The following is a 243303-nucleotide window of genomic DNA, read 5'->3' on the forward strand; positions in this document are numbered from 1 at the left end:
TTTTTTTTCCAGCTTTTCTCTCATACATATTTCTCATCAGTAAGTCTTTGGATCTATGAAGGTGGCTATTATTGAAATGAGGAGGGTTATGTGAGAGGCAGAATTAAGACATGATTTAGACCATGATTTAGACCTATCTGCAGGGCTCTGGGGCTTGAGGTTTTGTGGGTGGGTATTGGCTGTGTCCACTGCACTTGAAGCTTCAGGATCCTGCTCATGGGGCCCCTTCCCAAAAATGCACCAGAGGTGTGTCCACTGCATAGGTGTATAGTCCTAAATGTTGTGTTTTAATAAATGGTTCCACTTTGTGCCGAGGACATGAAATATCTCCACAGTGATTAGATTTGGTTCCAATACATTTCATTTATTTACTGAAGTATGGCCCTAATAAGAATACTGAAAGAAAAAAGCTGTGGAGATCAGTTATTTCAAAATGGTAATTATGGAAAAAAAAAAAATTCCAATTGACTCGAGGCCTTTCGAACTCAACAGGTATTTTTCCTAACTATATAATGATGTGCTCTTACTGTATGTTTTGGCTGGACCTATAGAAGCCACAAAGCTGAACTGCCCCACTTTTTCTCGCAAATAAGCATGACAGAAACAGGAAAGTGTTTTCCATCTGTATAGGTATATTTCTGTCCTTACATGTGTATTTACCATGCATTTTTAATACATGGTAAATGAGCTGTTTGCCTTTCTACTGCATATTTGCTAATACCCTCATCTGCATTCAGTGTTGTAGTATATCAAATCATAGCCTGATCAATAAATAAACCATAAAACATGTATCTTTAAAATGTTAATGTTTTGTCATCTCTTGCTGAGACTTTTCGTATGTTAAAACGCAGACAAAAATGCAGACACAGATGATTCATGGCTTACCACAGTTAATGGAATGAATAAAAGTTTATTTTTTGCTTTAATTTTTATAACTGCATATTTCTTGACGGTTTGCATCTGCAAGCTCACATTTGTTTGGGACATCAAAATTCTCTTGGAAACAGCTGTGGTGATATGAACACTGTGTTCTCTTTCCACGAGTGTATCAGCAGAGAGATTGAAAGGAAACAAGAAAGGAAGCAACATTTACTTTCCTTGTGAGTAAGCACTCACCAAAAAAGTTTAAAAAAAAAAAAAAATTAAAAAAATCTGGTACAGAATGGTGATTATACAATTATACATAAAATCAGGGAGACATTTGGGAGTATTTTTATAGAAAAGTCCCTACAGCTAAAATACAGCTGCAGTGCTGAAAGCAAATCAGATGCTAGATTATTTTGTGAGGGTAAACAACGTGAAGCAAAGCCTGGGAGGAGATGCTGCTGTTACGTAAGGCACCAGTTAAATTGTGTAAAAATGTTGTAACCCCTGTCCTGTGCCTTGGGGTATAATTGCTCTTGAAAAAAGGAGCAAAGCAGAACAACCAAAATGATAGCAAGTTTCCAATATTTAAGGAGTAAAATGTTGAAAAATATACAGTTTTCTTTCCATGAAAGGTAGAAAAATGCCTTTATAGTACTCTATTGAAAGTGTTTGGGATTAGAATTCAAAAAGCTAACCTAGGTGTAGGTGAATCTTTCTTCACATTCACAGAGAGAGGAAAAAAAAAAAAATGAAACTAAGTAATGTGAAAATCAAAAGATGAAAGCATAATGAAGAACTTTTAAGAATAATATGGAGGCTAATGATCTCATAAAATAGGTTACCAAAAACCTATTGAGGGACTTTAAAAGATATCTCTCTGCCTTTCAGAACGTACAGCAGAAAAGGGATAGAGAGTTACAGGAGCATGAAAGAAAGTGATATAGAGAGTACAGAATGGAGCAGATTTAACAATGGGAGATGTTGCTCCGTTTTTTATTATGTAAGTCCTTACTCTGTGCTCATCACTAAGCACCTGCTCCACCTTCATGTTCCTTTTATCAGCAGACTCACTCTGTCAGAAAGCATGAAGCAAGCTCACATTTTTTTTTTTTATCCTGATTCTGCATGGAAATAAGTAAGCCTAATGCAATAGCACGATTGACGTGGGTCTTTCACACCCAGTTAGTAACTTTTGAACGTACAGGCTGATTTTAACTGAAAATTACCACATATTTCCAATTTCATGAATAGGTAGAATCCCAGAACCGTAGAATGTCCCACGTTGGAAGATGCCCATGCGATTCATTGAGTCCAACTCCTGAGTAGCAGGTTAGAAATGAGAGAGAGGTCTTTCAAAATTCCTAAGCTCTATTATGAGCTCAAGCCTGATTAACAAAATCCACAAAATCCATGATTTCTCAGACTCATTATACAAATATCTGCAAAACTATCTTCTCCAGTACTAATGCTTGTAGAAAAGCTTTCTGATTTCTTTCATTCCTGGGAACATTTTGTCATCGGATCAAACTGAGAAATGTTTATAACACAAGACCCTGTCTGGTATTCCGACTGTATTGACCAGCCCAGTAAAAGACATTACCTGCCTGCAGAGATCTTGCCCCTTGAGCAAAGTACTGCTTTTCAGCAAATTTACTATTCGGTAAATTATATCACATGAAATAACAGGAAAATTATTAGGGATGGGTTTATCCCTACAGCTAAAGGGACATTGTTTAAAAGTAGGCTCATTGAAAATAATGTTGAGTGTTGGGATGTGATTTACAAAGGGATTCTATGCTAGAAAATGCAAACCCACTAAATATTTGTGATGTAAATATTATTGAAAATACTGGATTATTTTAGTTATAGATATCTACAGGAATAAACTTAAAGGCTGCAAAATTTGATTCTAGATGGAGCTGTAATATGGTCCAGTAAAGTAACTGTGGCATTCCAAATGCCAATCAGAACAATATATAGGAGTCTGTCTTGGGAAATATTAGCGAACCTGAAAAATCTTTCCAAAATATCTCTTCCATTTTTTCATTTTTTGTTTTAATGAAGAACCTTTTGGGGAAATTGCTATGCTTGAATAGCGTGAAGAATGTACATGACATTTTATTTCATTCACCTGTGACCCTGCCTATTATTCTCCTCAGCAGTTCAGAAATGAAACATTTCATAAGCTATTTGCTCTTTACTGGCCAATTAATTATTATGTACCTCATTTCTTTTGTTTAGCAGTTAAATTAAAATAATATATTTAGTTTTCTGTGAGTTTGGGGCTATTCTATAATTTTCTAGGCTATTCCAAGGTGCGTATGTTACTGTAAGATAACACTGGCAGGTCACTAAAAGCATTTGCTTCTGCCTCATACCTCACAACACCCCCAAGGCATGCGTTATCTCACAGTACCACACATCTTGTTAAGCCTTACATTTTCTGCAGTTGATGGACAAGCTTACTGTCAGGGTCTTAGCAGAAAAGCTACTTTTATATGTTTATAGCTTTCCCATTGTCTACAGTTCAGTGCTAAGATGCACATCCATTGTATATCGGATGTGTGTAATAGAAAAGCACTTAGACCGAAGTCAAGAAAAGGATCAGGTTAGTACTAGTTTTCTTTGAAAAACCATACAATTGCAGATAGATTTTAAGTGCAGAGCTGCTAGTGTGCTGTGATGACCCAACAGCAACACCAAGACCACCACCGATATTTGAAATTATTTTCTCACTTAAGAAATAATTTCAGTATAGAAGACGCTAGTAAAACACAAATTTACAAAGACTGGCTGTAGGTTGACTTCTCAATTATCATGTGCAGAAATACCCTAACTATTGCGAAGGCCTCACAGAACAAACCAGGTGTTTCAATTAATTGGCATTTTATATTTCTAATATAAGATCCTAGATAAGTTGGATTAAATAAAAAGATCTTTTCAGTGATGTTATCCAAATGGCTTAACCGTATGTCATTCTTAACATGGTGATTCTGTAACATAGACCTAATGCCTGGCTTGCTGCTCTGAGGTGTTAGATACTGCTCTCTAATTATACATCTTAATTCTCTGTATAGTGCTGTGTGTACACATTCTTAGCCATCATACTGTAAGAATAAAACCTTTAAGTGGATCCCATAGAAATAATGATATCAAAAATCAGGGAAACACATTTTCTTTAAATGAAGGTTTCTCAAAAAATAGCAAATGTGTGCATTCATTCTTTCATTACATCTGTTGTAATAACACTAGTCCAGGTGGCCTGCATTATAAATACATCAAATCATGTTTTTGTATTATGTAATATTATTTCCTTTTGGAAGGTTGTCTCTGTTTTCATCAGGAAAAGGTGTTGTGTAATTCTGCTGGTATGTGTGTATTGAGCAGATGGCTAGGTAGTTAATTCAAGAATCCGGGATGCTGGACAAGCTAGTGGAAATAGTTGTTAATTTTGACTTTCTGATCTTACCTTAAGAAGGAACAGTCACAAACCATATTCATGGAACTAGATACTGACTCCTTGAGTGCCAGAATCCTGGAGCAGTGGCTCTATAAAATGAGGTAAACATAAGCATGGATTTAGTTTCTAAATTGTTTCTCAAGCATGAGATTAAACAAAATGTTGCTGGAGGAACTAGAGCTTTGAAGTTCTGGACCATTCTGAATTTGAAGGAAAAAAAACACATTTTGTTAATGGAAAATACAGATAATTTGAATTGTAAAACAGTTTCCTTTTCCTTTAATATCTATCAAGTTTCCATGAAATATGGTTTTCTTGTATTGCAGCTGAGAATCATGATGCACACTTGATTCTCCAGTGAAATCCTCCAGCACTTATTACAACATTCAGAAACACATTAAAGTCTTTCTCCATTTGACAAACATGATTTTTCCACTTCAGTACAAGCAATCAAGCACTACTTTTTATTTTGCTGCTTATAGAAAAATTCTGACCTTTTGCATATCCAGTAATCTGATGGAAGTCAGAAGGAGCTTGTAGAGAGCATTGTTGTGGCACACAGCTGCAGTAAACATACTCCATAAAAGTAGCACAACGTAAGAATCAAAACAAGGTTTACTAATGATCCTTATTTAATAAAAAGCTACAGTAATAGCCCCCAAATACTGCAGTAAGACAACTGAGCTGTAGTGGTTTGGGGCCATCCATTATTGTTGAGTGCTTTTAATACAGTTTGCAATAGTAACCTTTCTTTGTTTTCTGTGTGAGCTGGCAGGTTGCCTTTGAAGCAGAAGAACAAAAGTACAGTGGAGTCATACACTAACAGTGCCTATTTCCTTTTTTCTTTCTGCATTAAATTCCCAGAGGCAAAGAAAGTCAAATTTTTAGAGGAAAGGAAAAAAAAAAAAGACATTTTCCACCAGATTATAATTATTTCAAGGTAAATGGTATATTGCTATTTAACTGTAATCCATTGCTATATATTTTTTCTTTGATTTATTCAAAAACTCAAAAGGCTGAAATATCGTAATTAATGACAGAACTGAACCACAGGCGCGTATGTTCAAGTAGAGGAAATAGACACAGACTAATAAGTTCCTCAGGCTAAGTTTTATATAGAAAAAAAGCAAAGATTCTCTCTCTTTCTCTCTCCCTTCCCCCTCTTCTCAATTAATTATCTTCTTTTTAGGATGCTACTATACTTAACCATTGTCTGATTTGCATATAGTGCCTTCAGGATGCCTCCTGAGGTGGAAAAGGTGAATGTCTTCAAACACATAGCTTTTTGTTCCTACCCCATGAGCACTCCAAAGTCATGTGGTTTCATAGCTGGAAGGCTTCCAGGTGTGACTGCTTTAGAGCCCTTTGAGATTAGGGAAGCAGATGAGGGGAAGAAATGATACACGATATATTAGACAGTAGTATTATTCTTGTCAATGTTGGTATAATAACATTGTTATTGTTGTTACAAGCATATTATTGCATTTATTAAGTGATTATGAGGCTGTTTTTATTTGTCAGGAGCAATGTGAGAGACTGCTTTCTGGTATGAATAAAAGGAAAGTGAAGCAAAAATGAAGAGAAATTTCATTAACTCACTTTATGACAGTGAGGTTTTAAAAGCATGGAAGAAAAGATTTTAAAAAAAAAAAAGAAAAAGAAAAGAAAAGAAAAGAAAAGAAAAAGAGAAGAGCTTGAATTTTGTTTCCGGAGTGCTGTGAAGAGAGTCAAGATGTAAATGTAGCCAGGGAAATGAGGAAAAAAGAATATAGATAGAATGCATTTGAAAAATAATGAGAGAGGTTGGCCCAGAAGGAGGTGAATTACTGCAGTGGAATGTCTCAAATGAAAAATATTGAGATGTGTGCTCTGCTTGTCTAGTGACTCTTGATGACATAGAGCTGTATGAATTCACATAGTAGATGTCAGAAGCCTGCAGATAGGCCCTGATTCTGAGCAGCTGTAAATTAATATATCTCTGCTGGAGAAAAGGGAGCCATACCCCTTTCCATGATCTGGCCATGTTAGCAAGCAATTTCACATATAATCAGATCATCAGAACGCAACATAACTATCACAGAAGAGGAATTTTTCAATTTACTTGTTAAAAGCAAACAATAAGCCCAACAGAATCTGTTTCTTAGAAATAGTAAATAAATGCCGTGCATGTTTATTCTAAAGAAATACATCATGTGCAGTGCAGTCATTAATTCCATCATTAAACTATGCCAGTTTCTTCTATGCAGTGTTCTACTTAAAAGCAGACATGTCAGAAGGCTTCAGGGTCACCTAGTGGTACCTGGAGGGACTGAATCAAGCTATTCTGACATGTCAGGAAACTTTGGTCCTTCCAACACTTGTACTCAGACACACTGTGATTTGTCTTCTTGCAGAGGTTCTTTTGAATCAAGACTGAGTTACGGATGCATTGTAATCAAGCATAAGATATTTTTATGCTGAGGTTTGTTCTACTTCCATGTTGTGCAAGAGTTACAGCTTAGAGTGGTCCTTCTGAACTAGAGAATGTGCAGATGTTTGTTTCCCTGGGTTCTAAGTCTTACATCTGCTTCACTGACTGTGCCGAAAAAAAGGGTGGACAGCAAGGGCTTCAGCTTAATGCTGTCTGCTGTTTTGCCCAAGTTATAGTCTTCTATTATGTATTTATTAGCAGTGGGGTTTATGACAGTTTTGTGTCCTAGGAATGCACTGAACATCCATACCTGTGTGTGGTCACGACTTCTGTACAAGCATCCAAGGTTTTGTGGTCTTTACTGGTAAAAGATGTTCAGAGAGCAAAAAGCTGTAAAACCTTGCATCTATACTGAAAGTAACGTGCCTTTCATAGTGCCTTGTTACATGATTTCATGCTTGTTTAAACCAGACAGAAGGTGATTCGTATGTATAGAACCTATAGTCCATATTCTGAATATGGAATTTCTGTTGCTAAAGTGTTTATTGTGTAGTTCATCAAAAGGATGCAGAGACAAATGCCAAACTAGGTTTGCTTCCTTGTAAACCAGCTAACATCCTGAGCTCACATTTCAAGGGTCATTTTTGGTAGTTTGGATAATCAATCAAAAAAAAGTCTATGATCAACAAACCAGAAAAGGATCTGTTTGAAAGGTCAGACAAGAAGTCACAATATCGACTAGATATATACTCTGTGAATACCATTAGCACAAACTGTGTAGCTATTAAAAAACTTGCTTTTTTTTAGAAGAAAATAACTTGAAACAACATAGCTAGCCTTTGCACTGAAAACAAGGCATGTAAATTGAAGGATCCTTAATGGGTGCTCTGGGTTGTAATGAGGGGCTCCTGGCATGAACCAGCCCAGCTATCATTGATTTTTGATCAGCAAGCCATGTTTCTTGAGAAGCTACCTGCTTTTCTTCCTTGACAGATGAAGCGTGATGTTTTCATCATTATTCCAAGGCTTTCTCCAGCAGTATTTACAGAACATTTTGCACAGATGATGCCCCATTCAGGAGAGCCAGAACTGAAGGTTTTCAACATTTTGCTTCAATTTCTTTCTTGCTTCTTTTCTAAACAATTTTTTAATTTTAGTTTATACACTTTTCAGACAACTTTGCATTGCAGAGCTGGGTTCTCAATCTGTCCTTCAGGGCTTTGATGATGATGGTGTAATTTTGCTACATCTAACATTAGACTGAGGCTTATCACCAGGTTTTCACCTGGTTTTGCAATTTGCCCAAAGTTTCTCTGTATCATTTGGTGTCATTATTCCAGCTTAGAAATATCTCTAATTAGAATAATCTTATGCGGATTTATTTATTTATTTATTTATGTAGTCTTCGTGTTCTGTATTTGAACAGCAGTGTGCATATCCATGGTCAGTTCTTGAACTCAGTCCTGAAAGGAGCATGAGTTGAATTTGCTGATTGCAGTTTCAGTTACTCTCAGATTTTTTCACTAGAAGCAGGATAGAGGTTTAAGGTCACCCCCCCCTTCCTCCCCTTCACCCACCCCCTAAAAAAATAATTTCTCTCAGAGACAGATCCTCATACCGTGCTTAATCCAGTTACGAGAGCAAATGCACTCTCACTGGAGCCTTGTGCAGAAGCGAGGCGTTCCCTTACAAGAGAGATTTGTTCATTATTTACTGTTCTGCCTGGCACGTATGCTGTGTGACTACATACAGTTGTAAAAAGGAACTGATATACATAGGAGATAATGTGAAGCCAATAAAATGCTTAAAGCAACACCGTAGCTATCCGAGATATATTATTTATGCTATTTTGCTTCCTAGATTGTCGTAGTTATGTTCTTTTTATGGAGCTTCAGCCGTTGCCAAATTCAAGAGAAATAAGATGCAATGTCCTTGAAGCAAGGAGTGCCCCTTGCTCCTTTTTATGAGTTTCAGTGCAGCTGAATACCATTTCTTCTTTATGAGACTGTCATGTCAGGACTAGTTTTGCATGTATCGGCTGTTACTAACCTGGACTGGATCTTAGCAGTTGACTGATTTTTTCAGAATCTTTTTCAATCTCAAAAGCTTAGCCTGTCTGCGTTGATTCCTGTTTCACTGCTGCCATCTTCTGGAAAATTTTTAGTATTGTTAGATGATTTTTTAAAAATTATTTTTCTATTTTATTATTATTATTATTTAGATTAAACCTGACAATCAGGAGGTGAACAAATACGTGCTTCTTCTCAGTGGCTGCAGGAACATAGTAGCATGGAATAAATTTCATGTATGTGGTGCTGAGGTTATGCAGAGATTTTAAAAAAGAATTCAGGGAAAGGTGGGGTCTGATTTCTGTTGTAATTTGGTGCGAATTAGGCACCAAGTAATTGCTTAACTCTCATCAACTTCCCAACCTTCATGTTCAGTAGTTCATTCCAAGAGCCATGTTAATGAATCCATCAGAATTCCAGGTCTGTTTGCACATATCAGTGTGCAGCTGGATGCTCAAATTTGCAGGGCATGTATGCATAGCAGCAGTATTATCATAGGGAAATAGGTTTGTCTTACTGTGTGAGGACGTATTAATTGAGCTCCAAAGCTGCAACAGGCAGAGCTAAAGCCACAAGCAATAAATTTCCTTCTTTGTGACACTTGTTGTGAACAGATACATGCATTCGGCAATAACATCTTTTCCAGACTTGAAATGATTTTAATGTGGCTAAGGAACCACAAAAAAAAGGAACCATCTTTTTTTTTTTTTTCCAAAAAAGTCAATTTTTGACATCCTGCATGTAGTGTGCTACATCTTCTATAGTAAAAAAATATTTTGAAAAGATGTGCTGTTCTACATGTTATAGAATGCTTTGTCTCACACTTTCTAAAGGCATCTCAAAATGAGTATAATTTTCCCCGTCATTGTCCCTATGGTATGACAAACTAGAAGCCCAGTTCTCTCTTCAGCTCTTCAGAGCTCTCACACAGGTGAAGTGAATATCAGGGACAGGAGCATCTTGCTGTCCTTATCAGCCTGCTGCTGCAGCCATCTGCCTGCTTTTAAGTTTATCTAGCTTCCTTTTCCAGAGGTAGCTTGGTCAGCATCAGTCTGGGCTTCTCTTCCCAGTGCTCCAGGGTGCAGGATTGTTCTGCTCACAGTAAAAGCTGTGCATTTCTTCTGAGGGAAGTACCTGGGCTCCTCTCAGCTTCCTACTTCTGTTCTATCCTTTGCAGCCCACAGAGCACAGATTGCCTATCCACATAAATCAGCAAACAGGAAATCCAGGGAGGTCTGAGAGGGGTTGTCTGCCTGTTTCATCAGGCTATCCCTAGGTTAATGCAGCCTGATTCAAGGCAAGCTCTAAGAATCTCTGTCTGTCTACAGACACCAACTCACCATCACTCACTGCAGAGGCTCTGCGTGTGCATGCTGCCATCTAGACCTGAGGCAATGAGCCCGTGGGTTGTTTTGGAGAAGTCAGGAGAAAGGCTTTCACTTTTAGATTCAAAAGAAAAACGCTGAAATCTCTAAGACATTTTGATGCAGACCTACACTTAAAGCTTTTAATGTTTATAGAAAATTGCTTCTTATAATATTGATGGTAAATTGCCTTTAGATTGCAAAAGCTACACAGAAACTGCAGCTACATGTTTGATACCGTGTTTTGACAGATTGTCATGCACCTCACAAAGGCTTAATTTTAGATGAAATATGAATAGTAAGAGAATGTACTTCATTGTAAGGAAAAAGACCAAAATTACTCTGTGAGCACTACCGTGCTTTTCAGTTGCATTATATCTGTTAAAACAGGTGTCATTAAAAATGGATGCTTTTTCTGCTGTGGCATTTATCTTCATTGTTGTATTTGCAGGTTTTCTGTAACTGACAATTGGCAAAGACACAAATCCTAAGTGCATGTAGCTGCTGCAGATGGTAAATATTCCGATTTAAAAGGTTATTGCTTGTAAGCACAAAACGTATCAAAAGATAGGGCACGTGGCTGGTGGTCTCACGCTCAGTGCTGGATATAGAAGTGCCAGAGGCAAAGTCAGTCCAGTATTTAAAATGCCTGGTTCACAGCGGTGGCACAGCAAGGAGTGTGACATTTGGTTGTGTGGTTTTTTGTTTAGTTGGTGTTTCTAGTTGTTTTTTAAGGGTTGACTGACTTTAGATGGAAATAAGTAATAAAGTACAGTGTTTCAAAGTAAAAAATGCTTTGTAGTTGTTTCTGGGGATTTGAACTCCAGCCAAGAATCAGATTGCTTTCTTACTCAAAATAAAAGTATACACAAGAGCTGCTCTGAAAGTAACACCTCCTATTTTATTATGTTGGCCTGCAACATCAGAGGCAGATGTTAGTGGTATGACAGTAGAGGTAGAACCTTCCCACCAGTGTCTCACAACATGTTGTTGCTGTGTGAGAAACAGCAGCAGAGGGGCAGTCTGACAAAATGGCATCTGACACGGAAGTGCGAGTGAAGCAAAGGTGTGAAACTGAATCTCTCCATGTGGAAAAAATGGCGCCTACTGACATTAATCAACACTTGCTGAACGTTGATGGAAACCAGCCAGTGGATGTGAGCACAGCGAGGCGGTGGGTGGTGCATTTCAGCAGTGGCAAAAGCAACAGCAGGTCACCTTCTCTGGTGCAGATTTTTTCAAGTGTGGAATGCGGGCTCTTGTTCATTGTTGATGAAATGCATAGCTAATGGTGGTGACTGTGTTGAAAAACTGTTTTGTAGCTGAGAATTTGCTCTATCAAATAGTGGTGTTGTGCCCTTTTGTAGTTTCCATGAAAATAAACAGGAGGCATTTCTTTTGGAGCAACCCATGTATGTATGATAAAACCTTTTCCAGTCAAGCATGATGTCAGGATTGGGTTTGGTTTTTTTTTTTTTTACAGAATGACAGGATCACAGGCTGGCAGGGACCTCTGGGTCCACCTCCTCCAACCCCAGCCCAAGCAGGGACACCTGGAGGAGGGTGCCCAAGCCTATGTCCAGGCTGCTTTTGAAGATCTCCAAGGAGACACCTCAGCCTCTGGGTAACATGTTCCAGCGCAGAGTTACCTGCACAGTATGGAAGTGCTTCCTGGTGTTCTTGTGTTTCAGTTTGTGCCATTGCCTCTTGTCCTGGCATTAGGCACCACTGACAAGAGCCTGGCTCCATCCTCTTTGTCTATAAATACTTTCAGGAATTTGTAGATATTTATGAGATCCCCTCAAGCCTATTCAGTCCCAGCTCTCTCAGCCTTTCCTCAGAGCAGAAATGCTCTTTCATCTTCATGGGCCTTCACTGGACTTTCTTCAGTAGCTCCACATCTCTTGTTTTGGAGATCCCAGAACTGAACTCACTGGCCCTTGGTAGAGAAGAAAGATCACCTACCTCACCCTACCAGAATTACTTGCTTAAGGCAGCCCAGGGAACCATTAGCCTTAATTGCAGCTAGGGCATGCTTTTTCACAGGGAAGAATTCTTCTCTAGCTATGTATCACTTAGTATGGGAGTATAACTCATCCTTTGTAAAGTACAATTGAAAGCTATATTTTTTAAAAAGAAATACACTGTAAAGAGAGATGACATTAAGTATTATTGACAGAGCCAATCTATATTGGGACTCTTTTATTGCTTTGACTTCCTTTAAAGCATACTCATATTTTTTTTTTTCTGTGAATCATTTCTCCAATTAGCAGCCTACAGTTCGACTGCAGAAGTTTATTTAGAATTGAACCTTGTGCCTTGAATGCTTCTACATTTTTAAAGGCTTTTTTTGGCCAGTTGATCATGTTGTCTGATGAAAAAAAAAGGAATTATTTGCCTTTCCATGGTTTTATTTCTGTTACTATTCAATATGTCACTCTCAAGGTAAAATATACATATATTTACAGTATATACAGTTTACAAAAAAAAAAAATGCTAGTCTGATGTGAAAAAATAAACAGCCATATGTTTTCTCTGTACAATTTTAGAAATTGCTAGCTGGAACTTGCAGGAGCTTCTGTGTTGTCGGTGCCTACTTATTTGCTCTCCCCTGTCTTACTTTCATTTACCAAAAAAAAAAAAACAAATCATGGACATACTTTACTCCTACTAGGCTGAGTTTTGACTGTATGAAAACGGGGTGTGGTTCTTTTAATTAGTGATGTGAGATTACTTGCAGGGTGTCCAATGTTTAAAAATTAGAAATTTTTTCCCTTACAGTGCTGCTCTGTGATCTTGAACTGGTCTTTTTGAAGTCTGTCCTCAATGACATTCAGGTTTTCACACCAGTTTAATTGACATCATTGCATTTTAAGGTTTTGTGACTAAGGGGTTTTATGAATTAGGCTCCAGTCACTAAGGTAGAAATAGTAGAGCTTTGTTCCTGCATGGGAGTCGGGTGAGGTTCACTTGCAGTTCCAATGTGCTCCAATGCTCTGAAGTTCAAAGCCACACAAGTATCATAGAATGATACATTTTTTGCTTTGGTGTATAATATATAACCAAAAATGTGTTAAAACACATAAAAATGAGTCTACCTAATTCCACGTATGTCTTAGTTTATGCATTGCTTCCTGTGTATTCCTTTTTAAATTACTTTAGACTTCTATTACAGTAGCATTGCACATGCATTTTCTGACAGCTCTTTAAATAACAAAGTTAACTGCTGTCACCTGTGGTTTATTTCACCTTTAACTTGAATCGTGGTTGTAAGGTAGTGCTCCTCTGTTTTGTTTAGAGGTCTGGAAGGACTTGATTTTAGAGAAAGGAGTGGGTGGGGGGTTTGAAGATTGATTTCCTGAAATACATGTTTTCCTGGAAAAACAAAATAAAAGTAGTAATCCCTGCATTTTAAATGTAAGGTGATGGATCTGTAATTTTTCTTTGTTCATACGGTCATAGTTTTGAGAGACCTTTGCCTCTCTTGCCTTCTAGTTTTATGCTGTGGTCAGGGTGTTGAACCTGCCTTCGCTCAGTAGCTTTAATTTTCCTGATTGTCATCTGTAGTGATTGGCCGAGACAGCCAGCACTGAATGAGTAAAGGAAGATCAAGAAAAAAATGCAGAGAAGAAAAAACAATTTTGATAAGGCTGGTTGTCAGCATATTTGCCATGACAATAGGTCATATCAGATTTCATTCTATGATAAGATTACAAGTTTGATTAAAAAAAAAAAAAGTAATTACACAAAAACTTCAAACTACAGAATGTTCTGATAAGGAAATCGCCACCATAATATATCCATAAATACATCCACTGGGGGATTGAGTTCTAGCTGAAATGTTTAGGATGTGTGCAGCAGCATTGTCTCATCACTGTCAGCTGGCAGAGTATGCATGCATCACTGGGCAGTGGTCTTGAGGTTTAAAAACTGTCAGATCACAGAAAGTAGTCTATGATCAGCAGAGTATTGCTAGCAGAATTCAATAGGGACTGATAGGAAACCTGTCACAATTCAACACTTGACAGTGACCCAGAATAAATACAAAGATTCCACTGATACAGAACTGCAACAACACAAAGATTAGTCAAATATAATTAGTGACAAAAGGCAGTCCCCAGAAAAGTGCCATGAATATTACTTGGGGATGGGGAGAGAGAAGGAGAAACTCAGAGTTTCTCTGCTATCTTGAAGAAAATTCAGAAGTATAATGATTACAATATGTAAGTACTTTCACAAGAAGAATGTAGGAAATACTGAAAGACTGTTTTACTTGAGAAATGTGGGCAGAAAGTAGTAACTGGAAGCTGAATGCAGAAAGAGTCAAAGTAGAAATTAGATGCAATTCTTAAGAATGATTTTGAAGGGCCATTAGGGCACTGTACTAGTGGTATTAGTCAGTCTTCCCTGGACTTGAATGTTTGTTTTGGCCAAACTGTATGTCACGCACAGTCTGTACACTGTCTAGCTAATAGCAGTGGATGTCGGAGGGAAAACTTGGCAGCCCAAAGGTCAATATAGACTGCACAAGTCTGGTAAGAAATCTGGGTGCACACTGAGTTCAGTACACTGAAGCCCCTAACAATGCACCCACAGTGCTGCAGCGTTAGCCTCAGCTATGACTACCTCAGCAAATTTGCCTTTGTTTTGTTGTAGACTCGAGAGGAGGTGAAAGGAGCCTTAAGTTGAGGAGTAACAGTAGGGAGCCAAAACTTGAAGCTTTGTATAGGGATAAGAATGGGAGTATTGAATTGAAGTTTGAAGAAGTCTTATTTTAGCAGGAATACTTCACAAGCATTATAGGGAGATATTATCAGTGCTAGAAATGAAAAATGAGACATAGCAGTAGGCAAGAAAATGAGAGTTATGATGTGTAATACAAAAGAAAGCAAATCTTTGAAAAAGAAAAAGGCAAAATCCTGTTTCCAAAAAAAACCAAAACCAAACAGCTCAGCATATAAATGACAAACTCCTTTTCCTCTAAAATAAGAGCTACATTCTGCTCTCTCTTCCAGACTTGAAACTTTATAAATGGCTTGATAGACAGGAATAACTCTGTCTATAGCTCAGCTTCATCATCCAGTGCTTCTTTCAGCGTCAGTTGTGGCACTTTGCACAGGTCACCTCTGCGGTGCAAATTCCCTTCAACTGAACACAGTTTGGACTGATTTTACCTTTTATTTGAGTGATCATAGAGATGGGAGAATTTTAAAAACAGGATCCAGATCCCTGTTGAGATTTTTAATACCTCCTGTTTAGAGGTCATTTGGATTCAGGGTTTCTGCTTGGACCTATCCATACATTTTTGCAGTTATTCCAAAGCCTGTAATAGCATGCACACAGGTTATATTAATTTCCAGTTTCCAAATCCCTTAAGTGCTGCGGGAATTTTCCTGCTAATCCTCATTTTAATGCATAAGCCTAAAGGGTAGGTTTAGGACCTTTGGGATTTATTCTTTGTGCTAGCTGTTTTACAACTGAAGAATCTTTCAAGGGTAACAATAGTAAGTGCTAAATACACTGTTCTTGAACAGTTTGTGTTATCATAGTAATCTGCCAGTTTTTCAGTAAAGAAAGGGAAAGAAAGTGTGACTGTTGTTAGTAATTGCACTGCTTACAGTAGTTTTTAAACACATTGTAATATTAAACGTGTGCAAAAGTGTTAAATCCTGAGTGAACAACTTAGATCTTTTTATTTCCAAGGGCAAAATAACAGAGTTAGTATTAATCAAGCCACAAAAGGCAAGTTAAATGACAGCATTTTTGTGGTTGCTGTATTTCATGACTGAAAGTTTGTTATGTTTTTCATGTTTGAATGTAAAAAATGAATGGAGCTACCACAAACTGCTCTTTGTTGTAAATGATGTGCGTTTTCTTTATGATGCATGCTTTGCCATATAAAAGGGAGTGCTTAATATGTTTCTGTTGGGAGATGCCTATTTATTCTGACAAACCGATCAGCCTCCGGGGTGTTCTTTTGCCACAGAACTGATTTTACATCTCATCCATTATCTAATCAGATGTGAAAAGAGTATCCTGGCTCAACAAAAAAAAAATCAAGCTTTGTCTCATCACAAGCATGTGACAGGGTCACTCATGGGCTTGCTTGCAAGATACAAAGTGGTTAGTGGAGAGTTCAGTTTACACACTTATGCAAACTTCCACTAGAGCAAGCCTCTGAGGAAAACGCTGGTAAACACATTGATCCCACTCTTGAAGGGTTTTTGTTTAAATGTAAGAATAGAAAGTGGCCTCTTAGTGAGAAAATGCATTTCACATCCTTAAATAACACAGAATGAGATTATGGATTTTATTGTTGTAATAAATAGCAACACTTCCTAAACTACATTGTGAGGCAGCTGAAATACCTTTGCAATATATATGTCCTGGTTTTGTTTTTTTTTTTTTTTTCTATCTTTCTTCAATACATCCTCCTTTTTAATATTTATGAAATGTTTAAAACTGCAATTTTAGGAAATTGGAGAGAATAAAGGAAGCTGAGGCATTCTGTGATCATGCAGTGATACCGTGCCTGTGTACAAAGCCCTTTCAGACAAATGTTTTCAGTCTGACATATTCATAAGAAATAAATTCCGGAAGGAAAAAGAGAATAGGACATACCCAAAGAGGTACAGTTAAGCCTGGCCATAACTACAGTTGCTAAATGATAACAAATCTTGGAGATATTAGATATTCAGAGGGAGTATGTCTACATGCTTGGACAATGTTCAACAAAAAAGAAAAACTTTTAAGTGCAAATTGTTGTAATTGCATGATACTGTATTATAATAGAGCAACCTTTCATATGGCATGCCTTGCAGAAGTGCCTTCCTTGTTACTGTTTGCTAAGAAGTGCATAGGAATTAAGAGATCAATGTCAGCTGGAGTAAAGGAAAACATTTTAAATCACTGACAAAATAGTGAGAGAAGTGGCAGGAGAGCGAGCAAGTGATTTGATTCGATACCTTTGGAAGGTAGAGCATTCACTCCATTTCTTCACTCCAAATTTCCCTGGCTTTTTGAATAATAGACTCAACCCTTTTGGGATTGCACAATGCTGCTTTTCATAAAAGCATCATTTCGTTAGCATGACAATGAAATACAATTTTCAGTAGTTCTTAGAAAAGTGACAATAAGTCTTCAAAGACTTCAAAATGAAATTGGAAAAGATGGAATTTGTGTCAGACAAATGTCTCAGTGTCATGTTCTCCTGATATCCTTTATTCATTACAAGCGAATGCAGCTCTGTATCTAAAAATCAAGGCTGTTTTATCAGTCTTGCTTATAATACCGGTCAGAACAGCTTACTGCTGAGAGATCTTTCTGAGTCTAGACTGGCATCAAGACAGTGTGGCTTTAAAACAGCAAAAGAGAGACTCATTTTACATTATTGACTTTTCCTCTTACCTGCAAGGACACACAATTTAATGCAGCGGTGATGAGTCAAAGATTTTGACACATGTCAAGACAGATATCTTCATTTTAGAGTTTAAAAAAAGGCATTGAATGTGATACATATGAAGCATTTTGGGTAGGAGAGGCAGCTCAATCTGAGAGAAGAACAATTGTTTTATGCATCTGCAAAAGAATGAACTCTTATGTAAAGAAAAATGTTCCTGAAGGAAGATGAAATCAGAACAATTGCTAGAAATCTAACCTTGTCTAGAGGGAGTCCCTTAAAACCCGTGCTAAGTAACCTATCATTGCATTCTGACTGTGGACTTCTTAAACCAATCTGTACGAGTCCATATCAAGGGTATAATTTTCTAGAAAATGGTGTTTTATATAACTTCTATAAAGTGATCATCTCCTAGTAAATTCAGTCACAGTTTTCCATAGAGAATGCATTTGACTCAGAAGTACGAATAGGCTGCATCCTTTAGCAAACACTATAAAGCAGACCTGCCTGTTTCAGCCACCACCCTTTTTGCATAGATTTTGTTACAGCAGAAACAAACTGAGAAGTACCTATTATGATTTTGTCCCTAAGCTGCCGGTGGAGCAAAATCTTGTTTTTAATAATGGCATTTATTTTATTTCACCACAGAAGTTTATGATAATAACTGCAAAACTGTCATGTTAATGATCAGATTGTATCATGAGATGCACAATTTGGAGGATTATGGGAATTTAATGGGATGAGGAGGCCAAGAGATCATCTGCTATATGACTCTTCACGGTTGTAATCTGCTGTCTGCATCCCTAATGCGTTTTTATCACTTTTGTATTTTGGTTTGTTTTCCAGTTTGTGTTCTGCCGTGAATGTAAAGAAGAATACCATGAAGAGGAATGCAGCTCTTTCTTCAGCACACAGGGAGCTGTGGCCCAAAAGGTAGAGATACCCACAACTTATTGCATCTTGATCATTCTCCTTTGCCCAGCAAGAGTGATATTTGTTAAGTTGATCCTAATTATAATCCTAAGCCAAAACAATTATGTTCATGATGAATTGCTCTGGCCATTGAGGTTGACTTTGTGGTAGATTTCAGTTGCTTTGATTGACAGAGCAACTGAGTTGTCAGGAGCACACAGAGGTCTGCAATCAGTTGATAAAGAAAAGCCCTTCCCAATGGGCTTCTAGGGCTATCTCTGTTTAATGTGAACACCTCTGAAAGGCTTTCTTTAGTCTTGCTGCCTTGCAGCTTGTATTCAGTGCACCAGCCATCATGTGGGTTTGGACTGAATAACAGGGTTTTTATTGAGCCTGTGGGAGAAAGTGCTGTTGATAATTTATGTTTTAGCTTGGAGAAATAAAAAACGGATTGCCTAGGCTAGAAGCTGTTAGGTGATAATTACACTAGGCTGTTCTGTAATGTTGTGACTATTGTAGCTATAACCCTGGACAGGAAATTGTTTTTCTCTCCTGGCGTTCCTGTTTGAGATTGAAGTGACTGAAGTTTCCCTGCTCTCCATGACTAATCAATCACAGTCGATTAAAACAAAACAAACAACAACAACAGCAACAAGAAACAGGAGAGGTTCCCCCTAAGTATCTAAATATCTCACTGATTGATGGTCAGGCTGATCTTCTAGGAAATAAAACACTGAAATTCAGATGTCTGGCATGCCTGATGTTTAGAGATAAAGCTAACCCAGGCCCCAGGCAGTTCAACACAGCAGATGCAGGATTGTAAGCAGGTGCTGACAGGGTGTGCAAGCCAGCTCTCAGCTACACATGCACAGCTCCTGTCAGCACCTACAGGCAGGCTCTGTCTTAAGCTGGCATTTGGGCCTCGCTCTTTGAATGCAGAGACTGAAATGGAGCTAGGAACCTGAAGGGAACCTTTCCCATCAGTTACCATAAGATGGTTCATTTACTATACTTTGGAGACAATGCAGGAGGCTACAACCCATGTAGAGGTGTTTCTCTAACTTTTCTTAGTGAAGTTCCTCTACTTTATAAAAAAGAACCAATGCTCATCAAGACAGAATTAAACAGACTGTATCCTAGCACATCTGCCTTCAGTGCCCTGCAAATGGTGTATTGTAGAAGACTCAAAATCCATCTAGCCCAGAGCCCTGTTTCTGACAGTTCTCAGCTACTGATGTCTAGAGAGGAGTACAAGTATAATCATGCCTCATTCTCTGAATATTCTCCCAGCTTCTAGAGACTTATGATTGAGGTATAGAATTTTGTATTTAGCAGCCAACAGCAAATTTTTATTCCTTAAATTTGTGCAACCCCCTTTTGAAGCCATATATGTACTTCTGGCATTCACATTACTTTGTGACAAGGAGCAGCTTAGCTGTTCTCCACGAAGAATAAACTTGTTTTGTTTGCAGCAGCCTTAGAAAAGTGTTCCAGCTCCCATTCACATCTATGTAAAAACAAAACAGCTTCAACAAAGACATTGAAAGATTCTTTCCAGTAAAATGGTGAAGTAAAGAACAAAGCTCAAAATCTTACCCAAATTATGCAGAGCTAGAAATTGAATACATTTCAACATGAATAATGTGCCTTATATCCACCAAGCTATTTATGTCACTGTACAAAGAACTTCAACAATTTTGAGTCATTGAAAATTAGAGCTTGTATAATTTCCATGCTGGCTAAAGTTAGAAGACCATAGGAAGAAGTGGTTTATTTTAAAGACTTGCATATTGCTCTAGCTTCTCCTGATAATAATGTGAGTGCTACATCCATCTGATCCCAACTCTCGCACAGGAGCTGTACCCAGTTAGATCTATTAGCTTAGGGAAGTTGATTACTATTGATGTTTAGGTGTAAAGTGAACATTTTAGCTGCTCATGAAAAACTTCCAGTGCTCTTGAAAAAGCTGTTCTGAGAATAGTTAAATAGTGCCAGGATATCTCTTTTAGCTGTGCAAATCTGTTCCCCAGTACAGAGAAGATTACAGACTACTCAATTCATTCAGACTCTGACTTGTGTGGAACACAATTGACTTAGTTCAGCCTTCTTGTTCTTAGAAAGTGAAATGCACTGATCAAACTCCTCCACAAGGTGGTGATGTGCTACTAAAGAAATGTTTTCACTCGCTTCTAGCAAACACTTGAGCAAACTGTGAGCTAGCTAAAGCAGTACCAGCCGAAGTGCTGGTGAGATGTTCTTTTCATCTGAATTGCATCAGTAAAAAATTGTCTTGCATACATCACAAGTGTATAATGCATACAAAACATTCACACAGCATATATGGAAAGAGGTGCATGTGAGACTGTTTCATCTGTTTCACTGAAATTGATTTAAATATTTATCCACCTGTATTTTCTGCTTTTGTCCTTTTTGTCCTCATTGAGGCAGAATTCTGTGTGTGAGAGCTTTTGAGAATTTGCTATTATTGTACTGTTTTTCCGACTGTGATAACTTTGACCATGTCTGTCTAGTTAGGAATAATACATTTCCAGGGTTGCCTTTTAGGGCTTACGTTCCTCCAGTTTTACTCTTACCCTTTCCCCTAGTCAGGATCCTTTCCATTTCATTTATTTTACAAACAGATCTTACTGCCACAATAGCTAGTAGTCAGATTTAAGGGTCAACCAACATGCAGTCACCAAACCATTCTGCTCCAGAACTGATACATCACAAGATCACAGGATGTGTAGTCTCGGGAAAATATCTTCTATCAGAAAAATACAGGTTTTATTCTATCTTCTGGTGGCTACAATATTAAAAGGAATCTTCCCTTTCCTTAGTGTTCCTACACTCACCTGAATGTCTTGACATTTCAAGTGTAAGAGGAAACATTGTAGATAGGTTTAGGCCTAAGTCATTATGGTGGCTATGAATGTAGGGGATCATGAGGAGTGGAAAAGAACTTGAAGCACAGCCAAAAAGTGCTATTGTGGAAAAAAATGGGTGGGCAGGCATTGATGACAACATTGAGAGCGAGAAGAGCTGTGCTGCTACTCAAAGCATGTTCTTGTGGTCCCTATGTCAGAGCACCAAGAGAGCCATCTGCTGCCTGGGGACTGCCCATGCCTTCCCCTGCTTCACCAGGAACAGGGTAGTATGAGGCCTGGCACTGCACGCCTCCCTGCTTGCTGTTTAGGATAGAAAAAGAGAAATCTAGCAATGGGAATGTAGAGAATAAGCTAGCATTAAATACTGGTATATTAATATTACATATTACATATCTATGTGCAGATATTGTATGGTTTATTGGGATGGATAAAATGTCCTCTTTTCTACAGATGTTTCCATTTTTAGCCCTGATCTCCTGTTGAAAACTCATCCTAAGAATGTACTGATTATTTCCCATCTTAGTGTATAGGTTACATAATTCTAGGGGAACAAAAACATATCTGAGCCAACTTCGATTGATAAGCTTTCTTTTAAAAACATTGCAGCTTCTTAGGGCTATTTGAAAATTAGGATGTGAGAAGTAATTATGTTTGATGGATTAAAAGGCACAGTGTGTATGAAGGAATCAGTGATACAATAAAGGTGACTCCAGCCAGATTTAGATTTAGAAATAACTGCATAGCACCTGCTGCCTACACCACAAAACCAAGCCTCCTGGCTCCTTTTAACCTCACTCATATATAGGGGGAATCCAGCCATAAACCAGCTTCCTCTCTAAATCCGCAACTTAAAATTAGACTAGCTAAACTGGCACAAAACCTTTCTGAACAGTTTGATTTTTACCACTAACACTAACACAACAACTGCTGTAAACCTAAGCCTTCATAAAACATTCCTGGTGTTTAATGTCTTAAAACTTGCCAAGTGGTCCCTTCTGCTCCAAGCTTAGCTATTAAAATCCTATCAAGTCATATGTACACTTAGTACAAGCCTGAATTGCTACTTAGCTAGTACTAGCAGCCCTAGCCCTACGAACTGTGTGATTCAGGAAAATCCAACACTAAACATTAAATATTTAGGTGTTGGTGCAGCTACAAATTAACAGTTTCCGTTACATAAGTTACAGAATAGGTTGTGTGAGTGTCTGCCATTTTCTTAAACTGAAAAAGTCTTGCTCCCCACTGAAGGTGTTCATTTTAGACTACGTTCATTACGTGTGCAAAGTCAAGATTTTATTGTCAGTCTTATCAAAATATTAACAAATTAATCAAAGAACTATTTTTAGACCATTTATAATAACAGCGGGACTTACCGTTCAGATTTCGTCTACTGGATTTATGCAAGGCCTTTGACATGGTCTCCCACAACATCCTGATCTCTAAATTATAGAGATATGGATTTGAAGGCCAGGCTATTAGGTGGATAAAGAATTGGTTGGGTGGTCTTAGCCAGAGGGTTGTTGTCAACAGTTCTGTCACAAGTGGTGATCCCCAAGGGTCCATCACTATGGCCTTCCAATATTTAAAGGAAGATTATAAACAGAAGGGAAATCAACTTTTTACACATGTAAATAGTGATAGGACAAGGAGGAATGGTTTTAAACTAAAAGAGAGGAAATCTAGGTTAGACATTAAGAAGAAATTTTTTTCTCAGAGGATGGTGAGATGCTGGAACAGAGTGCCCAGAGAGGTTGTGGATGCCCCATCTCTGGAGGCATTCAGGCCAGAATGAGTGGGGCCCTGCACAGCCTGATTTGGTGGGTGGCAGCCTTGCCTGCAATGGAGGGGTTGGAAATGGATAATCTTTAAGGTCACCTTCAACCTAAGCCATTTGATGATTCTATGACAGTTAAAATTATGGATATGTAAAGTTTCTGATGTTTCTCTGGTGTTATGTAGGACTTACTCAACAACTTTTTTTGCCTCATTCTTCACTGACAACTGCTCTTCATACACCCCTCAAGCACATGGGTTGGAAGGCGAGGACTAGGGAAGCAATGTCCATCCCATTGTAAGCAAAGATCAAATTCATATACAGAACCTGAACATTCATAAGTGTATGGGTCTGGATGACATGCCTTCCAGACTGCTGAGCAAATTAGCTGATGTAGTCACCAGTCCACTCTCAATGATTTTTAAAAAGTCATGGCAGTTGGATGAGGTCCCTGGTGACTGGAAAAAAGGTAACATAGCACCCATTTTTATGAAGGGTAGAAAGGACAAACCCAGATTCTGACCTGTCAGCCTCACCTCCATGCAGGAAAAGATCATGGAGCTATGCTAAGGTACATAGAAAAGAGAGGAATGATACAAGCCAACCAGCATGGCTTCACCAAGAGCAGGTCCTGCCTGACCGACCTACTGGCCTTCTAGTCCCCAAACCTGCCCTTTGTGAAGGAAAACTCAGTTGTTTGTTACTTGGGTCCCAGTTTTTACTATGCCCCAATCATTCTTGCAGGATCCAGATGTCAACTGTTTTTCTTCTACTGTCAGTATATAACTTACCTAGAGCTCCTATCAGCCCAGGAGCCTCTCAGGACAAACCACAATTAATCCAGTTCCTCAAATGAGATGCAGCAAAGCTTGGAAGCTCATTTTTTTCCAGATCTGATCCAGTTCATCAGTGCATGCTGCTTGGCCTGACTGCAGTTTCAAGATTCAGACCTAACTCAGTCATACACCTTCAAGCAAGTGATAAGCTCTGAAGCAGAGCCATCTGATAACTTCTCAGAAGTGCTCTTAGTGGCTCTGTGCTTGCACAGGTGTAGCATGAAAACATACCCAGGCGCACTAACATCCAGGAAATCCTGGCACTTTGTTGAAGTCTTTTATAATGTTGTTCCTGGAAAGGCTCCCATCTCACTTGAGTTGGAAGTGAACCACCCTTTGTTTCCTCCCATTGCCTTATGTATGCAGATCTTTAAATTGCCAGTAGGTGGTATAAAATACTCAGCTGTGTCTTACTAGGTTTCCCTTCCTAATTACTGAACATCTGTCTTATCTCTTGTGGTGTTTTTGCTGTAGGTTTCCAGCAAGCACAAAGAGTTGTGAAGGCTGGTCTCTGTGTAGGTGGCAGTTTTCTGTAGTTATGCAGAAAAACATATTGGCTCCTGGTGAACAGGTGCTATCGGTGAACAGGAGCTATTTCAGAATTTAATTCTAATGTTGAATTCCCAAACAAAGGCACTCACAGAAAATCCTTAGCTGAATTACTGTAGTGGTAAAATACTAAATATTAAGCTAGCGCTTCATGAAAATCAGGTTTGATGCAGTGTACTGCTTACAGTATTGTAAGTGGATGTGAGCACAGTGAGGCAGTGCGTGGTGCATTTCAGTAGTGGCAGTAGTGACAGTGGGTCACTTTCACTCGTGCATTGAGTGTGGCATTCTGGCTCTTGTTCATTGCTGGTGAAAAATGCATAGCTAACAATAGTGACTATGTTGAAGAATTGTTTTTGTGGCTGAGAATTTTCTCTAGCAAATAGTGTTGATGTGCTTTGTGTATCTGTTGTAATTTTGATGGAAATAAATAGGAGGCATTACTTGCAGAGCAACCTATGTATTATTTTAAAGAAGTAGTAAATTTTTTTCGTTGAAAATTCAGTGAAGGGTGAAGTAGTAGGGAAAACATATGTATTACATTGATCTCCACAGGTATCTGAATCAGCCCTTGGTTATTGATGTTTTGTGTTTATGCTGTAGAATACTACAAATATCACTTACAGAATTGTTTACTCACTATTACAGCAACCCTTTTATACTGCTTTTAGAACAGTGGAAGACAAAAGATGTGGTATTTGAAATGGTGTGTGATGACCAAGAGTTAAAATGAGAAGCATACAGTATCATAGAGAATCATAGAATGGCTTGGGTTGGAAGGGACCTCAAAGTATCATCACGTTCCAAACTCCCTGCCACGGGCAAGGTTGTCAATTGCTAGATTAAGTACTAGATCAGGGCACCATCCAACCTGACCTAAAACACCTCCTGGGATGGGGCATCCACAACCTTTGTGGGCAGCTTGTTGTAATGCCTCACCACCTACTTAGTGAAAAACTTCCCTGACATTTAATCTGATCTAAATCTCCTTTCCTTTAGTTTAAAATCATTCTCTCTTTTCTTATCACTATTTACTTGTGTAAAAAGTTTATTTCCCTCCTTTTTACAATCTCTCTTTAAATATTGGAAGGCGTTAATGAGGTCTCCCTAGAGTCTTCTCCAAGCTAAACAATCCCATCTCCCTCAACCTTTCATCATAGGAGAAGTGCTCCAGCTCTCTGATCATCTTCATGGCCTTCCTCTGGACCCACTCCAACAGTTCCACATCCTTCCTGTGCTGAGGTGGGGGCAGGCCCGGACGCAGTACTCCAGATGGGGCCTCACAAGGGCAGAGCAGAGGGGGACAATCACCTCCCTCTCCTGGCTTGCCACCCATCTGCTGATGCAGCCCAGGATACTGTTGGCCTTCTGGGCTGCAAGAGCACACTGATGGCTCAGCAGATCTTTCCAGCAGGGCTACCATCAAGAGTACTTCTCCCAGCCTGTACACAAACCTGAGATTACCCCAACCCAAGTGCAAAACCTTGTTGTTAGCTTTGTTGAATCTCATTAGGTTCACGTGGGCCCATCTGTGTAAGCTTCTTTTTCTACTGGAAAAAAAAGGGGAAAGTTAATTGCAATGCTAAATGGTAAATACTGACCTCAAAAATATGAATTATTTCACTGCATTTTAGTGAAAGAAAAGGCTACTTGAGAAGTACTTCATACAAAATATCTTTCAATGAGTCTCAAGTCACAGTATGAACTCTGGAACATCTATTATTAGACTATTGATTTATTTTTTTTTTCCCATCAGATAAATTTAAAAAGTTAAATAAAACATGGCTGTACAAAAATGGTACATGTAGCTCAATTTCTTAAGTATCTTACACAATGGGAAAAGAAGCTGAGGCTTGGATTCAGTAACTGGTGTATTCCCAGTGTCAGGCATAGGACACTTCAACTCACAGATGACTAATTAAAGGAACAAGAAAAATAACTATAACCTGGAAATGCCCTGTAAAATGAATCCTTATGTTAAAAATAAAGATGCACTGGAAGAAATCTGAGAGTAGGTCTTGACTTCCTGTCTAACGAGGAATAAATGGGAACTATATAAACATAATTTAGCTTTCGTATTTTGGGCCAAAGTAAAATAAAAAGATGTGACAAGCTGCTTTTGTTTAAGAGGTTAAACTGACAGTCACAGTTGCAGCTGTGTTGCCACTTACAGGAAAAAGCATATTCTTCCTTCCATTGGTGCAAAACAGTTACATGGAAATGACCTGTATTAGACTAGATGTCTGCTTTAGAATGGTGATCATTCAGTATCTACTAGCTGCTTGAGTTTTATATTATATTATTTATATTATATTATTTATATAAATCTTCTGATATGAACGTCCCCAGTATGCAGTGTGAGAATCTTGATGTGCATTGGCACCAAACTGGAACTCTCTAGTTTCATTTAGTAAAAATCTCTTTCATCTCAGACACAATACCCCGTGTACAACATGGAACTTGGATTTTAGCTACTTGCTGCCATCACAGACCAGCTCTTTTCTGCAGTAGAATTCCCTAGATACATCAGGCCAATTGGCTCACATAAAGCTGGTTGGTGTGAGTGTAGCTGGACCTGAGTGGTACTGACACTATTTTTCCTGTGAATGAAACATAATTGCATTGATGGATATCTTTCCAGTTACCATTTTAGTGTTTTGATTAGTTCAAGTCTTTCTCTAGATAAGAGCATTAATCCCATAGATGAATACACTTCTCTTTACAGAATTTTTGACTCTTAATTTACTCAATTTTTTTTCAAAGCTCCTCTAATCTATCTGATATCCGATATGCATGCTATTTTATCCCAGCACTTAAATAAAAAAACATCAGTAAACATGACAGGAGATTACTTCATGCAAACATGTTCATAAGACAGCCCAGTAGAAGCTGTCTTATGAGAGAAAACAAAAGAAATTGAAGTTAGGCTGTCACCAACCCCTGCAGATCAGATTTCAAAAGATGAGTCTGCTTTTGCTTGGTGCTCTAACCCGAAATAATTATAGGCAGTGTTAATATAAATATTATGGAAGGAATAGAAGGAAAATTATTTCTGATGAAAAGGAAACTGCTTTGGATACATTTTTTAAATACTGCAAGACCAGCTCTTTTGCTTATTAGAGTGGAAATAAACAGCAACAACGAACAAGCAGGAGTCCAGCAACTACATTCACGAAAGCTGAGCATAACATGGTGTTTACAGCTTCATATTTATTTTGAACCATAGGCTTTCAGTTTTCAGATGTTGTCTGTGCTATGCAAATTAAGCATGGTTGTAAAAGAAGAGTGCTTGTATAAGGCAATCTAATATGGTGGCATCTGAATTTAATGTTATGTATCTAAAGCTTCTTATTGTTTTTGAACAAGTTGTTCCATGCATGTTTTTACTCTGGATGGTACTGTTTAGTTGCTGACTGACCACATACTTCAATTGCTTTATGTAATTCTACTGACAAGGTGGCATGTGCCTCAATACCCAAATCAGCTGCTACATTAAAGCAGGATGCTTTGTTTCTATTTGAGCATGCTCTCTGTGCCTGTAGTGCTTGATGTTGGTTAACTGCATGAAGAACTTTCCATGTACATATTTTCTTGTAATGTTGTGTGGGGTTCAGCAGTCTCTGTGGTCTTTTCATCCCTTAGTTTTTAGACTTAGACTCAGCATAGGAACAGAACAGAAGTAAATTTATTTATCCTTCAGCGTGACCTAGAGATAGCAAGGTGAATTCTTTCACCGTCTCACTAAGAAGTATTGAAGAAGGGAGGCTGAAAAATGCTTGCAACAGCTCATCTGGAGCTTCCTGTTATTTATGAGTCTTCACTCCTCATCATCATATGCGGAACAATTTGGAATCGAAAAAAAATCATAAAGTGGAATGGATGGAATCTAGTAGCTGTTCAGTAATGCTCTGACAAATACCCTATAATAACTGGGGAACTGGAGCATACTGCATCACAGGTGTAGCAAAGTCTCCCATCCCATGTGGTGCATACCTGGAGTACTGGCAGAGCTTCCAATCCAAGCCCAGGCATGTGCAAACCATCTCTGGCTGAAAGCTCTGATCTATTACCTATCCCATTGTCAAGGTGAGGTCTGCTAGCTTAGGGTGAACAAAAGTGATACAAATAGATATTGCTAATGGAGAACTGCCATATAATTTTTCCTTTATTATTTGAGGAGAAAATGAAGATAAGTACACGTGCTTGCAGTCACTGTATGTGGAGCACTATATAAAGCACATGAACACTAGAGTCTCGTAAATCTGGGAGGTATGACTTTTTTAATGAATTAGAGAGACTCTTATCGATGTACCATTTTTCTGCTTTTGCTTCCTGCAGCAGGAAGTTTTTTAACTCAGCATTCAGCAGTACTATGCATAAGAGGGATGTTTTAGCTCTAATGGGCTGGAAATAACATGCTGCTGAATCTATTTCATGCCAGAGGTTTTGCAAAGGAAAACATTAATATAATAATTCACTCTGCTGTTGCCATCAATTTGTTCTTTCTCAGTGAATTGTGTATATGCAGTTTGCACTTGTTTATTTTAATTATTTCTGAGTGTTCCAAAGTTTGTCTTTGCTTTTAGAACTAAGGTCAAATATCTTTATACAAATCCAATCAGCTATTTGGTGTGTGAAATTTTGCCTCAATGTCATTTGCTATTATGGCACAATAAAGTCATGAAGATGTGGAAAAAATACATCTCCAAGTCCTGAATCACATCATTTGGATTTTGACTATTTGGGGAAAAAATGGAGCCACTGTGGAGCTCTTCTGAGTTGAATACAAAAATTAAAATTGCATCTGGTCTTCTCTTATAGCTATTATTCTGAAAATAATAGTAACATTTTTTGCTGTGAAAGCAATTTTCATCTTGTATTTATGGATGCTAAATAATTAATCGCTGTTGCAACCAGATATTAATATCCTCTTCCTTCTGGCACTGTGCAAACTGAGGCCCCACTGCTGTTCCAACCCTCCACATCTTCTGTTGAGGCTCCTCTGTGTTAGCTCAGATCTCTTGCTAAAATCACCCTTGTTTAAAGATCAAGGTGCTGTGAGATCAGTATAGATTATGTTTTTTGCTATTAGCCTGAGTTGCATTTTCTATTTCCCAGAAGTTCGTAATGCATCGTTCAACAGATGTCACCATTTGCCATGCTGCTGAATAACCCAGCAGCGTGCAGAGCCTAACTCCCCACTCAGAAGCAGAGAGGTAAAAGTAAAAATCACTTCTAGGATAGAGCTGAGACAAATTTGTTCACTTTTGTTGCCTCTGCATCAGAAATGTTGGCAAATGGGAGAATAGTGAGGATCAGCAGAAGAGTTTAAAGGACTCAGGTGACTGATACAAGTAATAAAATAAAGCAAATGAGAGCATAAAAACATTTTCAAGGTTTTCTGATTAAAAGAGGCTGATTGCTTTAGGTGCATGATGGAGTGACCACTAGATGAGTGTTCTTGAGATGTTGCTCTTTGTTACTCCATCTGAACTTGGGTGACTGCAGCCAAGAAGTAACCAACTACATGTTGCTCACTGACAGTGCAAAAAGTCATGTGTTTTATCCGTAGCAGCTCAGTAGAAATCAGTCAGAGTTAAAGTCATATCTCATGTTTCAAAGTTGGGCCAGTTTCTTTTTTCCTGACTTGTTAGAAATAAATATCTTAGAAATAAATTGAATACAAGTTGATTCACAGAGTTGTCTGTAGTTATCTAGAAGGCAGAAACACAAAGAAACTGTAACAATTTTTATGAAGGATATAATTTAGTGTAAGGTCATTGTTTTTCCACATACTTGAAAAGCAAAAAACACAGTATGAGCAGATAGAGCAGCTTTTCAAGGCTGGAACCAAAACACAATGTTTACTTTTGAACATCATTTCCAATCCTGTATGATAGAAATTACCCAGGGCACTGCCATCTCTTTTGTCCTTGTATTATCATTCTAGGTAGAAGATTGCCAAGTAGGACACTTGTGTAGATTATGTAATTTTGTCCCACTCATAAATAGGACAAACACAGGAGTCTCTTTTACAGCCCTATTCATGATGACTTTTGCTGTCTGTGTTGTTCTAGCTAGGGAGATGTTGCTTTTATTATTCACCAGGACTTTGTTACTTTTCCTCCAAAACCTTTGTGTTTCTTCTCTGTAAGTTTATGAAGCCTTATACATGTGCACAAGATTATATTTGAATGAAATCTCTATCACAGAAACAAAGGAATATGCTTTATTATGAAAAAAAAACAGCTTTCTTCCAGGAACCTTGCTTGGAGGTATTACATTGCCTTGGTGTTCTGCATTTCTTGTGACAAGAGATTTAACCCCTGAAGCAAATATCAAACCTGTATAAAATGTCAGTTCTCAGCTGGATTCACCTGATTCCAAGCTTCATCTTTTGCTTTACGTGCCTGGGTGCCTCTGCAGCACATCGCAGTGCCCACTGTGCCTTCCTATGGGGCTGCTTGGGCAGTGATTTGGAGGATGCCCCTGATCTCTACCTGGCTGCAGGATCTCCCCCAGATGGCACACGCTCTGCAGCCTGAGCAGGGAGGGCAGCCTGTGCTCCAACCCAATGCATGTGCTGTGCCCACCACAGGAAAACAGTCTGTGAGAGGCGCAGAATTTTTGTTTCAAAATATAAAATGCAGCTTGCACTCATGTGTAAATTGTTTCTCTTTGCAGGGATATATAGTTGATGAAAATGCAGCCATGCAAGCCCGGTGGGAAGAGGCATCTAAAGAAACAATCAAGAAAACAACCAAGCCATGCCCCAACTGCCATATTCCAGTGGAGAAAAATGGTAAATTTGTTAAATAACTGGTACTTAACTGTCATATAGAATTAATGTTACAACATATATATGTATGAATGAGCATGCGCGCATATGCATGCTATTATGACAAGAGAGGAAAGGCACAAAGCTTGAATGTTCTCTCTGCCACTTTATTTAGGTTATCTTGAAAGCAGTCACTTAGTTCTGAAGCCACCGACTAGGCCTCACAAGACACTCATGAATGTGATAGACAAAGAAAATGTTGCAATGGCTGTAGCATTAATATGACTGAATGCCCAGTTAGTTTTGGAATGGAAAAAAATAGACATTTACAGGGCAAAACTCATCTCACACTGAAACAAAGCACGAGTCTGATGAGGTCCAGAAGATTCACATCTGAAAGTCGAATGTAGGAGAATTAGATCTGGTATAGATGTCTAGACAGCTGAGTTGAAATGAAATGAATCTCAACCCATTGAAATGCCCACGGTAGAAGATCAAGTCTGAGGAAGAAATGTGAGTCTTAACAAACTGCTTACACTGATCACCTGTAGGGTGAAAAGTAATCTATTAGTAGTGGATTGGTTAAAGCAGGGAACAGGAAAAGCAAATAGGCTACATTTTATAGAATGTGGTGTTCCGAGATTTAATTGTATTAAGGTGAATTAATCAAAATACCTTAAAATCAAAATACCTAAGTATTTTGCATGAATATTGAGTATAGAGATTTCTTCTCCATTTTGCAGCATCAGTTATACAAATGAGACTTTGAAAATGCTAAATGAGACACTGTAAACTGTAAGGAGAAAACATTTGAAGCAGTGATACTATGGAAATATTACTGAGGAAGAAATAGGACAAAATCCTGAAATCTGGGGTATAGAAAGGAAAAGAAGGTAGCTGGCAGATGGAAAGTGGGAGATTTCAAGCACAAGGAGCAGAAGGATTGAAAGCATGAATTCAGGAGTGGGAAGGGGAGATAAGATTTGGCAAAGTGTAGTGAGCAAGGTAGGCAGCAAAAGAGAGAGAACAGAGGAGTAGGTCAGAAAAGTTATTTACAGGCTTATAAAATGAGCTGGAAAGCCAGAAGGTTAAACTGGGTTACAAATAGGCAGAAATTGTGACTGTTCATACTTACGGTATGTGAATACACAAATAAAAAACCTTCTGGTTAGGCTGGAAGCAGTGCTAGAAGCTTTACTTTCTCCTACACTGTGTAACTTCATTGTTAATTTATAGGCAGTTGTTGTAACACATCATAAATTGAATATCCCTATTTGACACTATGATATAATTTATATAATTCCAACTAGGGAAACTGTTTATAAAAACTACCAGTGTATCAAAAAATAAAAAATAAAAAATAAAGGCCGTTACATTTTTTTCCCCTGGAAGAAAATAATTATTTAAAACAGATTGTAAGCAGGAACTGACCTTTCCTTGCTTATGGCCTGACCCATGACAGAACAGTGCCTCATAATGCAAAATGCCAAAGACACAGAAGCATGCTAGAAGTATTTTAGTGTGCTGGAACCAGTTGGTAATGCTGCCATTCAGAAGGACCTTGACAGGCTGGGAAATGTGCTGAGTAGAACCCCATGAATTTCAACAAAGGTAACTGCAAAGGTCCTGAGCCTGGGGAGAAATAACACCATACACCAGTACAAGCTAGGGACCAACTGGCTGGAAAGCTTTACAGAAAAGGACCTGAATGTCCTGGTATACAAGCTGAGCATAAGCCAGCTGTGCCCTTGCAGCAAAGAAAGTCAGCTGTATCCTGGACTACATGAGGAGGAGCATAGCCATCAAATCACGGGAGGTGATCCTTCTACTCTGATGAAACATGTCTGGAGTAGTAGGTCCAGTTCTGAGCTCCCCATTTAACAAGTGTATATAGCAGAACAAGGCCAGTGGAGGTGTTACAGAGGCAACTAATTTAGAGGAAGGAGCATGTCATGAGAAGCTGTGAGAGTTGGCTCTGTTCATCCTGAAGGCTGAGGGGAATCTTAGTAGTGTGCATAAGTACCTGATGAGAGTGGTAAAGAACACAGTCAGACTCCTCTCAGTAGTGTGGAGTGAAAGGACAAGAGGCAATGAGCCCAAATCCAAATGCAGTGATAAAATGTATATGGAAACGCTTTTCACTGTGAGGGTGGTTGAAGTCTAGGACAGGCTGCCCAGACTGGTTGTGGAGTCTCCATTCTGAGATACATTCAAAGCCTGACTGGGCATAACCCTAAGCAGCCTGCTTTAGTTGACCCTTCTGTGAGCAGAAGGAGGTTGAGTTGGATCATCTCCCAAGGTCCCTTCCTACCCCTGTGATTCTTTGAATTAAGGCTGAAAGGTTGAAAGATGCAGTGCTTGTCTTCTCTGATAATGGGTACTGTATGTTCCAGCTTCCAGACTGACATTTGTAAACTGCTGGCAGCCCATGGTTTCCCATGTAACAATACCGTGGTGATAGTATTGATGTGTTTCACTGAGTCAGAAGATAAAAAGGCACCTAATGTCTTCTAACAAAATACCTTTGTTAATTGCATTCTCTCAAAATACATACTACTTTTAAATAACAAATTTTCAAAAGAGAACGGTATCTCAGCATTTAGTTTAGTTGTACTCCCCAAAAAGTTGTAGTCGTGCACAAATGACAGATTTTCAAACCACCACTTACAAACCAAACTTGTGCCTGCTTGTTAGTGAAAACTTGTTAACAGCTATGAACAAAAATGATTAATGTCCTTGAGAAGTCAAACTGACAAGACTTCCTGGGAACTGCAGTGGTCTTCTTGCTTCTCTGAAAGAACAGAAAGCCAAGAGGTTCTCAGTGGGCCTGGCTGCTGCTAGGCTGTGGTTCCATTGGCAGTCTGGAACTGGGTGGGAAAGGTGTACAAGTGTTGTGGTACAATCATGCTTGCAGAAGGTATTCTGGGGAGGATCGTTGTGCAGAACAGCTTAGTCACATCTGGAGTCAGGTAGCCTTTGGGCCATGCTGAAAAAATCCAGTACGATGAACTGGGGTAACCTGCTGTCAGCATGGATGCTGCCCAGCTACCCTGAGAGGCTCTAAAATTCCCAAAGCTCCTGTGTCTTCCCAGTGCCTTCCCACCTCAGTGGTCCCGTGAATTAAGGCACAAAGCATGAAAAATGCAGTGCCTCCTTTCCTCTCTGGTAAAAGGTACTGCACATTCCAGCTTCTGGGCTGACTGAAAGGAACACTTTGCATCTCCCTGAGTACAGCTGGTGTCAAGAGACTGGTAATTGTGTGTGGAAATCTGCCAGCTGTCCACTTTTGGGAGGAGCACTCTGACTCCACACAAGAGAATAATTCTGCTTTCCCTCCCCAAAGGTTTCAGTGGCCCTTTTTTTTCAAGGGACAGTGGCAGTGCTGTATTTCTTTGTGCCCATAACTTTTCTACAAGAGCCTGTATTTCTACAGGCCTTGTAGAATCTTTCTAAGTGCCAATAACTTTTCTGCAGAGCCAACATGAAAGAGCAAAGCACTGTCCCACAGCTCTGTTGTCAGTCTGAGTGAGTTTAAATACACATCTGTGTCTCTCAGAGGACTGCTGTTCTAACAGAGCTGTGGGCTACATTGCTTGAGGCACTCTGCACACGTACTGCTTATCTCAGCAGCTGGATAGCAGAGAACTTGATTGATATAGCTTAGCAGGTAGAACACATGCTTGACACAGAGTGCCTATTGGACTCTAGTTCCTGCACGAGGATTGAGATGCATTTCATCCAGCTATGGATTAATATGAATTGTAAGAGAGGATTGGCTCCAAACTTTAAGTAAAATGTATTGTGGAGGCTGGCCATCAGTACACTTACATTTAAATAAGATAGAAAAGTCCAGTGAATTGCATCTCTTACATAAATACAAAATGTTTGATATGTTGAGTAGACCTTGCCATCAGAGCTAGTTTTTCTCCCACTGACAAATGAAGCAGATTGGCCTATTTTAACAGATCAGTTCTTGTGTCTGTTGTTTTTACCTTCTGGAGTGGCATTTATAGGAAAGGTTTTGTAAGGGTAGCAGGTCATACAGTAGGAAACACACACTGCTTGTACATCCTATCACCATCGGGAGTCAAACTGAGATGACATTTCAGCACTTCTTACTGCATGATTTTCGTTCCGTTTGAATTATACAAGAGATTTCTTTGTGTGGTGAGCAACACAGTTTCTATTTGAAGTACATTTTTTAATGACCTTTGACAATGTTAATGTTTTATACATTACAAACTAAACATATTATCATCAAGGCTGTGAGCAGAGAGATTAAAGCTGCTCTCACAGTATGGGCAAGTAAGAAACCTAACACAAAGGAAACATTGATGTGATCAAAAGACTGCTTCAGATATTAAGAAGGTCAAGTCGACTTAAATTACTAATGCCATTTTTATATAATCGGCAGTCAGCCATTAAAATTTGTCTCCTGATTTACTCTTTGCAAATCCCTCCAACATTGAATCGAAATTTTAAAAAATATAAACATTGGTTCAACTTCTGGCTCATGACTCTACTAGCATAGATTACTCTGGAGCAGACACCTCCATGAGTGTTTTTTTTATAGCCTGCCATTCTGTTCTGTGTCCCTTGCACAGTCTCTCCAAATGTCAGACAGTACTATAGTTCCTACTTTTGCAGTCCCTCAAACACCACCAGCACGTTGCATCCTAATAGGAGAGGGAGTAATGGGATTTAGAAAGCGGAGGAGAAGCAGTCTTCAGGATTTTGTTTCTCTTTTACTGTTTTCCATGGTTAGTAATTGAATGCCAACAAAAGTTGATTCTAAAACTGTTAATAGCTGATGAATATCAGTAAGTGTTTTCCAAGTATCAAAGCCATTATTTTGCTGTTTTGCAGGTGGCTGCATGCACATGAAATGTCCTCGACCTCAGTGCAGGTTTGAGTGGTGCTGGAACTGTGGCCTGGAGTGGAACAGAACCTGCATGGGCAATCACTGGTTTGACTGATAGCACAGTGGCCCAGGCACTAGCTGGCATTGCTGCTGCAGCTGGCTTTCATCAGGGTCACATTGTGAACTCCTTGCTTAAACAAAATTCCCAGTGGTTTCAGAGATGTTCAGAAGTTAGCTCAGTTTGTTTTTTTTTTTTCTTGCTTGCCTACTAAACTCACACTGAAGGTATGCCAAGGGTTTTAAATCCACTAAGTAAAAAGAGAAATTGTTTTAATGACTTACTCATTGTGGTAAAAGAGGGATAACTTTCACCTTTCTGAATATCTGCAGCCTGTCAGCACAGAGAGAGACAGGTTTACTGTGAGGAACTCGCTTGATATTTCTAGTCAGAAATCCCTAACTCCTGCAAGAGAGCAGCAGGTGCTTGTGTGTATCAGGGACTATGGTGGAGAGTCCCAGCACCAACTCCTTTGCTCAGTCAGTACAATTTTTGTTCTAAGACCGTAATTCTTAACAGCTTAATAGCTTTTTAGCAGATGAAAGACACTGGCTGTTCATTGTTTACTCAGGGTTCCTTCTGAACAGGTTTACTGTAAGGTTCTTGCTTTCAAACCAAATTCTCATAGAAATAGCCAGCTTTATGCCAGTTTTGTGTTTGTGTATTTGTAACACACAGCATGAAATCTGCCTATATCACACAGACTATGTTACCTCTCAGATTTGTTGAGAATGTATGCAGTTTGAGCTCTAACCACGAGTGTTACAGTGGTGATTGGATATGATTAAGCAGTGCAGAAGCTAGACTCCTAGGGTTTCATTTTTCTTGTGCTTACAGCTATACTTTGGATGTAGCAAGGGGAAGCAGGAGGAGCCTTCTTGGGGATTCCCTTCGTTATCAATCTAAATTGAATCAGAATATGGTTATATTTCTGAAAATGTATTCACAGCTCAAACAATGAGGAACTTCTTTGATTTTACAATGTTTACACAATAAGTAAAGCTTTATAGCATTTTCAAACGTGAACAATCTTACTGTTTCATGTCCTTTACATTGCTGTCCTAATCTAAAATGAAATGGGTACTGCTCATCTCAACGTGTCAGGTAAGGATTTCTTACAATTCATTTTGAGAAAAAGCACACAGTAAATAAAGGTGTCAAAATTGACTTCATTTCTTATGTGTTTATTTATTTTTACACAACGTGAGTACAAAGATGCTGGGTGTAATGGATAATGCATTTCCTTGACAGATTAAACTCAGCTGATTCCCAGCTGAGAGACTAGCCCTTTGATTAAAGCATACTCTTAGAAGAAAATAAATTCCAGGGCCATGAACCTTTTTGTGTCAAGTCTGAATTAACAGCTTGTGTGGTGAGACTGTAGACTTCTGAAAATATGGGTGTGCCTTGTATTAGTCAGTTCAGAGCAACAATCTCGAAGTACAAAGAAATCCCAGACTCTACAAGAATGCCCAACTGCTAAAAGCAGTGAAGTACTCATCTGTCTCAGCTGGAAATCACCTTAAAAGACTGAGAAAAAAAAAAAAATGCGGGTAAAGGGGTGAGGTACCAAAAATGAGAGTGAACTGATGTAATTAAGAAAATGCTGTGAGAAAGAGAGAAAGAAAGTGGAAAAGTGAGCACAGTGGTCACCTGGTAAAGGCTGTTTTCCTTTTTAGTACCAGTGAACTAAAATGTGTGCAGAAATGGTTTCATTAGCGCATAGGAGTGCAATAGAATGATGTGATGTAGTTAATTTAAGTACATTATCTTAATGAGGATATTTTACTGTTAGCTCTGATGATTTCCTTCACCTGGGTCTATTTTCTCATTTTATAGCTTTTTACTAACAGGCTTGGGAAAAATCTCCATGAATAATTTTACTTTTATATTAAGTTACATGGGAGAAGACTGGATCTCTTTCCCATTTTTGCTTAATGCGTTTCTTACAGAGATAGAAAAACTTGTCTACTGGAAGACATTTTCACTGAGTTAGAGCTATCCATAACAAGTTAATATTTTAATGTAGATACCTATAACATAAGCTCCTGGATCAAGGTCCAATGAAGTCAAGAGACCATATAGATCAGATTCTGTATTTCTTTCTGGTCTGGGCAGGGCATGACTGAGCATGAGTCATAAGGCTACAACAGAAAGATCTCTTTCTTGGGAAGAATTCATCAGAAGATGGGATTGTGAACATTTATCAAAGACATAAGCAAGGGCAAGAAAGGAGAATAAAGGAGTTCAGAATAAAGGCATTGACTCAGTATTATTCACTTTTAGAGTGTGACTTTATAGCCCCTTGCCACGTAAGACTTCTTCACACAGTCCAGATTCTCAGTTTGCAACCATATGACACCCACTTGCCAAAAAAAAAGTGTGGCTTCTGCAGATTTTGGTAGAACACATCCTGATCTTCTCTGTATTAATATATATATCTGTATCTGTATACACAGTTTGAGATGGTACAGCCATCTGTACCTCACTTCTGTTTACAGTAAGATTAATTTTCATGGTTTTTACAAGGTAGATGGCATGAAAAAAATAAGATTAATGCTCTGCTGACACAGTAAGAATGCTAGAATGCCTACAGAAATGTGTGAAGTGGACCTAAAATTTCCTATGCTTCTTTCTTCTTTTTTATTCTGTATGGAAAAATACTTTTAAAGAATGTAAAACATTTTATTTAAAACTTATTGAAACTGTGATTTAAACCAAAGTGAAACAGAACAAACCAAGTCTTGAGTGTCTCTGCAGTCTGTTACTCTAATTTCAGCTTTGAGCAGAAAGGGTGGGATTACTCACATCCAGCTTTAGCTGTCAGTTGTTTTATTAGCCTCAGAGGTTTAGATATAGATCTGCTGTGTATGTGGATGGGGGTCATAGTAAGTTTCAAGCACATTTGGTCATGGCAGAGGTGTGATGGAAAAGTTCCTGCCAAGGACTGAGTGCAGCTTCAGATGCACAAACAGGACTGTGGGTATCCCCCATGTTCTGTCATTATTACAGAGGAGTGGGGAGGTGGAGGGACCCTTTTCTTAAAACTTACAAACTGTCATTTTTTTTTGCCAGTATTCATTTGCCTGGTAAATGCTCCCTTTGACTGGGCATTCATGCCTCTGGAAGTACTACTGTCAGCCACAGGGTGAAGAAGGGAAACAGGACTCAAGCACAAAGCAAGAGGCAGACTGAGGGCATAAGCAGATGCAGAAGTTTCAAGAGCTTGTGCTAGCAATGCACTCTGGAAACACTAAAATTTAATGTTGAAAGAAGATGATTCATTACAGTAATATAAAGCAAAAAAAGAAGTCTGCATCTTTTCTCAGTTTGCCTTTGCTAATTGAAGTCACTTCACCTCAAACCTTCTTCATCTTCTGGATTAATACAATTAGAGACTTGTTCCTGATACTGCAACCTGAGCTCCATTTAATGTGTGTTAAATGGATTAAGTACGGAATATATGCTGAAATATTCAATTATAATTATCTCTGTAATAATTCAGCTCTATAACAATACAGAAAATGTCTAATATTCAGTTCCAGCTGGCAGTGAAATCTGAAGACTGAGTAGATTAAGAAGAAAATATGTAACATCTTGGTTCCCTAAGGACAAAGCATATCTCAAAACTTAGTGTAAATAATATTTTAGGAGTCATGACGACTAAAATATGTTTTGTATGCCTGCCCTTACCTTTTTGCCAACTACAATCCAATTAATTTCATTTTAAAATGTAAACTTTAAAAAGAAATCAGTAAGTGGTACTTCAGAAGAAAGATTATACCACTATTGTAAAAGTCACACTCTCAAAGGACAGTTAAGTATTGAGTTTTGCCTTGTACATATGAATAACCTACAAAGCAATGGAGAGTTGTGGTCTGACTCTTTAAAATGAGATTTTGTTCCCAAGCAGCAAAATTCACATGCTTCTTTCAGTTCCTCCTCAAGCAACAGCAAAGACTAAAAAAGAAAGCTCTGGACCAAGGCAGCCAACAAAAGGAAACCTTGTGTCTGCTTGTCCTGGCAGTCCTTCAGCAATTTCACCCATTTTTAAATCACTCCCATTTTTAAGAAGAATAGAAACAATGACCCATGGAACTACCAACCTGTCGTTCTCAACTCTGTGCTGGGGAAGGTCATGGAACTGATCCTCCTGGAAGCTGTGCTAAGGCACATGAAAGAGAGGGAGGTGATACTTGGCAACCAACATGGCTTCACCACGGGCAAGTCCTTCCTGGAAAACCTAGTGGATCGTAACACCTTGGAAGTATATCGTTTTGATGGGTGGACTGTTCAGTGGATGAGGAACTGGTTGCAAGATCGTACCCAGAGAGTGATGGTCAGTGGCTCAGTGTCCAGATGAAAATGGTGACAAGTGGTGACCCTCAAGGGTCAGTACTAGGTCTTGTGCTCTTTAATATCTTCACCAATGAGATTGGCGCTCTGGTCAGGTGCACCTGAAGCCTTGGCAAGTTTGCAGATGGCACCAAACTGTGATGTGGTTGACACACCTGAAGGATGGGATGCATCCTGAGAGACCTAGACAGGCTTGAGCAGTGGGCAGTCTTGAAACCCGTAGCTGTAGGGTGTGGTCAGCACTCTCAAAGGACATCATCCAAAGAGATCTAGGCAGACTGAGCATTGGGTGCAGGAGAACCTCATGAGACTCAACAAATCCAAGTGCAAGGTCTAGTGCCTGGTTCAAGGCAACTGCCACTGTCAGCACAAGCTGGGGGATGAAAGGACTGAGCATAGCTCTGCCAGAAAGGACTTGGGAGGTACAGGTGGATGGGAAACTGGACACGAGCCAGCAATGTGCCATCACAGCCCTGAAAGCCAACCAGACCCTAGGCTGCGTCAAAAGAAGTGTGTCTAGCAGAGTGAGGAAGGTGATCCTCTACTCTGCGCTGTTGAGGCCTTACCTGGAGTAATGCATCCAGATGTGGAGACCTCAGTACAGGAGAGGTGTGGACCTGTTGGAGCATGTCTAGAGGAGTGCCACAAAAATCGGCCAAGGAATGGAACATCTCCGCTACAAGGAAAGGCTGAGAAAGCTGGGGCTGTTCAGCCTGGAGAACACTCCGTGGGGGTACCTAATAGTGGCCTTTCAGTATCTAAAGAAGGGCTGTAAGAAAGAAGGGGACAGACTTTTCAGCAGGGTCCGTGGTGATAGGACGAGGGGAAATGGTTTCAAACTTAAAGAGAATAGCTTTAGGCTGGATAGAAGGAAAAAGTCTTTTAGAGTGAGGGTAGTGAGGCACTGGGACAGGTTGCCCAAAGAAGTGGTGAAAGCCCTTTCCCTGGAGACACTCAAGGTCAGGCTGGACCACACTCTGAGCAACCTGATCAAGCTGTGCATGTCCCTGTTCACTGCAGAGCAGTTGGACTAGATGACCTTTAAAGGTCCCTTCCAACTCTAAGGATTCTATGATTCTATTTTCAAATTCTTTTATCAAACAGAAAGCACAGCTGCATATTCTTCTCTGTTCAGAGCCCTGTGTTTAGGCAGTGTGTCAAAATGCATACAGTTATGTGCCATCACTTGAGCCAGCACTGCACTGCACTGCCCTCCCCGTGCCCTGCTTTCAGTCGACACAGAGTTAATAGCGCACTGACAGTTTGCTTATTGCTGAGCAATGGCCACCACCTTTACAGCTCAGGATGGGGTGGGTCTCATTGCCAGCCAGACCAGGCTGCATGTTGGCCACGGGCCACAGATTGGATATGCCTGGTCTAGGAGTTACAAAACTACATGCAACGAGTAGCCCCCTCTCATATTTTGGGCAATTTCATGCAGACCAGAAAAATTTTAATGGCTTTAAGCAAGCAGTGAGGTGGGCAAGCTGTGAGAAGCTATTTTTATCATACGGAGAATCATATTTAACGTAGTGGCCTTTGTATCTGTAGGAATTATTTTGCAGAAATCAGGTCATACACCATTTTATTTTTCTTCTTTATTATTAATAGAGCTTTTTTCTTTGCTTTTAATTTATTTTTTTTCTTATCTGTGTCATCTTTTTCTGAATAATAGAACAGTGGTTCTATGCCAGTAGATAAAATATGAAGCAAGGCATCACATGTTACATTACTTGTTTGGCTTTTATCCCTTGAAAGCTTGAGGAATCTACAAAATCCATGTCAGCAAGGAAGTGCCATTATTTGTATTTTACAGTCAGGGAGTTCAGTCCAGACAGAACAACCAGACCACACGTAGACAAGAACTCAGGCATGTGCCAACCCTCTCCTCATGGCTGCATTCCCACACAAGGGAAAGCTGTGGCTGCACCAGCTTGTGGGTGGCAACCTTATGCCAACATAACGATGATGTGGGCCCAGGGAAGCAGGAAAGACACAAGGAAAATAAAATAAAATTTTAAAAGGATAGGTTTTTTCAGTGGCCTAAACTGTGACCTAACATGACATCCTGTGTAACCACTGGGAATTTCAACTACTGGTTTCACTGGGAGAAGGGTAAATTAGAGGCTTTGAAAACACCATTTAGTTTGACTTTTTAGCAGCACATAAGAGATCTCTGGGAGAACTTAATGTCCCAGCTTTCTCCTTGTTCACTTAACATTTCATCTTTAAAACATATTTGTGCCCACTCTCTCTATCTTGCTTTAGTGCTAACTAAAATCCATTAAGTACTGATGTCAGAGTTCTTTTAAAAAGCTTTGGTTAAGTACAGCTGAAGCAATACGCTGTATACTCAGTTGGTACGTGACTGTATTGTCTGCCTCATAAACAATAATCTCTGTAGTATGACAACTTTATTTTCTGTACACCAGCATCGAAACTAATTGGATGAGGATTTCAAGCAATGATTAAAAGGCACTGCTAAAATAGCAGCAATCAAAAAAATGAAACAGTATTCAGATACTACATCTATTGGTGCCAATGTAATGTGGATATTTTTTTCTTGTAATGAACGGTAAATGCTCCTGGATAAGATCAGACAGCTGAGTTTGTTTATCCCTGGAAGTTAATACTGGAAAACTCTGCACTGCTCTTTTCCAAAGTAAAGAGATCACAATATGGTAAAAAATTTACTTTTTTTTTAATGAATGGCCGAAGTCTGTGTGTTCCAGAGGTAATGGAGTTAAAACAGAAAAAACCAAACCACGTCAGTAAGCCACATTGACATTTCAAACGCTCACTGCTGCAATAAATGGCGGGTTTGCTTCTCTTTTTTTTTTTTTTTTAATTTGCTTCTCAAAGGCAAAAATGGCTGTGATATTTAAATTAAAATTAGTTAATGAAGCTTAAATCAAATCTGATTCAAGATCATGAGTTTTAGCAGTGATGTAACTGATCAGAAGGCCATACCAAAATATTATTCAGGCTGTGCTTAGTGAATATTAAGGTACTTCTTAGCTAAGCTGAAATCATGCAGGTATTTAGTTTATTTCAGAAGTACAACAACATAGGATATTTTTACTGACACAGTTTGTTGGATTTTAAAGAAAGCAAACATAGGCTTCTAAACAGCATTAGCAGCAAGGTAGCATGGTAGGATGTCTCTTCCTGAGATTAATGGTCTCTTTTCATGCAACATTTACCATGCACAAGTTAAAAACAATCAGTGACATTTCATTTTTAGTTCTCTTTTTTGTATAGCTTTGGGCAGGACTGAATAAATAAAAATACAAAGCAAACTGAAACTTTTTTCTGATTCAGGATACTGGGCTTTCTGAAAAAAATGTGGTCCTGAGAAACTTGTAATCAGTGTTGGCTTCTTCAGAAAACACAAAATATCCATAATTTAGAGCCTGCTGTAATGAATATATCCAGCGTCTCATGTTACATTTCCAGCAAGCAGCACATACATCACATATTATTTTGCTATTTGTAAATATAATTTACTTATTTATTTACAATGAATTATATGAGGTCTTAGCAGAGCTTTACCAAGTCTCAAATAAATTATTTCTATTTATTGTTACGCATCACTGCTTCATCTGAAGAAAAATGGGTTTTCTTGTTGCCTCACTCCAGTATGGAAGAGAACATGAAGAGGTACATGGGTCTTGATGTTTCCAGGGGCATCTTATGAGGTCCCTCCATATATGTTCTCACAACTTTGTTCTCCAGGCTTCACTTGGCCTACTCTCAAATGAAATTTCAAACTTTGAGGACTGTATAGTCAATCATTTAACTGCTTGCAGATAGAGAAATCAAGAAGTCTTCCTTATTAACGCAGACATTATCTCTGATTCAACAGCTCCTCTGGTTTAACAGGTATCTACACTTTCTTTCTGACTATTTATCTTTCTCTCTCTTTTTTTTATTTTTTTATTTTTTTGCCTTTATACAGTGCTAGCTATTTACTACCGTGTGTCACAGGATACAAGCAAGTTATTGCAAATTGAGCAAATATAGGTAATCATCCTCTTGGTTATCAACCTTGAATGTGTTTGTGAGTGTTGTAAATGTTTTCTCCAAGTGCTACAAACGCTTTTTTTTTTTTTTTTAAACTACCTTACAGTACTGTAAAGCTTCTATTTTCAGTGAATTTGATAGCTTGATGGGTTTGAATAACTCCAGATTGATAACTTATTTGTTTACTAAACTTGTTTCAGTTTTTATCCTCAAGGTTTGCCTATAGTGCTACTGATATATCTCATGTAGAAGTAGATGAATATAATGGATTGATTCTGGCCAGCAACTAAGTACGTACCCCAATGAACACCCACTCCCACATTGAGTGGGAGAGGGAGAAAAAAGGAAGAGCAAAAGCAAGTAAAAAAATACACGTTGTCTGAGGTAAAGATAGTTTAATAACTGAAGGAAGGAGACAAATAGTGATGGAAAAGCAATCACCACTAGCCACAATCAAACTGATGCCCAGTCAGTCTCCAAACAACAGTTATTTTAAAAAGAAAGCCACCCAGTTTTCGTTGCTGCAAATGACATTTTTCACCATGGAGTAACCCTTTGGTCAGTTCAGGTCAGCCATCCCAGCTCTGTACCCTCCCAACCCCTTGCCTGTCCCTGGCCCTCTCACCAGAGTATGGAGAAGCAGAGCGCACTCCAGTGCATCAGCAACAGCCAAAGCACTTGTGTGTTAGCAACACTGATTAAATCACAGATGCAAAACAAATCACCATACAGGCTGCTGTGGAGGAAATTAACTCCCTCCCAGCCATGCTCAATACAACAAACTTGGTCTGAACTAGGTGGCTCAGATACTGCTGAAACGTGATGATGGCAGCATAAATTACCTTATCCCTTGGCCTGCACAAGTGCTCCAAGGGCTAAGAAGGGTTGCACTAATGGTGAAGGATTTTCCTCAATAGGGATACTAGCAGCTTTTCTGCTTGACTAGCAGTGTGTTTTTATAGATGCAGTATCTTTTGGATCTTTCTGCCTTGGCCAAACTTGGTTGAAACTGGCTAATATTGAAAAGCTTCTGTAGGAGGGTTGATAGACAGCTCCACACACAAACAGGGTCAGACAGATAAGAAACTAGGAATAAACAAATAAACATATATATTTACAGTAAATTCTCACCATGCTACTGGGGAGTAGATTGAAGTCAGAGAGGTGAAGCTAAGGAAGCTGAACAGCCTAATTTTATCATTAAATGATGTCTACATGAATCATTAAGCATCCAATCTTCAATTTTAATTCCCACATTGAATTGAAACCACAAGTTCCCTATTAATCTAAGGGAAGAGTTGCATACATTTGGATAGACAGCTGTGATAAATTGATTCATTTCTGCACGTTCCCTTTTTGAATCATAGAATCACAAGGTTGGAAAGGAGCTAGAAGATCACCTAGTCCAACCATTGGACTTTATAGGAAGCATGAAGTTTGTTAGATTTCAAGCCAAAACCTGGGCTTTGTCCTGTGGTGTTAACGGATGTTGTTTCTACCAAGTTGTGGGGAAAAGGAAGCTGGCATTGATTAAAATATTCAAAACACATCAGTGATGAAAATTGCAGAAATCACCTAATTCATTTTTACCAAACGTTCCCTGTGTGTCTCTTGACTACTGATGAAGTTTGGAGCAACCCAACTCTTATCTCAGTTAAATATCTTACACTGATGGGATTACATCAGCTGCAGACAGCTTGCCTTTTGCAGCAATTTAAAGATCACTTGGGCACAGGCAACGCAAATCCTTCATCACTAGGGAGGACGTTTGTCACAGGTGATTGCAGTCAAACTTATTTCTGTTGCAGCAGCTTGGTGATAAATGGATCATTGGACCAGCCTTCTCACTTCATGCAGCTTCTGAGCATGTAATGCTCTAGGGGGAAAAGATGAGAGGAGGAAAGACACTAAAGGGAATTTCAACGATCTTGATTTTTGCTCTGCTAGATTCCAGCTCAGACGCTATTTATTGTTAAGGGAAGAATAGAGAGTTTTTCCAGAGGGGGTTCTAATGCTGTTTATCAGTAGGTGACAGTGTTTGAAATAATGCCATGTATTTATAATCGCATTTTTCTATTTAGGTTATCTCATGGGGATTCTTAAGCCTTTTTCTCTTTCCTAATTGAGCTTATATACTATGATGTCTGATAGAATATAAGCTGTATTGCTAGATAATAATCTTAATATATATAAATGAGGCACATTTTAAAAGAACTATTTTCACTCTTTATTTCAGGATCTAAAAATGCTGAAGTTTAAATAAGATGTTGTCTTCTTTGCCACTTATGCATTTTCTAACTTTTTTTCCCAGTGTTACCACGTAGCACCAACTAAATAAATAGTATTCTAGAGAAACTGAGTAAAATATTAAGAAGGTATCCTGCATTTAGGAGATAAAGACATATGTGCTATATACTTTTTGGAACACATACTAATCTGTAACATTTATAGAGTTTTTGTTTCTTTCTGTAGGAATAAGAAAAAATCTCTCCAACTCTTTAACAGTTTTTTTTTTTTTTTTTTTAGTAAGGAAACAAAAATGAAATTCTTCATGATTGTAATATGAAAGCCTATGTAATGTGGGTTTCAAGAATACGCGTAACATTTTAGCAAACTGCTTAATGGAAAACCCAGAAGCAAATGTTAGCACCACCAAGTAAGTGCCCTTAGGGCATCCTCTCTGTAAAAAGCAGTGCTTTGTCAGACACCATTTATCCAAAATATGTTTGAATGTTTCTGGAAACTCTAAGAATTTCGTGTTTGCTGAGAAAACGTAATAATATTAAATCTTCCCATGTAGCTATAAAGCCTTTGCAGTTCACTCGTGTCCTACCCCAGTAAGAAGGGGAAGGAGCATTTTGGTTTTATTTTGAATGTAAAGCTTTATGCCATCTTCACTTCCTAATTACAGACATAGTGAATTTTTGTTTCACAGCTGCTCATGGTAACAGTAGCACCATAGAAGCCTACTGATCTACCACTAACATTTTGATCAGGACTCATTCAAAAATAGTCTTTGCATCGATAAAAGGTAAGAAAATTAAATTTGAAAGCTAAAAGTTCATATGCAATTGAAAAAGTTTTGCTGTGAAGGGAATTGTTAGGGATACTTTTACCTTTAGGGGTTATTGTCTCTTACATGTTGACTCTACAGTTTTTGTTAGCAGTGGTCGTAGCTAACACACAAATGGCTGCAATATCAAACGTCCCGCTCTGTAGCACAGGGGAAGCTGTTAAGCAGGATAATATCACAATTTCATCCTCCTCCTTCTGTCTGTTTTTACGTTAATTCTGCACAGGTCAGTCTCTGCTAGCAAAGAGTGCCACACGTATCACTGAGAGAGGCTGTGTATGAGGATATATGGGACTAAAAGTTGTATATAAGATAATGGGAGAACTGCATATCTGAAATCTGGATTTAATGAGACATCCTTCTCTAGGTGACAATCCAGATTCCTTGTTTGAATTTGTTACTAAGTTCAATTACGTTTCTGTAATGAGAATCTACCTCATCTTAGATGAGGAGCATCACTCTCTCAAATACCTTTTTGGTGTATGGAAAGCATTTAGAGGAAGCACAAACAGAACAACCATAATAGGCCCTGATTTTTCTTCCCTTTTTTCTGAAGTGCAATGCCAGTGATTATGAAGGAAGCTGCTTACTAACTTCAGCAAGGATGACAGAATCAGACTCATTCCCCTAGCCTCACTTTGCAGGTAAGTTGTGAAAATAAATTTGGACACTAGAAGAGTCAGTACCATTAAAAATGCCCATGAGGGTTTCAACGTGCAGTTGGTGTTGGGGAAAAAAAAGCCAGTTTTGAATAACTTCTCAGTAAGAGAGGCCTGCTTCTTCTGTGCTTTGAAAAAGGGAAGGGGCAAGCCATAGAAACTAAAACCAATGGAACATACAGGTAACATGTGAGTAACCTGAGTAACATATGAGAAGGCAATCAGTTTGCACAGGCTTCTTTCATTCTGTCATTTTCACTTTTGACCTTGTAGCATACCTTTTGATGTTAGCGTGTGTAGTATACAAAAGCAAACTGAAGCAGTGCATCAAAGCACTTGCCAGCTCTGCAAAGTGCATCATCTCATGCTGTATCAACAGTTCGCTACTCAGAGTCATTTCAAGATCTGTCACATGTCTCTGTACTGCCACCTCCTTAGGAGGTCTAAGTGTTGGGAGGGAAAGCAGTCACTGTGCCTCTATTACCTCTTTGCACAGATCTGGTTGCAGTGAAGACCTTGGCAAACGTCCTCTAAAGAACTTTGCTGATGTGGCTGAAGACATAGCCATGGCTGTCCTTGTGCCTTGCCCTTCTTCTGTGACTTGCCTCATCCCCACAGGCAGTAAACAGTGAACAGTTAGCCTTTGGAAGTGACTTTGTTGAAAGTTTGGGCTGTGCCTTGGCACGGTTAAGACATAGGCATATGTTGTTCCTGTCTCTTCTATAGGAACCATAACCCCAAAAAGACAGAAGGGACAGGCAGGAGTGACCAATAATACCTGAAAATGCCCCTGCAAGATTTGCTGGAGTCTGACTGATAAGAAGTCCCTTAACTATCTTGGTATACACTTGAAGGGCCACAGTCTCCTGTAGTGTAAATCAGTTCTCATTGCTGTGGAAATCCATGAATCTATGCCAGGTTTACATCAATTAACTCACTCAAAAAATGTTCATAGTTCATGTCCTGGTAAATATTTAGAGAGCAGAAGGCAAGGTTCCCCATACTCTGCACTGACCAGATGCATGTCAGGGTAGGGTGTATATTTCCCTCTATGGAGCTGCAGGTCCATCCCTGCCTGCCCTCACATTACCTCCAAAAAGAGCACCCACAACCTTCTCCAGTGTGATCTGCAGTCCCTCAGAGGGCCGAACAAAACATTAGGGGAATTCAACTCTTGCCTAATTAAGACAATGCAATCAACTGGTCCACAAACATTTAAGGATCTTCTTAATAACTCTATTTTTATCAGCTTGAGTGCCAGACACTGTAGCATGAGGTGATCATTAGTGCTAATATTTGGAGCCAGGGAAGTTTTTCTCTTGCTGTATTTTCTTCCCTTGTAAGTATTTGCTCTGTTAACCCACTCCCTCTGCCTTTATTGTGCCAGCTCCCATTTGCTGCTAACATCCAGTATAAAGTAAATTGCTCTAAATTACTTTAAAAATATGGCCATGCTTCCAAAAATACATTCTAAAGAGGCAGGTGTGATTTTAAGAAAAATGAAAGAAAAATATTAGGACTGCTTTAAGTGGGGAAAAAAAAATAAATGGGAAAGAAGTTTCTTAGGAGATTTTTTTTTTTTTTGTGGGAAAATGTATGTTTGCTTTCATTTCTTAATTCGTATGTGTCTTTTAGATTCCTAAAATATAATATACCTATAATAAAATAATGCTTACAAAATTAAACAATTTCTGTTACCCAAGCCTATCAATGGTTGCCTCTATTTAGCTGTGGAGTATTATTAGTAATATTTTAGCAGGTCCTACAAAGTCTCATTGTGCTTCACATCAGTCAGTTATGAAAAAGAATACTGTTCATGCCCAGTGCCTCAACCCAGATGGCTGGCCTTTCCTCCCTTCACTCCCTGTAGTGTAATAAGAGCAATAGTCTGGAGCAAGTTGCACTTGTTGATGTATCAGATTCTATGAGGTTCTGTTCCAATAAGAGAACTGGAACTTGATGGCAAAATGCTATGAAGGACGTTGAACTCCTCCAGCTCAGATATACAGTGATTCCGTGCATAGCCTAGAAATCCTGTTTGGCTGCTGGATAAAGCATTCCACTCAAGGCAGAAGCCTGACAGAGGGTTTGTGCAAACCTTACTTGTATTCTTACGTGACAGAGGGCCCTGCAAAGGCAAGTTGCTGCTATTTGAAACTCAGTATGTCTTGGCGAATGGAGCTAGCTATAAGTTGTCTTCATAGAAGCTGTTTGGGAACTGCTGAGTCACGGCCTGAACCTCTGATCACCTGAGGTGAGCAATGAGTCAGCCACAGAGCACAGGTGAAGGCAATTCACCTGTGTTACTGGAAGGGGTGGAGCCTGGCTCCACTTTCCTAGACCCCATTTAAGAGCTGACTACCAGTGGAAAAGGATCTCTTCTGGAGATCCTCTCCTCTGGAGTTTCATAGTGAGCCCAGGATATGGGTAAGCATCCTATCTATTCTCTTTTGGTATAATAACTGCTTAGCCAAACTCTCTGGTGTATTTCATAATTATAACATCTGTACATTCATTGATTATATAGAAGCTTTCTTAATTTCAAGTGGACTTTAGGAAGGTGCCTTTGGCTCAACTCATTGCAGGAGGCAGGGTCCAGCTGGTGTTGTTTCATCAGTTACAATGCAGGTTTATTATCTGAGTTCATTTCTTTGCCTACAAATAGTGTTTGAATTAAAACGGGGGGAAAAAAAAAAAAAGTAGTTTCCACCTACTACGTAAAATGATTTTCCTCCAAAATGGGCTTTTTAAATCATTTTTTGTTATGGTAACACAGTAGGTCTTTTAATGGTGCTACTGTAAGATGTAGATTTTTCAGCCTTGAATTTTAGAGCTCCTTTATCTGTCCTGAACTGAATGCTTTTTTTTTTTCTTTCTTGATATTCCCCTCATTAAGAAAAAGAGATGGCAAAAGAAGGCTAGAAGAGGACAGAAGAGGACATTTTCAGTGTATAAACAAACTCAGACTACTCTGTCACTGTTGTCTTAAATGCTTCAACCCATTGTGGGTGGCAAGAGAAAGCAAAGCCTTGGGAGTCAGCTGCAGCCATCTGTCTCCAAGGAGCAGCTGGTGGTGAGATGCTGATGTTAATGAAATGGGATTGCTCAGTGCTGTTGATTTACTGCAGTTAGTGTAGCTAATTCTGACTCATGCTACATTATGGCTACCATGCCTTGAAGGCAGCAGGCCGTGATCATAGTGATTGTTGATAGTGATGATAAGACTTATGACACCAGCGGTTCAAAAAAGGTGTGAAAAGTAGTAAATTCAGTGTGTTTATGTCGACTGTTTTGTGCTTGAATTGCCAAATGACACACCCCAGAGCTTAGACTCGTGATTCTTAGTCATCCAGTTGTTGATGAGTAGGAAATGACATTAGCTGTGTTATTCAGATTGGGGGGAAAAGAAAAGACACAGTGGGGTTTCTAGGATTAATAACATTGCTAGCCTGAAATTAAGAATATGAATAAGTCTGTGTCAAATTGCTCTGAAAACTGTTAAACCTGCTGCTGTGTCGAAGGGCTGGGTCTGAGCTGGCACTTTCAGGGTACAGGTTTATCAGGCTGTATGTATACAAGACTTTTGCTAACATTTAGTGACGTGAGCTCAGAAACACCTGAACTTGTATGATAAATGACGCTGACAGTAGGACTACAATGAAGATTCTCTGCAGAGCAAGAGGTGTCTCTTAGTAGCAGTTGAATTCCTTTGGCCCAATCAATTTTGAATACGTCAAGCAGAAAAATACCTGACGTACTCAGCTTTGGTACTTCTGTATTTTCTTCTGCATTTCTATAAAACTACATTGTTGGTGTTTCTAATGACATTTTTATGCCTTCTAACACAAGCTTGTGTCTTGTCAAAGTAATTCTGATTCTGGGTTATTCTGGGTCAGTATTTCCCAGAAAACAGTCCATTCTGTGTACCGTATATAGTAGTTTCCAGGAGGGATTATCTAAACTTGTGATCATGACATCTATCTGACATAAGACCCTGGGTACGTGAGTCCTTGAGTCCCATCTGTGAAGCAGTCTTCTCATGAGGTGTGGCTTAGCAACTGTTCCAAGGTACAGCCTTAGTACTGGTGTTTAAGTGGCCGTCTTCAGGAGGCTCACCCCTCCAAGGCTGACTGGGAGAATTTCCCAGCTTCTGGCTGAGCCTTTTGGGCATTTAGCCATCATGTCACTTAGCAGAGTTTCCTACTGGACAGGTATTTGGAGCCAGGCCTTTGCCTCAGGCCAGAGGAATGTATCAAATAGTGAGAGGGACCCAGCTGCCTAAAGCAATGCAGTGCTCTGAAAATGCGAGGACTGGTTTCAGGACAGCCTGCCAGTGGTTTTTAAGAGGTTGCTAATTACTATCAATTGCAGTATTTTTCCAGAGGAAGTGGATTGCAATTTCAAATTCACAATTGCAATTTCATGCAAACCACAAAGGAATCATCAGAATAAGCAGTCATTAATTAATCATTCTCCTGTGCTGGATTCAGCCTGCTGACCAGCTCCACACCTGATTGTCATACCCCAAGCCTTTCAAAGGATCACAGAAGGAAGATCTAGCAGAGCAGCTTGTGCTGTGAAGCAAAGGCAGAACACATGTGGAGAATAGTGGCCCTTATCCTGAAGCACTGGGGGCTGTTGCTGTGGTTTGTGCTGGAGGCCATGCTAAGCACTGAGACAGATGAAAATTCAGCAGCTGGAGGCCAAAGTAATCTCTTGTGCAAATAACCTGGCCTTCTATGTCTTGCAGTGGTTGTGGCTGTGCCACTGCACCTTGGCTGTAGTGTCTTGGACAAGGTATGCAATCATCACTTGGTTTGCACCTATGCAAAGACATCCCTGCATTACATGGCCTTCATACATCCCTAGCAAGTCATTTTCAGCTTTGCCCCACATGCAGGCTGCAGGCCAGCAGAGTATAGTATTGAGTTGGAACCAAATGCATAAAATTTTACAGTTAAGGTTTCAAAGATAAAAAAAAAAAAAAAATTAGTAGATGCCAACAAAGCAATCAGAATTTTGCACACTGAGCCAATTACACTTCAGGAAGTATAACATCACACTTCCAACAATGTTTCCTTTACAGCCTGTCTTAAGAGCATTGAGGAGTCTTAAATACTCTTAGCGCTGCAAGGCTGATGCTCCTGAAAACTATTGTCATTTTTCTTGCATGTGTTCAATCTGATTGTCCTTTCAGGGTCTTATTTAGTCAGAGTACCTTCCTCCCTCTTGCCAAAAAATGATCTGATGTCTTACTATGATTTCCAGTTATTTTATATAAAACCATTTCTTTCTTAAATAAGGTTTCCATTCTCACCTGAGTGTTTTATATTTAGGAGCTACTTCCCCTTTTCTCTGTAACTCAGTATTTTTCTAGATACAGCATCCTTATACAAAAGGCAGGAGCTGTGTCTGTGTTTACTGAGATCAATGAAATGCCACCAAGAGCAAGATAAGGACAGATCATAAAAAGCAAAGGACTGAGGGGGTCAAGGCAGAAAACCTGTCTCCTGCTGTGACACTGCAAATGCGTAGGTTCCCCAGACCACAGTTTTAGAGGAGTAGAATGATTAACTGGGGGAAAGCAGAGGAAAAGTAATGCCCCATATGTTTTCCATACAGAATGCACAGATTTGCTATATTTGCGAGAATAAGACTGTCTAATTATATAGTGTACCATATTTTTTTCAAAGATATCACAGGCAGACCAAAGCAAAATCAGTCAACCTTTTCTGAATCTTTCATCCCCTTTTCTCTGACCCTCAGCTTCTAATGCTGTTTGTCTCTGCATTCCCTGTTACCATTTCTTATACAGTTTGCTTCTGCAGTTTGGTATCAAAGATCTTGTCTCCACTTTATTTAATTCCTTCATGTGCATAGTAGACATCTGTAAGAACTGTAAGCATTCAGCTTTCATCCAATTAGCTTTTAGCTAATGCCTTTTTATATAAAAGTCTATTTCCTCAATCACTGCCTCAATTTAAGAAAGAGATCAACAATACTGAATATCAGTCATCTCCATTTTTGAGGGGTCAACTTCTCTCTCACTGAGTACCTTACTTTATAAGTTGCACCACTGAATATAACCCTCAAGCCCTCAATAACCATACTTCCCAGAACCGTAAAGCGTGAGAGTTTTGTGAATAATTTTTGAGTTCCATTGAAATAGGGAATAAAATTTGACACAGATCAATTCTTCAAATACATCAGACTGCACAAAAATAGATTATATCTACTCCCAACAAATTATATCCATGTTTGTGTGAAGGGTGTTGCACAGTGGATATTTCCTTCCACCTAAACAGGGTTTAACTTTGTTTTCTTTGGGAAGCAGACAGCTTCTGGATGGCAATCTTTACAGAAGTAGAACGTAAGGGAACGCCGGATAGAGACTGCAACAGCTGAGGCAAGGGTTGTATCCTGCCTTCTATCTCCAGCGCAGAAAATGTGGTGCAGAATTGGTGAGAAGTGCATGTGGGCAACACGTCCTTCAGTGAGCAACACATAAGGATGAGTATTTTGCCTGCCACTTGTTAAAAGATTGTTTTTTTAATGACCTCTCCACTTCTGTGTAGTTGAATGACAATGAGATAATCAAATGCTAGCTTCAGTGTAAATTTGGCAAGGGATCTAGAGTTGCTCCCTGGCAGAATAAAGATGAATGCTTTAAGCATGGTTTACAGCTGCTGTCTTTTATGGGCAGAGAGAGCATGCAGCCATCCACAGGGAGAGGACGCTTCTACAGAATTCATTACAAGACAGATTAAGCCGTACACGCTTATTGCAGTGACTGTCCTTTCCAGTAAGTTTGCAAAAGTTCCAAGTAGCAGGCTCACCAAGCCCATCTCTATTCACTACTGAAACATTAAGCAGCCTTTCCCCTGAAATAATTTCCTTTTCTAGGTGAAGAAATGTACGAGCTGAAAAAGGATGGCTGTGTGGATTTGTTTCTGACTGCTAAAGTCTGCATAGCTATATATTCAGATCAGGTACTGCCCTTGAAAATCTGGAGAGCAGCCAGTGTGTCTCTTCCCTGGTAAACTCAATGTAAACAGAATGGGGCATAAGCAGCATTTGTTTTTACAGGGTCAGAGCTTCTCTGACTTTCAAGCTCAGCTTCCAAGCTTCTCTGGCTTCCAAGTTCAGACCAAGATTTTTTTTCTATGCTGTTTCTTCTCTCTGCTTCTGGAAGAACGATGGTTTCCCTAGTACTGCTAAGCAGCACTTAATTTGCAGCTGCAAAGTGATCTTTCCTCTAAGATCTTCAAGGAATTTCATGCCCAGACACATACCCATGACAGATATTGGCATCTTTCTATTTCCAAGGTCCCATTGAAGTTCTCACATTTTTGGTTGCTTAGCTCCTCCTGTGCATGTAGTTTTGTAGAGTGTGTATGAAAAATGGCAGCTCAAACACTTGCACATACAGATACTCTAAAGCTAGTCACCTGAGCAAACAACTGTGGGCCTAAGGTGGTATGCAATGATGTCTTCATTGCTTTCAGAAAAGAGTGAAAATAATCTGTGATACACCTATTACATTTGTGTTTACAAGGAAACAACAACCCCTCCTTTCCTTATAGGTAGATTCATACTGAACTTTTAAAACAGACGTGGAAATTCTTTCACTTGTGTAAGGAATGCTTATTTTGTGTAGTTGGGAAAAAAGTGAGTACAGTTCTGCAAAGAGTAATTTTTTAAACTTTCTTATGATATGATCCTTGGCATTTCTTAGAGGGATGGTATTCAAAATAAATGAGTCCTTTTTTTCCCACAACTTTGCATGGCGTTAGTCTTTCCATATGTATTAGACATTGTAAAGGGTTGGGTTAGGCAGTCAGGAGCTGAAATTCCTCTACTGCACTTCACACAGCTCTCTTTCTTGCTAATGCACATTCAATTACAGAATGAATCTTTTTAAAAACTAACTGTGGACCCAAGGTTTAGTTTTAACAGGATATTTCCATGTATGGGTACTGTATAGCTTCTGTGTAAGGAAGTGGTTATATTTTCTGTGAAGAAGGTGGAACCAGTATATAACTGAGGTAGAAAAACTTGCCCAGTAAAGCTAGTTACTTCAGCCAAAAAAGAGTGATTTTTCACTGCCATCCCACACTAGCATATTTAAATTGATACACCTGCATGTGTGTTAGCTTTCATTTTTGTTCTCCAACAGTTAACATTTATTGGCTGGTATACACTTATTTTCATCTGGTTTCATAAGTAAAAAAATATGAATCAGTGCTATATATATTAATCATCACCAAGACTCTTGTACTTGTTTGTTGATTTTAATGAAGCCCCAGAAAAGAAGCCGAGCTCTCAGATACAATTACTTTCCCACAGATTTCATAAAGACACATAAGTCAAGTACAGGAAAGACTTCCTGTTATTGCCCACACAAAGGGATAGCTGGCAGTACAATCTTTATTACATTCAGCCTACACAGAAGAGGAACATTATGAATGCTTTAAATGAGAGAAATGTGTCATTTATAATACATATCTTATTAGACATCAGAGAATCTAACCATAAGACACACAGCAGTAGCAAACTGGGCTTCCTGAGCCCAGCTGCTCACAGCAGTGCATCATCATATATTCCTATACAGTATACACTCCATCAATCTAGCAGCATCAATACTACGTGTGCTGCTTCTATCATTAGGCTGCTATAGCTAGAACTGCAGTGCTTCCAAGAATAGATAAGCTCCTAACTAAATCAAATTTCTGAAATCAGATTCTTAAAGCACTTGAAAGTAGTAGGGCTGGGGTCTGTCTGTTAGAACAAGCAAGCAATTTCACTTCTGTTGTGTTAGATACCTGGATCCCTTCCTGATCTGAGTGCACATCTAGCTCAGCAGAAGGTTTTTGTTGGTTTTTACTTTGCTTGTTTGCTTGCTATTTCTTGCAGAAAGATTCATTGAAAGTTACCCATTTTAAGCACAGTGAGAAATGGTCCTGCCATTGCAGCAGAGTCATCACCTGGTATAAGTTCCTGACTCAACTCCTGAGTCTTGCCCAATGCAAATAAGCTATTTATGTGCCCACAAGCAAGAAGAAAAAAAACTGCATTGAAAGTGTAAATTCAAGCACTCAAAAGGAAATGCCAAAACTGAGACCTGAAGATACTCAGTTTAGCTGTCCTTGGCTGTATGGTGGGATTTTTAATTAACTGTACACATCTTAATCCACTCTATTCGCTGCTCTGGAGGTTAGAGCTTAAGGAAAGTTCATCTGATTCCTTTCTATTATCCACGTTGATAGCACTTAAAAAAAAAACACAGTGAGGATCTGACAAACTTTGCTCTTAATTATAGAAGCATCATTTGCTATAGGCTTTTCTGTTTCAGTCATTACCATGGAATCTAACAGCTTCTAAGATTGGCACACTTACTTTTCAAACTTCAATTTAAATAAAAGGGTTACATTATTCCCATTTTCCTGGTTAGATTTTTTATAAAGATGCATTCTGTCAAACTGAAGATTTCTTTCCCTTCTGTAAATTTTTCTGAAATGTGAAGCATTCACAAATTGTTACATTAAGCTGCAGCTTAATAATAATGAAAACAAGAAGCCAGGTTTTTATTATAATTTCTCAGAAAAAGGAGGAATGTAAAAATAATCAGCTGCAGAGATTTTGTTCTCAGAGCCGGATCAAAAAAGATATATGGGTACTACCACATTTAGTACTAGATGCCTGATTTCTGAATACTTGGCTCATAAAAAAAATACCTAGATCCTGAAGGAGATGCCTTCAACTAAAACCCGGTATGTGTAGGACACAAAGCTGCTTAAAATAGCTGATAGGAGATGCTTAGGTAGGGGATGCTTAGCTGAGTTACACACTACCTTGCTTAGGGATTACAATCTCATCTCCCTACCTAGAAGTGTCCCTTTCTAAGATGTGTGCAAAAGACCAGCCTTTTAAAGTATGGCTGTGAAAATACCCTTTCCTAATCCTCAGTAGTTAGACCACTACTAGCCTGAGTATATTAGTGAGCTGGATTCAACGCTTCCATGTCTGAATGGCGCAAACTTGCTAAATTTTGGCCTCCTTAAAGAGTACATATATTCACCAAGAAGAATCTTACAAAGCCCTCAGGTCACCATCAGGTCTTAACAGCCCAGACCAGCCTCATCTGAGACCTGCACTCACATGCTCTGTCCTTAGAAATTGGGCCCATTTAAGTTCAGGTCATTAAGTTTCTGCATGAGATATATTAGGAGGTGGATGTGCTGTCAGTTCTGTCTCCGGCCTTGTTTCCTGGCTGAACCCATGTTGCAATCTTGACTCTCTCTCTGACCCCATCTCCTAGTTAGACTGCCTGAACAAACTCTGCACTACTTATTGCTTCATCTTCAGGGGGTCATCAGGAGACCCTGATGAAGTTACTGCTGGCGCTCTGGTCAGCTCTCTGATCCAGACTTGTCCTCCTTTGTGCAGCTGCCTTGCCCTTTCTGCTCTCTGATAGATACAGCATCTTGCCCTTCCCATGCATGGCCTTTTTAGATGGGATGCTTCCCTGTAACTCAATACTCAGCGTGCTCCTGGAACTAGCCAGAAGTCTTGCTTATACCCTTCTTTTGCCTCTCCATAAACAACTTTGAATCATAGAATCCTTAGAGCTGGAAGGGACCCTTAAAAGCCATCTTGTCCAAATCCCCTGCAGTGAACAGGGATCCCTACAGCTAGATCAGATTGCTTAGAGCCCTGTCCAGCCTGACATTGGGTGTCTTCAGGTATCCACCACCTCTCCAGGCTGCAGCGTCAGATGCACGGACTCAGATGTGAACAATCCAAATCGTTTATTACAAGCTCTCACATCACTTATATACCTTCACAAGTTTTCTAGCTTTCTTATCCACTCCTACAACTTTCCCATCCACCTTTACACGTCAACAGAGCATTCTACAAAATACTCTTCAATCGTTCATACAGGCACTTATCCAATCAGAGCCGTGAGATGTTCTTTCTTCTTCTAGAGGTGTCCTTGGTTCTCATGATGTTTATCTTGCTCCACAGCTGCTGCTCTGAACAGTTTTTCTTGTATTCCCACACTAGGCAGCCTGTCCCAGTGCCCCACCACCCCTATTGTAAAAAACTTCTTCCTTATATCCAGCCTAATCTTCTGTGCTTTAGTGATGGCTTAAAGTCTTTAAATGATTCTACATTCAGGATGAATAGGGATGCTGTATGGCTGCTACGGACCAGGATGTCACAGATCATGCCGGAGCACTCCAGCCCCAGTGTAACTGCACGACATGCGGAGCTGACAATGCCGCCCGCGGCGACGCGTCATCCCCAGCACGATCGCCTTCTGATACTCTGGGTATTTAACAGACGCGGTTCTCGCTGTTCCCTATTCAGGAAGCCACTTGCGACTCCACAGCCAAAGCCGAGCAGCAAACGTTTGTGCTCTCACAGGCGGCGATCACAGCGCGTCAGGAAACCCGCTGCTCGCTTGCACGGCTACCACCTGCATCTCTCATGGTGTCCAGACGGAGCAGCCGCTATTCTATTTCCCAATTTCTCCCTCAAGCGGCAGACGCACACAGGTGCCCTTCACCCCGCAGCCCGTCCCCAGAGGGCCCGCACGCCGCCACAGCCCAGCCCGCCCCGTCTCGACCCCATTGCCAAGGCTCAGCCCGGCGTTCCGTTCTCAAAGCCGTCCCAAAGCGGACGACCCCGAGGCGGGGGGAGAGGTCTCCCCCCGGGTCGGGGAGGAAGTGACATGGCGGCGGGGAGGGAAGGCGAGGGGGCCGGGGAGCCGCCCGGCGGGTGGAGCCAGGCAGCCCCGCCCGAGCCCGCCGCCTCCCGGCGCGTGCAAACTAGTGGCAGTTGGCGAGCCGCGGCTCGGCTCGGCGCGGTGCCGCCCGCTCCCGGCGCCTCAGCGCGCGCCCATGCCCAGGCTCGGCGGCGCCAGGTACGTGCTCTTCCCCTGGCGGCCGGAGGGCTCCTCAGGTGCGGGGCTGCGCCTCTCGAGCCGGCCGGCGCCCGGTTTGGAAACAAACAACAAAGAGCCGTCTTCCCCAACCCATCAGCGCCGGCGGCCGGGCGGGGTGTGGGGGTGTGTGCGCGGGGCGCGGCGCGGCGGGAAGCGGGCTGCGGGCTGCAGCCACGAGTTCCTCGGTTTATCCCCCACCCGCCGCCGCCGGCCGCGCCGTGTCTGCCGCCGAGAATCTTCCGGCGCCTCGCGCCGCCCCGGGGTTTCCGTGGAAACGGGAGGAGAGCGGCGGCCTCACGCCGGCCGTGTGGGGGGGTGGGGGCGTCCCCTCTCCTCCATCCGTCCCGTCGTCCCCTGTCAGTGCGGCGGGGTTGTTGGGGAAACGGGCGGGGGTACTGGTGGTGGTGGTGGGCGCGCAGCCCGGCTCGGCCGCAGGCACAGGTAGCGGGGCTGGTTGGTGTGAGCTGAGGCGTGGCGAGGGACGGAGGACGGGAGCCCCTGCCTGGCGGCGCGCTCGCCTGTGGAGCTCTGCTGCCTTCCCGAGGAGGCTTCGGTTGAGGGAAACAATGGCTACGGCCGGACCGAGTGTTGCGGCTAATAGCAAGCGTGGGGGGAGCTCCGAGGAAGGGCTGTGAAGCTAAGGTGCGACCCCCCCCCCCGTGTAATTTTCTCACTGAGTGTGTGCGTTTAAGGCTGAAAAGAGGACGGAATAAAGAGTCTGCTTAAACGATGTCGTGTGGAGGGTTTGGGTCATTATCGTACGTTCCTAAGTTATAAGTGTTTCAGTACTGCGTGTAGAGCTCTAGGAGCAATGTGCCTTACGCAGGTGTTTGTGTGGGACAGCATAACCTTGTTGCTGCATGGAAACCGAAATTCTAAACAAATGGGAGGAAATGAGAAGCTCCCTCTCATCCCCACCCTCTCCCAGAAAATCCCGTGAGTGCTTCTGTACAAACAGCCATGCACCCAGCCCAGGGAGCTGTATGGACGCTCACAGCCTCAGCTGCTGCTGATAACCACTTCTCCCTGAGAGTGAGTTGCAAGGAACTAAAAGCTGGCGTAGCGGGGAAGCAGTAGGAGTGCAGAGCAATGTAAGCTTGAGGCTGTGGCCTTCTTTCTTCACTAACTTCTGATATGGATATTAACAGCACTTTAAACACGCACTAATTGGCATGTGATATGCTAGGACTACCTTTGCATAAGTGCTGAATGCAGTGAATTGATGTGTTATAAATGATTGCTGTCATTTACTGCCTGGCAACTTTCTCTAGCTGTTTGTGACAGATGTAATGCTGCATTTTTCCAAATACATTTTGCTGTGCTATGGATGGAAATCCATTTATGGTCATTGTAGGAATTTTTTTATAAATTTATACATAGCTTTGCTTTTTTCCTTTTAATGTTCTGCATAACAATGCCTGAATAAGCTGTATCTAAAAATGAAATGGTAGCAGTGTTATAGAAGAAAGAGGGCCAGAGTTCATGTGAAAAAATATATCTGAAAATATGCCTGCAGTGAACAGAGGAGGCATTGTAAGCAGCTGGTGGGTAAAAGTTGCTCTAAAGCAAAGTTTGGTTGTATTGTTGGTAAGCATTTAAATAACAGATGTTAGTACGTGCTTCACAAGAAGCTGTAAGCATTGTATTTTCTGAGTGGAGAAACTGCAGAGAGGGGACAGTGCTGGCCCAGAGGCATAGAACAGGGGATAGGTCCAGGAGCAGCACCTCAACATGCAGTTCTTGAGACCCAGTAAGCGTTGGTTTGGGGGACAGCTGTTGGCAGCAAGCCTTGTTCTGCGCAGCCAAAATTGGGAGAGAGTGAAACTGAGTTCAGCTTCTCAGGAAAGAGCTGTGCTTTCTTGAGGTGATGGTTGTGCATCATTTACAGCTTAACATATGTTTTCAAAATAAAGAAAGGCTGCCTTGAAGGTGATGGGTGGGAATCCTATGGCTGACTCTGTCCTACTGAAAAGAGGTGGTCTTGCTTTGTAAACCTTGATTTTATATATTGCTGAAAGATGAAGGCTGGGAAGAGTGCCCCTGGAAATCTCCTCAACCTAGGCAGGTACTGTTATGGCTCTGCTGGGACTAGCAAATGTCATTCTTGCACATGTGTCTGCAGCCCTTAGGACCTGTATTATTAAATTTGGTCTTTAAGAAGTCAAACGTGTGCTGCTTGGTGTAGATGAATACTTCCCTAACTAGCTGCATCACCATTGCTGTTGCTTGTATATCCTGATAAGGGAGAAGAGGAACAAGAGAGCGGCAATGCATTTTAGTGCACTGTGCATATCCTTTATTCAGTGAAAGCTTTTGCAGCTGTGGATCTCCTTAATTGGAGAGAACTTTATACAGGGCAGCTGTCTCCCCAGGTGTGTTTCTTTAGCTTGGTGGGATGCAGTGTGCTTGTCTGTAAGAAAGGAACTTGACCGGAGAGCAGTACCTGTATGCTCATTTGGATTCAGCACTGGTGCTGGGTGGCTGATAGTGTTTTTTTCTCAACTGCTTCTGGTGAGGGCTGGCTTTCCCAGCTATTCGGTTTCAGGGGTTTGGGGAAGTGTATCCATCAGTCTGTTGCTCGCTGTTGCTGTTGCCCTTATCACCTCTGACTAATGCTCCTGTGCTTCCCAGAAACTGCTGAATCATTTCATTTTTTTGCTTTTTTTTTTTTTCTTATTCCCCTTTCCTCCTCCAATGCCTCAGAGTAGAGATGTGGTAGGGTCAAGGTGAGGTCAGAAAAAGAGGAAATGGAAACGAGTGAGAATAACTGTGTTCTGTGGCAAGGACAATGATGCTGTAAAGTCTGCTCTTAGATAATGCGAGGAAAAGATAATGGCCGTAGTGGTTTTCTTGAAAGGGAGCACAAGGAGTGTTAGGGGCTGGATGGGGAGGGCCAACAGCTGTAGTGAACCCACAGCTGGGAGATGCTAGATTATGGCCTGATAGTTGTCTGCTCTTTGTTTTGAACTTAATCTTCTTACTTCTACAACTCCCCTTTCACCTTCAGCTCCTCTGTCTGCTTTGTTAAGCTCATAATGGCACGGTGTAACACAGAAGTCATTTTCTGTTGCTTGCAAATGAGCTGACCTGGCTTGAGGTTTTTGCTGTAGCATAGATAACAGGAACAGGGAAAGGCAATTAACTAGTTCTAGGCTGGAAGGAAGTCGGAGATCACCGAGAGAAGGTTTACTTGCCAGAAGTTAAGGAGCTGCAGGCAGGGACTCGCATTGTGCTCTCATGTATATGCGTGATTGTTTACTGTATCAGCAAAAGTTTGGACAAATATGTCAGAATATGTCATTAATTGCTTTTTTTCTGATCAAACAAAACCAAGTTTCAGTTGTATTTCTCCAGCAGGATTCAGGTGAATGGGAAAGCTTGCCTGTACAGATTCAGTTGGCAGATCATGCGATCTTTTTTCGTCTCTCAGAGAACAGAGGGACACCTAACTGAAAACTTGTTTTTAGAGACGGGAAAAGAAAATCTTTGGGGGAAATCCATGTGTAGAAATTGCATGTGATTACACAAAAGGACTACTGTGTGAAAGTAAATCATGTCCTACTTCTGCTTCTTTTCTCCAGGCTCTTTCTTCACATATCATTGTTTTTCTCTTATTTCTCTAAGTGCTGAAAAACATGGTAATACTGTTATTGCAGATGCTGCTCTGCATTTCTGGAAGCTCTCTGTGTAGCAGCTGACTCTTGAAATGAAATTGAGATTTTCCCACTTTGCCACTGGTGGTTTGTCAAGGGTTAACAGTGCTTTAGTTGATTTTATGGTTCTGTGGATATGTTTAGACAGTGCTGAAGCTTGCACAGACATTTAGTTTCTTTTCTTTGATCTAATACTAGTGAAAATTACATTGAAAACAATTCAGTAACATCAGTGTCACCAAATCAACAGGCAGTAGGCAGCAGGGGTACCACTGTCTTCCCACAACCAGTAAATGTAAAACAAGCATCTAGAGGAGCAAAGTAATTGAAAGAGAATGTCCTTTCTTGTCAGCCAATGGTGACAGGCACAATAAGCTTATAAATAAGCAGAAGGATAACTAGGAGCATATGGATCCCAAATTCATTGAGCCTTTGTTGTGTTGCTGCCTAGTTTTCACATGGATATGCATAATCCTCTGAGTGCATGCGTTAAGTACTGTGTTTCTCCTGACAGGTGACAAAAGAGCTTCATTCTGAAATGAAGCCTTGTAAAACTGTCCCGCGTTCATTTTAACTTACTAGGACAAAGACTCAAAGCCAGGCATTTAAAAGGGTTTAGGCACCTGAAGCTGTGCAGGGAAAATCCAGGTCGTTGTTGATGTACTTAATTTCCTTCCTAGAAAGTTTGTAAAAATGCTACTGGATTCTTACCAGAACGTTTAGGAACTGTAACATTTTGGCACACCTGCAAGTCAATGCAGGTCAAGTAAATGCACCATTGCCAAATAAATCATTTTGCTGAAAGTCTATGGTGGCTTTGACTAGCTGTAACTTTAGGTACTGAGAATACATTGATTAATTATATGACACTTGGCAGTTTCTGGGGGATAATGTTTTCCAAATAACAAGAACGAGCAAAGCTTGTTGAGAGATTTCTTTTGGCTTCAGCAGGATTTGAATGAGGACCAAAATGAAACTTGCCTTTGTTATTGGACTTGATAAAGCCTATGTCTGTGATAAAGGCTTTTATTCTCTGAAATTCTCAGATTATATCAGTCTGCTAGGGGACAAATGATGGGAGGAGGATGAGGAGGCTGGGTAAGTTCTGAATTCACTGTGTAGCAAAACAGTTAGGAAGCATACATCTTTGAGGCAGAGATAAGTGAAAATTGATGCAGCGTATGACCACTAAAGCATGAATAAAAAGCAGTCACCATTATTTATTTGTTGTTTTGTTGTGTTGGTCTTTTTTTTTTTAACCTGGCATCTGAATGTCTGATTGCTTAGTGTGTGGGTGCAGCTGAGCCTTTTGCTGATGCTAGAATCTTTTTTTCTTGGGAGGGGAACATGCAAAAAAAAAAAAAAAAATCTCAGCTGTAGGACCCAAGCATTTATAAGTATTGGGTGTTACCTCTCTGAGGTAGAAGTTGCTTTTCTTGGAACAGTGCATCTGGATGCTTCCCTGCTGCATGCATGGAAAATACAATAAAGAAGTGTTTTCCTGTGATTGGTGTGGGTTACATCTTGTGCATGCATCTCCATTTCAGTTGTAGTATGTGATTTTCATAAAGGAGAAATTCAGGTACTTCGTATTCTTCAGTGTCGTGTGCTAGGATACAGCCACATTTAATTAATACTTGGAGGTGAACAAAGATAAGTCCTTGTGAACAAAAGATTTCCTTTTTTTTTTAGCATTTCTTCAGTATACAAAGAGCATATTAATGAATACTTTTTCATATTAATTAAAAATATGCAAATGGATTAGTTGAAGGATCCAGTTCTTCAAAATCACTGTCAGAAGAAGGAAAAAATCCAGCCAATCTAACAGCTCACTGAAATAATCAGGTGGATGGCACTTCTCATTTCCAGCACTGCTAATTGCATCTTGTGATTTGTCCTGGAAGCTTTTGGGTCCTCTCACAAAAGAGGTCTGAGCTGTTCCCTTGTAGCCCTGCGAGGAGGAAGCACAGTGGGTGGTGCCTGGCCCACGTGCCCTGGCAGCTCCTGGGTCTGCAGGAGTGGGGGGGAGAAGCTTTAATTTCTTCTTGGATACAAACGGTGACAGATTTGTGTTTGTTGTGTGCATGTGCACACAATGCTATCAATTTGGTATGAAAGCTGTACCTTCTAGTTTATGGTATGGTTCCATCTAAATCGCTGTATACTTGATTCCTGTTTCTTGAAGAACAGAAAAATGGAGGGAAAATAGGAGCCATTAGATGAGTATGCACATCCTAGTTTGAGCAGTCTGCATTTATACTTTTTACACTATCTGTTGCTGCTGAAGATTCCAGGCATGTTGGGTGCATCCTTTCCCTCTCTGTTATGCATACCTGGCCTGTCAGAAGCTGTTGCAAGGACAACTGGAGCACAGTCAAGAAGGCAAATAAAGGTGGATGGACCCTGAAAACCTGGCATGTCATGATTCTGAAGTTGGTTCCGCCGTGTGACTGTCAGGCTTTGCAACAGCCTTGTGAGCTCCCAGTGTCTAAGATAAGAGTAACAAGGTAGATCTTGTCAGGCCTGCTGAATAACTGGAGTTTTTCCTGGACCCATCCACTCCTTTCATCTGAAATGAGTAACAGAAATCTGTAGTGTTTTCTAATCCTATCAATAAGGAATTTGATCTTCAGTATGTACAAATGGAGTTGTTCCATGTCCACTGTGAGTGGATGCATAACTTCTCTGCCTGCATAAAACAGAGTGTTAGTGGTATAGAAATCTGTCTGCTGCTAACCTGAAGTTAAAGGTAATAATTTTGTAGTCTTAACTTCTTAATTACCTAACTAGGGGTAAGAACTGGAGTATTAAATATTTAAAGCTTTAAACTGATGGTGTGACCTGTGTTTCATTGGTGCCTCACACCTAAAGCTGGTTTGGATGCAGGGCAAGGATTTCATCTGTCAAGATCTTAGGCAGTTCCTGTACCTCGCACTAGCCCTTCTGGTGTTGTGAATGTGATTTACAGTCCTTTGAAAAGACAGCAGTGATCAGTGTTTGGCAAGGAAAAAATTGTGAGTCTTCATAGAAGAGGTTTCCCATGAAGAGTGCTCCCAGCACTTTTTTTTTTTTTTATGTTAACCCTGATTTAATGCAAGCTACTGAATGAGCCTTTGTCTGTTGCCTCCAGCCCCCACCATCCCACTTCTTTTCTTCTAACTCTTTTAAAAAACTTTTTTTATAATAAGCATTCTAGAACTTCATAGCTACTCTTGTGTTGGATCTATTCCTGAAATGCCCAACACAGAGGTTGTGAAGCATGCCCTTGATGCTGGTTAAGTGTGACGATGCAAGTAGCAACATTTTGCTCTCCTGGCACTCCAATTTTCTTAATTTTTAATTTGTTAATTTTCTGTGCATGTAAGCAGTGTTATGGATCTGACCACTGAGATATTTCCCACAGGCTGTGTGCTGAGGGCTCATCTCTGTCCCTCAGATAGGGAATTGCCTCATACAGCACTTCGAGAGTTCTGTGCAAATTCATTAAGTAGCGCAAAAGCATGTGTACATGCATACATATATATATAAAATATATTAGTAGATACACTCTGTATATATACATAGTATATATGAGAGAAGGATGGATTTGCTGCAGACATTCAGATCCTGTTGTTTGAGCCTCTGGTACTTTGGCAGGAAGCTGATCACTCACCAAAGTGTGTTGGTAGGAGTGTGTTTTGAGGGTTTTACATATTTATTTGTTTCTGCAGGAGGAGGGTGCCAGATAACAATAATACACGGTCCTAGTTACCTTTGACTAAGCACTTAATGTTGCATATGGTGACTCGAGATTGAGTATGACGTTGGCTGCAAGTACGTTATACTTGTCCTGGACTCTGTGTGTTGTTCACCTCAGTTACATCTGAGGAACTGTCCAGATCACTTACATCTGTCAGATAGTCTCATTCACACCCTGCCTAGATTCTTACATATTTTCTTGTAAGATTGTGTTTATTGTTTAGTTCTGCTCTCTTGCTCAATTCCTAAATTTGGCCAGTGTTTATATTGCCTAGTTGTCGGGACACATAACTTGTTGGATTGATGGATGTAGAGAAAGCAAGAGGAATCAAAGGAACTCTGTGGTATACAGAGCTGAACTCTGATAGAGTCCTTCAACTCTTAAGATCTTCATGCAGCTCTTTCTTCTAGTTTTTCCGAAGGAAAAAGCAGATAGTTGTGATTTTGAGAAATATGTATTTTGTGAAGTATTAAAATCCAGGAGCTTGGCTGGGAAACTGTAAACTGTCGAAGAGCAACTCTTGGCATACAGGAAAGAAGCAGCTTGCCTCCTACTGCCATTTTTGTGAATGTCCTATCGTGCACCCCAGATGACTGCTGTGCTTCACCCAGCCACATTTTTTGAGAATTTCTTTAGAGGCTTGGAGAAGAAGTGCTTAACTTCAAGGAGTTTACCCTCATCAAATAAATGCTTCCCTCAACATCAAGCTCTGCTGACCCTCTGTTCCCTAAACTCAGCACCCCCAGGAGTTCTAGATTGCCCAATTTTAGATTTAAGCCCAGGTCCCTTTGGTGCCCTCTTTCAGCTTCCTCCTCCCTGAATATGATCTGACCACTGAGATACTTCCCACAGGCTGTGTGCTGAGGGCTCCTGAAAGAAGAAGCAAGATTGAGCTGCTGTTCATCTAAACTTGGCAGTAGCTCTCCATCTTGCCTTCCCTTTTCTGCGCTGTGGATGCCTCTCCCAAATAGCCAGCTTCCCCTTGTATGATTCCTTTCCACGCAGTAAGGGGGCAAGCCCTGAGGCTGTCAAGGCAAACAGCAGCTATGCAGTGTTTTACCAGCAGACAATATGCAAGCAGGGGTAAAGAACTCATATTCTGGCAGGCTTGAAGAGCTGGCATGGCTGTCTTGCTCTGACATTAGTGGACAGTAGGAAGAAAGTAGAAAGGGGGGAAAAGCTTGGGTTACTTTTGTTTCTTTAGTTTGGACTCTGTGATGCTAATTGTCTCTGTGCTTAATAGAAGATAAATTAAAAATTCAGTTTTATAGTATGTTGACTTCACAGTGATGGCTAAAGTCCACCATGCTGCTCATTCACTCCCTCTTCTCAAAGCAGTGAGGAAGAAAATAGGATGTGAAGAGGTTAAGGGTTGAGGTGAGGGCAAGGAGATTACTCAGCTGTTACTGTCATGGAGTAAACAGACTCAGTGTAGGGTAATTAATGTAATTTATTACCTAACTGACTAGAGCAGTGAGAACTGAAAGTGAATTAAAGACTTCTCCCTTCCTGTGCTCCAACTGTCTCCCCCCATTCACCCTCTTCTACCTCTTCCCTCTGAGCAGTACGGGGCAACAGGGAATTGGGGTCAGTAAAGTTCTTTCTCTGCCACTCCATGATTGCTGCCTGCTCCAGTGGGGGATCTTTCCCAATCTGATCCTGCGTGGGCATCCCACAGGCTGCAGCTTTCCAAGTGCAACCTCAACACAGATCTATACTTCAGGGCATATCCTTCAGGACTGTAGTGGTCCCCATTGACTCCAACCTGGGGCTCTCCATGGGCTGCAGTTCCTTTAGGCCTTATCCACTGCTGCACTGCGGGCTCCTCCATGGCTGCGTGTGGAGATCTGTTCTGCATGGTGTCCATGGGCTGCAGGTTGCTGTTGCTCTATGCCTGAAGCACCTCCTCCCCTCCTGCTGCACTGACCTTGGGGTCCACAGGGCTATTTCTATTGTATTTCTCCCTCCTCTCTCCCAGCTGCTGTCACACATCTGTTTTCCCCTCTCTTAAATCTGCCTTCCCAGAGGTATGCCCAGAGTCACTCATGGCTCAGCTGTGGCAGTGGCGGGTCCCCTTTGAAGCTGGCTTGGAGCTGGTCTCTGAGCTCACAAGGGGCTCTACTCACAGAGGCCTTCTCACCACTGCCAAAATCTTGCTGCATGAACCCAATGCACATCAAGTCTCTAAGCTGGAAATCCTGAAACTTGCTGGTAGATAGTATTCATTCTTCAGCCTTTAAAACAGCCAAATGGAGTCATCTCTCCTTTGCAGCTGTGCAAGTTACAAAATAAGCAGTTTAGGAACATGTGACCTCTCAGGAAAGCTGAAAAGCTTTCTGGAGTTCCTGTAAGTGTAGGGAAAGGGTGTTAGATATGCTCAAATGTTTCCCCACTCTGGGACTTTGGGAAGAGGTCATACTTTGGTAGTTGCCTTTGGGGAAGAGGGAGAAGCGATTCAAACCCTGATTGTGCCTGACAAGGCACATAGGTAACTCTTCAGACTTTTTTTTGCCATGGCACGTATAGATGCATACCCCTTGAACGCAAATACACCTGTGGACACAGCCTTACTGTTGCTGACTTTTGATGCTTACTGACAGGAGGAGCACAAGGGCTTTCTGTGGCTGCCCTTGTCTATACGTTCCATATACAGAAACAGTGTTTAGATGAACTCTGATATGAAATACAATGCCACTATCTCTGCTGTTCTGATGGCAATTGAAAGGCACTTAGAGGCCGTTCAGAAACTGCTGTAATTTGACCTGTGCTTACTCTTCTCTATCCGAGAATCTGATTTAGACAAGAATAGGCATCATCATTGTATGCTTGTTTTTCCTTAACTTGCAGCAGAGCATTTAAGTTTTAAGTGTTAGCACTTTATCAAAGAGTAGACATGAGCAAAAACCTTTGTGTAGGCTTGAAATATGCTTTAATGAAAAGAACCATTTCCAATACTGTCTTGTCAACAGTTGTAAGTAAATACGATATTAGCTTAGCCCAGATGCAAATGTGAATAAATTTTGAATGAAGTGGGTTATAGTTCTCAGCTTCATTCTCATGCTTTCTGTGAAAGTGCAAACAGTTTTGTTCTTTAAGATGAGCCCTAGTTGTAGTCTGAAATCTCTTGCGGACTTTGAAGTGCTACACGGTGTTCTTAATTGGCAGCAGCCTCTGCCAGAAGAGAGATGTTCACCTTGTTTGTCACTGGTGTAATGTTGTCTTGTCTTTTCTGTGTCCTTCTGACCATTTTTTTTCCAAGCAGAAGGGAATATGGAGACTAGTTAAAGTAGAAAACAGAGTGGACCTTGCTGAACAATGGAACTAGGGGAAGAATTGGAGAGAATAAGTGATCATGGAATCTTCTTTTAAATCTAATCTTGTGACCTTTTAATCACGTGAATAGATGCTTGTTGACTTGTTCCCAAGACAGACATTTGAGGTTTGAGTCTTTTGTTTTGTATCCAACTGAAAACTGTTTTTAAAGAAAATTCCTATCTGTTTTTGATGCACTGGCTGGCCATTTTTTTCTAACTTGTTTTAAAGGGTGTCTGATAGAAGATAGCTTCTTGGCAGCAATCTGATCTTAATAGCTTCTGAGAAAATGCATCAATTGGCCCTTTTGTTTTATAGAAGATTGCTGTAATTTTCAGCCATTATCTATAAGGAAATCACTGTAGTTTATTAAACTAGCCTCATGGATTAAGAATTAAAGAGCTCATCCTTTTATCACTTAGACCAGTGTGACATTGATGTTACCCATGAGGAACTTAAGTAAGGCTGAGCACATGAGAAAAGTTCCTGTGAACTCTTAGAAAGCAAGATTCTAGACCTCTGTCAAGATCAGGCTTGATTCTTGAAAATTAATTTTCAGCTACTATATAGCCTGTGCAAAGAACGAGCTGCTTTTCTTGGAGTTTGAGTAATGGAAATAGTCCTATCATATTGAAACAAATCTTATAAAGAATAAGTTTGTGTGAGCAAATAAAACTGAATGAGCGCTATGTAGGAAAAATAAATTTCATTTAATCAGAGGAGAAAATTAATCTCTAGTCACATTACTTCTCAGAAAACTAAAATACCAGCAGTGTCTCTAATGTCGTCGTCTTTTCTGGCAAGTTAGATTACGTTCATTTTAGTGGTACTGCTTAAGTAGTTTTAGTTTGCTAGAACATTTCATGGAAGCTTTACAGAATTGAAATGTCATGTCTGAAGTATGAGCATGAGGAAGAAATGAGTTTTAAATATTCCACCGTGGCTTCATCAAACAATAAGACAGAAAATACACTTTATCACAGTCAGCTCATCAATGTCTCTTTTAATTCTGTGAAGCTTTGTTTTATAGACTTAACATGAAGTAAATGACGCACATAAAATATAAGATTTTAATGTAGTTTAACCACTGTTGCAGGGATAAAAGCAAACTGATGTTGTAGCGTTCTGGTGAGTTCTTCCTCCTCACTAACTCTGTCAGTCAACTGCTTTTCCTCTTCATAAATGCTGTCAATCAACTGCTTACTACTGAAGAATTTTGTTGATCTTATCAAATAGTGAGTTTCCAGGTTTCCACTGTAAGTAGGCCATGTTTTCATTTTATTTCATGGGTAGTTCTCTGGATACGTTCTCTTCTGATCTTTGTGAATTAAACAGGCTAACTAGCACAAAAAGCTAGTTTTAACCAAGGACAGTAGGATAAAACCAGTTATTGTGGTTTCAGACATTTTGCAATCTTTTAAACCATCCATTTGTAAGCCACTATTTTCTTTCAATCTAACAGTTTTATTTAAATGATCTAATGCTGATACTCAAAGTAATATAGTCTGAACTAGAGAATTTTTTTTATTATTTTTCACTGTATACTTATTCAAAACATTGTTTTACTACTATTAATTTTTTCTCTGTTAGGTATTTGCTTCTATCCTGATAGTGTGAGACAAAGGGCTCCAGAATGAATCATTACAATGATTCCTACTAGACAACGTTTCTCGTTCTATTTAACTTTCAGCAAAAACAAGGTGTTCAGGCAAAACCATGCTAATAAATTTTCTGCCATCCGAAGAAGCATATCTGTAGCACACAGTTGGTCAAAGCTTGAAAAGTTTTTTACAAGTATAATGACAGTGCTTACTACAATGAACACAGGCCTGCTCTGCAGTTCTGAGCTACAGATGGTGTCTGCTTTGATATTGAATAGTACGGCAAGATAAAGCGAACAATGTCTGTAATACACAAAGGACACATTTTAACTACTAATAATAGGCTTGGGACTGCCATAAACACTTTATAGAAATTATTCCACAGCACAGATTCTCTTTCTTCATTTTTGCTTCATCTTCCTTGCGGTTGAAAACCTGGCTGAATATCTTCCTGTTGCTTTGTAGCAGTTCTTGTGTGTAAGCATATTCTTGTAGTAAGCATAGTCAGCAAGGGCAGTAAAACAAATGTTTCAGGACACTGATTTAGACTCACTGTTTCACATAATGCGGTCTTGTATAAACTAGAAGGATGAGCATTAAGATTTTTTTTATCAGTTAATTCCCTGGGATGCTGACAGCTGCTGTTTTGTTATTGCCTGTGATTGGCATATTCGGAAATACCGTCTCAGGGCTTCCTTCCTGGGCAAACTCCCCTGTGCCTCACAAGGAGAAATAGTTTAGGAAGGGAGCAGCATGGCAGCACCTCCTCCTTAACCACATTCAAAAGACTAGGGTATTGATTATGAGAGATTGTGTCTTAGTATTTTTTCTCCTAGCAAGTGAGCCAAGAGTTGGTGGTAGTAATGGCTGCAAAGGTTCAGTATGGTTTTTGACAGGCTGGTATGCTTGGAAAGAGGACATTTCCTCTGGATTCTCAGCTCCTAAGGTTTGATCGTTCATTTCCAAAATTGTACAGATCTTTTGAAGTAACCTGAGAGCCGGTTTTCTGGAAACACTGTTGGGTCAGGGGTTAGTGCTGCTGTTGATGTTTCCTTTCTGGGTTTATGGAGCATAACTGTTAGAATTATAGTGTCAAGGAATAGTTGAACAAATTGCGCATATTGTGCATAGTCAAGCTCTTATTCCTCTGCCAAAATCAACTGGTATTTGGATGGAACAAGGGAACAAGCTAGTAAAGCTGGAAGCTGCTGCTACTTCTTGGTTTGGGAGCATGGTTGGAATAGCACACAGAAGAAAGCAAAAATTCTAATGTAAATCTGCAAACCTTGTATTTATTTTCAATAGACAAGAATGAAGTGAGTGTGCACAGTAGCTTTTGTTTGTTTGTAACAATCTTATGTGAATGAAACGAGTCATTACTCTCTTGTGCCGTGGGGCAGAAAACTTCTGGATTTTTATCTTCCTATGATAACACTGGAGTCTTAGGCTGTGTGCATACTGAGAAATACTGCTCAAAATCAGTAGAGCTACTCCTGTGCCTGTCATTAGTGAACGTCTCTTTTTTCTGGAGTGGAAACACACACATGGTGGTGTATGTGTGTGTGCATTTAAAGACCCTTTCTTGATTATGCATGGGATATACTAAGGAAAATGATACCGTGAAACGTATTTCAATTTTTATTTGTTTATTTATGTTTAGTTTAAAGCCGTGCATGTGATAAAGAATTACTCTGGGTTGTGCTGAAGGAAGTGGGACCTCTGATACCTTGGATGTTTTTCCTTAATCAAGTAAAAGAAGAAAATTTAGTTCTCACCCCTAGTACACTGTACACTTGTAGTTAAGCTTCCTGGTTTGCCAGTTTCCTTTAAATAAAGTTGGACAGAAATCTCACAGTATCAATCATTAGACAGACGTGGCTTAAAAAAATAAAAGCCAGCAGTGTTTTGGACTTCCCTATGTATACACAAGTAAAGCAAACCTTTTGATAAAGTTATCTGAAAGTAAATAGTCCCAAATAGAGTGAAAGTTGGAAACACCTTTTTAGGGTGTTGCATAAAATAGCCATGTGAAGTTACCTAGACACTCACACACACACAAAATTGTTTATAGAAATGCGGAAGCTAATGTGGGCCCCCCTTGTTTGTGTGAAATGTATGGAATAGTCCTGAAATAAATTTCAGGTTAAAAAAATAGCAAACATTAAAGAGAGGCCATGGGACCATAATAAAGAAGTATCCTGTGGGTGTGGTAAAAGTCCCAGCTGTGATACAGTTCTTTGGGTAAAGTATCATTAACGCTTGCAAGCTTTTGTTGAAAAGGCACGCTTTGAGACTTGCAAATTTTGGAGCTACTCTTAAATATAGCAGAGGACACAGCATGTGTCTTAGAAAGTACTGACAGTTCAAAATGTAAGTGAACTGTTTTGCTTATTTTTTTAGCGATGAAGGCCTGATAGAGGTGCATTATGCTGCATGGAATGGAGTCATGTGCTCTTGTGTCTTGCAGAATTAGAACTGAAATGTGAAAATCTGTTTCCAAAGCCAAATGTAAATCGATACAGTAATATGATATTCTCTTTCCATGCTTACTCTTGCAAATATTTTAATCAGGCTTTATTCTAAATAAAGACATTAAGTTTCATTCAGATATTTAAATGTGCAGTGTGACATCTGTATTAATCTGTTTGTGGAAACAAATGCACTCTGTAACTGCTGATACTATTTGATTTTGCAGGTTGTCTTCTGAATTTTGGGTCTGAAGGTACTCTCTTGCTTTCTCAGCAAATCATGGACATCGTTGGCTTTCTGAAGTCTCAGTTCATTTGCCACCTGCTGATCTGCTACATATTTATAGTGTCAGGACTGATCATTAACTTCATTCAACTCTTTACACTTATACTTTGGCCAATCAACAAGCAACTGTTCAGAAGGATCAACTGCAGGCTGGCTTACTGCATTTCAAGCCGTAAGATTTTGTTTTTGTTTTGTTTTAAGCTATTTTCATATTTTGTCTTGAGGGAATTGTTAAAAAAAAATCTGAAATGGATGTCAAAGTAACATATATAAAGATCATTGCTGCTTCCTACAGTGCTTGTGTTTGTGTGGAGAGGTATTTGCATTGTTGGAATTTACTGTTCTGCTGAAATATTTTGCTCTTTGATATTGGGATACTTGCTTGACTCAGAAAATGAAGAAAGTCTGCCTCTCATTTGACTATCCATCATGTTTCATTAAGCCAACTGAGAAATATTGACCAAATGACAGCATAACTTGGTGACACGCACTGTTTGTAGGTTTGCATTGCTAACAAGTCATTTCCGATAGTGCTTTCAATCTCTTTATTATGCGTGATTTTGTTTTTGATCTTTGTAAAGCTTTCATATGTGAATGCTATTCAGAAATAGGAAATAGTTTAAAAGAAAAGAAAGAACAGTGATTCAATATGTTGGTTTCTTAAGCCACTTGTAAACTGTTTGCTTAAGCTGCATCTCAATGTACTCAGTATAAGCATGTAGTTTACAACGTGCAGTACAGCAGGTAGCCTCTAAGTGTTGAAAGAAATGGGAGTCTCTAGGGGAGTAAGATAGCATATGCTCAGTATATAACCTGTAGAAAGACCAAATCCATGCAGCTGCTGTGAGTCATGACAACTCACTGACTGTTGACTAATCATTCCAGTACGATGACTGAGATCTATATCCTTTTATATTCTCTTATATTAACTTCTCCGTTAATAAGAAGTGGGTAGAATCTCCACCCATCAGCAGTGAATTATCAGAGCATCTCGGTGATATTACTATGCTTATATATTTGTTTCTGAAGAGCAATGGCAGAGCTCCAGCAATGATTTATTGTAACTTCTGTCTTCAACATAATTACTATCAACTTATAGCAGAGTGCAATCTCACCAGAAGCTGTTAACAAATACAGACGTGTCCCTGTGTCTAGTAGTTATGTGTGCTGTTAAATGTGTCTGTGTTCCAGAGTAATTGACCTGGGCCTTTCTGAAACTTGAAAGTAGATTCTAAAACAAACTGTTAAAAATTGCATGCCTTATGAGGCTCCCTAAAGATGATCTGAATATAATGTTACTGTCAATGGGAGTAAGTTATGGGTGGTTTCATATGAAGAAAACAGCCATCCAAGACAATGATTAAGAGCTGTGTTGCAGGAGTACAGCAGAATGGTTTCCTCCAGGTTACCTACTCACTCCTACTCACTACTAGGAACCTGAGAAGAAGGAAGCATTGTTAGTGATCGTAATTAACCACTTGAGGGAGAAATCTGCCACATATCTCGAGCTGGAGGCCATCGGAGATTATTTGTCTCTCATCAGTGAGTCTGTCATGCAACTTTTCAAAGCATTGCTTTTCAAACAGGCTTTTGATTCAGATTTCAAAGCTGCATCAGGACATATGAGCCCAAATAAATTGCAGGTACTGTTTTATTATTTCTATGATAAAGGGACAAGTGTCATAAAGGAATTTTGCATTTGTTGTCCATGTGTATGTCCCTGAAGTAGTGAGTTTGCAAGTAGTATTCGTTTTGATGTGTAAACAGTGCCATGAATGTGGCCGAGTTTTTACTTTTTTTCTGGTGGCACAGAATGTTTGAAGCCATGGAATATAGGAAACAGCATGTATAAATTTTCCTTTAGGGCAGAGGCAGTTTTTTTTATAGCTATATTATTTTTAATGCAGTACCTTCTGCCCCATTCAGCCATTTGGCTACTTGATGGAGAGACATCAGTCTTCAGGCTGAAGCCTTTATCTGCCCTCAGCATGGTCTCATCTATACCTGAGGCTGGTCACTGTGTAAATAAGAGCATGTAATAGTGCATGCTTGTCCTTGGTTGGGAAGGGTTGTTAATCTAGTCTTTAGTCTTCACTGGAAAAGGTTGTGTTGTGAGATTTTTGCCCAGTCATGCTCAGGATAGACTAGCTTAAGGATAAAGACAGTTATTTGAGCTGTACAGCAGAGCTTTGCAAACTGGCAAATGATTCACCTTTATCTGAGTGATGTTTGAAAAGGGGAAAGTGACGCATCATTAAAAAAGGTATTTGAAAGAACTGCAGTAGATCAGACAGTCAAAACTGATGTGTTTTTGTAGTAGTGTATGTATAATATAATGACTTTCGTGGGGCATTGGTGTGCTGATGAACACATAACGTAAGCAGTAATGAAAATGCTTGAGATACTGAAACTTAGCCATGGAGAATGTATAGACTCCTATGCATTGCAGTGGTGATATGCATCACATTGCCTTCAGTAGCTGTTAAATCCTAAATCAGTAAGTTGACCCAACTGTTGGAGTTGGAGGAGAGCATTTCACCCTTGACACCGTGCTGTTGGGAAAGTATTCTTGTATTTTGAATGGTAGTGAAGTTTTCTTCTACCCCTTTTTTTCTTTTCTCATTTCTAGCATGGGAAAGTAGTAATCTCATTTGTGCAAGTGCAATGTCTGCTATCATACTGTATACAGGAGGTTAGACTGTTCTTCTGGTTTATGCCTTTTCCTCACTACGGTAGTTCAGCCTGAGTTGGAGATGCTTGCATATCTGCTTATCTGAATTAAGTCAGACTAGCTCAAATAAGTGTATTCATGCTGTAAGAAGGCCACATGGAACAACTGTGGTTTGATAGTTGGAGACATAGCTGGGTGAGCTGCTGCTTTTCCACTGTGAATATGGCCGTAACATCCTGACTGACAACCCAGCAGGCTAATGTCATATAGTATAAACTACTGCGTATTGATTGAAGTTACAAAAGAAGTAAAAACTTGGTATCCAGTTTGAATTTATAGTGGAAAGGATTTACTAGAGCAACAACTTGGTTTTAATGGAAGGGAACAGAACTGTGCACAGTTGACTCCGGTTACTGAAGGTGTCTTCAAACCAGTTGTGAATCGTGAGTTGGTCAGTAGCGAGAGTTCAGTTTCTGTTCTGACCTAATTTAAGATGTTTTAGAGATGGGGATATTTTCTGATGCCATTATTATTGGTATCAATATTTTTACTACTAAAAAATATTGGCTCTGTTAAATAGGCTTTTTTGGTTTTTTGGTGGGGTTTGTTTGTTTTGTAGTGGCATTTTATGAAATTGGAACTGTTGAAAATTTCTTAATTGTACATTGGAAGCTTTGTTGAGCTTCAGTCTCTTGCTCTTCAAATTCATCAGACTGTAATTTGGGTTGCTTTTAGATGTCCAAGTTACTTTATGTGTTTTACTGCAAATAAACTCTCTTTTTTATCCATTAACTCCTTCGACAACTATCTGCAAGGGAGTGGTTAGCTGTAGTCTTCCTCACATGCATACAGGAGAATGTTAGTTGCAGAGAGTGAATAAATTCAACTAGCCAAGAGGAAAACTTGTTTATTCTTTAGTCAGTGTTGCACTTGAATTGCCAAGAGTTACACAACTTCTATTATATTTCAAATGTAAGAAAAAAGAAGACCTTTGGGCTTAGAACTTTCCATCAATGTTTTCTGGCTCCCAGTGTGTATTCACTGACTTATTCAATTATCTGTTAACCCCCTTTTGTAAAGTGTCAGCCCTGCTAAGTTCTTCCTGATACTGAACTCTGCAAAGTGCAGCTCTAGTGGGGAAATCGAACACTGCAAACCTGTGCAAAATGGTAATAAGTTTGAAAACTAGGTGGATTTGGAAAATGGCATTGGAATGTAGGTTAGGTAAGCAATCAGTCTTATTTTCTATTTTTAAATAGTTTAGGGGCTCTTTGTCCTCAGTCTCTTCTTTCAAAAAAATGGAGAGCCAAGGAGTATGCTGAGGAAGGAAGTGCGAAACGCAGCACAGTTCTTGCTGATGCTTGTACCTAAATTGGAAGAGATGGGAATACATTTGCCTCCTTGGTATCTGGGGAAAGCAAACCACCACAGAGGATATACACAGCTCTTCTGCACTAGCAGAAGAGAACTGTGAAGTTGGCCAAGCTTGTTGAGAGAGCCAGTTATCTTGGCTATAATGCTATGTGTGCACATGGCTGTGCAGCTTGTGGAGGCAGTGGGAGATTGTCTTGTATATCCAGAACTGGTTTGTGCTTCGTAGGCTGGTGCAGTGCTACTGCTGGGTGAGCAGAGTATGCTGGGCACCTGTTGGCTGCATGGGACATAACTGCCGAGTGCTGAGACTGAGACACACATGTTGGATGAATGACTTCTTTAATGGTGTTGGATGTGCTTGCTCAGGAATGTATTTGGCTATGAGTGGAGCAGCGATTGATAACTTGTCCTCTTGCTGCCTCTGTCTTGGTGGAAAATTAGCTTCTCTTCTGTCGAGAAGCAGCCTGTGCTCCTCACTTGAATGGCTAACTGGCCTTCCGCTGACTCTCAGCCCAAGATGAACTTTGTGCTGCATAAACAGAAGATCTGCCAGTGGGAGTACGACTGTGTGGAAGGATGCATATGGGTTTTAAAAACAATTGTCTTAGCTTCTAATTTGCCTTTATAAATTAATTATAGTAGTACTAATAGCTGTTCTTGTGCTTTGAAAGGGATGTTATTACACCTCTGGGTAAAGTTACAATGTGTTGGCTGCAGTTTGTAAATCCCTCTAAGGGGAAGGCCCTTCTTTGCATGCAAATGGGCACCCCCGATGCCTGCTTACAGACTGCAGAGAAAACGAGATGGAAATTGATTCTTCTTATAACTGAGCTTTCTAGAAACAAAATCAGGTGAAATTGAGAACTGCTTCAGGCTTGTCATCTTAGCTGATTGTTATGAAACAGTGAAACTAATTCCTCCCACATACAGCTATAAGCATCCCAGTACAAGAAATGGCCATCCGGATGAGGATGTGTGATAGTACCAGGGCTGTGTTAATCCTCAAGTTTTTATTTGATGGCATGCGTTCCTAGTGCCCACATAGAGCCTGGATGCAGTACTCCAGATGGGGCCTCACATAGCCAAGTAGAGGGGGACAATCACCTCCCTCTCCCTTCTGGCCACCCCTTTTTTAATGCAGCCCAGAACACAGTTGGCTTTCCGGGCTGCGAGTGCACGCTGCTGGCTCATGTCCAGCTTCTCATCCACCAGGACCCCCAGGTCATTCTCCACAGGACTGCTCTCAAGGAGATCTTCCCCCAGTTTGTATAAATGCCTGGGATTGTCCTGGCCCAAGTGCAGCACCCTGCACTTGGCCTTATTGAACCTCATTAGGTGGACGGGTGGGCTAGATGACCTTAGAGGTCTTTTCCAACCTTAGTAGTTCTATGATCCAAGTCATAGCACAGAATGAGGCATTAATGTTTACAAGTTGCTTGAGTTGTTGCCTCATTAAGGGTTGAATATTACACTTAGAGAACCAGATTCTTCTTAAGATACTTTGGGTGTTTGTAGAAACCCCCTTCTTAGCTCCAGGGATGACTTGTATTGCTAGAATAGAAAAACATCTGAAGGAGAGCCTCTTAATCTTATGTAACTTTCCTGCAAAGATGTGGAAGATATTTCATGGATTGCCTTCAATAATTACAAGCACAACTGCTAGTTTGTATTTCTTTCCGGTCTGGGGAAGAACAATGTTTCCATAGACAGAACTACTGGAGGAATTTTGTGTTCTGTCAGGTCAGGGAATACATCTGCTGGTGTAACACGCAGGTGAGATGGAAGATGTCTTGGGGTTTGCTGTCAGTTGACTACATCTCTTACTGTTCTGCTTTTGAGCAATGTGCAGCACTAGAAGCAAATACCATGGTGTTTCTCCTTCTCTCAAAAGCATGAAAATAATATAGGAACATGTTGTGGAGTAGTTTTTTAGGCTCTTTGTACATCAAAGATTTCAGCAGCTGGTGCAGTGATGTCTTACTCATTTTGTGCAGGAACTTTTTGAAACTAGTGGGAAGCAATATTTCCTTTCAGCAGTTGTTTGAGGTCTTTCATTGTGATACTTGAGTGGAAAGAGCTTCTGATTGCACATGCTTGATACTCCTCTATGACAAGATAGTTTGTGACTTGTTTGCAAACATGTTAAATCATCTTACTTGTGGATTATGTTGTTTTCTCACTTCAGAGACTGTTGTTAAGGTAGCAAGGTCCTGTTGGGCATTTTAAATGCATGTTGCTGAATATCCTACATCTGTCCTGTAGAAATTTTTTCTTAAACATGCTTCTTTCAACACAGTATTCGGAATTCTGAGCACTTTAATGCTGGATAAAAAGGCAAATGGAAGTGTATGCAAGACAGTTCTTTAGTCTGCTTGGGCTTGGGGGAGGCAGTTATCATTTTGCCAGACCCATTTTGGTCCTTGCTGAAACAGTGTTCAAAGCAAAATAAGAAACCACAAAGAGAGAGAAAGAGAGAGAGATAATAGAGATTACTGTATAATTGTTTGCGGGTAGGTTGTTTTATTCTTCTATTAGCCCATTTTTATTGATATTCTTAAGTTGTATGCTCTTTCTGTACTCAAATTACATTGGGGTGTCAATACCAAACATTTGTGTTATCTCATGGTGCTGACAGGGAAAGTGCACTTCAGTCTGATTATTCTTCAGTTCGTTTATTTGAAATTCGATTTAGAAACACTATATTGCACCTTTTGAGTGTAGAGTTTTCACTGAAGGTTAAAACACAGCTGAACATCCTCATACGTGAGGATTTTTTTCCCCCATTCTACATAGATTTCTCACTATTTATTGGTACTTACATGGCTATTGGTACTTACAACCAAAAATCCAGGAATCAGTATGTACTTCTAATGAACAGTTTTGTTGAATGAATCTGCCACTTGAGGTAGGTAAGATAATAGAGTGATTGTATGGGTTTAATTTTTGCCTGTCACTTCTAAAATAACTTTCCCTTGTTTTGGGGAAAATGTGGGAGATCTGCAGCTGAAAGGCTTTTGACAGTAGCTCTTCTTGATATTGCTTTGCTACTTTATAGTAGCACCTTTCCTGTACCATCCTTGAATGCTGTGGAAAATCTCTTATTGGGTTTTTTTTTTTCTTAAAGCAAACAAATTCATAGTGTTCTCTGACATTTTACAGGCCTTTTCCCTAGCTCAAATGGGGTTTAACCAAAGATGTGCAATGTACTAATGCTGTACAGTTTGCTGAAGGTTCTGTATAGACAAGCTAGCTATAGAAAACTTAAAAGCCTTCAAATTTGAACCATTTTTAATGGAGTTCATCTGACCTTGCATTTTGCGGTGCTGTTCTTCATATGAATGACAGGAGATATTAACCCTTCAGTATTCAGAGTTCTTCTACTGAATGCTGGTTATTTGGTTATTTTTCCAGAAATTGAATGCAAACTGATTTTCGCTGCTGAATTTTTGTGAAGTTTTCCTAGCCACAAAAATATATCAGTGTTTCATTAATTGTACACACATTGCCTTTTTGTGCTTAAAAAGAAGGAAGGAGTTACACAGGCAAAATAACCATGATATTTCTTTAGTTTTCATATGTTCCTTGCTTATCTAAAGTTTAAAATTGAGACCACGGTACATTTTCCTTTTATTATGAGATTACTTGTTCAATATATTTCTAAATGCTAAGAGTTCAGAATTTTTCTGGATGAGTTCAAGCTTTCTATGGAGTTTGTCTTCCTTGTGTATTCGTGGGCTCAGACTCAGTGCTAGAATCTTCATTAATTCATACCTAAAATTTAAGGTTTCCTAATTGGTGATTTCCTTGCAAGCGATGTCCTGGGAGTATCCCAAGCCTTGTGGATAATACTGTAGGACTTAGTGACTTAGACCTAATGTTTGGTGCTAAGGGATGTGTAGGCCATGTAAAGAAGTCACTGAAAAGTTCTTTGTTGGAAGGATGTAAATTGAATCTTCCTTAAGAGTAGTGGTATGCTAGGTTCTTCCTTCTCTTTTGTAGGATATTGGAGTGCCATGATAATCTTCAGAGCTGTTTTTCAAATGTTGCTCCTGTGAACACTGTGAGAAGGCTGAAAATATTGTTGAATATTTTGACTTAGATTGAATGGAATGTAATGCTGTTCCTGACCTTCATAAATCATTAAAAGTCAGGATACATGATTCTGTGCTTTGTTTCTAGCTCAACAAGTTGACTTGTTGATATGGGGAAGTCCAGCAGTCATAATCCCATTTTTAAATGAAGAAGACCAAAAGAGAGATAGAAAGCTTGTCCGCCATCATATATGCACAGTCTAGTGTAGATGGATGCTTTTGGTAGGACAGCTTTCTTGAGATATGGAAAATAAACTTCAGGAGGAAAAAAAAAAAGAACAGGATCAGCTTGGACAGTTTTGCTAAACTGCGGTGCCGCAGTTGGAAGGTCATTCCTACTTCCCTCTTTGGTGCCTTATTAAGTTAACAGCAAGGAATTGCATGCTGGCCTTTGGGGGCAGCTCTGGTGATTGTCTGCTTGATTGTTATGTGCACTGACTGGTCCTGTTGCCACAAGGAACTGCTGGTTTGTTGAAACATAGGAGTACTGCTAAATTCCTCGGGGAGGAAGGATAAGAGGAGCCTTCAAATGTGAGACAAATCTCTTTGACACGTGGCTGTTAAATAATTAATTTCCCCAGAGGGTTTGAAAAGAGCATTTCAAAACAGTGAGTACTGAAGTTCTGCCTATGTGTTAAAGCCATTGTACTTGCAGGGCTGGCTTTGTTCCACACGCACTGTAACTTGGAGAGAAGAAGCTGTTTTGTAGGCAGCTTGTCTAGGGATAAAAGACAGAAAAAAGCTGTGAAATGAGATGTGTGAAGTGTGCAGCTGTTTTTTTCCATAGGGGAGGGTTGCTTTTAACTTTCAACATGGAGATGGTTTAAAAGGAACAGTAACTAAAGAATGAACAGCATTTTTTTTCTGTATTTCTCCATCTCTCTAGCTCTGGGTTATGCTAGAGCAGGCAGCACCAGTTGAAACCTCCTGTTTGAAGAACACATGTGCAGATTTAACATTTCTTCTTCATGTGAAGGAAAAATGTGGTTTATGTTTTGTGGGCCAGGAGGGAGAATCCATTTGATCAAACCTGAATAACGTACATTTTGAATGGGAGGGAAATGCAGGAATGAGAGATGGAGCAGCTGGCATGAGGTAGTGATGAGTCAGCACACAGTGGTAACTGGACAGGGTCTGGGCCAGGGCTGGCTTGTGGCCACAGCAGAGCTGTTAGCTCAAGTACCAGAGGCATGCCTTGAGGTACAAAGGTTCTATCTTCTTAATCACAAGTTCTCACTGCCTATTGTATGTAGTACCCCTGTGAAGATCTGAAATACTCTGTAACTTCCAGGATTATTTGAAAGCTCGTGCACTTAAGGCCTTTCAGTAAATCTGGTCCTGATTTTGGTTCCCAAAGCAATAATAGCCTGGCTGCATTTGAGCAATGTAGTTGTGGCCGTACTAAATCAGCAGTAGTTTTGGACCTAGTTCAGTGTGTTTCATCTGACAAAATGTTAATGCTCCTTCAAAGAGTGTGAAACACTTCTATCAATAAAACACTTCTCTTCATTCTGTAAGAACATGAAGTGGATCACGTTCAGGGAGCTGGGGCAAAGAAAGCACCAGAACTGCAGTTTGTAATGTCTACCACCAAAATTTCAGCCAGGATGTTTCAGTGATGCCAAGTATTTTTCACTTATTACATTAGCCAATTCCTGCATGTGTATGTGTAGTAAGTTTTAATTCAGTGACTAACCAAGCATTGAGGTCAAATTGCCAAGAAGAACAAACCACAGATAAAGCTCTAGCTTTGTAGTGAGTGCAAATAGCCTTTTCCTTATTTAGGGTTACTCAGTTTGCTGTAGCAGTGACTAAACTAAAGTTGAAGATTATTTTTATACCAATTTAAGTAAGTGTCATTGTATATTTAAAAAAGAAAAAGGTGGGGGAAGAGTGTGTATCATCAGTCTTGAGGAAAAAGTATTTAATTAAGACTAATGCAAAATTCACATTTGAGCTTACAATTGCACTTGGTATTTATAGTTTACAAAACCAGATGTGGGCAGGATTGGATTTATTTTTTTTTCAATTTGATTTTTAACTTCACAACACATCTACTGCATCATCCTGTCTCCTAATCTATAATCTTAAACTTAAAGTTAGATTGGCAAATTACTGAGCGTGTTGGCAGAAGGAAGGGGGGTTGTTATCGTTTTGAACTGGTGGTTTGGTTTGTACATGTTCCAAACTATGCATTTATGAACTGTTCCTTTTAGCATATTACTCTTTGCCAGTCACTGACCATCTCTGCACAGAGCATGCCTTTGAGCAGCTGTCATTGTGCTCTGCTTACAGCAGCCTGTGTGTGCCCCGAGCTCTATGAAACACCTTCCCACCTGCTCTCCTGAAGACTCCTTCCTTGCAGCACATACAGTGTGCTGCCTTTGCTCTACTCCTTCCTGTGTATCTTCCTGTGTAAGAAGATGTATATCTTGCACAAAATTCATAAAAGTAGTCTTCATTTAAGAACTTCAAGATCTGTTTGTTTTATTTATGCACTGTGTCGAGGAGTGATTTGATGTGCTGCAAAACCTGGATTTTCAGTATTTTAGGATGAGTTCATTCTTGTGGAAACCTCCAAGCAGGTATCATCTAACAGGGCCAAGCTTCTAGAGGAGCCTTTGTATGCTATCTGACTCGGGTGTTGTATTCTGTCCCTGTGCTGTGTTTTCACAAGCTTCCTGGGTACACCCTTAGCAGTCAGAAAGAAATTATAAGGAATGATAATCACAGCAACTCAAGTCATGAGTGATTTCTGTCCTTTAAATGAACTTGCTGAGGTTGCTTCTTCCACTGCTGTCAGCCTATGCTGCAACTGGAAAAGGATCTGAACCGGTAAAAGTTGCAGTTTTCAAAAAGCAGGCCCATAATGAGAGAGGACTGGAGCACCCCTACATGCTTCCTCTCCTTGATTCTGTTGTGTACATTGAAGAAGCAGTGTAGGTAATGGCCTTATTTGCCTAAGCTTTCAAATAAGATCATTGAATTCAGATGATAAATAGTGTTTATTTGCACCGACTTCTGGTTTTCCAGCTTTGTAGAAGCTTCTGTAGTTTTTTGCAGACTTCAGAGAAGGTCTAAATGGCTTGTATGGAACCTTGGAGACCTCAGGCACAGTGCCAGCTGGCAACCTAATCTGCAGCCTGCCATTTGTGGATCTGATGCAGAAGCCAACTGCTACTACTATGTCTCTCATAGCTTCAAGTGGCTTAACACCTGTGAGAATCTTGAGGTATTTTATGTTGTTTCTTTGATCTTGTTTTGCTAGAAATAATTGTGATAAAGAAAATTGCAGCAGGGTGTATACATCCAATTTTATGATACTCCTCTGCTCCCAACATGTGCAGACCATGTTTGCATGATCTTAATTTTACTACTTCTGTAAAAAGTCAGAGCCTTCCTTTTAAAAGAATCAATAGCTCTTCCTCCTGTACCTACTTGAAATTGCATGTCTGGCTGCTACTTTTCATTTGCAAAGCATTTAGTAAGAAAATGCCTTGGTTGCAAGAAAAGAACAAGTCTGCTTTTTGTAACTGATGAAGCCTATCATTCTGGTAATGGAATAGAAGAGCATGAACCTTGAGCCTATTGATTATGTTGAACACATCAGCTAAACATGTTTGCAAGGAATACTATTCTGTGCAAATAATTCCAAGAATTATTTGCAGTAGTCATGCAAAAGCAAGAAGGTAGTGTGCTTAGAAATAGCACATCTGTGTTACAATTGTACTAGTTGGACTGCAGAGCAGAAAGCTAGCAATGCTTCTTTTGTAGGTACCCTTTCAGTTAGAGCAGATGACAAATTGGTGGAACCCTCACATCCTCTCCTGCTGGAGCAGACAAGCTGCCAGCTTTCTGAGCAGGCCTGAATGCATGTAGATTCTTCTAACTTTCTTCCCGCAATTAAGCTTGAAGAGATGTTAAAGAAAGCACAATCAAACTGTGAATGTTATCTGAGAGGCACAGGTGTTCCTTACCTATGGTGTTATATTACTGAGTTTTTGGGAGTATGTCTATCTTAACTGAATGTAGTATTTCTGATGTGTACTGCATTCTTTCTTTCTTTGTTTTAAGAAGTATTTCTTATGTATTTATCTATTTGGATAACTTCAAGTTGAGGAATTACACTCTACGCTCCATGCAAGTGTCACAGTTTTATGAGTGCTTGATGGTATATTTGATCTGTTCTGCTTTATTTTTAATTCATGAAAGCCATTTGTTTGACTTGTAGTTTGTGACCTTATTGTCCTTTCGAGGCACACTTGGTGAAAGTCACTGTTAGGAATTCAGAAACTAAAATAAGCATCAAGAGACATAGCTCTTTTCTCTCAACACCTCACGTGATGAGATGCTGCAAGATTACAAGCCGAGACAGGGAATTCAGGGAATACAAGTAAAAAATGAGTAATGGTTTTGTTCTGGACAATGTTCTCAAAGTGATAGAGGTTCAGTGGCTCTTTGCCATTAAATGAATGCTGAAGTAGCTGCAGTGGTACAATATGGGTACTAAGTCAACTTGTTTCCAGTCCTTAAATTTGGACAGATTTGTCTTTCATAGGAAGACTTAAGTACAAGTTATCTGCCTTAACTCCTAAAAATACATTGTTTGTAGCATATTACTTCTGGTAATAAGTGGCTATTTCTTCAGAAGCACACTCATTATCTGAAATCAAAAGTAAGTGGAAATATGAATGCAACGTTGGCTGCCACTACCGTGATTTTCTTGTTCTGCTGTTTTATGCAAACTTTCTGCACAATTCCTTCTGTTCTTACAGCTCTAGGAAATGTAGCTATTCCTAACTAGAGGGTTTACTCAATATCACTGCAGACTTTCTTAGGTTATTAATTACCTTTTGCTCAGTTTCCTAATTGAATTCTCTGTTTCTCCTAATTTGTGCTAAAGATTACTTTCTATTGCAACTGGTAGTCTCTTTTATCATCAATCATTTTTTCTCAGAGATTAATTCCCATCCCTTTTTTATCAGCAACTGGAAGTGAAGGTTAAACATGTTGAAGGCATGGATCTTGAGCAATGAGAGCAATAGGATTTTCTCTCTTGATGTGCTTTCTTGTTCTGAACTGCTTTCTTTCTGAAGTCTAAATTTTTATTTGATTTGAAACTTGGTCTGTGTAGAAATGAGGACTTTTGTTACAACAGATGCTAGGAGGAGAGATTTGTGAAAATAGCTTCCACTCCTATGTGCATTAAACACAAAAAATTCACTTGAATCACGTAACTTTTCTAATTGTTATAGGATTTAATTAGTACTTGCAAGCAATGCATATAGCAAGAAAAAAAAAGTCACAGGAATGTGTGAGCTGTTCTGGGTCCTCAGAACGGACACTGACAATAGCCTTCTAATTAAGGAAATGTTAATGATTCATTATGTCAAAGAATTCAACTGTGATTGAGTAAATAATAGGAAGATTAAGACATCCACTAACTAATTCATGTTCATTTTTTTGCATGCTCAGATTTTGAGATCTTCATCCTGGAAGGTGATTCTTGACTGAGAACTCTCTTAGGCTGACACCTCCCTTCTTAAGTGAGAAGGCTTTGCCTGGGAGATGCTGGCTTCCTCTTCATCTGTGGTGGTATAACTTTGCACTGATGGAAGACAGGAGGTATTGGTGTATAGTGCAGTCTGTTTGGAAAATATTGCGCTGCTTTTCTACTGATAAGAAATAGGAATATCTGTTAAAGGAACTAGAAGAAGCTTGAGAATATACAGATATCTGTGCTTCCAGTTATTTTACACAGCTGTTCTTGTAACAGTGGTATTTAGCTTAAATTGCTCTCTTTCCCCACTGCTAACCTGCCAAGATCCTTAAGTGATATTTGTGAGGGCAACCCAATCCTCTTCCTGCGTGTTTTTTGATAGCTTAAGTGAACCAAGCTGTTCTGGTATCCTGTCACCCTGGTAGCCCTGGTCTATATCTGCTTTGTTTCAAGTTTTATTTCCTGAGCATGAATGTCTGTTACTGATGTGCTGGCCCAGAGATGATCTCACTATTGCAACAAGCCATTCCTTTTCTCTCCAGGAAAGAACATCCTAATGACATCTTTTTTTCCTTCTTAGAGCTGCATAATAAGAGTGGACCAGAACGTAAGCTCATGTTCCCAGACCCTTCTGTCCTGCATCATTTCTGTTTTATTAGTTCTGCAAGACTTGTGCTATCAAAATTAATGCTGTTTCTATTACCTTGCCTCTCAAAGTTATCTGATTTGTAAAGTGTGTTCTGATTTTGTCACTGATAAAACTTATTGATTTGCATTGGATACCTTAGTATCCCATGTCAGAAATGTTTCATGGAGATCCTTCCTTAACCAGGTTGAATAGAAGACAACAACAGATAGTTGCACATTTTAGCATGGTTCTCCTTTACAGTAGCGTACTAATCTTCAGTTTCTCTTTGATTCAATGGCAGTTTCTTTTACCATACCATATGAATGGCTCAATATAGCCTGGATGTGTTAGATTTGGTGTCTCTCTTTTGTTCAAAGAATGAGAATCAGATAATGTCATATAAACCTGCTTCTGATAAGTTATGGCGAGTGCTCAAAGTAGGTCCTGGGGATTTGATGATCAGAGGGCTGGAGCACCTCTCCTATGAAGAAAAGTTGAGGAAACAGGGATTGTTTAGCTTAGAGAAGGCTCCAGGGGGACCTCATTGTGGCCTTACAATACTTGAAGGGAGTGCATAAACAGGAGGGGGAACAGCTGTTTATGAGGGTGGATAGTAACAGGACAAGGGGGAATGGTTTTAAACTGAGATGGGAGTTTTAGCTTAGATATTAGGAGGAAGTTCTTCACTCAGAGGGTGGTGAAGCACTGGCACAGGTTGCCCAAGGAGGTTGTGGATGCCCCATCCCTGAAGGCATTCAAGTCCAGGCTGGATGTGGCTCTGGGTGACCCTGTCCATGGCAGGGGGGTTGAAACTAGATGATCTTTATAGTTCTTTTCAACCCAGGCCATTCTATGACTCTACGATTTAACACAGTGAAATTCTGAAGTCTTGCCCCCTTATACAGGAGTTGTTAGCCTGTGCTACGGAGAAGCTAAGGAAATAATCTGAGGAAGAGAAGATGCTTTGACATCTTATTTTGTCTTTGCATTGTTAACAGTAGGTAGCAGTGTATCTGTTATTTTTTCTGTTATTTTTTTTTTGTCTGTGGTCTGATGGACTGAACACAACTGGGATTAAGCAAAATGGATAATGTAAATGATATAACTTTGCAGTCCAAAGTAATTTTTCTTGTTAGAACCAGTTGTCATGCCTGAGAAACTGGAAGGAATTTGTATGCAGAAATCCATCTTAAAGCTTAAAAGAGAATTGCAACCTTCAGGTTAACCTTCAGTCAGCTGTCCTCTATTTGAATTTAATTTCTCTATTCATCCACTAGCCTGAGTTTGAGGAGAAGGGTGATTGATGCCTGTGGATCTGGGAAGGAAGACAGAGGAAGAAGGGGCATCATCAAAGGAACAGTGACATTAGTTGGTGGTACACAGGAGTCATGGAGGTGACAAAAACTGTAACTTCATAATTTCCAGCTATCTTCTGTATGTTTTTGGCATATCATAGACTAGGCTTTGTTTGACGGAAAGCAGTGTTCCTCTTTAAAGCTCATCAGCTTTAATTCTGACTTAAGCTTCTAGGTATTTCTCTCCAATGTATTTGAAAGTCTGATGCGGAGTTCTTGCTTTCTGGGAAGCACTTGAGATGACTGCTCTCTGTTAGCTTTCGTAAAGGCAAGTTCTTGTGGAGTCTGTTCTGAACAGAAGACTGATATAAAGACAGCAAGAAGGTCTTTTGACTTCTTTCCAGATTCCAGTGAGCAGCAGCAGATCTGTGGGCCAAGGTCAATGTTTGGAGTTGGGCTTTCGACTCACACATCATTTTCATTTTTGTACCTCTCATCACCTTTGGCATAGTTATCAGTAAATCAAAAAGTTTAAATTAAAAAAAAAAAATTGCATGTGTGCTCAGGACAGATCTGTTTCTTTTTCTCAATGAACCACCTTGTACAAGACCAGACTTCTTCCCAATTAACTGCTTGGGGTTGCTTGTGAGCTAGGTTTGCTAGCCTTGGGCTTTGCTTTGGGCTGTCACCTCTCTCCTGGTGTTAACTAATTCCAGTGAAGAACTGAGCAGTGATGTAATTGTTTTAAATGTGATGGTCATGTTGTACAAGTCTTAACAGTGAAAATAGCTACTTTAAGCAAATATTTTCTAAGTGGGAACATGTAGCTTAAATTTAAGATATGCTTGCTTAAAGATTGTAAGACCTATAAAAAAGGAAAAAAAATTCTATGTGTTTATTCAAACAGGAAGTTGCTTTAAAGAAAATGTTGAAATAAGACTGGTGTTCATTTTGCACAGAAACTTGCAGTGAGTGGCTTGCTACCATTTCTGATTTACTAAGCAGTTCTCCTGCGGTGGTGTTCCCGTGTGCAATATTAGAAAGCCAGTGGTGTTTTGGACAATAGAAAACCATATCCACAAGAGATGCGACTGTCTGATTTCATGTCTATACAAAGCAGATGTTGGTGTCATGGAAACTTGTCAAGTTGCATGTTGTTTTTCACTGCTGGTTGGTACTAACTCCTTTGATCATCACATGCTTTGTTGACCTCAGTTACTTGTGGCAAAAAAAAAAAAGCACATGGTCTTTGCTGAAATATAAGACTGGTGAAGAAAACTCTGTATTAAAGGAACTTCCTGCAAGCAAATGCTGAAATAAATGAGTCTCTCTGCTTGAATATATGAAAGGACTGGACTGCATTTATCTTTTGCCTTGAAAGCACATCTAGTAATTTACTGTGGTGGGTGGGGAATTTAATCATCATTTCTGGATTCCTCTGTTGGTGATTTCTGGCCCAAAAAGCACAGCCATGCAAGTCTTTGAAATGTTATTCAAGGGAGTTGCTGACAGGATCTCCCACAGGGAGTGGAGCAGAAATCTCCAAGAGCAGACCTGCAGCCAATAGGGAGAGAGTTTTTTGTTGTTGCTTTAAATTTGTGTGCATGATTCTCTGCCATCACTTTCCCTTTTGCTAAAAACATGTCCAAAGGTAAAAATGATTACATCACCTGATAGGGTAATTGAGGGCAGACAAGGGGCTAAGGCAAGAGAAATGTGAGTTTTGGTTTCCTTTCTGCTTAAAATGTTCTTCTTAACCATTTTTGTACTGATTGAAAACCAGAACCTCTGTTTTGGAGCGGTCCAGATTTCTCCATTGTATATCATTGTTGCTCCCATACTCACCTGCAGAGTAGAGAATGAGAACCTGCTTGGAGCAGAATGGGCAAGGCAATGCCAGACAGAAAATGTGTGTATGCTTTTTATAATACATCATCTCCTAGATATTCAGTAATGTTCCAGTGCTGAGCTCCGGTTATTCTTGTACCTAATCAGTGCAAGCTTAGAGCGGAATGCTGGTCTTCAATTCTTTCTTTATAATTACTTGCTGCAGGGAGTGAAGTAGACAGCCAGAATAAATGAGTAGAGAGGCTAGATGATGTAGTGAAGCACTGGAGTAGCCTGTGCCAGGAGGTGTGAAATTGTCAATACCTGAGGTTTTTTGAAAACCTCCTAGGTATCTTTGCAGTTGAGATGGTAGGTATCATCCAGGGTTTCAAACGTCAAGTCCAGCTAAAGAAATTTACTAAGGAAAGTCATGCAAGGTTAGAAGAATAGTGTTAGCTGTTTTAATGACTCATTCTTTCAAAACTTTGACATGGAAAGTAACGTCTGGGTAAATTCTTTGTGTGTTTCCCTTGAATGTTTTTCAAGTAACCAGTTAGCATCCATGATGTTCTCTTGTCAGTTGTTTGTTCTTTAAGTTCAGGCAGTGAGGCAGATCAGATTGTGGTACTGATAGGGCAGGAAGCAGTCTAACCTCACAAAGGGTAGATGCCATTATCTGTAGCTGGGTGTAGTTGTTTTTCTTTTAGGGTAGAAAAACTAGACATTCTCAGGGAAACAAAGAATCAGTATTAGAGATTTGAAAGCATGTTTTCTCCCTACAGTCAGCCCCTCCTGAAGCTGGTTGTAGCTTACTGCAGGAATGTTCCCTTCCAAGCAGACTGAGAGATTTCATATTTTTTTCTTTTCTCCTATGCATGAATTTTGTGGAAGTGTCAGTGGAGGAGTTGGTTTGTAAGCTGAGAACTCCTGTGATATGGGTGAATGTGAGTTGACCAGTCTAGTTGTGAAATTCAGCCTCTAAAATCTCTTCAAAAGGGGATAGGAAAAAGACTTGCTCTAGAAATTTTGGACCAGCCCTGTTTGGGAGCAAGAATTGTATTTTATTTTTATTTTTAAGTTTTTTTCCTATGAAAACTGATGTTTGGTTACATAGCTTGGCTGGTATACAAAGAAAAGAAGGCTTTCACTGTCTGTCTGCTCTGTGGAGTTGGCAGGAGTGCATATATGAGTGACCTTGTGCTGTTGAGCTACCGCAGGGAGTTTCTGGGTAATAAATTTCTGTGGCAGATTCTGAGTGTACACTGGTGGTGTAATGCAAGGGTACTGTAAACTGACATTACCAGTCATTGCTGAGAGCCATGAAGAGAAGGGATGTGGGGAGAAGGAGAAAGAAAGAGTGGAAAGATTAAAGAAAAATAAGTGTTAAGAACTGAAAGGCTGTAAGATGTTATTTACAAAAGCATTCAGTTTCTCTTTTGTGTCCCTGGAGCAACTGCAGGAATGCACCAGTGAGAAATAGGCATGTGAAGTGAGGAATAGGGATGTACTTCTGCAGTACTTAATTCAAACACAGATCCTGGTCGCGTGAACCTGCAGAATCAAAAGTATGTACAGAATTACTTTTGTCTGTGCTTCTTCAAAATGTACTTGAGACTGAAAATATAAAGAGCTCTATGCATGTGGCATACCCGTGTAGTGAGATGTAGTGAGATACATTATTCATTTTGTTTGAATTGTTGGGAAAAACTAAAAAAATAAACACTTGAAAGGGAATGACTTTGAGGATATATTTTTTCCCCCTCAGGCTTTTTCTTCCAGAGGGGCCTCATAGCCATTATCTCTATATTTATTTATTTATTTATTTATTTAAGGCAATAGACTTAATGGCAGTAAAGATGAAAGAAGACAAAATCCTGTCTGGCAGTCATTTGTTCTCTCATAGCTAATGTTGCTAGCAAAGCGACAGACAAAAAAGAAGCTGTTGCTAACTTCTCAGTGTTCTGCTCTAAAATGTGATTGTAAATTCTGTAAATGTTCGCCAATGTTTTTTAAATTACTCAGTTTCTCTATGTTTGGGGGAGTTTTGGGCAACTGGTGAAGGGTTTCTCTCGCTATGAAGCATCCTAGGTCCAAGAGATGCTCTCCTTTCAGAGTCAGGCTCTTACACAACTCCAGGGTGGTTCCACTGTGTCCACCCCTTCTGGTCACAGGGAGGGCACAGGTGCAAACATGTGCCTGTGCTCCCTAGGCCAGCCATACCTCTCACCAAGTGCTGAGTTACCAGTTCAAACCATGACCAAATAGTTCCATTATACCTGCTCTGATCAGAAATAAACAGGGGGCTGGTGAGTCAGTCACCTGTCTGTACCTTGAATGTATTTATATTGTGTTGAGATAATGTTATTTGAATAGATATTGTCTGTTAGCCTGTTTTAACACTGATAGATAAAATTCATTCATGTCATAGTGCCTGTTCTTCAGTATACAGCAAAATGTCATCTAAAAGCTTCAGGCAATTAATTGCGCTAATGATGACTGAACATGTAGAAAACTTGTTCCTGACTGTTCTCTGTTTTCATTCACTAGTTGAGGCCAGTGGGGGATCTAAACAGAAAGAATTTCAGAAGTTGTTCAAAGACTGGCCTGCTTTTGATCTTCTCTGAGGTGAATAAGGATGTGTGGTGCCCTGGGATTTACCTGAAGTCAGGAGAGCATCTCAGATGTCTCATCCTTCCAGCAGAGACATATGCCCTGAGAAAAGGGTGCTTTTCTCTGAGCAAAGAGCAGTGCCTCACATGAGACCTTTGCTTTGATGGAGAAGTATTGTGATAGCTTTGACAGGATCTTCCCACAACATGGGTTCTTCAAGGACAGCCACTGCTTTTTTATTTCCCTCTCCATTGAGATGAAGCTTCTTGCCCCAAACCGGAGAAATTTGCATAAATAAAGGTTAAATTCACAAATCCAGTAGTCAGGCTTGTAGTTACAAGCAAAACAAATATGAAGCTTAATTATTGCCCGTGCTTGATGATAGCATAAGCAAATAGGAAGGTAAAACCTGTGTGATAGTCACTAGGAGGTTGCTGAGGAACGACTCTCCAGCTTTTAAGTATAGCTTTGTTTTAAACTGCTCTCACTGTCCTATCTCTCCTAGTATTTGTTTCTTAAAGTTTTGGGAATAAATCTGAATGCTAATCCTGAGCAGTTTTGAGGCATTTAACACTGATTTTCTTGCTGCAGGCTTTTTCCACACACCCCTATCCACTCCCTTTGCTTAACTATTTTATCAGGGAAAGACATACAGATGTATTTCATATTAATAATTCCCCTTGGCTCTGCACACTTTGCCAGCCAACCCCTTATCTTTGCCCTGGGGATGGCAGTTCTGCATTCTGTCTGAGCTATTGGCTTTGCTATGAGTGATTGATACACTTGTGCCAAACGTAGAGTGCATCTGCTGTAGCGGAACATACAACTGTTACTTCTGACAAGTTAAAAGGATGATGCATAAGGTGTACGTGCAGCAGACCCCATTGCAGATGTCCAAGCTACTTTCTAGTCTATAATTGTACCGTCTTCAGAAGTTCTTCTGTTTGTGGTTTCTAATAATTGATTCACAATTGCTTCTTTTTCACCTGCTTGCCACTTAATTCATGATTTTAGATGCCGCTTCTTTTTGTTTATTTGTTTGACAAACACCGTAGTGAGCAGCAGTGTAATTCTCAACAGAAAATCAAGAGTTTCACCATATGATATGTAATTCGATCTCCGTTTAATTATGGGACATTGACAGTGTAGTATAGAATTAGGAGAAGGTTCATGTGAGAAGTTCTGCCGGACAGCCTCAGCTGGCAGAATCACGTCTGTAGAGAAGATGTGAATAGAATTAAAGAAATACAGTAAAACAGAAAATTTTAAATTGAGCCTCTCAACATGCAACTTTTGAACGTTGCTCCAGTTCTCTGACTTGTTCCTTGAAGCCTGTTTCTGGGGCTTGGGAGAGAACTTCTCTAAATGCTGAAGGGTCATTTTCAAAGCATCTTGGATACTGTGACTGAAAAGTGGTGACATTTGGACACCAGTCTCACTTTAGGCCAAATCAAAATTGTGTTACACAGAATACGTACAAAGCAGAAGGATGAAGCAGTCTGGAGGGGTACTCATGTTACACTTACATGGACAAAGTTAAATGACTTTTGAAAGTTAAGTGGAAGTGAGAAGATTGACCCCATGCCCCACTGCCTGCTGGAGGCTGGTGTTCTGGGTTCTGCTGGCTGGCTCTGGGCAGCCCAGCCCATCAAAGGCTTTATGCTGGGACAGACATCTATATGGCAGAGGAGACTGGGGGGCAAAGTGAGCTAGCTTCAGTGTGAGCATTAACCTGTATCTGTTTCTAGACTCTAGGTGGCTTTAGGAAGGCTCTGATGTGTCTGGACTGCTTCTTTTGTCAGAGTTTGTTAATGCCAGTTTCATGTAAGCTCTTGGCGTTTTAAAGAAACTTGAAAAGTATTAGAGTGGAGGAGGGAAAACAAAATAGTAACACCATCAGCTGAATAAAATAAGGCAGTGACAGAACAAAATCTTATAACCAGGAAATCGCACTGAACTAGGTGCTTACGGGTACATTCATGGATGCATGTCCATATTGTCTATTCCAGCTGTCTAATTAGAATGCAACCTTTCAATTTACAGTGGTGACATTTGAATCCAGGCCCTAGATCGGGTCACCTTGAACAATAGAGGTTTTCAGGATGGAGGATTTAGTCCTGACACAGTGTAGCAAAAGCTGGTATCAATGTTTTCTCCCAGTTGTCTGGAATGGGCACATTGCCTTGGGACGAACTTTCCCAGGCAGCAGCTCTTCTGTTGGGTAGATGTTTAAGTCTGCTGTGTTTGCAGGACACTTCAGACAACAGTCCCATTTAGAATGGATGAGTTTTTCTGGGTGTGTTTGAGGAGCAGTGCCTTCTCTGGATATGCCTTGAAGGGGAGAATGCTGTGGGTTTGCCACCTCTGGCTCTTTGCTTGGGACTGTCATTGGGCTAACAGCACGAACAGTCAGACTGAATACAAAATGCAGTCACTGGCTGTACTCTCACCTATGCTACAAGTAAGACTTTCTGAAAGCACTGCAGTTTCAGCCTACCTTGCCTGAAGCCAATTGATTCTGACATGGATTGGGGTCCTGTTTGCTGTCAGTACTCCACAGAAGTTTTGTGTGCAGAACTCCTAGGAGTACAGGAACCTGTGTACATGGGAAATAGGCCTGTTTATTCCTTCTGCAAGCTTGTTTTGATCTTCATGTGATTTTTTTGTAGTACTGTAAACCATAAATGCTAATTTTACATGTATTTTGATAATACAATGTTTAATAATAAATTTGTAATTTTCAAATGAAACTCCTTTTCTCAGTGTCACTGTGGAAAATTCCTTCTCCTGCCATGCTACCTCCTTATTTCCCTTTTCTCTCCTGCTGCCTGCTGTGCCCTTTTTTTTTTTTTTTTTTTTTTTACACCATGTGTTGTTGAGGCAATTGGTGTTTTTCAATACATTACTGATTTGAGACTTTGCATATAGTCTGTACCTTCATTTATTTTTTGCTCTTTATTTTAGAGATGGTAATGCTACTGGAATGGTGGTCAGGCACTGATTGCACCCTCTACACTGATCCAGAGAGTTACCACAAGTATGGGAAGGAGAATGCCATTGTAATTCTAAATCACAACTTTGAAATTGACTTTCTCTGTGGCTGGAATTTCTGTGAAAGATTTGGAGTCCTGGGGGTAAGTTTTGATTAGCATTTTAAATAAGCTTCATCTTCTTGGATGTGGGGAAAAAAACACACAAGTAAAATGTTTGGTTTATTTGTAATTGTTGTGGCTTAACTCCAGCAGGCAATGCACTACCACACAGCTGCTCACTCACACCCCTCACAGGTGAGAATCAGAAAGATAAAATTGCAAGAACTTGTAGGTGGAGGTGAGTACAGATTACTAGGTAAAGCAGAAGATGTATACACAAGTAAAGCAAAAGAAGGGATTTATTCTCTACTTTCCGTCAGCAGGTGGATGTTCAGCTGCTTCTATGAAAATAGGTCTTATTACATGTAATAGTTTCTTGGGAAGACAACCGCCATTCCCCTGAATCACTACATGCTCCCACTCTCCTTTTTATTTCATCCAGCTTATATTGCTGAATGCAGTACCTTCTGATCAGTTTTGGTCAGTCCTAATTGTCCACTCCGAGCTTCTTTTGCATACCTAGGCTCCTCACTGGCAGGGCAGCATGAGGAGCTGGAAAGCCCTTGACACAGTGGAAGCACTGCTCTGCAAGAATTGAAACATCCTAAATCCAAAGCACAGCACCATACCAGTTACAATGAAGAAAACTAATTTTATCCCAGCCCAAACTGGGACAAGAAGGTAATATATCTGTTCAAATGTCATCCAGCTCTTGTGCACACTAAGCAAGATGAACTTAAATCAGTGCAGTAGAAGTACATGGAAACCAAGATTTCTTGGATGTTCATAGAAATTTTTATAAATATTGCAGTTAAAACTGATGAAGATTTTTAACCTGTGGAGGTTTTACTTCTGTTTCCTTCTGTGCACTTGCTAGGTACCTATTGGTTGATGGTGCTGCAGAAAGGTGAGCTGCTCTGTGATTCTTTCCCAGTGAACTGTAGAATTTGTTTCCCTTTAGAATCATCTTGCAAATCCAGCAAACACGCAGCTAGACTCATGCACACTCTTTTGTCTCTAGAATGAAAGAGCAGCCGTCTGATGTGAAAGCAGTAACCAAGTGATAACTAATAAAGAGTGGATGAATTAATTATCAACAGCAGAATATACTGTTATGTAAAGCTAGGAGTACATGTGCCTTTGTTTTTAGTTTTTCTTGTTTCACCTGTTGGGTCATGGAGATGATTCTAGCACCTCTCTTTAGCTACCTGAACTTAATTCTGTGATGGCAATGGTAATCTGGATTTAGAAAATTGTTTCACTCTACTAAGAAAGCAGACTAATGCCTCGTTTTTGCAGTCTTCTATAGCATCTTCTTTCAACTTTGCTATTGGCTGTTATCAAAAGTCCTGAACTTGGTTTGTTTGAATGTGACTTCTTCGGGCTGTTCCTCTCTGAGCTTTTCCTTTGAATGCTTTGCTTTTTCTGTATGTGCATTCACCACTTTGGCCCCTTTCAAATTATAATCACAAAGTCTGCTTTAAAGTAAACAAACCAAAAACAAACCAAAACCACCATAGAACACATATTTTAAGGTCTTTCTTATCACTGAGGTGGCTGTTGACTTCAGGTTACTGTGGAACAATTCTACTATCACGTCTGGGACCAAGCTCATAGCCTGAGAATATATCATCAAAGATAGTAGTAACTAGGAAATCTGTTCATGGCAGACGTGTATACTAAAAGCATTCTCCCTCATTATTCAGTGGTGTTTGTTATACAGTGGTGCTTTAGACTTAAAAAATTAAACAGACTATCCCAGTGACTGCAGTTCTGTAGATAAAGCTATTGTAGATGGTCAGGACCTTCTTCACAAAGTGCCATTGTAGGAAATTAAAGGATTGTTTCTGTACAAACCAGTAAGGGCCTACAAGGTCAAAGTTCTTTTGTTTTATGTTGGTGCTGTCTGGTTGGATTGAATTTCATTAATTTTAATGATGTTTTTTAATAATTTTCCCAAGATAATCAGGATTATGTTTTAATTCTGTATATTGCTGCCTACACATAGGAAAACTACCGCATAAACTATTGCACAATTACTGTGCTGCATTAACTGAAAATAGTTCTTCCTGTCTTTAAATGCTGAGTTATTATTCAATTTGTATCTTTCCTAATCTTAGAATTCTTTTAGGAACTGATATATCTTTTTTTATAATTATTTTTAAACTATTTCAGTCTTGATTAATGTACTGTGGTTTTACCAGAAAATGTTCTAGGAGGAAATTATTCCCATGTGCTCTTACTTGCATTGATGTCTTGACACAGGAAAGCACTATATTTCCCTGTAGGGGTAACCAGTCAAGATTCATCATAAGCTAGTTTCACACCAAACAGATGCTAAAAACCAGCACCTCCCCACCCAATTTTCATCCTAAGTTAGTTTCCTAACTGGATTTACAGTGTTGGCTTCCTGGTATTTGGTGTTTGGTGCAGCACAGGAGTGGGTGGATGCCTAGGGGGGCATATCTAGGTGTGACTTCACCAGCTGCCTTACACCAGCTTGCAGGGTACAAAACTGCAGGATTTGTTGTGGCAGCACAATTAAGGATATAAGAGCCATTGTGCTGAGGGCTAGTCTTGCCCTGTCTTCTAACAGAAGCAAGAAGCACATGTGTGGGAAACAGTTGCAAGAGCAAGTGAGCATGCAGAGAAATTTCTAAGGGTTGTCCTAGCCTTTAGCAATGTGTGGCTCAGGGACTTTGTGAGTCAATAGGGCTTTCTATTTAACATGGTTTAGCTTTATACTCTGCAAAGTGTCTGTGCAGACTCTTTTAGGCATTTACCAGCATCTCACTAAGCAAGTGTTGTGTCCCCTGCTGCTGAAAGTTTGTGCATTGCACCTCCAATATCAGTTTCGGTACTTGTCTGCCTGGTACATCATAAGGAGAGATGGCTGGGAAGGATGAAGAGGAAGAAGATGGAGATGCATCATGGCCAAAGGAGTGGAACTGATTGTATTTAACTGCAGCAGGCAGAGAGAATGGTGGTATTGTAGTGCACTGCTGTATGTTACATCTGTGGTACACAGTGACCGTGCTGTTAACAATATTGCAAGTGTGTGTTCAAATTCTGTTTTACACCCTGAACTTGTGTTAAATGAAAACAATAAATTCTCATTGTTTTTTGGGTTTTTTTTTTGGAGGGGGGGGGGGGGGTTCCTTTGTGGTAGTGGTGGTTTTGCTCATATTAAAAGAAAATTAAACTCCTTAAAACTTTCTAGTCTTTCCTGACACCAGAAAAAAACATATATTTACCTTTTCTTGTATTTATTTACTTAAATGCAATATGACAGTTTTCCCAGCTGGTATTTTTTGCAACAGACATTCAATCTGTTCATTGTTCTTCTCCTTTCATCACTCTTCTTCATACTGGCTTTCTTTTCTATCTTTATGGCTAAATTGATACAGTCCCGTCAGGTTTTATAATATTGTTACTGTGGTTTTGATTCTTTTTTTTTTTTTTTTCTTTTCACTTTTTCTGGGAGATGAGGAGAGGGGAAGTTTTTGGTGGAGGGAACTTAGTCTCTTGTATGCTGGTGTTAGGTTTGTGATACTGTGTCGTCTTGTCATTATTTGATCCTTACGCCTAGATGGCACGAGGTTCTCTACTTTCATGAAAATTTTTGTCTACAGAAGAAAACCTGACAAAGAGACCCAAAAGAGTTGCTAAGAACACATGTACATATGTATGTTTGGGATGGGATGGAACAGGGTAAAAAAAGAAACAAAAAAACATTTATTTTACTTTTTAATTACTTTCTTTAATATGATACTCTTGAAGCACCCATTCAAAGTGCTAAGAGGTACTGGCTTGACAGTGCTGAGTGAGAGCCAGAGACCTATTCATTTAGAGTGGTGAAGGCAAAAACCACATCAAGAAGCAACTCTGTGCTTGCTTTTTCTCTTGCAAGTTATTTTAAGCCACAGATTATCTTGCTGCTTGCAGTTAGGCTCTGTGCAGCTGAAGCTACCAGCGTGTGTTAGCAGCACCAAACTGTAGAAGACTTTTAATGGTTGCTAGAAATTAGGAGAATGACGCAAACTTCATAAAGCCTAGATGTAATTAAGACAAAGTCATGTTCTGTGTAAGATGTTATTCAGGACTTGCACTGAAAACATACTGGTATACTCTCTGCCAGGGTACACTGGGCTCTTCTGATTCATTGCTTGATATAAACAAGCAGTGACAAATTACCTTTTTAGTCATTTTAGTAACTCTTTTCCTGAGATGATATTTATACCAGCAAAAATTACCTTTAGTTTAGAGCTAAATCTACTCATTCGTTTTCCCCTGAATGCAGGTATTGCTCAGCCTTTGTCATTATTTTTAACCCTAGTTATCTGTTCCATATGCAAGGAAAACCAAATTTTAAATAAAAGTTATTTATATTGAAGCTTGCTGTTGGAGAAACTGAGCGTGACTGATAGGTATTTTTCCCTAGGTTGCTGTATGGGAATGATAGATGTGTGAATAGTGATTACTTTTTAACATTCGTTTGTTTGTACATTTTAATATATTAATAGAAGTCATATGATTGTTCATGCAGTTAGACAAAAACACATTATTGTTTGCATTTAATACAGCATCTTAGCATATACTTGGGCATACATCCACTAGAATATTGCTGTTAACTTTCTTACATGGAAGAAGTGTGGGTCTTCCCCTCCCCCTAAAGAAATACATCTTCCCGTCTTTCTGACCTAATACTGTAATTTGAAAGAGTGCTGTATTTCAAAAATAGAGCAAACAATTATCAAAAGTATGTCAGCAGTGAGGGCAGCCATAGAGAAAATAATTTACGACATAAATTGCCTGCTGCTACTGGCTTGCAGCTACAATAAATTTGTTTTGAAATGGTAGAACAGATTTTGTTAGACATCCTCAGCTTGCAAGTAGATTTCGGGCTGCTTGTTGCACTCTGTGATTAAAAGGTGCTGAATAACTGAGGCTGGAGACTGATCAGCAAAGTTGTATGAACGTATTTAAAATGACCTTTTAAAATTAAATTTTGTATGTGGCACTGGCACACGAGGAGAATTTCATGGCTATTTTTATCCAAAGTAACATGGTGAAAAGAAATTAACCTGTGTTAAAATGCTATGACCATAGATAAGCTGTCCCTGTCCAGCGGTGATTTCATAAGATGTCGGAATTACACCGCTTCAAGCAGTGGAAATGTTTAAATTCCTTCAGGAAAGCCATGTACTTTTCATAAAGAAGTGACGATTTACTCTATTTATTCTGTTTAGTGAGCTGAATTTAAGGGTTGGAGGTGACTTTCATGTATTTTCCAAAGCTCTTTGGTAAAGGGAAAATTGGTAGCAGAAGTGAACCACATCTGCGTTCTTCCTGTTGTATTTACTTGGGAGCTGTGCACACATAGACAGCTGAAACAGAGCAGATTGTAGCTGTTGTTATTGTAAGAGAGATGAGAGCTCCTGAGGGCCAGGCCTAATACGTTCCTCCCACAGAAGAGCACTCCTACCAGGGTCGTGACTGCAGAGCTTCCTTTTGCCAAATACTTCTGTGCCATCAGTCTAACTTCTACTTCTGGGGTAGGTGAAACACACAAAGCAGCATTAGGTGATGTAGTTCCTTTTTATGTGCATTTAAGGAGGTGTGCATTCACATTCGTCTGAAGTGCACTTCTAGATTTCAAAAATGTTTTGGCACAGAAAATGCAGAGGAGTGTGACCTGTGGAAGAATTCAAACATCTGCTCTGCTATTGTGGTCATGCTGCACCCTGTGACACCGCAGCTCACATCAGGCCTGTCTCTCTTTCACTTTGTTTTGGGGGGTGAATGAGGTGTGACTGCTGTTGTTTGCCTGACGAATTGGTGGATTCTACTAGGATTCCAGTTGGGCTGCTGGCTAATAGCCGACCTGGTTGTGACTGAGGTGTGGGTAGCAGTTCCCTGAGGTTTTGTCCCGCTTCCCTCATCTGGGAACACTTGGCATCTTTTGGGTTTTTAATGGGGCAAAGCTTTGGCTCAGGTATCTTCCTCAGTCTTGCACAGGAGAGGGGAATGAAAGAGCTTCTGTAGTGATGTGTGTGTTTTCATTGGGCATTCTACATGATGGCCTATAACAAAAAATGCTTCATGGAGATTTTTAAAAGTGTATACTGAAACTGTTTAGCTTTATTCTGGAAATAAGAGGATGACTCATATTAGAAGTAACTGAGAAAAGAAAAAGCAGTACTGTGTCAAAAAAAAAGTTTGAGAACTAAGGAAGGTGGTGGGAGGAGAGCCTTTCCCCATGGCTGGTCTGGGGAGCTGGAAGAGAAGGCTGGGCTCAGTGCTGCTGTGCAGCGTGGATTAATGTCCAGGAAAAACTGAAATTGCAGAAAGTCTGCCTCAGCTTCAGCTACTGAGTCTTCCAGCTGCTCCTTGTGGGAGAGCAGGCCTTGGGGGTTTGGTCTGGGCCCATCACTCAATCTCCAAATGACAAAGAGAGAGAATGTTGTTATAAAGTATTAGATTATTTGACAGTATAAGTTCTTGCGTTCTTAGGAATTCTCATGTCTTTTTTTCCACTTCTTCTGTGTAGCAGTCACTTGGAAGCTATTTATGTACATTTGCCTTCCACTCCTGTGAGCTTTTAGATAGCTTAATTATTTAAGGTATTTTCCTTCCTCAAGGAAAGAGAGCAGATGAGAGAAATGAGCTGAGATAAAGAATTAGGTCAAATCTCTTCTCCTAGTAACCAAATGAACAACAGCAACTAAGAAAGAAAATAAAAGCAAATAATAGTTGCTCATAATTCTACCAGTAAATAATGTCTTCTAGTCAGATGCCATGTCCTGGAACTCATCTGCAGAGCACAAGCATGGTGCTGCTTATAATAATATCACAGATAGAAACTGGATTGTGTAATTGCTCCTGCTATCCTCTAGGAAAATGCAGCTATCTCAGGAATTGCTAGAATAGTTTTTGTGTACACATGCACACACAGTGGCTACTTTTTTATTCACTGAATGGGAAAGAAAGACAGCTCACCAATGCAGTATGACTAGAAAAGTAGAAAATGAGCAATTGGAGTCAAATCTGCCTAAAGGAGAGTTGTTCTAAGATAATCACAGGACTGAGTTCTAAGATTTGAGATTTGAAATGAGTCTAACCCTTGATAAGCAATAGACTTGTTATGCAGTGTATGGTTAAATCACTTCAGTGTCAAACCTGTGAGGCAGGAATGGTGCTTATTTTATTCCAGAAGAATGCTCTGAAGAGAAATTCGCTAGTATAAGTATTTCTGCCTTTCCATAAACAAATCTGAACACGCAGGAAGTATTTGTATTGCTGCTGTTATTTCTAGTGTTTAAGATTTCCTACATTGGGAAAGTATTTGCAGTACAGATGTATGCCTCAATATGCTATTGTACAGTGCAGGCTTTATAAGTGTTTAGCAGATCTGGCTGTTGTGTCATACAAGGAAAACTCTTCTTTGTTTTGCTCTCGTACTGGTTTTGAAGCTGGAACAGATCCATATATGAGTCAGTATTAATATCTAGCTATGCATGTGCCATGTCCAAACAGAACTCAGTAACTGGTGTGATTCTGTCTTACTTCCTTTCACGCTATCTTGCAGAGTTCCAAAGTGCTGGCAAAGAAGGAGCTCTCCTACATGCCTATCATTGGCTGGATGTGGTATTTCCTGGAGATAGTCTTCTGCAAGCGTAAGTGGGAGGAAGATCGGAAAACAGTTATGCAGAAGTTGCTGAATCTCCGGGACTACCCTGAAAACTTTTGGGTGAGTGATGACTAATGAGAGGAGTGGGAGGTGCTGCAATGCCTGGAAGAATGAAAGTGTAGGTAGTGTCTGTTGGTAACCACGTTGCTTCTGAGAACTTTAATTTGTGAACTTCCTAGCAGTATCCTGACAATACTATGAGAGAGCTGAATTCTATTTTGAATTTCTGGTACAATAGTCTAGCCTGTCTGTTTTCTACCTCTATGGAGCCCTAGAGATATTCTTTGAAAAATGTCCCCGCTGTGTTCAATAATAAACTTTTACAGTATCACAGAATTGTAGGGCTTAGAAGGGACCTCTAGAGATCATTGAATCCAACCCCTCTTCTAAGGCAGATTCCAGTTCTCTAAATATAGGAGCTGGAGGAGGGGTGTCTGTGCTCTGTCACTTGCAAAAGGTGTTGAATGCATTTTTGCAGAAGTAGGCAGTTCAGTGCTAATTGGTAAACTCAAATTACCACCATCCTTTATATGCTGCTATGAAGGGATTTCTGAGAGAAGGCTATGCCTGCAATAGAAAATATTTAGTTGCTCTTGTACAGCTGGATTTATTCTGGTGTGGAATGATATAATGTCAAAAAGCATAGTGGTAGCACCTTGTAGGTAGAAAGGCAGAGCATGCTAGATGTGTTAGAAGAATTTTCTCAGCAGTTTCTGTATGTTTCATCTGACTATTTAACATGATGCATGTTATAAGTGAATAAAAGTGCTCCTAGATAGGCTGGATCTGAACCTGGAAACTTGGACAGGTTTCTTCAGTTTCTTTGTCTAGTGGGCTAAATTTTTGCTGTGGGTTATTGAAACTTCGCTGACGCAATATGCACTGCTCTCTGATGCATTAATTTGGATTCAGGCTTGGCAGAAAGCACATGAGCATGTACTAAATCTCTGAAGACCCTATGGTCTCCCTTTCCTGACACTGACAAAAGTGTGTTTCGTGTCTGAGCAGTGAAACTGTGTGGTTCATAAAGGACTGAGACTTACAGTTCTCCTGCATCTACTGCTCTACCTATATTATGTGCCCCGTCCTTGCCATCAAAGCTAGTATCTGCTGTTGCTTGTGTTCCATGTGCTCTAGTGAAAGCAAATGGGCTAATGAGGCATTTCCTAGAATTGCGCTTGGTTCAGACACTTTATGAGTTTTAGATACTGGAGCATGTCTGCATCGCTAGGAGACTTGCAACAGAAAATGTGTTTTGACTGTTTTCTAACATCTCTTTAGAGAAGGAGTGACCCATGAGGGAAATCAAGTCATTTAGTCATGAGTAGCAAAGCAGATGTTAAAGACCACAGGATGGCAAGTTAAATGGGTGGGGGCGATTGAGAGAGTTTTTCTTTTTTTTTTAATAGTTCCAGGGCAATTACCTTGTAGTGTATCTGTCTACTTGTGTCCCTGCTAGCAGTGTTTGTTTGGGCCATATTGGTGGGAATCAGTGAGGGCTCTGGTCAAGCATATGTAGAAAACCTGAGCTATTTTCTGACTGCTGTTCTTTCTTGCTTTTTAGTTCCTGATTCATTGTGAAGGCACAAGATTCACAGAACAGAAGCACCAGGCTAGCATGCAGGTGGCTGAAGCCAAAGGCTTGCCCAAGCTCAAATATCACCTACTGCCACGAACAAAAGGATTTGCTGTCACCGTACAGTGTTTGAGAAATGTAGGTAAGGAAAGTCACAAGGAACATGCTTAAATGGTTATTTCATGTAATTGCTCTTGCTTTGCTGTGCTCTTCTTTTCCCCATAGTGCATGTTCTATCAGAAGAATGCTGGAATCTTTTCTGAGCTTGCTTCTACTAGTCTGTGAAAACTAAATCAGGTTAGACTAGCAAAAGCTGTGGGCAGCTTCATTAGTTTTTTATTTTTGCTTTGTGTTCTGTCATTGTACTGAGGAATCCCCAGTTCTGGATTTTCTATATATTCCCAAAGGAGAATGATTCTTAGTTTTTGCCATACTATTAGGAATTCCTATTCCAAATGAAGCCAGTAAGTCACTTCAGAGAATCTAAGAAGGCATCCTAAATGTTTTCTTATGGCAAACATAAGTATCATTTTTTATCAAAAGAATGTTACACTTTAAAACGTCTGCCTGAATATACTCTGGAGAGTTTTGGTAACCTTTGTGGAGCAGAGATGTGAGAAGTCAACCTTTTCTGAAGATATGTGTAGCAGAAGTTGAGAAACAAATTACAGAATATGAATAAATACTTCATTGTTAATGTTGTTCAGTACACCCTACCCTGCTTCTGGTACCTGAACTGAATTTACCAACTTAGAGTGCCATCAGTAAGAATGCGGCACAAATGCCTTTAAAGTGATCTTGTTTGACTAATAAAATCCAGCTAAGTCTTCTGCTGTGTACTTCAAGGACAAGGGAAAAATAGTGCTAACTTGCACCCATTGCTAAACTGGGCTTTGGTGGATTTATGTGCTGTTAGAAGGCTGATATGTAAGGAAGACAAAGTAGTTAGTGGTTTAGAAGAAAATGTTCTGGCATGACTGAAGTTAATGTCAAAGCTTCTTTTGTCTTTGAAGATGTGTTTTTATCTGGCATATCTGGGATAGCTGATGTAATAAAAAAAAAAAAAAGAAAACTTTGCAGTCAGCTGTCTTGCTGTTTGTCATGTCTCTTCTTCATATCCTCTCTCAAGTAAGGTAGATGATATCACTGTTGTAGCTTGTCAGGCATCAGTGATTTCCCACCCCCAAAATGGATGGCATTGCTTGGATCTTTTCTGATACATGAAGTAGATGGAGGTTATGTGCAACTTCCTGAAGGGCACAGCTTAACTTTCCCGTTCGAATAAGACTGTTTTGCTGGGGAGGAGGGGAAAAAGACTTGAGGCACTGAAGAAGATCTGAGTCAGAACTCTCTGACCTCCACTATCTTGAGGTGGGGAGTCAAGGACAGGTGATTTTAGTGGTGATTTTTTTTCTTGTTGCTATTCAGTATGAAGAAAACAAAACATAGTGTGGCTATGGACAAGCAGCTGATTTATGGGAAAATATTCCAAAAAGAAATAATTTCAGGGAACTCGAGTGCCATTTATAGGAAATTTGAGGTATTCATGAAAGAATCCTAAATATTCAATATAATTTCAGGACAACAAAGACTTAGATTCCCTAGAATACTTACTTGGGGAACAGTATGTTACTACCTCAATCCTTGCTGGATTTATCAGGGTAAGGCTGAGGAGGTAAGATTACCTTTGTGAGGGTTCATAGATAGTTGAAACTATGTAACTTAAACCCAGCCAACAAACAGAGGGAAAAGCCTGATGATCCCTGATAAGTGTTGCAGTTTTTGTGGGTATGTTGCCTTACTTGCACTGTCACTTTTTGGAGTAAGAGAGAGGTAATTAGATCTGGATTACTACTTGTTTCTCTCTTACAGAGACAAGGGGTACATTTGACCGTCATTTTAAAGGCCATCTAGGCCGTGTCTCCCTTGCGATAAACAAGGACGCCTGCAGCTAGATCAGGTTGCTCAGAGCCTGGCCTTGAATGTTTCCAGGCACGGGACACATATCATGCTATAAGTGGTGGGGAGTACCCATGTTATAAGGAAAGAAGTGTTGCAGAGGATTTATGTTGTAGTAATTTGGACATTTTTTTCTTTTGAATATTTACATTAACTAGTAATATTTAACTTCGCTTGTTAACTTATTCACTGTTCCTTAGTCTCAATGTTACTCTCCACTTCATAATGTGGCACAGTAATTGATTGTATTACTCATATTGCAACCAGATTACTTGTTCCAAAGAGCATTGTTGTGGCCACTGTAATGATGCTCCTGTGTGAAAAAGCCCATTTTGGGATCTGCCGCTTAGGCTTCTGCACTTTCTGCTCTTCCAGAAGGGGTGGTGGGCCTAGCTGGAGTATCGTGCTAAGGGAGTTAACAGCAGCTTGTCATAGCAGTAAGGGAAACATAAATGCCTGTTCCAAGCTGGCTGTGACCAAGCTCAGCTTTTCATTTCCCTTTTTTCTTAGCTCCTCTTTCTGAAAATTGTAAGATTCCAGCTCTCTGAGGCTGAAATACTGTAGGATAAATGGAAGGTGGTTGCTGTGGTTGTAGAAATATAATTCAGACACAAAAGCAGCAATCACAGGTTGATGCTTTCCAAAACTTTGTTTCAACCTCTGATGCTACTTCCTGCAGTAGTTTTGTGTCTGTTGGAAACAGATGCAGATTAAATAAGTCTAATAAAGTCGTGTTTTGAAAAATTTAGTCTCAGATGGTGTTTACTCTGTATTATTGGTATTTCATGTGTATATATGAGAAATTGTCTGCACCAGTAGACACCACATCTGTCAATATAAGCAGATAGATAGTTTGGCAAAAATATCTTTCACACAGATAACAAAGAAACTTATCGCCTAATTAATTTATTCCCCCTCCTCCCACTAAAAATTAAATAGAGATAACTTTATACACCTGTTTGAGTGAATGCATTTGTATTGTCAGAACCTCTGGCGTAGAGGTTTGTTTTCCATCTCTAAGAAATCACAGTGACCTTTTTTATAAAGCAAGTGTATCTTTGCCAATGGTGCCTCTGTAGAATACCATAACTTCAAGGGGTTGATACTACTGTAATGGCTTCAAATGTCATTCAGAAAGTCTTATTCTCATGGTCATTTAGTGAAATAATCCCCTGCTAAAATATTCCACATGAAATAACTGGGATTATTTAGTCTTTTTCCTTCATAAGAAATAATGGAATTCACTTCCCTTTAGTGATTTTCACCAGTTCAGATGTCCTTAAATAAGGCTTGCTTCCAGTGTTTTCAAACTTGTTCTGATATTTTTATGAGTGATTGTCTCTACCAGCTCACAAGTAACAGACAGAGTCACCAGCCACGTCTTTTCTAGAGATTGTGTGCTGTCCTAATAAATTGTTGTTAGATTACAATGTAGAATTTGCTGCTTGTACAGCTCGGCTGGAAGCAAATGAAAACATGGATTTGTTTCTAAAGTACCTGTCCATTACTCACAGTAAAAATAAATGTCATAAATATTATAAAATATGTATTTAATGGCTGTTTGTGTTGCCTGTCTTTATATCAGGTAGCTTGTTTCAGCTGTTTTTGTTTAGTTTAAGGCTACCTCATAAATGTACCTCAGGATGATTGCAGATAGTTCCAAGTTGTCAACTTCTTATAACTGTGCATGCTGGAAACTGCTGTCCTAGAGGGAGTACACGAGAATGAATTCCACAGTGATGTTCTCATGGAGTTCAATGTGGCCATGCTGACGAATTTCCATGAGCAGCTCTTCAGTCCTGGAATTCTTCAGAGTTTAGATCTGAGCAAGTTAGCAAGTTTGAGCAGGTAGATTAAGTTAGATAAGCAGAACTATTAAATGTTAACGGATTGTGCCAAAAGGTACAGTGAATTCCACCTTCTTTTCCCCACTCTGCTCTGTAATCTTCACTTCAGATCATTATTTGTTAGAATGAGGTTATGTTGCAGGCCGGCTGATTTGTTGGACATTCATTCAGCCACAAAATAATGTGTGAAATTCAAGAAGCCAATTAAAAAAAAAAAAAATTTAAAAGTGTATGAAAAGAAAAGTAAAAAAAATTCTCTAAATACACAACTCAAAGGTTTCTTATACCTCAAGTCATTATTAATCCTAATTCCTTAATTATATAGTTCTTTGTCAGAATTCTGTATAGAGAACTAAAATAGATATAGATTAGAAAACAAAAATAAGATTTGTGTCTTTACTTAATGTCAGAAAATAGCAATTGAAATGGGAAAAATGTTGTTCTCTCAAAAGGTTCCACAATAATGAATGATCTTTCTTTATTAATGAAAAAAAAAAAATTAAAATAATTTCTATGAGAAAAATATCATTTCATAGTTAAAGCAAAGCTTGTGAAGAGCTGGTCTGAGTTTAAGACAGATGGAATATTTTGAAGGTGCTGTGAAAGGTATTTTTTACTTGATTTAGAACATGAAATTTCTTAAGCTTTTGGATGTGAAAGTCATGAGATTTCCAGTTCTACTATATAGAAAAATGTGTATAGTTGTATATGTGTTTATAGATATAAAAATACATATGGAATAATACGTACAAAGTACTTGTTTAGTGGAAAACAAATTCAGTATGTCATATAGTATACTAGTATGCTGCTTTGGCAAATGCTTTCTGGCAAATTTTAATCCTGTGCAGTTGTCTTCTTTGACGTCTCCACAATACATCTTTTCCTGCACTTTCATAACGGAAAAGCTTAGCTCTTCAGTTACCTTATATCCAGATATAATAGGGGTCTATTTACTCCTGCATATATTGTTGTTATCTTGGACTTGATGCTGCTTTGCCAGCAAAAGATTTCTGTGTGATATGAAAAAGAGCTGGAAAGAATATCAGAATACAGGCAAGTTACGTACTGGAAAAGGAGAGTTTGGTGTGGTTTGGTTTGGTTTTGCTTTGTTTTGTTTTGCTTTGGTGGAGTGAAGGAAAATTTGTGACCTGCCAGCACATAAAGATGATCCTGCCCAACTCTGCAGTATTTTCTTTTGGAACAGGAGAATCCTTTTCTAATGTGATGAACAAGAACTTAAATTGTATCAAAATACAAATGTGTCTTCTAAAAGACAAAAAGGAGAAGTTCTGGATGCATCATACTTTCCTTTATTGTTTTCATTTTGTTAGTTTTTTTCAGTAGTTTGAGATTATTCTAAGCTAATGAGTCTATTTTGTACAGATTCAAATTTTGTATTCTTTCAGTTACACTGGATTAGTAAATTAGAGTGGATTAGTAAAATCTTCTGCACTTCAGAGCTTTAAAGTGGAGGCAGATTACTTTTTTTCTTTTCAAAATAATTTCCTATTTTTATTGTACACTGAAAACAGTGTACTTGAAGCAGATTTTGGCTTACGATTTGTAGTTTTGAGCTTAGGCCAAAAACCCAACTGTAGTACAAAAAATAACCTTAAGACTGAGTCATGCAGTCTTCACGCAGTGATAAAGTTTAAGTCTCTATTTCCAGGATTCCCTTGCAGCACTGAATTGGAATCTGTTCTAGCCTATGAATTCTGCTTTGTGAGGGATTTTCTGCTGGACTGAATGTTGTGACTGAGCCATAACTGTCTCACGTAAATAAATTTCAAAAATAAACCCAAATCTATTTTATGTAACAGAACACTTCTTTAGGAGAGGTCAACACCTTTCACAGCGAAAGTCCACCGTAATGTTCCTTACTGCAAAACTCTAGAGCGGAAGATATTAAACAAAGCACACGTTAATCAGTTTGGTTTTTATTGATGCATTTGATCTTGGAATTCCTAAAGTGATGCACAATCAGTTTCAGTTGTTTTCTGACATATAAAAAAAAATAATTTAGGATATTTAGGGATATTTTAGAATCATAGAATGGTTTGAGTGGGAAGGAACTTGAAAAATCATCTAGTTCCAACTAACTCCCTTGCCTTAGGCCTGTTGGTACTATGAATTTATCAAAAGTTTTTGTCTCCTATATTCAAAGAATTTCTTACTTTTGAAACACTTTTTCTGAGTTAAAACAGTAAACTCTTTCTCTGTAGAAACTATTTTTTTGGCACTGTCTTAGTTCAGCTAAGAAAGAGCCTCGCTTGCCAAGTGCTTTTACTGTTTCTGTGCAGTCCTGAAATGCAGAAAGTGTTCTCTTCAGGCTACAAGCTTCATTGCAGTTCAGTTCTTTGGAACTCAGATATTATATTCATCATAGTTGCAGCCTTAGCAGTAGTCCAGCTCTCACAGGTCGTGTTCTCTTACTCTGTCCCTGCCTGTGCCTTTTAGCAAATGCCATTGTTATAAGTGAATGGATGTGAAAGGGAGATTGTTTTGAACCCTAAGTAATAGTTGTATCAAGCCCTCTGGCTGCAGGATTTATCTCAGGTGAACTTTACCCATTTTTAGACAAACTGTATATATTGTTCACTGTTTGTATGTTTATCTGCCTGGTTATTTGCCCTGTTTTCTGTAGGAGGATGGGGAGAGGAGTGTCTAATCCAGAGACAGTTGAGAAAGCTGATAGTTTTCCAACCACGGGGCTTCTAGGATGCCCTGTGATATTAAACTGTCATTATGTTCCCTACACTCAGTGTTTGATGTGTGCTGGGAGAAGGAGAGAAGCGCAGAGACCAAACTCATTCATTCTACTGGTACAATTCCTGAAAGGTTTACTGGATATTTGGCTTCTGATAACTTGCATGTTGAATATTCCATCATTAACTTTACTTTGGTGGTAGCTCAAACTATCGTGCTGATGACTTTGTGTGTAAGTATTCTCTTTGTCTGAGAGTGGATGACTGATTTTTGCATTCTGTTACTTCTCTGGTCACATAACCTGTTTTTCTTCTCGTAGTTTCAGCAGTCTATGATTCTACCCTCAATTTTAGAAATAATGAGAATCCAACATTGCTGGGCGTTCTAAATGGAAAGAAATACCATGCAGATTTATATGTGAGGTAAGTAATCTACATTTTAATTCTTTTTTTTTTTTTTTTTTTTTAAGCATAGAAGAGCGAATACTTGCACAAATAAGGAAATATTTTCAAGGAGATAATGGATGTAGCAAATCTCTACCAACCTGGTGTCACAGTGCTCCAGATAGAAAAACTCATATGGATTGCTCAGGGTTTTGTGTAAAGTTCTGCAACTGTGAGGACATGAGGACCCTTTTGGAGCTCTGCAGGATTTTATTATTATTATTTTTTTTTAATTGAGGCCTGCACCAGAGGCAGGTGTCAATAAACATCATCTGCACACTTCTCTTCTGGCACAGTGGTTTGCTTCTAGACGGAAGCCACGCTGAGGACTGTTCTCATCTCTGGTATAGCTGTTGGTAAATTTGACTGCCTCTGCCTCATGCCTAGGACAAACTGTGTAATGATTATAGGAAGTATTCTCTCTTTTGCTAAAAGAAGTTAATTCAATGTTGTTCTCAACTGAGATGAATTAAAGGATATATAATACTGAAAAATATAAAATCTATTAAAAATTGTTACTGGCATTTCTAAGTGAAGATGACAAAGGGATTTTTTTTGTCACAGAATTGTTGACCAAAGTTCACATAATTTGTTGAATTATTTTTTTCTAAGTGGGATTTTTCTGTGAAAGAAGCCATTTTGCTAGAAATTATCTAAAGCTGCATGCACATTAAAAAAATTTTAATGAATCATAAAAGTTACCTGAAAAATATTAGATCTGCTTTACTCTAGTTATGAGGAGAACAGTGTGTTCTCTCTGGTGCTGAGCTTGTTAAACACAGCCTTGAGCTCCTTAAGTGAGGTAGGAAATCAACTCATTCAGTACCTTTCTTTAGAAACAGAAAATTGCAAACCTCTGACTAGAAGGTGAGCTCAGATAGAATGCATTACTATTTCAGAAATCAATATTTGAGTTTCAGATTCATATGAGAATTGAAGGTAGCTCTGGAAGCAAAACTAAACTTTTCTGATCTGGGAGCTGTTACCACAAATTATTTAATAAATGAAAGAGTGGTGGGACGAGTATAGTGAGTCCCTTGTCAGGTGAATGATCTGCCTCTGCAGTATATGTGCTATTTGTCACAGCGGAACTATTTAATATTCTTCAATTTCTCTTGTTTACTATTGGCAGGCGGATTCCATTAGAAGAAATCCCAGAAGATGAGCAGGAGTGTTCTAATTGGCTCCACAGACTATATCAAGAAAAGGTTGGTGTTTTGTCTAGACAAAGCTCATGAGCCACTGGTGCTCAGTTCTTTATAGTGTTAGTAGATGTTTACAGTGTTCATGTGTAGCGGTTGTGCTCTGGGGGTTTGTGGGTTTGTTGTTTGTTTTTCAGCAAGGTTGTGGGTTTGTTGTTTGTTTTTCACAGACAAGTATTCTGCTTCTTCAGATGCAAAAAGGTCTTGCACTGCCAGTCATAGTTGCCCTTTTGTTTTTTTTTTTTTAAGAGGAAGGAAACTTATGCAAACCTCAGTGAAGGAGTAGTTTTAAGGTTCTACTATAGAGGAAGTATACAAAATAGCAACTGCCTCCTCTTCGATAGAAGAGGCACCTCCTAAATCAAGAAGTAATTAGTGTGCTAAATAAAGCATATTTTGCTGTAGTATATTAAAATGTTTGTCCCTTGTTCTGGCCTCTCTATTTTACAAGGCAAATATCCAACGTTAACCAGGCAAGTTGATAAATTGCTCTCTTATTTGCACATAGCAGTGGGAGCATGCATTTAAGATGCTTAATCATAGGACAGTTGCAGAATAATAATGACTGCGTGCTCGTAGATGCCCATTGATTTTTTCAAATGCTTTTGTATTCATCCTTCAGGTTTTCAGAATCTGTTTGTCATGGGTTTTGTTTTTATGAGCATAAGAAATAATGGTTGGGTATGCGCTCTTTGAATACGCACAGCACTGCCATTTCAGTCAGTGGGAGTCATAGGTGCACAAAGCACAATACGCTCTCAATTATGTACCTACTGAAATCCAATGATGCTTAGGATTTAGAAATTTTAGACTGTAGCTAAGTTCTGTTTTCCACTCATTACAGTGCAGTTGGTTGTACTCAACCCAGAACACCACATTAGTGTTTCTATATTGACTATGCCCTAGTCTTTCTCTGCTTCAAACCATGACTACTCCTAGTTTAATTAATGTTACCTGCTCCCTTTCTGTAAGTTGTGCCTTCCGCAGCTGATTCAGTCACTGCCTCTTAAGGCATTTCTGCAGAATGGCAGCATGTTACCTATGGGCTGTGCCCTCTCTCTACGAGAAAATTAATGAAAAAAGTCATCTTGTTGGACGTTGCAAAAGTCAATTTCCTGCTACTACACCTTTATTTCTAACCATGTTTCGTGTTGCTAAGATAATGTTTAGAGATCTGCAGGAAGGAACATAAATTAAATGGGAATGTGGGAATTGTTTTCTTGAATTCTCTATGACATCCTTTGCAGTAATTCACTTTGTATTCTGTTATTCTCTCTCTGGCATTTATTTCTAGTGCAAACCGAGTGTACATCTATCCTACTTTTTTCCTAACTGCTTAATTTGCTGGTTGGTTGTATCTATGGTTTCCCATCTAAGTATAGGAGGAAGGAGCTTATGTTCAGTTTTTCTTTCCCTGAGAAGCTTTTAGTTAGTGTGGATGTCTTGGGATTTGTTTTGATATTTTTTGTTGGTTGGTTGGTTTTGGATTGGAAGATGGCATTGCTCGTCTTCAGCTGTTTTATGTTATTTCATTGCAGTCGTTCATCTCTGTGATATCAGACTGTTCGGGATACAGAGCAGGGATAACTTGTTAAAGAGTTCTGAGATAATGAAAGCCTCTGTGCAGAGTGAAACTGCAATTCTGCTTCACCTTTCTGCCATATTTCTTTTAGACAACATTTGGCTCTTAGGTGAGATGATACGCAGCATTGATACCCGAGTGTTGCTTCCAAAAGTGTGTTAGGCTTATATCTCGAGTCAGTAAATATTAATGATAAAAAGTAATGAAGTTTTGTTCAAAGGACATTAATTCATTGCAAGATATGCACTTACCAGCTGCTTTGTCTATTTTGGTTGTAGCACTCCACTTACTGTTTTAAAATAAGACAAGGTATGCACGCTACTGAAAATCAGATTCCCCGTTTTATCTTGCATTCCAGTTGCATGTGCTGTTGCTTGTTCTCAGTGATATTTGTAACTTTGCAATACCCCCTTAAGCCTTATGGTGGGAGAGAGCATGCAGCATGGTTGGTTCACGGCAATCTGAGCTTTTTCTGCACTGTGTACTGCCTGCCAGCTCTGGGACACCTTCACAGATGAATTATGTGCTCTTCGTAGAGTTGCCCCACGATGTGCCTCTCATTATGCAGGTGCACTCAGAGGCATTCATCAGCTGTGAAGCTCCAAGAGCTACCAGAAATTGCTGCCCTGTCTTTTTTGCAAGGCCATGGTAATAAAAGGGGTGAGCAGAAGCAGGGTCATTCTGCAAGCTGTGATTCAAACTGCTCTAGCTTATATGTGAAAAAGTCACTCCTGAAGAGTCCTGCTTTCCCCAAAGCATGACAACGTACATTTTGCTTCTAGCATCTGAGCGTGGGATTAAGTTAATGGTAAGCTCCTCTATCTTCCCCTTCCCTACAGAGCAGAGCTGGATTGTACTCTAGTAGTGTAGTGTAGCAGCTGTGGCATGCCACAGGACAAGGCTGGAGTAACAGGCACTCATTATCATCAAGGACACAAAGCTGTTCGAATGAGGGAAGACATATGATGTTAGTGGTCATCGAGGGATATGACCCTTTTGAATCATTAATAAAGGAGCTGGTTTTTGAGAAAACCTTGTGTTGTCTTTTTTACATTGCTGCCTGGTCTCAGTTACACGCTCCTCAATCAGAGAAACTGCTTTCTGGGAATCTGCCTTATGTTCTTTCTAATTCAGACTCCTGTTTGCTGATTTAGCCATGCTGCAAATGTACCAAGAGGTCTTCTACAGATGAACAGTGGTACCCCCTATTATAAACCAAGAGCTGTTCTCCTTTCTATGCTTCCAGGCATACACAGATGCCATGCCCTTGTGCTTCTTCCTCTGCTGAGGGTAATTTTTGTCTTTCCACAGACAGACAGCAGTGTTTCAGCTCATGACAGAGGTGCAACTTGGGACTGCAAATTGCCTTTTTCTCTTTTCTTTTTTTTCATTTTTCTTTTATTAAACTGTTACCACTAATAGGACTCCCTTTGACTTTAATAAGAAATAGATTGAGCATGTTAATGCATGTTAGTACCCAGTCTGAAGAGGTATTGTGTAATTGTCACAGCTCTGCTAGCTCTGCTAGCCTTTGCATGTTTTGTTTCTTTGTACCTATTTACAGCTTCAGCTCCTGAAATAAAGTTCTGCTTGAGAATCTTAATTTCCATTAAAAAGAAAGTGAGTTTTTGATTCTTCTCATTTGTAAGAGAAAACAGGGCATGAAAACATATGCCAAAATGCCTCAGGGAATTAGTAAAGGGTAAGCGAAGAGGGAAGGAGTACAGAACTCAAGTGTTTGGGAACCAAGGGTATATTTTTGGATACTTGTTCTTTGAGAATTTCTTTGTGGAAGAGCAGTGGCATCTTTCTGTAGCTAGACCTCCCTGGTGGGAGCATGGAGCAAGAATCCAGTTAGATTCTTGGAAGATGATGGATTTTCCCTGCCTTTTTCACTACTGCATTATTCATCTCGGTGTCTGAAGAAACTCAAGTTTGGTGGAATCATTAGGATCGGCATTCTTCCACATCTGTAAATGATTCTTGAGTGGGTGAAACTTATTACAAATGGAAAACAATCTCTGCATGCAGATGAATGAGAGGAGATGATAGTGGGGGAGGTGGTTGTGGGGAATATTGATGTATTTAATGGATTTAAATATTGTCCTGAGCTGCACATGGGTACCATGGGCACCCTCTAAGTCTCAGAAAACAGATCAACACGTGGATTTGTTCTGTGAGGAGGAGGAATGTTTTTAAGGGCAAGGAATCCTAACGGAATTAAGGAGCTGATCTGCACAGTGGTGTATAATATGTTAGTGTAGGTGAAGACAGTGACATCCATTTGTCCATTATGTATTTCTTACATCTGTCTCAAACATCTGAGTGAGATAAGGTCAGTGGTTTTGCTGACTCCAATGCTGTGCAGAGCCAACAAGAGGAAAAATACGCTGCTGCTTTTCAGTGTCTGTGTTGCAGTCTGTAGTAATAGGCCCCCTAATGGTGTTACCAATAACAGTCAGAAATTGTTCATGTTTTTCTAGGTAATGCTGATATTTAGAAGCCCCTGTGTATATAGTAGAATTCAATTTGCCAATGATAAATAACTGTGTTAAACCAGTCATAAGCTGAAATCCTCAGAGCGCTGTAAAGAAAACTTCGTACATTGTATAATTTATTGAAGACAACTAATTAATTGGTCATAACGATCCTAGTACAATCTAGTTCACTCGAGCAAAGCAATCATAATTTTTCTAATCTCAGTAAAGAGAGAGCAATGCTTTAATTACTGTGTAATCTCTTAAAGGCTAAATGCTCCCTTTGAATTAGAGAAAATGGTAGCAGCCTATAATTGCTCAGATTGCCATTTAATAATTAAAGAATTGTCCATGTCAGCTGGAGCATAAGTAAATGTAAAATCATAGCATAGTAGAACTAATCTTCTTGTGGTTGATTAGGACAATATTGGCTTTGCCAGCATTTTTTGAAACCATCATGGAACACTCCTTTTTTTTTTGAAGAAATTTGGCCCTTCATTCTGACTTAGTTGGGGTTTCTTATGTTAGTCTAATTCTGTCTCAGTTAACTAGTCTTGTGTTAATCAGATTAATAATCTTCGCTTTGGAACCAGAAGGAAGATGTTTGGTTTTTTTTCCCACCAGCTTTGATATGGTGATCACATTGTTGAAGGCAATGCTGTTCACCCTGGTAAATGTTAGAGAAAAGAACTGAATTCTAAACCTTCAAAAAAACAAAACAAAGCACAGCAGCACATGTGCCCCAGAACCACAGAACAAACCATACCCTACCCTACTATCTTTCTGTTAAACAAGACCATCAAAAACAGTGAAAGACTCTTTAAACTATTTGTGTGCTCAACCATCTATAGGGAGGCCTTTCTTCCATTGACTGCATGGGAACAAGATAAGTAAGACTATATCCATGGGACAAAGTGCTCAGGAGTGGGAGGCGTTCTTTGGCAGATGTTACAAGATGGTGTCTACTCACCTTTTCTGACAGGGCTGTTTTAGAGCAATGGATGGAAGAACATTAGGGAGCAGAGGATCTGCTCTTGCAGATGTAGCCCAAATACTTCTCTGGTTTACCACTACTATTTGTCTAGCTCTTGCAAGAAGTGCAAAACAGTAGCTGCAAGAGTGTACATCTCCTCACCCATTTTCCCTTACTGGATTTGTTATACTCCCTAGGCATGCTTTTTTTCAGTCTTCTGTGTGTAAGAGAAAGGGAGGATGCATACGCATCCTTGTAAGCTCTTTTTTTTTCTGATTATATGCTCATTGACTTCAAAGTGCATGCTTTCCAGCCATGACTTGGTCTTTGATCTCCCCCCAGGGTTACAAACATGCAGACAAAACATCAAAGTCAGGAATGTATAGTTTTGTTGGCAGATAGGGATTTAATTGTTGCCCTCCTTTGTTCCACCAGGATGCGTTCCAGGAAGAGTACTACAGAACAGGAACCTACCCAGCAGTCCCTATAGTACCACCCCGACGACCATGGACGCTTTTGAATTGGCTTTTCTGGGCCTCATTGCTGCTATATCCCTTATTCAAGCTGCTCGTCAACATGATCAACAGTGGATCATCACTAACATTGGCTACTTTTGGATTTGTCATTGTAATGGGTAAGTTTTCTCAAGCGAGAAGTTTTTTTTAAAGAATAATTGGCTTGACTTACTGATCCTTACTAAAGCTCTGTGACTAAACATAAGACTGGTGAATTCAACAGACCATGTGAAACTATATCCACTTTTGCCTGGAGCAGGTTAGGTAGGTCCTTTTCTTATCTGTGTTTGTATAGTTGTATTTTGTTATGTTTTTTTTTAAGAGCTACATACAGAATTTTCTGTTTCTGTAGAAATCAAACAGTATGTTTCTAGCGGGTTGCCTATGAGAGGCTTTCTTCCTCTCTGTAGTGTAGTGCTGGATTTCACTTTGAATGTCTACAAGTACTGAAAGCTTATTTACTCTGAGAATTCTGTAGTGTGATTGTGATTGTAGTCTGTTACATAATCCATTGGAAAGTCCATAAACTTGTGATTTAGGGCAGGGATAACCTGTTGTGGTCATCTAGTCTGATTTATGCAGTATAAGGCGTAGATTGCCATAGGTGATTCCTGCCTTTGGAGGAAGTCTGTTTGGTACTGGGCAGTGGAACTATGGTGTAATGAGGCATTGAAGCTCAGCTACTGTGAAATTTTTTTAATTGCTCATCATTTCTTCAGCATTCTCCTCTTAATTCAGCTTCTCCACTCTGTGGGCTTGTCATTTCGCTGCAATTCCAAGGTGCCTTATGCCCTGTATATCCTCTACAGGGGGCCTGACTGCATAATTCAGGGGGTTGGATTTCAGCCTCAAAGCCAAATGCTTTAATGTGTTGTCATATGTGATGTTTCCGGATTTAGCCCTTAATAACAACCATCCAGCTTGCCACCAACAAATCTAACACCATCTTAACCATCTTAGTATCTCTTGATAGTAAATGTAGATTGTCTTTACAGTCTAGTCAAATCTGCTTCTTTATCAGGAAGAGAGGAATAGACCCTATTAAAAAAAAAACATATGATGCTACTAAGAAAAGGCAGGAAAACAAACTTTTTGGGGGGGATATCTTATGCCCCACTTAGCTCATTCTTCTGCTTCTGGCCACAAGGCAAGATTAATAAATAGACTGCTGTGAGTTCTCTGAATCCAAAGGACTTTCTTCAGGTTATTTGTGATGCTGGAGCTAAGAGTGAGCTATAGCAGGATTCGGCTTCCAGAATAATTGCATGAGCTTCCAGGCTGCAGAAGCACAGCTGAGGAGCACATTAAGAATGCTGAGATTAACAGTCCATTGTATGACTTGCATTGATGCACCATACATTATCAGCAACATTTGCAGGATGCTGCAGGTTGCAGTTCCTCTATAGGGATTTGAAAGACCCCTGTGCTTAGCAACAGCTCTGCTTTCTCTCTGAATACATGGTGTGATCATAGTCAAAGTGCCTGTAATTGGCCAGGATTTACAGCGTGGCAGAAGGCACTGTATTGCCTGTAGCAGAGGGCATCATCTGATTAGATTCAGCCAGCCACCTTTGCTGATGAGCTGGCAAAACAGAAAGGTGATGTCACTTATTAGCTGATAGTCTCCAAAAAACTGTGGAGGGCAGACAGTCTGTTGGAGAGGAAGAAAACTCAGCCTTCAGTAAAAATAAACAGCAGATTTGGTAACCCTGTACACTTGAACGTGGATGTGCCATTACTCACTAAAAGGACAGTAGTTCCCTTTGTACATTACAGTCTCTCTCTTTTTTTTTTTTAACCTATACCCCTTTGAAAACATTAGCTTTGCCAGTTGGAAATTTTTGGTCTCATTCTGTGGAAGCATCAGAACTTCAGCCCAAGCAGTTACACTGCCTTTTGTAGCCAATAGCTGAGTCCTTGCAGCCAGGCCATTCTCCCCAAACCGCTTTTTATCCTGAGGGGTCTGTCTGTCACAAATGTCCTGGATGTGATACAGCCATGCTGTCTGTGCTCATCTGACTGCTCACCTGCATCAGGAAGCTTACTGTGGTTCCTCATCGCCCATTATAGATAGACTTCACTGTTTCAAAGGGCAGGCTTCAGTACATGATAACATTACCTTTATTACTGTGCTATCTGAACCTGTGCTGAGTATTCTGCAGTAGGAAAGGGAGGAGGGTCTGGGAGGTTCTACATCCTGATCCTCTGCTTTGTTTTCAGAGTGTTATTTGTCTTTCCAGCAGCCCCTGCTAATTGTGTTCTCCAGTAAAATGCTTACTGGCTTGTTAGTGGCTGTTCAGGTCAAACAATCTGTAAGAGAAATGCCCCATGGCGGTCAAGCTGGAGTGAAAACACAGTAGTACCTCAGAACCTAATTTTCAGGTCTGAGAAATGAATAACCGAGGTATATATAGCTCTGCTGGTTCAGCTCAGACCCTTTCAGCTCTAAATAAACAATGTCTCCTCTTTATACTGAGAATGCTGAGCCATCCCCTCTTGCCTTGCTGTGCAGCAGTTTGGCTATTTATACTCATAATAATCATTGCATTGTGCTAATTTCTAACTACTGGTCTAGGACCAGGAGTCCTTTGTGATGCTACTTGAACTGACACAAGGCAGTCCCTGCTCCAGAGGATAAATGCTCAAGCAGCTCAAAAGACAGAAGTCTCTTTTGATTCATAGAATCACAGAATGGCTTGGGTGGGAACGGGTGTTAAAGATCACCTTGTTCCAACCCCCTGCCATAGGCAGGGCTGCCACTCACCAGATCAGGCTGCCCAGAGCACATCCAGCATGGCCCAGAACACCTCCAGGAACGGGGCATCCACAGCTTCCCTGGGAGGTTTGTTCCAGTCCCTCACCATCCTCTGAGTAAAGAATTTCCTCCTAGCATCTCATATAAATCTTTTGCCTTTCAGTTTAAATCTGATCCCCTTGTCCTACCAGATGGTGTATAAAATCAGTCTCCCTCCTGTTTATAAGGTCTCTTTAAGTATTGCAGGGCCACAATGAGGTTTCCCCAGAACCTTCTCCAGGCTGAACAAGCCCAACTGCTTCAGTCCCTCTTGATAGGAGAGGTGCTCCAGCCCTCTGATCAACTTCGTGGCCTTCCTCTGAACCCACTCCAGCAGCTGTAGTTTCATAGGCCACGTGGCAAGAGATTTACGTACTTAACTCACAGGTACTGTTTAAAATTTGGAGCTGGTATTACAGTGTTAAAACAGTGAGTCTGTCAAGTGTTCATATTTGTATCTGACAATAGCTCTTACATGTCCAATGCTAAAAGCATAATGATATCTGAGCTTATGGCATGGCTCCAGCAGTTAAGTATCAGTTATAGAGAGCAGTATTTCATTTGAAACAAACATAAGTAGTAGTAGCCAGCTTCGATTCTGCAGGAGCTGTTGTGTATCTGCTACACAGTGCGTGGACAGTGCTATCAGAAAACCTGCTTCCATAGATCACAAACAGGAATGAGTCTTGATCTGCCAGTGATGTGACAGTGTCCAAGTGCAGAATGCAGACCAAGGAGTCAGAGGGTGATGTGATCTGGGCAGTAAGGCCCAGAGTGGGTGGTGAGTAGAGGGTGAGCCAGCAGTTTTGCAGGAGGTTTTACAACATCAGGAGGGTACAAACTGCGTGCAGGATTCTGCCTGTTGGTGGAGCTGCCAGACAGTGCCTTTGAGCCTGGTGTCTAAAGCTGCAAGGTTTGATGTTTGTTGTTGTCTCTACTTCTTTCTTTTCTTTTATAGAAAATAAGATAGACACTAAATAAAAAATTCTACAATTATTATAAGCTTTAGTTGTACAAATTCATTCTGGTGTATAGCCTATACAACACATCTGTACAGCAGACTATATATGGGAAATTTCTGCACCCCTCCTGCAGTTGCTGTGTGGTGCAAAACACAGGAAACAGATGAGAACAGTTTCTGAGATGTGACAGAAAAGGAGAAGTCCTCTGCTCTGAGCAAAGGTTTACGATGAGTGATGTGGCACTGTGATGTGGGTGTGTGGCAGTTTTCTTGGAGCTAAAAAATGTTCAAGAAACAGATTCCATGTTCAGAGCTATGTTGATTTGTGTTAACTCAGCCCTCTTTCAGCCTCTGGTGCTCTGGCAGGCAGAGCAGGTCTGTAGCAACTTCTGTGTCAGTTGGTGAGGTAGGCAGTGATGGGCAGAAAGATGGCAGGAGCTCTGCTACCTCCCGCAGCTTGTCACAGACCACCATGGGGATGACCCAGCTGACAGCTTCTTTCCTCCTGCTGTTCAGGTGTGGGCTTAAAGTCTCATAGCTGATGGTTAGCAACAATTTCTCTTTGGTTTCTTAGTCGTCTTTCCCATAACATATTTGTATTTTAAGCAATGGAAGAAAACTCCCTAAACATGACGGTGTCACTGGGGCATACGGTAAGGTAAGAATTGTTTTTAGGCCTGAGGTACTGTACTGACATACTATTTGGCAGCTTCCCTTTAGCACCCTGCAACAGTAAAGAAGAAATCTGTAGCTTAATAAAACCAAATAGAAAGCGATTCCCTTTTATCCTTTTCCTTCATTTGCAGTTCTGATTTGGCTGACTGAGGCCTGTTTGCTTCAGGAAGTTGTCTTCATATGTGCTGCAACAACATTCTGTAAGGGGAATGTAGTTAGTCTGTTAGTTGCCATGCTGCAGAAGAGATTTTGCACTAATTCTGTGGTCTTTTGTTTTTGGTTTTTTTTTTCGAGTTCTCGTATGTGATACTCTTTGTAGTCACAAAACCATTTTGGAACTGTAGTATCTACAAAATTTGGTAGATATTGATGAGAGCATTCCCTCTGTGAGTAGTAATTTGAAGAGATCATCCTGTGATGTTTGATGAGGTTTTTGAAAACAGTGTAGAAAAGCTTTTGTTTCCAAAGTTGGACTTGTACAAGCACACATGTAGTGCGGAATGCCAAGGCTTTGTCTACTGCAGCGCTAGAACTGGACTCTGTGTATTGAAGAGGCCCCAGCACACAGCTACCCCATACCTGAAGAGCAGTTCCTGTGCTGTTTCTCTCATCCCCGATAGCTCAGTGATGCTCACCTTTATTACCTAATCCTTGGAACTGGGTATTCCTTGGCCATAATTGTGTTTTCAGCCTCTTTTTGAAGTGTAGCCCTCTCACCCAGCTTTGACCCCATCAATTCTCTTCTTACCTTCCCCATCATCAGGTGAGCAGCATCCTACCATGATGGGGATATATTTTTGGGCAAGAACATTGAAATGCTGCCCAGCAGCTGCTGAGGTTAAGGAGAGTATGGGGGGAGTTCAGCTCTGAGAAAGGAGAAGAGACAGGTCAGCATGCATGGATAAGCGCCTGCAGCGCTCCAGCACCTGTCCCTGCTTTGCTTCCACAGGCTTGGCAAATATGAGCAGTCTTTCATTGCACCCTGCCTTCCCCAGGGTGCCAAGACTGCAGGGTGAACTGAGGGTGGAAGGATAGTGGCAGTTTCCGTCAGAGAGCAGAAGAGAAGGAAAAAATCTCAATTGCTGACTTCAGTATTTCTTGGTGTCCAGGCAGCAGCATTCCTGGAACTTTATGAAATCCCCACTGTGCTGTGTGGTTGCTATAACAGTCACTCTTATTTACACTCCATGTCCATCTCCAGATGTGGTTTATACCCCTCTGGTTAAAGTCTTAATGATTTCATGCTTACTATTACATTACCATACCAAACTGCAGGCTCTGTGTTGCTTCCTCCCCTGTCTTCTAGCTCATGTCAAATGTCAAAGACTTCTTTCTTTTTTTGGTTTTTGTGAGTGAAATCTTTCACTTGTCAGAGTTCTTTGTTTCCATTTATGGACTAACAGTGAGCAACAGTGAACTTGCTCAAAGCCAACTCTCTTTCTTCACTGTGTGCTGTATGATGCCCTCCAGACAGTCCTGCTGCACAGGGTTATTCCAGTCAAGGTATTTCTCTTTAAACTTCTGATTATCCACTCAGTCTCTTTCTCCAGCCTGTTGAGGTCCCTCTGACTGGCAGGGCAGCTATCTGACCTAAGTCAAGACATAGGCCACAAAAACAAATGTAAGCTTTTCCAAAATGAAGTAACTGTGGCTAAGTTATCTGACAAATGGGAGTGTGGGTGTAGTACTTCAATGGTGTTAATGCTGTAACACTGTATTACACAGTGCTTTACAGCCATGCTGTAGAGCAGAGGATACTGATTGCCTCTTTAAAATGCTGTGTATGTACAGACCTTCAGCCTCCGCCTCCAAAAAGGCTTTTAACTTTAATTTCTTTCTATTTTGCAGCTTCCGTTGGTGTCAGATGGATGATAGGTGTTACAGAAATTAACAAAGGCTCCACCTATGGCAACAATGACAACAAGCAGAAACAGAAGTAGTATCTTCAGAGACTGCTTCAACCCAAAGGGAACAAATGCAACCTCTGAAAACTCTTAAGTGCATATCATGGTCCTTCAAGTGAGGTCAAAGGAAGGGTAGGATGAGCAATTGCCATGCATATCTGAATTTGCACTTCTGTTATTTTTCTCCTGGGGTTTGGGCTGGATTACGCTCTTGAACGAGGCACTCCTTCGTACACTCTTCCCAACAGGTTTGCATTTGTTTGGTTGGTTTGTTTTCATATAAAGTGTTAAGATTTGAAGAGAAAAAATTCAGTGTGCTGGTATGATGAGACTCTACTTGGAAACTAATTGATGGTTGCTGAGGTACGGGCTTTATCTTGACTTGCTCTAAGGAAGGGATTAATGTCAGATGACTGTTACAAGATGATTAAAACTGATAGCTGTCTAGCTCACATGTTAGCAGTTCAAAAAAACAATAATTTGTCAGTGTTCAAATACAGTACGATGCGCTGCTTGGTGATACCACTATTGCAACTCCACTGAACTGACAGGAGGAGTGCAGTAGAGGTTTTTTTTTTTACATCTAGAATTTATTCTCACAGTGAGCACCACATCAGCCCCAGTCTGACTGGCTAGGGGCCCATTTTGTTGGCTCAGAGCCTTGCAGTGGCATAACCTGGAGCAGAATTTGGGCCTGTGGCCTGAGCAGAGAGCTAAGCTGTCTGTCACATCCTAGGCAATACTTAGCGGTAGAGCTGAAGCTTCTTATTCTTCTGAGAATAAATGCCATTCATAGTTTGGATAATGAAAAATAGGTAACAAATTACTTTCAGCTTTAAACACAAATTCAAATTCTAGGCCTTCCTAACAGCAATGGAAACAGAAAACAGCTGGGTGTGCTGTAACAAAGTAATACAAAGCGTGCATTAAAAGTTACTGCCCTGCACCCATACTGTTGTGAACCTAATTAATCTGTTGTCTGTCTTTTCTGAGCATTACTTTATGTAGTGCCTCTTAACATTGTCTGAGGTAATAATTTAAATTACCTTCTGCTTTTCTTTTCGGAAAAAAAGAAGGAAGTGGGAGAGGGACCTAGGATAGAGGTATGGCTTGCAGTTTTTTATGCCTGTGTGGAGTTTATTGACACCCTTCTGAATTTAACAAAAGTAGGATCAAGTCCCCTGGGAAAACCATGTTTCTCTTAAATCCCCCTTGTACTGATTGCTATAGACGTCCTCCTCTTGGTTTGTTCTTGTGTTGCTCTTTAAAGTAAGAGAGGAACCTTCCAACTGCCATCGGTTAAGGGAACAGAACAACAACTAAATTTAAACCCCAAAGTTATTGATACTGAGCAGTGGGAAGTATTCTTGGCATGTTCAGTGATGTTACGTTTTCTTAAAGTTGTATTTCTAGCAGCTGGTAAAAACCATTTATCTTTTGTTATACTAAAACTGAAGCCAGGAGCAACAGAGGCTAATACAAAAGTGTATGAATCATTCAGAGAAATATGCATTTGCTGTTCTGTACCATCAGATCATCTAGAAAGTAATCCTTTAAATATGCAGTACCTAAAGAGCAGCTGCAGTGGTGCATTTAGCATGTGGCAGTAAGTAATAGCTGTTGAGAGTGAATGCAGTTAGTAAGAAGTACATTATGAAGGAAGAAATAGGCCTTGTGCCTTGTGAGGGTCTGGTTTTGTAGGCTTTTGTCTCTTGTGCATTCCCTGTGCTCTGAAGCATACTGGAGTAAGTTGTGTAATGTGTCATAAAAATAATCATGGACTTAGGTTTATTTCTTTAACATACAAAATATAGCCAGAGCTCAGAGGATGCTGCCATGCTTATAAAGCAAAGCTATCTATCTGTCTCTTAATAAAGCACATGTCCCTCTATGCTGAAATGCTACCATGCACCTGTATTGACTAAAACAATCTTAACAGTGGAAAGCACAATTATACCATGTAGTGTGTACATCTGAAAGACTACAGTATTGCATTAGGTGTGGAAGCTGGCCAGCCCTGAAGACACTGCATGCAATTCTTTGCAAATGGGTGGGAAAGGAAGAGAGAAAACATCTCTTCAAGCTAGCATTTCACTATGGTAGAATGAACCCCATAAATAGGTGAAAGTTCTGAGCAGCAAATACATATTCATGTAATAAAAACCAGCTCTTTTTTTTTCCCCCTTAGTAACGAACAATTGATTTAACATGCTGGTAGAGACCTCTAACATCCCTTCTCAATCTTAGTCCTTTTTTCTGTTATTGCACACAGTACTACTAAATACCAAACACAGAAGTACTTCTCAATGAACATTTAGGATATTTCACACAGGTTTCTCTTGGAGCAGCCATTGTAACAGGCACAGGGCCAAAAATGCCAGTCCTGGATCTAAGTCCCAGCAGACAAGGGCTGCAACACAGTACCCTTCCAGTGTTCACTGGCCGACAGAGAAGGTTTAATGGTATTTGCCAAAGGTAAACTTAGCCCCGGTCACTGTATTAAAAGAATGACATATGTCTGTAGGAATTTGTTTGCCCTTCTTCACCACAAACAACTGTATGGTCTACAACTGCCTTAACAAAAGTAGTCTTACATTTGTTTATACAAAAAAATAAAAATATAAAAAGCTGAAGTGCATTGAATGAGTTTTCTTTTGGTCTGCAGTAACAGCCTCCTCACAGTTGTCATTTTTCTCCTGACTCCTGCAAACCGTTCGCGATTCCTGCTTGTGTTCAAGGACACCTCAGACAAAGGAGGAGACAAACTGCTGAGACAAACTGCCAAAAAGCGAAGAGCACAGCAGGCCAGGGCTGCACCTCAACCTCAGGTATTTTCCTATTCAATTGCTTAGGATGACAAAAGTAGGGGAGACAGGAATAGTTCTTCGCTTAAATTGAACACTGTATTTTTTGAAAGCCTAGATATCCAGCCCTGGTGACCCGCACAGAAGAGGATGGTGCATTTCTGGATTTAAATGTCACTTTCTCAGCAGCTCATTCAGCTGTGTCTCACCTATAATAAACCAGGGATTTCTACATTAAGAAGAGAGAGAGATAGAATATTAAAAGGGAGTTCCCTGCTTAACAACTTATCCAAACATGCACCGAAATTTACAAGTAACAGTTATAAGGTAACTATTTGAAACAGCAAGCCAAACAAAATCATCATACCATCATCTATCTCTTCAAACTGCTAACCTCTTTTATTGTCTCCATTTTTTTGAGATTGATGACTATTCAAAAAAAAAATAAAGGGAGACTGAAGTCTAGGATCAGAAATTGATTTTTAAAATTCTTAACAGTGAGTTCTTGTTTTAGCCAACTACCATACAGGAATGATCTTAACTGATTCTCCTTTTAGACAGCATGACACAAACTGTGGCCATTTTCTGTAGTTCAGGTGTCCACCAAGAAAGTTAATATAGCCCTGGACTCTATCCCTAACATAACAGGTAGGATAAGGAAGTGCATATCATCTTATTTCCTCAGGAGGGAGTGAAGGGAGACCCTTAATTCTGTTATCCCTCGTGCAGTGCAGTATGCTTCTTACATGTCTGTATTTGTCAAGATACTGACTTTAGCAGTGTAAGAGATGCTGATTCCTGTTAGCTCTGCAGCCTTAAGAGTTAAAAATTCAACTTGACAGTTCCCCACATCTATTGTTCCACAGTTACTTTCAGAACAAAAACCCATCACCACCAACTCCTAAAATAAACCATTTATTGAGAAAAAAACTTTTTTTTTAAATTTCATTAATCAGCCTTGTGCATAACAAATCTGAAGCTTGCCAAAAACAAATAAACAAAAAACCAGTAAAAGTTCACAGTCAGTGCACTCAACAAACAGATTTAAAAAACAAGGTCCATAACGCCTGATAACACTACAGCATTTTTCTGAACCTAAAGTGTTCAAAAATACTACATATTAACATTACGGTTCTCAATCAAATGAGAAACAGGAGAAAGAACAAAAAAAGGTATGGTCCATATACAGTAGTAATGGCACTTTCACTGAAACATGCAGCTTCTTTCAACTTGCAGACACTGTCACGTGAGCAACACGTGCCAAGTAAAACATACAGGAGCAGCAGAGAAAGTGACGCTTGTCACTTGTGCAGTCTTCGTGAGTCAACTTTTATACTGTTTCTCAGCACAGTTTTTATGTAAATATTACATACAGTAGTGTTTAAAAGGTATTTTTGCCAGAATAAAAAAGGCCATCGATTGAATAACTTCATTCTTCATCTGTGCAAACCTGTGAAGGGGACATGAGGCAATGAATTTGGTTGTGTCTGTCCTGCAGCAAAAAGATAGCAGTTGTTCAATTTCTTCAGCAACTTTCACTGAACAGAAGGAATAAGCAAGTTTTATTTCTCCCTTGTTATAATGATATAATGCATTACAACTGTTCCTCTCTGACAACTGTTTCCACTGTCACCACAACAATTCATTCTGCCTCTGTGGCAGATGGGGTTTAGCTACAATTAATTACTACTACACCCAAATGGCATTGCTTAAGAATAGGCAAATAACATTCTCAGCTAAAAATCAAACCAAATTCATGCAATAACTGCAGCTTGTTAAAGTAGTGCCAGTTGCCAGGTAAATGGTCGATAACAGTGTGAAATTAAAGGCTGACCCTTTTACTGACGTCCCAAGCATTTGCTCATTTTACTTTCTATGACAGGGGGACTCACTTCATTTCATATGTTTCTGCATATATACTCACTGAAGTGTTAGACACATATATAGCCCTCCAAATCCAATTAACTGCCATGAAGTTTGACAAGTCTTTAACATAAGGGTAATGCACCTCGAGAGCAGCAAAGCGTACTGCATGGTGCCAGGTTCTTGAGGCTGGATGCCTGTGAGCAACAATGCAGGTGCTTCCTCAGTTTTCCACACTTTTTGCTTTCTTTCTGTTGGGCATCAACTTAGTATCAGCCTCCTGCCATGATACAAAGCCCTGTGGCCATGTTACACAGCCAACTGAAGGTGGTTTGATTCCCATCTGCAATCTTTGCAGCCAAAGCTGTGAGACAAACCTTGACAAAAGGATGGTCGAGGAGCTGGCTGGCTGTCCACCTCATCTTTGGGTCACTTTCCAGGCAGTGGCAAAGGAAGTCTTTCCCTTCCGGACTCACTTTGTCAGGAATAGGAGGTTTATGACCCATCCCCACTCTATACATTATCTGGAAGTTGTGCTCATATTCGTGCCAAGGCCTCTGCAACAGGGAACAGAATTGCTAAGTGTAAAGTTTAGTGAGTAACTCACTATGGAACAAAGCATATACTTCTGTCCCCGAGAAGTTAAAAGCCAACCTGATACTTGTGGACTCACAGCTGGGAGTGAGGTCAGAGATTTTAGAGAAACTGCTAAGGACATTTTGTGTTCTGTCAGTAGATGACACACCTACCTTTCCAGTGACCATCTCTATAACAACACAGCCCAGGCTCCAGATGTCCGCTGCACGTCCATGCCCTTCTCCTTTTGCTCTGGTAATTACTTCTGGAGCCATGTATGCTTTGAAACAAGACACACCATGTCATCATTTTATACAGCAGAAGGAACTGAAGTGATTAAGTAGGCAAACCAAATGTTTTTTAATACATCTGAAATGAATTACCACTTTTAGCTTTTCTTGCTAAGTTATGTCATGTGCTGGCTTTGCCGCCTTGTTCTTTGACACATTAGCAGCATAACTGTCTTTCAGTGTGAAAAGCAATAGTGAAAGTACTGGTACAGTATGCACTCTGTTATTTTTGTTTTTTTAAAACAAAGAGATTAAGCAGCCGTCCCCTAAGAACACTACTGTTTCAGTAAGGCCGTAGAGAAAGATAAAATCCCAGAAAGCAAATCTTCAGAACCTTTATAGTTAACCAGACAAATAACATTTTATCTTTCCAGTTACATTTACTGACTTTTTTTGGCTAAAGGATGTAGCACATCTAACTAGTGAAGCTTAAACCAAATTTCCCTGAGCCATACTGCTTTATTTTTGACAGAGGTATCTTCTTTTATGGTAACTAGCCAAGTTTCTGCCTCACACATGCTTCCTTACCTGCAGTACCCAATGTACTGTTCACTTCTCCAGGCATTGTCTGAGTGTTGTTCTTCAGTTTTACTGAGCAGCCAAAGTCACCCAGTTTAATCAGTCCAGATGAGGTAAGAAAGATGTTGGCTCCTATGAAACACGAAGAGAAACAGTAACAATTGTTAAACCAGTGCTGAACTGAGGCAGGAGGACTTCCCAACATGATATAGTACTTGAAGAAGTTGCACTGTAGGTAATAGCTGAATTCACGCTTCTAGAATTGTACCAGTGGATTAAGTGTGGAATTTGATAGCATTAGAGATGTTCGCCAAAGCCACCTACACCAGTCCGTGGAGTTTCAGTTAACACTAAACATCATGGAACTTTGAAACAAGAAAAGTTTAAAGTATAAAACACTACAGCAGGTTTTCCTCACGTATGTTTCACTATGAGAAAACACTCCTCCAGAAATTCATGAATGTCAGTGCTTATCCTTGTGAGTGTTGCATCACGAAAAAACACTCAGTGGCAGAGACCATTGATGCATTCCTCCCAGTGTCTATCTTTTCAGTTCTGCTGAGTCAAGACATGATACATTTGTGTCATCACGACACATGAGCTTATAGCATTTATTCCACCTACCACCAAATGCCCAGTCCTTTTTAACTTTTTTTACAGACTGATTTCTGGAGGAGGGCTACCATTACAATATCTGGCTACAATGCTAGCTTACACAACAAAATTTCCCCTAGCATAGTTGAAATTCTCCAAGAGAAATCTGTGGTTGGCTTGAGGTCACTTGCTCTCCATGACACTGCAAAAATAAGCCGAGTGCTTTTAATAAACAGGTTTTTTCTCATCCAGCATCCTGCCTTGCTGACAGACAAGAGAAAACAGTGCAGAAGCAGCTCCCTGTACAGGTCAGGCCAATCCTGCAAGTACCCCAATGAAACCACAAGTAGTTTGCAAGTCACCTGACAGAAGTGCAGCTCGAGCTTTGAGTTCTCTTCAGGAAAGATTAATAGTATGCACAGACCACAACTGCCTGCACGGCTTCATTACACAGAGCCTTTTCCCATGTCATTGAAGATTCTTTTTAAAAGATTCTTTTTAAAAGCTCTTCTGAATATAATCTTCCAAAAGAAGTTTCTCACTTCTGTTCCACCTTTGGGTCAGTTCCACAAGGGTCAGTGTGGGAATCGTTGGCTGCTCCTCCTTTCTATTATGTATGTTCTCTTACTTAATGACTTACTGAATGCCCAGCTAGTGTGGCTGTGCACCTCCAAAATCTGAATGGAAAATAAAGAGTCCTTACAGAGCTCAAGTCAAAAAAAGGCAGCGCAGGTCAATGACGCCCCAAGCTCCCGATTTCTCAAAGGATTCCCCTTACAATTCTGAGACTGCTTGATAACTAAAGCAAAACATATTCAGTCCAAGAGGCGTTTCAGGCATTAAAAGGAGGAGAAACAACAGAATTTGTTAACAGAAATAAATTCTAACCTTTGCTTACCATAGGAGAATTAACTTTCAGTAAATACTACTCTTCCAGTCCCAGCATTCAGGTGCCCGCACAAACTCAAGATCAGAATCCTTTCTGCTGGCAAACTACAAAACTCAGCCAGGCACCCGCATGGGTCCCTCCCAGCCCAAACCATTCTATGATTCTACATCAGTGTGGGCCCTGCAGTCAGGAGCGCACACACACAACACACACACAGAGCAGCCCTCAGCTCGTTGAATAAAACAGAAACCTGCAATAGCACTACAAGAAGGCAGCTCAATGCGACTCCAAATACACGCACTGCACTGCAATAGGTGAGTGACCGTTAGGGATACCAGCAGGTTTTTCCTTCAAACAACTGCCCACTGCTTTTTGAATGATTTGTCACATAGCCAGTGGTACAGTAAGCCCACACAGAAAGCACAGGAATATTGGCCATCACTAGCAAGTACTTTACAAGAATGTTTCCGAAACAACACTCTGGTTCCTCAAGAAAGTAGCATGCAAATAGCACAAAAGGCTACAAAGAAGGTTCTGAAGCTACTCAAGTGGGTGCAAAGGGCTTGAGCTGAAGTCCAGTATCTCTCTTCTGACTGAATATGAAGTTACTCTGATAACTTGGTTTAATGCAGTTTAGAAACTACATATAAAGTCTTTCAGATCCTTGAAAAAACAAGAAAAATAATGGCACTTTTCTAGCAGAAATGTTACTGCAAAAGCTCCTATCAGCCCTCCTCCTGAAAACATCCGGAACTGTCAAATGCAACCAAACCTAAATTTCAAAATTTCACCAGGAAGAAAAAGAGAGAACTTAAAGACTCGCATTGCTGACATTTTCTGGGTGCTGAATGAGTCCTCCACTGATGTGCTGTGTGCCGGAGCCTCAAAGCTCTGGTCTGTGCTTTGGAGAACAAGACAAAGCTCTAGAAGGAGTTTTAAAACAGGATCTCATTAGGTAGCTGACACCTGCACAGAACCCAGCAGGACCTGGGTAAGAGAGCAGGAGATGGAAGAGCAGTACTTTGAAGATGAATGATCCTTTTTAACCTTTACAGTCAATGTGATTGGAAACTTAACAAAATTCCTACCATATCTGCGTAGTTAATGAGCAAAGTAAATTAAAACCAGAGATCCTGGCTAAAACAATAAAAAGGGTCAAGACCCCTACCCGTTCCCTCTCTCCTACATATGCGCTATCAAAAAGTAGCTCCATTGTACTTAGTGAAGGAAGCAGCACAGCTCTGGAAAATACCACTGCCATTTACACCACAAGACCTTTCTGGCAAACTGCAAGCAGAGCAAACACCAGAAGTGGTTCTCTTGCTAGAACAAACAGCTGTGACCCAAAGCATTTAAACTCAAGTTTAGAGGATCAGTCCCAGATTAAACACAGTGAAAACTGACACTAGTGTGATATTCCAGAGGTGCTGGTCTCATACTGAAAGCCCAAACAGCGGCACTGAAATCCCCATGACTAATGTGGCGTAATTTCACCGAGAGGTGAAATCATAGCCACTCCTCAGCAGTACTTTAGCAGCAAAACAGTCACATTCATTTAAGAAACAACTCGCTTCAGGCCAAATGCTACCCTTTGATGAGAAAATCAGCTTTATCATCCTCTTCTCCACACTCATAAAAAGCATGAAATGCCCACAGTCTCCTGTTGAATACCTTTCTGCCTCTTGTTGAATGACCTTCCTTCCCTCTGCTCATCACAAAGAGATGAAGGCAGGAATAGCAAAAATTCTGAGAGAGCTAACAGAAGAGTTAACAAGAGTACAATAACACTTTGATGAAGACTTCATGGCCTGAAGCGTCTCATTCACAGGTTTCTGATTTACTGAAGTTTCAGATACAATGCCTTCATTTTCTGTATTCAGGCTGAAAATACAATCTGAGCACTCTAAGTAATATGCCCCAGTCTCCCAAAGAGAGGGCACCAGGCATGACCTTACGATTAACTTTTCTCAATTCAGCACTTGTGAGACCACACTTGGAGTTTTGCGGCTGCTCAATACAAGGCAGATGTCGACAGACTGCATCAAGCCCAGCTCAGGGTCATCAAGACAGTCAGAGGGCTGCTATGCATGATGAAGAAAGGCTGAGAGATGGGTTTGTTTAGCGTGAGGGAGAGAAGGCTGGAAAGTGTGTAGAGAGAGGGAAATTATTGCTGTTTTCAACTTCAGCAGTATCAGCACGTTACAACAGTAACAAAATTTTCCTCAAAGACACAGAGTGGAATGGTACAGGGTAATGGACACCAACAAAGCATCTGCAAATTTCAGGGAGGTATTAGGAAAAGGTTTTTTATAATGGGGACAGTTGGTCACTGGGATGGGACCCAGGAAAGAAGGAATTCCCATCCCTGGAGATATTCGTCACTCAAACAGACACGGTCTTGAGCAATCTCATCTAACTTGCCATTGGATCTGATACTGAGGCAGGCCCTGCTTTGAGCAGACGGCTCAGCCAGAGATGTCCAGAGATTCTCTTCAGCATTAAACATTCCATCATTATCATTCTGAGGTACTGCTTCCTTGCAAAAAGATAAGTAATTATAACCGAGGAAATCTGGACTTAGCCAGAGAGATTAAAATCCAGTAGGCAGGATGAAGTATAAGCATCCAAAAAGACCAACTCACATACCACATACAGGCACCAGCTACTTTGTACATAGATGCAGACTAATAAAAAGCAGTGCCCAGTCTGCAACCAATACTAATCTCAGCGTCTCTGACAACCAGTCTGAAAATGGGTTCACCATGGCTGTGTCTTGCTGCATCTTTTACACTCACAGAATTGGATGCCATAACAGCATCTGAAAGGCAACGGTGGCACCAATGGACACTACTAACCTAATGACTGAATTTCTGAGCACCAGGCACTTGCCAATGTCAATTGCGGGATATGATGAACCAATTTTTAAGAGTAATTATTTGTCTGATGCTGAAAGAAACAGATCCACAGTGATATTTGGCAAACTGGCCATGAGAGATCTACTGTGATCTGTCAGTGAGATTCCCATAGAAAAGCAGTTTTAATACAGACTGAATAACAAATCATTCTTTCCTATGAGAAAAATAAGAGTAATGGACTGTAAGTGTAAATCTTCTGGCATTATGCTAAAAGTAAAAACAGAGTTTTCTTTACTGCTGTTGTCTGAGAACCTGAGCATAAAAAGAGATGAAGCAAGAGGCTTGCCACGTAACCATAAGGCAGCCTTTATAGAAAAACCTTCTCTGCAGTCTGCCTTCAAATTCTGCCACTAAGATTAGAGAAAGTCTGTACGCAGTTCTACAGAGGGTCACTTCTGACAGCTGTTACTACTCTCAAGGAATGCCCCAACGTTTGGTATGAGGAACCTGTTGCAACATTAATGCCTTGGATAATGTAGCCTTACTGTTCTGTTAAACAGCTCTTCTCTCTTCAGTGCATTTCTCTGATGAGAGGAAGACCTAATTGGAAACATATCCAGAAATCAGCAACGACACAGAGGAGCACAAAAGAAATCCCTATCAGTTAGCCTTGAATTTGGATCGCAAACTTCCAGGAGAGTGCAATCCAGCACTCCATGGATAACATGGATATGGAATGGGCAAGTAAAGGATAAGGAAGGTACTGTGTAACGCACAGAGGGAAATTCACAATTGCAGAGAAATCTTTGGTCAGGAAGGAAAAGGCAAGACTGCTGGGAATGGGTGTGAAGGAAAGTGTTTTCTAGGAAAAAAAGCCAAAACTGACTAAAGAGTGGCCTACCTGGTGGGAGGCCTCTGGATCGTAGATAGTTCTTTTCCCAAATGAGAAGCACGAGGCCAAAGGACCAAGAGCAACTGGGAACCTCCTACACTGCTGCGATGGTTCAAAACCCTGTGAGCAAGAGGGACATAGAAACCCCGCATCGTTGGGTTGCACTACTACCTTGTCATAAAATGAACATTCACGGGGCACATTGTGTGCACTGTTCCCCTAATTTCTGTTAAGTTGCTGCCAGAGGTGAGCAAAATATGTCAAACTAACCAAAAACAAGAGAACTAAACATGGAGGATGTTCTCAGAAGGTTCAGGAAAAGAAAAACGAATGTGAAACGCAGACTGACACCGGGTATCTTAAGCAAATACCAAAACTATCGCCCCTTCAGTTACTGTAGTTCCATTCTGCTCACTTTGTAAGCAAAACCTGAGAGTCAGGCACGAGTAGATACGTGTATGGAAAAAAAAAAAAAAAAAAAAAAAAGCCATGATACATAGTTTTACCATATCCATTAAATTTCTTTTAACAAAGCTTTCAGTATTGTGTTTAATCAACCATTTATCTGAAAGAGTAAAACTCTTCTGCAGTATGGGAATTTATAGAAAAAGTTCTGCTGGACCACTCTAGCATAGTACACTGCTTATCAGCTCCCAGAAAATGCCACAGTTTCTTGCACAGCTGAGAAGAAAAACAGCATTACATAACTCAGTAATGATAGAAATACAAGGACCAAAATTTGAGTTTGGAAGAATCCGCAACAATCCTCACCACCTCTACAAAAACCACACGAATGATGGGCAGAAGTTACGACCTCACAATGCCATCTGTGAATGATTTTTGTTTTTTTTTTGTTTTTTTTTTAACGCTCTGTGCTTAAAAAGGAACATTTAAGTAGCCAACTCATAAACTGGAAACTGAAAAACACGTGAAAGACTTTTTACTCAACTTTTGTATAGATTAATGTGTGCTATATCTCAAAAAAGCCTCGTCCCGTCTTCCTCTCCCCCCGCTTTCTTCTACAACACCAAACCAACATTACCTTTTTGGTTCACATTACCTTTAATGTCCCGATGTACGATACCATGTTCATGTAGTACATTGATAGCAATTGTGATCTGCTTTGTGTAGAGCCTAATGACATGCTCCTGAAGGCCCAGCTTTGATACCTCTTCCAGAGTGCCCTCATCACAGTACTCCATGAAGATGTACATCTCCTCCTGTGGTGGGAATCAAACCAAATGTCACTGATTTTAATTTTCTTTAACTGCTGAATTAGAACTAAGTTTTCCTTCTGTCCTTAGCTGTCTACAAAAGGGCAAGTTTTACCGGAAGTACCTCTGACCACAGAATATCTAACAGATCATCTCCTCAAAACTCCATTTTCTTGGGCATGCTTCACCCTAACATTCATTTTCACAGCTCTGGAAAATCTCTTTCCACATCTGTCTGTGTCATTTGTATGCAACTGATACTATGTGGTGGTATAACATGGAAATCTTGCAGTGGGAATCTCACAGGCACATTAAGCAGAAATACAAAAAGGCCCTTTGCATATTTAGCAGGAAGTTAGAGATATTTTTTCCCCAGTTCTGCACTAACATGTGTTGATTGTCTCAGAAAGCAAGGTTTCTGTTGCTGTTTCTTCCTCAAATAAGCATGCCAATTCGAACTCACTTTAAGGAAAACTTTGGTACTTGTTCCCTTTCTATCTCTCTCCAAGCCCATTTTGGAACTTTCAGCCAAATGCAACCAGATTTAAAACAAAAAGATGGCAAAGATGCTGAACTCATAGTACTTGCCTGAGAAACTAACGACCCAGTGGCACAGACACCCAAAGTTGTGTCCCAAAGTAAATAAATGCAGAGAGAAAACAGCCTTTGTCCCTTTCCAAAACAGCAAAGAGGAGGCAATCAAAACATCCATTTTGATCAAGTCTGTCAAACACACACAGTTTTCCAGCTTGACACTCAGTATCCTGCTTCCTAGCAGGGAACAGGTGGAGATACAGGAAAGAGCTGAGACTTGGAAGGGGGGAAAGGCATACAGAAATCAGAGAGTAAGAAAAAGTCAGGTATCTGAACACGCAGCTGTGGGATCCAACTCTTCAAGACAACCAGATTTCTGCTGCTCAGATAAGAAAACATTGCTGCTAACAGTGACAAGTTTTAGGCTGAATCTCTAGTCTTAACCCACAAAAGTTACCAAAAAGTACATAACAGTTTGCACTTGGAGCAGTCAAACAGAGCCACAGCACCAAATAGCTGCAGCATCACTCACTCTACTCACTTACTGTGAATTGTCTGTTTATGAATCAGTTCCAGCACATTTCTGCAAACTACATTTTAGAGAGATCTTAATATTCATGGGCAGAAAGAGACTACAATGCAGTTCACAGAGGCATCCAGACAATTAAAAGTTAAACAAGAATGATATGAAGTAAAACCTCCAATGAACCAAAGCTTCTTAAAATTTTCTCAGCCCTATATGCAACCCTCCTCCTCTCTCCCAACATGATTGATATTTTCTTACCCTGTGGAGCTCCACACCAAAATACCGAACAAGATTAGGATGTTTGATGCCTTCAAAAATCTTCAGTTCATCAGCTGTTTCTTTGATGGTTTTGTGATCATTAGGTTGAAATCTTATCTGCAAGAAACATTTTTCATTATTTTACTGCTATTAAGTATCAAACTGTTAAAGAACAATAACAAGAAAAAAATATAAAAATCAAGAAAGCGGCTAAAAGTTGGATTTTTTTCTGCAATACAGTACAATCACAGAAGTTCCAAAATTCCATCTCCATTTACAAGTAAAAAAGCTGAAACTTAGATGTTACACATGTATGCACATGTGTGTATCTCTGCAGAGCTCGCCTTCAAACTTAAATGTGGTGGTACAAGCAGTGACAGCTATCTTTCAAGAAAGAATAACTGCCAGGTATTTCATCAGTGGTGATTTAGGGATTTGTTTTGAGGGGTTTCTTTACTGAGAATGAGGCAGCTGCAAGGAAAAGGTGGGGCATGAAACAAAAACAACTAGAAAGCTTTGATTAAAGACACAGTTTTCATTAGTTCTCCTACAATGTGCTGAGAGGGGAAAAAAAAAATCAGCAATTATCTGCAAAACTGATTTAAGGCTCCCACTCAGACAAAAATAAGCAAAATCCTCAGGAAGTTATGGGAAATCCTATATTTTACTATTGTGGTAGAATGCAGAGATTTCATTAATTGTGTACAAGACAACCAATAAAAAAAAGTATTTTTTTTAAACAAGGACATTACAATTGTTTTGTTCTCTACAACAATTCCTATTACAGTTCATGCAAATGGCATTCAAGTATTTCATGTACTCCAACTCTCCAATGTCACAACGCTGTGCATTTGCAGTAAACCTTCTTCATTATTATTTGTAGAGATATTGATGATTCTATGGTTAAGACAACTGTATTTTGTATTTCAAGAAGTATGAAGAAGTGGAGCACTATCTGATAGGGGGGAAATGTCACTTCAAACCTTTAAAGCTGGTATTAGTCAGTGTGTGACTACAGCACAAAAGTAGTTAAGCACAAGCCCACCTTTTCTTTTTCATGCTTTTGTGAGCTCATATACATATCATATGTGGAAGAACTGGCACATAAAAATTTAACTGCCCAAGCACCAAATGGCTGCCATGGTAACTGCTGTGAACACTTGATGGTTGTCATTTTATAAGGATATGGAAATGCAGTAAAACTAAACAGTATACATATTTTTAAAAACAAAGTATTGGAGGGGAGAAGGATCTCTACACCTACACAGCTTTACTTGCTTCTGTAATGAAAATCAGGTTTTCTGTAACTGACAGGTTAATCAACAGCTTTGTGACTCACCCTAGCTCACCTAATATACAGGAGAAGCTGAAAAACATCTGAAGTGATACTTCCTATCTTTTTATCTAAGAAATGAAGAAAGAGTAAATCAAATGTGAAATACTGTAAAGTAAGACAAATTTGTGCATCGTTTCTACTACACAGAAAACTCTTTCAAAAATAATTTAAGATCTCTTCATGAGAGTTTACACATATTAAGGAAGTATTCATTCAATATTCATTCTGGAATTATCCATATCCTTTTTACATACATTTAAGTTCAAACTTATACACTGAAAGAAAAGGCTTAAGGAACATAAGGAAGAACAAGCAACAAATAGAAATTGTGGTCATATGAAGAAACAATTTGTCTTCCCATCCTTTTTGAGCTAGCTAACAACCATGTTCAGAAGACCTTACTGCCCTACAGCTCATGTATATCTGGTTTGAAAAAAAGGCAAGAGCAACCATGATTCTCCCATACTGAATACTCACTTCTTTCATAGCCATCAGCTCTCCAGTGTCAACACTAATACAGGTGTATACCTTCCCATATTGGCCTTCACCTGCAGTTGAAGTAAGACAGATGAGTTACACTACATTGAATAACAGTGCAATAATACAACTGAACTCACCTAGCCAAAGTCATTCAGCTGTATTTTCATTTAAAATTTCAAGTAACTTTTAACCTGTAGCACCTAATAAAATATCAATAGTCCTCGATTCAATGCCATGATAAAAAGTGAAAGCAACTTAACAGGCTGATCTGAAAGAAAACCACTCGAGTGTGAGGATTTTCCTACAAATCCTGAACCAGAGAGGAAATAATAGTCATATGTGGGAAGCAACAACAATGTTGGTGAATGAAACAAATCCCAAAGATTGTGCTCATTTCCACTCATGTTTGAGGTTCTTCCAAAAGCAAAACTCAACAAATCTTTTATAGAGTTTAACATGTGCAGGATTTGCAGGATCATACATAAGTAATCATCCTGACCAAATCTTTTTACTCTTTTGCTTCTTATTATTTGGGCAGGGAAAACTACACTCAACTTCTACACAAAGGAAATCCCAGCTGTAACTGTATTTTGTATTTCAAGATCTTGATTTCAGTGATGCTGGTATTACCTACACAAAGATGAAAGATCTCAAAAGACGGTCCCAGACTGTCTTCAAAAAATTAATCTTTTTTTTTCCAGTCTGACAAATGAACATTTAACAAACTTACCAATTTTGTTTCCTCTTTGCCACTTGAAAGTCACTTTTCTCAAACCTACATGCATGACATTATCATAAGATTTTGGTGTGTCACAAACTTGGCCAATGATATTCTTCCTCCTCATCTCTCTGTATCTCCTTTCTTCAAACAACTGAACAGACTTTTGAACAGCTTCAATTGGTGCTTGTTTGGAAACAGTGTCTAAAAAAGAAGAGCGATTAACAATTTCTGTGACCAAGAAATACTGTCTGTTTTTATATTTTATTTTGTTATCTTTTGATATCATATCAAGGGACTTGACCTACAAGATAACTATTTTGTGCATCAAATTTCAGAAGTTGCAAAAGGATAAAGCATTTTAGAAGTCACATATGAATCAAATATGAAACTAAAGGAAAATAAGAATACTAGTTATTTACTACTCGTCTTTTAATTGATTAAAGAAAGTTAAATTTTTGAAATGCAAAGATTTTTTCTTTTTTTTTAACCACAGGTTTTTTAACCACAGGTAGATAATGGAAATGTGTTAGGATCACTAAGGACAGAAAGGCAGTTAAGTTTTTTACTGTAATGAATTGTTATTACAGATATTTAGAGGTATTATGTAACTCCAGATTTGAAGTCTTATCATGAAACTGAATCCTAGCCAGTGAAGCTAAAAAACATTTCAATAAAGCAATCATGTATACACTCCTTGTTAAAAAGAAAAATTACACATCTGTCTAGTTTAACCTTTTTTCTAACAGCTTCCAAAAGATGGAGATACTGAAATATCCCTGTATTCTTCTGCCTATAATTACTACCAGTTTTTAATCCTTGTCTTATCTACAGTAGATAGTAAGAGCAGTTCCTTTGCAGCATTCTTTTAGAAACTTTGTTTGCTCCTCACTCTTCTTTTCCTTCCAGTTTAAACCAATTCCATTTAGTCAGTGTTTATGTTCCAAATGAAAAATAAGCCTTCTAGATTTCTGAGAAAATAAAAACTCCCCTTTATGGGAAACAAGGCTGTGAAAACCTTTTCAAATGAGCATTAAAACTGAGCATTAAAACACAGCAATTAGCTTAGGATGTGCTACACTGCAGTGACTCCTAGACTCCTACCTTTGGTCTGGTTGATTAAGGTTCTGAGCTCCCAACTCCGCCGGGATGAGCCACTTGAATCTCCTTTTGGATATGATGGTTCTAGAGAAATAATACTGTCAGCATAAAAGTGGCTTTATCTCATATTAAGGATTATGCAGTCATATGCAGCAGAAACTGAAATCTTACATATCAAGACTAATACACCCTACAAGTATATAAAGCAGTATAAGTTTCCAAATTAAAAAATGATTTCTGTTTAAAAAACAAGTCATGAGAGTCACGGTTTAGCAGGCAATACCGGTGGCATGTGGGTGGTTGGATTAGATTATATCTTAGAGGTCTTTTCCAATCTTAACCTTAATAATTCTGTGATTCTATGAAAGCTATTCTGAAAAGAGCTATAATTTATACAGGAAAAGAGCTCTCTTTCAGCAACTGAGGAATCATTGCAAGTCAGGGCATGGAGAATCACATGTGGGATATAACTCAGCAGGAAAGTAAACTTCTAAACTTCCTCAGAAAAAAAAAGCAAGAGTATAGTTACATCTGAAAACAAAAAGAACTTAAAAGTATAACCCTGGAAGTTAAAAATCAAAGTCTGAATGGGAAAGGTGAAAAAAAAATTGAGAGGGTTAAGAACTGGGAACAGATAAAAATACGTTAATGACATAAGCATCATTATCACGTTCAGGTAACAATCTAATATTGTGACAATCACCTTCTCGCTCCTCAGTGGGACTGGAGTGACGACTAAGGGATCTGAACTGCAACTCGGCCGCTATTGAAGCCAGTCGATCATTTTCAGGGACACTGGAACCCCTGTTAAATAGAGCCATCATACTAATTAAATTGCACTAAATAGCTACTAATGACAATTTAACTGAAGTTTGAAAGAGGAAAAAAAAAAGCTATGAAGCCTAGGACACGAACCATGAAAGAAAAACTGATGCTGAGATGCAAATGAAAAAACCCTCAGCTATTTTTTCCCCAAAATGAAGACTTTTTTATATAATTTTCACTATGCCACTATCTATGATAAAAACCTCCAACTTTTAAAGCATTAACTATGTGAAACCATTGTTGGTCATAACAGACTCTTCTGCTGATACGTAACACACTAACAGAACAGTTGCTGCAGGACATGGCTGGTGCCAGATATGGATATAGAGTCAGAAGTGATTCAGCTTGGTGACAACCTGAGCCACGTTATCAGATGAAGAATGGTAACTTAATTCATATGCTTCCAGAGCATGACAAGTACAAAGTCAAAGCCCATAATCACTAAATAAGAATCAGCAGGTAGAGGCACAATTCAGCAGAAAGGACACACAGTGTTAAATTACCCGTAGTCCAGGCCCTACCTTGTCCAAAAAGCAGAGTACAATTAGATACCTCAGAATAAGACCCAGATGAACAAACATGTTGAACAGAAAGAGAGACAGTACTGAGAGAAATGCGTTTTAAGCCCTTAAGTCTTCAGACACCTTTTTCCAGCTACCAAGATATTGATGAAACCACCCAGGTTTTACAGTAAAAACTGCAAAATTTTCTATGGTAGATCTCTTTTGCACAAGGTTCTCCTTTCATTTTTTAAGGCATGGGTGGGAGAGCTGTGATTGATACCTCCTAACATTTTAGAAGTATGAGCTAAGCATTACTGGAAAATGAAGAACACTATTAAATCCTTCACTGACAGTTGATACAAGAGTTGTATACGTATGAGAAGTCCTTCCTATCCTACAATATGTTTTTCTAATTAAATATTAAAAAAAAAAAAAGCAACACACAACCTTGAAAACAGAAGCCGAAGACCAGGACATTCTTTCTTGTATTAATATTCTTAGTATGATGTTTGTTCTATAGTGCCTGCAACTTCAAACAGACTGTTGAAGTTTGAGGAGGAACTGAGCAAGTGAAAATCCTCAATGCTCTTTGCGAAGTTGAGCTTTTAATCAGTAATACTAAGGAGATGATAAAGAGCAACATTTCTAATTGTACAGAGCTCACAAACTCCTGATGTCTCTAAAATAAAGTAGTAATAGCAGTAATAAATAGAAAAGTCTAAGTATCATAACTCTGAATGCAAATGTCGAAAATCCACATTGGTCCCATCCTAGCCACCCAAATCTTTTACTGCCTACATTCATAAAGACTGCCTGCATGTTCTCAGGCACAGAAATAGAGTGAGAGAGAGATACTTGCTAAATTTCTTCCCTGATCCTGGATAAATATAAAATGATGATTAATATCATCAGCTAGCTCAGAAATTAAGCATTTACATATGTAATTAGCACAAATGTATTACAAATTTATACCTATCATCAAGCTCAATGCGAATAACTATATATTACTACTCCAAATTTCATTTTCCAGTTATATTGAACAGCTGTTATTTGTGTTTTTTTTTAAAGCAAAACTTCAACAGAACTATGGCAGCAATTATACACATAAACTGTCCAATTCAACTGATGTATCAGGTTTCTACATTCAACCTTTTATGGTTATGTAATGCTTATAATCACGCCATAAATGTCTAATGAGATTCTGGGAAGTGCACAAAGTTTGTGCTTCTGCACTATTCCAGCAGTTGGACCTCACACCTCTTGCATACAGAGCCAAATGCCACTTGCTTGACCCAACAGATTCCGCTTTCCTACTGGAGCACAAATAATCTGTACTTAGTACTGCAATACATTACAAGTTCTTTTGACTACATTAACAGCAGAAACTTGCTATAAATACATTACATTGTAACATTTGGCCATCCTTTTAACAAAACCAACTGAATAAGAATCAGCAGATATCCTGTGTAATACAGATGGTTAAGCAGTGCTACTTGAAAAGTCAAGCACTGCATGAAAAATAAAAAACAAAAAACAAAACAAAACAAAAAACCCAGTCACAAAACATTTTAATACTAACCACCAGAAAAAGAAAACACATAGAGTTCTAGAAAAAAAACAGGTATGAGATAAACAGGCATAGCCATTAGACTAAAGCACTGCATTCACGTTGACTTTCATATTACAATACTGTATATTGAACTGCAATTGAAAGTAGAATTCTTACTTCTTTTCTTCTTAATGACTATCTTCTAGCACTAGAAAAAAAGGTCAAAATGCTAAACTACACAAATTTCGATTGAAGTGTGAAAGATGCACATCCAGAAACCATGCCACTGCATTCAGTTGTGTCAAATTATACCAGTGACCATTTCATTTGGTATAAAATCACAACAAAGACTACAGATATTGAAAAAGAGCCTCCTATCTGCCCTCTAAAAACTACTTCAAGCAAAGAGATGCCTTGGCTCTAAGCATTGTAAATACTCAAGACAAAAATCATCTCCATTTGTTGTATACAGTAAAAAAACAATCAAACAAGTTCTGCATTTGATTTTCAAAATCATAAAAAACAAATTAGTCTTTACCCTGAATGCATATAAAGCTGCCAGAATCTCCCAGTGAAAAATCTCTAGAATTTTACTTACTTGAAAGGGGCTTTTCAAGTGCATAGCACTGCAGATTACTGTCTGCTTTGTGTTTTTTTCAACAGAGGGCTTAAAATGGAAGCATGAAGGATAAAAACAGATAGTATGAATAACAAAAATTCAGGCCTTTTGTCAACAAAAAAGACTTGCAGGAAGGATACTATAGACAAAGCTGCAATTTAATACCTCTCTTAAGACCTTAATATGTGCTTTTGTTGTCCAGTTGGTATGGGTAGCAATTGAAAATCATATTTATTGAATGAAATACTTTACTTGTCTAATCTTGTTTGCCATTTAACATTTCAAAATAATATGACAGATAATAACAATGCCAAAATTGTTATCTAACAAAATAAGGATAAAAACAAAACAAAATAAATGCCACACCTTGGGTTGATTTGTATGTAAGAGTCAACTTAGTGCCAAGTGTTAGTTATCAATACAGTTTAGTAAAGTTATACCAAACTGACTAGATTATGTTAATTTCATGGACGTTTTCAACTAAGTGAGTTTGTTATCTACTGACTCCAAATGTCAGAAGCACATGCTTACACTACAAATTGGGTTCAGAGATTTTAATTCTGAGCAGGGGTTTATCATCAGTATCTACAACATAAGACTCTACTCAAGTCAAACAAGAATGAAGAAGCCAGTGGAATATACGATGGGGTGGAAAAGCACGGTGCAAATGATCTACTGGAATGCAAGTAGGTGGAAACAGTTATATGGATGATGTAAGTAGAATGAGACTGCTATGTCATGGAGTTGGGCTACCTGGTATCATTTGTACTGCTGACAGATTTGGGTTGAGCTGAGTCGCTACCGATGGGAGCGGGGCGACTGACAGCAACGTTGCAAGGGTTCCGTGCATCACAAGGGACACTCCGTGTGCTGTGGCAAGAAGAAAAACTTCAGGAAAGAGTTCAAAAAAATAGTAACAGATGGAGCTGAAAGTTTACTTGAAAAAATGAAGTTCTGAAGTGTGCACATTGAGGCATAACTTCTTTAAATGTCGTCCAAATACCTACAGACTTTTCTGTGAAACAATCTTGGGTCTGAGAAGCCTCAGGAAATGTCAGTCTGTGCAAAAAAAATCATCCTTAAAATAATGACCTCCAAATCTTTAGTTTAATGCCAGCATCTGCCAGCAGCTAAGCAATTCTCAAAAAAGACGAGTGTGTAGTTGGACTGTGCTGCTGTCCTTGAAAAATAAGACCTTCTGTATAAAAAGATGCACGGTGAGGTTCATACGAAAGTTTTCACGTCAACTCTTTCAAAGGGAAACAAACTCATTCATTGTTTTTAGGTTGTCAAAGATTGATAATGACACAAAAATGCCATCGTATTCCAGAATGCTACATTTTTTTTTACATCTTACCTAAAGCTAAACTACAGAAACCACTATCACAGTCACGTATACAGAGATTCTAAGTAGGGAAAGAAAAAAAAAGTGAAGTCTTGCTATCAAGAAGTTTTCACTAAACTGAAACTTATTCCACTTTTACAAGGGTTTTCAGGAAAGCCAAAAAGGATATGAGTGACTTCAAAGTAGGGAAGCATGCACCAACAAAAACTGCAAAATAAAGGGGCAGAAGGAGAGGAAAAGAAAGAAATTTTATTGTCTTTAAAAGCACTTCTATAAAATTGAGATCACTAACACACCAGTTTTTATCCAGCAGTTTTGCCTTCAAGAGGAAAGATATGATGTTCCACTCATTGTGTTTCAAGAGTCAGCACAGCCACAAGATGATAAAACAGTTTAGAAACACAAACTAATGCTAAATACCTGAAGCCTTCAGGAGTGGGGATGATAAGATGAGGATTTGGTGGATCACTATGGCATCGAGGTACTTTCACAGGACGGGGACTGTTTCGATGAATAGCTGCAAACATAAAAAAAAAAAAGAAAAAAGGTGAGATCTTAACTCAAACGTCAGAAAAATTCTGTTAAGAATATTTCAAGACACAAAAGTAACGTTAACTGCAATTTCACAGAATTATGTGCAAACCAGCTCATATTTTCTTATCCTTTAAGAAAATACCCTAATTACTCAGATTTTAAATCAAGTCATTATAAAGCTAGGAATAATAAACATTATTCACAGTACATCATGTAACACTTCATTAGAAAATAATTAAAATTCTCAAGAAAATGAAAACCAGCAATTTGAAGATGTATACTTACTCGAATAAAACTAAATCCTCATTATTTCAACTTCATAGTTGAAAGGATGTTTTATTATCTTACTTCAAAGTAAATACTAGCAAAATGAATAATAATTAAAAAGCAAACAACAGTATTATGTCCATCTTGCATAAAAATTAGGTTTCTCAAAAACAGGAAGCAAAATGAACAAGGGAAAAAGCACGTATGACAGTTCTACCAATACTAATGCTCTTTCCTTGGCAGTCTGCAAATAAATGGTGAACAGGGAAAAGGTCATACCTAAATCAGCCACACTGATCTTATCTCCAGCTCATTCAGTGCCCAGAAAAGTAGTTTACACTGTTTGCCCATTCTCCAACCTCTCCCTAAGTAGTCAGAAAATTATGGTGACAAGATAGCCGATTGCTCATCAAAACCTGATACAGTTCCCTTTCTGCAAGGCTGGATTAATCATGGCAAGCTTGTTTTCTGCCTTGTTTGCCCTGCCAGGCTGTCAGGACCAGTGTTGGTTTTCCTGTTACAATTTGCAAGGACACTAGCAGAAGGTAGAATCCAGTCCACAAAGGTGGATACGTGCTGCTTCACAAAGGAAAAAGACAAGATGAAACACCAGGAGACTCCCTGCTGTGTATCTATAGGCAACAGCATGAATGCAACTGAATTCTCAGCTTTAGGAAAGGGGGCAAAGATCACAGTGGGTTTAAGTCACTCAATACAGAATACAAATGGAACTAGGAATTCTTATTTTCCTCTTGATCATGAGACAGAAAGGAGTATCTTCAATAACTGTAGCTAGGATATAGTTTACGTTCAGTTATATTTATTTACAATACAGTATAAAAAGTGAATGTACAGGCTTTGCATCACAGTACAGAATTTGACTAATATGTATTTTAGAAAATAATTCTATTCAAAGAATTATGCTGACTTAGATTGTGAAAGGTTTCTCAGCTACAAAAATTCCCCATAAAAAGTAAAACTTTCCTAAAATACTGAAAAACTTCCTCTCGGCCAAGTCAAATTACCTTCCCTTCATGCCACTGGCCATCAACCCTATGCAGGAAGTGGGCATCAGGAGAAAGACAGGAAGATGTGGTATTTTGAAAGTTAAACCACTCATTGAACTTGGGAAGAATAAGAGAGAAACAGTGCTGAGAGAGAGGTATGTAAAAGAGAAACACAGCTGAGGAAACATCCTTCTTCTCATGATAAACAATAAAATATCTTGATCTTTTTCTTATGCCAAACAAAGGTATTTTTTAAGCCATGACAGACTTTGGTATTGGAGAACTGATTCCCACAGCTCTATCTCATGCCACCAAATATAACTACTACATACCTCAACATTTACATAAAAGTCTGCCAAAAGCGTGAACACAAAGAAAATTTGGGAGAGGGAGCTGTGAATGTCTGTCTGAAGTTAAAACTGCTTCTTTAACCAACCTTTAGAAAACACAATCCTCCAGAAGATCTGCAAAACTTCACAGTGATTCAAGGACAAAATCAGACAAAAGCATCTGTAAAGCTTCTATATTTCTTGAGTAAAAACCACTTTATTTTTTATCTACACTGTCCTCAGACGACCACAATTTCCCATCAAGAATCACAAAAGCTTTGAAATAAAATCTTCATTTCTCTTTCTAGCTTTTTAAATCTACCTTACAATCAACATTACATAACAATAGCAGCAAAACTGAAGAACCAACACCATTAACTTCTGCCTTACCAAGGTACAGACCTGTAACAGGACTGTGAGGTTTTCCAATAACGTGGCCAATGCACTCATTCATCAGAGCTTGTAAACTCTAGAAAATGGAAACAGAATATGTTGTGACATCTTATATTTCAAGAGAGTTCATAATTATGTGGTAAATCTCACAGTAATAAAATGATACTGATTAAATATGCAATATCTCAAAAACCACACGCTTCATTCCCAGTCTACCAACAATATTAAGATCTAGGATGCATAAAAGGTTTTGACTGATTTTTTAATTTTTTTAAATTTTTTTTTACATAGAAAGTCTTAATTTTGCCCTTGGCAAAACTCAGTAACCATGAGAACTGAACAATTCACCATAAAAAATATTTCTTAATATAAAGCAAATGAAACTTACAATTATCCATCACTAATAAAAATGTACAATCAAGCATGCTAGAACTAAGAGAATATTGCAACAACCTCTGCCTTCCTTCTGTATCCTGGCCCCACTCCTCAACAAGAAACAGTGAAAGAATATGGGTGAGAGTATGACAGTCTGAATCATAAGATGAAAGTCTGTAAAACAATGAATATGATGCACTGCACAATAAAAGAAATCTACCTTCCTAACCTTCCCAAGATGTAAGTAAAACTTTCAGGAAAGAAGTTTATTAGTCAAATCACTGAACTTAGGCTCAGGCAATCTGAGCTTGATTATGAGTTGTACTCATAATTGTCCATGTAACCTCACACAAATTATTAAATCTGACTCTGATTCAATTTACTTGTCAGAACACCAGGGATAAAATTTATCTTCGCAATAATGAAATGAAATCATGTTCTTTGGTACATGTTGCTATGAAAGCCACTTCTAAATACCAGCCACTCAGACTGGTCAACATTTCTTCTAGAAATTCAAAAACGTACTGAAGACTGGAACTTGAAGCCAGACGCTAGGCTAACTGAAAGAACAGTGATTAAATTAAAAAAAAAAAAGTGTTTAGTCTGTGATCAGCATATCTTATCAACTTTGACTGAGCTTAAATCTATCTCAGCTTTAAATCTAGAGCTTCAAATCCAGACCTCTTTTTAATGCCATCAGGTATTATTTGAATTATATATATATATATACATATGTGTATATATATATATATATATATATATATATATAATTTGAATAAGAGATTAAGATTGACATAGGCATTTCTAGATAAAATGCTGTAAGCTGGAGTTATACAGCAGTCAAACTAAATTACCATAAGGATCTTCAAGTAACGCTCTTCAAAACTGAAATCCAGCTTTAACAAAGCAAAACTTCAGAAGGTTTTGGTTTTTCTCCCTTTCTCTCCTACTTATTCCATGTCCAAACTTAATCTGTATTACATAGTATTGGCTTTGAATTTTTTTTTGTACACATGAAACCTCTGTCACAAAAGCCCTATTTGAGGAAATGTCAAGGTATTTTAGATAATTATCAGTCAACAAACTAACTCATGCATGACTGCTTGTTAGCACACTTTCATGGTCACAAGAAAGTATCAGTTCCACTTATGGACAAAATTACCAGTTATTAATGTCATGGGCCACATTATTTCCTCCTTAGAAGCTTCCTCATAAATAACAATCTCTACCAAGATAGCAACACCAAAATACACACAAATTACTCTTTAAAATAGCAGGTACCTTTAAAACCACGTCAAATCAGATAAGTAAAGCTGAGGGCTACTTCCTGAAACTACAATATTACTGTATTATCATCATAAGCTTAACCTTCTCATTTAGGCAGACAACTCTTACAACAACATAAACACAGAAGAACAAAAATGTAACTTATTTGAGAGCTGTTGGCAAAAATATAAGTAGAAACTATAAACTACATAGTTTCTGTATTAAGCAAGACTAAAGTGGGTGGCATAACAGATCTTGGAAAAAAAAAAAATCGGAGAGACTTTGTGGCAACTGTACTTTCACTTCTCTGCAATACTGTATCAAGATCAGAAATAAATTCTCAGGATTTTATTTCTACAGAAGAAAAGGGAAAGCAAAGCAATGAAAAAAAAACAAACAAACCAGTTACAATTTACTGGTATTTTCACAGTAAAAACAAAAGAGATATTCCTTAAAAATCAATTTGATGTCATCATAATTTGAAGAAATACGGTTAAGCGATTGTGCTTTTGTATTCATAAGGTCAGTGAACTTTGAGTGTTAATACTCAGAAGCTTGTATTCAGAAATTTATTAGGATACCCACTTTTTTTTTTTTTTTTTTTTTTTTTAAGCTCTGCAGTAAAGCCTCTATCAAATTTCCCCAGGCAGGCCTCCCAGGACAGCACAGGCAAACTGTCAGCAATTTGAAAATATTAACACCAGTGCACCAGTGGTCATAACCATACTCTATTCATAACTTTATGAACTAAAGAGATGTCACCATCATCATCATCATCAGTTATACACAACAGCAATTTTCAGAGTATCTGTAGTCAGACGCAGCTTTATAAAAAACACCCCTGATAACAGACAATGATTGAAACGCTTTACAAATACTTAGAAATAAATAACAATCAGAATAACTTATTCCATACCAAGAAATCATCTTCTGGGAGAGCCGAAATAAATGCTGGTTCAATGGCTTGAAGAAAATCAAAACCTTGAGTTGCCCACCTATCTCAGAGATAGACAACATGAATTACTCCTTGATGAAAGCCATCACAAGAGTTTCAACATCAAAGAAAAGCAAATGGTAGCTATACAGATTTTTTTTCATGATTTCAAGAGGAAAATTAAGTAAGAAAACAATTGAATATATTAAGCGTAACGTATTTAACTTATATTAATATTTGCTGAATTACATGCAGATAAAGCCTGATTTTAACAAGGACACTGTCAAATAGAGCAAGCAGATGGCTGAATATTGATGAATGTACTATATCAATGCATTGAATACTTATATATGTACTATCTTCAGGGATGGTACAATCAATTCACTCACAATGTTTTAGAGTAACAAGCCAAACCACAATGTCCCCATCCTAAATTATCATATATTTGAAACAAGATAAAAAGAGTACCAATGACTTTTTAAGAATCTGATCAGTACAAATTGGGCATCACTGTTTTCAGAGCCAGAGACTGGTAACAAATAATTAACATGGCTTGAGTGACTTGTGCCTTTAGCTGTTTCCCAATACTGCTAGCTAAAACTGGCAGCTGCAATCTACGAGGCACAAGAAAATTATAGCAGCTACCTAACTAGGCTATTCAGACATGCTTCAGACTATTCAATCTTTCCTCCTCTTCTGCCAGCAACTAAAACAGACCACCCCTAGGAAAGACTGATCAGCCCTATTCTTTAAGAGAAAAATAAAAATAAAATAAAGAAAATAAAGAAAAAAATAAAAACATCGGCAAGCACAGATCAATATAAAGCATCTACTATAAAGCAACAGAATTCCATAAAATTCTTATCTGTTAGCTGCAAAACACTGCAAAACTACATAAATAAATCAAGCTACAGTATCATTCTTGTTCAGTCATCCCAGTCTCTAGTTTACATCCTCAAGGTAATGAAGATAATGCAAATCCTCCTTTTTTTCTTTTTTCTTTTTTTTTTTTTGTGTGTGTGTGTGTGTTAGCATCCAGCAATAGAGTTTCACAGCATTAACTCTAAGCAGAGTTTGAGAGACCACTAGACTCAACAGTACTCTCAACAGACTGAGGAAACATGCATGCTAATATCTGTAATGTAGTTCTAGATACAGTTAGTTTAACTACAGCTTCATATCAATCGGAAGAACTTTCACCAGAGCAGAAACACTTCTTCCTCATCTGTGGGCCGTACATTCAGAAGAGACTGATAGAAAGGACTTGCACAGGAGGCAAAAGCTCTTATGTGGACATCATTTCTGCAGCCAAACAAAACAACAGTTCTTTCTCTGTACAATACTCTGAGAACAACTGTTGCATATACAGCAGTCTTTATAGATGCCTGGTCGCATACTACTTTTGTCCAGAGCTAATGGCCCATACCCAGTTTCTGAACTGTTTGAGTCCAATGATCTCCACTTTTTCTTCCTATCAACTAACAGGAGGCAAGATGTTCAGCAGAAGACTGCAAAACAGCTGAGGGTTTCATTTGGCTTTACGTATTTACAATTCAATTTACTTTCAAAACTCAAGAAGCATTAATACTTTGCTTCTAAACAATCACTGTCCACAGCATGAAAGAGTCCTGTATATTATTTAAAAGTAACACAAATTACTATGACATTAACAAGTTTTCTGTTACCTGGGTCGAGTGCCTCGGCCACTCTCACACTTTGTTAGCACATAGTTCATCCATTTTCTGGCAAAGCTGATATACTTGTCTCCAATTTTCTGCCTGAATTCTCCAGACATCAGACGAACGACTTCTTTATGGTACTGTAAGAAATTAAAGATTATTTTACAAATAATAATAGTAATATCAGAAGTATTATTTGCGATATCCACCAGAGTATTTACAGGCTAAGAAAACTTTGTGCAGGGTAACAATCACATCCTATTCTCAGACAAAATGATTTCATGTAAGCAGTTGCATAATTATAGAAAGAAATGTAAAAGTATACAACACAAAATGTGTTACAGTGAGGGGCAGCACTTCAGCCATATTGTATTACTGTGTACATATGGGCATATGCTGATACTTAATAGTGTACACAGCATTTAAGTAACATCCTACAAAAATGCTCAGATCCATAATCAGAGACTGAACTTCAAAAAACGTTTATTTTCAGTTGTATTACATATAATTCAGAGAAAAAAATGAGTTGTATACATACATTAAAAAAAACACCACAGAAATATTAGATGTTTTTTTAGAAGACTATCCTTAAAAGTATGTTAGCGTAAAAAAAAAATCTAGAAACTTAAAAGGTTACAGGAATCAAATAAGGAAACATTATACCTTATATAAACATGATATTTTCTCATCAGCACTGTAGGGAAAATACTCAAAAGCCATATTCGCTACATCAAAGAACTACCATAACTTTGAAAGGAAGGCTCTAGTGTCTTTTTATGCTAAAAACAGCGAGAAGCCAAGTTACAATGACACTCAATACCAAAGAATATTTCTGATTTCATCTAAAACATAACTAGGGAGCAGAGCTTGCAAGACTACATTTGAATTTAGCAAGTTCTTAATACTTTTTAGAGTTTCAGACATTACTAATTGAGATTTGTAATATTTCTCTGTTCTTTTTCAACCTTTTTCATTCCTAGTTTTTAAGTGTTCAGCTAGTTTCACATCAACTCCATAAATCATATTATCATTATTGTCATTAACTCCTTGTTTCCTTACCTCAAACCCAAAATTGTAAGCCTGAATCATGGCTTCCCGGTAGTATTGCTGCAAAGTCACAGATTCAGATTCATCAACTTCAGCATCGAACTCAGATGTGAACATATGATCAACTCTGTCAATGGCACTGCTTATCTTATTGCATAGCTGCAATGCATCGTTCTAAAAAAAACAACACAAAAGGATCACATTATTATTTATATTCAACTGCTGAGTAGATTAAGGCAAGCACAAATCTGATGACTACATTATTTTAAATGCAGATGTACCTTAATGTCACAACAATTCATTCAGACTCAGAAAAACGAGTACTCTTCAGAATTTGCACTAAGCAAGTCTTATAATTAAATGCAGTATTGCAAATTCAGTTTGTTTGCTTGTAGGAGATTAACTTTAAAAACAATGAAAGCAGAAGAAGAAAAAAAGAAAATGAGTTTTACTATCTATGATATGACCGAGTCATTGGTGGTATTTCAACAATGATGTGTACATAGCTTCTACTGAATTCAAGAGGAAACACAGGGCCCTGATACTGCGAATTCAATACAGAAATATCTTGGTGTTTCTGGATCTTTAAAAAAAAAAAAAAATCAAACACTTTCCTTCCATTCACAAATCTTCTCAAACACAGACATCATTTTTTCTGTTACTATATTTCTATTCCGTTACAGACTTGTTACCCACATAACTAATGTAACAGTGATTATACTAATATTGCTCAAAATTACACTCACACATCCTTAGCAAAAACAGAATGAAAATTGTACTGAAAATAAATTCCAATGGTCTTGCAGAAATCACAGCTGCAGAACATCATCAACACTGCAATCAAGTCTCCTTGCATATCTCTACTTATCAGTGATCAAAGTAAAATCATTTTTGGTGAGATAATCTGGAAAACTGCTTACCTTTAGTTGCTGCAGAGCTTTGGCAATGACTGGTTGGCTGGATGTCTGTTCCTGGTGGAGAGATATGAGCCCTTCTATAGACTGTTGGAAAGCTTTCCGCTGACTCACAAGGTGGGCAGACTGAATGACTACGAGAAGGAGGTTGTCAACCTAGGAATATGAGATACCACTAGTCCTTATCAACAAAACCTTCCCTCTACAAACATGTCCTGCATTGGCAAATTCCAACTGGAAATTTTTGGAATTTTAACATATTATATGGTTTCCCTCTTTGCTACTCATCAGAATTCTTAATTCACACTGAAAAACTTGATGCTGCCAACAGAGCTTGATAAACACTCATCTTTCAAGCAGAGGTCTGTAACATTAAATGCCACAAGAAGTTTTCAAGGGAAATAAACTACTATGCATTTCCGGAAAGATGATTAACTTGTTGAAAATTGGGAAACACCGTGTTAAAAATTATCTTAAAAATATTTATACAAAGGCAATATCTAAGTATAAAAATTATACTTTCTCCAAGCAGACAGAGGTAACAATCAACATAAACAGATTTTATCCAAGTGAGGTAATATATTTGAGAGAAACTGCAAAAAACATTGATTTAACCCATGGTGTTTGCTCATATTTTGAAAATTACTAAAATGTAAGAGTATGTTTGGGAAACCAGAGCTCTGATATTACAGGCTTTTATAAAAGTACACAGAATAGCAAGTGGTGCTATCTTTCCTGTGGCACTGTCAATTCAAAATGCAGAAAAGGGAGCTGAAAAATGTTACAAAACAATACTTATTTCATCTGCATTTTTTAAATCTCCCCAGTAAACAATATTTTCAAGCTCACATTTCTTTAAATTAGAAGAGATTATTAAATGTTATGTAGACAAATAAATGCATCCATATTATATTATCTAAGTCAGATGGGACGCCATTTGCAAACTAAATCCCATCTTCTGCTGTTTTCACTTACTGAATGAAATGTTACCTTCACTACAAGTCCGATGAAATTTTAAAAACTAAATTAAAAGCCTTTTTGTTTGTTTGTTTTTTAATGTTTAGTCTTGCCTACAGATAAACAGTGTTACATATAGAAGTGGTATTTTCAACTGCCTGTAGCTACTGGAGGCCCTCAGAACATCTGAGGCCACACCCAGTGATACAGAAAGTCACTTTGTTAGTAGACAGGAGAGCCCATTTATGGTAGGGATCCAAGGAACTGCATGACATACTAAAAGGAAAATTCACTTAGCTTACCATAAGGGCATGCAAACAGGAAGGGCAGGGAGTTGCAGCTGGCTCAGATACTACAGCACAGCAGAACTACTGGCAGGAACCCTCATTGGCTTGGAATGAAGGGAAGTATGACTGGAAATATTTCTTCCTAAAGAGCCACTGAACATCCAGTAATTCCACAGATATTTTACTTCAAATGTCACAATTCTCTCAAGACTGAAACTAATTTCTTTCAGTGTGTGGAAAACATGCAACTGACCTACATTACTGAAGATTGGTGAGTTCTTAATAAAATATGAAGGTCAACCCTTCTTACTACGGTAAAGATTTGAAGAAACATTAAAATTCAGAGGAGTCTACTAACACAGCTAAGAATCAATCCTGTGCTATAATTTAAATTACTACACATAAAACAAAACATGCCTCACTTAAGTCATTTTGGTTAATCTGGAAGGAGAAGACTTCAAAAAAGCGGAGATAACACAAACAGGCAAAACAAAAAGAAGCAACCCACCTGCATGCTTCGTAGCGTATCAACAGTTTCCACTTGTGGCACTACTTTGACAGGCTGGCCCTCCCATGCACTCCACACATCACCTATATCATGCTCTTTGTCAGTGTGTTTGGTCATTATTAAATAGGCCTCATATGCAACCTCATCTGAATCTTTTGAGCAATCTTTTCCAGCAGCCGCATTTAGGAGCTGCAAAATCACAGACTTTTCACCTGCAATACTATTTGGAACAAATACTTGTAAATTCTCGAGTCCAGGGATTTGTACCTGTAGAAGAAAATAAAATGAGATTGAATGAATGAATTTCCGTTTCTCCTGAGATAAGTAAAACAGTGACATGTCATCTAATTTAAACAACTTATCTCAAGTAGCTGTACAATATGCATGCTAAGGCAATATTTTTAACCAAATCATGAGTCAGAATTGGCCTGTGAAAACAGCAAAATAGTTTCTTTCTGTGATCCATCATAAGGTAACTGATGTAGAGTTTAAGCTGAGTTCTTTCTTCTCAGAGTTGGATGCCACCAAGCTAAGACAAAACACTGCACTCAACATTTTTAACATAAGGCAGGTACATTTCTCAATTAAAATCACTATTATCCATAGGTCAAAATAAAAACTGTTAACATTGTTTTAGATTTCATTAACAGTTTCCCAAAACACTAACGTGCATCTGACTGAATACGTTTTTAAAAATTTAAACTTCCTACACAATGATAGAAGGCCAGTATGCGAAGTGTTCATCACCAAAGTGTGTCTTATCGAGAAACTTAAAAAAGGGGAGAGGTAACACAAAAAAGCAGAAAATCTTAAAGACTTCACAATGGATTATTTAACCCACACGCTCAAACAACCTTTTCTTCAACAAAGTGCAAAGGAACAATGATACTGCCTTTAACAAAATCTAATACTGTGTCTTAGAGCAGCAGTCTAAGAAACAGTAGTTTTTAAAAGTAAATGTAAATTGAAAATTTCCCTGACCACTCTCTCTTTTAAACAGTTCACAGACTAGCGTCCTGCTAAACCAGATGTTTGGGCTTTTTTTTTCTTTTTTTTCCTTTTTCTTTTTAAAGAAATTATAGCTTAGGCTGGAAAGGAGTTCTAAGATCATCTGATCCATAATGGTTTTATACATACATTTAACAACACCTGATGTGCTTCTCTCCTATAAACTTGTCTGTCTTCCCTCAAACCAATGTCCTCTTTTAGCAATCACACATTCAAATCTAAAAGGAAATTTCTCACGTAAAAGTCAGTCAATTGTTACCCAATTGGAAATTATGTACTTTAAACACATATAAGGAAAAAAAACTAGTGCAGCAGATCCAAATAAATATAACTCATTGAAACATTTGATTTATTTAAATTCAAATTACAATAAAGACTAGATGAGCAAGGAATAAAGCATGAACCATTTGTGTGGGAGTTTATAACCCAGTCAGTATTGGGCACCTGTGCCCAATGGAATTAATTTAATTCTGCTGTGCATCAGTTTTCTAGAAACAGTTAATAGAATCATAGAATCATTAAGGTTGCAAAGGACCACTGATGTCATCTAGTCCAACCACCAACCCATCACCATATGCCCACTCCTTACTAAGTGTTACTATTCCTCTCTTACAAGATGGGGAAGTGCTACTACTGCAGCATTGTTGCACTTCCTAAATTAGAAATCTTTGGAAAGACAAGGAATTAGACTCTGATTTCCCAAAACATAAGCTATCATTTTCACACAAGTACAGACAAAGGAAATAATTGTACTGCCACTATTCAGTATTAAATACATGACATTTTAAATGTTAAGATATACAGGTGACATTTAAAAAATTGAAAATATTAACATAAATATGCTTTGTGCTTTACTTAGCATCCCCACACTAATTTCATGCATTTGATCTCAATTTACCTTCACATACTCTTTTGTTTTCAGAGCATTCAGAAGATCTCGGACAGGGGCTGACAATGCAAACTCTGCTGCTATTTCAAGATCCTAAAAGCAACACCAAAACAAAAGAATATACTTTCAAACTAAATTTATTTAAAGCATATAAACAATAGTGAACATCTGTAAATCACATGAAACGCTACTGTGAACTTACCTTCCTTAGCATTTTTGCAAATCCAAGAGCCTTAGAGGCCCTTTCTCTAGCTTCATGAAACAGTTCTTTGAGTGCTCGGCTGGTCTCTATGACAGATCTCCTGAAACATTGGTAGGAATGAAGTGACAGTGTTTCAATAAAGCATGTTAACATTTACACAGCTATTAGAAGATTTTTTAATTTGTCTATCAATAGAAAGATCATAGAAAAAAATATTTACAAGCAGATGATTAATATCAAATTGAATTTGTCCATGCACATTTTTGTTAAGGATATAAAAACAGAATTTTAAGATCATTAGATAACAATTTCTGACACTGAATTAAAAGAAGGTTATTAGGTTTTAAAAGAATGATTCAATATTACAGAAACATCAGCAAAAGAGTCTATGGAATGTCACATTTACTAAGTTTTCATTCTAAGAATTAAAATGCAGTATGTACCTGTCAGGGGCAAAGAAACACAAGTGTGCTTATTATTATTAAGCCAAAGGGCTTAATACCTTATTTCATCTGATGCAGTACTGTCATCGGCACTGGCCCAAAATTCATCACAACTGTCTTGTAGTCCAGAATCTAAAAATATTCCTGTAGATTTCAGCAGCATTCCTGCAATATCACTGTAGCAACAGAAATGGTGGAACTTCAGTTTTATTCAGGGTAGCATGATACCTTAAATTTCTTCCTACTCTATCCAAAGCAAGAGAGCTGTGTTGCCAAGTCCAACTGAAGAAGCAAGCAACATCCTGGGGGCCCTCTATTACTCCACATGTGCAGGACTAGCAGGAACTGGGACTCTCAATTTTAGTAGTTATTCCAGTTATAGCTAGAGTAAGTGCAATCTGCACTTACTGGATCCTGTAGCTACACTCATTGCAACAATCCAATAGCTCAGAGAAAGACTATTACCTGCTTACTGAAGCCTCAAGAAGCCCAATCTGGGAACCCTGAACAAGTACTAACTCACATAAAAACCTGGTACAAATTGGCATCATAAACAGAGTAATTAAAACCTACCAGAATAGTTTTCCAGCTTGAGCTTCTCCTCCTCTTATATAAGGAGTTATTTCTTTGGTGAAATTCCATTCTTCCTCTAGGAGATTTTTTAAACTATGAGACGCTTGAGGTAACTGCTGTAGCATTTGGATCCAGCTTCGCATGTAATCAAAGTAAACCTGCATGTGGAAAGAGATATTTAAGCAGAAATTGTTACACAGCCTGCAACTAAGGACTACAACTTCCCAAATCAACAAACAAACTTAGTATTATACAGTCTGTAGAAAATATTTCTACATGCTTTGTTTGCTAGGAATGAAAATGAGTTATGTTGTTCCACAAAGATGGTGAAACTTATGACTCAGGAAATAAAAAAGTAGCGCTGAAATACACTCTCTACAATACTCTTCTGAAAATACTTGTAGGGTCATCACCTTACTTGCTGTGCTGCTATCCACCACCACATTGCTAAATACATACTGTAGTTAGAGCTTGTAAAAGCAGAACTACTGGGAAAAAAAAAAAAAAAAAAAAACATTCCTAAATCTTTTATTAACTGGATTATTCAAAAATATTTGGATCCATACTCCTGGGTATGGGTAAGTGCAGAGAACAAGCCTCTCAGATTCTGTTATACCTTATATCCCTTTCTGCCAACCCTTACTTCTCATATTTTTTTTTCATTATTATAGTTTTAATCTAACTGAAAAATCCAGGTAAGTACAGTTCTTCAAACATTTGCACTTAGGGATCACGAAGAACTCAAAAAAAAAAAAAAAAAAAAAAGCAACTATTTAACTATTTAACCATATGTTTTGTTTGATAATCCATAAAATCAACAAATGGCCCTCATTAGAAATGGATAAAATTTCCTATTCTTTTCAGGTATTTTCAGATCACAATGTTATAATACCAAGTTATGGAAAACTTAAAACTCTACTTGATGGTGGGCAAACACCGTGGTGCTTTTCTGAATTCTGATAAGATTATTTCAGCTTGCACAGTCCTGTTACCATCCCTTTCGTGACTTACAAAATGCAAGGTCCTCATACAATTGAAACTGCTGTCAAAGTTTGAGCTCTTGCCTCACAGCACAAAACACTACAGCTACATAACAAAATAAGTAAGGAGTTTCAGAACAGACAAGATGAATCATTTTCCTTTCACCTAGACAGGTCATTTCTGCTGGAAGTTTCTTGAAATTTCAGATAGCAATAAAGGCAGACATTCTGCATAACAAACTTTAGCTGTAACAGCCTATTTTCCCCAATACGGGCAACAAAAAACAGGGTAACAAGAAAAAACTATGTATCCTCAACAACTGATAGTACCAGCAGCTCTGCTGATAAAACACTAGTAAATAAGATACTGAAGTATATCTCATTGATCTTGGTTTTATTTGTTCTTTGGTTTTTCCCCCAGAACAGCAAGGACTCAAACAACTCATACAACTCAAAAATAATAAAAATAAGTCACATCTAAAGGAACAGCAATTTAAATTAAATTTACTTGATTTAAGTATTACTTTTAGGATTATTCAGAAGTAAAGCACTTACCCTGAAGATACTTTTATGCTTCAATTATTACAATAATGAACACAGATTAAAAATAAGGCACCTTTCATGGATGAACATAAGGTATTAAAGTATTAAGACACAATGTTGGTCAAACAATTGTATTTTTTTATTCACTACTAGAAGATTATTAAACATTTAAAAAACTGTATACTGTATGCAATTGACAGGTCTATTTATGAAGCATTTTCTTGTAAGCACATGCTATTTACAGAACTACTGTTCCATGGTCCAGTAAACAAGAATGAGTATTGTTTTAAATGACAATGCTATTGTATTATCTTTTAAGAGTCCTTTAGAAGAAAACAGGTTAGCAATATCTATACCTAACAGGAACAATACACATCTATGAGCATTATTCAGATCAGTACTCTTAGTAGAACTCCAAATGCCTGCCCTCGTTTTGAAGCTTACCATTAACATTTTATGCAGGTCCTCTTCAAAAGCATCAATGTTGCAATCAATCTTTTGCAAGTCATCTAACACCTCACGCAACATAAATTGGTAATATTGCTTCATTAACAGGCCACCCTTCAGAACCTCCTTACACTCTCTCACTAGCTGCAAAAGAAAAACCCAAAAACTGGAGTCAGTCAAGACACTACTCATAAATTGTCTCCAGGATATGAAAACTTAATTTTGTCAGATGTTTGTCTTAGTTTATCACTGAGCAATTTCTAAACGCTTTTAGAAATGCATGCAGGTCACTGTGTATGTCTCCAGGGGAGATCTGTGCTAGTTTGCCCATATTACTTAACTGTCATCACATCATTTGCCACATAACTGTAAATGGAGATTGGAGCTGACATTTCATATTCTGTTTTCCATCCAGGGCCACAGTAAGCATCTCACTGGATAAATTAAACATTTGGAAGTGGGCAACAGGTCTCACGATGACCAAAAGCAAGTTTAAACAGAAGCAAGTCATGAATAATATGCAGCATATTTGACAGAAACTTTGAGACTTATGAGAAATATGTTACTACACAAATTTGATTTTCAATCTATTGGTAATGTTTCCACAACTCCGAAATCTGTACCTGAAAAGCAGCTGATACTCATTCTGCTGTTTCACTGGAAATAGCTAACCTTAGGCAAAAGATCTTCTGACTACTACACGTTTGCTTTTAGTCAAACAGTGGTCATTCTTACCTGTAAGCTTACAACTTTTATTTGTCTAAAGAAACATGCACAAGCACAAACACAGGAGTACATAACACAACAGATTTCAACCCCCCACTAGCAAACGTCTCTCTCAAAATCCCTTGCAGAGCAAAGTGTGTATTCTTTTGAAATTATCATCAGTCTCCAGGTCTGGCATCCCGACCTTTTTTGAGCACCAAATTCATTAAATTAAGAATTAATTAATTAAAAAGAGAAAAGAGAAGGGTACATTTGGGTGGTCAGAGGGGATGGAGTTGTTGGTTGGTTAACCTTTTTGAATTCCTTTGTAACGGCTGTCCTGACAAAAGAAAATATCACTATCTCAATATATGAGAAAGTACAATGGCATGAAAGCAAAACACCTACAGCCATAATATGGCAAGAGCACTTTTGAATCTTTTACAGGCGAAAACACAATACACTATGTCCTCTCAGCATGCAGGGGAAAAAGCAATGGTAGCTTTCTAACCTCAGTCTTAGATCTGTTAGCAGTTCAAGGAAAAAAAGGAAAAAAACCACAGTAATTTACTATAATGTGAAAATCTAAAAATCAGACATTTATATCCCCAGTGTGTCTTATTTAAAAATGAAAGTGTCCCACTCTCCACTCAATCACATACAGCATACACAGTGCTAATCTATTGCTTCATTTCTGCCACTGGACCCACAAAGGAAAGCATCATTTGTTCAAAGAATTTAAAATTGGTATCTAATAATCAATCTCTTACTCACAGAGACAGGTGGGACTTGGCAGTATCACTTGTCCCTAACACTTTACTTCATATTTTAGTACACTTTTACAGATATTAGAAAAGTACTTCTAATCCTTGCAGAGGATCCCTTGTCTATTCCAAGATAAAATACTATCAAAACACCATTAAAAAGAGATTTCTTATTTAAACAGTACTGCCCATACAGTAAGGTACAGTGTTATTCAATAACAGAGCATAGGATTTACAAAAAGAGCGAACTACAAATATGTAATACTAATTCTAAATGTCAGCTTTAGGAACAGAAACTTACAAGGCAGTAATCAAATCAAAAACATGATCTATAAACTGAAAATATTACCACTATTATTGGTTTGTTTGATGAGCCATTTTTTGTTTAGGGTGCTTCTAGAAGAATTTCTTTTCTGCAGAGGAGGTGGGATGGGTCAGAGCCTCTGGAGCACCATAGTTTAGAGAAAGCAATTTTATAAGATCTTTTTTTTTCCCCTAAGTATTTACTTGACCTACAAATTCATTATCTGTCCCCAAACATTTAAATTTATCCACTACAAATTTTCAAAACTTACATCGACATCTACTCTAAATGACCTATATTTATACATAACACATAAAATCCAATCAAGCAAAACCAGTCAACTTGTCAGTACATTGTGGCTCCTCTCCAGACAGAATCAGTCACTTAGCAGACAATCAGGTAGCTGCAACTTTTCCCTTTTCAGCCAGGTCAGGCTACCTACAAGGAATGTGTACTACATGAGAGCTAACAGACAATACCCAAAATGTTGTCAGCTAACTTTTCAGAGGGGCTGCTGACCCAAAGATTTCAGGAAGCAACATGCTGGCACAGGCTGCCCAGAGAGGCTGTAGATGCCCCGTCCCTAAAGGTATTCAAGGCCAGGCTGGATGGGGTCCTGGGCAGCTTGGTCTAGTATTTGATATGGAGGTTGGTGGCCCTTCATGCAGCAGGACAAGTTGGAGCTTGACAATCCTTGAGGTCCCTTCCAACCCAAGCCATTCTATGATTCTATGTGCTGTTAAGGCTATCCAGAGAGAGTGCTGACACATAGTGTTTTTACCACCCAAACACAAATCCTTTGACTGCTTTCTTCTTTAATTGTTAAAATATGTGTTCAAATACTGCCTGGTTAACAAGTGTGTGGATAACAGAATTCTAAGAAATAAGCACCTGCATCAACTTACAGTATGCTTTAGTGCTTCTGGTTACAGACCTAAGGGATCTTGAAGAAGAAGAAAGTATGTAAATTGCACTCTTCTAATACAGTATCCTATAAGCTGAAAATAAAAATCTTCAGGTGTACCAATCTAATTTTTCCACCGAATTTTGTAAGGTAAAAGCTTTTAAGACAGTAAGTCCACTTCTCAGGACAAACTCAAGACAGGTGAGAATCATCTTGAACTACAGAATATTGTGTGGGATAGTAAGCATTTGCTCAGTTAAATTCATTTTTTTTAATGTAATTAGTGAGACAGTAAATACAATCAAAACAGTTTGTAACAAATATATTGTTTTCCAGGAAGAAATAGTCATTTTTGCACAACTCAAATTTCATAAATATAACGTAAGGGCAAAAAAATATAATCTGTCTCTGGAAAAGAAGGATGTTGCACTTTATAATACAGTATACTATTCTATAAATATGACTATTGAGATTGAAATTGTAAGTTCCCTCACTAAAAGAGCTGTCAGAAACTTATGTGGCTGGGACTATAACGTACCCTGGCAATTTATTTTTGAGTTCTGAATAACTATAATGTGAAATCATACTCAGTCAGAGAGCGTATTTAAATGTTTACCCTGAAAGACCACCTGACAAAGCCATATTCTGGTTATATTCACCAGGGAGCAGGGACATGAGTTTAGATCAATGTTTCTCAAAGCCCAGTCCAAGACACACTGATACTATCTGAACAGCCTTTCTCATATGAGATAACTATCAGAAGAGAAATCCTCATGGAAAATTCTCAACCTGTGACAGGACTCACAATCTTGGGTAAGCACACTTAAAAAGGTCAGATATTTACATACAAAATATTGCACAATAAGAGCATTTTTTCCCATTTAGTTTTTGTTCTTAGTCAGCTTACCCTATGCATCCACACCACATTGGTAGAGGTCTTTCATGCACAAAGAAAAAAGGATCAAATGAAATGTACAAGAAATATACAAACCCTTAAATCTGTTCCCATAAAACTGGTTACTCCGCCTAGAAAACCCATATACAAATAAGTGTGCTGGACAAGATTACATAGCTTGTAATGCAAATGGAACAAACACTATTTACCTTCGCTGGCTGATAATTCTTTAATCACCAACTTTGATTCCTGGATGTCTAAATCAGAGAGGTATACATAACCAGTTGTTTACCAGGCAAAAACCACATCTCCATACAAAATAAAGACAATCTATAGAAATTATTACATAATTATATACTCTCATTTCTTAAACAAATCCTCTTTAAATAGACGACCTTATTAAAATGAAAGAAACAAAGTAATTTCAAATAGAAAAAAATTAAAAACACTTGAAGCAAACCTGTTTAATACTCAAAAGAGATGGTTCCCCAGCAGGCCTTTGTTCCAACCTTAGCTTGAGACATTCATGGATAACATTGAGCAGGACTCGGCAAAGGACCAAGAATGCAGGTTCAAAAGATGGCAAATCCATGGATTTCAGTTCTTCCCATGATACAGTGCTGCATTTTTGCTCACAGCAAGGTGGGGAATTTAATAACTGCACATAATCTGAACACAACATGGGATCTGGACATTCTGAAAACTGTAACAAGAAATAGGTATCATAAAAAGGATCCCTAAATTCTTTAAGATTTAGGGTCTATTCAAAGCAGCATACAAAAAAGACTATTTTTAAAAGGTAAGGTTCTATTACAGCTGCCTATTAATTAATTGGCAAATCAACCACAGAAGTTTCAACACTATTTTCATTTTTTTGTTCAGGTGGTGTTCGTTTTTTTTTTTTTTAATCATCTTGTTATTTTTAAAGCTAACACTATTTTTTGTTTTGTTTAATTTGAGGATCACCATACTGAATTTAACACCAATGTACCCTTGGGAGTGAACAACACAATTATTTACTTTATGTTACTGATTTAAAATAATTAAATCACTGATTAAACATCAAAAATCACTACAGAGGAAGAAACTGAAGTTTGAGGTTATCACAAACACAACAATTAAGCCTAATATAATATAGGAATATATATACTTAAATCCTCATACGGTACAGTACTTGAAATTTTTACAATATATTAAAAATAATAAGAAGAAATAAAAAGGCTTTACACTAATGACTACGAATTAAGAAACAAGATTGCACTTGTTTAGGTCAGGCAAGTAACATCATTCCTTTTCAAATACACAGAACATCTACAATTTTTGTTTTCCAACTGTCTTATACAAAAGTATACATTATAAAGTAATGCAATTTTCATAGAACTGTCACTAGCTAAGCTGAACAAAACGTATAAAATAACATGCTCTGAATTTTGGTAGATAAATTGAAAATGAAATTTAAAGAGGAAGCTGCTTTTTCCCATTCTTAAACTTATTCTTTCATTTAAATAAAATGACATTTCTTATTAGTGATAATAATTGAAAAAATCTGAACTGTACACTCTAGACATCTAAACTATAGGGCTTTTGGTAATACTCTATGAAAAACTGCACATGTAGTCATTGTGGGTTTTCATCTAGGAAGAAAAGGCTCATCTCAACACGTATGCAGATCTTAGTGATAACAACAAATAGTACATAATATAAGATTTGTATAAGATTGAGTCCATTTTATTCCAATTCTTATGTCCTAGCTGCAAAGTATGAATATCTTTTATTGGTATATTAAATTTAAATAGCATTTTCTAGGTTTTTCTTCAAAGTTAAATTGAACATCACTTCAAAGGAAAGGAAAATATGAGAAATATGATTAGAATCTTACAGTGAGGCCTACAAGGATTAAAAAATTTAAGTCATTTTTAAGACCCTTATCTAAATTTTTTTTTAAAGTTTCCTATTTTATGCTTACACATTCTTTATGTCTAAAGTACTGCACAAGCTCTGCTTTCTCAAAAGAGCCACACAGATTTACAGGCACAAAGTCCGTTTTTTAGTGTATTTATTTTTTCAATTTAATTTAGTTTCTCAGTTGGCAAAGGGATGGGATAGCATATTCATTACAATCTAATGTTAGAACAAAATATTATGAGCTGCAGATTCTCAGGTGGTTTATAAACCACTAGCTCATTATGCAGACAGCAAACGTGCATGAGTGGGATTTCCTCTACATCCAGCTCAGCTGAAGTCTAATCAGTAGTTAATCAGCTTTTTAAGAGGTATATTAATGTCTTTTTGGTGTTAAAATCTTTTGCATAAATCTAGCTTCTGAAGAATAGCACAACTGCTAAAGGCTTTTATACAAGACACTTTCATTAATAATAAATTATGAAGATGCTTCACCTCTACAAAATATTATTATATTTGAGAAATACAATCCTCATAGTGATGCAAGCGTAGTGTTGGAAAAATCTAGCTATTATAAAAATATTTAAGAACTAAGATATGAATAAAAGTAATGAAACAAAACTGAATAAATGTGCTATTTCATTTCCTAACATTAGGACATCAGCACACGACATTAGGACATTTAACCTCATGTTGTTCAGCTTAATCTTATCTTAATCTTGAACAGGTCCAATATCAACTTCTTTCAAGTGTCTATGCTTCTTTAAAACAAACAAACAAAAAAGAGAAAACAGAAAACCCAAGCCATTTATTAAGATCCTGCATAAAACATTTTTAAAATCCAGTCACTTTATATTTATAAATTCAGTTATTCTCAAAAATAACCTCCAAGGGAGTTACGGATCCCTGTTTCTTTTGCAAATGTGACAGTCACACTTAGAGATCAGTAATGTGTTTCACACCATATACAATATCCATATTAGAATGGGAATGTTAGCTAAGAAAACCTTAATCCAGAATCCCTTGTTAGACCCCAGATTTTTCCACATCATCAAGGAGGGCAAATAATCCGAACTACCAGTTGTTCCTAACACAGCATTGCCCAGAAGTTAGATAACAGTTTAAGAAACTGTATTCTGCCACAAGTTACCATATGAAACCTAGGCTACCGTCCTTCACTTACTTCTTATCTCATAATTTTATTAACTCTCAATTATTCTTTATTAAGAATATAGCATCATCCAAGGAAAAAAAAAAAATAATAAAGAGGTAGTTGAAAAAGGCAGTATGCTAACATGACTTGCTTTGGTAAATTTCAAGAGTCCATTTACTTATCCAGTCTGACCTTAAGCATAATGCACCACCACAGTATTTCATTCATTTAGGTAATGAAAAAAAAAAAAAAAAACACACTAATTATGTTTTGATAAAGGATGTCTTGCAGAGAGACAGTCGATCCTGAAGATAAGTAAAAAGTATCACTTCCATAGCTACCTCATTCTGACTCGCAGCTCTGGCTGTTAGGAAATTTTATGAGCTTCACACATTCTAAGTCAAATAACAGATTCACTTCAACAGAAGTAGAATAGGGCTTTTAATCATAATATACATTATCTTCCAAAACCAGAAAAGCAATCAATACTTCTGTATGGCTCTAATTCCTCCAGTTTCAGTTAAAAACAATACTGTAGATGGAGGCACCCATTTACACAGTAACAACCTACCTCCAGTGGGCAATCACTCCTTACCAACGCCATACGAGCCCTTTGCAATGAACCATGCATTAGCTTGTGCAGTCTTAAAATTAGCTTCCTCAACCCCATTTGCTTCAGTGCTTTGTCTACAAACGGCCTGTAAATAGAAGTCAAACAGTGCTTGCTGCAGCCTGCCTCAGCACTGCATTCTGGAATAATCCAAGAGGCAGAGTCATCCCCAGATTCAAGCCTATCAAGCTTCCTTGAAAAATGGTCCTGAAAGTCAAAATTTGGCTGATTAGTAAAACTGTTCTGGATGGCTTGTCTAAGTTCCTCAACATTCTCCTCAGAGATTTGTTCTTCGCCATCACTCTCCTCTGTGCATGTTCCTGAGGATTCCTTTACGTCAGTTTCCCTATCAACTTCTCCATCCTCTGGATCATTGTCCTTAGATGGTCGAGGAGAAGGAATTTCAAACACTGGCCAGCCAATGTCAGAGAGATTTTTGATACCCAAAACAGTCCCCATAATCCTTAGTTTTTGATTTAAGTCTTTTGTAATGTTCAACCACAGACAGAGTGCCTGCACTCTGTCTTGGAAGTCCTTTGCAGCATATTTTTCATAGTCCTTTTGAAGAGCCTGCAGAGATGGATAAAGTGCTTCTATATACTCTAGCAGCTCCATTATTCGCTTTACTTGCTCAAATGAGATCCGCTGGCGATGGAGGTGTTCGTGGTAACTTGAGTAACCCAAAGCACTAGTTGCACGTGTAGCTTTGCAAACTCCTTCTCCCGACGTACCATTGAGACTGGCTCCGTTTTTTACATAGGAGAAGCTTCCATAGTTCACTTTGAACGTAAGGATTTCATTGATAATATCAGGGATAGCTTGACGGGCTGCATAGAGATAGAGGTCTTGGTCATTAATGCTCCGGCCAGCATGCCAAGCTTGCAGCTCCAGCCAGATCAGTTCATTGGATCGGTTCAGCCAGACAGAAGAGGTGCTTTCCTGCCCTCTTTGTTCCCTGTCCTTTTTTTTTGAGACTGAGGTAAGTTTTAACAAAAGCCGCAAGGTTTCAAAGAATTTTAAGCGATCTGCTGGGCAATCAGTCCTAGAAGTCTGGCGTGCAGTTCTGGAGATTGGCATGGGCACAGAGACCGGAAGCTTAGCATTGCTACAGCCAAGGCTGAGGTAAGGCTTATTGAGATCAACATCTGGAATTGTTTTTTTTGGCAGAGACCCACCAACTGAGTCTAACATAAATGAGCACTGCACATTTTTCTTGTGATCTCGTTCTGTTGTCCTTAGAGTGTCACGAATTTTTTTCCCTTGTTTATAGCTGTGCTCCTCCGCATTCTCAACGGTTTTCCCATTGTCTTTATGCACAGATTGAGGTGGTATACTCATCTTTTCTGTAATTAAAAAAAAAAAAGAGAAATAATCTGACTAAACCAACAAGAAAATGCATCATTCAATCAGCTTCCAATCATATTTCTTGGACATGCATATAACATTTCCTAATACTAGTAAAACAAAAATAAGGCAGGGGTAGAAGTAAAATGAAGTCTTCTAAATGACCATTAGTACAGCAGAATCAATAGTAATACCAAAGGATTTTTTTCCCCTCTTATTTTACCTTTTATGTAGAAAGGACCTCAAGAGAATTTTCATCATCCTGAGTATGTCATCTATAGAGAACTGAGTACAATCAAGAAGGAAAGAATGTTTCCAAAATTAAAAATAAGTCTGGATCATCATTCCTCTAACCAAGATATACTACAAGAAAAGCATCCCACACAGATGATGACTAACAGCATGTCTCCAGCTTCAGCAGCTGGACTACAGGACAGGTGGTGGAAAAAAAATATGCCTCTAGCTACATGCAATTTAGAATTCTGTTTTAAGCATTATTTAATCTTTCTAATTTAGTCTGCAATCTGAGTTTAAAAACCAGAAAGCAATCCTTGCTGAAAAAGCTTTCAAGTTCACCTCTAACATTCGAGGCTTGGCCAGGTAAGGCAAAGAAGTACACAGACACTCCCATGAAGTGTGCACTCTCCTCCTCTTTTTCACGTGTTCTGGGAACCCCTGAAAAGTATGCCCTCTCAGTTTCCAAGCAAAGCACATCTGAAAGCTCAAGTTGCCAGGTGTTCTGGTTGGAGGAGGAGTTCTCATCAGGCAGTATAGAACAACCCTTCAACCAAGTGCAGGAAAATCCATGCAGAACAAATTCTGACATTTGTTAACATCTTTCTTTGAAGACTTACAGAGATCTGCCAACAAAATCCACATCTGAGCAGAGGTTAAAGGAAAAACCCTAAATAAAACAGGCATTCTGCCAAAGGATCACATTCAAGATAAGGTTTGTTGCTGAAGACAGTAACTTTTATTAACCCAACAGGTAATTTGAGACAAGTTTGTGGATTACTAACCACTTCTGAGGTCTAAAATAAAAGAAAGAATCTTCAAATAAATTTGAAAATAAATCATTACAGACTTTTTCCAAGATGCCATCATTCCAAGATGCTATTTCATTCTTCTTATCTCTAGGCTATTACAGTAACCCCATTAGGCAGCTTATTGACAAAAACAAGGGATTACTGAAAATAGAGCATTAAAAACTCAACAGATCACTCCTTATCTGATCTTCTCATCAGTTATCTTCCCCTCCAGGTTCTATTCTCCATCTTCCTAATCCCCAACCAACTCCTGCTCTACCTACCTGTCTGTTTCTGCCACACCTCAACCTATTCAAACTCCTTTCGCTTGCAATTAACCTTTTCATCCCATTCTGCAGGATCCTTGTACATACTTCCACTTTTCACTGTTCTGGCTCATGCACTTCTTACAGGTTGACAGCTTCGTTCTCTAAATCCTCTAGATCCAACAGTTAAGAGCACACAAATGTTTCTCAATTTCCTAGTCCAGGACTTGAACAAAGCCCAGAATGTTGCAGAGATGATGTTCAAATTCCTGGAAAGTTTCTGCTTGAAGATCAAAGCTTGCTTAAGTCTGCCAAACTCCTATGGCACACATGAATGGATTTTTTAATTTGTATTTTAATCACACACTCACGGGAGTTAATATATATTACAACTAACCTATTGCTTGGAAATAGCATTTCAGTAGATCTTTTCCTTCGAAGAATTAGCTCAGAAAGGTATCTTGATAAGGAACATTGCCAAACCTTAATCTTAAATCTTAAAGTCATTACAAACCACATTTTCAGCTGTTAATGAGCTATAAGCAAGTTAATAATGGTGAGACTTGCCACATTGTTTCCTTCCACTCTTCATATCTAAAAAAAAAATAATTTAATCCTTGCAGGATGTACCATACCCCCCACAGGACTGTGGTAGGCCACAATGTGTATAACAGCACTTCATTCTGAAAAAGAATATCTTCTGAAGGATATAAGAAAGAAAGGAAAAACAAAGTCACAGAAGAGGACAGCATGAAGATCCTGGTTCTCATTGAAAGACTGAATAAGAAAAATAGCTAGAGAGCAGAATAGTCAACAGGGCTGTTACTTGTACTTTAAAACCACCATCTGTATTGCGATAAAAACTGAAAGTTTGACATTCAAAAAGTAGGGACTTGCAGACGGAAAAAAGAATTTCAAGGTTATGGCAAATGACTGCCATTCTAGAAAACTTAATCATACTTCTAATTCCAGCCAAATACTTTTCTCAAGAATGCAAACTAAATCAAGCTTTTCAAACAAATACCCACTAAAAAAAAAAGCTACTCAATTTCAGGTCTAAATACTTGGACTCAGAAATTGTACCGAGAATTGTAATGAAAGTAATGTGGAATTCTACTTTCAAAACAGACATTTCTATTAAATAACCCTACCGCCGGGGAGTGGGGAGCAGGGAGCATGTCAGATTAACCACACAAAAGCTGAAGCAAGAATAATTCTGGGGATAATTTATTTCTATATGCAAAATACTTAGGAGAAGCATAACAGTCTATGAGACTATAGGTATTTCACTTAGATACCATCTGATTTGTTTATAAATTTGGAATCTGGAATGTTATATCAGGTCTATGAGGGCAAATAGAAAACATGTGATCAGTAAAGCAGTTTTAAAGCATTCAACTGCATTCTGCATGCACCTGTAAACATTTTTTTATCTTAAAATGCTTTAAGTTCTCCATCTGTCTTATAATACACGCTGGAACTGAGAAACTTTCTAGTATTAGGTATATGTCACCATAATTCCAGAATTCAACATAATTCAAGATTTTTAGCACAGAAACTTCTCTTTGCAAATACCAAGTTTACTAATAACTTTTAAAGTACTTTCATTTCAGGCATTTGTGTGCCTTTCTCTCAATAGCTACCAAGTACAGCAGCTGTCAACACACAAAGAATACAAGCACAGTTATGCTCCTGGAAATGGAAAGCTATCAGCTATGAAATTCGCTGTCATTGATTCTACATTTATCTACTCAAACACTCTGTGTTGGACAGCAGCACCAAATTCTTACTGGTTGCCAACTACTGATATTAGCCAGCACCAGTCTGAGAGCACTGCTGAGTGTATTAGCTTGCATTCCACGTCACAACTGGTGCTGCTGCAAGGAGACATTAGCCCAAAAAGCTAAGACAAAGCAGCAAGAACACATGCTCTGCATTTGCAGGAAAGGAGGATGATTAAGACAACTAGCAGAGATGAAACACACACACCCAAACCTCCCAAACTCAGTAGATTAGAAATAGATTGACTTTATGGCACTTTGATATTAAAAATGTTGGTAACCAGGTAAAACAAATTAAATCACTCACTGAAATTACATTCTAGTTACCACAGGTTCTAAATCACTTTATTTGTTATTTTTAACATGTTATTCTCCTTTTATATTCATCTTCAGTTTCCCATCTCAACAGAAGAGAAAAATAAAAATAAGTAAATGTGATTATGAGACAACCAAAGTGTCTTAATACTTGAATATTCATCAATCCTAACAAAGCCCTCGCACAATAAACCACAAATGGTTTCAAAATACTCTCAGGCTTTTGCATAAACAAATGCTAATGACTTGAATATATCTGACAATTCTGCAACAACTGTTAAAGTCAATGGTAAACTGAATGAGTTTCTACTGGAAATTTTATTGTAGTTCTATATCATAGGTACAACATAACTTGTAAAGCAAGTTAAGCCATACTAACAGTTTTTCAGCTGCCATTATCTGTAACGCTGGATGAGGCAGGGAGGCTTTATGACTAAGTAACAACTAACCTGGGGGAAATAGAGAGGCTCATTAGAGTCTGGGATCTTAAAGACTTCACTCAAAAAATGAAAATTAAAAACAAAAAAACAATACAAGCTGCATCCAGGAACACATCATAGTATATAAATAAGCAGCAACTTGAATTAAAAAATGACACACGGCCAAAATTCTTTTGAGTACTGAGTACATTCCCATTGTATGAATCACAGTCGTAACAGAAATCACGTAGGTGGCCGCAGTCAGCCTCTGCCTCTTCCCCTGAGACTGCACTGCTGTTGAGAAGTTCTTCCAGAACAAAAGGGGGATAAGAACTGACAGCTTCCCTACAAAACAAACTTATGAGTACAGCTGAATCAATGCAGACTGAGGCGTAGTTGTAAAGAAAAGACAAGGAAATTGTGTTTGGGATCCTATCAGGTAAAACAGCTGACAACTAGAAGTTCATGTGTGCACAGGAACAGGATCTGAGTCAGAAAAAACAACAAAATAAACAAGAGTAACAAGCACCCAAAAGCAATTATTGCCCATCCAAAGTGACAGATCCTTGTTCCTCTATTTAGCTTCTGATTATAGCATTCACTCTCTGCCAATGAGTATACTCTGTCATGGTTCCAGAGTCTCATGTGCTATCAAGCACAAAATGAGGCCATTCAAAGATGTGCAACTGCATCATTCCCTCAAAATGTTATTCGTTTATGTAATCTCAACTTAAAATACTCTTACTTATAATTCTCATAACTTTAATAATTCTTGTTTTTCCTTTCACAGACAACTTTTGCTCTGTAGTTATGTACCACCATAGTTTTCACATAACTTCCTATCACTTGTGCTATGTGAGACAGATTTCTTGCATATCTCAATTTCATGAATTCTCCAGTTCATTTCAAGCTAGAACACAAACATTTGCCCTACCCTTGATCCTTGACTATGACTGAATATCTATGACTAGTTTCAGCACGTAATTTGCTTTGTTACTGTGAGATAATTGCTATAAGTGACTTGGAAATTAAGGTACGGCGCTGTTCACCAGGGTACAAAAGCAGAGTGCAGCTGGTCTGGATGGCATCCATTCCATAGAAGTTCCCTAAACAACCGTAGGTGTTGGCAATATCAGGGAGCTCAATGTGCTGACTCTAAGAGAAATGCTATGGAGGGTGGAGCAGAGTGAAGACACCATGGCCAGGTTTTGTGACGGACAAAAACTTGATGGTACTACAGAACTGTTAAGATGCATATTTACTCCCTTGGGCCAACAGTCTGCCATCTCTTGACAAAGTGCCATCCTTTGCGTGAACTATGCTCATTATATGCTGGCTGTAATACCAGAACACATTTCTAGCCCAAACACTACCTGTCTTCAAGGAGCAACCACTCCTCACTGAGGCTGTGCTCTTTACTTTTTAGCCTATTTCTTTAAAAGAAAGGTGAGATAATTACACACCAACCATAAACAAAGGTATATATGATAGAGTCACTCAAGTTCCACCTGAAAAATCAGAAATAGTATAAATATGGCTTAAGAGAGGGGGGATGTCAGGGAAGATATCATTGGATTTCAGACAAGGAGCATCTCTGATTTCTGGGATCAATAAACAGGCTGAGCCTCTCTTCCCCCACATAGGGATGCCTACTGGGTAAATTCACATACTTTTGGTTATACTCAGTGCTTCCCAAGGAAACTTAGAAATCTCTGAGTCATTTATAACTTAATGCATTTGTAGTCAGATGTATTATTCATGTTCTTTGTTAACCTCATATGCTTTGCACACAGCATATTTATCACCAGCAATTCAAAAGAACCAGTAATCTGTTGCTTTAATAAATTCATTAATCTAGCCATGAGCACTCTTAGCCTGGGCACAGCTCAAACACTTTAAGAATGGTCATGGGAGCCCATACAGATGTTGCTAGATGAATTGGGCAGCATGTTATTTGTGAATCCGTAATCATGGTATTTCTTTAATAAACTGCACTATTCACTAATCTAGCCGTGAGCATTCTTAGTCTGGGTGTGGCCCAAACTCTTTTAAGAGTGGCTGTGGGAGCCCATTTGGATGCCGCTAGGTTAACTGGGTAGTGCCCTCATATACTGAACATCCCCAGACTTATAGGGCTGGATTGGGCATTACTCAGAATCTAAGCTCAGCCACTCCCAGCCCTTCTGATATCTGAGGACAAGTTTGGAATGCAAGGGGGTTTGATTTCTTCCAAATTATTCCGTTCTTTAATGCGACATTTATTCTGAAACACTAGAGGATGGTAGTTTAGCGAGACGCTTTACCACTGCTTCAAGTCTCCCATGAAGATAAATCAATGAAGTACCTTCCAATCAAGGTAACTCTACTTAGATAAATAACAAAAACTTCTATTTCATTTCTTTTCCTGGAAAGAAAATAACCTCCCCGATAACTATGTGCTTTATCATTTTTTTTTTCTTAAGAGCACAGAATTTCGAAATACAGAAAGAGATGTTCTCGACCCTAGTTAGCCTTCAAAACTCTTCCTTAATTTTTGGCTTTTATAAACTTGGTACTTTATAGTATATATATATTCTATCCTTTCTGCTGTTTCTATGCAGTGATTCATTTTCAACTAACTGGAGGACAGAAAAGCATTTAAAATGGTGGGGACCGGGTTGGTAAATCCCCCCCCCACTGTGAGGACACAGCAGGTCCGAGACCGCCTCATGAGACTGAATGTGTACAAGTCTATGGGGCCGGATGGCATGCATCCCAGGGTTCTGAAGGAGCTGGCTGAGGTGGTTGCCGAGCCGCTCTCCATCATATTTGAAAAGTCGTGGCTGTCAGGTGAGGTCCCGGATGACTGGAGGAAGGGTCACATCACTCCCATTTACAAGAAAGGGAGCAAGGAGGACCCCGGGAACTACAGGCTGGTGAGTCTCACCTCCGTGCCTGGGAAGATCATGGAACAGATCATCCTGGATGATCTGCTTGATCACATGAGGAAAGGGCGTGTGATCCGTGACAGCCAGCACGGCTTCACCAGAGGAAGATCATGCTTGACCAATCTGGTGGCCTTTTATGATGGAGTGATGGCACCGATGGACAAGGGAAAGGCGACCGATGTCATTTACCTGGACTTGAGCAAGGTCTTTGACATGGTCCCCCACCACATCCTTATCTCCAAATTGGAGGGATGTGGATTTGATGGGTGGACCACTCGATGGATAAGAAACTAGTTGAAAGGCCGCAGACAGAGGGTGGTCATCAATGGCTCTATGACCAGGTGGAGGCCGGTAACAAGTGGCGTCCCCCAGGGGTCTGTCTTGGGATCGGTGCTCTTTAACATCTTTATCAATGACATCAGTGATGGAATCGAGTGCATCCTCAGCAAGTTTGCTGACAACACCAAGCTGAGTGGTGCGGTTGACATGGTTGAAGGAAGGGATGCCATTCAGAGGGACGTCGAGAGACTAGAAAGGCAGGCCCAGGTGAACCTGATGAGGTTCAACACAGCAAAGTGCAGACTTTTGCACTTGGGCCGGAGGAATCCCAGGCATCCCTACAGACTGGAAGGAGCGGTCCTGGAGAGCAGCCCTGTGGTGAAGGACCTGGGGGTCTTGAAAAACTTAACATGAGCCAGCAGTGTGCCCTTGCGGCTCGGAAGGCAAATGGTATCCTGGGCTCCATCAAAAGAGGGGTGGCCAGCAGGGACAGGGAGGTGATTGTTCCCCTCTACTCTGCTCTTGTGAGGCCCCATCTGGAGTACTGTGTCCACATCTGGAGCCCCCAGTACAAGAAAGACAGGGAGCTGTTGGAGAAGGTCCAGAGGAGGGCCACAAAGATGATCAGGGGACTGGAGCACCTCCCCTGTGAAGACAGGCTGAGGGAGCTGGGCTTGTTCAGACTGGAGAAAAGAAGGCTGTGGGGTGACCTCATTGCAGCCTTTCAGTACCTAAAGGGAGCCTACAAACAAGAGGGGAATCAACTCTTTGAAAAGGTTGATAACTGCAGAACAAGGGGAAATGATTTTAAGTTGAGGGAGGGGAGATTTAGGTTGGACGTCAGGGGGAAATTCTTTACAGAGAGAGTGGTGAGGTACTGGAACAGGCTGCCCAGAGAGGTTGTGGATGCCCCGTGCCTGGAGGTGTTCAAGGCCAGATTGGACGGGGCCCTGGGCATCCTGGTCTAGCATTAAATGAGGAGGCTGGTGGCCCTGCATGTTGCAGGGGGGTTGGAGATTCATGATCCTTGAGGTCCCTTCCAACCCTGGCCATTCTGTGATTCTGTGATTAAAAGATACAAACAGACATGAAGTTGCAAAAGAACAGAAAATCCCATTCTGATATTAAAGCATATGGATCTCATGTGTTAGGAGTCAAATGGACTTCGTTTTTTCCCCCGACAGTAACAGAAAGGAGGTGGAGAAAAACCATGATTTAAAGTGTTAACATTCAAATGTCTTTATTCAAGATTCAATTCCAACTAGCTAGATTTTCATAGCTAAAGATAAATAATATTTGCCCAGATAAAGGCTAAGTTTGTCTACTGTTGTTGTAGAATGTTTTTATATACACAATTTCTGACTCTCTGGAAATGCCCAACTCAGATTTAAAGAGAACTCTATAATATTACAACTTGTGAAGCACCTGAGAAATATAAGACTGTAAATACACAATGTACAATACCTGTAATGAATTTGGCAGTCTCATTACCTAGACAACAGGCCTTGGGGAAGAATAGATTCATAAGATCTCACGCTTACTTATCAGATTTTACTATCAGCTTCTCGTTTCCAAGTTTTCTCCTAATAAACAGCAGCACCTACTTAAGTTTCTTTATATTTCAAGTACCACTGCCCATTATGAGACTTGCACCCCAACCCACAGGCCCTTCTCAGCTCCATCCAAGAAAGCACTTTCTCATTCACCTCCAGTGTCCTCATAAACAAGAGTTTAATAAATATGTACAACAGGTATGAGATCATTCATAATAAATAGATTATATTCTATCCAGTGCTGATTTCACCTGTGACAACCAATAAGGACATTTTTTAGAACTGGCCACCATCCTAAAAGCTACATGAGAATACTGCAGTTACAGAGGAGAACAATGTATCCACTAAAATGACTCCAAAAATTATCAGTTCAGACTGAAAGTTCACCCGCAGGTATTCTTCAAGATTTCTCTATGAAATCCTCATCCATTACATCAGAGGTGCTATTTTTTTTTCTGTGTTCAGAGAACATGAGAAAAATAACTACAAGCAGGGACAGTTCAGGAATTTTAAGGAGTCTAACCTTTCACATTTGTTAGGGATATCCAAAGGGCTTTGCCAGGACAAGAATTACAACTTCTGACAAAAAAATATTTACACACAGTGTGATCCAAGTGGCGTTTACCACTTTCAGTTTGTGGGTGTTCAAGTAAGTCTACTATCTCCTGCTTCTATAGTGTTTGAGTTATCCTTATTCAGTGCTTCAAATTCTCACTTAGGGCGAGAAAGAAGAACAGAAAAAAAAGAAAAAGAAGCATTAAGGTGTCCTCAAAGGAAAGGGTGGAGGTGCAAAATACTACCTGATGTTCATGTTTGCTTAGAAGTACCAAAAGACAAGTATCTTTCACCTGGTTTGATTTTCCATTTTCAATTAATAATCCTGGTATTTAGTGAGTCACAGAGCTTTCTAGTATCCACCATCTATAAGAAAGATCAAGTTTTCTGTCTAGAGGACTAATGTAAAGATTGCTAGACTCCTTACCATGCATTCAATTAACTAGAAAGCTATCAGAGATTCCTGCTCTGTGAAAAAGAACTCATCCTAAATAAAATTTTTCATCAAAAGGCACTGAGATCCTAAAAAAAATAAACTGAAATCTAAGCCTCTTTTTTTCACTGAAAAAATGACTTAATAGCTTGAGATAAACAAAGAAAAAGCTTTCCTTTGTAGGCTCCAATATTTGTCTAGTCTTCAGCATTGGATAGCCTTTAATTTTACAGGAAAGGAGAGCTTCAGGAAGTAGGGTTGGGATGGACAGAGATTTCAGTTTAAGCATTCTATTGCATTAAGTTTCACACATTTCCAATGCACTATAAAGGGAGAAAGACATCTTGTTCTTTACATAGGCCAAGTTTAACACTTCAGAAAATAGGAAAGCATCACTGAACTGACATTTTATAACATCCGAGTCAAAGGAACAGGTAAAAGATACAGTTGCATCTTATGAAAATCTCTGAAATGCATTTATTCGCTTAAAAACTTAAATCACTGCCACTTCGTTTTGCACCTCAGAGTCCCATCCATATTCTGTATGTTTCCTTTTTTAGGAAACAAAAGGCTGCTACTATGACACCTTGTAGCCAAAAATAGAGAAAAAAAACACACCTACCTTTCAAAGTAGATCGGCTAGCAGGTCTCCCAACGTTGTTTTTCTGATGCTTTGTTGACATACGTTTCATCTGGCGGGGTGTACTAGGAGGAGAAGTTCCATAGAAGGTGTCAGCACTTGCTTCATCTGATAATTCCTCGGGTTCGGATTCAGAGATCTTGCAAGTAGCATCTTCTGATTTGCACTCTTTCCTGAGAAGACCAAGTTAAACCAAGGCACTAAAGATACTGTATTTTTTACTTGCAATATCTGTTTAGAAAGCTAATCCATCAATACATCTCAAGCATTCTGTGAATCAGCATGAATCTTCCACAATTTCCTGTGACAACAGTCACATAAATTTTCTCCACCACTCTTCAGACTCATTCAGGCAACATTCCAACCATCCAATTCCTACCTTTTTGTAGGCAAGATGCAGTAAAGAGGATATAGTCAAAGAGCGTCACTAGGAGAATACAAAGTAAAGAAAACCTTAAATACAATTTATTTGTTCCTCAGAAAACAAGTGGCAGCTCTAAATCAAAAGCGATATTAAACAAACCAAAGTTCAACCATTCAAATACAATACAGGAAAGTCAGTCTTCTTAGTGGCAGAAATAACAGCAGAGGACTTCCCTTCCACCTTCCATGCCTCTAAACTGCACATACCATACAGATAACTTCCAGTTTTCTGAAAACAATCCCTACCATTCACAAAACCAACATCTAGCCCATGAGACCTGGATGCATTTGATGTATTTTCCACTGATCTTTAATATGAAGTAATCCCAAAGCTTTTTTTCTGTAAAAACAGGTTCTTCACAGTAACTTTTTAATTAGCCTCAATTACTTGGACCCTTAGGAAAGATGCAGACAATACTTTAAAAGAACTCAGAGGTTACGCAAACATGAAATTAAGATAACATATAAAAGTTTTTCAAATCTGAAGTTCAGATGGTTGGCTTAACAACTGGATGCTGAATCACTAAGTTCAAAACAAAGCACGTATCTTTGCAAAGTCAGCACAGAATCAAGCACAAGAGCTTTTCAGCCCCTTGTGGGACCTTCCACTGCCATTTACATTTTATAGAATCACAGAACCACGGAGCAGTGTGGACCTTAAGGATCAGTCAGATCCAACCCGCTGCTGTGGGCAGTGCTGCCAAACACCAGCTCAGGCTGCCTAGGGTCCCATCTAGCTTGGCTTTGAGCATCTCTAGTGATATGGCATCCACAGCCTCTCCTGGCAATCTGTTCAAGTGCCTCACCACTCTCTGAATAAAGAATTTCCTCCTAACACCTAATCTAAATCTCCCCTCTTTTAGTTTAAAGCCACTCCCTCTTGTCCTGTCACTATCTAACTGTATAAAAAGTCTCTCTCCCTCCTGTTTACAAGATCCCTTTAAGTACTGAAAGAACACCATGAAGTCGGCTTAGAGACATTTAAGCAAGCATTGTAGAGTAGCCTTATGTAAAGTATCACAAGACAATTCATCTTTTTTAAAATGTTGCCTTATCTTTTAAAGTGCCCCAAATTCTGAAATACTTTGAATCTTTCAATGATAAAACTACAGAGTACAGTTCTCTCCTTCAGCAAGGAACAGGCATATTCCAGAACCCTTGCCTGGTATCACACAGCTCTATTGTAGAATGATCCAATTGAACGCTGTTTTATAGTGATTTTGGTCTTCCCTTCACCCCTTCAAAAAATCCCAGCCTTTCCTTCGAATCACTTCTGACACAAGCCCATGCCAGGAGCTGGTTTGCCCCTAAACTAATATGGCAAAAATAAACAAACCAAAACAAACCAACGAGAGAAAAAAAACCACCACACACATCTGTTTTCATATGTAAACTCCAGGCTAGATTCATATGTAAACTTCCAGTGCCAGTTTCCTCTCTGAGGAAGAGGTCAAAAGTAAAACAAGCAGGATGGGGCAGGTATGCACCCTCACATAATGGTTTGCTTTAAAAATAAAGCATGACAAAGACAATAAACGACTAGTAATGTTAGATAGTCTTTCACTCCTCCTGGGGAGCGCTTGCTCTGTCCCACCATACGATCAAATCGGCAGTGGCAGTTAGGCACAGTAACACTACCAGCTCCATCTCCCTGAGCAATCAAGTGATGCACCGCAACAACACTACTCTCAGAGGAAAACACCAACAACTAACTGAACTTCAGTACATTTTATGTTCCACACTAACTTATTAGGAGATTTATAAAGCAAATTCATACATTAGAAACAAAGACAGTCTGTGAAGTGCCTCACTGTCCCACCAGTAACATATCATTTGAATTGTTCGCAACCTGAAAAAGTACCACTAATAACAAAATATTTTGGACAATTGAGGCTTCAGGGGAATGTAAATGTAAATGGCAGGACAGGGTATTTACCTTTTTGCTACTCCTTTCTAGCCATCTGGTGTTCACCTACACAGGGTAAGCAGAGAGAAGGAAAGAGGAGAGGACCCCGAGGCCAGAACAAGCCTCTGATGCTGACTGAATGCCTCAGATGCGCTGCAGCTCAAAGCACAGCAGGACCTCTCCTTCTCCTAGGAAACCAGGATCCCCACACCACTCTTATTGCCACCAATCCTTGCTGATGCCACATCTGCAGATGGTCTGCTTTAACATATAGCTGGCAAAGCATGCATCCCTTTAGTTTGGAATGATGGGGGAAAATGCAGGCTGTCCCCAACCCCTCACACATTTTATTTCTGAAGCAGGTGTGCAAGCAACACCATCTTGACTCTGAGAAAAGGCATGGAGGCAAAGAAATACTTGGCCTGCGTCAGACAGAATATAACTAGCATCAGCACCTGATCACTTCCACGACAATTCCACCAGAAATACAAAGAGCGTTTTCCTTGCTATTTGTGAGGCAGACAAGGAACATTACTCATGCTCTGGCAGAGTGAGCCTGAGTGTCTGCAGGAAGAAAACGTCAGAATAGTGCCAGCAAGTAACACAGCAGCGAGATTAAGAAAAATCAGATACTGAATTATTTCTTTGCCTTTAGCTACAACCAGAAATAAATATCCTAACACACAGAACATCCTTGCTCTCCCCAAAGACATGGATGCATTTAGTGTGTGAAATTACTCTTCTCACATTACAGTTTCAAGAAGAAGGCAGGCAAGCTTGCTAATTTCAGCAAATAAACTTCAGAGGTTACCAAAGAAAAAGCTTAGGTGGTACCGTAGCACCATCTGTAGCTTAAGGAGACCCTGCAGTGAATTTGGCCATAATGACAACCACACCAAAATCAGCAACACTTCTAACTGGTTCCCTAGCCCTGAGAAATCATACTGTTTGTGTGTCTTGTAACAATCCGATTTGAGTAAGCACCGTCAGTCAAATACAACAAGGAAGCCTTTTTGGATATAATTTACTCTGACAAATCTTGTAAATGCTGAGCTGGGAAAGCAGAACGCAAGTTTACATCTTTTTGGACACCAAAAGGATTTTGTTCCCAAGAGCTCTTGCAAACAACGCTACTGCAGAGAAAACTTCAGGCAGAGCACACCCCTCTGAGTTTGCCAAAGACAGATCAACCACAAGAGACCAGACCACATGAAACAAGAAGTCATTACTTCCAATGCTTATGGAACTATTTATTTGTTCAGTGATCTCACTGGCTGTTCAAGGCAGAGGGTGGGGTGCTGATGCTCTGTGGGGCCTGGCGCTTGTACGAGGGCTCAGTGCCAAAACAGTTTTAAACAAGGACAGCTTACCTTGCTGTAAAAGACCAGTGAGGACACTGTTTTCCTTTTGTTTTTAAATGAGTAAGCTCTTCTAAGAGCATAATGACTATACCTCTTCGCCAAGCTGGCTGAACTGATCTTTAAGGCCCATAAGCCAATTCCTTCCTTAGAAGCCAATGGCTCGTCTTTCCTGCTATGCCTGATGAGAGGGCATGAAGGCCAAATGTATTCAAAAAGCCCTTCAACCTCACACCTGAATTATATACATATGCATACAGTGGGACTCGGTAGGCCATACTTATAATTCAGACACATTTTTCTGGGCAAGCAATTTTTTAATTTTTAAAAAACACTGGCAGATTTATCACAAGACATACAGAACCAGAAGTCACATTGTCAAATAGCAACCATGTCCAACCACAATGTTAGCAGTTGACAAGATGGGCTGATCTTTTCAGAGGGAGGAGAACATCAGCTGCAACTCAAGTGTAAAAATCCAGCATGCACAGATTAAGGTTTGTGTGCTTGAGAAGTACATAAATAAAGCCAGAGCTCCAATCAATGCCAGGGAACACAAGGACTCAGTTTCACCAATGAAAGCCTCATTGTACAGCACTGCATGCAATATATAGGTTCTGAACTAAAGGAAGTACACAGGTAGGACTAAACTGATGTAAGGATTTCTCACCCACACAAAATCAAATAGCTTGGAGACACACAGGAACACCAGTAGCAACCCTCTGGCATTAAGAACAGTTGTCACTTTAATGTAGATTTAGATGTGTTAGATTACTAACATAGCATTTGTAATGCTAGTGCACTGCTTACTTTCATGAACTAACCAAAGACTAGTTAAATCCATACACCTTTAAAATACACTACTGGCAAGCCTATATCAAATGACAGTATTGGTTATTACACAGAATTGTTGGTTCCTAAGTACTGTTTTAACCGAGTTTGGCAATACTGGAAAAGCAGATTTCTTGTCTGTTCCTAAGAACTAGACAAAGCCGGATGTGGCTCTGGGCAGCCTGGTCTGGTGGTTGGCAACCCTGCATGTAGCAGGGGGATTGAAACTAGATGATCATTATCGTCCTTTTCAACCCTGGCCATTCTGTGACTCTATGAACTACAGGTCTTCTCCCCTACAGCCACTGAAAACCATCTTGTAATTAAGGGTACACATGAAAAGCAAAATCTAGATGGATGTTAACTGAAGTTATTCATTTTCAAATGTACATAGGACAGGTTAAGCCCAATGCTTAGGAGGAAAATTGGAAGTGCGCGGTCTTCACAGTAGAGTGCTTGCAGGCTGCTCCCATCCTCAATTTTAATGAGCAAAATGCTTCTCAGCAGGTTTATTCTTGGAATACAGAAGAGACCACAGCCAAGAAACATAAATCAGGAATATTAGGAAAGTTGCAAGAGCAGTGTGGTTAAAAAAAATAAACATATGCATACATAAATAAACCCAACAGCTTTGAAATAACTAAAAATAAATAACCAAAAAGATTCTAACAAGTAACTACTGTGTGTTACATCACCATGCACTTCAACCAGTATCTGGAAAAAAAAAAAAAATTTCTTCAGCTTTTTACATTGTCTGACAACAGATATTTTGTTTTTAAACTAAATCAAAGTGTTGGCAATATATCTAATATTTCAGCTCAATCAGGAAAATTAAGTTACATCTTCCAGATTTTCAAAGGTCTGCAAACAAAACCAGGAGAGGGAAGAACTGGGGTATGAAAGCAGCATGACAGGCAGCACAAGGTCTGGGAGCTGTTGCTTCAGTAGCAGGAAACCAGCAGTCACACAACACCTCATCTCCATTGCTTTACGGGCACATGCAGACACCCCATATCCTCTACATTTTAAGAGCAACCAAAAGTCAAGCTAAGATGAGATGCCACTCATTTCAGAGTTTAAAAATAAATTAGAAAAAATACAATCATTAAAAATAAATTAACAAATGAAAAGACTGAAGACCACATTGGAACACATTGGTGCTAAAGATGCACCAAAGAGATGTCACACCAAAGAAACAATGACCGAAGAAAACAATGTCATGTTAAGAACTGCAAGAGCAATACAGAGACAAACTTCCTTTTTTTTCCAGCTGCCCTTGATCCTCACTAGCAGGACTTCAAATACACTAAGTGCTTACATATATCAGGTACAACCACCACTCACCATCCCACACCCAGCTTAAACCTTCTGGGAATCTAAGCAGCAGAGGTCACCTGAACTCAGCATTCAGCAGTAACACAAAGGCAGCAGCCAGAACAAGGCCACTACAGGAGTTCCCCAGTCAGGCCCTTCCCCAGGTTGCTGCAAACAGCTCCTGAAGAGCTTACACCTTTCATATATCCAGGAGGATTCTCGGTACTTCCCAGGGCACGCTGCCATTCCCGTGCACTGCACTTCAAGATCTGTACAAAGTCCACCACCAAACCACCAAGTTCTTGACACTCAATATCTTTGTTTTTAAGGTAAAAAGTTAATTTCTCACACATATGCTCTTTAACCAGAATACAGCCCGGTAATTAAAATATGTAGGAAGAAAAACGTTCATTAGCCTGCTCTTCATATTGCACATTTTCAATTAGCTATGGAGATAGAAACACAATCACTAGACACAGCCAAGAGAACCTTCTTAAACTAACATAGCTATCCCTAAATCCAGTTGCAAACACTTTATTTCCAAGATAACCAACATACTGACAAGCACAGAATTGCAAATCGTGATCGTGCTGCAGCTGCTAGCAATGCAAACGCGTGCTTTTAGGGAGCCATCTGTTGAAACCGAACAACAAAGGAGTCTGCAGTTCGAGCTGCTAAACACGGCACAGCTCCGACACCAGCAGCTCTAATTTCTTGGTTCTGAAAAGTTTCTGATGAATGCAGAAAACACTATAAAACCATTCTTGCATACAATTTTCTCTTACCGATCTACATGTGCAAATATTAGATGCAAGTGATTGCAGATGGTGCATTTAAAGCATATATTACAAACAGATTAATGGCAACAAAAGAAATACAAAAGACTTTGGTAAAAAGGCAAGAAAAAAAAGGTGTGGTTTTTTGTTGCTGTTGTGTAGTTGGTTGTTTTTTTTTGTTTTGTTCTGTGTTTTTTTTTTTTTACAGAATAGCAGGAATTTGCTCACAGTTCATACAAATAAAACTTTTTGCTAAATAAATCCTGTGCAAATTTGGCTAAGCGCTAATGAGGAAAAAACAGTCTGGTCAGCAGGATATGAAGATTCTGTAACCAGCACAGAGATTGGAATGGTGTACATCATAATTCTATTGTGACTACATCTAAACAGAGCTAAAAAAAAAATTAGATTTACACTAAAGCATAATAGTGATAGACAGTAATGAAGATGCTTGCTTGCTTTTGTATTCACATTCAAAATTTATATGCCTCAGCTCAGCATTTCTGAGAAGTCAGCACTGAACCTTAGTCACCAATAACTCATGACTGCTGTCCACATGTTACTAAGGTTTATTGTTCCAAACTTGGAATTATATTATATGAGATTTTAACAGTATAATTAAATTGTATTTGAAACTAAGGACATGTCTGGCTTTTCAATCTGTTATCCTTAAGATAATTTGAGTAAGCATCAAGCCTTTTGATTTCTTTTCCTGAATGGGAATCGCTACCACCAAGATAAACAGCAGATAAATTCCACTGGAAGGTTCTTCTAATGCAGTAATTTCGTAAGAACAGTCTTCAAAGTACAAAGGGTAAAAATAATTGATTTCCACCAACACCATCTCTCTGTTAGGTCCTCTTTAGGGGAAAAAAAAGGAAAACTTCACTGCATGTGGAAAATATTGGTTCTTGGCAAATACCTATGTTTTTGTGTAAAGAACTGGAACGGGCATCTGTTACCTTCTGCCTTCCCAAATGTCAGAGAAAATAAGAGCACACAGACACCTGTGCCACATCTCAGTACTACAACAAAAAGCACTGAAAGCAAAATCGATCTAGTGGAAAAAGCGGCAAGAACTTTGTTTCCAGGTCGTAAATCTTGCAGTCATTGCTTTACTCCAGAAAAGAGGCATCTGGGTAACTTAACTTGATAGTAAAGCTTGGCAGAAGAGCTTCTGTTAGAAGACCTAGCAGAAACATTATAGTGGAAAAAAGGGAACTTTAGCTTATTGCCTCTACTGGCATGAAAACGACATAAAAAAGCACAAAGAAAAAAGCACTGTTCTCTAAAACACTGTTTGCCCTTGCAGCTCTTCTTCCAATTGGTATAAAAAGAAAGGCTGCCAACTCCTTCCATTTCTCAGGACCTTTTTCAAGCATGTTTCTCTAGCTCTATTTGTATATCCCTACTACCACCTTTCCATCTGCAACATTCTTCCTTTCTAGAGGAAGTGGCTAACCCTGTCTTGCTAAAAGCATCAATTTCCCCCCTTTTCAGAAAGCAAAGACATAAATATTTACGAGTCACACTGAACCTTTCATCACTTTCTCATAAAAGCAGATACTATGCAAAGCACATCAAAGTCAGGGCTAATACAAAAGGGTAAAAAACAAATCTGAAACTTTTGTTAAAGCTAGAAGAAAGTTTGAAGGATAGCGATGACAAAGACAATGCCAATAAGTTATTTGAGGGAAGGGGAAAATATTTCATTGTGTTGCCACCTTAAGACATCTTAAGGCAAAAATACAGCACATTTCTATATTTTTTTTCAAATTGCTAAGCACCTCCAAAAAACATTTTAAAGAAGAAATAATACCATATAGTAATTCAAACTGAGCTGTATATCATTATGTTTTTTTCCTTTCAGAGGAACAGAGAAAGGCTTGGTATGTGCACAGAAGCCAGTAATCATAAGCTCAGCAGTTGACTTGATGGGGAAGCATGTTAACTTTTTGGTACATCAGCACATCAGTTACCTATTGGATCAAGACGCTCAAGTGAAAACTATACAGCCACATTACTGCTAGATCCAGAAAGAATTCAGGGAAATCACAGAATGGCTTAGGTTAGAGAGGACCTTAAAGATCACCTAGTTCCAATCCCCTGCCATGGACAAGGCTGCCACCCACCAAATCAGGCTGCCCAGAGATCCATCCAACCTGGCCCTGAATGCCTGCAGAGATGAGATATCCATAAGCTCTCTGGGCAATCTGTTTCAGCACCTCACCACCCTCTGAGCATAGAATTTCTTTCTAACATCTAACCTAAATCTCCTCTCTTATAGCTTAAAGCCATTTCCCTTTGTCCTATCATTGTCTACCCATGTAAAAAGTCAGACTCCTCCTGCTTGCAAGCTTTCTTCAAGTATTGGAAGGCTGCAATGAGATAACCCTAGAGCTTTCTCTTCCCCAAGCTAAACAAACTCAACTCCCTCAACCTTTCTTCATAGGAAAGGTACAGAAAGAATGTAACTGCATTAGTAAATAGCCAGAATGTGTTAGCAGCACTGTAATAACATCATCTGCTCACTATTTAGACCTTATTTCCACTGAAAGATTAACCTATTGCATGGCTGCACAAACACTAACACTTGAAGCTGCTATGAAGGCTATGGGCTTACACTGCAAGAGCCACGCTAACAGTTAAGCACCAAGGACAACAAATTCCAGATCAGCTACAGCCTAAGTATTTTTGCTGCAAGATCAACAGCAGTTTGTAGCAAGACTTCAATGCAATGAAACAAAACAGTATTTCCACATAAGTTGAGAAGGAAGAAAAAAAATTACTGTGGGGGGAAAAAAAAAAAAGGAAAAAAAAGACCTAATTCAAAGCTTAGAGCCAACCATTTCATCTCTGATTGATTCTCATTGACATCTTTTCCCCCTTGGCAAATCTCAGTTTGGGCCATTTAATAAGAACAGAATGGCACAGAAAGCAAGAATATCCTTCATTTCTAGTGCAGACCTCAAGCACATTTGTCTGCAGCCAGCTCCCCCTCACACAAAGATCTTCAGAGCACTGTACTTGAATGAAGTCACCGCAGAACGAAGCCACCAGAAATCTGTATCAAGACCAGCTACATTTATTTGAAAAGAGAAACTCAAACTTATTATTCTGCTTCTCAGGACACAGAAACTCCTGCAGCTGGTTTGGTAAATTGATAATACTTTGACACTTTTGCCAAAATTCTTAAGCAGACGCTTCCAAGCGTTTGGTTTTTGTATGTACAGCAGGAAGATGTACAGTCACAATGAAAGGGTTATAGAAACAACAGAGAGGCACCATGTACTGACAGCCAAATCTGATGAATTTGAAAAAGACAAACTGTCAAACAAGGAGTTAAAAATAAATTAACCAAAAAGGAAATTACTTTTCACCATATCTTTTTATTACAAGCAGAAATAACAGTTTTTGAGATCTATTTAAATGAATTCAGAAAGTGTTTTTTTTTTTTTCCCTGTACATTACACCAACTAGAAATAAGCATAAAAATAAACAAAAACGCAGCTCATAACATTTTTGGCAGTTCTTCATGTTCTCATCTCAGAAAAAGAAATAATTATAATCAGGACTTCTTGTTCTTTTTTACTAGTAAATCTGGAAACAGAAAAAGGTTAACTGACTTTTCCATCTTAGACTATTTAAAGTTTTCATGAAAATCTGGATGATAACATAACAGCATTCACAGCATGTGCATGTACATCATGATCTGAGCTTCCTCCCAGTGCTTTTCCCATCCACAAAGGTATTACTTGATTAAAGCCATACTAAAAGTTATTTTAACAAAAAGGAGCAACCATTTAATTCTGGCATCACTCTGCAAAGTGTGGAAAAAAAAAACAACAACTGTGAAAATGCTGATGGCTTTGTTAGATTTCCGCATTCACTTTTAAGCCCAGGAAGAGAGGCTGCAAAAGAATCAAAGGTCAGAAGTGCAGAAACAGGAGAGAAACTAAAGAGAGCTTCACCCAGCCTATCCAGGGTCCAGTTTCCTTATCTTCAATGTCTCAGAACAACTGAAGTCAAATATTAATTGGTTTCAGTAACTATGTTTCTTTCATTCTTCACCAATTAGATTTGTGCTACTTTCTCAACCCCAACTATACCCTAACTCATCCTTGGGAAAAGAACAGCACTTCACCTTTTTATTTCTTTAAATGAGAAGTTCTGAAGTGTGATTTCATCACCAAATTAAAGACGGTTGAGCAAAAGACATCACAGTACAAATCCAAAGGATAAATGCTGCTGCTAAGTACTTGGCATCAAAGATCTCAAACCAGTTCCTAAGAACTACTCATAAAAAAAGTAAAAAGTAACAGTGATAAATTGGGAAGGCACAGAGCCACACCAAATGATAATCAGAGCTGTAACAGCCACTGATTTTCATCAGTCATTTCTCTTCTTCCCCAACACTTTCCTGCTCGCAAACTTCACTATTCTAACAGGATGTTCTACTCCTAGAAGGGAAAAGCTATCACCTAGTTTTGGTCCCAACATTTCAGTTCATCTTTTTGATGAAGTCAAAGTCTGCAAGAAACTCAAAAGCGAAGCACTGAAAGTTAAGCATATTTTTAGTGGAAGTTGGTGCCTAAGCACTTTCTAATTCTGGGTGCTGGATGGTCAATCCACAGTCTTCGGAAAATACAGGCAATGCAATGAAGCTACAGTATGCCACACAATTTGGAGCACTTCACATCCACAGTAAGTTCCACAACGCAGCTGAGAAGTAAAAGAGACATCCCTAACTGTGACCTTGTTACCACTTCCCTGATGGATGTTTCAGAGCTAAAATGGTAAAAACCTTTATAAATACTGTTCTAAGAGAAACCATCAGCAAGTAAACTAGCAACATGCTAAGCCAAGGGCATAACAAACCAGACACGGATACCACATCAGAAAGCAATGCACAACAGTCAACACAGCTAAGTGGTAGCTGGATGCAGGAGCAGAACAAATCTCCTCCTCCAACTCGTGACAGCATCACACATTCATCTGGACACTGAAGCTACATCCCACTTGTCTGAATCCAAAATAAGGCAGGTGAAGGTTCACGGCAAGCTGCTGTGCTCCTGTGTATAGAGTTGCTGGACTGCATGTGAACCAACATCAGAACAACTCGGTAACATACAAATAGGGATGGTAAGAGCAAACATTTCAGTTTGGTTTTATGCTTGCAGCTGGTCAAGAATGAATATGGAACAATTTTCACCTTTTTAAATGAATAAACTATCATTAATAGATTACAGGCAAAACATAGCATTAACATAGTTAACACTGAAAAGCAGAAGAAGTCTTAAGAGGAGCAACAGTCCTACAAACATAAATGGCACACACACACAACAGTAAATCCAACCACACAGCTGAAGAACTAAAGCTGACAGACTTGTACCCTCCTGTGCTGACACAGGTCAATGTGCTATTTAATAAGAAGTGGGTAGTATAAAAACCTGTCTTCTGCTAAACTGTATCTAAAATACATTTAAAATGGTCTATGATATGTGGCTGTCATGGAAACCAAACCTTCAAAAGACTCTAAAACTCCCAACTCACTCCCTAGAATAAGCATTGCTGCATACCCCTCAACCTTTCCATTAAATTTGGTAGATCTGTTTTTCATCTCAGCACAGTTTGCATTCCACAAGGGCCAATACCACTTGCTTACATAATAGTAAAACCAACCTTGACACAGGCAGCACTAATTAGCAGACAGAAAACCAACTCCAGCAGCCACACAACACAGAGTAATTCTTGCTCCTGTAAATACCATAGATATCTCAGCAAGCACTTCATGTATTTGCATGCAGGTGGAGCAATCATTCATCCCAATCTTTCACATGTAAACAAGAAAATGCAATACATTAAAAATGGAGATTACATCTTACCTCATTTAAATGTACAAGGGAAAAAAAAAAAATCAAGAAGAGGATGGTGGTAAATTTTCCAGTAGAAGCTATCATCATAAGTTAATAAAATAATTTTAACTTTTTTCACTGCTGATATACAATCAGTCATACAGATATAGTCTGGCTGCCAGAAAAGTATGTTAAGCACAATCCATGTCATGACTTCGAGTTTCCCCCAAACAGATGCTGAAGACTAACAGCCCAATTCACTGTCATCATACACCCAACAAATCTGAGAGACAGACCACTGAAAAACATCCCAGTGCAGAGGAAGCCTCCACCATCATTCCCCATTCTGTCCTGCTCTATTCACAGCCTTGCTCCTATGTCCACCCCTTGCATTGGATTTATGCCAGGACAATAGAGGTCTACTAGCAATCAAGGACAAGTCAGAGTAGCTCTATAGCTCTTCACACCTTTACCGTGTGTCCAAAAAAATGGCATGCCAATAAAGGAATTGCTTAAAGCCTCACTTTATTGCCATAATGAATTTTGTGCCATAAAGTTCTTGTGAATGCCTAAGTTTGAGGTGAGAAGATTTAAAGCCTATAAGCCACAAACAAGGAGTACCAAAGAGACACCTCTTTTACTTAGTGTTCTATGCAACCCAAGGGGAAATATCTTGAAAACTTTTTGTTTGCTTGGTAACAAGAATCAATACCTATATGTGAATACTTCACAAAACTTTCTAGGAGCACTATTTCCCTTATCCATAATCACAGGAGCCTCATGCAAATGCAATCCTGTCTCAAATTCAGCACCAACTCTCAGGCTTCAAGCACCTTCTTTGGTTTGGAGCTGCCTCCCCTCTCTCCTGACCCCAAAGTATATGTTCAAGAAGAAAAGAAAGCCCTGGGGGGAAAAAGTTTGCTTTTAGAGAGAAGTTGGCAATTAAAAGCTTTGGAACATCTTGGAACAACTGTATCATTCAAATAAAGCCATGAATGTATTGCTTGCTTACTTTACGTATACAAAAGGTACCACTGTATTTCTGTTCCGACAAGACAGAATCCTAACACAAAGATCAAAAGATTTCTGACACAAAAGGCTGTCTCACAACAATAAAGCAATCAGATTTCTTTTTAAGCAAATGTAGCTGTATTGCAAATGAGAATGGCTGAGGACTTGCCCAACAAAATTAAATTTAACTTAAAAAGAATGCATTATACTGACACAGTGCTAGCCAGAGGAGCATAAAAACACATTCGTACGCCACAAGCAGGGCTGAAAACAATCAGCCTATCCCATGCCACCAGATGGATTTCACACTGTCAGGCTGGTGCATCACAGTGATTTCAGCAAGATTCTGACCTCACAAGCAAGAATGACATACTTAATGACAGCTCCAAAATCTAAAGAAACTTTGGCTATGTTGAAAAAGGCCTCCAACGCTTTTTCTTAAAAGTAATGCAGAAATAAAGTATTGCACAAAGCCAGAGAAGCAATTCCAAAGCAGCTGTGCAGTCAGTACACCAAGTCCACACAGAAGTGAATCACAGCAAAGTGCATGCGTTGCCCCACACCAATTAAGACTACCTAATTGTTTTGCGACGTTTCCTTCCCACCCACCAGCTCACTCCGAAATAACTAATTCTGTTTTCATTCTCCGGGTGAAGTTGCCACCACACCATCCACACCCACATCCGACTCACATAAACTGTCTGTTAAAAAGCAGAATCCAGCAGAGGTCAGAAATGGCCCCAGACAGGAAATGCCTGGGTGTATTCCAGCGAGGCGCTGCACTGCTCCTCTACACGGAGGCAGCCCAGGTCCCAGGGTCACGCTGCTGTGCAAACTTCACTTGAAAGCGTTTTCCGCTTAACTTGCACTATCGTTCCTCGAAGTTACTGTAAGAAGGGACCTTGACACTCATACATCCACTCGCCTTGCTGGCACTCGTAATTAGATATCGCAAAAGTATTTTGAAATAACTTTTTCCACGCTTTCTGCCATGCAAACTGCGAGCATCCCCACGTCCCCTCTCGTCCCTCCGGAGCAGAACAGCAGCTCAGAAGGCGCGGGGCACACGGCAGCAAACCGCCCGCCTCCAGCCCTGCAGAACTAATCGATCACCCGAGCGCTTCCAAACGCTTCCTGAATGCCTCCTAGCGAGGAGCGAAGCGCATCAACAGGATGTTATTTAAAAAAGAGAAATAAGCGCCAGCGAACTAACAACTCGAACTTATGCAACGCTTCTGCAGCCGGTTACAAACGCTAAAGCGAGAAGTAACCTGCACCCCCACCTCTCAGCAGGGCACAGCCACGCGGGGTCAGCCAGCTCCGAGGCGGCGGCGGCGGCACAGAGGAGCGCACACAACGCAGCCGCTGTGCGGGAGGCTTTCCTAGAGCCGCACCTCCCGACGAGGATGCCGCCAGCAGCGATGCGATGCGATGCGATGCGATGCGATGCGATGCTCCGACCCCTCCGCCCACCCACAGCCGCCGCTCGCAGCGCTTTCCCCCCACCCTCCCTTCCCTCCCACAGCCCACAGTCCCCGCTCCGGCAAAAGTTCTCTCGAGAGCCGTCCCGCAGAGAAACCTCACAACGCCGGTCCGCTCCGCTGCCCGACAGGGGGGAGGAGGCGATGCACTGCTAATTGGCGAGCGCCCACAAAGCGCTGCCTTACCCACCCGCAGCCGCTAGAGATTTCTTATCGCTGCGCTTGCCGGCTCGGTGGTCGCGAGGAGAAAGCGCTGAGGCTGCAGAGCCGGAGCTCCGCGCACGACGCGCACCCGCCGCCTTGCAGCAGGGCTCGGCCCCCGCCCGCCGCGCAGCCACTATCTGGCAGCCGCCGGCCCGCGCTCCCCGAAAGTAGCTCCCTATTTGGCAGCGCCCGGCACTGACCTCTCCGGCGGCGGCGGCTCCTCCATGGTGGCGGCGGCGGCGGCGGCGGCAGGGAGCGGTGCGGCGACGTCTCTCATGCATGCACCGAGGCCGCCATGGCGGCGGATCGCAGTGCGCGGCCCGACCCGGCCCGCTGCGGCGCCGGAGGTGCAGCGGCGGAGGAGGGGACGGGGGTGGGAGCTCTACCCGGCTGCAGGGACCCGGCCGCCAAGAGCCGCCCGCGCGGCCGCCATCTTGGAATCAGCCTCACAGGGCAGCGAAGCCGGGAGCATCGCTACGGCGCGCGAGGAGGGACTCGCCGAGCCACAGGCGCTCTCTGCGCCGCTGCCGGACGGGTGCGGAGGAGGCAGTGCTCCCCGCCCGGGACGCACGGCGCTCTCCGTCCCGCTGCCGCCCGCCCTCTGGCCGGAGGCGGGCGGTGGGAGCAGGGCGCGCCTCGGGAGCGGGGCGTTCTCGTCTGCGAGAGCGGGGGGCGGCGGAGGGGGTTCTGCCCGGGACGGGAGGACCGGATTTCTGCGCCAGCTGATGAGAGAGCCGGTTTAGGCGGGTTGTTTGGGGCGTCGGGGGACGCAGGGAGCTGCCGTCCCGGCGCTTGTTGGACTCCCGGCGGGATGAGGAGCAGCACCGGGTTGTCCCACGGCAGCCTGCCGTGAGGCGGCTCTCACCAAGAATCGAGAGGGACGCAGCCCTGCCTCACGCTGCAGTATTATGCGTGTTGTTCCTTCGGTGTTTTTGAGGAAACCGCGTTGATCAGTGTGCTCGCTTGATTCCCTGATGGTTATGCCAGAGCTGCCGTCCGTCAGGTGGTTTACAGAACTGTTCCTGACATGTGCAATTCACTGAGTGAGCAGCACGGACGTTAGCATCCAGAGACAGAGAGAAAGTCAAAGTTAGTGATTACTGAGAGGCGGGCTGCAGGGTTTACCTGAATATTTACCATCTCTGGGTGGTTGGGCGATGACCTACGCATGCAGAGGTTGGAGGCACCCAAACAGTTCAAAGCCATCTGAAAGTCTGGAGGCCCTGCAGTGACTTCCATTCTCACCAAAGAACAATCAGAAGAGAGCAGTTATACATACGGGGGGAGGGGTGTGGGGAAAAGCAGGCTTCATGCTCCTGGAACAGCTTGTTTCATTTTACAAACATTCTAAAGCCTACAGCAGTGCTGTTAATCAGCTTAAAACAAAGACCTGAAGCCACATGATCCATTTGGAAATATAGGGAGGAAAAATGTAATTTCCTGAACTACATCTATAACTTGGCTGGAATATGGGCTAACGCCCTTCAAATGCAGAGAAATGCGATGGGTTGATTAAACATTCCAAAGGATGAGAACCTCATCTTTTATATTTTATAGGACTGGATGAAGAGCAGCAAACCCTGGTACTGGTAACGCAAGTTCAAATATTATGTTTTTTCTGAAGAGTGACATTTGAACTCGGAAAGACTGGAATCGGTGCTCGCTTCTGCTTTGTGCTTAATTCCTCAATTAAATTAATTATACAATAAATGTACAGATTTCTTTCATCTCATGGCAGTGGCTTTTAGCATTATTTTCAGCTATGTTATGGCTCATCATCTGACACCAGTCACTGTAATATTGTGTTAGAAGCATGTTTTCCTTAGCTAGCAAAAAAATATGTATACATCTGATGTCTTATGCCATGGAGGTGATGATGTGATAGTGTAGATGTGCTGACACTCCAGGGGCACATGACAGAGGTGGAAATGAGACTTCCCACTACTACTACCTTCTATGAACATGTAGATGGTTTGCTGAAGAAAATTAGGGTTCACTGCAGCCTCTCAAACTGGGAGAGCCAGAAAAAAAATTTCAGCATGCCTCTTTTCCTGATAGGGCAATCCAGCATCACATTTCTGTGGTGCACCAATGGAGAGTATGCAAAAATTACAAATAATGACAAGCAAGGCAAGACTGTAACTTTGATATAACAGCACTTCCTTGCATACAGTAGGCCAAAGTGAGCAACATAGCTGCTGGCATCAAGAGAATAGAGTGTAAATCTCTCTCCTTATCTCCTTAACAGAGGAGATTTATGAAAGGCCTGCAGAGAGCACAGGTGGACAGGAAAAAAGATTCAGGAGTGTATGGAGCTGATGACATAAGACTGTCAGAGCTTATCTGTAGATGATATTTAGACAAGCAAAACTTAAAGAAATCACAGAGATCTTACAAAAATTGATACATATGAAGTTCCTTTAGTGATTTTGTCTTCATTTAGGGAATGTTCTTTTATATCAAAGGCTCAATGACTGTCAGTTTGTGAGTCTAAGTATACCAGGTGCATGAAAATTGATAAAGTTGTTCAGTTTGATTCTACTGCTGAAACAGAGAATGGTACAAAAAGAGTAGAGACATCACAATAAAAGATGTACCAGAAAAATGAGTTAAAAACATTAGAAATTTTAATGGATTTTAATTCCTGAGGTGGCAATTAATCATGACCCTGCAACTATAATATCAGTCAGGACTGTGCATGCAAGTGTACTCTTGTAATCTGTGAGTTCTACAGCTATATACCAAAAAAAAAAAAAAAAAAAGTAATAAGGAAAAGAAAGATACAGCCTGTGTAAATATTTAAATGTGTTATAAAAATATCTTTCAAGTTGTTTCAGTAACTGTCACAGGCTCAAACTTTCTTTTTTTTTTTTTTTTAAGCAGAGTTAATGAAACATGGTAATCAAATAATCATTTGCTATGAATTTACATGCAAAAATAATATCCTGGACAATAACAGTAATGTAGATTTAGGTTTTGTTTCCAATAAATTATTTCATTTCCACGAACAGGTATTTAAAAGCAAAGGGAAGTCAATTAAATGTAGTCCCACCCTCAGCAGCAGACACTGGAAAGCAGCCTGTTAGATACAATTAGTCCAGCTCTAGTTAAATCTGCTGAAGATAGAATTTTTTCTTGGTCATAGGTTAGAAATGCTCTTCTGCAGACCTATGAACAATAAAGCATGAACCATACCTGCATTTGATATGCGGCAGACCATGTGACAGCATTTGTTTCTTATGTAGATATTGCAGCTATTCACCCCAGAGCCAAAATAAAATACCAAGACACATTTCTACCTGGAAGTATGCAGATTTGTCCATCTACAGTTTTGTTGCTTTCACAGAAGATCTGGATGTTTGGCGTGGGTTTTTTTGAAAGAAAGAGGACTGTGTTTTCAGTGTCATATAGCTTGAGCTTTGCTCCAATTGATTTGAAGCATGAACCTCTGAAAGAAATTAAGGAATCACACTATATAGCTCTGTTCAATCATCTGTTAACCACTGTGATTCATTCACTTCAGAAGCTTGCATAATAACTGCCAAAGCTTGTTCAGCAGCATGATTTAACAGCCATGCTATAATAGGAGCCAGCGAGCTTGATGGAGGTAGAGTATTTCTGTCCAAACACTGTCATCTCACATGCTGCATGTCAGATCACACAGGGCCTGATATCATTGACTCATCACTATTAAAGGAGTATTTGTAAGTAACAGTGGCGTGAGGTCAGAAACGTTCCTGGGATTACTGTTTTATCACTTCAACTCTGTTTTTTGGGGGGTTTTTTGTTGGTTGTTTTTTTGGTTTTTGTTTGGGTGTTTTGGGGTTTTTTTTTTTTTTTTGGTACTTCCTGTCCTAAAAATGAACTGTGTGCAGCCATTATTAAAACATGACCCACATGAGAGGAGGATGAGCCTGAGATGTGCTTAAAGCAGTATGATTTTGGTGTGTAGAGCTGGCCATGGGGCATAGTGCCTGTACTGCTGGGCAGAGCTACAATCACTGACAGATACTCAAAGTTACCTACAGACTGGTGGAAATGACCATCGTTAGATATAGAGAGACTCAAAACAATTTCTGTGGCTACAGTAGCTCATATCTCCCAACATTTTACTTTAGACCTGTCAATAAAACCTGAGCTGAATTTAGTACAGCTTGAACGTATCAGTGTGAGTCCATTTAAAGCTAACTTGTTCCTGTTAATCACAGTATAATTCTTTCCCCAACTGCATTATAGACATACTCAGCAACCAACCATGGGATATTTTTAAAGAAGACCAAGATCATGGCAGTGCTTTGTCTGTGTTTGAGTTTGATATAGTATAATAACATATCCAAAGAAGCTCCACTGAAGAATCCTCTGAAGGCACATTTTGTAGACCTAGAACATACCCAGTTGCTTTCTACGTATGTCTGGCAGTGCAATTTAGTGCCTCATTGCATGTAACACATGTATTTTTGTGGATTCTGCGTGTCTGAACACTTGCTTATATTAAAAGTTTTAGAGATGCTATTTTTTTTTTTTTATCAGCTCAGAAAACAATTTAAAAGTTCCATACTCTGTCTTTTAAAATAACTGGTTGTGCATCTGAGATTCTTCCTGTATCTGCCTTACAGCAGCTGCAAAACAGCTGTGAGATCTATATCAAGCTTTCCTGCCTAGCAATATCTTCTACAGCTCTGGTCCCCTTCTCGATCCAACAGCTTTGTGTAAAGTGAGAGTAGTCACAGGAAAGCAGTGTAGCTGGTGTATTCCTTCATCTCAGTAGGTCATGGCTTTTGCATGACATTATAAGCAACTATGAGAAAATTTTAATCTTCATTTAATGTTAATCTCTGCAAACATTTACGTACGTATCAATTCATTTATATAATAGGCACATTGAAATCAATGGGACAGCCCCAAGAGGATAGTTACTCATATATACAGCAATGTTTAGAGGATCTGTTTCCACCTTCTGCTCTGAATCATCTGGAATAATTTAACACCCATGATTTCACAAGGTGAATTAATCTGTCATGATTTAATCCTGTTGATAGTTCAGGCACTAATGTATTCTCCCCTTGTCACAATGCACCCCTGTCTGGGGGATGTCAAGTTTGTATCTCATTCTACAACTCCCATTGTCTCAAATTCCTCTGTGTTTCTGTCTTACCTTACACTTACATCTCTATCCACTTCACTAGTTAAAAAACAAACAAAAAAAAAAACAACCCAAAACCTGTTACCTCATTATGAACATTACTATTTTCATCCTTCTAAATAATTGTACACATTGATCCTTCACTATAAATCACTGAAGAGATAATCACCTGCCATTTTATGTTATTTCAGTGCATTCCAAGTTTTTTTTCTCATTTGTGTCTTGTTGTTCCCTATCATTATTTTTATAATTGTTTTGAGTCTTCTCATCTTCACAGGTACTGATGATTATTTTAAGACACATCCTTGGTAGGAAACATAGCACATAGCACTTGAAATAAGTGTTGAATGATGTGAGCTAATCTGCTTTCCTGGCGACAGGAATCTCTCCAGCTACAGCCAGTTGAGGAATCCAGTTTGTGACCCTTGTACCACAGAGCTAAGGTCTTTGTGACACACTCTGCTGAGCAGCTGCAGAAGATAGCGCATCTGCGCATTTAGCAGCTTTATGAGCCAGTTGGGAAAGAGACCTGGAAGTTAGTTATGAATGCTACTTCTGAAACCTAGACTAAAGTAACAGAAAACTATAAAGGAAAATTTTGGAAGACCTATGAAAAACTTGTTGTCAAAGCTTAACAGCTCTATCATTATTTTTTCTTTACTTTCCCTCCTGACTTTCCACTAAACAAAACTCACATCCTATACAATTCTAAAGAGTCTCTTTTCCCTATCCACTGTGTATACTGGAGTTCACACATTCTTCTCTAGAGAATCAGACATACAGGTATCGTACAGCATTTGTTTGACCTACTTAGCACCTTTAACTGAGATGAGAGATCCCTAGGATCTCCATGTATGTTATAAATCCATACTAATTGTTACCCAGGCGATGAATTCTAAGGCAAAGTTTTAGGCCTGTTTGCTTGATTGGCAATTACTCTGTTCAGTTATATGCCTTTTCCAAGACAGATTCCTGAATCCTGAAACTCAAAACAGGTTTGAGCAGCTCTTATTTCTCAAAAGCATGAATCTTACCCCATTTACACCTTTTTTCTGCCATCCTCCTTACTGTCCCCCATTTGCCTGAATAACGTAAATGCATCCATCACAGTTGCAGAGACTGCACACAATAAGTGGAATTACCTTTGTACACAGCTTGAAAAACTGTCTTTTGGCAATGGACTCCCTGTGAATTTCTCCTTCCTATGTAATTCTGTTATCTCACAGATGACATAAGACTTCATTCTTTCTTTCCCATTTGTTGACAAGAAAATATGTTACAGATAAAGGAAATATAATCTACTTCCACTATGTTGACTAGCATGTGACTTAGAGTTACCTATGTAACCTTGATTTGGAAATAGGAAAATCAATTTTTGCAAAATCTGAAAACTATTGTTAGGTTTTGTTTTCATGTAACTCTTTTCTATAACCATAGCAACAGTTTTATTGAAAGTGTTCTGTTCATAATTACTGAAAGGGTGCCTCATTTTGATTTTTTTCCTAGGTTCATAATTGTCGAAAAAATCTTCAAAATAATAGTTTCCAGACTCAGGCCTCCTCCAAGAAAAAGATTTGCCCTAGTCTGTACAAAGTGCATCTAACAATTTCAAATCTCATTAATGTCCTCTCATTCCCAAGGAAAAAAAAAGATGCACCGTTTTTCCTCTTTTTTTTTTTTTTTTTTTTCCCTACAAAAAGAAGGAAAAAAAAAGAAAGGAAAAGAAAAAGAGAAAAGTATGCAAAGTGACTTTGAATGAGTTTGGGTGAAGAACATGAGAGAAAAAACATCATTCACTGAGATAAACATGCACACACCTGCAACCCAGTTGAAGGGCAGTGCAGTCACCGCTTTGCAGTCACTTCCATACTGAAGCTAAGGGAAGAGCAGACCGCCAGGGCAATATTTATTTCTAATGCATCTGCCAAAGGAATGTTCAGTAACATAATCTAAGGCATCAGTGTTAATTAACAAGCATTATATGTTTATACTGGTTTTATTTAAAACACAAAGATAAAGTTCCTATTACTTTTATGGATGTAATGTTAGTCTTACCTATATATGACAATGTTGTCACTGATATATCATGACACAAGACAAAAAAAAGCCCAAAAATTCAAAGAGATAGCTTTTTAAGCGATGTCACTGATTTTAACCAATTTTTATTTTTAAAATGTTATGTATTCCAAACATAACTTGTAACCATATTCTGTTTTTTCGTAGCACTGGAAATACCTTTGCAATTGTTGTTTGTTTTAAGATGATTGATATTGTCACCTTTGGGTTGATCTCACTGTGACTGTGAGGATAAAACAGACTTTGTTTTTTAAGAGTAACTGCACTTTAAAAAGATTCAGATCCATAGCTGTTGCTTGCTACTATAGTGATAATCAGAAATAAAAACAAAGGTGACAGAATTTTCTTAGTTCTTGTTTTTAACCAAGGAAAATAGAATTAGATAGTGTGTTGATGGAGAATGGGGTGACTGTTGAAGCTGAGGATCTGTCATTGCTCCATTCTTCTTCTCTTACAGGCTGAGTGTTGTTACATGTTTTTAACCCTGTTTCTGACATTTATCCATATTTTGAAGTCTAGATTTCTTCCTTCTTAATCTAAGCAGAGACAGTAGTCAATTAGCCCTGCTACTTAGGCTGGGCATTAAGACACTAACATAAGCATCCTGAACTCAGTTTAAAGACTCCAGCTTTCTAATGATTCATGGACATTTTGCAAAACTAGGAAAAACTGCTTATCTGGATATTCAGCAAGCAGATTTAAATTGGGTGAGCACACATTATTCTTTTGGTAGTTCTGGAGAGGGACTGATGAGCTTGCTTGTTCACCTGTTGGAAGCATTCAGTATGGGTCAGTTACAAAACTTCATCACACATTGCGTAACTGCATCCTGCTTGCGTGAGATCATAGAATTATTTATCTTCTAACTAGCTCTTCAGATGGACACTAACACTTCAGATGGACCTTTGAGCCATAGCCCATCTGGAGCGGATCCATCAATAACCCATCAAGAACATTAATAGTGTGGAGCATCTGAGGAGAAGCTGAGAGACAAGTAATGTTCACCCTGGAGGACAGAAGGCTCAGGAAGGATCTTACCAAAGTGAACAAATACTTGATATCTGGGAGCAAGGTCCAGTGAAAGGACAAGAGGCAATGGGCACAGACTGGAACATGGGAAATTCTGTTCAAACATGAGAAGAACTTTCCTTGCCACTAGGTTGGCTGAGCAACAGAACAGGTTGCTTAGAGAGGTTATGGAGTTTTCATCTTTGGAGATATACAAAACTCCACTAATTGTGGCCCTAAACAACATGCTCCAGCTGACCCCTGCTTTGAGAAGGGGGCTGGGATAAGATGATCTTCAGAGGTACTCATCCACATCAGCCATTCTGTGATTCAGTGATCTGACTGATCTCATAAATGCTTTTCAATTACAAGCAAACTCCAATACACTGGAAAATAAAACTATTTAAAAGCACATAGCACCACAAAACTTTTGTTATCATTTATAGTTCTCTCACAAATTATGTGGTTTTGTTGTTGTTGTTGTTTGCTTTTTAAATTACGGATTTTAAATAGAGAGCAGCTGAAGGTAAGAATTAAATTATTCTTAAATATATCATCATTCCCACTACTGTTCAGTAGCCACTTCTGTATATTAAATAGTAACTTCCTGTCAGAAGAAGTTGCATAAAGGCTGTTTATATAAGATATAAGGACAGCTTTAAAAAAAAATTTTTTTTTTCCTCCTTTACAAAGCTGTGTAGTTTCCTATTGATGAAGTTTTACAGATAGGCTGGCCATCCTGCCTTTTCTGTATTTTATGCCTGAGCTGTTAGTAAAGTGTTAGTAAAGTGTAAGGAACACTTACAGAAAAATTAACATCAATAATGTATTTTGCTTTCATACTTCAATTAATGAAAAAATCTTGAATTCAAAATTCAAATTCCATAAATAATAAATCATTGAATTTTACATGTCAAATAAATCAAGTCTGTCTGATGCATTTTAATTATCACAGTCTGTATTCAAATAATAATCTGCAAGCGTGTTTAGTGTGGAAAGTACCTAAATTGTATTTATGCTACTGATATTATCCGGTTACCTTTCATGCTGCATTTATTATAGCTCTTCCAAATGTCCATGCCATACTCACAACAACCTGCCAACAAGAGTGCTGAATAAGAGGATTTCACTATGAATGGATCCCTCTCCTGGAGCCACTAGCTCAGAAAGGGAAGTTCTGTGTGTGTAATCACTTGTCTAAAGAGGGTAAGGGCAGAGCTATCAAAATTACTCTCTGATGCAATGCAGTAAGCATGAGTCTCCTAGAAAGCTGCAAACTGTAGGTGTCACAGTCACGGCCAGTAGGATTACCGTGACAGAGTCTCAGTTCCTCTAAACTGTAAGGTCAAATGAACTTTATATTCATTTTAAATATTTCTGCCCGAGGAAGCAGTAACGAGCAAGCAGCCTTTTAAATGTGAAAACGAAGCTCTTTCCTATTTGAGCATTGACACTTTCGTCCACAGCTCACAAAACGCTACCAGCAATTTTTACTGCAAACCACAAGTGGATTACTCGCTTAACAACCACAGAGCCTTATAACCATGTATCAATCTGAGGATTCAGCATGAAACTGTCCTATTGGTGATCAGTTTTAGAAGCTGATTATGAAAATGTGTCCTTTCGCATATAAAAATAATCTGAAAGACACTGTCTAAAAATGTGCAGTATCTGTATTGAAAACCACATAAAGAATCAGCCAGCTTACCTACATGATGTTACAAAGTAGGTCTGCTAGTCTTTCTACCTGGTTCTCTTCGATATACTTCATTCTTTGCCTTTATTTTAAATTTTAATTTAGCAAGATACATTTAGAAAGATATTGTATAATATGGGTGGGGAAAAATTAAGAAATATCCTTAGGTAAGTATAATTACAACCAAAATATGTCCCGTCCAGATGTAATATTAAATGGTAGGTCCTGCTAGCAATTGTGGGTACATAAAGCAGAAAGTGTAGAACAGAAGGAAAAAGAGGATAGTGTAGAAGCTGCTTTTCTAGTGAAAACAGCATTATACTAACCTGGTTGAAGTATTTGTTTAACAATAGTTGACTGGACTAAACTTAGTAGCTACTTTTCAAAGCAAGAAACCTACCTTAAAAATAACTAACTGTGAACTAATTTATATTATTTATTAGAACATGTATATGAACTATGCTTCTCACTTCTGTATACTGCTTGATTTTTCTGCTCCGTATGCTTGAATTACTTGACACTTTGTTCAACAGCATTCTTACTCAGTGCTCTCTATTTCTTATGATCTGCAAAGCTGAAAAAGGGTTTCTTGGTGTATTTATAACAGGTATAAACCAGCAGAACAATAGATACAGCTTCAGCAGTGCTTGTGAGTGCAACTGAATCTCTTCCTATTGCAGTGTGAAACTAATAAGGTTCATTTTCTACAAGAATAGCTAAGTCAATAATTGAGCTGATGCTGTCATACCCTATAGACACCTATCATTAGCTTACTATGAAATATGCATTTATTGTGCATGCAAATAGGGAAAACATGCATTTTTATCAACAGAATAAGACCCAGTTTCAGTGCCAATAAGCCACATGTTCTTTTACCAAGAGCAAAGAACTCAGCTGCATGGGTTGCCCAGCCTAATTGTCAATACTTAGCCAGCATGCTCCCCATCTGCCAACCACGTTATCAGAGCAGTACCTGAACTCACTGGCTATAAACAGAAGTCTGCATGTTCTCCTTAGCACCACTACTAATTCTAATATTCAAGATTCTTTTTTCTTTAAATATCTAGGTTAGGGAAAGAAATCTTTCCAAACCCTTAGACTCCACCTAAGTAAGATAATTAATATAAACATTTTTCAGTCTGGCTCAAGATCATTTAACCAAGATAGCCTGTTCTGCATGAAAAGCAAAGATACAGAGAGAACTGTTAGGCCCACTATCTCTGAACATATTTGCAAATGTACGTAGATATGCATTTAATCTGCGTTTAGTAGGGCTAAGCCTCAAATAAAACATAGCAAAATCAAAGACCTGCAAATTCAGCAGTGATCTGGCAAGAAATCCCTGTGGCTTTTCAGGAGGATGAGGTCACTGCAGATGGCCAGACACATCCTAGACCAGCTCATTTTTGCTGCAGGCCTCTTTGCTCCTGTTCTGTAGAGTCCTGACTTGCCATGAACCTGACAGGGAACTGCACTGCAAGGCTTCTGCTTGCCTCTTTTTTGCTCAAGTGCTCCATCTCCTCACCTCCATGTGCAGCAGCAGCGTAGCCCACACTGACTTAACTTTCAGGTTACTGTGATGTGAGTCATAAGCATGCTACATGCTGTATTATATCTGCAAGGGTAAGGGAAAGGACAACGTGACTTTTGCTCTTGGTTAGATTTTAACAAAGCCACAGGAAGAAAACTCCAGAGTAAATTGTTTAGGGACTCTGGTTCTCTCTCCCTAGCTCCCCAGTATAGTTGCAGGACAATTCAAGTTACACCTGTTTATGGAAGGTGTAACCTCTGACTTGGGCTGCCTAGCTGGCTCAACAAGCAGGAACGGGTCAGGGTGATGCAAGCCCTGCCCATGCCCTTCCCTGCCAGACTATTTGTTCCCTTATAGGTATCAAGCAGACTGCCACTTTTAAGTGTGGGAGTAAAAGAGGCGCACAACCTTCTTTGAGAGCTACTGACAAAAATAGCTTGGCATTATTACAGTATTTTTAGTACATTTAGTAATTTTATTTAGGAAAGGAGGCAAAATAAGGAATTCAGGAGAGCAAGCAGAAAATAGAACAGCTGTTTGGTAAATGACTGCTGAACCAATAATTGACTATTATGGTGCTAGAACAATTTAATTGCCGGCAAAGACCAGTTGAGAGCCTTACAGTAGTAAAGGATGCTAGAAGGAAGAAGGGAAGCTTGCTAATCTGTACTGGTGAAAAGGCCAATGTATTCATTATGTATGGAATTTGTTTTTGAGGTGTTTCCAGGAAAAGTATAATAGTGAATAAAGTGTGCTTCATCCACAAAAATATAATTTCAAGTGCTCTTAGAAATGAAACACTCACCAACTCTTATGACACTGATTGCCTAAAAATGGATCCTTTCAATAGAAGGAGGACAATAAACCATTCTTGCAGGAAAACTCAGTTGCTAACAACATTAGCCAAGTTTAAAATTTGTTAGAGAGTGGGAGGTAAGGATGTACAAAATCATACTGGGTTTAAGGTTACAACTGGACAAGCAATGTATTATTTTCCTTTCACTGGACAAAGTCAAATCCTTGTCCTGTTTACGAGCTGCCTATTAACAGCTTTTAAAATTGCAAAACAAAAACCCTTCCAAATGCGTCACAAATTGAAATTACTTGTACAAAACATTCATCAAACAAGTTTAAGCTAATGCCTGTTGCAAATATTCCTTGGAGTATTTGACATTTGTGCTATGATATTTGTGTTCTGAGTGACATTCATTATACATTTATGCTGCATGAGCAAGTGCTTCTTCACTCAGAATACTGCTGCTTTTCTGCGCTGGGTTGACAATGTACAGGGAGCCATTGTGTTCCCCCTCTGCCAAAGCTCTGAAAACAAGGGAAGGTAGGAGATGAATGGTGCGTTGGTCAGTCTTGTGCTGGTCTGTCTGGTCAGTGGTGATATTCCCCTTTTTGATTAAAGAAATTTCAGCTACCAGGATGGCATACACTTTGGCAGATAAGCAAAGAAAGTCTCTTGACAGTTGTTAAAGAGCTAATAGGAGATTAGAATGCAAGGATTTTATTTTACACTGCTTCCAAGGTTTCCATCTGTACCAAAGCATAAGGAAGAATTCTTTAAGTCCTGGCTCTAAGAGCCTGCAAATATAAACTCAGATTAAACTTCTATTTTCAGTTTTGAAGTAAAAAGCCTGAAGACACGATCCAGAGACATTCTAAAGTTTCAGTAGGCAAAACAGACAGCAAACAAAAAAGGATCTACGTACTAAGGCCAGCCTCCTCATTCTGGGGACCTGAATCATGACTTCTGAATGCTTGAGTTAGCAATTCTGTATTTAGCAGTGAACAAAATGTTCAAAAATAGCTTCTCACTATTTGTACAGCTATATTTATGCTTGCTAAAAGCCATGCTAAGCTGTTAAAAAAAGAAACCCAAACCTTGGCAGTTAGCAGAGTGTGCCCACAGAGATCAGCACGCAACAGTGCCTCTTGAAACTGAAGTTCTCAACTCTTTCTTCTCTGCAGTGAATGGGACTGATGGGCTGCTCTAATGAGCTCCTCCTCTTCTACTACTTTTCCTTTAAGCCTGAAAGCAAGAGCGTAGAAATTGAACTTTCAACAAAGCAGGTTCACCACGCAAAATAAATGTGTCCTTTTTAAAGTGAAAACCTGTAATCTCAGAACTTACATAATTGGAAAACTGTGCAAAGTGTTCCTGATTGAATGCAGACAAGTCTTAACCAATTACCTGCATTTCCTACTCATCTGCTCCAGTCTGATTTATTTCTTGATCTTATCACGTCTAATCTTTTAGACAGCTAGTTCTTCCGAGCAGAGACCATCTCTTTCCTTATTCTGTTACAATAACAGAAAATAGCCAGATAGAACTTTTTCACTCTGCTGTATTGTAAACATTAAATAAATAACAATTTTGGTCAATTTGTATTCTCAGTATTGTGTCTAAAGCCACGATGGAGTACGCGAAGTACTGAAATCAATTTGTTCAGGCCTCTTAATGGGAGAATTCCTCATTCCAGAACATAGGCTTTAAAAGCTTACAAGAGTAATGCAAATAAGTTTTCTTCTCTAGCACGTTTTCTTTTATACATATGTATTTTAGATGCAAATTGAAACTTTTATGTTAAAATAATGTCCCATGTGTTCTATGTTAGCATCCTCAGTGCTGTAGAAACTCCTTACAGCTACTCCAATCCAAATCCTTGATATAAGCACTTTACCTTGATATAAGCACTTTACCTTGATATAAGCACTTTACCTGATGTCCAGAATCAGAACTTGGCCAACAGCCCCTCAAAGCAGGCACCAGCCCATTCTCACCCCAACCTGCTTAAGCAAGTGTCAATCAACCACAGCTGCACCTCCTTTAGGGCACCAGCTGTTCTAAATGTGCTGGTCTGGGGGAGCAGAAAAGGAGTGCAAGGTGTGTCTGTCACTGTATTTAATAGCACACACAAATAAACAAAACCCCCTAAAATTCTTAAAACAAATGAATGCCACAAATAAATCCACAAATTAGCAAAAGACTGTAAAAAGAGAATGTATACCTCTCCAACAGTGGTCTCCTGTATTTCTCTAATTGAAACATGGCAGTACTGCAATCCACTAACCTGTATGCGGGCCCACGCCTGCACCACGATGGAAAATCCTCCATCTCCATGTCTCATTTTCATTTTCATTTTGCCCAGAATTCCTGTATGTCCTCCCTTTCTAGAACTTGTTACATCTCTGTGTTGTAAAGTCATGTTGCATTATTTGAGCTGTTTACTGCTCTCTGTAATTTTTTTATCTGTACACGACTACATGAATATGTTGCACATATTTTAATGAGACAAACTTATAGAATATGATGGCATGTGTAACTCTGGTAATGAATCTAAAGATTAACAGATTTTAAACTATGCAAAGGTGTTCTGAATGACTGCATGCTTTGACAAATGTAGCTAGTTGTATAATGATGTTTTGATAGCTTCTGCAAGGCAGATTCTTGCACGTTATTCAGTAGAGCATAACTTAACATTTCATTAAATATGTAAAAGAAGGACATGGAAATAACCCTGATTTTTATCTCCATTAGTGGCCTACGTCCTAACATTCTCTCACTGATACATCATTGATCTCTATAATCCAGAACAAAGGCAGCTGGGCAGTGAGATAATATGAGGACACATTGCCAAGTAATTTTTAAAGTTAATTTCAAAAATGACAATTCTGTGTAAGAAGTAGAATACATGCTGGGTGAACTATGTGAGTAACTATGCAGTGTGATCTGTCCCTGCACTGGCTCTGTATCAGTTCTTCTGTCATGTAGGAAGGACATTCACTTTCTCCCCAACTTGTACCTTCCCTCCCGGGCAGCAAGCTGTCACAGCAACAAGACATCAAAAAGAGAACAGGAACAAGTCCCATGAGAAACAAGAGTTACTCTGCTTTTCTGCAAATTCTAGCTCTACAAAGGTGAAATCTACTCTTCAGTGAACATTCAGACCATCTACCTAAGGAGCTACCCTTTCAGGACTACCAACAAAAATGATACTGATTGTTTTTTCAGTTGAGCTCTTTCAGCTTTTTGCAGATATCATTATGTTTGTTCTTAGCCTGATCTGACACTGATTCTTCCTTTTCCCAAAATACTTGGCTCTTTTAATATAAATTTGTCCATACTCTCGTTCTGTTACTTTATAAAAAAGACAAAAACCCTTCATTAATAGGAGCTGCTATTATGCTACTCATTTTCCAAATTAAATGCTTTAGAGTGAAATGCAAAACCCACATGCTGTTCCAGAGGATCTAAAAAATATAATTATAATAACACAGTCTGTTTGTCTGTCCAACTTCCAACCCTGTACTCAGCAGGAAAAGTCACAGCGAACGTAAGCCTGGAAAAAATATGTAAAAGGTCCTTGCTAAATATTACATTTGTGCATCTGTAGGGATAAGGATGACAGCTAGCCAAGTGCCCTGAGCATTCAATTTCTCCATTGAGAGAAACTGTGTTCACAGTATTTTCTCTACAAAGACGTCTCTTAGCTTGGATTCTTTCCTACAGTGCTGAATGCCAGCTTGTTCTGGAAAGAAAAGGAAGGGATTTAAAAAGACATGAAACCAAAGGGACTTCTTCTGGTTAGATGAGCAATTATAACAAAAGAAAGTTTGCATTTTTTAGGCAGACAGAACTTGCTTCTTTATAGTAGATGCACAAGATAATTTTATTTCTGTTAAATAACTTCCTTTGCTTGTAATGCCCTTCTTGTGTACTAGGTAACTCTTCTACCTGTGAAATTAAGTGACTATTAGAATGGCAGGAGGAGCCCTCATAAAAATTGTATGACTCAGCTCTTTTTTTCTGCACTGAGACCAAATGTCCGAGAAAGATTGGCTGAAAGTAGAGAAGCTTTTTCTGCAGTTCTTGGTACTTAGGGAAGTATTGGCACTGCTTATTTTATGGACCCCATTTGACCTCTTGTTTCCCTGTCCTTCTGCTCTTTGCTGCTCACCCCTGCAGAGGGATGTTCTGAGGCAGAAACTGTACACAGAATCATAGGATGGCTTAGTTGAATGGGACCATAAAAGCCACCCAGTTCCAACCCCCTGCCACGGGCAAGGTTGCTACCCACAAGATCAAGCTGCCCAGGGCCCCATCTAACCTGGCCTTGACCACCTTCAGAGATGGGGCATCCACAATTACTCTGGGCAATCTGGTGAAAGGCTTTTCTTACCAGTAGGTGGTCAGATGGGCCCACTAATCCCACTGAACTCCCCCTGTCTGTCCTGACTGTTCCTTCAGTCCCTGGCTGACTAGAGCAGGCTGGCAGGCTCTAAGTCCTGCAGCTCTGCATTTGGGCCCAGAACAGCTGCACCTTTTTCTGTCTCTTTCCCCACTGCATGACAAGCCAAGCCACTTCCTCAGACCCTGAGCCAAATAATTGCCAGGCTTGCTGAACATTTGCTCCTTACACACTGTGGAATGATTTACTGCTTTATGGGCAGCAGACCACCCAAGTGGAGAGCACCACAACAAGATGGATGCCTCCTCGGTGTCAGGGCCTGGTCCTCACAAGACATGCAAGGCAAGGACCACCAGCAGCAGGGATCTATGAAAAGGGAACTGCTTCTTCCACACTGGTCTGTATTACCAGGAGGTAACTTGAGGGTGGCCTGCGACTACTTCATGGAGGAAGCCTACATCTGACAGTGTCTGCTCCCCTGACCAGAGGTATTACAAGTACCAGCTGAGTAGAATGAATGATGTGGGGCATTTCTCAGCATCCGTGGGAGCTCTGCAGTACAATTTGAGGTTGAAGTTATTTCACCTCTATTGCCCTTTGGAACAAGCCACCCTGTCACCTGATAGAGACCACATCTGGCAGCAGGTCTCCATGGTTAAACCGTATGTGCACAAGTCAAGCCCTCAGAATTTACAATCAAGGACTCGAGAACACTCAGATCAGTTGTGGTGCCACTGGTATGCAGCAAGAGGTGTGGAAATAAGCATGAGCATGCAAGAGAACGAACGCACAGTAGAGGTGTGGGAAGGAGTCACACCTGGGGCTTTTAGCGGATGGCCTCATCCATCCCTATCAACCTGAGTCATGCAGCCAGGTGCTGCAGCCAGGAACTGCCATTTTAGTCACCTCTGTTACCACAGCAGGCCACATCACTCAGTCTCTTCTGTTGCCCTATTCATTTCAATCTGCTTTGTAAAGAGAAGTCAGATGAACTATTATGATGAGCTGGATTAAAAGGTTATCATCCCAGCTATTTGCTATGGCTTGACTGCTCAAGTTCAGCTGCTTTGTTCTGTGAAATCATATAAGCATCAAAGCAAACCAACCTGCTAAGGACAGCATATGGAGGAGTGGGTTAATAGAGTGAAAACTGGGGAGAAATAGTCTGATTTCAGGGACAGCTGAAACTTTTTATCTGGTTGTGATCTAAGTAAAGTTATAGATATGTCTTACATGGAAATGGCAGTTATTTCAGTTCAAGCCACAGCAGATGGGAGCTTTTATGCTGAGGCCACAGATAAGTATGCTCAGATGATGTGCTCTTTTCAAAGGATGATCACTTTGAGCAGATAGCTGAAAAACAGTGGTTGGTTACACGCAACAATATATTAAACCACCAAAGATGCTTGTACTGTGAATATTAAACTATCCTATCTTTCACTATAAATTCCAGATCATCTGAAATGTCTATGCCCTTGTAAAAGGAGTATTTTAATAGTCAGTCAAACTAGATTAATAAAAGCCAAATATATTGTGAGTACAGTTTCTCTGTATTGAAGAGGGTAGTCTGAAATTTTCAGATGATCCCATCTGATTGCTTGTCCTCATCCATGGGATAAAAAATATACTGCACAAACATCAGGAAAATAAAAGTAGGAGAGGATCACAATTAAAGTTTGTCTTCCCTGAAGAAACAGCTCCTAAAGCCCCTCTGGAAATGCACCACACCATCGAGGCTTCATGGAAATATTTCTTAAGTGAAAAATGAGAGCTCACTTTTTACTGGAAATACAGAGATTCTTTTCCTTGCAAGTTAGACTCAGTCATACAGTGATCTAGGCAATGTCAGACATGCTAGGTACTTGAAATACCAGCCCTCTAGCCCTCTAGTTATTCAGATCTCAAGGCAAGATTTCTGCAAAACCAGGAAAATCACTCAGCTCCATGTGCATCACTGTGTACCAAACTACAGTGCTTTGGCTGAAATAAGGATTTTTGCAGTTTTCCAAATGTCTTTCAGTATCTTGCAGCACGAGCATGCCTCAAAGCTAACGAGTACCTTACATAACTGTAACTCTTGGAAGGTAGGCGATGCTTTTCATTTTTAAAATTGTCAGCAAGCTCACACTCACTACTCAGACATGGAGGAAGAAGATGGGCATGTGTTGTCACCTTCGTTTTAATCACAGGGAGTATGAGCACTGCTTTAGCCTAAGTGCGTCAGATGATAGGATTAAGACAGCAGGATTCAGCATGATACCCACAAGCCCAAGGAGAACATCTCACACAGTGCCCAGCCCAGGGACCTGTAGTGGGCAGCAGCTGCCCTATTACTCCCCAGATCTCTTCCATCCAAGAGGGGAAGGGAGAATGCACCCAGAGTCCAGAAATGCTATCTGAGAAAAATGGACACAGCCCAGCAATGAGAAGTGATTAGGGTTTCTAGTCTTGCCACTCCTTTCTTCCCATCTTTGAACAAATTGTTTTTATTCTTTGTACCTCTGTTTCACCTCTAAGGAACTTTCTCCTGGTTGGTCTGCTCAGCTATATGGCTCTGAGCCCAATCTCTGCCAGGAGAACTCACAATAGTACTAATAATGGTAACAGCAATGATCAATACGTGATGATTCTTTTAAATGTGGCATCTCATATAACAAAATAACAACAAAAAAGAGCTACCAAAATATTCACATTCCCCCTCCAAAAACAAACCCAACAAACAAGAGGCAAGACTGAAATCCAAAGAAAGCAAAACACAGAAGTTGAAAGGAAGTTTTTCTACTTACTCCCAGTCTAACAGATTCTTCCAGAACTTTGCTGTGCTGAACATGGTCCAGTGGCTTTGACGAAGCAGCAGTGGGTAAGAAATACAGTGCAGAAGTAGCAGGGACAGATTTAAAGGTCACCATGCTCATTCACTTCAGAAAACAACTGAACACTGCGATATTGTGAGCAATACTGTGCCTACTGTTATTACATCACACCCCATGACTGTTACGCTACTCCTTTTTCACTGTCATTACAATATTTTTCTCAATAGAGAACTATGAAACATCAGATATCAGAGGAAAAAATGCAGAGTAGCAAAGGAAATAATGTGCGTACGTGTCCACAATGGAATTGAGATTTGCAGGTACTCATATTTCACAAGATCGTGATTTGCTGCTGGCTGCATTTAACAAGCCAGTCCAAGAATGTGTGAAGAGTTGGGTATTGAAAAGATTTTTCCTACCCTAACAAAACTAATTTAAAATGGAAGCTATGTGTCTAATTTTCCATTTTCATGTCTAAAAATACTGTCATTTCATTTTATTCATTCTCTACCCTTATTTTCCTTCACGGATTTGTAAAACACTTCTAAGGCATACACGCCTGACAACAAAAAGCTTAGCAGAAAGTCTTTGGAGGCTGATGGAAATAGGTCATTGCCATAGTTTTCGTGTGTTTAGTCTTTGGATAAGGCCTGCAAGTGTTGTGCAGAAGCTGCCTATAGCCAAAATACTACGGTTAGGTTCTTAACTGCTCTTCTTAAGAGTGCTTCAAAGTGTTGTGTTGTGTGTTAAAAGGCTACCCCTGCAGACCCAACGAAGTACAGAAGCACAGTGTCAAAAGGGGGAACACCCCCTGCAGACCCAACGAAGTACAGAAGCACAGTGTCAAAAGGGGGAACACTGAATAACTTAGTAATGGAAAGGGAATCTCTAATTGGATGAACACTGAGCTGCAGAAGCTGTGTCTGGCTAGCGGGTTGGCAACCCTTAAGGAAAAGCATGTGCATATGTGTTTGAAGTCAGCAAAACAAGGCCAAACTATATTTCTTATTGATAAATTATTCTGAATTTTTGTCTTTCTCTGTTATATGTCTCATCATAAGCTTTACATTTTCAGTTTGCTGTTCTTACTGGGATCTTTGTAGAATCAGATTTTATTTGCAAATTGAATAAAATGTTAATGCACCTTGGCTAGTTAATGGAAACTTGGCCTTGGTAATGTTTTCTTCTGGTTCAAATTGTCATGAAAGCTGTATTTTTGGTGTACTGTTTTCATAACATTTCCTATTTTCTTATCTACGTTATTGAAGCAGGATCATTCCAAAACATCTACTAAGGTCAAACTTCTTCAATCTCAACAGTAGGATGAATTCAGGGAAGAGCAATTCTGAACGTTTATCATTTTGATTATAAATTACTAGGGACATAAAACAAGTGTGAATTACTTAGTCGTATGGCTCCCAAACTGCAAGAAGACCTTGAACTTTCTTATCTTTGGTCATACCCTTCCCGTTGTTTACTCCGTTTATTGTTGCAAAGTGGTTCAAGTTACCAAGGCACAACTAGTGTTATGGGAGTGATCCAGCTCTGGATAAATTTAGATCAATGACATGGGTGAGGAAATAGTGAAGGAGTTGAGAATTAGCTCAGTGTGCATATGAGTGACATTGTGGTCACTAATACCATTATAATGCTGTACGTTGTGCTGTTATACCCTTATTTTTTCCAAATAAAATGTCATAAGCAGCACACTTCCAGACATTCACAGAATAGCATATCTTTAAAAGGAAATTCATACAGAAATGTAATAAGATCCAAGGATGAATTGGATCAATGAAAATTCAGTTTCCATGCATAGCTTACTTTGACTTCAATCCTTCTGACTGATCTGAAGACCAAAGGAGATTCAACAGCAAGAAAGTTCCTGTACTATCTTCAGCCAAAATTGAAGTATGATCTCAGATCACGTCTATACATATGCCGTAGGACTTTTTGCTGCCTAAGGATAAAAGACTCCTACATGTGTTATATAATGCTGAGATAATTGCAACCACAGTAAAATATTTTGTAAATTGTAGGCAGATCAATTTGAAGATACATGCATTTTACTCCTATTTTTGCTTTCCTTTCATGACAATTAAAACTATTTGTGAAGAAGGAAGAGTTTTGCATTATTGTTATACATTCTTGAGCCATGATCTTTGTTATCTCAGTTTTCAGTAGTAAACAACAGACTGTGCACAATAACAAAGTGGGTTTTTTTTTTCTTTTTATAAAGTGTACCTCTTGAAATGAAAGAATTTCAATGAAATTCAGTGGTATTTGTGTTAATCTTGGTGTGCAGCCTTAAATTAAGAGATCTCTTTCTTCCTTGAAAGAATCTTGCTTACACCTTCCACAAGGTGCCTGCTACAGAAAAGACAAGAAATCATGTATTTGTGTATGTGTTTCCACTGGAAAACATGTACTTAGAGTATTTTCTTTTTCTCCTCAGACTTGGTTACTGAAATAAGCATTGTAGGGATTTCAGAAAGAGGTAGGTCATTTCTGAATACTGTGTGTACCCTTTGCATTAACAGCATAGATTAAAAATACGATTGAGATATTTATCTTATTTGTTAATTCAGGTCTGACTGAAGACATCTTGAAACATAAATAAACTCAGTTTATCCACAAAAGGATTGCAAGTAACGCACTAGCTGTTTTAGTATCAGTATATGTATTTTCAATAGCAGCATTGTGTTCTGCTATTGTAAGGAAAAAAAGATGGATGATAACAGCCAGGAGACTTCAGTGTACTAACTTGAATTTTACAAGTGTGTATTAGTTTAGACTTGGGTGCCATACTTTTAGTAGCAGATATTTTCTAAAGAAAGTAGTCTTATTGCTAACTGACACATAATAATGATTTCGTAAATGTAAAAAAGGAAGCAATTGCTATATTGATATAGCACTGCAAATACACCAAGTATTATTCAGTTTTTTTTTTTTACATTGGTACATTTTGAAGTCTGTTCAGCTGTCTTTATCACAATGTTGAGGATATTTTAGCTCCACTAAAATCAGTGACAACTCCTCATGATTAGAGTACCATTTGGTGATTTCATTAGATAGGATTGGTAGGTCAAATTTATGGTTAAACTTGGTGATCTTGAAAGCCTTTTCCAACATAAAAGATTCTATGATTCTTTGACTCTATGTACATTTTGAATGAAATATAGTTTATTTAGCACTTTTAGTTTGATTTGTGCATAAGAAATGAATTATAATATGGAATACATAGGAATATAATGAATGTTAATAATATGACAATAAAGACTAAATGAGAAAAAGAACAAAGTGATCCATTATAAATATAAAAATTGAGTAGATTAAAACAGAAACTGTTTTCATGATATGAATGTATCAGTAATGTGAAAAATGGGTAAACTCTCTCAAAGTGTATATGAATGCCACTTGCATGGAAAATTGTATGAATTGCTCAAAGGTTCATTGTTTTTCCCATCCTATTAGCAGTGAGTATGTCAACATGGAAGGAACGCTTGTTAAGCATATTCTTAAGAACAAATGGAAGTGAAGCAAGCTCTCTTTCAATTGGACTATACACACTGTAGACGGATTTATCTGATTAAATGCAAAGATCTACAGTGTAGATGTCTCCTCCTAAGCTCATCTCACTAAAGTTGTGTTGTAATAAATGAGAAAAATAATAATTCCTAGAGTGTGGCTCATCCCAAAGTAGTCTTGTATGTTTAGTCAGACAAACTGTTTCCAAATGTTTATCTCTCAGTTGGAAAGTGAATCTGATAGGTGTGTAGTTATAGACTAGTTAGAAATTAGTGTTTACCTAGTATCTTAACTTTATCTCAGTTCTGTTCTGCATTTCTTTTCTAGTAGGAACAGGACACAAGAAGGTGTTCCTGTATATTCCTCACAAATTACGCTGCCACTTGGCCTCACTGCATGCTGTGGGGAACAGGTATGGAGTTTCAGATAATCCATCATCCACTGAAGTATTCCTCCTGCTGCAGGTAGCAGCTTCTACTCAGCCAAAAGCATCTGAACATTTTTGAGCCAAAGTTCAAAATTCATGCTGTTGAAAGCTTCTAGGAACTTTCTATATATCATTAAATAACTTTTTAATTCCAAATCCATCCTATCAGTTCAAAAACACAATTAAAATACTTGCCACTGGAATACTTTCCTACACTTTTTATAAATTTATCTGCATACTTACTGGTTTATTACTTTAACTTGAATTTGTCTTGCTGTTCCTATCCCTACCCTTAAAAAGCTTCAAAAGTCTCTGCATTCTGCTCCACTTCAGAATACTACAGACAGCAAGCGAGCAACTTCATCTTCACATCTTCATTTCATATTATTTATTGCCTGTTTTAATCCCAGCCTTTGATATTTGAACTTGGTGACTATAGTTAAAAAAAAAAAAAAAAAAAAAAGCCATTTTGGCTGTCCATTTCAAAGCTCAAATTCAGAGGCACACCTTGTTTATTTCTGCTAATTTAATTTCCCTTGTATCTATAATGCCAGTAATACTTTAACATTTAAATATTTAAGAACACTCGCTATATTGTAAATGCAGAGAAGGTGAAACATCAAAATGGCAAAATGAGCATGTAGAATAAGAAATTTGTATTATTAGAGAGTTTTAAAACATAGAGCTGGGCTTCTTGAAAACTATTCAACAAGATCTAAACTTTTTTCAAAGGTGCAAACTTTGGAGTTTGAGCTTCAAACCAGAACAGGAAAATGGAAAAGTGAGTAGAGACAAAAAGACATCTCCTTTGGAACTAGCAATGGAATTTGACATACCCTTGTTCCAAGTGCTATATGACAGATTGTCATGGACTATTGAAAGCAAAAAGAGCGGAGGTCCACAACTATAGAAAGTTTCAGAGAAAAATAGAATTATCTGCTCTAACCTTCTGTCCTGCAACAGAGCGACTTCGTCCGTATCAGTTTTATCAAATGTTGTCTAACCTGCCCCTACAACATCTTTTCAGATGTTCTACTCCAAGGCTTTCGTGTTCTGACATAGCAGGTTGCTTTTCACACTTATCTTGAGTCCTTCAAACTTTAAGATTATTCATTATGAGCACAGACCCTTTTATCTTCTGAAGGTTTCTATGAAGCCTACCAAAGAATTGCAAGTTTTCTCTTGACTACAAAAAATATACCTCTTGCAGCTTGCCTCACAGGTAGTATTTCAAGATAATTGATGATTCTTAATGGCCTCTCCAAACTGGAAGTTCTATGCCAAAACTGTATAGTTTTGATCCCAAGCCCTCCTCATCTTATGAACAACTGGAATATTCAATCACTTTTTCTGAACTACCGTCACACAGCTAGCTATTTTCCAATTGTATTTCCATAACTGTTTTGTCTGGATAAAATTAAGGCCTTCATTTCTTTCTCCATTATTCCTCCAATTTGTAAAGATAATGTGAAGAGCTCTTCCTGTCCTCATGGGTACCTGAACATGGCCAACATTAATTGTCTTATCAAACAGCAGGACCATGAACAATGAGTGTTGGTAAGTCTTATTGGTGAAGAGATGGGACCTCTGAAGTCAAATGCCAGTACCACTGTACATTTTTCAGTGTCTTCACTTCTTTTTGAAAATGGCAGCATGCAAAGTATTGTCAAGCCTAAGGACAACTGAACAGCTTTTTTTCTCTCTGCTTAGGATTTTTTCCCCATCTGTGATGACTATAACCACTTATGCCTTTCAGCTGTCAGCTATCTCCCTAGACTACGGCCTTTCTTTTTTTGTCTGCAGAGCTAAGAACTTCCACAGCAGAAATTTTGGTTTTAATCTGCTGCTGGGACTCCAGGCAGAGTCTGCCGTAAGGAGACTAGTGTAGTTCTAGGCTTTGCCAGGTGCTTTCAAATAGTTTTCAGAGCAAACAAACTGCTGTTAGGAGATCTTTGGCTAGAAGCTATTCACTCGAAATCCTGTGAGATTTCACAGTCTTGCAAATGACAGTTCATCCAACTCCTTCTCTGTCTACATCACTTCTTGTTTTCATGGGTTTTCCAGAGCCGCAAGGGTTAAGAACAGCCTTCCTGGTGGAATAGCGTGTAGGAGATCAGCTTTCAACATACACAAATTTACACTGGACTTTGATAATTTTGCACATGTGATAGCAAGGTACAATTCTCCAATTACAGGGAAGTAGACTGAAGGTCCTTTTCAGTCCTTCATTCCTTATCTTCTTCGTAGCCCTTTCATAACACAGACAGTGGAGATTGAACATGCAGAATCTGAGATTCTACAGAGACATTGCCCTTAATTTCCAGCAATGTTGTCTACATCTTTAATTAGATAAAACGATGCATAAAAATGTCAGAATAACAGCATGTTAAGTAAGATGAGAGTGTCTTTACTTTTCTCATTACTCAGTACAAACATGTAAATATTATTCTGTAAGTTCTTGGTTCCAAGGTAATGTTTGGAAATTAAAAAAATGGAGATTGGAACTAAGAAAATGATTAACTTCATTTATCAAACTTGTTTGTTGATCCATAATTCCAGTGGGAATCAGTAAAGTGTTGTGCACTGACACAAGGCTTTCAGCCTCAGCCAGCTGCACCAAAACGTGAATTAGCAAAGGCAGAGTTCTTTCTCTTGTATCTCTATGCTCTGGTAAAATCTTTATGAATTACATTCAAATTAGCAAAATCAGGTCGTGATTTTCAGATTTGCTGATCTACTGCCACAGGTGCTGTAAGAGCATCAGACCCATGATAGCTCAGGATTGCCAGAAGGGAAGGATGTTCATTAAGGTGCCTGACTGGCACTTGCAACATGTATATTTAAATCACAACTGTTAGTAAATTTGTTCCACATTAAAGATCTGTAGCGAATTAAGAGAATCTGTAGCTCTCGTCTCATCTTTGAGAAAAGTCTTTTGTAGGGACTGGTGCAAGTGTGCCAACGAATGAATGTCCTGTAATCCAGGGTAACTTTGTAGTTACTATCTTATTGCTTACAAGAAGTAGGAGCAAAATTGATGTCACGGATTAAAATGTTGTTTTCAATTGCCTAGGTGCTGGAGGATTTGTTTTCCAAAGAAACATATGTGGATTTATAAAATTCTAAGTAATATGGAAATTTTTTAATGTATGTTAGTTTTTAGTGCATCTCTAAAAGCTTTGGGTATTTAGACTGAACATTTCAGTGAACACAATGCATGATCAGATCTCATGTAACACCAAATATGATAGTGTGGTCATTTAGACAGTAAATATGTCTATTTTAAATCTGCAGTTGCGTTTTTAAGATACATTAACAAGCACGTCAGTATATTTTGTACAGTTTTGTAATGTATTTCTAGGACAGTTAGACTGGTTTGTTTTTCCTGCACCATTCCTCTTATAAAGGAATGGTCTTCAAACCAGGATAATGCATATCAATTATGTCTTAAAATCAATATTTTTTGTTTGTTTGTTTTGAAGTCCTTGTCAGACAGGAAAGCCATATTTCCTTTTCTTGCTGCTGCTTAGAGATTCAACCCGAGTCTCACTCCCACCTGAGTATTTATGCCACTGAAACTCTCTTCCATTCAGCTTAAACCAGTTAGAATGCACATCTTTATGAGCAAAAATGTATGAGCAGCTGAACTGAGATTGTTTTGAAAATCACAAGGAATTTGGATTAGACATTGAGAGAATTAACAATGACTCAAATTCATTGCTTTACACATAGATCGCTCTGAAAAATAATGCTTCCTAGTTATTTCTGTGGAAACTACAACAGATATGAAAGCACAATAACAGTATTTGATACAGCAAATTCTCAGCTACAAAACACTATTTTTCAGCACAGTCAACAGCATTAGCTATGCGTTTTCACCAGCCACTGAACAAGAGCCTGCATGCTGCACTCTTAAAAATCTGCACCAGTGGAGGTGCACTGTCACCACTGCTGAAAGACACCACCCACCTCCTCATTGAGCATTAATCTCTCAAATCAAACTCATGAAAAAATACACTTTATGAATTTTTAGATCTGCATGTGAAACTTTTCCTTCCCTAATGAAAAACAGATTTGGTGTGCAAAAGTAAGCTTAAATGCAAATGTTCTTGCCAGATACCATCTGGTACATGAAGTCTTTCCAAATACCCTTGAAATGCCTTCTGGTCTTTATTCTCAAATATTCCTGCAACTGCTTACTAATCTGTCTGAATTTTCTAACTTTTACCTATTTCCAAAAGTTATTGCTTGTTTATTTGTTTGTTTTAATTTATAAATTTAGACACACTAAAATTAAGTAACTCACTTCAGTTGCCTATTACAGATGCAGATATGCCAATGCAGTCTTCCAGTGTAAAGGAGTGGTATTGAGAGAGATACCACAATGGGACATCTCCTTTAATTACCATTGAAAAAAACAAGCCAAACCTGGAGCTTACTGATGATGTATCACTGTAGAACAGCAAGGAATTCCCCAAAGGGATATGAGGGGTTTTTTTTGCATTTTTATGTTGTGTTAGCCTGTTGTTCTACCCTTTCCCCATAGTTGCCTTCCAGTACTTAAAAGTAGAAGAGAATGTGTATCTTAGTTTCAGCTGGGATGGAATTCTTTTCTTCAGTGTCTGGTATGATGCTACGCTTTTGGTTCTAGGAGAAAAACAATGTTGATAGCACGCCAATATTCATCATTTCTGCTAAGCAGAGCCAAGGACATTCTCAGCAAAGGGTCCAAGGAGCTGGGAGAGAACAAAATTGGGATAGCTGACTTAAACTGGCCAAATGGATATTCCATACCATATGACATTACATGGAAGCAGAATTTTGAAGGGGGTGGAAGTTCATCTCGCTCTCTTCCACTGCTCAGGAGCTAGCTGGGCATTGTCTGGGGGATGGTGAGCAAATGCTGGCACATCACTTGGTATATACATTCATATATATACACATATAAATATATATAAATATAGTCATAACTACTTTATTTTCCCTTTTCTCTATCACAGTAAATAGTTTTATATCAACCCAAGAGTTCTACTTTGTTTTATTTTCCTGATTCTCTCCTCTATCCCACTGGGAAGAATGAACAACTGAGTGACCCTGCTGAGTTAAACCACAATAATATGTTTGATTTTAAAAAAAGTCCAAACTTTTAAGATGTCTTTTTTTTCCCCCCACAAAACTCAAATTGCAGACTAAGTATAAATGAGGAAGGTCCCTTTAAATTGCCCTTAAAAATTTAAGAGTTGTCATTACTCTTTGAGAACATGCTCAAGAATAGTCATTCATGAATATGGTAAAATAGCTGACTGCTCTCCAAAAGTATCTCTTTATAAACATTGGAGAGCTGTAATAGTCCTTAAAGTGCTTCAGAGAGTAATAGAGGGAAGAATTAAACAGCTTAAATATTTACCAATGGTCAAGAATGTGTTTTACATGACAAAGCAATCACAATGGCTATCAGGTCTACCCTTAGTTGCAAACTGCAATGGAAATGATGAAACCAATATAACTAAAGAGAGTTCTGCCTTCTACAGTCCGCTCATCTCTCATTTTTTCTTCAAATCCATTACTGCTTCCCACATTAATCCTTGTTCAATCCTAATAGGAGCTCATCTCCTGTTTTCTTTTCTATAACAAATTACACATTTTTGATCAACAGATTTAATTTTCTTTCTTATCGTGAAAGCTTTCTAGCTATGAAGATGTTGGACACTTCATCACTGTTCTGAACTAAGGTGGAGAAAATAACAGTTATTTCTTTTCACTTGGTAAAGATCTATGTTCCATAATATATAGTAAAGAAACAAATTAGTACTATTTTTGTACTTTACACATCATCTGTTCTGTGAAATGTTCCCACACATATTTGCAGGGCTTCATGAGCCAAGGTGCATCATACTTACATTTCTGGGTATTTGAGAGAGAATTATTGCTGAGATCCAGGTAGTGATAGTCTGATGGTGTCACATATGGTGAAGTGTTGCAACGGCCAGTCACGTTCTGAAAAGAAAAAAGGTAAGACAAGATTAGATCATAGTGCTGCAAGATACTGAGTACCCTTTGCAAAGCTTTGCAGGAGCCATTTTTGAGCTTATAATACACCTACAAATGTGCACACACCCAGATCCCTGCCTCTTACAATATTGAGAGCTATCTGAATCTAAACTTCAGTTTTAAAAATTATGTGCAATTCTTCTGGATGGCGTAAATTTGAAAATGAAAAACTTAAAATGAAGAGATTACAAACAATATCTTTTGATCTGTTGGATGGCAAAGAATATGAAATATTTGTAGAGAACAGGAACTTAGTACATTTTTACTTTGAAATGGGTCACGAACTCTAACTTCATCCTAAACAGCACAATGGAGCCTTCTGAATATTTTTGTAGTATATGTGATGATTGATAACAGCACATTGATAACAAATCAACATAGTCTTTGAACTGGTATTTTTAACAAAGCAATTTTTTCTCAGAATATCATCAGAGCAATTTTTTCTCAGAATATCATCAGAGCAATTTTTTCTCAGAACATCATCAATCAAAAAACTTCTTCATGTAAGCAGGAGAGAATAAAATACTTCCATCTGCTCATTTCCATCTATCTTGGAATTTAGCCCAAAAAGTTCCTCAGCAATTCTGTTTCTTCTTCTAGCACACTTGAACACGTCTTATTCCAAGCAGAGTCTGCAATTGCTCTGGTGTTTCATTTTCAATCTTCTGCTTGATTTGTGCTGTTGTGCGATTAATTTTCCCTATGACTTATTTCTCGAACTCTAAAGGAACTGGTAGAATGTGGATTTGACTGGAATATGGGTAAATAGCAAGATAGACAATGCACTAACATCAATCTAGGAAAGATCTTGATCCAACATTCAGACTTCTAACCTATTAATATTAACATTAATATTTTATATATTAGGATACAATATTAACCTGATATTTCTAGCCTTCCAAACATAAACGTTTGCTACATTTCTCTCTCAATGAAACTGCTTTTCAACTCTGCAGTATGAACCTGTTCATCCCTATGTTTATCCACAAAAGCCTATAAAATAGTTTAAAAAAATCCACAATAACTAGAAATCTTCTCACTCTCTTCAGATCTAGCAGAGGAGACAAGCAGAAGACATAGAGGACTTTGCACTTTACCTGGACACTACTATTTAAAGCACCGATGAGATATGATGTGCGTGTACCATCCATGCAAATGAAAATTTAATGCTCTTCAGCCTTTCAAAATATGAGTTACATTGCACATATCGGATCAATAACTTTTTCAGCTTTTCTAGTACTACAAAAACTGGACTAAGTGTTCCTAGATCTAGTCTAAGGAATTCTCAGCAGTGACCTAGTTGAATTCCACTGAATTAACAGGTATCAAGACAGGACCAACAATTAGGAAAATCCCAATCTCCGTCTTGTTCTGCTTCTCAGGAGCACTTAAAATGCCGCATCTTCTGCCTGCCTCTGCTGAGTAAGTTTTTTCCTATGCTTATTATGTTTTCTTACAAATTAATGGTTTTGAGATAAATAAAGCATATGTTCAGAAGATGAATTTGTCATAAAAGAGAATGTAAAAAAAACCTGTTCAAAAGTTAGATTTTATATTAGCAATAGAAATTAGGAAAACATGAATTGAGGTTTTGTGTTCTTCATTAATTTTAAGAGTACTGTAGAAATCCTGATGAAGATGTTAATGGCCCTTGGTGTTGCCTAACAGACTTTCAGAAAACTTGGGAATGCTAAGAAATCTTCAAGTGTGGTAATTATGTCAGTACCATAGATTTATATATAACTCTTCGTAGCTGAACCACTAAAAACAGGTCCGATCAGGAGCGACTTTGCTTCACCAAGGCCCAAAAAACTCTAAGTATGGGTAATCCACAGTTTCCCTGGGACTTCTCTTCTATGCTGCAGCACCCTTCTCATTAATTTTTTTCCTCATCTGCAAATCAAACTATCAAAGCAAATGTGTGACCATTTTGATTTGTTATCTTGTCAGGTATTACCAAGAAGAGTTTGTCCTAGTTACTTTTGCTGATCTCCTTCAAGCAGTTGTAGTCCACTACAGGATCTTCTATTACTCTCCTCTTTGTAAGGCTGAACAAGCCCAACTCTCTCAGTCTCTTCTCTAAGGCCACATACTGTATGTCCTAATTCTATTGGTTGGCTCATCTGGATTCTCCTCACATTCTCAGACTGCTTCCTGAACTGATGACTCACAGTCAGACACAGGATTTCAGATACAGCATCATCAGCTCTGGATAAAAAGGGACAAAACCTCCCTTGTTCTGCTTCCTAATTCTTTCTAAGGCACTGCAATATGCAATGTGCCTTATTCCTACAGAGAACATGCTGTTGTCTGATATTCATCCCATATTCTCCACAACTCGCATGCTCTTTTTGTGACATCCTTCTCAACAAGCTTCTTCCCAACACAAAGGCTTCTTGTATCCCTGGTGCAGATGTGGGATCAGCACTCCCCTACTTCAGTGTCATCCTCAAATTTGATGATAGTAAATTCAGGTACATCATTTGGGTCACTAGTGAAGATACTGACCATATAGATAATAATTTTGACCCTTGGGGACCTCAGCTTATTGTAGCCCAGGCAAATACCAAGTCACCAATGATTTTGAGCCATACAGTCCTTCCAGCTAACCCAAACACAACTCATCAGGCTGAGATTTTGCAGTTGTGCAGTAGCTTCATTTTTCAAATAAAACCACAAAAGACAGAGCTTCAGGCATGTATAAAAATGATGTGCACAGTTGTGTGCTATCTCATTGCGTGCCATTGTGTCTTACAGTACACCATTTCCCAAATTCCTTATCTCTTTTGCATACAGTTTGGCTCGAAATTGGAAACATTACCTTCTTCTAAGTGGCTATCTACAGCATTCACCAAAAGAGAAGAAACAGGTATTAAGTCAAATTTGTTCTGGCAAGGTTGTGTGATATTTAAGTAAAGATTCTGCCCCATTAGCAAAAAAATATTGAGAATTAAAGCCCCATGTATGAACAGTTGGCATTTAGCAAAAAGCTCATTTCAATATCCAAACTTTCTAGCTGGAAACTCACTGTACAATGAATTGAATGGAAATTCAAAATCAGAACCATTCTTTCCTCAGCCTTTAATCCAAATTTCATACTGAGCCCACATAAGATGTTTCTCCAGGATGAGAATTTGTCTTATTTTTGTACTGATATGGAGTGATATTTCTCTAAGTTTGCAACAATCACTTTAGCAACCAGAAGACCACTGTCTTCTCTATCACTACTTTACTTCTGATTTGGGTAGATTTTTCCAAGCTTAAGTTTAATAACCTAAGCTTTTAAAATTCATGTAAACCTCCTTCACTCTGCCACTTCCAAATAAAATGTTTTCTGATACCCTTTACTAAATCATTTATAAAGATTCCATCTCAAAGCCTGTGAAGATGCCTACTAGGGCACAAAGTGCAAACAGGTCTCACTGATTCAAATAAAGAATGGAAGATAAGATTAGAAAATAAGAGCTCCACTCAGTACAGAACTTTTGATAATTCCCTATTTTGTATTTTAAGGTGTAGGCTTTTGGGAGTTGGTTGTTTGTGGAGTTTTTTTTTTTTTATTATTTAAAATTATACAGGTGGAGATCATGTCCTAAAACAGACATAATCACAGTCACTGTAATTGAAAATAAGGTATGCAGTAGCTCTGGATTTTTGAATAAATCTGTTAGAAACTTTAATTTCTGTGCTGGGACTACTAATTGTTACCTGACAGGTATCTGTGTAAGAGAAGCCTGGGATCATGTAATTAATCATTTCCCATCCTTATTGCAAGCCTACCAAAGGTAGATGGCTCTTAGAAATTTACTTTCCTAGTTCTTTGGTCCTCTCAGTATATTCACTGCTTCAAAGAACTTTGCTTGGAGAATAGAAAGAAGTCAAAAGGGTTGCTGCATATCCTATTGTGACATTGGTTTTGCTACTAACTCATTAAGAAGATGAACATAGAAAAGAATTTGTCCAAAAACTAATTAGCCATTACTACTCAAAAGTAACCCAGAGATATGATGAGAATTCAGCAGTATCAGCAAACCCTTGTCCCTCATGTTATACATCAGGATGCTTGGACAGGTAGGTCTTGGTACTTGTATGCATGTGGCCATAAAACTGTGAGTAAATAACATCTATGACAAAATAAGCGTGAACGAGTAAAATCAATAACTTTTGACTTTTTTTTTTTTTTTAAACTATCACCTTTTCCATGCTGAGATTTTTTTTCTCCCCACACTGATTCCTGCTGTGTAGATTACAATGCAGTACGGCAATGGCTGTGAATAAGCCAATTTAAGTACCTGAACAGCTGCTGTTGAACAGTGCACTGATGCTGCTACACCACAACAGGATAGGATCCAGTCTCTCCTCTAGATTTCAATAACCCTGGAAAGTATGACATGAACATGGTATCTCAGACAAGCTTAGGAGTGTCTGAGCCAGATGCTGTTAAGGTAAACTACAGCAGAGTCAATTTCTTGTCAATATGACTGTTCTGCTTTTACAGCAGAACAGAGTTCAAGGCTCTTTTGGATGAGTCACATCCATGGCAGAGACAGGTTGAGAAAGGACAGGGAGGATTTCAAGAGAAGAAATGTAAGCGAAGTGACTCACTGCATTATTTTTTCCTCAGAAATACCCCCTCACATCATTCCATAAAAAATATGAAGCATAAATTGAAATGAATTGAAAAATGAAATAAGAGGTCAGTCTTAACTCCTTGCTGCCTCTAGAGCTCTTCATAGCATACCAATTTATATTTCCATAATAGATAGGGAAAAATCTTCCCCTGTGAAAGCTCAGGTTGTGCTGTTTACTTACCCTTGTGCAGCTGTGGTGATATATCCACTTCCGTGCCCCCTTTCTGCACATTACTAATTACCAATGTGATGTCACTAACATTTACATTCTTTCATCTTTCAGAATACAGAAACAAACTGATAGTTTTTCTTTTCCAAGACAGATTTTTCCAATATGGAATACATTTGGGGGCCTTGGTTGTTCTCCATCTAAGACACTTTCTCTTTTTATTGGAATTTCTGGTTACACTTCTTGGATTAAGAACATAATGGGAGCCAGCTGGTCCTGGGAATGGACTGCCCTCTCCTGGAAAGCCATATGCATATTTGAAGCATGAGATCCTAAGCACTTTGTTGGATTTATATTATATTCTACAAATTAAAAAGAAATGTCATCCACTATAAATTACTGTAAATGAATACTGATAAGTCATCAAACTGACAGCTTGCTACATTCTTTTGGTATGCTCAGTTTTTCAGTGTATCCTACAATACATGGGAAGAACCCATTCAAAACATCCTGCTCTGTGTGTAGCTGAACATTACACACTAATAGTTCTCATGGAAACCTACGGAAAGGTTGCACTGTTCTAGGTCTTTTGCATTCTCAACACTTTCACTGACCTCCTGCATTATTATTAATGGCTACACTTCAAGATCTCTCCCAGTGGCTGCCAGAGGTCATAAAGGCATGAAGGCATTGCTGGATGCTAAATTTCTTCATAGTTGGGCTTGGGACTTGTGAAAGCCTCTTTCAGTCAGCAGGACACAGCACTGGCAGTTTACATGCTTTGGAACCTACCTGACAGCCATCACAGGGACTGCTAAGGAGGAGAATTATTGTCTTTCCCAGATGCTATGCATATGCAAGTAAGTTTACTGCTTACTGATAATTTCAGACATGCAACAAAGAAAACAAACAGAAGAAAACAAATCTGCAATGCATTTTAGCACAACTTACTCTTTGCCATGCTTTGAATATTAAACTAGGAATTTCTGAGTGGCTATTTTAATGTTTCATTTTGGACTTCTGTATTCATTCCTCAGTAGCTCATTCTACCATGGTCATCTCTGCATCCACACAACATCATTAGTCCCAGTTTGTGTCAAAAAAAAAAAAAAGAATTATTTTTCTGTCTGACAATATAGTGAGCTGCAATCATTAAGACAAAGACTGTCAGGCTGTAAAGAAGTGTCAGTAGATCCAAAAGATCATCTGCCATTCATAGCCCAAGGAATAATTTTCACCCTGTGAGTAAATAACGATTACCTTGGACTAGACTCAAATATTCATTGCACAAGATTTTCACCACCCTGCTCTTCTCCCTGGAGAGCAGAGAATAGACTGAAATCAGTTTTTAAGGACTTCAGGCTGTTTGAGCTGTGAATTTTGGAGCCTGTGATTTGGTTCACATTAACTCTTAAAAAAAAATAAATAAATAAATGCTTGCTTTATGTCTTTGTAGTCAATATAGATTTCAAAGGCCAATGAACCTTTCATCTCTTCTCTTCAACATCTATTTTCCAAATTTCAATTAAAAAATTGCTAGCAAGGACATGCACAGCAGAGCACTCTTTCATCTCTGTCCTAAAGGCACTTTGCCTGTATATTATCAGTTAAAATGTTACTGCGTCTTTTACCCCCATATCCCCAGTTACTACTTTTGCTCTCTCTGAAGATCTGAGAAAGCTTTGGAACAAATAACCCAGTTACTTCCCACACTGGATATTCTGTACAAATGAAGAAGGGTAATTGTAGATTTGTTCCCTAAAAAACTGTGTTGAAGCTACTAGATTTATTATAATAAATGTACACATGCACAGTAGAAAGAGAATAATGGCATGAGAATTATCAGTATGGAGTAAGTTCTCTAACAAAGTATAATCCTAACAATATCACGCCCACTGTTTTGGCAAGAGCTAAGTAGATGATATACATCAGAAAGAACTGTACAGAGTGAACAGTTACTTTTCTTCTGAACAGTTTTTATCATTAAGATGTGTGCTTTACATGTACATTTAAAAGTAATATCAATTAGAAGATATACGCAGTAGACTTTTGCTGTTTTTTTTTTATTAATACTACATATAGTATTAATAAAATTAATATTTTTATTAATAATATGTATATAGTATTAATAAATACTATTTTATATGAAACCACTCATTGGAAGAATAAGAATAGTCTGACGTGAATTTTACAAGTGTTTTGACTTACACTTCATGAAAATGAGACTCACATCTCTATTACTTTACTTACAAAGCTTTCAAACCCAATTAAGAAACAACACCCATTCCAAACCTATTAATACATTATAAATGCAGTTGCCAATATTTCTCCCCTAAAAAAAAATCATTTTTATTTCATCTTAATCATTATGCACTTGCCCATGATTTCATCTGTGTTGTACTTAGTAATCCTACAGATATGTCATAGTAACTGATAACATTTTTTCTACGTCTTCCAAAAACCAATTTTATTTCTGTATTGATTCCCTCTGCCATTTTTGCTAGAAGATTTAATCTAAATAGGAAATATGCTAGTCATGTCTAATTACTGCATTAAATACAGTACAGCTAGCCAGTTAAAAAAGATGATTCTCCTACTGTATTTAACATTGTATTGGTCTCACCTTGAATATCACGTGCAGTTCTGGTCTCCACAATATAGGAAGGATGTCAAATCAAGATCCTTGAAAGCATTCAGAGGATGAACTAAAGCTAGTAACAGGACTAGAAAGCATGCCATGTAAGGAGAGGCTGAGAACACAGGGGTTGTCCAGTCTGGAGAAGAGGAAGCTAAGAAATGACCTTATTGGTCTCAGCAGCTCCATGAGGAGGGGAAGCGCAGAGGGAAGTGCCAGTAAGAGCACATGAGGGAACAAAGCTGTCCCAGAGGAGATTCAGACTAGATGTCAAGAGAAATTTATGTGCCTTGAGGATGGCCAAGGTTGGGTTTGTCCTAACAAGACAATTGATGCCTGACACCCAGTGTTCAAGAGACATTTGGACAACACCCTCATTAATGTGTTTTAAGTTTTGGTTAGCCCTAAACTGGTCAGGCAGTTGGACTAGGTAACTTTTGCAGGTCCTTTCCAACTGAACTATTCTCTCATATTCCATTCTGTTTGTAGCAATCAGAAGTGTCAGTGTGGTGGCAGGGCAGGAGTAAAGTAGCAAAGGGACTAGCACAAATTGAATGGCTTTACAAAGGAAAGGTGCTTACCCATCTCCAAAGATCTAGGCTCACAGGGAAAAGTCCACAAGAGAGGGATCTCCAACCAGAGACTATCCCCAGTGGCAGTCAGCCCTTAAATGAGGTGAATTGCCTTCACCTGTGTTCCCAGGGCTGATCGGGTCCTTTGCCCAGGTGCTCAATCAGTGGTTCAGGCCCTAACTCAACAGTTCCCATACACCGTTCCATCCTACTCTTTATGGCAGCCATTGTACTTTACAAAGTCGTTCAAAATATTGATTTGCTTTTAAAAAAAAGTTTTCCAGCATTATTCTCTGCCAAACAGATGCTTTTTTATCAGCCCAGTTGACATAGCTAGAAATCTGTTTGATTTCCTAAAAAGAGGACTGTGGCTGGATACACAGCTGATTACTGTCACTTTTACTGTGGAGAATAAAGAGATGTGGATAAGAAATGCTTTCCTCAAAAGAGAAAGAATAAGATTCCCCTTACAGAGAGGTCCTTCTTAGGGCAAAAAAACAAATTTCAACACAGTACCTAAGACAGACATGCAGACAGACCAGACAGACATACAGGGGAGACAAAGAAAATGTAAGGCTAAATAGTCCAGTCACTGTTGCATGTAAGATACTGGCCAGTACGTAGCTCACTGTGGCCTTACATACAGTTTTGACATTTACTTTCAGGCCAGTAAAACTTGTACTAAGAAATGTCATAGCAGATTATTATCTCCTTAGTTAATGAAATGTCTAAGAGGAATGAGTAAGTTTGTCCCAAAGTTTCCAAGAGGCGATTGCAACAATACTCCCTGTGCCAACCCAGCTCCCAGTCCTGCACCATGCAGGAAAGGACATGATGAATGTAAGCACGGAAAAAAAATCATGGAAAAGGTCCTTATGAGTGTTATATTTGTACATCTGCAGGCATAGAGATAGCAGGCAGCCAGGTATCCTGAATATTCAGCTTCTCCATTGAAAGAAACTGCTTTCACTGACTTTTTCTCTCCAGAAATGGCTCTAGCCTTGGATTCTTCCCTGCAGTGAGTGTTGAATGCCAGCTTGGCTTGGGGAGAATAGGAAAGCGCATAAAAGATGTGAAGCTAAACAGACATCTTCTACACAGGAGGTATTTATAACAAAAGAAACTGCACTGTATGCAGAAAAGGGATTTTTAGTTATGACAAGGTGCAAGACAGGGAGGAAAGCTCCTGTTGCCCCAGTCCTGTGATTATCAGCACTTCAGAGGCACCACCAACCTTGCCCATCCCTGTCCACCCCCAGGCCCAGTTCCCACATCAACCCAGGGCCACAAGCCCCAGTGAGGCCACAGCAGGGCCAGGCTGCAGCTTCCCACAACCCTGTCCCACTGCAGGCCCATGGCATGGCCTCAGTCTGTACCCAACCCAAGGGAGGTGCTCAGTGCCCCCAGCGCCATGCTTCTGGTGGAATGAAGGGCAGGACAGGCTGCAGGCCCTGCCCTAATGGAACCATGGACAGCCGCTGCTCATCCTATCCCTAGTTCCTTAAGCAAAATGGTTTTCTCATTGTCCTTGCCATCAGGAAAGTATTTGCAGCTGTCTCCACAAAGCAATTTCTGTGGTGGACAATATTTTGAGTCCGGGACAGAGAAAAGTTTTCCGTGCAAGAAATGTGCAAGAAATGACTGTCAGTGATAGTGGGGTAAGGCAGCACAACTCACTCCAGGCTTCTGCAACTCACTCCAAGCAGAACTGCTTCACAGCCTCCAGCCCTGCCAGAGCTTGTTTCACAGCAGGAGCTGATTAGAACCTCTCATGCAGAGTTGACTTAAGCCAGGCTTTTCTTGTAGCCAAGGATCTGGAAGGATGTGCTTAGCCTAAGGCTTCCCATCTGCCTAGTCTGTTTATCACCTGAGGCATCAGAGCAGGTGCAGATACAGCAGGTCTAGTTTTGTCTACAGCTGTGTTGAAGACACTCTAAGACAACTTACAGAATAAACATGACCAACATGGGAAACAGAGATTCGTTCTTCCCTTTCTTGCATTGCCCACATGCATACTTTGCTCAGATAAGGAACAGCTAACTGGTACAACTGGACCACAAATGGAGGTGTAGATTCTGGGACTCCATGGCACAGGGGTGGCCACAAGATAGTGAATCAGCAGAGGCCTATGAGGATCAGCAGACACCTAAATAAAGTCAGCTCAAATATTTGCTTTCAAAAATCTGTTTAAGACATTACTGCCATAGACATGCATGCTTTAGCAATACTGAAATTTTTTCATGAATTTCTTATGAATACATATGAGCCAAATGTGTTTTGCTTGAGGTATTCTGCCTGTTGTTCAAATCTACCATTGCATCAAGTTGAATGATTCCTTTTCAAAAAAAAGCCTGCCACTGTATTTGTCATGCAAACAATCCATTCACGCCAAGGAACTAGTAGAAACTACTAGGTTTTTAATGTCCTGGGTTATTTTTACAACTCTGCTGTTTTACTTGATGCTTTTAAAATTTTTCCGTATACTGTAAGAGAGGAAAGGACTACAGTACAGCAAAAACTCTAGTTTAGACATCTGTAACAACCTAACTGCAAGGATAACTGTTAGCTGCTTTCCTGAGAAGGGTGTGGAGACACCAAACTGGGAGGTCTTCAACTGTTGACTGTTCAGCCAAGAGAATCAACATTTTCTGACTGTTAATAGGGACATAACTCTGACTATGCTGCATTCGATCTGTACTTCAAGTGGGCCATAATCACATACAAAAATGATTGGAGTTCATGCAAGCTAATACAAGGACATTTAGGTCTAGACAATTTTCTAAAGCATTTTTTTATCTGATAATTCATTATCTGGCTATTCCAGGTAAAGAGTTTTCAGCAGGAGAAGTGTTGGGAGCCTGGGAAGGAGAGCAGGGCTGGGTGAAAGCCAGAGCCCCACCAGCTACAGAGACCAGGACAACAGGCCTAAACAAGTCTGACTTGCATGTATTTCTCCTCATAGCTGGGGGGTATTCCTGCTAAAAACAATTGAAGTATCTAGGTGAGGCAACACCAGCAGTCACAAATTGTGAAAAGCAGGGGCAAACCAAGAGCTCTCAGTACGCCCCAGGGCAGAGCGAGCTGTCAGTGGAATGAAATGATGCTTGTAGGCTCAAACTGGAATCATTTTTAGAAAGATTCCTGAATGTTTCCAGGGCAGTTTGGAAAAGAAGAAATCTTTCTTTAAAAAGAGTTATTCTGCTCAGGAAGTCTTTCTCAGATTAGGATTCTGTGTCTTGTTCTCTTTCCACAGGAAACCAAAATGCTGAACCAGATGAGCTGCGGCACTGCAGCCTGCCAACTGCACATAACATGTGGGAAAAGCGAGGGTGGTTAGCGGGAATGGTGGCAGCAAGATCTTGAATTTGTAAAGCTGGAAATTGCTGTGGAGTCCTGCAGTTACAGTTCCTCTTTTTGTGTCTATGCGTTGTGAGGAGAGACTAGTGGAGGAGAGGTAGGGGGCAAGTGCAATAGCTTTGAAGAAATGGACAACAAAAAGTGTTACCTTGTTCAACCACAGCATGCTAGGAACATTCTAATTTGGAACATCTGGTGGCTATTTATCAAGCCTGTTCTTGAAACTTCCAGTTGTGGAAATCCCACAACCTCCTCAGGCAAAATTCCAGTGCTTTGTTTTCTTCAGTGTCAGACAGATTTTTTTCTAACCATGATCTTAAAATTTCTCTTGTATCTCCATACTGACTGCCTTATCCTCCATATTTATGATGAACTATCTAACATTTCTTTGTGATAATCACTATGTAACATATACATATGTTATAATAGACAGATATTCATATGTCTGTATTTGAAGGTTCTTAATCTGTATTGCTTTAACATTACACAAATCAACCCATTTTTTTCTAATCTTTTTTTTTTTGTTTTCTCCAGCCTACCCCACACGGCTTCCCAGCAAGTTCTATTTGATTTGTTTAACTTGGGATGAGCGAGGTGTTACTGTATCAAACAACCTGAAGTCATTTTTCAAGTGTCTGAATCAGGCCTCGAGTGTTATTTATATGATCTAAATAAAATACCTATCAATTTTGAACCTTATATGACTTCCAGCCTGGTAAAATGGTTATGCTTAGCACTTACTGTTTTCTTTATGTCCCAAAAGAGGGACAGGGAAGTATGCTGTCTCTGTTTTATAAAAAAAGAAACTTGCTATAGTGTTTTGTTCAGGAGATATCATGAATGGGGCAGGCATTAACACGTAGCTGTATCAGAAATAGTCCTGAGCTCCAGGTGCGCATGAAGCAGACCCATTTCCCCAGGCAGGGAAGTCAAGCTGCTTGCCTTCTCACCTCCGTTCTCACAGCTACTTACAAATGCAAGCAATAGGCTGTTTAGTGTGATGCCCTACACCCACCAGTTAGCCCAGTAGGCAGAGCGTATGGATCTATGACCGTTCTACTGCCTAGTCCATGACACTTCATTTCTTCACCTCTTGCCTCCTTATAGAGCACACTCTTCAGGGCTGAGACCCTTAATGCTTTGGCCCTGGTTTCAGGAGGCTCTGATGTTAATAATAGTCATCATCACTAGTATCCTCAAGAAAGAAAGAAAGACAGAAGGACAGTCAGACAGAAAGAAAGGGAAGTATCAACTAGAACAAGCAAATTATCACCTCACCAAAATTAAGGTAGCAAAATTAATAAAAATGCTTTTTCACGTGTAGTGGAGGAATGGAGTTAGGTCCTGCTCTGAGTTTAGCGTATCTAAACAGTGCACTAACAGTCCCCTTGATTAATTTTTGTGCATTGACACAAAAATTAGAAGCAAAAAACCATTAACGAAATTCAAAGGACACTGCATTTACTCCCCTTGGAAACCAGCCTGAATCTGGGAATGCTGTGGACAGAGCCAGAAAATACAGAGTATAACACAAGAAAACAAAACAAAATAAAAATTAGCCAATAAATATTAAGCTGTGCTGACCACTCACTACATACCATATGGCTTCTTGTAGCTGAGTTCTCACTTGTTGCTCCTATCAGTGTGTCTTTGCCAGGAAAGAATAACCTCTAAGAATAATCTCTATTAGAGAACTTTATTTAGGAACTGGTTCTTTGAGAGGAATTTGCATCTGATGGGAAAATGACAACTTATCTATATTTCGTGGAGGTTTGACTCACATTATTTGTTTCGGGCAAGTATAAAGAGCCAGGTCTCAGATAAATTCTTCCATTGTTAATTCCTCACAGAAGGACCTATCCTTGTCACGAAACATCTGATTTCTCACTCACTTGTTGGGAAATGCAGTCATTTTCTTTTCTGTTACTAAACTTGTTTTCCTACATGAGAAGGAACTGATTTAGAGAATACACATTGCCTTTCTAAAAGCCCTCTGAAGCAGAAATATTTCCATGCCGCTTATAGATTTCACTGAACTGGTAGCTTGAAGCATCTCTTTGATTAATGGTCTTCTGTTCATCAAAAGAAAAATACACGCTCCAAGCCAGTGCAGCAGAGCTACACACTTTTCCCACTGAAGATTTAAAACAAACAAACATGTGCCAATCTGTTTCTTTCTCCAAGCTGAAAGCCTGATTAAAGTATTTTGCAATTTGACACTAGGCATTAAAAACTTTTTTTTTTTTTTTTTTTTTTTTTTTTTTAATTCTAAGCTCTGTTTTCCCAAACTAATTTAAAAACGAAGTTAGGGCTCACAACACACTAGTTTATTTTATCAATATTTATTTTCAAGGGAATTTTTCTTCTCATTCTGAATTTTCTAGGGTAGTTGAAATCTGTGCTGTGACATCACAGTTTTTTGTTGTTGTTATTCCCAATAAGTGCTTTTACATCCACTACATCTTAATCTTTGTGTTTTTCAGTGATAATGTTACATTTGCCTTTTTTTCCTACTATTCTTTCTCATCCTATTTTTTCCTCTTTCTTAATGTTTTCATGCTGTCTTTTATAGGTAGAATGTAGCATTGAGAAAAATGAACCTTTTTGAACCTATTTAGTAAGTTAAAACCAATCAACTTTAAACCTCTTTTATTTCAACAGTCTTCAATCTTTTATTTCAACCTTCCTTAGAAATACAATAATTTCAAGAATACAATATAATAATAATTCAATAATTACAGTAACACAATAACTTCTAAAGAAGTGCAATAATTAAAATTTTTGTAGCATTTTGGAGGCTGTTTAGTATCATCTTATCAATGCCCTGTTATCCATCATTTTATTGACTGCCAGGTTAATGCTGAAGGCTTAGAAGTCTCAGTCTCCTCAGAGGGACACAGCTACAGAGGTAATGGCAAAAAAAAAAAAAAAA

At 39.1% G+C, this 243303-nt stretch overlaps 3 protein-coding genes and 2 long non-coding RNA genes across 15 annotated transcripts in view; 3 read left to right on the forward strand and 2 right to left on the reverse strand.

Annotated features, from left to right (window-relative positions):
- Positions 1–37731, forward strand: part of PRKN (parkin RBR E3 ubiquitin protein ligase) — a 683347-nt gene extending 645616 nt beyond the window's left edge. Inside the window, exons 10-12 of the mRNA XM_090135537.1 lie at positions 18416–18502; positions 31213–31330; positions 36173–37731. Of these exons, the coding sequence (XP_089991663.1) occupies positions 18416–18502; positions 31213–31330; positions 36173–36282 (315 nt within the window). The 3' untranslated portion in view covers positions 36283–37731. The remainder of the gene's footprint in view (positions 1–18415; positions 18503–31212; positions 31331–36172) is intronic.
- An 8720-nt stretch (positions 37732–46451) lies between these two features.
- Positions 46452–49071, forward strand: LOC116243048 (uncharacterized). The gene is made up of 5 exons (XR_004169864.2): positions 46452–46628; positions 47131–47260; positions 47540–47635; positions 48234–48321; positions 48833–49071. It is a non-coding gene; the product is annotated as an uncharacterized LOC116243048 (long non-coding RNA).
- An 11052-nt stretch (positions 49072–60123) lies between these two features.
- On the forward strand, positions 60124–130367 carry AGPAT4 (1-acylglycerol-3-phosphate O-acyltransferase 4). Of its 4 annotated transcripts, none has more exons than XM_031612668.2 (9): positions 60124–60262; positions 75284–75514; positions 98303–98472; positions 106019–106180; positions 107685–107838; positions 114528–114630; positions 115784–115859; positions 121321–121519; positions 127679–130367. In XM_031612668.2, exons 2-9 carry the CDS (start codon positions 75337–75339, stop codon positions 127768–127770), a joined length of 1134 nt encoding a protein of 377 aa, XP_031468528.2. In that variant the 5' UTR covers positions 60124–60262; positions 75284–75336; the 3' UTR covers positions 127771–130367. The 4 variants fall into 4 exon arrangements, with proteins under 4 accessions (XP_031468528.2, XP_031468549.2, XP_031468543.2 ...); XM_031612683.2 differs by lacking the exon at positions 60124–60262 and adding an exon at positions 60304–60925; XM_031612676.2 differs by lacking the exon at positions 60124–60262 and adding an exon at positions 60960–61374.
- A 1071-nt stretch (positions 130368–131438) lies between these two features.
- On the reverse strand, positions 131439–199605 carry MAP3K4 (mitogen-activated protein kinase kinase kinase 4). Of its 6 annotated transcripts, none has more exons than XM_090135539.1 (27): positions 199526–199605; positions 184363–184553; positions 172805–174186; positions 169639–169881; positions 165604–165750; positions 163637–163794; positions 163123–163239; positions 162621–162720; positions 162428–162511; positions 160522–160788; positions 158776–158925; positions 157868–158029; positions 156815–156948; positions 155112–155190; positions 152564–152630; positions 150445–150541; positions 149433–149549; positions 145887–145987; positions 145187–145267; positions 144095–144286; positions 143362–143432; positions 141549–141665; positions 140077–140236; positions 133796–133918; positions 133151–133257; positions 132779–132958; positions 131439–131988 (listed from the first exon to the last, which is right to left on the reverse strand). In XM_090135539.1, the coding sequence occupies exons 2-27, from the start codon at positions 184430–184432 to the stop codon at positions 131968–131970; spliced, it is 4527 nt and encodes a 1508-aa protein (XP_089991665.1). In that variant the 5' UTR covers positions 184433–184553; positions 199526–199605; the 3' UTR covers positions 131439–131967. The 6 variants fall into 6 exon arrangements, 5 of the variants coding, with proteins under 5 accessions (XP_089991665.1, XP_089991664.1, XP_089991668.1 ...); XM_090135538.1 differs by having other exon boundaries at positions 152552–152630; XM_090135542.1 differs by lacking the exon at positions 169639–169881 and having other exon boundaries at positions 152552–152630.
- A 13042-nt stretch (positions 199606–212647) lies between these two features.
- On the reverse strand, positions 212648–237079 carry LOC116243044 (uncharacterized). 3 transcript variants are annotated; one of them, XR_016464707.1, is made up of 5 exons: positions 237024–237079; positions 235068–235123; positions 233300–233384; positions 228857–228953; positions 212648–213031 (listed from the first exon to the last, which is right to left on the reverse strand). It is a non-coding gene; the product is annotated as an uncharacterized LOC116243044 (long non-coding RNA). The 3 variants fall into 3 exon arrangements; XR_016464706.1 differs by lacking the exon at positions 212648–213031 and adding an exon at positions 224178–225046; XR_004169861.2 differs by lacking the exon at positions 212648–213031 and adding an exon at positions 225058–227692.
- Positions 237080–243303: the final 6224 nt, after the last annotated feature.

The sequence above is a fragment of the Phasianus colchicus genome, chromosome 2 (assembly GCF_987193195.1).
Source record: "Phasianus colchicus chromosome 2, bPhaCol1.hap1.1, whole genome shotgun sequence".
Taxonomy (NCBI): Eukaryota; Metazoa; Chordata; class Aves; order Galliformes; family Phasianidae; genus Phasianus; species Phasianus colchicus.

What these genes read in the sequence shown, in the direction of transcription:
- MAP3K4 (XM_090135538.1), bottom strand. Translation starts at nt 184,432, where the DNA reads ATGAAACGTATGTCAACAAAGCATCAGAAAAACAACGTTGGGAGACCT. An exon ending in AAACAAAAGAGTATGTGAAG is followed by an intron (nt 160,789 to 162,427) that starts GTAAATTGAGAT and finishes TTTCTTCTACAG; the next exon opens with GTACAAATCCCTGGACTCGA. An exon ending in TGTTACAGGTCTGTACCTTG is followed by an intron (nt 150,542 to 152,551) that starts GTAAGGCAGAAG and finishes TTATGTTTGCAG; the next exon opens with CTATTCATCGAAACAGTCCC.
- AGPAT4 (XM_031612668.2), top strand. Translation starts at nt 75,337, where the DNA reads ATGGACATCGTTGGCTTTCTGAAGTCTCAGTTCATTTGCCACCTGCTG. An exon ending in ACAGTGTTTGAGAAATGTAG is followed by an intron (nt 107,839 to 114,527) that starts GTAAGGAAAGTC and finishes TTCTTCTCGTAG; the next exon opens with TTTCAGCAGTCTATGATTCT. An exon ending in TGGATTTGTCATTGTAATGG is followed by an intron (nt 121,520 to 127,678) that starts GTAAGTTTTCTC and finishes TCTATTTTGCAG; the next exon opens with CTTCCGTTGGTGTCAGATGG.